Source organism: Choloepus didactylus, chromosome 25, assembly GCF_015220235.1.
Source record: "Choloepus didactylus isolate mChoDid1 chromosome 25, mChoDid1.pri, whole genome shotgun sequence".
In the NCBI taxonomy this organism is placed as follows: Eukaryota; Metazoa; Chordata; class Mammalia; order Pilosa; family Megalonychidae; genus Choloepus; species Choloepus didactylus.
Genome location: NC_051331.1, coordinates 7,390,425 through 7,634,217, shown reverse-complemented (window position 1 = coordinate 7,634,217; position 243,793 = coordinate 7,390,425). Strand labels below are relative to the sequence as shown.

At 58.4% G+C, this 243,793-nt stretch overlaps 17 protein-coding genes across 38 annotated transcripts in view; 9 read left to right on the top strand and 8 right to left on the bottom strand.

The window, feature by feature from the left end:
* Nucleotides 1-926: 926 nt before the first annotated feature.
* Nucleotides 927-2,583, bottom strand: IER2 (immediate early response 2). The gene has a single exon (XM_037818598.1). It carries the CDS (start codon nucleotides 2,445-2,447, stop codon nucleotides 1,788-1,790), a length of 660 nt encoding a protein of 219 aa, XP_037674526.1. The 5' UTR covers nucleotides 2,448-2,583; the 3' UTR covers nucleotides 927-1,787.
* Nucleotides 2,584-5,405: 2,822 nt separating this feature from the next.
* STX10 (syntaxin 10) lies at nucleotides 5,406-8,299 on the top strand. 2 transcript variants are annotated; one of them, XM_037818212.1, is made up of 8 exons: nucleotides 5,406-5,440; nucleotides 5,676-5,845; nucleotides 5,957-6,051; nucleotides 6,134-6,196; nucleotides 7,319-7,426; nucleotides 7,554-7,656; nucleotides 7,756-7,850; nucleotides 7,936-8,299. In XM_037818212.1, exons 1-7 carry the CDS (start codon nucleotides 5,406-5,408, stop codon nucleotides 7,842-7,844), a joined length of 663 nt encoding a protein of 220 aa, XP_037674140.1. In that variant the 3' UTR covers nucleotides 7,845-7,850; nucleotides 7,936-8,299. The 2 variants fall into 2 exon arrangements, with proteins under 2 accessions (XP_037674140.1, XP_037674139.1); XM_037818211.1 differs by having other exon boundaries at nucleotides 7,554-7,660.
* Nucleotides 8,300-9,763: 1,464 nt separating this feature from the next.
* On the bottom strand, nucleotides 9,764-24,392 carry NACC1 (nucleus accumbens associated 1). Of its 2 annotated transcripts, XM_037818517.1 has the most exons (6): nucleotides 24,299-24,392; nucleotides 14,077-15,021; nucleotides 13,708-13,881; nucleotides 12,786-12,891; nucleotides 12,587-12,684; nucleotides 9,764-12,126 (listed from the first exon to the last, which is right to left on the bottom strand). In XM_037818517.1, the coding sequence occupies exons 2-6, from the start codon at nucleotides 15,011-15,013 to the stop codon at nucleotides 11,867-11,869; spliced, it is 1,575 nt and encodes a 524-aa protein (XP_037674445.1). In that variant the 5' UTR covers nucleotides 15,014-15,021; nucleotides 24,299-24,392; the 3' UTR covers nucleotides 9,764-11,866. The 2 variants fall into 2 exon arrangements, with proteins under 2 accessions (XP_037674445.1, XP_037674444.1); XM_037818516.1 differs by lacking the exon at nucleotides 24,299-24,392 and having other exon boundaries at nucleotides 14,077-16,758.
* A 772-nt stretch (nucleotides 24,393-25,164) lies between these two features.
* On the top strand, nucleotides 25,165-32,127 carry TRMT1 (tRNA methyltransferase 1). 5 transcript variants are annotated; one of them, XM_037818426.1, is made up of 17 exons: nucleotides 25,165-25,263; nucleotides 25,554-25,757; nucleotides 25,852-25,907; nucleotides 26,155-26,297; nucleotides 26,448-26,635; nucleotides 27,974-28,089; nucleotides 28,171-28,283; nucleotides 29,145-29,293; nucleotides 29,521-29,607; nucleotides 29,688-29,757; nucleotides 29,846-29,980; nucleotides 30,067-30,152; nucleotides 30,304-30,412; nucleotides 30,495-30,571; nucleotides 31,401-31,520; nucleotides 31,596-31,725; nucleotides 31,935-32,127. In XM_037818426.1, the coding sequence occupies exons 2-17, from the start codon at nucleotides 25,573-25,575 to the stop codon at nucleotides 32,082-32,084; spliced, it is 1,914 nt and encodes a 637-aa protein (XP_037674354.1). In that variant the 5' UTR covers nucleotides 25,165-25,263; nucleotides 25,554-25,572; the 3' UTR covers nucleotides 32,085-32,127. The 5 variants fall into 5 exon arrangements, with proteins under 5 accessions (XP_037674354.1, XP_037674351.1, XP_037674353.1 ...); XM_037818423.1 differs by having other exon boundaries at nucleotides 25,177-25,263; nucleotides 25,475-25,757; XM_037818425.1 differs by lacking the exon at nucleotides 25,165-25,263 and having other exon boundaries at nucleotides 25,292-25,757.
* Nucleotides 32,128-32,239: 112 nt separating this feature from the next.
* Nucleotides 32,240-34,860, top strand: LOC119520355 (translation initiation factor IF-2-like). The gene is made up of 4 exons (XM_037818150.1): nucleotides 32,240-32,573; nucleotides 32,992-34,026; nucleotides 34,701-34,764; nucleotides 34,857-34,860. Exons 1-4 carry the CDS (start codon nucleotides 32,240-32,242, stop codon nucleotides 34,858-34,860), a joined length of 1,437 nt encoding a protein of 478 aa, XP_037674078.1.
* On the top strand, nucleotides 33,547-36,828 carry LYL1 (LYL1 basic helix-loop-helix family member). The gene is given in 5 exon segments (XM_037818429.1): nucleotides 33,547-34,026; nucleotides 34,857-35,212; nucleotides 35,303-35,394; nucleotides 36,163-36,350; nucleotides 36,352-36,828. Coding segments are annotated over 4 exon segments (855 nt in total). The 5' UTR covers nucleotides 33,547-34,026; nucleotides 34,857-34,880; the 3' UTR covers nucleotides 36,595-36,828.
* A 4,305-nt stretch (nucleotides 36,829-41,133) lies between these two features.
* Nucleotides 41,134-125,519, bottom strand: NFIX (nuclear factor I X). Of its 8 annotated transcripts, none has more exons than XM_037818246.1 (11): nucleotides 125,344-125,519; nucleotides 97,532-98,063; nucleotides 58,772-58,834; nucleotides 58,460-58,534; nucleotides 58,006-58,126; nucleotides 56,258-56,394; nucleotides 53,981-54,103; nucleotides 51,938-52,113; nucleotides 46,825-46,972; nucleotides 44,594-44,685; nucleotides 41,134-41,248 (listed from the first exon to the last, which is right to left on the bottom strand). In XM_037818246.1, the coding sequence occupies exons 1-11, from the start codon at nucleotides 125,368-125,370 to the stop codon at nucleotides 41,234-41,236; spliced, it is 1,509 nt and encodes a 502-aa protein (XP_037674174.1). In that variant the 5' UTR covers nucleotides 125,371-125,519; the 3' UTR covers nucleotides 41,134-41,233. The 8 variants fall into 8 exon arrangements, with proteins under 8 accessions (XP_037674174.1, XP_037674175.1, XP_037674173.1 ...); XM_037818247.1 differs by lacking the exon at nucleotides 125,344-125,519 and adding an exon at nucleotides 99,156-99,218; XM_037818245.1 differs by lacking the exon at nucleotides 125,344-125,519 and adding an exon at nucleotides 98,442-98,525.
* Nucleotides 125,520-137,906: 12,387 nt separating this feature from the next.
* On the bottom strand, nucleotides 137,907-140,845 carry DAND5 (DAN domain BMP antagonist family member 5). Its single transcript, XM_037818060.1, has 2 exons — nucleotides 140,525-140,845; nucleotides 137,907-138,225 (listed from the first exon to the last, which is right to left on the bottom strand). Exons 1-2 carry the CDS (start codon nucleotides 140,843-140,845, stop codon nucleotides 137,977-137,979), a joined length of 570 nt encoding a protein of 189 aa, XP_037673988.1. The 3' UTR covers nucleotides 137,907-137,976.
* Nucleotides 140,846-149,589: 8,744 nt separating this feature from the next.
* Nucleotides 149,590-151,586, top strand: GADD45GIP1 (GADD45G interacting protein 1). Its single transcript, XM_037818317.1, has 2 exons — nucleotides 149,590-149,970; nucleotides 151,236-151,586. The coding sequence occupies exons 1-2, from the start codon at nucleotides 149,621-149,623 to the stop codon at nucleotides 151,546-151,548; spliced, it is 663 nt and encodes a 220-aa protein (XP_037674245.1). The 5' UTR covers nucleotides 149,590-149,620; the 3' UTR covers nucleotides 151,549-151,586.
* A 449-nt stretch (nucleotides 151,587-152,035) lies between these two features.
* RAD23A (RAD23 homolog A, nucleotide excision repair protein) lies at nucleotides 152,036-157,505 on the bottom strand. Of its 3 annotated transcripts, none has more exons than XM_037818316.1 (9): nucleotides 157,337-157,505; nucleotides 155,802-155,963; nucleotides 155,452-155,633; nucleotides 155,274-155,329; nucleotides 155,013-155,140; nucleotides 154,673-154,751; nucleotides 154,425-154,558; nucleotides 152,944-153,043; nucleotides 152,036-152,794 (listed from the first exon to the last, which is right to left on the bottom strand). In XM_037818316.1, the coding sequence occupies exons 1-9, from the start codon at nucleotides 157,406-157,408 to the stop codon at nucleotides 152,739-152,741; spliced, it is 969 nt and encodes a 322-aa protein (XP_037674244.1). In that variant the 5' UTR covers nucleotides 157,409-157,505; the 3' UTR covers nucleotides 152,036-152,738. The 3 variants fall into 3 exon arrangements, with proteins under 3 accessions (XP_037674244.1, XP_037674242.1, XP_037674243.1); XM_037818314.1 differs by having other exon boundaries at nucleotides 152,879-153,043; nucleotides 157,337-157,503; XM_037818315.1 differs by having other exon boundaries at nucleotides 152,879-153,043; nucleotides 154,425-154,555; nucleotides 157,337-157,502.
* A 1,689-nt stretch (nucleotides 157,506-159,194) lies between these two features.
* Nucleotides 159,195-163,040, bottom strand: CALR (calreticulin). Its single transcript, XM_037818313.1, has 9 exons — nucleotides 162,866-163,040; nucleotides 162,396-162,497; nucleotides 162,005-162,208; nucleotides 161,526-161,620; nucleotides 161,234-161,443; nucleotides 161,034-161,147; nucleotides 160,803-160,946; nucleotides 160,081-160,173; nucleotides 159,195-159,977 (listed from the first exon to the last, which is right to left on the bottom strand). The coding sequence occupies exons 1-9, from the start codon at nucleotides 162,954-162,956 to the stop codon at nucleotides 159,771-159,773; spliced, it is 1,260 nt and encodes a 419-aa protein (XP_037674241.1). The 5' UTR covers nucleotides 162,957-163,040; the 3' UTR covers nucleotides 159,195-159,770.
* Nucleotides 163,041-166,468: 3,428 nt separating this feature from the next.
* Nucleotides 166,469-173,508, top strand: FARSA (phenylalanyl-tRNA synthetase subunit alpha). Of its 2 annotated transcripts, none has more exons than XR_005214198.1 (13): nucleotides 166,469-166,646; nucleotides 168,430-168,567; nucleotides 168,655-168,753; nucleotides 168,838-168,956; nucleotides 169,578-169,670; nucleotides 169,762-169,890; nucleotides 169,972-170,087; nucleotides 171,619-171,684; nucleotides 171,807-171,906; nucleotides 171,999-172,167; nucleotides 172,251-172,328; nucleotides 172,412-172,526; nucleotides 173,105-173,132. XR_005214198.1 is itself a non-coding variant. In XM_037818575.1 (13 exons), exons 1-13 carry the CDS (start codon nucleotides 166,500-166,502, stop codon nucleotides 173,247-173,249), a joined length of 1,533 nt encoding a protein of 510 aa, XP_037674503.1. In that variant the 5' UTR covers nucleotides 166,470-166,499; the 3' UTR covers nucleotides 173,250-173,508. The 2 variants fall into 2 exon arrangements, 1 of the variants encoding a protein (XP_037674503.1); XM_037818575.1 differs by having other exon boundaries at nucleotides 166,470-166,646; nucleotides 171,619-171,703; nucleotides 173,105-173,508.
* Nucleotides 173,509-177,222: 3,714 nt separating this feature from the next.
* SYCE2 (synaptonemal complex central element protein 2) lies at nucleotides 177,223-208,869 on the top strand. 3 transcript variants are annotated; one of them, XM_037818074.1, is made up of 5 exons: nucleotides 177,223-177,264; nucleotides 177,877-177,992; nucleotides 206,181-206,391; nucleotides 207,301-207,489; nucleotides 208,589-208,869. In XM_037818074.1, the coding sequence occupies exons 1-5, from the start codon at nucleotides 177,250-177,252 to the stop codon at nucleotides 208,634-208,636; spliced, it is 579 nt and encodes a 192-aa protein (XP_037674002.1). In that variant the 5' UTR covers nucleotides 177,223-177,249; the 3' UTR covers nucleotides 208,637-208,869. The 3 variants fall into 3 exon arrangements, with proteins under 3 accessions (XP_037674002.1, XP_037674003.1, XP_037674001.1); XM_037818075.1 differs by having other exon boundaries at nucleotides 206,283-206,391; nucleotides 207,301-208,869; XM_037818073.1 differs by having other exon boundaries at nucleotides 207,301-208,869.
* On the bottom strand, nucleotides 207,187-213,337 carry GCDH (glutaryl-CoA dehydrogenase). 2 transcript variants are annotated; one of them, XM_037818068.1, is made up of 10 exons: nucleotides 213,178-213,337; nucleotides 212,783-212,926; nucleotides 212,621-212,683; nucleotides 212,209-212,379; nucleotides 211,418-211,547; nucleotides 211,120-211,336; nucleotides 210,504-210,607; nucleotides 210,139-210,264; nucleotides 209,743-209,903; nucleotides 207,187-208,506 (listed from the first exon to the last, which is right to left on the bottom strand). In XM_037818068.1, the coding sequence occupies exons 1-10, from the start codon at nucleotides 213,257-213,259 to the stop codon at nucleotides 208,433-208,435; spliced, it is 1,272 nt and encodes a 423-aa protein (XP_037673996.1). In that variant the 5' UTR covers nucleotides 213,260-213,337; the 3' UTR covers nucleotides 207,187-208,432. The 2 variants fall into 2 exon arrangements, with proteins under 2 accessions (XP_037673996.1, XP_037673997.1); XM_037818069.1 differs by having other exon boundaries at nucleotides 212,783-212,962; nucleotides 213,172-213,318.
* A 2,544-nt stretch (nucleotides 213,338-215,881) lies between these two features.
* KLF1 (Kruppel like factor 1) lies at nucleotides 215,882-220,920 on the top strand. 2 transcript variants are annotated; one of them, XM_037818071.1, is made up of 4 exons: nucleotides 215,882-216,389; nucleotides 216,914-217,038; nucleotides 217,891-218,710; nucleotides 219,788-220,920. In XM_037818071.1, exons 2-4 carry the CDS (start codon nucleotides 216,997-216,999, stop codon nucleotides 219,961-219,963), a joined length of 1,038 nt encoding a protein of 345 aa, XP_037673999.1. In that variant the 5' UTR covers nucleotides 215,882-216,389; nucleotides 216,914-216,996; the 3' UTR covers nucleotides 219,964-220,920. The 2 variants fall into 2 exon arrangements, with proteins under 2 accessions (XP_037673999.1, XP_037673998.1); XM_037818070.1 differs by lacking the exons at nucleotides 215,882-216,389; nucleotides 216,914-217,038 and adding an exon at nucleotides 217,062-217,319.
* Nucleotides 220,921-221,137: 217 nt separating this feature from the next.
* Nucleotides 221,138-232,780, top strand: DNASE2 (deoxyribonuclease 2, lysosomal). 2 transcript variants are annotated; one of them, XR_005214159.1, is made up of 7 exons: nucleotides 221,138-221,386; nucleotides 221,508-221,688; nucleotides 221,781-221,859; nucleotides 222,120-222,284; nucleotides 222,382-222,579; nucleotides 222,877-223,594; nucleotides 232,762-232,780. XR_005214159.1 is itself a non-coding variant. In XM_037818072.1 (6 exons), the coding sequence occupies exons 1-6, from the start codon at nucleotides 221,292-221,294 to the stop codon at nucleotides 223,227-223,229; spliced, it is 1,071 nt and encodes a 356-aa protein (XP_037674000.1). In that variant the 5' UTR covers nucleotides 221,138-221,291; the 3' UTR covers nucleotides 223,230-223,633. The 2 variants fall into 2 exon arrangements, 1 of the variants encoding a protein (XP_037674000.1); XM_037818072.1 differs by lacking the exon at nucleotides 232,762-232,780 and having other exon boundaries at nucleotides 222,877-223,633.
* Nucleotides 223,617-243,793, bottom strand: part of MAST1 (microtubule associated serine/threonine kinase 1) — a 25,308-nt gene continuing 5,131 nt past the window's right edge. The window contains 26 exon segments of the mRNA XM_037818066.1: nucleotides 223,617-224,634; nucleotides 224,636-224,946; nucleotides 225,026-225,213; nucleotides 226,085-226,221; nucleotides 226,340-226,462; nucleotides 226,752-226,981; nucleotides 227,196-227,402; nucleotides 227,710-227,957; nucleotides 228,062-228,240; nucleotides 228,720-228,829; nucleotides 229,241-229,363; nucleotides 229,494-229,595; nucleotides 229,700-229,865; nucleotides 230,006-230,138; nucleotides 230,229-230,367; nucleotides 232,780-232,988; nucleotides 233,078-233,163; nucleotides 236,838-236,905; nucleotides 236,986-237,118; nucleotides 237,202-237,303; nucleotides 238,501-238,710; nucleotides 238,827-238,902; nucleotides 238,989-239,149; nucleotides 240,893-240,971; nucleotides 242,739-242,814; nucleotides 243,225-243,313. Coding sequence (XP_037673994.1) covers nucleotides 223,693-224,634; nucleotides 224,636-224,946; nucleotides 225,026-225,213; nucleotides 226,085-226,221; nucleotides 226,340-226,462; nucleotides 226,752-226,981; nucleotides 227,196-227,402; nucleotides 227,710-227,957; nucleotides 228,062-228,240; nucleotides 228,720-228,829; nucleotides 229,241-229,363; nucleotides 229,494-229,595; nucleotides 229,700-229,865; nucleotides 230,006-230,138; nucleotides 230,229-230,367; nucleotides 232,780-232,988; nucleotides 233,078-233,163; nucleotides 236,838-236,905; nucleotides 236,986-237,118; nucleotides 237,202-237,303; nucleotides 238,501-238,710; nucleotides 238,827-238,902; nucleotides 238,989-239,149; nucleotides 240,893-240,971; nucleotides 242,739-242,814; nucleotides 243,225-243,313 — 4,627 coding nt within the window. The 3' untranslated portion in view covers nucleotides 223,617-223,692.

Here is a 243,793-nt window from a genome sequence, read left to right as displayed (position 1 = left end):
GGTCAGGTCCCCCGGGGTCGCGGGAGGCCCGCGGCGGTGGAGCCAGACGCCAGGGGGCGGGGCGGGCACTGCCCCGGCGCCTCCCACAGTCCCCACTCCCAGCACCTGCGTCTCCTTTGTCCTTCCGACGGTCCCCTCGACCTGGGGCAACTCTTAGGATAGCCCCGCTCCAAAGTCAAAACCGGGGCAATTGGAGAGGGTTTTCTCCTACGGGGTGGCTAACCTGGGCCTGCCGCGGGGTGGAGAGGCGCTGTTTCACAGATGGGGAAACTGAGGCACGGGGCGTCACCTCCTGCCTAAGCCACCCAGCCTCACCGCCAGCAAAGATTCGAACTGGGAGATGGGGGGCCTGCTCCCAAGCTGACCGTCCACACCAGGCCGTGGGACCCCCGTAGTCAATGAGCGGGAAGGAGGAGAACTGCCATCTTTCAGAGGCACCCCACTTCCAGGGAGGTGTGGTCTCCCAATCCCGCTTGGGGGTCAGTACTCAGCAATATCCCCCCCAAAAAAGTCTGAACTCGGAAAACCCTTACCGCCACCCCACCTAGGTGTAGGGGAAGTTTGAGGGAACCCCCCAAATCTGGGGCACTAACGGGAAGGCGGAGTGGGGCTCCCAGCGCCCAGCCCGGAGATGCTAGGGCGAAGAAAAGGGGGCCCGGCTCTCTCCCCGCCCACCTCGGCCCACGCGGTAACCGGTCCGACCGGTTCTGGGGCCGCAGCGCGCCCGCCGCCAGCTCCTGTCCCCTTAACCCTTCCCCTCCCCCACCGGAGAAGAAAGCCAGACGGGAAGCAGACTTTTTACTCAAATGGTCTTTATTTTCCAATCGGACATTCCTAACAAAACGCCAGGCAGATGGAGTTTAACAGAATCCACCACAGGAAAGGAAAACAGACCCCCCCCCAAAAAAAAAACCCTGGCCAGAACCCCCCCCCCCGCGACCCCCAAAACTGGCCGCAGCTCAACCTCACAGCAGCTTCCAATCCCACCCGCCTTTAGTGACTCAGACCGAGAACGGTCCGGGTTTGAGGTGTCCGTGTTTCTGAAATAGGGGTAACACAGGAGACTGGGGGGACAGACAGATGCCCCACGTCCAAGACAATATGTCCATCGGAAACGAGATCGGCCCCCCGCCCCACCCAGAGGCGCAGGGGCCCGGGGCACCAACTCCCGGCGCTGGGCCGCGTGACTCAGGCGCCCTCCTCCCACCCACCCTGGGCGGGCCCACACCCCAGACCCTCCTCCCCGGCCCCACACCCACGCCAGGCAGCAGGAAACTCCCCACGTCTGCCCCATGACGCAACGGTGACCGCTTGCACAAGTATGTCGCTGGAGGGGGAAGGGGCTCGGGCGTCTGGGATGCTCTGACGTTGGAAACGCAAATACCAACTAGTGAAAAAAACCTTGAATGGGCAGCACAGACCCCTAAGTAAAAAATAAAGAGTCCGACCCTGAGGAGATGAAAGAACCAAGCCTCCCTGCGTCCCAGTCCCAGAGGGAGAGGGGGCGAAAAGGTCCGAGTCCCAGCCGGTTAAGACAGCACCTTGGGGCGCAGCAGGTCTCGGCGGAGGGCGCCCGCGGCTCCTCGGCGCCGCCGCTGCGCACAGATGGCGACGGCTCCCCGGGGGCAGAGTCCCTCTCCGGGCATCTCCGCAGCCCGGGCGGCGGTTTTCTCTCCGCGGCTTCCGCGGGCCCTCCCTCCGGGGTTAGGGGGAGAGTGTGCGTGCGCGCACTCGGGCCGACGGCTCGGCCCGCGCTCTGGGCTGGGCTCCCCGCGGCTCGGGGGCCCTCAGAAGGCCACCACGGCCCGCACGAGCACGTTCAGCATGCTGTCCGCCGGGCGACAGGCCGGCTTGGCCTCGCACGCCGCGGGCGCCGTCGGGGGCGCGGCGGGGCCGCAGTTCAGGAGGCCGGAAAAGCGCCTCTGTAGGACGCGCGCCAGGTTGGGAAAGGCGCCCTCGGCTTGCGCCGGAGGGGGTTGCAGGCGATCCGCGACCTCCGACGGCGCCGCTTCCTCCTCCTTCTCGTCTTCCAGACGGGCTTTCTTGCTCGGGACCAGCCCGTCGCTCAGGATGCTGCTCCGCCGCTTGCGGCTGGCTTTGGCGGAGAGCGGGTCGCAGCAGACGCGGGTCTGCTGGGCTCCGGGCGCCTCCTGAGTGTCCATGGGCTCCGGGGAGGGCAGCTCACCGACGGCGGGCTCTGCCTGGACCACGGCTTCCGGTTCCCGCGGCGGGTGCAGGCGAGGGTCAGGGGAGCGGGCGGGCGGCATGGGCACCTCGGGCTCGTGGGCCTCCACCTTGGCCGAGAGGTAGAGTTCCCTGGCGCTGCGCATGACCAGCGACAGCTGCAGGCTCCGGTGCAGCCGCAGGCCGCCGCGCTGCATGCGCGAGTGGTACATCTTCCACACCGACAGGGTCATGATACGTTGCGCCTCCTTTTGCACTTCCATGGCGGCTCGACGGCGGCGGGGACTCTCGGACTCCGGCAGGAACGACAGCAGGTGCAAGTTGGCCCCGGCGCTAGCTCACGCCTCTCTCAGCAAGGCGACCTGCACCGTGACACCGCCGGGACGCTCTGCCCCGGCGCCCGCCACCCGGGCTTTTTTATATGCCCAGTGACGTCACGGAGATGCCCCGCCCAACCAGAGGGCCGCATCCGGGCTTTCCACCGCTCTGCGGCCCGAGAGGTCCTTAAAGCGACAGGCCGGAATTTACCCAGCGGGGAAAAGGGACCGGGACCCAGGCGAGCAGAAGCGCGCCCCATTCCAAGCTGAGCTCTCGGGACGCCCTCCCGATGCAGCCGGACGCAGCCCAAGGGTGGGTGGGAGGGTGACAGCAGGTGGGGCCCAGGGCCCACCCACGTGCTCCACTCTGGAAGTCCCAACGGGTCACAGGCTGCAGTTTCCCTTCGCCCTGGGGAAGATCCGGGTTCAAGCCCGTACATCCCCCGTGGGCACAGTTCCCGGCATCCATTGCTGAATCAGTAATAATGATGCTAACGTTTATTAAACGCCTACTACGTCCCATGCTCTGTTAAGCGCTTTCCTTTCATAATTATCTCATTGATTTCTCACCTCCATTCAGAGCAGGTTACTGTTACACCCGCTTTCTTCAGGTGGGGAAACCGACGCAGAGTGGCGGGCCCAATATTTGCTAAACGAATGTATGGGCCTGCTGCGGTGAACGGGGGACACTGGGGCCTCCGGCTCTTCTTTCTCTCTAGCGTCCACCAGTCCTTCTCACGCCTCCCTTGTTTACAGGAAGAAAGGAGGCGGCGCTGGCTCGGCTGGGGCGGGCGGTGCGAATTTGCCCACCCCGCTGGCGACGGATGTCCGCAGACGGCCCACGCTGCCATTTCCGCGCTTCTCACCGGGCAACCCCCTAGTTTCCCGCGACACGAGTTCCACACGTGGGCTTAGCGCTCGCAAGGCGGCGAGCCCGGCTGCAGGACAGTCCCCAGAAACACGTGGCTGCCGCCCCCCGACGTCGCGACAGTGCCCCGCCTCCGCCCCCCCGGGAGGCGGGGTTCGGGGAGCTGAAAACTGAGCAACGCAGAGAAAGAGCGGATAGAAAACATCTCCTCCCTCGCTACGCGTCATCGCTTCAAGAAGACCTTATTCTGGTTCTTCAAGAAAAGAATGCAGAATTGTCCTAGTGCGTGCATTCACTCAAGGTGCTGGCCCTTTAAGGGGACGGCCCCTGCATCCCGTAGCCGGCGAGCCTTCCCGCCACTGGAACAGCCTGACTTCCACTACTATATTTGGAACTAGTGACGTCAGCGAGCGCTCGAGCCGCTTCCGGCTGCCCATATAAGGTCAGGGGCGGGAATCTGCGTACCCGGCGGTGGAGCGTTTCTTCCGTGCGAGAGCCCGCCCCCGGCCTCCGGCCACACCCACCTCCCCCTTTCTCCTGGGGAAGCCGGGGCTCGCCGGAGCCCGCGCCTTCCGGCCCGACGTCCAGCGGAGCCAGCGGGGAGGGAAAGGAAGGTTTCGCTTCCTGCCCTCGGGGGGCCAGGAAGGTGTGAAGCCCTCCCGGAAAGCCCCCTCCCCGTCTGCGGGGGACTTCAGGGTTCCCACTGACGCCATCTCCTAGAGACCCTGCCACTCGCGGGGCTACCCGCCGAGGACCCCTTCGTTCCTTGCCCCCCACAGGTCCCCCCCCAAATAAAAGCAATCCACATACTTTTAGGTACCCCCACACACACACACACACACGGAGACTCAACAAGCAGTCCCCTCCAAAACTGACCCCATTCAGCGGTTCCGCCACACAGGGCGGCGACCTGAGGACGGCCCCATACGCCCACCCCCACGGAGACCCCCACAGTGGCCTGCTCAGCCTAGACGCTATCTGCGACCCCACACATAGGTTCTAGCTCACCTGGGGGCGACCTTCCAGAACTGCAACAGACATCCTTCCCACCATCCAGAGGGCGACCCCACCACAAACTCTCCAGGCTCCCCACTCAGGCTCCAGCCCCCTCGCCCACCCCCCAGAAAAAAAAACAGTGCTTTCCCGGAGACCCCACACAGAGGCCGTCGACTCCCTCCCTAGACATTCTCGGCCCCTCCCCATTCAGAGACTCCCCAGGAGATCAGACTCAGAAACCACTTTCTCGCGACCCCCACACTCTCCCCTAAAGTCTCAGCGCACAAAGAAGAGGGGGCGCTACGAAACCCACCTCCACACATGCTCTCAAAGGTGAGCCCCGCCCAGGAGCATCTTCGGGGGCCCCTCACTCCCGGTCCCCCCTCCTCGGGCGACCTCGAGGCACCCCCTCCCCCGCAGCAGAAAGAGGAGGCGGGACGCCCCCTCGGGAGAATACCCGCGCCTCCCCCCACCCCTTCCCACCCCTGCCACTCCGGTCCCTGGGCTGGGACGGCCTCCGGGGACGGATCCGGGGTGCAGGCGCCCCTCGCGGGTGCGTTAAGGGGATCTACGAAGAATCGAATGAACCCCTTCTACAGACAGTACCCCATCGGGGTTCAGGGAGGCGATTAGGAGTTAGACTGCCCAGAAAGGAAACCGAGGTTGTGCAGTCTCAACCCGAGAGACCGGGTCTCGAACCGGGTTTCACTGCTGCCACTAAAGCCGGGAAGGCGAGAGGAGGAACTCGCCCCCCCGCGGTGGCGCAGGCTCAGGAGCGGGCGTAGGGGGCGGAGCACGTGGACAGGAAGTCGCTTCTGCCCACAACCAAGATGGCCAGTGACGCGGCCGCAGAAAGGGCGGAAGTCTTCGCGCTTTTCCCCTGCAAGGCCTCTCTTTCTCCCTTGGCGGCCCCGCTCTCGCTGGTGGCTCGGGTCACGTGACGGGGGCGGGGAAGGCGGAGCTTGCTCCTCCGCTGGGAGGGAGGGAGCGAGCAGCGCCGAGAGGGGAGGGGGCTCGGCCGAGGGGAGGGGGGAAGTGACATGTCTCTCGAAGACCCGTTTTTTGTCGTCCGAGGGTGAGTGCGGGCGACGGGAGAGGGCGGCGGGTGCGCAGTCCCCTTTCCCCTGCCCCGGGCGCCGGCCCGATCGTGCCATGAGGTCCGCGCGCCGCCGTCGGGTGCTGGGTCGGGGGCTCCCGGCGCCCGCGGAGGGGGGAATCTGAGGGTCCCCGCTCGCTTGGGGGCGCCGCCGGGGGCCGGGCTCCGGGAGGGCTGCCTGTCCCCAGCCGCGCGCGCTGCGCCCTGCCCGCAGCGAGGTGCAGAAGGCGGTGAACGCGGCCCGCGGGCTGTACCAGCGCTGGGGCGAGCTCCTGCAGGAGGGCGCGGCGGGGGGCCGCGAGGAGCTGGACTGGACCACCAATGAGCTGCGGAATGGCCTGCGCAGCATCGAGTGGGACCTGGAGGACCTGGAGGAGACCATTGATATCCTACGGGGGGGTGGGGGTGGGGAGGGGGAGAGAGCACTAGGGGAGGCTGTACCCCCCCATCCCGCCCCCGACCGGCCCTGGCCTTGACCCTTGGCTCCCTGCCCACGCATCGTGGAGGCCAACCCGGGCAAGTTCAAGCTCCCGGCCGGGGACCTGCAGGAGAGGAAGGTGTTCGTGGAGCGGATGCGGGAGGCCGTCCAGGTGAGCGCTGGTGGGGGTGGGGGGAGCGAGTGGGGGGGAGATTGGGGTGTCTTGACTCCCTAAGGCTGCCCTGCTCCCCCAGGAAATGAAGGACCATATGGTCAAGCCGACAGCCATGGCCTTCCTGGAGAGAAGTGACAGAGAGGTGAGGCCTCCTGACGCAGCGTCCCCGCCTGGGTCCCTCCTCGCCACCCTGCGCTGCTCTGAGTTCCAGTCTGTGCCCTGTGTGTGTTCGCGCCTCTCTCCTGGGTACGTGGGCTCCTGGTTTTTTAGGGCCAGCGTCCATCCTCTCCCTAGGTACCCACCTGCTCTTGCTGTTTGCATCCCCACCCCTAGTCCTTTCTGTGGGTTGATTTTTTTTCTTCCCCTGCGTATCCTCCAGCCCTATCCCTTTCTATTCGGGTGGGTACTGGTTTCTCACGCTATGGGTGGGAGTCATACCTTTCTCCTGTGCGTGTCTGTCCTTTCTGTTTACACATGCATTGGCTGTGTGCGTAACTGTTCTCTGAATATGGACCCACTCATCCTCTCTGGGCACGTGCCCGCCCCATCCCTGGCTCTGGGTGTGGGTTCCCTGCGTTTTCCCTCTGGGTCGTGTGACTCTTCTTTGCATGTTGTAAAACACCAGCCTCTAGGTGTCCCGTCATCAGTGTGAGTGGTGGGGTGGGAGCGTGGGGGGCTGAGGCCCGTACCAGGCTGACGTGCCATAGCAGTGTGCCCACATGGCTTCTACATGGGCCGCCTAGGGGATTACAACCCCGACTCGAAAGGCACATTCTTGTGCAATAACGGGGAGCGTTCCATTTACTGAATGCTCGGGCCTGGGCTGACTCCCATGCTAGGGGCTTTGCAGACCCCTGGCCTGCACCCAGCCCAGGGAGGCACAGCAAAAGTTCCCGGACCCTGGCCGTGCACCCATTTAGAAATAGGCAGTGGAAACTGGATTCAAACTCGGGCTGTCCTCTGGATCCATCTGCATCAAGCATTATGAAGTGATGATAATAAACAAAGTCAACAGGGATTATAGCAACAGGGGGGACAGAGGCAGAGAGGTTCAGGTGACAGGGCCCAGGTCGCCTGGCTAGGAAGGGGTGGGGCTGGGATTGGACCCCAGCGCCTACACACACACACACACACACACACACACACACACACACCAGGCCGCCACCCTCGGGACCAGCCTCCTGATTAACCTCTGGGTGGATTTCTCTCCAGCCCCCCTGAGCAGGGGCGGCCCTCCCTGAGCCATTGATCTCTGCTCCCACAGTTGCTGGCGGGCAACGGGGCTGCCCAGAAGCCCCCCAGTGACCTGCTGGATGCCAGCGTGGTCTCAGCCACTTCACGCTACATCGAGGAGCAGCAGGCCACACAGCAGGTCTGTGGGGGTGGCTGGGGGGCCCCTGCTACAGAGCGGAGCGGCAGGCAGTGGGGTGGGATGGGGGGGCCGGGGCTGCAGACAGCTCAGCACCTCCCACCCCTCAACCCCCCACTCCCCTCCGCAGCTGATCCTGGACCATCAGGACCAGCAGCTTGAGATGGTGTCCGGAAGCATCCGGATCCTGAAACACATGTCTGGCCGTGTCGGGGAGGAGCTGGACGAACAGGGCATGTGAGAGGCCAGGAGCCCGGGGGAGGGCGGGGAGCCCTCGGCTGCCCTGGGCCGTCCGGCCCTTTCCGCGGTGCTGACACTTGTGGTCTTGGCAGCGTGCTGGATGCTTTTGCTCAGGAGATGGATCACACCCAGTCCCGGATGGATGGGGTCCTCAGGAGGATGGCCAAAGCCTCCCACATGACGAGCGGTGAGTACCATGGTGGGGTGGGGGCGTTCTGGGGGCCGCCTTCCTCCGCTGTGACCTCTGACCCTTTCGCCCCCACCCCACCCAGACCGCCGGCAGTGGTGTGCCATCGTGGTTCTGCTGGCGGTTCTCCTCCTGGTTCTCATCCTGCTCTTTGTTCTCTGACCCTGGCCGTCCCATCTGCACCTTCGGGGAGCTGCTCAGCAATTTAATAACCGGGCGGGCCCTGACCCCTGGGTGGAGGGGGGCGCCCCTGGGGAGCCGCCCCGGAGCTCTCAGGGCCAGGGCGGGGGCTCCCCCCCGGCCATCCTGCCCCAAGTGCACTTAGGGGCGCTTGAATGACGGATTTACTCGCTCATCCCCGTCCCAGCTCTACTTCCTGTGTACCCCCCGTCATTCGCCCGGGTGCCTTCTACATGTGCCAAGCTGGAAATAAAATCCCAGCCTTTTTATACGCGTCTGAATTGTGTGGTGTTGCTTCTAGGCTCGTGGCTGATCCCGAGTGGGTTGTTGTTCTGGAGCCCCCCGACTGCACGGGGGCCCCCCCAGGTGCATGCACATGTGAGGGATTTCTGTGCTAGATATCTGGTGCAGAAAAGACTAATCCCGATTAGTTCTTGGATTTAATAACAGAGAATTTATTACCATGGAAAATTGCGATCCCTGATTCTCCCGTGAGCTTCCCAAGATCAGCCTACCCAGTCTCTGCTGATTATGTGCTTGAGTTTGGCAAAGCCTGTAGCTGCTGCCGAGGGGCCTTTGGGTGATGGTGGGTTCCACCGCCACGGCCCCTTCCCGGCACGTCACACTAATATGTGGTGTGAAGCGAGTGCTCTGTCTACACAGGAGCCTTCCTGATTCCTGTAAACTGAATCAGCGTGGAGGTGCTGTGAATTTGAAATTATTATCTTGTAGCATTATATTCCGTCCTGTGGCTTCCATAACAGAGCATCAAATCCACAAGTTTTGATTCCTCCTTTGCATGATGTCAAGTGCCCCGTGCATGTGACAAGGTTGTCATTCTATTAGGCTAACTCGTTGAATCTTAAAAAGTGCCGAATAGTGACGTGCATTACCGGGTTGTCAAATCTTGAAAAGGGCCAGATAGGAACAGATTTCCTTTTTTTGTACACAAAAACATTGCTACTGTTTCTTGGTTCCCTTAATCCTTCATATACTCAATTTTGAGTCTTCCTGGGGTTGAAAGGTGGCTTATTGGCTTCCGGGAGACGAGTGCCGTTTCCACTTACCTGAAGTTGCCTACCTGCTACGACAGACAGACAGAATTCATCTTGAGGTGACCAGTCACCCCTGGGAATTTTTGTTGGCGACACAGTTGTCACTTGCAAACCCTACTTTGTGGTGGGGGAGTCTGGGCTTCAGGACACCAAAGGGGGCTGATCTTTTTGAAATAAAACCTGTGAATCGAAACATCGCCTGATTATCTCTTCTCTGCGGATGCCCGCAACTCCTGCCCAGTCACCAAAAAAGGCCTTTGGCTTAGGCGCCTTTTCTATTTTACCACAAAGATCTTCTGACTTGATAGACCCCGGTGGTAGGTAAGTGCCATTTCCATCGTATTGGGAAGATCCTTGAGCGGAGAGGACACTCGGGGACGTTAATGTGTCTCTCCTCTCTCCATAGCCCGGTCCGTGTCCTCGGGACCTCTACGGGATGTTTTAAATGTTGCCCGTTCAGATTTGACTTGTGGCGTCTGTTTTTGCGTTTCTTCTTCCGACACCTGGGGACGTTGATCGGGCTGGGGGGCTGCCGGCCGGGAGCAGAGCACGGGAAGGGGGATGTGGTGCCGCTCTGCAGTCAAGGCAGCCTGGCTCTGCGGGCGAGCTGGGCCTCGGTTTCCCCCTCTCCCCCGCCCACCGCCCCGGTCGCCCAGTGAGCAGCAGCCAGCAGCGCGGTTACGAAGGCGTTTAGTTTATTCTCATCAGTGTCACCGATATCCTCGCGGTTCACATTTCCCAGCGTCCCTCCTGTCCTTACAGTAGTCAATGTGCAATCACTCGGGCCCGGGCGGGGAGAGGGGCGGCTGGCACGTCCCGCGGCCGGGGAAGGGGGACCCCGCGGGTGGTCGCCGGGCCAGCCGCTCCACTCGCTTTCCTCCGCGGCTGCCCGGGCTGGAGGCGGGCAAGGAAGAGCAGCAGGCCGCCCGGGCCGGGGGGCGGGAAACGGGGGCGCAGGGGTGGCTCCTGGGGTAAGGCACGACCCTGTCTTTGGCTCTCCTGGCGAGGAGTTTCCTCCCCTGCACCCCTGCCCGGCCCTGCCCCCCACCCCCCACCCCAGCCCTGGGAGCCAGGGGCACCCCCTGGGGTCCCTGAAACAAGTGGGCACCGCCACCCAGCCCAGCGCTGCAGGGGCTCAGGGAGGGTGTCCAGGGGCGGGGAAAAGCCCCCTGGGATCTGCCTTAGGGCCCCCCACGCCCCGGGGGGCTCCTCCCTACGCCCTCAGAGGCTGGGCGACCTGCCTGCTGCCTGGGGACCAGGATTTTGTGCTTTGGGGTCCACACCGGGGCGGGGGTGTCAGGGCCAGGGCCCAAGGGCAGGGGAGGTGCGACTAAGGTGCTTGTGCTTTAGCTGGGGGTGTCGGCGCCCCCTCCCACACACTCGGGGGCCCGAGCCCAAGCCCCACCGCTGCAGCAAGCAGATGTTAGACGTGACACCCCACGGGCTGGCAGGGGCTGCCAGGCAGGGGCTGCCTCCAGGTTGGATTCAAAGGGTCCCATCGGGGCTGCACCCCCACCCCCCATGTCCCCCTGGATCGGGGGGGGGAGAGCTGGGGAGGAAGGGGGAGGGAGGAGGTGAGCACAGGGGCTGGAGATAGAGCGAAGCTGTGACATGACGTCACCGGAGGTGGGGGGACGGGGGTGGGAAAAGAACCCTCCCCATTCACGGGGACAACTCAGAAACAACCAAAACCCCCCGCTCTGTGGGGGGAGAGAAAGGGATGGCGAGAGGCGTCTCTGCCCGCGGTGACAACGGGCCCAGCCGACTAGGCAAGGCCTGGAAATCTTAGGGGGCCAGGTGAGGCCCCCAGGAATGCGGGAACGGGGTCCCCTCCGCCACAGAACCAGGCACCCCCACTCCGCACATGCATGCACACACTCAGCCTGCTCCCCCAGGCCCCCCGCCCCGGCCCCGGCCCGCCTTCCGTGGCCCCCAGGGACCCGGGTGGGGACACCAGACACAGTCCCATTGGTTTGAAAAATAAAAGGAATCTTATACTTCAATATTTCATTAGCTAAAAAAATGTTTTAAAAATTATGTACAGGGGGGTAGGGGCCGGGCACCCTGCTGTGGGGCGGGGGGCGGGCGGGAGGCGAGGGCAGCTCCCTGCCTGTCCCCCCCACTCTGCTCCAACCCTGGTCCTGCCTCTTACATCTTCATCTGTCTGAGAAGCGAAACCTCTACACGCACTCACCCACACTCACACGCACCTCGAGTCCTCGCCTCCTCCAGCCCCCGAGAGACCCCCTCCCGCAGGGCCCCGGGGGCACCGCCGGCCACCACGAGGCCAGAGCGGGGCTGGAAGCTCTATTTCCTCAGCTGAAGGGGGGCCCGTCCCCAGGGTCTCGCCGACCCCAGCCCCTCGGCACCGGGGCGGACGAAGGGGACGGGAAGGCGCTTTTGGAGACGTGGAAGCACTGCGAGGTGGTGGCGGGGCCCTGAGGACCCCGGAAGGCCCCTGGGGGGGCTGGAAGGGCGAGCGAGGCTTCCATAGTGGGGCCCAGGGAGGGGGGACGCTTCCTAGCTGTGGGGAGGGGGTGGGGGGACCACAGGCCCCCCACCATGTGTGTTCAGAAGGCGAGGCAGTGCCCCCCACCCGCCAGCCTCTCCTGGTGGCCCCACGCGCCCACTCGGAGGGGAGACACTGGGTGGGGGGCGGGGGCGGGGCCGGGAGCATGCAGCACCCCCCGCGGGTCCTGGGGGGACAGACAGTAGCTCGTGACCGAGACGACGGGGCGGTGGGCAGGTGGGGGGCATGGTCGTGGGGGGCGGGCGGGCGCCTCAGGGCAGGGCCTCGGCCGGGGGGCCCGTGTCGCCGTCGTGGCCGGGCGCCTCGAAGCCGGCCTCCACGCCCATCATGTCGGGCTCCAGCTTGCCCGAGTCGCCGATGAAGGTCGCGTAGGCCTCGTCCTCGGCCCTCAGCAGCTTCACCTTGGGCATCCAGCTCTTGCGCACAACGCGGCGGGCGTTGGTGCACATGTCGGCCGCGATGGCGTTCATCTCGCTCTCCTTGAAGTTGGGGGCGAAGTTCTGGCAGTAGTCTGTGTGGGTGGGGTGAGGAGGCAGGTGGATCAGGGCAGGATCTTTGTGCCACACTCCCCTGGTCACTGGGACCCCTCGGAGGTGACGGACGGGAGGAGACGGCAGGACGGGGCCCCAGGGCCGACCCCCACCTGACACAGCCCGGCCCTTGGGGTTGGGGGGATGGCTCGGTGCTCTGTCAACATTTAGATCATTTGAAAGAATTAACAAATGGGGAGATCTCAGGTGAAAATCTAGACACCCCTTCTGACACCTGACTTGTGTGGAGAGGAGCTGGGAGGTGGGAGGGGCCTCCCCTTCATCTGCCAGGCCCCTAGGGGTGGCTTTGTCAACCCGAGTTGGAGGCCCTCATCCCGACAAGCCTAGTCAATTCACCCTCAGGATCCTTCTTAACACAAACTCCAGCACCCACTCAGCACCATCTGCCTGTCCCTCCCGCGGCCCCGGCCCCCGGCTCACACTTGACGGCGTGGAGGACGCGGCTGTCCAGTGGTTTGCGGCTGGGGTTGTTGCTGGAGGAGCGGATGCCGGTGCCGCAGCTGTTGGCCAGCGTGTTCCTGGGGGTGGGGACGTGGGGGGCGTCAGCGGTCCCCGGGGAAGGGGGTGTGGGGGTGCTGGGCCACCCCGCTCCCTCACCCGGCCTCTGGCGCGGCCTCACCGGTCAAAGAAGGAGGCCAGCAGCCGCCGTAGCAGGACCTTGTGCCGGGTGCCGGCGCTGACGTGGCAGTTCATGAGCTGCGCCCGCGTGATGTACACGTTGGTGCCTGGGGTGGGGGTGCACAGGAGGAGATGGCCCACAGCCCCCCGACCTCCCTGGCCCCAGGGGCCTGCCGCGTGCCCACCCTCCAGAACCCCGGGACCCTCGTGAGCTCTGGGGCCCGACGCTGGTCCCCAGGAGGGCAGATTCAAGGCAGAACCTACCCACGACCAGGCCCAGAGAGCCTCGGTGGGGAGCAGAGGCCCACACCCAGGCAGCCGGACTCCAGAGACGGAGCACGCCCGAGAGCACAGAATACTATTCAGCCATAGAAAGGAAGGCCACCCGTGGGTGACCCTGGAAAGTACAGTGGTGAGTGGAGGCAGACGGAGGACAGAGTGGGTGAGCCCCCGACACGAAATAGCCTCAGCGGGCAGATCTATCAAGACAGAGGTTATTGGGGGCCGGGGAGATGGGGGGTGAGTGCTTGACGGGTGCAGGGTTTCTGTTGGGGTGATGAGAAAGTTCTGATGATGCGTGGTGGCGAGGGTGGCACAACATTTTAACCAGAACTAATGCCCCTGAGGCGTATATGTAAAAATGGGACATTTTGTGATATAATAAGTCACCACAATGACAACGCAAATAACAGCAAAACAAAACAGGCCGCCCCTGGAATAATTAACCGCCGCATGGCCCGAGGCTCACACGGGCTCCCATGGGCCACAAATGCTCCCAGACTTTCGAGTGCATCCATCATCCACTCCCCTCAACACCCCCACGAGGGTGGGGGGCACCATCATCCACATAGGGAAACTGAGGCCCAGGGTTGGGGGGGTCAGCTGCCCCAGGACACAGCTGGGGCGCGGCACGCCCGGCCCACCTGTCACCAGCTCCAGCTTCTCGGAGGGGTCGCCCTCGTCGTAGAGCTTGGGGTGGCAGCAGTTGCCGATCTGGTTGATGAGCTCGGCGGGCAGAGACGCCAGGTCCTGCCGGACGCGGAGGCGACTGCGGGACTCGGGAGCCGCCTGTTCCGGAAGGGCCTCCACCTTCTCGGCTGGGGAGAGAGGACAGTGGCGTGGGTGACAGGGCCGGCGGGGGAGGCCCGGGCGGGGTTGTGTGTGTGGTGTGTGTGTGCACACACACGCACGTGCTAGGCCCTGGGGTGCTCGGGTGGGGCGTGCACGGGGCCGGGAGGATGGGGGCCCAGGGGGGGTGTGGGGCACGGGGCTGGGGGGCGCGGACGCCGCACCCGTGGGGCCGACGTTCATCATGCTGTACATGGTGTACATGTTGCAGATCTGCCGATACTGCTCGTCGGCGCCCTCCTCGCCCGCCTCCTCCTCCTCGTCCTCCTCGTTGTGGTAGGAGCCGGGGCTGTCGCTGGTGTAGGCGCTGGAGGTGCCCGGGCTGGTCCGCTCCGACGTGCTGGGCCCGCTCGCCGCGCCCCCTGCCACCGCCAGCCCCGGAGCCCCTCCGGCCGGCTGCCCGGGCCCCGCCGTCCCGGCCACGGCGGCCGCCACTGCCGGGGCCTGCTGGGGCGGCCGGCTGGCAGCCAGGTCCGGGGTGGAGAACTTGGCCATCTTGCGGCTGCCGTTGCTGCCGCCCCCCGCCTCCTTCTGCCCGCTGTCCCACAGGCGCTTGGCTACCGGCGTGCACTGCACCGAGTCCGACTCCTGCTGCTCCGTCTTGACCCGCGACACGAGGGGCAGCGGGGTGCCACAGGCCGGCCAGCTGGACGTCTGTGCCACGGGGCTCTGCGGTTCGGACGACGGGGCCTCCTCGGCGTGCAGGCCCTGCGAGTCGCAGCTGGGGGAGCTCACCTTGAGGAAGAACTCGGTGCCCTTCTCCATGATCTCCTGGATCTGCAGGAAGCCGGCCGTGTACATGAGCAGGAACTGGTCGCCCATGTTCATGCTGAGCCGGCCCGTGTAGCAGAAACTGAGAATCTGCTGGAAGGACTGGGGCTGCACGGCCGCCGGCAGCTCCACCACGGCGCTCCGGGTGCTGTTGAACAGGTCGCGGAAGTAGGAGCTGCTGGCGGCCAGCACGGCCCGGTGGGCCTTGAAGGCGTGGCCCTTGACCACCACGGACACGTCACAGTACAGGCCCTGCAGCCGCTGCTCGTTGAGGCACTCCAGGATGCTGTTGCCAAAGTTGGGGATCTCCATCTGCAGGGTCTGGGCCATGGCGACGGCTGCAGGGAGACGGGGAGACAGAGAGCGGGGTGGTGGGCAGGGGCCAGCTCTGCCGGGCCCCGGGGAGCAGCGGCACGGCCGTCTCAGGCCCGCACGGGGTCCACGTGGCAGAAACGGCCAGGGCCGGAACTGCCGCACAGAGCCGCCGCCGATGCCTGTTACGCGCTGGCCGTCGGGACACACCACAGAGCAAGCTGAACCCGTGACAGGACAAGGCGCCCACACGGTCCTTTGCGGACAGGAAGGCAAAGGAATACTTAGGTGCATCTGCCTGACTGTGAAATGAGCCAGCACCAAGTGCCCTGGAGGACACAGAGGGCAGAGCGGGCCCCACAGGACCAGCTCCCTGTGGGTCAAGGGTCTCTGCAGGGCGACAGGATGGAGAGCCCGGGAGCGCAGGCACATCTGATTCTGCAGGACGCTCGAGCGACCCTCGAGCCCCGTTGCTGAATGACTGGCTACTCGAGAAACAAATTACGGGAAAAGATGCTCAGCAATCGGGGAGATGCAAATCCAAAGCGCAGTCGGGTCCTGCTTCAGCCCGCTAGGACGGTGCCGAGGAAAAGGACGGACGAGGACCAGGGCTGGCGAGGACGTGGACAAAGAGGAGCGGGACCCCTCGGGCGCCGCTGGCGTGACTGGGCACGGGGCTGCCACCGTGGAAAACTGGAGGTTCCTCAGAAAGTTAAACATTGAATTACCACGCGACCCGGCAACTCCACTCCTGGGTGGAAGAGAAAACCCACGTCCACACAACACCTCGACTCCAATGTCCACAGCAGTACAAAGCGGAAACAACCCAAGTGTCTGTTCACAGATAAAAGGATCAACAAAATGTATACGGTGTATCCAAACCACGGAACATTATCCACCCACCAAAGGGGATGCAGTGACACGGGTGAAACGGGAACACACCCCGCCGCGTGAAAGAAGCCAGTCAAATAAGACCCCAGGAAGCTCTTCACAAGAAACGTCCCGAAGAGGAAAATTCACAGACAGAGAGTGGTTTTGTGGCTGCCCAGGGCTGGGGGCTTACGGAGTCAGGAGAGTTAAGGCTAAGGGGTGCAGGGTTCCTTTGGGGGGGCAGTGAACATGTTTTATAAATAATCAGACTGGTGACAGACGCCCGGCTCTGTGACACGCTAAGAGAACAGGACTGTCTGCTTGCAGCGGGTGAGCTGCGTGGCGCGGGAACGCTATCCTCGCCACTGAGGAAGGAAACAAACCCCTGTTCCCTCTGGGCTGAACTAGGCCGAGGCTGCCATGTCTGTCTACCACCTGGGCCTAGTGAACGTAACGCCGCTTCACAAAAATTTCTCCACTTGGGAACCAAAGCTGACCAGGCCGGTCTGCCAGTGCCAACTCGACCCGACCTGGCGGAGCTGCCACTAAGTGCCAGGCTGTGGGCGGTGATGGGGACGAGGGCACCACGGCAGACCCAGCCCCTGCCCCTCGCCACGCCAGAGCTCGCCGGCCCCCTCAGGAGCCCGGGGACTGTTTCCATCCCCCTCAACTCGGGGGGCTTCAGGAGGTCCCGAGGCCTGAGTAAGTGGCAGGGCCAAGGCTCAAAGCAGGGTCCACCTCGGCACTGGAGCCCGTGACATCCTTCGACTGCCACCTGCCATCGTCGTCGTCACTGCTGTCACCAACAGGAACGACAACTTAGGCCAGTCCAGGGGGCAACTGCAGCACCCTCCTCCCCCAAAGCCGAAGCTCGGTGCCTGGGCAGGCCGGGAGCTGGCTGGCTGTACAAGGCAGGGAAACTAAGGCCTCTCCGGGGTATGGGCCACCCCGACCCCCTGCCCCAGGTGGTCAAGCTGAAGCCGCTGCCCGTGCCCAGCCCGAGTGATCGGGGCCGGGGGAGGCCACAGCCCCCAGCTTCACCAGCGCACGCTCCAGGGGGAGAGGCCCCAAGGCAGGCCGGGCCAGGCCTGTCCCTCTGTGAGCGCACAGCCAGAAACGTGGGGGGAGACGGGCTCCGAACCCGCTTTGGGAAAATGGTGGCGGTGGCAGCAGGGGAAACCGAGCAGACCGGGGCAGGAGGGCAGCTGGGGGGCGGCTGGTGGGGGCAAGAGAGGCTGGGGCTGGGCCCAGGAAGGGCAGACACACACGTGAGGGACGCCCAGGGTGCCACGAGGGGCAGTGTCTCTGTGGGGCAGAGGGAGCCCGCTGGTTCCCCGCTGTGGTGGGCAGAGGCCGTGGACAGAGAGGTGCAGAAGGCAGCCCTCCGCACAGGTGGCCCGGGTCTGCTCCTGGGCGTGCACACACGTGTGCTCATGTGTACGTGTGTGTGTGTGTACAGTTACTTCTCCCTCGAGGTGATGGCAGGCATTGTGCCAGCTTGGTCATGACGAAGTTCTCCGGAACACGGGGAGAACAAATGTTTTTAAAGGTGTGAAATCGCAGAGGGGAGGAAAGGCCACCAAGAGAGGAGATGACAAGTGGGGAGCGGGGGGGCTGGGGGGTGGCGCTGTAGATGCTTTGGGGCTATGGGGGGCACCCGGAGGGCCCCCTACTCTGCTCGGTGTGTGGCGCTGCTCCAAGCACCCGAGTTAACTCGCTCGCTCTCACACAAACGCAGGGGTGCCCCGCTTTCCAGGTGGGGCCTGCACCCACCTGTGCCCAGCAGACGGGGTGCTGACGTTTCCAGGGAAACAGGAGGGAAGAGGGGTGCAAGGAGAGGAGGTAGGGGCCCCCTGTGCCTCATGAACCCCAGGAACTCTGAGCCTCAAAACCTAGCACCCCGGGGTTTGGAACTTTCCATTAGCAACCTGGGGGGGGGGGCATCAGTGCAAAAAGCTCAGCCCAAGTGGTCACTGGCTGTGGGGTGGGGGTGGGGAGTGGTGCCTGGTGAGAAAGGGGGGACACAGGGAGGTGAGGCTGCGGGGGGCCTGGGGCTGCAGCAAGGGGTCTCAGAGACCTACCCTGGGGGCTTCTCCAATCCCATGCACGGAACTCAGGAGGAACAACTGCCCCCCACACTTGGGCCTCCGTCAATCCCCAGGCCTGGCACACGGCCCCTCACCCACATTTCTCCTTTCTTAGGCCGGTGAGGGACAGGCAAGGACTGGAGGAGGGCTTGGATTCAGGGGTCAGGGCCCGGGCCGCCGAACAATTCCAAGCTCCGTACCCCCCGGGCCCAGCCCTCGGAGGAGCTGCTGGGAAAGGCCTGCCCTGCTCCCTACCTCGGCCCACAGGGGCACTGCGGGGTTCCCTGCCAGGCCTTCACCCCCCCGAGACCATGGCAGGCTGGCACCCCATCCCTGCCCTGCAGCGCCCCGGCACACCTCTGAGAATTCAGTACATCTAATTCGACTCGCACCTCAAGGGCAGAAAACCACAACTCGGTGATCTCTCGTCAAGACCTGGCAGAGCCACCTGCCCCCGTGCTGGGGTCCCCAGAGCCCCTGGTGGGGAGGGGTGGGAGGTCCCGGGGTGGCCCCAGCCCCACACAGGGCGGAGGGGCTCTAGCATCTCGAGCTCCCGGGCTGGTGAGAGATAAGGGCACAGCATGCCGTTTCCATGACCTCCCAACGGGCACTCCACAAATATTTGCCAAGCGCCTGCCTATGGCAGGAAGTGCCCCGGGAGCCGGGGGCAGGCCACGTCCGAGAAAGACCTCGTGTTGGGGACACGGCCATGCACCCAGGGTCCCACTGATGGAAGTGAGGCTGGTGTGCCAAGAGCTGACCTCATCTGGAGTCTGGGGAAGCTTCCGGGGGGGAATGGAGGTGTGGAGCCCCAAGCTGGGACGCACGCAGAGGCACGCGTGGCCCGTCCGACAGTGGGGGACGGCCAAGCTGGCATCAGGTTCCGTCCCTGGCCCATTTCTCCTCTCTGCCCAACGTCGCCCAGTGCCAGGGCTCCAAACACCTTCTGTTCACCAATTGCTCCACACTGGAGCCCCCCAAACACCAGCCTCACATGACCCCAAGATGTCATCGCGGGGAGTTCAGAGGCTCCAGCCCTCCTTGCTTGGGAATCACCCTCAAGTCCTTTCAATCTGCCCACTGCCACCGTGGTCCCCGTAACACCAGGGACCTGCATCAGGGGGACTTGTGCAGTCTGCCACCCCCCTCCAGACCTCCTCACAGGTCTCTGAGCCCACAACGTTCCCCCCGAAGCAGCCACAGCCCTGCGTGCCCGCCCTGTCCGCCTGTCTGAAACCCCACGGACAAAGCCCCTCCGCAGCCCGGCTGCAGGGCTCTCCCCGTGCTCCGTCTGTCCTCCCGGGCAACCACCACCTGCTGGCAAACACCCACCCCGCGAGGGCAGGGACTTCGCCTGCTCTGCTCGCTGCTGCATCCCTGGCACCTGGGACAGGGCCGGGTGGACAGTGGGCACCCAGTGACTGGGTGTGTGAGCTGTGAGGACAGGTTCGGGTGAGCGGGCTGTTGCACCCGATCCTGGCTCCCCTCTGCCCCCCACGGTGACTTGTCTAAAGCAGGGGTAGGGGGCAGCTGGAGCAGGTGCCCTCTCCTTCTGGCCGCCACGGGCAGTGGCCCGGTCAGGGTCCCGTGTGGCACAGGCTGGTGCTGCCCTTCAGATTCCCAGCAACTGCTCATGAGGCTGCCGGGAAGCTCCATGGGAGAACCTGCCAGCTCTGTGGGAAGAGACGTCAGGACTTCCAGCCGGCAGGGGCGGGGGGGGCTGATTTGTGCCTCGCCAGGGATGGCCAGACAGTTGCCACCCTGCAGGCCCTCCTGCCGCAGGCCCTGCTGGTGTGACATGCATGCCCAAGTTAAGGGACATTGTCCACTCCGAGCGTGGGGGAGGCCGGAGGACCCGGGAGACCCCACTGTTCTATGTCCAGCTCCCCACAAGGCAGCCCGACCCCGGCCAGGAGGGAGGACGGGGAGATGGTGGGGCCCCCGGCTGCTCGTGGCCCTCTGTCGAGGCCAAATGTGAATGCAACTTAGGCCCCAACTTTTTTCTCCCAAAGAACAAAGTGGCATCTTAAACGTGCACACCCTTCGCCGTGGCAGACGGGGTCTTTTTCAAACACGGGCATGTTTCATTCATTCCCCTTTCCCGCCAAGCTGTTACTAAACCCGCGGTGGGTGCCGGGACTATAAGAGCACCTAACCCTCACGGGGGAGGAGGGCGAGGCCAGGCGCCACCCCTGGGTCTCGGCAGCCCCCCAAGGGTCAGGCTGGGGGGCCGGCTCCTTCCTTCGCCAGCCCCCTCCCTCCAGCTCTGCTCCAGCTCTCTCTCCTCCCCTCAACTCTGGGAAGAGTCCTCCCTGCCTGCTGCCTCTCCCTCCTCCCTCCGCCCACCCGCTCCTGTCCGGCCCCAGCAGCTCAGCTTCTGTCCCTGTCCCTGCACAAAGCGCCAGCCCCCCGCGGCCCCCGCTCTGACCGCGAGCCCACCGTTCTGAGTCACACTCGATGGTCCCCACCCAGTTTCTGTTCAGTCCATGGGGACCCGGGAGTGGCATGGCGGGCGGCCTGGCCAGTGCAAAGGCCCTGGGGTGACGACCCCGCGGGTACCACAGGGGAGGCTGCCCGGGCTGGAGGAGAGCCGGGTACAGGGGATGGGGGGCCGCTGAGATGTGGGGGGCCAGGGGTCACGCAGGGTCTCGGCAGGTCATGAATCTGAATCTTATCATTTTCTGGGCGGAAATCTTTATGGAGTTTCCCGCTTCAAACTAAGTCCCCTTCTTCTAGACTCCCGGGTAGCAGTGGGCCTGGCCCCCCAGCGCCGTCTCCTCCTGGCTGAAAATGGGACTGGTAGCAGCAGCCACCCTGTGGCTGTTTCAGACTGAACGTGCCAAGGGACGTGGGCAGCTGGCACCAGGAGCGCCAGCGGCTGTGCGGGCACGGGGTTGATGGGCAGAATTGGTCGAGGGCTCCCTAGGCCTCTGCTGCCCCGTCCCGTCCCCCTCTGGCCACTGACCCCTCCCTCGGGCCTCCCGCTAACGGGACAGCAGGGTCCCCCGGCCCCAGATCATTCGCTGGGGTGGGGGCTGTCGAGCAGCACCCCCTAGCCCCCAACCCCACGGGATGCCAGCAGGACCCCCCCCAAGTCGTGACGTTGCCCCAGGCCGAGAACCACGGCAGCACAGGTATGCCAGTTCGTGCCCACTTATCAGACAAGGAAACCGAGGCTGGCAGAGGTCACGCCCCTTGCCCAGGGTCTGGCGGCGGAGCGGGGGGGCACTGAGTGTGGCCTCTGGCTCTCTCCACTCCCCAGTGTCTGTCTGCTCATCTCTGCCCACCCTCTGAGTAATCTAGAAACACGCCTGATGAGGCTGGGGTCCTCCGTGAGGTTCCTGGGCATGGGGGGCCTCTGAGACCTTCGTGGAGGAGGTCACAGGTTTAAACGGGTTAAAACATGCGAACAGGCTCAGAGCACCTGGGCCCCAGAAAGGGGGATGGGGAAGATGAGGGATGGGGGTACCCAAGAGGAGGGAGAGATACTGGCACGAACACCACCGTTTGTTTTCAAAACTCAGATCTCACAGCCCTGCTCAAGAACCTACTGGGGCTCCCTGCTGCCCGGACGGGGGTCAGGGGCCGACCCTCAAAGGCCGGGGAGTTTGAACTTGAGTCTGCAGGTGGTGGGGCATTCCAGGAGACCCCAAGACTGGGCGCTTCTTTTCGGGGAGTGGTACCGCCGGTTTCTCTGTCTCCCCATTAGTGAGTCCCTCACTCACGCCCACACACACACGAGATGCTGGGTGCACTTAGCCTGAGCCCGGCACATGCTCAATAACGTCTCTGAACTTGCTGCCCGTCCTGGCTAGAACCCTCTCCCCTCCCTGCCGCCACCCGTGCTTCAAGGTTGATTTCCTATCCAGACCTCAGCTCTCCGGAAAGCCTTCCAAGACCACGGATCTAAGGCTCGCCACCTCCCAGCCCACCCTAGTGCTCACTATTATCATTTCCCCTTGTTTCACTTTCCTCACACACGGAGGGACCTCGGAAACTGTCGCTTGTTGGTCTCTCTCCCGTCCTCTAGAATAGAGGTGGTGGGACAGCAGCACTTGGCTCTCTTTCTCTCGGCTGTTACCTCTGACCCGAGCATCCCTGGCCGCCAGATGGCTTTGGCCTCCCTGGAGGCAGGTGCCCAGCACGGGGCCTGTACATGCCGAGTTCTCCCTGAGCCGTGATTTACTACCAGCCCCTTCTCCTCTGGCTCCACAAACGCAGGCCTGGTCTCAGCTCCCTGTGTTGGCCTGGAACACCCTCTTCTCTGCCAACCACACGTCACGGTCAACTCCTACCAGTCTCGTGCCCCGTGGAGCCTCCGGAGGCTGTGTTTTAGCTGTGTTCCTAGCTGGCATCCAGCTGCTGTCACTCCCCAAAGCGGAGTCCGGTCGAGGCCCAAGAGGATCTAGTCTATGCCCCAGCAACGCCGGCAAGCAGGGAGAAGTGGAGGGCAGGACCCAGGTCGGGGACTAGAGGGAGACTGGGGGAAAGGGGGAAATTAGGGTGCCAAGGATCCCAAATCAACTTCCTGAGGAACCCAAGCAAATCAGCTCAGAGAAAGGAACCTGAGTGGGGCAGTGTGACAGAGGACGGACATGGGGAAAAGACAGCCTGGGCAAACAAGCAAAGCCCAGCTCCAGAGCCAGGCCCCACCCACAGGATGCCTCCGCTGCCCACCCCAGCTCCATCACCCCTGACCTTTCAACTCCTAGAAGGGAAACGGTGGGAAAGTGTGACGAGGCCACTAAGAAAGAAGCTTCCAGAGTTTCATCCTCCAGGACATTAGGAAAACTCAGTTTGTCCAATCAGCTCTGATCCATACCTCAGGGTGGGCAAGAGGAAAGATTCAGAAAAAGGGAGGCTTGGACCAAGGGGAATCCCACCAGGGAATCCAGAACAGTGGGGTGGTCCCAGAAGGCCAACTTGGGGGCACTATGGGTTCGGGTCGGTCAATCCCAGCTCCAATCCAGGGCAAGCCACGCCACCCTTGGGCTTCAGCTTCCTCGCCTGCGGCTTGGAGAAGGTGGTGAGTGACCAATGAGCTTATCCATCCAGCAAGGCCTGGCTGGGGTGTGGGTGCCCGATTTGTTCCCTCTGACCTGCCTTCGCCCCATCAGCAGTCTCCCAGACACAGTTCCTGGAGCTTTCTACACTTGCCTCCCAGCTTCTCCACCTCCAGGCAGAGAACACACAGAACTCAAGCTGGTGCCTGGGAGGTTTCGATATCAGATGGTGGCACTGGACAGAGTTCTAGGCCCCATCCCCTGGGCTTGAGCCTGAAGGCTCGGGGCACAAAAAGTGGGGCGAAAAGAGAAGACTTGGGGATACTTAGGTTACATCTGCTGGGCTGCCTCCCTGCAGATACATGAGGTGGGGGGTGGAGAGTGCCAACCCCCGGCCCCCCACCATGGTAAGCAAGATGCCTAAGCCAGGTGTTCCAGACTATTCCCTGAGGTGTTGGACGGGGACCCAGCTGCTTCACCTGCAGGGGGTGTGGACAGGAGTCCTCCCAGGTTTGGCCCGGAGCTCACACCTCTTCAAGGGGAGGTGGGGGGGGGGGCACAGACAGCACTGACCTCTCCTGCCCTGCACCCCCCCACCCCCATTAACCTAGCCCAAAGTCTCTCCCCCCTGGAAAACCTACCTGATCTACCCCGATCCAGCCGCCCCACCCCCCCAACTCTCGGCGCCCTGACCTCACGTGACCCCCGCAAACATCTCCGGGCTCTCCTAGCCGCCCCCACCCGCGCTAACTCCGCCCCTCCCCACCCTGCCCCACTTCCTGGGCTTCTCCCCAGCCGCCCCCAGGCCTGTAACTTGACCCACCCACCTCCTCCGGCGCCCAGACGGTACCTGCAAGCCCGGCCCCTCCCCAACCGCACCCCCGCCCCCGCGCCGCCCCCTCCGGCCACGCCGCCCCCGCCCCTCCCCCACCCGGCCGGCCCAGGGCCCGACTCCGCCCCCCCCCTCCCCCTCCCCCTCCGCCACCCCCCTCCCCCCGGCGCCTCCTCACTCGCCCTCCTCGGGCCCTCCAACTTTCCGGGCCCCCCGGCACCTGCCCCGGCCCGGCCTCGCGCCCCCACCCCGCGACCCCGCCAAAAGTGGGGGCTCGGCTCCGATCCCGCCGCCCCCCAGACCTCGCGGCCCAGCCTGGGGCTGGACGCTCCAGGCCGCGCGCGGTGGCCCGGCCGCCCAACCCTCGCCGGCCCGGCCGCGGGGCAGGCTGCGGCCCCGGCTCCTCCTCCGACGTCGGAGGCGGCCCCCCGGTCCTCCCTCAGCCCTCAACCCCCCGCCGGCCCGCCGCCGAGCCTCCGGCCGCCCCGGGGCCTGGGGCGGAACCTCTCACCTGCGCCGTGGCCGCGCTCCGGGGGCTCCCGGCGGGCTCCGCAGCGGCGGCTGGGGCCGGGCCTGGGCCCGGGGCGCGCCCCCCTGCGCCGGGGCCTCGGCCTCCGCCTCCGCGGCCTCCGCGGCCTCCGCCTCAGCAGCAGCGGCAGCCGCGGCGGCCATTCATTGTGGGCCAGGCCGCCCCAGCCGAGCGCCGAGCGAGCGCTAGCCGCGCCGCTCCTCAGGCACGGCCAGTCGAGCGCCGAGCGCGCCTCCCCCGCCCTGACGAGCGTTATAAAGTTCGGCCTACGTTGCAGTTGGGGAAACCGAGGCCCAGAGAGGGTTAAGAGCAAGCAGCCAGCGGAGCTGGGGCCCGCACCCGGGCAGCTGGACCACGACGCTCTCCTGCGTTCATTCATTCACCAGGCAGCGCCCACTGAGCATTTACACCGGGGGCTGTGCCCACTTTCCAGGAGTTTTGTCGTTAATCTTTGCTCGACTCTGGGAGCAGGGTTAGGAAAGTGAGGCCCAGGGAACCTCAATAACTTGTTCAATGCACCTGCTGGGACTGGGCTTCCAATGCAGTAAATCCGAGTCCAGGGCCTGGCTTATTCCTGACTACAGTGGAAAGTGCTTTGTAACAACGTGCATACAGCAGTCGACACATACACGACAATCAGTAGGGACTGGAGTTCTCCGTTTATTGCTCCTTTTCTGAGTCTCAACTTTCTCATCTGTGAAATGGAGCCGGTGGCGTGTTGCCCTCCCAGCGGAGCCGCTGTATTAAGGCTACCGGGAGCAGCAAGTTCAGCGCGCTCCCTTTCCGCGGTGTATTTTGATCCCAACCGCCCACTGTAGGAGACATCACTGATTGGCTGAATCTGGTCATATGACCCTCCCTCCCACTGGGCCACCATGGCGGCGCCCAGGTCCTAATCCAGGAAACGTGCACCTAGACTAATTCGGTTCTCGGTGCCGCATTTAAAGGTGAGGAGGGCCTGCACGGCGCGGGAAAGGATCCGAACCCGGGACGACCCCTCTCCGAGGGCTTCCGGCTCTGCAGGGGCCGGGTGTTAGCGTTCGGAGGCCGCAAGGTCTCCTTAGTCCCCACTTGACAGATATGTAGGCCACGCCCGGCCGCGGAACGCAGCGCTCTGATCCTCTGCCGTTGTCCTCCCTGCCCCATCTCTGGAACCAGGCTGGGGGCAGAGGCGTCTGCTGATGTCCCGTGCGAGCATCCTACTGCGGCTAAGCCCCACCCTCCGCTCCGCCCGCAGTCTCTGTACAGCCCGGCTTATGGAGGGGCAACCTAAAGGGCCGCGGAATCCGGCCCCGATGGAGAACGGCAGCGGGACCTGCGGAGAGGAGCGCCCACCTGAGGCCCAAGAGACGACAGTCACCGAAGGGGCCGCCAAGATCGCCTTTCCCAGCGCCAACGAGGTCTTCTACAATCCAGTGCAAGAGTTCAATCGAGACCTCACGTGAGCAGGGGTCAGGGATCAGCCTGGGAAGGGCATGGGGCAGTGGGTCAGTGAGGATGCAGGGCGTGTGAGCTGACCCTTTGTCTCTCGCCAGATGTGCAGTGATCACCGAGTTTGCTCGCATTCAGCTTGGGGCCAAAGGAATCCAAAGTGAGTGGTGGCCCAGGCTCCTTAACCCTGGGTGGGGGTCATGTAAAGCTTTCCCTGCCCCACTCCCATCCCTCAACTCCAGAAAGACTCCAGCTACATAGGAGGCCCTGGGCTCTGCTCCTTCAGCCTCTCCCCAGGGGCTTTGGGGAAGATTTTCGTCCATGATTCTTCTCTAATCTGAAGTATAAGGGAGGTTTTTCTGAGGGGGCTTTGATATCCCCCAACTCCTGCTTTTGGGTGGCTGCAGTCAAGGTCCCAGGCGAGAAAGACGTGCAAAAGGTGGTCGTGGACTTGTCAGAGCAAGAGGAGGACAAAGCAGAGCTGAAAGAGGGTGAAAACCTGGCCCCGGGAGACCAACCTCGAACAGCGGCTGTGGGGGAGATCTGTAAGGTGGGGTTTCAGCATAAGACATGGAAGCCCTGGAGCCCAGTGGGTGATAGAGGAAGGAGGGCATCTGGAGTGGGTGGTGGGAGCTCCTTGGGGCTCAGCAGAGGATGGAGGAGGTATCGATATAAGTGGGGCTCCTGCTTCCTCCAACAGGATGGCCTGCGGGTGCTGGAGGGCCTGGCAGCCTCGGGCCTACGTTCCATCCGCTTTGCCCGGGAGGTGCCGGGGCTCCGATCCGTGGTTGCCAACGACGCCTCCTCCCGGGCCGTGGATCTCATGCGCCGCAACGTGCAGCTCAACGATGTGGCACACCTGGTACAGCCCAGCCAGGCAGATGCCCGGTATGTCCAGGCCTCCTGGGGTCAAATCTTGCCTCTCTCACCTTCTTGCTGTGTGACCTTGAGCAAGTGACTTAACCTCTCTGAGCCTCAGTTTCTTGTCCGTGGAACAAGGCCAGTGGATTTACAAGGGTTTCCTGAGGGACAAGCACTATTGCCATCTCCACGGTAGACTAAATTTCTCCAACTTCTGACTCCCTGGAGTTTGCTTTCCAATGTAGAGGTCATTCTAACACCGGGGTCAGCAAAACACAGCCCGCGAGCCCACAGCTTGGTTTTATACAACCTGCGAGCTCAGAACTTTTATACTTTTAAAGGATTTTGGAAAAGAACAAGGATATGCAATTCGAGACCATATGTGGTCCATGATGCCTTCGGAAAGAGTTTCCTGATCCCATTAGAATCTAAAAGGAAACACAGATGATAAAAAATTAGTTAGTGAACCAGAGGCAAAAAGTGCTGTAGAAGGAAAGTGCTACGGTGAAAGGAGTGGGGAAGGTGGGGGTTGCAGTTTTAAATAGCATCATCTGGGTAGGCTTGAGTGGGTGGCATCTGCATTTCTTCACTTGCGAAGGGAATAGTGGTTCCCAGCCCGTGGAGTTATCCAGAAGGTTACCTCATGATCAAATGAGCTAACGTGCCTATGAACTTCTTAGAACAGTGCCAGGCATACACCTGGTGTCTCAATATTAGCTCTTATTATTGTCGTCGTTATGGATACATGCCTTAGTTTGCTAGGGCTGCTATGACAAGTAGCACATGAGGGGTGGGTTTAAACAATGGGGATTTATTGTCTCAGCGTTTTGGAGGGCAGAAGTCCCAAATCAAGGTCTCGTCCTGCCCCATGCTTTCTCCCAAAGTCTGAAACATTCGGGTGTGGGCTAGCCGTCATCCTTGGGGTTCCTTGGTTTGCCTCGCTGCCTGTGTCACGTGGCTTCTTCTCCTGCTCAGTTATCTGTGTCTCTGTCTGGATTCCTTCTCCTTGTGGGGACACCAGTCACATGGCAGAAGGACCACCCTGATTCAGTTTGGCCTCATCTAAATAGAATCTTCAAAGACCCTTGTCACAATTGAGTCCACATGTTAACACAATATCTTCCATAGTCCTGTTTACAAATGGCTTCCCATCCACAGGGAGGTGGATTAAGATTTGAACGTAGCATTTGTCGGGGGCAGGGGGTGATCCACTCCCAGATAGATGGGTAGACTGAGGCCCAAGGAGGAAGAGGCCCGTGATTAGTAAAATGGCCAAGGGAGGACTGCACTGTGTGTGCCAAGCCATCTGGGGCCCGGAGCGGGGCGAGGCTCCCCCGCCCTGATCGCCTGGCCTCTCCCCGCCAGCATGCTGATGCACCAGCACCAGAAGGTGTCAGAGCGCTTTGACGTCATCGACCTGGACCCCTACGGCAGCCCCGCTCCCTTCCTGGACGCCGCGGTGCAGGCGGTGAGCGAAGGAGGTGAGGCTGGGGCTGGCGCCAGGCTACCACGTGGGGCTGGGGGTACCTGGAGAGCCCCCACTGCCCACCCCCTCCCCACAGGGCTGCTGTGTGTGACCTGCACTGACATGGCGGTGCTGGCGGGGAACAGTGGGGAGACGTGCTACAGCAAGTACGGAGCTATGGCCCTCAAGAGCCGGGCCTGCCACGAGATGGTAAGGACTTCCCCCAGTCAGCCTGGGACGATGACAGGGGTCTTTTGAGCCGGCAGAGTTGCAGAGCACCCCCATCTGTCACTCCGGGGCAGTGGCTTCACCCAGGGTGGGCCTGGGCTGTTACCATTCCGTCGATGGTCTGTATCTGAGAAACTTGCACATGGTTTTTATTTTCTAAGACCATGTTTCCAGGTCTGGGTTCGAATCCCGGCTCTGGGCAAGTGACATTGTCTTTCTGGGCCTCAATTTTTGCATCTGCAAAATGGGAAGCAGTAAAAGTAGCCACCTTGCGGGGCAGTGCAAGGATTGGATGCCTCCTCTGGGAAGCAAAGCGTTCAGCCTGCTGTTAACTGTTTCCAGACCGCTGTGTCTACATCTGTAAAATGGGCGCCGACCCCGTGGGGTTGCTGGGGGGGTTCAAGGGGACAGGGGCTGGCACTCACTGTGGCACCCGTGTTAGTATACGGGAACAAGACAGAGAAGGTTGGCATCCTTCTGTGCAAGGATAACCTGCAAATCTGCGAAGAAGGAGGCTGGGGCTATGCAGACAGGTCCGGAAAGGAGGAACTTTTGTCTTTGAGTCTTCCGGTCCTGCCCCCAAGGCACCCTGGGAAACGCCTCCTCCCACCCACCCCGATTCTGTGGCTGAGGTCTCCAGAGGCCCCTGGCCAGGAGAAGGCCCTGCAGGGGACCCTCTGGCGGTAGTAATCAGGATCATTTCCGCAGCAGGGCTCAAAAGAGACACGGACCGCTGTGATTTAGCAAGAGGGGAAACTGAGGCACGGAGGGGCGGAGCTCACGCTGCTGGGATGGGGCAGGGGGTGGGTGGAGGGGGCCCTGACCCTGCGCCCCGGCCGCCAGGCGCTGAGGATCGTCCTGCACAGCCTGGATCACCGCGCCAACTGCTACCAGCGCTTCGTGGTGCCACTGCTCAGCGTCAGCGCCGACTTCTACGTGCGGGTGTTTGTCCGGGTGTTCACCGGCCAGGCCAAGGTCAAGGCCTCGGCCAGGTCAGAAGGGGGTGGGGGTGGGACGCATTGAGGGAAGAGGTGGGGCCTGGCCTTCGGGGGTCTGATGAGGGGGACATGGCCCTGCCCTGAGAGAATGGGGATGGGATGGGGGGACACAGCCCTGCCCTGGGGATCCATCTGCAGGCAACTGTGCCCCGCTGAGGGAGGATCGGGGGTGTGTGGGGCCCCCCAGGCCCGGCGCTCAGGGCCTCCCTCCCCGCCCGCAGCAAGCAGGCCCTGGTGTTCCAGTGCGTGGGCTGCGGAACCTTCCACCTGCAGCGCCTCGGCAAAATGTCAGAAGCCCCCGGGGGCCGGTGAGCCAGGGTGCAGCTGGGGAGGCAGCCAAAGGGGGCGCCCCGGGGTCCCCAGCCCCTGACATGATCTTCTCCTGCAGGGTCAAGTTCTCTGCGGCCTGCGGGCCCCCCGTGGCTCCCACGTGTGAGCACTGTGGCCAGCGGCACCAGGTGGGGCAGGTGGGGTGGGGGGATGGGGGGATGGGGGAGGCCCTGGGGGCCGCAGCCCCCACCCACCGGGCCCTGCGTGCACCCACAGCTCGGCGGCCCCATGTGGGCCGAGCCCCTCCACGATCTGGACTTTGTGGGCCACGTCCTGGAGGCCGTGAGCGCCAACCCCGGCCGCTTCCACACGTCCCAGCGGATCCGCGGGGTCCTGAGCGTCGTCACCGAGGTGGGGGCCGGGCCCTGCGGGGCAGGGGGCTTCAGCGGGGGCCTGTGCTCTGCGCTGCCCACCCCACCGCCACCCTATCCCTGCAGGAGCTCCCAGACGTGCCCCTGTACTACACGCTGGACCAGCTGAGTGCCACCATCCGCTGCAGCACACCCAGCCTCCTGCAGCTGCGGTGAGGGTCCAGGGGGGGCTGGAAGTTTCCAGAAGAGTCCGCACCTGGCCGCTCCGGACCCCTCTGCAGCCTGGGGAGAATCTCACCACTCGGGCCACCACGGGGCGCCCCAGGGTCTGGCCACCCACTCACGGCCCCTTCTGCTCCCCAGCTCGGCTCTCCTGCACGCCGGCTTCCGGGTCTCGCTGTCCCACGCCTGCAAGAACGCCATAAAGACGGACGCCCCCGCCTCGGTCCTCTGGGACATCATGCGCTGCTGGGTGAGGGTGGCCCGCTCCGGGTGGGTGACGTGGGGAACATTCCGGAGAGGCTCCCCCCTGACCTCTAACCTCCACCCCCCAGGAGAAGGAGTGTCCAGTGAAACGGGAGCGGCTGTCTGAGAGCAGCCCAGCGTTTCGCATCCTCAGTGTGGAGCCCAGGTGAGCATGCTTGGGCCCAGGTGCAAGAAGCACACACGTGGGGGCACCCACGCTCACTCCTCAAATGAGACAAGAACCCCCCACACACACCCTCACCCCTCCTGGCCCCCCACCTGGTGCAGCTCTATCACCTCCCACCTTGTCACTCAGCTCCCATCCTCTCCTCCCACAGCAGCCAGAGGGCGCCTGGGAGCACCTGAGTCAGGACAAGGGCCCTCCTCTCCCCAGAACCATCCATGGCTCCCATCTCACTTGGTGCCAAAAAGCCCAAGTCCTCCCCACAGCCGCCAGGCTCTGCTCTGTCTCCTTCCTGCCCTCCTTCCTCCCGCTCTCCTCCTCGCTCACTCCACGTTGGCCCCACGAGCCGCCTCGCTCACACTCACCCAGCCCCGTCCAGGCCCAGGGCCTTTGCACGGATCCTCAGCCCGGCAGCCCCATAAGCTCCTCCGTCACCTCCTTCACATGTCTGTACACATCACCTCCTCCCTCTCCCTGACATCCTGTCTGACATTGCACCCATCCCCGACCGCCCCGTGCCCTGCACCCTGCTGCTCCCCAAACGCTCATCTCCCTGCTACCACACAGCATCGTTTGCCTGTTTCCGATTTACCTTGCGGCTTGTCTGGCTGCCATGGTAGGATGTCGGAGGGGTGAGGGTTTTCATTCATCCCGTTCACTGTTTATTCCGGGCACCCAAGCAAAATAGGCACACAGTAGGTGGTCAGTAAGCGTTTATTAAATGAATGAAAGCATCCGGACAAGGCAGACGCCGTCTCCCCGAGGCACCCCCTTGCCCAGCTCACCTGCTCATTCCCCCGGCCCCCTCAAGGCTGCAAGCCAACTTCTCCATCCGGGAAGATGCCAACCCCGGCTCCCGCCAACGCGGACTCAAGCGCTTCCAGGCCAACCCCGAGGCCAACTGGGGCCCCCGGCCCCGCGCCCGGCCAGGGTGAGCGGCAGCGTTGGTGGGCGGGAGGGGAGGGGGAGGGCTAGAGGGGTCCCAGCCGCCCGTCTCCCCGCGCAGGGGCAAGGCGGTGGGCGAAGCTATGGAGGAGAGGCGCAGGCTGCCCCAGAATAAGAGGAAGGAGCCGGCCGAAGATCCCGCCCAGCGAGCTGCCCGGCTCAAGACGTTTCCCTGCAAGAGGTTCAAGGAGGTGAGGCAATCTCTCCCCCGACTCCCCACTGGAGGACGCCCAGTTCCCCCCACCTCCCGGCTGTCCCACAGGCAGCTGTGGGCTGTGGGCAACGGGGCACACGGGCTGGGAGAATTGGGGAAGGGTAATGAGCTTCCCGTCTGAGAAAGGAACCCAGTGGTGGCTGCCTAGCCCAGGGCAGGGCTTCACACTCTCCCTCCTCCCGCCAGGGCACCTGTCAACGGGGGGACCAGTGCTGCTACTCCCACGGCCCCCCAGCATCCGAGGCCACCACCGATGTCACCCCTGCTCAGTGCCCAGAGCCCCCCAACCAGAATCCCCCTGGGCCCGGGGCTGCTACAGGGCCAGGCATATCCTGAACCAATAAAGACGTCCCCTGCCGCTGTGTGTCCTTGTTCTGAGCGGGGAGGTTGCCTGCGGTCTGTTGGTCTGTCCCTCTGATTTGGCTCCTTGGGGGAGTTCTGTATATTTGCTGGTCTGGGCGGTTTGCTTGTCCGTCTGTCTGTCCAGGAGGATGTCTCTGCCTGACTGGGTGTTGTCTGTTTTTCTGTCTGGGGTGTTCTGTCTGTTTTGGGGGCTGACCAGCTGCCTCCAGCCAGGCACTCTGTCCGTCTGTCCATACATCCCGGAGCAGGCACCTGCAGTTCCCCAGGCGGCCAGGGGGCGGCAGCCGCGGACCCACCGGGCCTTAGTCTCCAGGCCGCGAGCGCTCTGGCCCGGGAGCCCCCACGTGGCTCGGCGCCGCCGCGGCCTCCTCGCCGCCTGGTTTCTTTGGCCTGGCTCCCCCGGGGCCGCGGCGGCGGAAGGCGGACCGGAACCAGGCGCTCCGTGCATCCGCTCCAGGCCAGGTGCTTCCTGCCCGGCGAGGCCCCCCGGGGAGGGGGCAGGGGGGCGCTGACGGAGAGCCCGGGCCGGATCCCCGCTCCCACGTGCTGGCTGTGGGCCCCTGCACCCCTGTGCTAGGCTGTGCCTCCCGGAGTCCCCATCTGGAAGATGAAGCTAACCCGAGAACCTACCTCGGAGGGTTGTCCGAGTTCAGTGTGTGCCTAGAACGCTAGTGTTCTAGTTCTAGCTCCCCTGGGGGGGATGGGGGGGTCCTGGGCACCCCTCTGTCCCTGGGAGGGTGGCGGCCTGGGGGCACCCTCAGACCCTCACTTTCACATGCAGAGCTCATCGTGGCCCCGGGGGTGGCAGCTGGGGGTAGAAGTCCTGTTCACTGCTACTTGGCTGTAACCAGGGACTCCCCCCACCCCACCCCGTTTGTAGGGTTCTTGAGCTCACCCCATTGCAGGAGACCTGTCCATCACCTCTCTATCAACTCCCCAAGAAGTGGCCAGGGACCACCTAGTTGGGGCCACGGGATTCTGGTGCATAATTGTGGGGGTGTCCACCGCAAGGGCCTTGCCAGCCCTGCCCCCCCTAGGAACCCCCACCCCAAGGTGTGTTGCTTCCTCTCACCCTCCCGGGCCAGGCAAGGCGGTGTGGCCCCAGGGGCCCAGGAAGCCTGCCTGGGCTGGACACCCAGACTGGCAGGGCTCCCAGGCTCTGGTGCCCACTCCCGGGTGGGGGTGGTGGAAAGGCCTGGGAGGGGCCCCGTAAAAAGAGGAACCAGCAGGGGAGAAGAGCAGAGGGGGAGGGGACCCGATCACGCGGCCCCAACGGGCCGGAAGGGGCCCTCCGCCGCCCCCATCCGCAGGGACACTCAGGCAGGGGGCCCTGGAAGCGCCACGCCTGACTCCAGAGGCCGCTGCGCCCCTGCCTCGGTTTCCCCTCTGGGCGCTGAGGTCGGGGATCCCCACCAGTGCCTGGGGGTAGGGGGTGCCGGGCCCAGGCCTGCCCCGCCGGCGGGGGCGGGGCCGGGAGGTCCCGGGCTCGGAGCTCCCCGCCCGCCGGTTTCCTCCGGGGTCAACCCGGCTCCTTATCAGGCGCGGCCAGGCGGCCCGGCCCTTATCTGCGCCGGCCCAGCATCCTCCGGCCGCGGCCGCGGGGCCGGGAGGGAGGAAGCGGGGCCGCCGGGGGCGGGGAGAGGGCGGGCCGGCCGGGCGCTGCTCACTTTCCCTCGGGGGGACCCACGCCGCCACCGCGGCCGCGCCGGGGCGGCCCTCGGCAGCCCGCGGAGGAGGCGCGGCCCGACGGCGCGGCCCGGACGGGGCGGCCGGCAGCCCGCGGCCCAGAGGCAGGGCCCCCCGAGCGGGGGCGGCGGGAGCCGGTGCCAAGGCGGAACCGCATACCGGGCCCAGGACGCCGCGTCCCCACGGGACGGAGCCCGGGCCCTCACCAGGCGGCGGGAGCAGCGCTGGGGTAAGGGGGGGAAATCTGGGCACTTCATTCCTTCATTCATTCGTGGGGGGGAGAGAGGGGACACAAAGTGCGGGGCCAGGCCAGCCTTCCTCCGGACCTAGTTTGGAAGAAGCAAGAGCAGGAGGCCCCAGACCTTGCTGGGTCCTCCTGGGCCACTCCCCACCCCCACCCCAGGTTGCGGGGCTAAGAGTGAACATGGGTATCAAAACAGGGTGCAAAAGTGGGTGCCAGTCTGGGGCTGCCTAGGGAGGCCAGTGTGTGGGGGTCCTGGGCTCGGCCGTGCAGTGCAGGGGGTGTCACCGAATCTACCAAGGAGGACTTTCAGGGTCAGACAAGGAGGCGGCTCAGGACGTAAGCTACGGGGGTGGGGGTGGGGGTGGGTGAAGGGTCCGAGGTCAATCTTGCAGGGGTTTTTCAAGATTACAGATCTGAAGGTGTCAATGAGGGGGTCCCAGAATCAGATCTGAAGTTTATGGGAGTCAGAGGGTCAATTTTGGGGGTTTGGGTCCCAGGCTGCAGGTGAGAGAGGCTTCTGGGAAGAAGGAAGTTTGCTTAGTGGCCTGGCAGTGGAGACCCTCTGGCATCTCAGAGATGGCACTGCCAGACCCAGCGCTGCCAGCACCTGTGTGGGGGTCTCTTGCCCTTGTACTGAACCCCTCCCGTGGCCCTGGAAGTTTCCAGACCCACCGACACCCGCTTGGCCTTTACCCACTGGCCCTCCCCACAGCTGTCACTCCGGTTAGAGTTCCCCTGTTGGGCCACCCAGGTGGGTGTATTGGGGTGGGGGGCAGCTGGGTGCCCCCTCGCCACCCGCTGCTTCCCCTCCCCAGGTGAGCGCCCCCCCCTCGGGGTCCATGTGCCCGCCCCAGGCCCAGGCAGAGGTGGGCCCCACCATGGCGGAGAAGGCAGAGATGGTGCGAGCCCCCAGCCCGGCGCCCGCCCCGCCCCCTGAGCCTGCCTCGCCCAGGGCCCCCCAGGTGGAGGAGGGGGGCCGCCACAGCTCCTCAGCGCCCAGGCTGCCCCCCGGCGTGCCCGTCATCAGCCTGGCCCACACCCGGCCCCCCGGGGCAGCTGTCCCCACCACGGAGCTGACGGCCCTGCGGCACCCCCTGCTGCAGCTCTCCACCCTGGGGGCTGCCCCAGCGCCCCTTTCCCTGCATTACCACCCTCACCCCTTCCTCAATAGGTGAGTGGGGGTAGTCAGGGGTCGGGGGGAGATCGGGGGGCCCAGGGGGGTGTCACCCACGAGGCATTAGTGACCCCTGACCCCTTACAGCCTCTACATTGGGCCAGCAGGACCCTTTGGCCTCTTCCCCAGCAGCCGGCTGAAGCGGAGGCCAAGCCACTGTGAGCTGGACCTGGCCGAGGGTGAGTGTGGGGTGTGTGTGTGTGCAGCCATCCAGCTCCACATGGGGCCCATGTCTGTTCCCCACACCCTTCCACAGGGAGAGGGGTTTCAGGCACACACACACACACGCACGCGCACGTGCACGTGCAACAGCCCTCAAATCCTCAGGCTCCATCCTCAAATTACACCCACGTGCACACCCAGACTCCCACCGCCAGCCCCATGCACCCACAGCCACCCCAGACTCTCACCACAGCCCCAGAGAAAACACACAGCCCCCACACTGCCCGGGGACCACAGAGTGACAGCCCCACTTGGAGGCACAGCCATATGGCAAATGGCACACACACAACCACAGCCATTCAGATACACTGCGGGTGACACAGCCCCGGGAGCCAGCCACCGAACCACGGCCACAGCGAGATGCCAGCTCTCGGACACAGGCAAACCCCCAGACACACGGGGGGCCATCAGAATGACAGCTCCCCCCACGGCAGCCAAGAGGAAACTTCCCTAGGGAATCCCAGCCACCGTGGGTCCCCGAGACCCCCGCAGTGGCTCTTGGACTCTTGGGGGGAACAGTGTGGGTCGGGATGGGGGGGTTGGGGGGCTAATTGGCAGAGGAGCTCCGCGTGGACCTCTAGGGTGGGGGGAGCCCCAGGGCAGCTGTCTGGGTCTAGGCACCCACGAGGGTGCTGGGTGCCCAAAGTGAGGGCGGGAGAGGTGCCCCCTGCCACCCTCACCCCCCACCCCGGCCCCAACGCCAACCCTGCCCCTCCCGCCCGCAGGACACCAGCCCCAGAAGGTGGCCCGTCGCGTGTTCACCAACAGCCGCGAGCGCTGGCGGCAGCAGAACGTGAACGGCGCCTTCGCCGAGCTCAGGAAGCTGCTGCCGACGCACCCGCCCGACCGGAAGCTGAGCAAGAACGAGGTGCTTCGCCTCGCCATGAAGTACATCGGCTTCCTGGTGCGGCTGCTTGCGCGACCAGGCGGCCGCGCTGGCCGCGGGCTCTGCCCCGCCCGGACCCCGCCGACGGCCGGCGCAGCGCGGCGCGGACGACAGCGCCCGCCGGGGACCCGGACGCAGGCCCGAGGCGGCGGCGCGCCCGCGGCCCGCGGCCCTCGACGGCCCTGCCGGTAGCCCGGGCGCGCCGGTCCGGCCCATCAAGATCGAGCGGGGGCTGCCGGAGCCGGCGGCCGTGAGCCCGGAGGTGCGGTGACCCTCACGGTGGCGCCTCTGAGCCGGGGTGGGTGGGTCCGGAGCCGTCGAAGAAGGGGCTGTGACGCGCTTGCGCCTGCCGGGGCGCAAACTCCTCGCAAGAGGGACCAGCGAAGACGTTCCGAACAGAGTCAGGAGCCCCAGGGTGCCCCGCGGACCCTTTTATCACCAACCGCCCGCGTCCCCTCCCCGGGGCGAGGTCCGGGAACCAACATGGCATAGAGCGGACATCGGACCCCAGTGGTGCCTCTTTATTCCGGGCTGGGGCCACCGCGAAAGGCGCGGGTGGGGCGGGGGGACCCCGAGCCCGTCTCACCCGCGCCCCCTGCCGGAGACCCGGGGATAGCGGCTCCCCGACGGTGCGCGGACGGCGCAGGCGAATCCGCACGCCCCCGCGCGCGGGGCCCGGACCCCAGCCACCCAGCCAGACCCGGTCCCGCACGATCGCGCGAAGCGAAGGCTCAGGTGCTCTTGCATTTGTTTTTCTTTATTTCTTTATTTCACATACACATTAGCCATTCAATGGAGAAGCCGGAGAGAATCAGGCAAAGATGGTATAACAGAAGCGCAGTGACGGGGGCGGGGCGGGGCGGAGAGGGGACAGACTGCCTACTTGCATTCCGCTAGGACACTGAAAACCCAGAAAACAAAACAGACAGTAAACTACCCTTGTTTCTTATGTATCTCAGTGCAGAGACGGGGGTAGAGGGCAGAGGTTGGGGGTGGGGGGTGGAGACCAGGCCGAAGGGGGAGGAGCGAAAGGGCGGGGGATGCTAAGGGGAAGCACACCACATCCATTAGTATTTATATAGAGATACTCGTATATGCTGCGTTTCTTAGCCTAAGAAGAAACTTGTTTGACGGGACGGGCGGCCTTTTTGCGGTCCGCGATGCTGGTGCTGGTCGGGCGCACGGGTCTCCCGGGAGGGGGCCGCCGCGGGGCTGGCCCTGGCTGGCTGGCTGGGGGTGGGTGGGTGGGTGGCGGGCGCCCCGAGGGTGGGTGGGTGGGGTGATGGGAGCAGAGGCGGGGCTGGGGTGCCCCTCGGGCTCTCGATTGGGGGACGAAAGTTCTCTCGTGACTTTATTGCTCCTTTGTTTTCTCTCGGGTGTGGGTGCCGGGGGTGGGGTGGGGAGGGGGGATCCGTTCAGCACGGTCAGGGTGGGGAGGGGGGTGGGTCGTCTGAGCCACCCGGCCCCTCTGGGACCCAGAGCGCGGCGTCCGCTCCGCCAGCACGGGGGTGAGAGAACAAGGCACTAGGTCTGCCGGCCAGCGCGGGGGCGGGTGTGTAAGGCAGTCGACGGGGCTGGTTGCGGGAGCGGGTGGGTGGGTGCTGTGCGGGGCCGCGTGCGTGCGTGCGCGCGCGGACCTGGGCGAATCGGTCTGTCAGCTCGGCTAGTCGTGTCCTGGAGCGTCAAGCCCTCCCCGCGCTCCCCCGGAGGGGCGCCGGGGGCTGGGAGGAGTGATGCCTGGTGGGGGGAAAAGGGGGCGCCGGGGAAGGGTGGAGGGAGGAAACTACCAACTTGCTGAGCGCGCTCCTGTTAAATGCTGGTGAGGTCAAGTTGGCGTCTGGCTCAAAGAAGGGCGCTCGGGGGCCGGGGAGGGAGGGCAGGAGGGGAGCGGGGACGTTTGTTCGTTGGCATTGACCTCTGCGGGGGAGGGGCGCTGGGCCCCGGGGAGGGGGCGCCCGGGGAGACCCGCGGCCGGAGCAGCGCAGCCGCCGGGCGCACGCCGCTGTCCCGTTCCGTTAAACTCAACAAAGAAGGGAGATGCGTGTTCCTAACAGGTGCTGGGTATTTAATTGATTCAGAAACGTAGGTATGTTTGTGGGTTTTTGAAAACGTACTTTATAATGTAAAAAGCACCAGGTTTGGTTGTGGTTTTTTTTTATTATTATTATTTTTCATGATTGTAAAAATAATTTTCTCTCGTCCTTTTCCTTTTTTGATCTCGTGTTGGTTGGATTTGTTTATATGTCGAGATGATGTTTTGCTGTTGTTGTTTGTTAACGAAAATGTGAGCCCTCCCACCGAAACCGAGAAGGAACGACGAAACAAATAAAAACCCCAGATCAGCCTCGTCGACGCAGGAAAAAACGACTTAAAAAAAAAAAAAAAAAGAACCAAAATAATAATAATAATAATAAGGAAAAACACTCAGCTTTCGTTATCCCCGCGCAGGGCGGGGCAGGCCCGGTTCTTTAGCGTCCCCAGAGCCGCGAGGACATTACAACAAAAATAGAAAAAAAATTTTTTTCTTAACAATCTCTTAACATACAAAGATAGGAAAACTCTCCGATGCATTGCACTTGGGTCAATGAAAAAAAAAAAAAAGTTCATTTCCCCCATATATATATTTTGTGTGGGTGTTTTTTTTTTTTTTTTTTTTTTTTAGTTTTTCCCTCTTCTAACACGTCCCCACATTTTCTGCCGCCCTCGTCGCCCCTCAACACGACCCCTGGGAAGGGGGCGAGCGCCCCCACCCCACCGCCCGCCCGGGGAAGCCCCTCGCCGGCGCCCCCCCGGCCCGGGCCCAGCTGACCTGCAGCTTCTGACCTCGCCTGGGCGCGGGACGCTCGACGCGGGACCCCCGGCTCCCGCAGGCCCCCGCGGCCCGATTGTCTTCGAGGGAAGGGGCGCACGCGGCCGTGCGGGGGGCGCCCCTCCCGCTCCCTTCTCAGCTCTGACCCTGTTTAGCCAACCGAACTGAAAAATCATTGCACTTCGACCGCGCGTCACGCCCGGCCCACCCCGGCCCCCACCCCCGGCCCCACTCCCCCACCCCACCCCACCCCCGGGGGCAGCTCCTGGAGGATCCCCTGCACCCCCCTTTCTCAGTCCCGGTCCTCCCCCAGGGCTGCACGCGGATAGGGGGGAGGGGGCTTCACTAAAATTCCAACAAAATCCGTCCCTGGGGGTGGGGGGCCAGCCAACTGATGGTCTCCAACTGGGGAGGAGGCCCCAGCGGCCCCTTCTTCTCCAGGTGACGGCCCACCTGCCCTCCTACTCACCCCCAAAGCGCCATGCGGCCCACAGCCTGACATCGCTCACAATAAATAAAGCCCATAACCCACCCCTGCGTGGTGCAATGTTGGATTGACTTCCAGAAGATTCTACCTGTGCTTTGTGTTTTCATACAGTTGAGAGAGAGAGAGAGAGAGAGACGGAGAGAGAGAGGCACAAAGACTCGGAGGAGAGAGGGATCAAGGAGGGAAGGACGCCGGGAGGAAGGAGTAAGGCACAGAAAGACAAGCCAGAGGGTCCAAGTGGCACCCTGTGCAGGGGGAGGGGCACGCTCATGCTCCCCTCCCTCCCAGGCCGGCTTCTGAAGACCCTCTGGACAGGCCCCCCCCAACCATCCCTTGGGGAAGGAGGGGGTTGCAGGGGGAGGGGGAGCCACTTCCTGTGGCGCATCACCAAATTGTTCCCAAGTTGCTCAAATGAAGGAATTCCCAAATTGCAACAGCAAAAGACCCAAATAATGCCCCACCCCTAAATAAAGAGTAAAAGACATCACAGCTAAGATCCAGAGAGAAGCGGCCAAGGGGGTGGGGACACAGAATGCTCCCGAACACTTTTGAAAATGTACGCCGCCCAGCAGACCTCCCACCGGCCCCAAGGCACCCCGGTCGACGAGCAGGACGCCTACCTAGTGCGGGGTGTTGGTGGGGGGGCTGAGCCTCGTCCTCCGAGCTGGGCTCCGGGTCCCCCTTCTTCTCCAGTCTCTGGCCCAGCCCCAGGCAGGGCTGTCTGCGGGAGGGGCCGCGGGCGGGATGGGGCGGAGTGAGGGCTCCTGCATGCGGGGCTGGGGGGGGGGGGGTGGAGACCCAGGGGCCACCCGCCCCCACTGTGGGGGAAGGGACGCGACAGCAGGACACCCTCCCGGCGGCAGAGGGAGCGAGGAGGGGGCCGGGGCCTGTGAGAGCACCCTGCCTTTCTCCTGTGGACTGTTCAGGGGGGTTGGGGTCCCGGGAACCCCCCTGCGGCTCAGGGCGTTCTGGGTGCGTGCACCCAGCTCCAGGGGGCGCCCTCTGCCCACGCTGGACCTACAGCCCCGGGCCAGAGCAGCGCGGAAGCAGCGGGAGCCAGGGCCGGAGGGAGGGCGGGCAGCGGGTGCTAAACCCCTCGACAAGCTGCTTTTTCAGAGCCCCTGGGGAGGCTCCAGGCCCAAGTCAAGGAATGGGGTTCCCCAGGAAGGGGTGGGGGGGAAGGCCCCCTCTGAACCGTGCTGGCTGCTTTTTTTTGGGGGGGGGGGTTGGTGTTCTTCCAAAAGGCCCGGGACGGGGTTGGGAGTGGGGGGGAGAGGAAGGCAATTCTGCTGCATCCTTTGCTGCCTTTTTGTCTTTCACGTCGGAGTCTGTTCTGCACGTTTCTTTCTGCTTGGCTGCTGGTGCACAGCTCCCACCGAGGGCTCTCCGGACACCGGGCTGCTTCGGGGCGGGGTGGGGGGCGGCCCTGCGGGGGTCCCCGGGCTGGAGAAGAGAAGGGCTGAGTGGCTGCCGACGTCTAATTTTTGCTTTTCGGTGGGGCTGGGCTGGAGGGATTTTTTTCCACGTCTCAAAATTTCTTCTCCCCCCTTTGGAGGAAACTCTTCTTTTTTATTTTGTCTTTTTTTTTTTTAATCTTTTTTTCCGTTGACCTTATCAGAGGAACCAGGACTGAAAAGGGACAAAAAAAAAAAAAAAAAGAGGAGACGTTCAGTATGTCCAAGGCAGGTCCCCTCACGCCCCCCATCTCAGCCCCGTGGCCTCGGAGCCAAGGCAGCCAAGCCTCCCCCCCACCCCGCTGGCGGGAAGCGCCCCCCCATCCTCTCCCGTCTTCCTCAGGGAATTCCGTGCCCCCCGGTGTTACGGAGTCCAGCTGGTCTGCCCACGGGCACCCGGCCCAGTGGGGGGACCCCGGGGCTGGTGCTGGCACAGACCTGGGATCTGATGCTTCCAATTGTGGAGGGATTGTACGGGCCCTGCGGGGTGGGGGGCATGCCGGCCTGGGGCTTTTGTCCCCAGAAGGGTTTGGGGCGTGGAGCAGGGGGGCGGCCCGGCTTTGGCTAAAGATTGCTTTCTGTCTCTTTGGATTCAAAGCAGAAATTCCCATCTGCACGCCCCAGCCGAGGTCCCACAGGCTGAAAGGCTGAAAGGCGGGGCGGGGCAGGGCGGGATGGGGTGGGGGCACCACCGGCTTGGGACCCTAGCGGTGCCAGGCCTGGGGGATGGGGCCGTGGAGCCCGCTGGGTACCGTTCTCCGCAGTGGGGGCACCAGCCGCCGGGAAGGGCCTGAGGCTCCCTGGGAGGCCAGCAGGGGGCGCCGCCTCCCCACGGACGGGGCCTTGTCGCCAGCTCGGGGCTGGGCACACCCCAGGGTGGACTCGGGGGGCTGGGGAGCTGGACGTGGCTGTCCCTTAAAGGCCCGGCTCCACCTCGCGGCCAAAGGGCAGGGCGGGGTGGGGGAAGGGGTCCCCAAAATGAATCTCTGGGCCTCTCTCAAGCTCTAGGTCACAGACTCGGGGAGCGCATTCCTGCAGACCATGCCCAGCAAGAAGCCAAAGCACAGAGAGGGCAAGCCACCTGCTCAGAGTCACACAGCTCTCAGGGGGCCAAACAGCTCCCCACCTCTCGGCCACAGCGTGTGCTGAGCGGAGGCCATCGATGGGGTGGCCAGGACACCAGGGGTAGCCAGACCCTCCAGCTGTTCAAAAGAAGCCAAGCACCTGGCCACAATTTTATGTGGAGTTCTCATTTTTCCAACACAGCCTCGGATTAAAATGAAAGTGCCTCCAGACCGATCCTGCCCCTGCGGGCTTGGGTTTGGGACCTTGGGGCGTCATTCTCTGTGAGGCAGCGACACTGAGTTTCAGAGCCACGGAGGGCCTCTGAGATGATCTAGAACTTTCTACAACACAACGGAAATGCCCCCTACCCTGCCCTGGGCTCCCTGATCACCTGCCCCAAAGTCCAGCCGCAGCGACAGACTTTGGCTCACGGGCCAGCCAAGCTCAGGTGTCTCGGCCCCAGCACATCCAGAGCGGGTGACAGAGAACTGGGGTGGGGGGTGGGCTGCTGCAGGGTGGGGGACGGGGGGAGCTGCTGAGTGGGACCCCCTTTCCCAAGTGGGGACAATGCTTGGACCCCTACGCCACTGCCCTGCTGGGACTCCCCCAGGCCGCCCCAGGCAGGGGAAAGAGGGAGCTGGGGACAAGGGGGATCCAGTGGAGCCAAACACGGGGTGGCTCCTTCTGCTTCTGGAGCCAGGTCCCAAACTGATTAAAACTAAGTAAAAAGCGCTGCCCAGGGAATGACAAAATTACTAAAATTCTCTTTTCTTCCCTCATTCTATTGTTCTGTCTCCATCTGGTGCCCTGGAGATCAGCTAAAGTCACCAGTTGCCGTGGGAACGCCCACCACCACCACCCGCCCCCACACGGTACCCCCTGTGCCCACCGAGCCGCCCGCCTGCCCCCAGGCCCGAGGGCTCCCGGCTTGGCTTGTCCCCCACTCCCCGACACACCTGCCGGTCCAGTGGCCCCGGACACAAGTCCCTTCCCCGCCGCCACCCCGGGCCCCAGTGGGGACAGGGGGAGAGAACAACAGTTTCCCAAACTTGCCTCCAACTTTGACTTGGCTCCAAAACCTCCGAGCGAAGTGAGCAAAGAGAAGTGGAAGGAGGGAAAGCGAAGGGACGGGCGGGGAGGGCCCGTGGCAGTGGTCCCCGGGGGGACGTAGCCTTGCCGTGGCCAGAGATCAGGGTGGGGAGGGGGGGCCCGCCTGGGGTCTCTTCCCCTGGCACCCCCTCCTGCCCTCCGCGGCCAGGGCTCCCTGGCACAGCGCGCAGGGAGCTGGCTCCAGCCCCTGCTCGGGGCCATTGTTTTTCTTCTCAACACCCCCAAGTTCAAGTTCATCTGGGTGTTACATCATGTCTGGTTGCCCCTGGAAACCAGACGGGTCAGACGTGACTTGGGGAAAGGGGGTGGGAAGCTGGAGGGGTTGGGATTCTTTTCCCCTCCCCTCCTGGCCACTAGGGAGCTCTGAAGTTTGAAGTTTGACAAAGTTTGGGGGCTTTTTTTTTTTTTTTTTTTTGAGGGAGGAAAAGGAAAAGGGAAAAAAGAATAAAAAAATTAAAACCACCTCCAACCACACACGCAAAAACTTCCATGCACCACCTTTCTCCGGACTCAGGCCTCACAGCGGGGCCAAGCAGGAGCCGAGAGGGGTGGCCCGGGGGTCCTAGCAGAGTCGAGGGCACTTTAACGCTTTGGGGGCCCCCTACCCAAGAGGTCGGGTGTTTTTGTAAAACATGCAAAAGAAAAATATTTGTATGTTCTTTTCCCAAACCAGAGGCCCCACGTTGGAAAAGCCGGGGGCCTCTAAAATTGCATCTGCCCTGCGATTTGCCTGGTCACGAACCCCCGAGCGGCCCAGCTTCTGTGGGGTACCCCTGGCCTCTTGGGGGGGGGGGTGTGCCCACAGGTGTGTGCAAAGCCCAGTCCCGGGGTCCCGGCAGGAGGGCTACCGAGACACTTGGGAGGACAGGGGTGGGGTTGCAGGGGAGGAGCGGGGAAGGGGGGCTCGGGGCGGGCCCCGCCCTGGGTGCCAGGGGCTCTGGGCACGCAGCCCACCAGGCCGGCTGGGTTCCTCCCCACCCGTCCCCCGTCCCCCCAGCCCACCCAAAGCCAGCCAAGAGGGGCAGGCGGGGGCCGGGGCTGGCGGCTGGAGGGGGAGGGAAGCAGAGAGGATGAGGCCAGGCTTCCATCTTTGCTTCCACCAGGCCTTGGCCTGGGGCGCCTGCAGGCCCCTGGGTCCTGGCGGCCTTCCCCGGGGCCCTGGGGCTGTCAGAGCTAATTATCCAATTAGCAGATGAGCAAGGGCGGGGAGGGGAGCGGGAGTTGGGGAGGGGGGTGGCCGGGCTCCACCAGCCCGTGGGAAAGCCTGCGCTCTCCCTGACTGGCTCTAGGGACCCCCCCTGCCATCCCCGCCTTCGGCCCCGACCCCGAGACAAGACGCCCCTACCTGAGACTGCTGTGGGATATTCAGAAAGTTGCCGTCCCGGGGTCCGATGCTGACAAACCGGTTGGCAGAGGAGGTGCCTGTCGCTGCGAATGCTGTGGGGGGATCGGGCAGGGGAGAGAGGGGAGACGGGGTCAGGCCCGGGGTGCCCAGGCCCGGCCCTTCGGGGCTGCTGGGGGAGGAGAGGCTGGGCTGGAGCGGCTGCCTGTCTCCAAGCTGGCGGTGGGCAGGATGGGGCCCGGGGGGGGGGGGCTGTGCTGCAGGGCAGGCTCCCGGCCAGCCCCTGCCCAGCCTGAGGGTGGGTCCAAGTCCTCCCCCCACCATGAGGGGACCCCTTATTCTTCACGTTGACCGGGAACACGCTCTGCCCCGCTCGCCCCGGGGCACCCCACTCACCGCCCCAGCCTTGCCTCCTCTCTGGTGACAGGGTGGGGGCGTGAGAGACGGCTGTGACCAAGAGACCCCTGGGGCCCACTTCCAAGGCTCTGGGCAGGGCTGGGGACAGCCCTGGTCTCCACGCAGGAGTGCCCTTGCTTCCTCTCTCACTCGGGTCTCGGGGAGAGGGGGTCAGGGAGGGCTCCGGTGACGGCCCCCCAGCCCCATCCTGGGTGGGGAAGGCCACCTGGGGCCACTCACCACTTCAGACTGGGCAGCCCATCCTGCACACCCAGCCGCGTGCTGCACGCTCACTGCTGAGGGCTCGGGGAGCCCGGGGGGTTCCAATGAGAGGCTGAGTGGGTGGGACAGGGCCGAGGGCAGGGGACTGGGCCACCAGGCTGGGGCCCTGGGCTGTGGCCAGGCTGCGACTCCACACCCTGCCCTCCCACGACAGGGGGCCGAGTCCCGTGGTTGCCTGGAGGATGGGGTTTGGGGGCCTGGAGGCCAGTCTTGGGGTCCTGGGAGGCAAAGGGATCAAAAATCCCTGGAGGTCTGCTCAGACTTTCCTGCTGGGTCCCTATGGGAGAGAACAGGCCCTGCCGTGCCCCCCGCCCCCCCCACCAAGGAGGGGGTACCCACAAAGGGAAACAGTGACAGTGTCTCCGGCTGCCTGGGGGGGCCCTACCCCCCACCCTCTGCCAGACACCCCACGTGCTCACCAGTTTCTGTCCAGCTACCTCCACGAACATCCCCCCAGCCTGCCTCCCCCAATAGCCGGCTCCCCGCCCCCAGCAGCCCCCGTCCCCTCACCCCCATCCTGCCCATTTCCAATGACCATGACCTCGCGTCTTATGGCGGATGCGGATGAGAAGATGGCGTGGAGGGGATGGCGAGGGAAAAAACTCAAACCATGGGAAAGGGGGACAGAGAGTGTGAGCCGGAGAGCTGCAGAGAGAGGCCCGAGCCCCTGCCCGCCCCCACCCACCCCCAGACGGCCCCCCCTTTCCTCCTCCTCCTCCTTCCCCAGCCTCCACGTCGGGTCTACCTCGGGCTGCTCAACTTAGACCTTCCTCTTCCCTGTGTCAGATTTTGTCATTGGTTGAAAGAGAGAGAGAGAGAGAGAGAGAGAGAGAGAGAGAGAGAGAGAGAGAGAGAGAGGTGAAATAAGTTGAGGCCCCAAGCCCGCTCTCATCCTGGGAACATCCAACCTGCGGGGAGATGGGGTTGCTGGAGAGCAGGAGGGGGCAATCAAAACAGAAGACGACAACGAGGAACCAAACGAGAGACTAACGGGGTGGGGGGTGCCCCTTGGCAGGCCCGAGGGGCCTGGGGGGTGAAGGAGGGGAGGGCAGGGCAGAAAAGGGGATGGAGGTGTGGCCTCGCCGTGCGGTCACATTTGATTTTCTCAGTGTGCATCTGTGTGTGTTGGGTGGGGGGGTAGGGGCACGATGAAACAATGACAAAAAATTAAAAATATAACAAAAAAAAAACCAGAACAAACAAAAAGACACAGCGATCACGCATGGAGATGGCACATGGCTTCGCCCCCCGCCCCCCCGCCCCTGGCCGCACCCCACTCTGCTCCCCCTTCCTGCCACCCACCCCCTCCCTGGAGGGGCCTGGGCCAGGGACCCCCCCTGGCTGGGAGCCACGGGGCAGGCGGGCGGTCGGGAGGGGGGATGTCTGGTGGGGTGCTGGCTGGCAGGGAAGCCGTGGGAGTTTGTGGGGTGCAGGGGGGGAGCTCAAGTCTGTGGTGGTCCGGGCGGGGGGGGGTTCCGTGGTGCTGGGGGCTGGGGGTGCGGGGGCTCTGGCCGCGGGGACGCCGGGCGTGGTGGTTCCGTTCAGCGTCCACTTACAAGGTGATGGAGGAGTCAAGGCGGCGCCGTCTGGGGCAGTGCTGGTGGATTTGGAATCTGGCATAGGAAGGGGTACAGGTCTGGCCACTGGAGGCGGCGGCGGTAGCAAAAAGGACCCCGGGACTTTGCCCTGGCCGCTACTGTTGGGCTGCGAACAACATAAATAGAGTGACGCGTGAAGGCACGACACACAGACCCACGCGCCGTCGCCACGCCGGACAGCAAGGGCGGACGGGGGTGGCCATTCTCTGGCCTCTTGGGTCTCTCTCTCTCTGTGTGTTTGTGTGTTTTTTTGGGGTCCTCTTTTGAAGCTGCGGGAGGGAGGAAGGGGGGCGTCTGACAGGTGGTTTATCGCGGCTCAGGGATGAGGTTTTAGGTACGAGATGCGCCGCCTCGCCGGACACGCCAGCCAGCGCCCGCCCCGCCCCGTGTCCTCCTGTGGCCCCTGCGCTTGAACCCGGGCCCGTGGCATCCACCCCACCCCGCTCCAGCAGCCGTGTCCTTGCTGGCCACCATCCGACGGGGACGTTCCGGCACGTTCTTTGAGGCTCGCCCCCGGAGACGGAAGTCCGTCGTGGCGGCTCCCATTTCCGCGACGTTCTCTGGTGGCCACTTGGCCACTGGGCCAGTCTCGGAAATGTCCCGCTTTACGCCTTGAACGTGAGTCTCTCTCCTCTGGGCCAGGTGGGTTTGCATGCATCGGGCCTTCGGGCTTTGGGGAGTCACCACCCCACGGGAGAGGCAGAGGCTTTCCCGGGCCTGGTGGGCAGCAGTTTCCTTGGGGAGGACTCCCTCCCTTAGGCTGTGATTCCCACTGGTCCAGCGAACACGCCATGGCCCCGAGTCTGGCTGGGTGCCTCGTCCTCAGCTCCCACCAGAGGAGCCTCACGCTCCCTGCCACCCGGGAGCGAATCCGGCATTTTCCTGGGCTCCTCCTGCTCGCCCCCGGCAGACCCCACTGCGTCCACCTCCTCTCCAGCCTCCATCCTGATTTCACCGTGACCATGATGCGGACACTCCCCAGGGGTTCTCCCCGCTGTGCACTCTTCAGCTTGGCACCGTCGACACCCGGCTTGCTACTGTTGTGTCTGGCCCTCCAACCACCCTAGAGGGCCGTGGCCTTCAACTGGGGGGCCATTCCGCCCCCCAGGGGATGCTGGGCAAGGTCTGGACACATCTGCATTTGGGCCCACTAGGGCTGCACCGGGGGAGGCTGCTCAGACGCCCTACGACACCCAGGGTGCTCTCCGCCCCCTATAATTGAGAACAATCTGGCCCAAGAGTTAAAACTTCCAAGGTAAGGGAACAAATGGGGAAACCGAGGCCTGAGCAGTTGAGTGGTTTATCTGAGGTCTCCCGGTTCCAGCTGGCGAGGCCTGCTTTCGAGTTCCATTTGCCTGGTGCCAGGGCTCCTCAGCTTCCTTCTGGTGGGCTCTCGACCCCCGTCCCCAAATCCAATCAGCTCAGGCCCCTCCCTCCCTCCCTCCAAACTCTCCCACAGCCCTGACAGAATCCGACATAAAATCCAATTCCCCGGTTGGGCATTCGAGGCCCCCAAGGTGGGGCCTGGATGGGGGTCTTCTGCCCCCTATACCCCTGACCCCCATCCCCCAATGACTTCCCATTCCGAAGTGATTGGAAGTTTCCGGAACACAGCTGGAATGTCAGAGCCGCACACTGCTGCCCATGCAGAATGCCCCCTTTGGAACACCATCCAGAGTGCACGACTCTCAACTCCTCTTTGCCCTGACTTTCCAGAACCTTCTGTCCCCCCATGGGGGCCTCTGAAGCAGGCTGCCCCATGGGCCCGGCCACCTGATTACCAGCCGCCCCAGCGGCACGTCCCCTCGGGGTGGCCCCTGCTTCCTCGGCTGCGGCCAGCAGTGGGTAACGGGATCACCGCCTGATGGACTTGAAGTCACTGGACGCTGCAGCTGACCCCTGTAGGCTGTGACCAGAGGATTCCGGCTGTTTGTGGGGGAGCTTCAGGCCCAGCAGGCTGCCCGTCCCCAACCCCCCCATCCTTCACCCCTAGCGGCCAGCACCGGGGGTCTTGTGCGTTGTCCCTTTCAATGGTTCCTGCAATTCGACCCGTCCCACCCACTCAGAGTGACAGCTCAAAAAGGTTGGTGACCGGGCTTGGGGGGTTCTCCGTCCGCGAGCAGTTGACCGCTGGCCCATGTCGGCATCCGAGTGTCGCTTCCAAAAATGGACGCTTTGGTTGGCTCGTGAGCTCCCAGGCCACAGGTTTCTAGCTCCAAGGGTGTGACACGGAGAAATGACCAGCAACCGCTGAGCCGTCTCACGGCCTGTCTCGTTCTATCTTGCTCGTCGGTTGGCGCAGGAAACGAACAGTTCATCAGACGATGTGCCCCTGCTGCCCAAGGGGCCGGAACGCGGAGTTTTCTGGGCTCCCACAGAAGGGTCTTTGCCTCCTTCTCGCCCTCCGTGTCCCCCTGGGAGTAGCTAAATCCCTAATCCCACCTGTCAGCGCTGATCCTGGCCCGAGACGGCCGGACATCGTAACCCTCTGGCTGACGAATGTGCTGCTTCGCGAGAGAGTTTCCAACCAGAGGCTGCACGTCTCGGCTCGGGCTGGGGACACTAGTTGAGGTTTTAAGAATCTCGAGGTCCCGTGACTCCGTGGTGCCCTACAGCCTTATGAGCTTCGGGCTGGAAGGAGCCTTGGCCCTGGTGTGGCTCCTGCTTCCGTTTGACAGATGGAGACATGGGCCTGGGCTCCACAGCTGTGGTGTCGGGGTGGGGCTCAAACCAGCGTCCCCCGGCCAGGGCCCTTCGTCTGTCTTCTCCATCTCTTCTCTGCTGGAAATTCAGCTCCACACACATCCTCCTCCTGCCCTTGGCGTCTCCTCCGAGTGGTGTCTCCCTTCAGCCTGGCCTTTATCGGTTTGCTTCTTCTAAACCAGGGGTCCCGGCCTGGGGTCCCGGACCTGCTGCAGGGGCTTCTGGGAACCCTCCAGCGGCTGGTCCCGGAGTTGCCAGATGAGTCTGTTTCATTTCGGCAGAGATGATCCATGACTTCTGATCCCCGAGGAGGTCAGAGCCTGTGCTTCCAGGCGCTAGACCAGTGGTTCCCAAAGTGGGGTTCCCTGGGCAGCATCAGCAGCACCCCCGGGGAGCTTGGCTGAGATACGGATTCTCCGCCCAGCGGCCTGTGCATGGGCTCGTCGGCCCTCCATGCGACGCTGGGGCCTGCGGTGCCCAAGAACCACTGCTCTAGGGGACTGGGGAGGAAGCCCGGCCCGACACGGCCCTGTCAGGCAGCCCAGCGGTGGAAAGTTCCAGGGCCTCGGACCCTCTCTGCAGCGCCACGTCTTTCACCACCGATCTCCCTCCTCCTCAAGGTGGAACGCAGAGGCTCACGGCGCTGGGCCACGCAGGCTGGGGGCACCCCCTGGAGGCTGCACATTTGTCCATGGTGCCCTGGAAGCCAGAGCTGCCTCCAGGGAAGAGACTTCCGGACTGAGCAGCCCAGGGAGGGGCTCGGGGCCCCACTGCCGGGGCGGCTGGGGGCCTGCCTGAGCCTCTGCCTCGAGGGTCCCGTGGGTTAGGTTTGGCTCCCAGTTGGTGGGCCTCATTTGGGTTCCCAGCCCCGGCCGTGCGTCTGGGAGCAGGCGGCTGTTCCCGGCCCCTCTCGTCTTGGGAAACCAAACCCCAGGCTCCAGGCCCCCTCTGAAGGAAGTGCAGCAGCTGTGGGGTCACGGCCAGCCTCCCCTCCATCCCCTAAAGGTGGACAGAGCTTGTCCAGAGAGGCAGGAAGGCCTGAGCGGGTGCCAGGGAGCTACGGGGTCGGCAAAGAGGGAAAGGAGACGAGGAGAGTGGAAGGAAGGAGGCGGAGGGAAGGCAGAACGCGGCTTCCGTTCTGGAAAGCCGGAGACGGAAGGGCAGGACGGACCTGGGAGTCATACCAGGAAGTTCTCCCTCCAGGACCCCCCACCCCTAATCGGCAAGTCGGCCCCCCACGAAGGCCCCCCGCTGTGTGCAGAGCACCCCCCAACACCCCGAGACAGCCCTGGGAGATGCCCCCTGCGGGCACCGCGGGGATGGAATGGCAGAGGGTGGCTCTGGCAGCGGAGCCCCCTGGGCTGGCTCCAACGTGGGCTTCGGGAACCCCCGTGTCTTCCCCAACCCCCACCTCCATCCCACCACCCTCAGCCTCTCTCAGAGGGCTTCCAGAACCTTCCCAGAGCCCACAGAGACCACTGTGTCCCAACCCTGGGTAGTCCCAAAAGGACTGAATGAGGAGCACTGTCCCACCGCAGTGTCCCCGCAAACCCCGTTACTTCTGGGATAATTTCTCTGATGGAGCCAGCCCTGAGTTTCTGAAATCAGTGAACACTAACGGGGTGTGTGTGTGTGTGTGTGTGTGTGTGTGCGCGCGTGCAGAAGGCCACTATGAAGCCACTATCAGGTGGCAGCTCTCGCTCAGGAGAGAAGGTTCCAGATCTCTGAACACCCTTAGAGGCCTGGAGCCCCTTGTGCAGGGTCTGGCCAGTTGAAATCTCTGTAATGGCCCCCGTGGAGTGGACTTGCCCTCTGGAAGGGGGCTGCACCCCCTGACCATCTGGCCCCCCAGGGGCCACCTGACAATGCCTGGAGACCCTTGTGGTTGTCCCACCTGGAAGGGGGTGGGAATATTTGCATCTGGTGCAGGGAGGCCAGGGGTGCTAACGTCCACCAACGCAGGGGGCAGCCCCCGTCCCAGAGAATGGTCTGGCCCTGGATGTCAAGAGTGCCAAGGTGAGGAAACCCTGATCTAGAAGCTACCAAGTCCTTGGGGCCTGAGGTTTAAGAGGGGAGTTCGGGGCCCAGCCACGGGCTGGACAGATTCTGGGGGCCCAAAGCCGGGTGGCCCAGCCGCTGCGACCCCCACCTCCCCGGACCGGCGGCGGCCAGGCCCTGGCCTGCTCCGTGGACCCCTTCCCCAGCCCCAGCGAATCGAGGCGTCTGGCCCCAGCCCCTGCTGCTGCAGCCCCATGTGGACTCCCAGTTTTCCGGGCCTCTCCCCAAGAGCGCCGAGACAGACAGACAGACGCGGAGATGAGACTGCAGTGGGGCTGGGAGGTGCAGGTGGGGGGCCCCCTGGACTCACCTGTCCGGCGGCCTGGCCCGAGCCGTCCGAGCACACGAACTGCACGAACTCCTTCAGCGAGTCCTGCCCGTGGTGGTGGTGGTAGCGGATGGTGGGGTGCGTGAAGTACGGGCTTGACTGCTGGATGATGGACGTGGAGGGGAAGTGCAGGGCGGAGGCCGTGGCCCGGGGGCTCCCTGCGGGCACGGGGGGAGGGGGAGAAGGACGTCAAGACCAAGAAGCAGCCACTGGCGGGGTGGGGTGGGGGTGACCGGAAGAGGAGGGCAACGAATGGCCGTCATCAGAGGACTGAGCATCCAGAGAAAAAGAGAGAGCCAGGAGGCGGCAGGGTGGGGCCCTTGCACAAATACAAGGGAGGCTGCAAAAAACTGAGCACTCAAGGTCATTAATGTTTCCAGGCAGTATTTGAAAGAAAAAAAAAAAAAAGGTCAAATTGGCAAAGTAGGGCCGCGAGCTGGTTACCTGTTTTGGTCAAGTTCAACTGGGATTAGGGTGAGGCAAGTGAGGCAGTTAGGCAAACGGACTGCAGGACTTGGGCGTTGTTTAAAGTGTTGGTATTTGCTGGTCCTATGTGCTTTGCATTCATTCTGTGTGTACGCTTTTTTTTTTTTTTAAAGTATTGCATTAAAATATTTATTTCAACAACTGAGGGGTTTTCTTGGCGGCCCCCTTGAATTTGCACCCGAGGCAAGCACCAGGCTGGCCTCACACCAGACCCAGGCACTGGGTAGGAGCTTAGGGGGCAGAGGGGGGTGCAGAGAAGAGGCAGATGGGTCTGTGGGGTTCTGGATATACAGAGAAACGCGAGCCCCCTGCCCTCCCACCCCAGCACGGGGCAGGAGTCTGCAGTCTGCAGTGCACGTAGCACCTCCAGCCGGCCCTTCTCCACACGAGTCGGGATGCACCCGACACCCGGCCTGTCGCCCTCGTGCATGCAATTCCCACCCCAGCACGGGCCCCAGCTCTTCCCAGCTCCCACCCCCCACCCCCCTTTCCCGTCTGTTTCCAATCAGCTCGCGCTGGCTCTCGGCTTCATTAGGGGCTGCGGAAACTTGGCTTCTCTCTGGAGCTGCTAAAGGCGGCGTGGAGCCGGCCCCGCCCTCGCTCGGCTGCCAGGGGTCCCCCCACCCCGCGGCCCCCATGCTCCCCCCCACCACGCACAGCCTCTGGGCTCCCGGCCAGGGGGCCCCAGGGGGAAGCGGGAAGGTAAAGCTCCTGCTCCCCGTGGCCCACACAGGGCTGGGTGGGGCCCCAGACAAAAGTTGAGGCCTCTTTCTGCCTGAGGGGTGTGGAGGTGGGGAAGAGGGGAAGGAGGGGAGAGGAAGCTGAGCACGGGGTCCCCCAACGTCCTGCCTGACCCATCCCTGTCCAGAAGGCTGAGGTGTCCCAAGAGATGTGCAAGGCCAGGGGGTGGGGCTCCTGCCCCCCTCTGCCAGCCCTAACCTGAAGTGCCCAGAAAGGAGCAGGAGGCCCAGAAGAGAGACCTGTCCCGGGCCCCCCACCCATGGGGTTGACATTGGGCAAAGCCCAGCACAGAGAGGGGAGCTGGAAGCAGGGAGAAGGCAGGCTGGGCAGGTGGGGGGGAAGCAGGCCTCTAGTTGGGACTGGGCCAAGATGGCACACCCATGTGCACTCACACATGCACGCCATTCATAGAAGTGTGCAAACACACGCAACCATGCACCCGCACGCTCTCGTGCACCCACCCCCGTGTACGTGCATGCACACAGGTACACATCACACACACACACTCGAGCACCCTTGCACACAGACGTGCACACCCAAGCACACCCCCACGCACATATGCAACTCATGCACTCGCACACACATGCAGCAGGGACTCACAGCCCCATCCGAGCACACAGGTACTCACACCAGCACACACACAGCCAGACACCCATGATGCACAAACCCATGCACACACATGCGCCTGCACAGAGGGAGCCAGGCGCCTGAGGGAGGGCCTGCGGCCGCTCGGGAAGCAGACGGCTGGGGTTGCCCCCCGGGGGCTCGGTGCCCGCCCCCCGCCCCCCCTGCTCTCACCTGGTCGGACTCCAGCGAGCACAGGCAGCGGGTGGTGGGTAAAAGCCATGCGCGGGGAGCTGCTCTGGGAGGAGAGGGCGCCGCAAAAGTCCAGCTTTCCTGACTTCTTTAGAGAAGCGGGGCCTGGGGGGAATCAGCAACACACGCGGCCTTAGCGGGCCGGGGCGTGGCGGGGGTGGGGGGAGCGGCAGCGCGTCCTTCTCTCCTCGCCCTTCCCTGGCCGCCACCTGGCCGAGGCCCGGGGTCAGGGGCGCTGCTCCTGCTGCGGGGCGGCGAGGCGCTGGGCACGGGCGGGCTGGGGGTCACCCGGCCCTTGGCAGGCAGATAGCAGCAAGGAGTGGGTCAGTGGCTGGTGTGTGAGGTCGGTGAGGCTGGGGGGTGGTGCAGGAGGGCCCTGGGCAGCCTGTGCCGGAGCTGGAGCCGGCAGTGGGTGCACGGCGAGGGAGGAGGGTGCAGGCTGGAGGGGACAGCCCAGGAAAGGGCAGGGACGGGGGCCGAGGTCCCCGAGAGCCTAGGGACCTGGAGGCTGGGCTGCCCTAGGGGCAGGTCATTTGGGGGCTTCGCTTGGCACCGGCAAGAAACAGCGTCATGGAGAACGCCCACTTGGGCTCTGCCTTTCTGAGCCAGGCGTCCCAAGCTGGTCGTCTCTGTGCCCGGCGGGCACAGCACCTGAGTGATGCCAGGACACCCTAGGGCCCCTGGTGCTGGGTTCTGGGGCCGTTGCGCCTGCCGCTTTCTTGGGGAGCTGGTGTACCATCCTGGGCTGAGCTTGGAGGGACCGAGGCTGGGGGACTGGTGGGGGGTGGGGGAGCGAGGTGGACTCGGGGTCAAATCTCTAGAGCTGCCAGCCTGGAGGAACAAACGAATCAGTTCTGGCCAGGGGTGGGGGGCTGCAGAAAGGCAAAATGAGAGCCCTCCCAGCCGCGGAGGGAAGAGGTGTGTGTGGGGGGGAGCGCTCCCCGCCGCCAGTGGAGGTGTTATCCGGCGGCAGCTGTGTGCCACCTGATCGCTGGCAGGGGGGAGGTGGGGGGGCTCCCACCAGCTGTGCACAGCTGTCCCCACGGCCGCACAGCGCCTCCCCAGCTGTTCCCGGTCCTGCAGCTGGGCTGCTGAATGGGCGATCTGTTGGCAGCGCGAGGAAACAACAGGGATGGGGGTTGGGGTGACAGAGGAAAAGAGGGGGAGAGCGAGGGGAGCTGGGGGTGGCTGCGTGGGGGCTGCTGGAGGAGTGGGGTGAGGGGCTGTGGCAGAAAGGGCAGGAATGAGAGCAGAGGGCCGAGAAAGGAGGAAGCAGAAGTGGGGAGAGGAGGGCACAAGGCCTGGGAACGGGGCTACCCTGCGGCGATGGCGACACGGCAGCCCTAGAGGAAGGAGTCACTTGGCGAGCCCTGGCTGGGAAGCACGCGAGCTACGGCTGGCCCAGGACCCCCAGCCAGGGCGAGCCCACCCCCCCCACCTCCTCCCACCCTGACACCTGCTTCCCAGCCTCTGCCCAGGAGGTGACACCCCCAGGCTAGACCCTCACCGGCCTGCCCAGGGAACGAAGATCCCTGTCCACTGGCCTGCCCACGGGGGTCTGCGTCGCACCGCCCCCCAGCCCCAGGACCCTCCGCCACACTACGAGGACAAACAAGCAACACGCATGCATGCACGCACACACACGTATGTAATGCACGCACGTGCACACTCCCCATCCCACCGAGGCCCTCCTGCTCTGCCCACCCCCTCGGCTGAAAACTGAAGGTGAAAGGGGGTCAAATTCAACAGGAGGGAGATGGAAGGACAGAACCGGCATCCCTCGGAACCTCTTTCCTTGCCCGGCCTCTCGGCCCCGGCACTGTCGGAAAATGATTCCGCTCGTTTTTTACGCGGCTGCGGGCTTTTCTGTAAAGCACGGGCCCTTGAGATCAGAGATTCTTAACTCAGGGTCCTTCTCCCCCTAGGGGACAGTGTCCTTACCCATGAGGACGGGGGTGCTCCGGGCATTTAGTGGCCGGAGAAGCTGCTCAGTGTCCCACCCAGAGTGGCCCCAATGTCAACAACGGCCAGTCGGAGAAGGCTGTGGCCACGGTGTCCGCAGGCCGGAGCAGCCTCTCTAGAACGGACTCCAGCTGGAGAGGGGATCGTGGCCCCTCGTTCCCCATGACGGGCGCCAGAGTCTGGGTCCACTGCTGCCCGGGGGGCTCTGCTGGGACACCCAGGCTCCCCGCCCCGGGAGGATGGTGGTGCCACCCGCCCGTGGGAGCCGTCGGGGGGCCTGCCGGGCAAGGTCCCCACCTGCATCCACGTCGTTGGGCCACCCGCTGGACTGGCTGCTGCCGGCCGCCGGGGAGCGGCCCGTCCCGGGGTAGAAGACGTCATCGACGGGGCTCTCCATCTCACTGTCGTCGATGGACTTGGGGCGCTTGGTGGTGCTGGGAAGGGAGTGGGGAGTGGAGAGGGGTCAGAAGGCCAGGCCAGGTGGAGACCAGCTCTGGGATCTCCCTTCCTGAGTCACCTGCTGCTCCTTCCCCAGCCCTGCTCAGCCCCCTCCCCTTATCAAAGCACTTGAGCCAGACCCCTGACCTCCCCTCTCCCCTGACTTGGCCCCAGCGGGCTCCGAGGCAAACCGCCAGGGGGTGGCACAAAATTCCACCATCAACAGTTTGATGTGCTGAGCGTCTATCACGGGACTTACCCTTACGAAGCTCATTACTGCAGAGGAGAAGCTAAACCTGCTTATAACTGTGCCTAAGAGTCTCCCCTGTTGCTCAGATGTGGCCTCTATCTCTAACTGAGCCACCTTGGCAGGTGATCTCACTGCCCTCCCCCCTACGTGGGACCTGACTCCCAGGGGTGTAAATCTCCCTGGTAACGCGGGATATGACTCCCGGGGATGAATCTGGACCCAGCATCGTGGGATTGAGAACATCTTCTGAACCAAAAGGGGGAAACGAAATGAAACGAAATAAAGTTTCACTGGCTGAGAGATTCCAAATGGAGTTGAGAGGTCCGTCTGGTAGATATTCTTACATACTATATAGATAACACTTTTTAGGTTTTAATATATTGGAATAGCTAGAAGTAAATACCTGAAACTACCAAACTGCAACCCAGTAGCCTTGACTCTTGAAGACGATTGTATAACAATGTAGCTTACAAGGGGTGACAGTGTGATTGTGAAAGTCTTGTGGATCGCACTCCCCTTATCCAATGTATGGATGGATGAGTAGAAAAATGGGGACAAAAACTAAATGAAAAATAGGGTGGGATGGGGGGGATGATTTGGATGTTCTTTTTTTACTTTTATTTCTTATTCTTATTCTGATTCTTTCTTGTATAATGTGAATGTTGAAAAATAGATTGGGGTGATGCATGCACAGCTCTATGATGGTGCTGTGAACAGGTGATTGTACACCATGGATGACTGCATGGTATGTGAATATATCTCAATAAGACTGAATTTAATTAAAAAAAAAACTAAATGAAAAATAGGGTGGGGGGGATGGTTTGGGTGTTCTTTTCTACTTTTATTTTTTTATTCTTATTTTCACTTTTCCTGTTCAAAAAATAGATCAGGGTGATGAATGCATAACTATATGACGGTGCTGTGAACAACTGATTATACACTTTGGATTATTGTATGGTATGTGAACATATCTCAATAAAATTGAATTAAAAAAAAATCCCACCAGCAAGCAAAGTGGCATTCTAACACGATACTTAAAAAAAGCCAAATGAACGCCAAATGCTTCACGATGAACCAAGTGTGGGAGTTGTAAATAAAGGCAGGGACCCCCGGTCTGCCCCCACCCCCGCCATGTCCTGCCCCGTCAGGTTCTCCTGGGCTCCAGCTGCTGGAGAGGGAACTTTCTGGAACGCACGCCTGCAGCGGTCCCCAGTCCCCACCGCCTTGGGAGGATGCCCGAATGCCACCCTCAGGCCTCCGGAGGCCTCTGTGGGGCAGCCCACCCCCTCGGCCCAAAGCTGCCTCCCCTCTCTGGGCCCCCCACCCCGCGGCCCTGGGATGCTGGGGCTGGGCTCACCTGGTGGAAGGTGGGGAGGTGAGCGACCTCCGCCCCAGGGTCACCTGGTTGATGTTGTAGTAGCTGGGGCTCTCCAGGTCCGCCAGCGAGAAGTTGGGCCCCGCTGCTGTGGCCACGGGTGCTGGGGGAGAAGCGAGAGGCTGGTGAGCTGGGACGGAGCGGGAGGGGGGTCCCGATGGGATCCCCGTTGCCCTGCCAGGACCCGAGGGGCTACTGGACAGGGAAAGGTGGGCTGCTGGGGGTTGTTGGGGAAAAGCTCCCAGGTAGTGCTTTTTTTTTCCTGCCAAGCAGTGGAGGCTGGAAACAGAGCCACCGGGGCAGGGACCCCCCATCTGCTCCCTGCCCTCCACCCCTGGAAGACCCCACTGGCTGGGGGCCATGAGGGGTTCAAGCCCCCCTTTCCCATCACCCCATCTCTGCTGGACCCAGGCCTGGCCCGGAAGGAAGGACTTACTCTGTGACACTCTCACCAGCTCTGTCACGTTCCAGACCCCGGAAGTTACAAAACAGTCCTGGAAACTTAAGTGCCCTGGAGAGAGAGAAGGGCAAGTGAGCGGACACAGGGCCAGAGGGGTGCCCCCCATTTCCCCACGAGTCTTCCTTCCCCTCCTTGAGCCCCTCGCCCAGCCCTCGGGCCCACCCAAGAGGGACGGCCGCCAGAGAGTCAGTCAAGGGACAGTGGGGTGAAGGGGGAGAAGGGAGGGCGGCCAGGCCAGCAGGGGTGGGAAGGGGGTGCGGTGGGGAGGCAGGGGGCAGAAGGACTGACCGTTGGGCAGTGGTTTGATGTCCGCATCGCCTTGCTGGTTTGAACTGTCTGATTGTCCAGATTCTGTAGGAGACACAAGACAGAGGGGGGATCAGGATGGAAGTTTCCCACGGAGAGCAGCCACATGGCAGCCCCTGGACAGCCAACACCTTCAGGCCACCCTGTCACCCTCGGGGGCCCACAGCCAAGCAGCAGAGGCCTACAGGGGCCGCCCTCCAGGGTCCCCCCCAACGTTCTGGCTCCCAGGGGAGCAGCCCCTCAGCTCACTTAATTAATTAAACGTGTCCCTGCCGCCCTGCTCCACCCCCATGTCTCCTTTATGCTTCCGGACACTGCCTGTCGGCCGTTCCACCACCCACTCTGCCAGCCTCCCTGGGCTGCCCCATGCCCGGTGCCACAGCCACTCAGAGGGGGGCCCCCGAGACAAGGGCCCTTTGTGCAAGCGGGAGCTTACAGGGCTGGGGGCAGGGTGCAGTGTGTGCGTGTGTGTGTGTGTGTGTGTGTGTGTGTGAGAATATTTTGCCCAGCTCGGGAAAGCACCCTCTGCCCCCAACCCCAGATCCTCAAGGCTTTGTGTGCCAGGGACACGACAGGGAGCCCCCCAGCGCGTCTGCCCGGGCACGACAGCTGGTGAGAGGCTGGAGAGGAGGGGGCCCGGGGCAGGCCGCGGGGTGGGAGGCAGGCGTGTGCTGGGGAGCCGACTGCCAGCAGGGGCTGGGGCTGGGGTGGCATGGGAACAGGGTGCCCTGTTACGGGGCTGGGGCTTCTGGGGGCCTCCTGGGCCCGTGTCCGCCTGCCTGTCTCACCCCGAAAGGACTGGGGTGGGGGTTCTGCTGTGCCTCTGGGAGAGAAAGGAGGGAGAGCTGGGTGCTGGGGCTGGTGGGCAGAGGGGTGGCGGTGCCCGGGATGGAGAGCATGGCGGGGAGCCGGCGGGGAGGCCGGGATGCCCCAGGAGGGTTTCAGGCCCCATTCTCGCCACGCTTTGGCGCATTTGATTTTTTTTATTTTTCATCCCAAAAGTAATAAATTTTGTAATGCATTAAAAAGCAGAGGTTTCTGAGGCACACATTGGCGAGGCCCCTCACTTCCTCCAGGGTGGGGTGCATCCCCCACCCCGTGTGCACACCCAGTGGTGCCACTGAGTGTCAGAGGGCACTGGGGCGGGGTGGGGACGGGCAAAAGGAGGGAGGTGGTCCTGGTGCCTGCCCCACGGGGTGGCCCAGCTCCCTGCAAATGGTCAGTGGTGACGGAGAGCCACCTGCCTGGGTGACAGGAGACGGCAATGGACACAGAGACACACGGGGGGTTCCGGGGCACTGGGACAGACAGGAAGCCACCCTACACCCAGAAACTGCCCCAAAGCGTTAATTCTGTTATTATTATTGGTTCCCCAGGCCCTGTGCCCTCCTGCCCCTGCAAAGCCACCCCTGCCAGCCCCTCGCAGGGCCCGGCCTGGGACAAAAGGCAGAGGCACCCAAGAGCGGGACCCAGGCTTGCAGGCAGAAGGGTGAGGCTGCCAACGGCCCCAGGACTGTCCCCAGGCCCCGGGGCTCAGACCCCTGCCCAGGAGGACAACAGGCAGAGGCCATCATCCCTCATCCGCCTTCTGGGCTCGGGGCGCCCCAGGCAGACAGACAGACAGCCGCTCGGCCGTGGTAGACGGCGTCGGGATCCCTGTCCCAAAGGGAGCCCCTGGGTGACAGCGCCCTGGGGCACCCCAGCTCCACAGGGGACAACGTCAGGACATCAGGCTTTGGCTGCCTTCCCCAGGGGGGGACGCCTGGAGAGGGGGTGCACCCCAGGATTCAGGGTGGTGGCAGTGTCAAGGAGTGGGGCTAACGGCTGCTTTCTCCCACCCCATGCCCAGGCCCCCCAGTGTGGCTGGCCACACAGCTTTTATCTGGCCCCCGGGCTTATCGGTGCCCCCAGCTGAACAAACACACAAATCCACGGTTAGAGAGAGAAAAAACCGTGCCTGGCTCTTTATCTCCTGCACGCAGCTCTGCTGCTGCCCACTGCCAACAGCTTTGGGGAGGGGGGTGCTGATGGCAAGCAGCTGGGGCGCTGTGCTTTGGAAGGTGGGGGGCGGGCCTGCCGGTCACCCCCCTTTCCCCTGCGGGGTGGGGCTGTGTGAGGGGTGATCCCGTGCCCAGCCGAGAAACCACCCCACACTCCCCCACCGGCTTTCTCCCGGGGACAATGGGCCAGCTGGTGGCCTGTGGCACGTGGAGAGACGGCCGGTGCCGGCTGGCAGCAGGTGGGCAGGTGCCCGGCCCGTGGAAACCAGGCCGCCCCCCAACCCCCAGCCCGTCTTCCAGCCTGGGCACCGGAATCGGGGGGGAAACGCCCTGACTGTGCACCTCTCTCCAAAGGCAGGTTCCTGTCACCTGCTGAGAGGGAAGGGCGGGTCGGAGGGCGCAGGGGGCACGGCCACCACCCCCCAAGACCCAGGACAATGCTAGTCTCCCCCTTCCTGGAGAGGGGCCCGGGGAGCAGACAGCCTCTCCCAGGCCCGAGGTGTTCCCGCTGCTGGACCCCATCAGACGCAGCCCCCGAAACCAAGGGTCCAGCCACAGTCTCCCTCGGATGCCCCAGATGGGCGGCCTCGGGGTCCCCGCTCCCCGGGCACAGGGGCCAGGCTTGGGGAGTGAGGTCTCGGGGTCCCTGGCTCAAGGCCGTCCGGTCTGTCTGCCTTTCCGCAGGGACCTGGTTTATTACATGAGCCACATGCCTCCTCTCCAGCCTCCTCGGACAGTGTGCTGCAGGGCTGTGGCCCCCGTGGAAGCTTCCGGAAGGAAGTCCAGGAAGACGCAGGCAGCACCTGTGGGCTCTGCCGGACAGGACCCTAGTGGGCTCTGCAGAGAGAGGCTCTGAAACGGGGTTTGGCTCCTGGTACGTGGAGGTTCCAGCTCACCCCAAGTTGCCGCCATCCCCAGGGTGCCACCAGTGGACGAGGCCTCGGGGAGCTCCCAGCCCTGCCTCGGTCTCTCCTTGACCCTGGGATGCTGCCCGTCCACCCCACCCCTGCTCTCCTTCTCAGCTCTGAAACCCCCTCTGCTTCTCCAGATCTTGATCCTGGGGCTCGTCTTGCACTCTCAGCTCTGCTGCCTCTCTGTCCTCCTTTGGACCCCTTTGCTCCCCTTCATTGCCTGACCAAAGCACTTGGGGGCCGAGGGGAGAACCCAGTGGTACCCAGGAGCCTGGTCCAGGGGGTGTTTCTAACACACGGACCTTCCAGCCCCAAAGGGGGAGACGTCTGTGGCCCCCCGGACATGGGCAGCAGGAAGTCGCTGTCTGGCTGTCCCCAGGGCGCAGCCAAGCAGGTTCTAGGCAGGACAAGAGGGGGCGCGGGGCCGGCCTCTACCACCTGCCCACGTGCCCAGATGCACACACACCTGGGAGGTGCCCCGGCCCCCGCCTGGTCCCCCAACAGGCCTTGGTTCCCCCGCACGCTGGGGGCTGGACCCTGACAAGGGGCAACCTCCCATCCCCGCCCAACCGTGGGCCTGAGGCTCAAGAAGCCGGTGGGGACGTCCTGGGGGTGCCTCCGGGCTCCCTGCAGCACCCCGGCCTCCCCAGCCCCCACCCCCCGCGATTCCGGAGTGTCCGGGGCACGGGAAACCCAATCTCCAGGGGAGCCAGGGGCCCGGCCGGCAGCAATCAGAGCTGGAGAATGTAACTATTGTGCCACCTGAAACCCAAGTCCGAGAATTTGAGACACCCCAAGGAGGGGAGAGGCAGCTGGGGAGACGGGCGGGGGGCCATGAGGACGGGTCACACAGGGGCTGTCCCATCTTGCCAACAGGAGACACGGTGGGGCCCAAGGAAGACCCTACAAGGTGCAGGGTGGCCAGGAGGCTAAGGAGGGCAGGCCCGGCCCACCCACCAGCACATGGGGCTTCCGGAACCTTCCTCACCTCTTCCCGCCATTCCCCACCCTGCCTCCCCCCAAAAGTGTGCATGTGCACACACGCGTACACAGGGTGCAAGGCACACACAAGCAAAGCCGTCCGCATGGGTCATGCATGGGTCTCTGACGTGTCACCTCCTCGGAGGGCGAGCGGAAAGAGGGGCGGCGAGGCGACAAGCGAACGGGGAGAGGGAGAGGCTGTGCCCAGCTGCCAGCTTGCCTCGTGCTGCCCCCCTGGGCTGCCCCTGCCCGGATCCCCAGTCCTGCAAGAACGGCTTCCCCAACTCTCCCCACAAGGGTGCTGCCTGGGGCCCGGGGTGGGCGGTGGGGGCTGCAGAGAAGGGGAGAGGGCTGGCCGGGGGCTTTGTCTGGAAGCGGGGGGAGCCCTGGATCTCGCCAAGGTGAGGAAGGCCCAGCTCTGCGGCCCTCGCAATGCAAAGGTGGTCCGGAAGTCAGGGGCTCCCGGAGGAATCAAGGGGCAGGCACCCTGCTCACCCCCCATCCCCGGTCCTTGGGGTGCTTTCCTGACCGGCATCGGCTAAGGGAACCCCTCTTAGCACCCTCCCAGGAGGAAGCTTCCCTCGGGACATGGGCCCAAGCACAGCCCATCCCAGGGACGGAGCTGGAGAAACTGGGCCACACTTCCCCAGGGGAGGACAGGCCAGCAAAGCAGCCAGACGGACAACGGGGTTCAGGGGAGGGAGGAGACGAGGGGGCCGGGCCTGGCTCCTCTTCCCTGATTCCACCCGGGTCTGCCCCTCACAGGCACCCAGCGCCAACCCCCCAGAGCCTCGGGCAGACATGCTCGGTGACCCGTGTGACAGCTCCTCGGCCAGCACCCACCGGCCCAGAGACCTCGGCTGGGTGAGGGATCAATGGGGAAAGCTGGAAAGAAGAACTGGGTGCCTGGTGGCGGCTCAAGTAAACGCCACCGGGATGGCCGGCACCTGCGGCCTTGTCCCCTCCGTGGGGGCCGCTGCTGCAGCCTGGGCTCCGCTCCCCCAGGGGCCAGGCTCCTTATTAGATCTTTATCTTACTACAGGGACGGCCTGGAGCGTCGTTTCAGGGGCTCCCCAGAGGCCTGGCCCATCACCCCCCGGCAGACAAGGGCACAGAAGCTTCTGCCCGTGGCCGTCCTCCCCGAGCTGGTGCCCAGCGGCCTCCAGAGACCGGTCCGGGATGGTCACCGCGCTGGACACAGGCTGGGGGGAGGCAGGGAAAAGGGAGGCCAGGGGACGGGCGAGGCCAGCGGGAAAGGGGAGGACGGGCTTTTCCCTCTCGGATTCTGGAGGGTGCGGCGAGCTGAGGACACTGGGCCTCTCTTGGCAGTGCCGGCCGTGCCACAACGTGGCCGACGGTGGGAGCCAGCATGTCGACGGGGGGCCCTGGGCCAGGAGTCATGGGGAGCAGGGGTGTCCAGGCAAGTAGCCCCCGGCCCCCGGCACTTCTGTCCCCTCCCCAATCTGACAGACACTGAAGGTGGAGGGGGCCCTGCCTCCCCAACTACCCACGGCTCATGCCAAGCCCAGGGGACACCCACATCCGGGGCTGCTCCCCGCCCCCGCCCAGCACACTCTATTTCCAGCGTTGCCCTTTTGGGGCCCTGCGAGCTGGCCAGGCCAGGCCCGGCCAGACAACTGCCCCCACCCCAGCTGCCCCCGGAACTATTAATAGTGTCCTCATCTCCCAGAGCTGGGTGCCACCCCTCCCACCTCCCCCAATGCACTTGTCCTTGGTCTACTTATTAGAGAAGGGACAGAGTCAAATGGGATGAGAAAGGATGGGGGGCACAGCTTGGGACAAGCAGGAGTTTGGGGGAAGGAAGCAGTAAAACCACAGAGCAAGAGACTGACAGAAAAAGAAAGCCCAGATTAAAAGAGGGAGGGGACCCCTGGGTGGGAGGCGAGTGTCAAAGCACAGCAGCTCCAAGAACGAAAACTGGCACAGAAAGAACCTGAGAAATGGAAGGTTCGAGAAGAGGCAGAGAGAGGGGCAGTGGGAAGAGGAGGAGGAAAAGGTTCCTTTAAAACCAGAAGGGAGGAAAACAAAATTTCCTAAAAGTGCTCAGGAGGCGCTTCTGGCCACAAAGCCTGGGCTGCGCCTGGCAGACCCCCCAGGACGAGGCGCCCCCACCCGCCTCTGCACCCCCACGTGCCTCTGGGTTGGAGAGGGAGAGAGCGGAGAAGGGACAACTGAAGGAGAAAAGGTGGTCCCCAGGCCCCACACCTCCTCACGTAAGGAAATGGGGCTGGCAGGGCACCCCACCCCTTGCCCGCCTCTGCCCCCCACTTCCATCTTCCCCCGTCCTCCTGCTGCCCCTTCCCCGGGAGGGTCTGTCCAGGAAACCTGGGGGCCTGGGGAGAGCAACTCAGGAAGCCCACTGACCCCTGCTCACTCTGCCGCCCAGCCTGGGGAGATCTGGCTGGAGAGCCCCCCACTAGACTGCGAGACCCTTGAGGGCCAGGCAAGGTGTGTCTGTCTGTCTGTCTGCCTCTACGTTTCGTTCGCTGCTGTATCCGCCGCACCTTGAACTGAGCTGGAGTGGATGACGAGACTCTGAAGGGACCCTTCTGGAACCTTCTCCGGACAGGGCTACCAACTAACAGAAGCAGAGGAAACCTTCCCTGCAGGCCCAGCTCAACGTTCCCACCCGAGGAACGGTCACCGACACAATGCGTCCACTCTGTCCGTCCACAGAGCCCAAGCAGGCCAGGGCCGTGAACACACCTGGCCTCCACCTCCGAGGGCTGGACGAGCGGAGCAAGGGAAGGACGGGGGACCTGAGGCCCTGAGGGAGACGCGGACTCGAGGAATCGGGCCTCTGACCCACATTTCCCACGCGGGAGCTCCAAGAGCCCGGGGCAGGGTGGGTACCGCCGCAGGATGGAGCCCCTGGGGCCTGGAGGCCAAAACCTGGGGGCCCCTCAGGCCGGCCCTCCCTTCCCAGGTGATGCAGCCAAGACCTGCCTTGGGCGCAGGTGGAGATCGAGATGGGACGCTTCTGCAAACTGTAAAGTGCCACGCGCATGGGGCGAAGGGGCCTTGTCTTTGGACGGGGACACTGAGCAGCTTCTCCCAGGAGTTGGCACCTGGTGGGGAGGACAGCTACCCAGAAGGAGCCTCGGGGCTGGGACAGTCCAGGGTGCCGAGGGGCAAAGCGGCCTCCCGTCCACGGGGCAGGTGCCAGGTTCGCACCTGGGCGCAGTGCCGCGCTGCAGTCCCGCGCGCCGCGGCTAGGTGGCGCAGCGGGTTAACCCTGGCCGCCCGCGCGCGCGGCGTCCCCTCGGCACCCCCAAGGGGCCGGGGCGGCAGCGATCAGGGCCACGGCCCGGCCCCCTCGGACCCGGGGTTGTGCAGCAGGCAAGAGGCTGCCCGAAGCAGCGGCTCGCGTCGCCACCGCCAAACCCGTCCCCGGACGCGGGTGAGCTTCCCGCTCTCAGCTCGGGGACAGCTGGCGGCGCGCGCACGCGGGAGCCTGGTGGCAGGGGGACCGGGAGAGAGCGGAAGGGGGGGTGGGGGGCTGTGATCCAGGGGCAAGCCGGGCCCGCCCCGCCGACCCCCAGAGCGCCCCACAACGCCCCGCTCACGACGCCCCCCTCCCCTCCTTTGGACGGCGCAAACCGGCCTCTGCAGTGCACGGAAAAGAAGAGTTCCTTTGCCATTGCTCTTGCAAAAAAGTGAAAATGGTGGGAGACTAAACGCTAGGGATCGGGAACCAGAGGCAGGGAGAGAAATGGAGAAAAGTCAGGGAGGGAAAAAGAAAAAAAATAAATAAAAAAACACCGAGCGCTGGGGGCGGCCGCGGAGGAGAAAGGCCCCTTTGTTCCCGGGAGGTTACCCGAGGTGAGGCCTGCCGCCCCCACCCCCGACCCTGGGTACTGCAGATGGTCTCGCACGGCTGCCTGGGCCTGGCGCGTCCCTACTCCCCACCCTTGCCCCGGATCTACGAGCTGCCTGGGCCCTCTGCCCCCCGGGGGGAAGGCTGCTCCCTGGCCTGACCACGGCTGCCCCCCCAAAACAGGTATGCAGGTGTGGGCGGCCTTGGCTCCTCCCACGGACCCCTGGATGTGCACGTGGCTAGCTGTTAGCAGGCTTGTCCAGGCTGCCCCTAAAACGGTGGGTTCTTTGGTGGGGGGGATCACTTATCTGGGGGGCTCTGTAAACAGTAGGCACTCCACAAGGCACGTGCGAGGACAGTGCCAGAGATGGCGGCTGGTGCCCCAGGCTGCTGACCAGGACTTCCTGTCCACTGCGGCTAACGGGCCCAGGGCCCCTGGGGCTCCGGTATAGTGGTGGCCCCCCAGGACTTACAGAAAGGGGCTGAGGTTGGGGCTCTCCCTAAGGTTGAGCAGGAGTGGGTTCGTCTGTCACCAGTAAATGGGGGCCGAGACCACCTCACCTGCACTCACCCACCCCAGCCCATCCCCGAGCCTGTCGAGGCTGAGGCTGCAGAGGGTGGGCAGGGGCTGGCAGGGGAGAAGTCTTTAAAAGCATCCCCTCTACCCTGCACTAGTTCAGCCCCCTGGAGAGCAGAGAGAAGCACCCTCTAAATCAGCAGACCACCCAACCCCTCAGCATGGGCTCGGGTTGGGGGAAGGGAGTGGGGTACAAAGGCCGTCTCCCCAAGGACGCCCTGCCCTCCACGGGCTCTCCTGGGCTGCTCCCACGGGGCCACCTTCCACCTTCCAGTCGGAACCTGGTGGCATTACCTCCAACCAGCGGCTCTCACGTCCCACCCCTTGTATCCACACTCCCCCTCCAGGCACGGGGGCAGCCTGCACTGCAGAAGAGCTGGAAAGAGGGGTTCACGTGGCTGCTCAGCTTTATGCTAGAGTGTGGGGGGTTCCTTTGACTCGGGAAGCCCCTGCTCCCCTGCCTCCCCCCACAGAAGCTGGACGCCCCAGCCAGAGAGAAGAGACAAGGAGCAGGGCTGTCCCCAGCCTGCACAGACCTTAGGCCTCGGGCCTGCAAAGTGGGGGGCGAGGAGGAAGAGGACGGGGCCAGGGGCTGGGGCGCCTGCCCCCAGGGAGCTGCAGCAGCTGGGACGGCAGCAGTGGAGCCTGAAGCTTCCCGCCCCGCCGAATGTCTGCAAGAAGCTGCAGTGCAAATACACGATGTCCTGCCAAGCCCCAGCCTTTTAATTCAATCAGGCGGGAGACGGGCTTCCCAGATTCCTCCGTGTGTGCATGTGTGCGAGCGCGTGTGAAAACCCTGACGTGCATGCGGGGCGGGGCGTGCATGGGGACATGTGAATCCTGGTGGCGGTGGAGGTGGGGGGGGGATGAGAGGCTGCAAGTGGTGGAGTGGGGGGAGAGGTGGGGTCAGGGTGCCTGGGGGAGGGGGAGTAGGTGCTGGGGAGACTGGGTGTAAGAGGGAGGCCCAGATCTGGGAGAGGGTGACTTTGGGAAGGGCCTCCTCTCCCCTCTGCTCTCGCCCTCGGGCCTCTCTTTTTTCCGGAAGCCCCCAGCCCGCCTGCCTGGCTACCCTAGAAGGCCGCGGTGCACGCCAGCTTGTCCAGCTTGGCACTAGATTTGTAAAGTGGGCTCTGGACTGGGGTGTCTCATGCTATTCTCCTGGCTCCCCTGGCAAGTGTCCCCCACCCAGAGAATTAAAAGTTGGGGGCCCTGAAGCCGCAGCCTGGTCCAGACAGAAGCCACTGCTTCTGCAGGGAGAACCCTCTTGACATCCCAGGGGACCCCCCCACAACACACACACACACACACACACACACACACACACACTTTAGGGCTAGAGTACCTCCTTCCAGAGAACAGGAGCCAAGCCCCCTGTCCGACCCCAGAGTCACCTGTAGCTGCCCTGGCCAACTCCCGCTGCCCCCCCCCCTTCATCCCAGCAAGCCCAGGGAGCTCATCTCCTTAAACGGCCCCCTTCTGGCAGCAGAGCCAAAAAGATGGGAGAAGAATGTTTAGAGGCTGCTAAGAGGAAAAAGGAAAAGCACAGAGGGGTGTGGCGGGGCCCAGCCTCCAGGTAGCGTGGGCTGGACCTTTCCCGGGGACCCAAGCTCCCCTGCCCCTGCTGGACCCCAAAGCTGGCCTAAGGATGGGGTGCACACATGGGGTCTCCTGTCTCCTGCAGTGACCAGTCAAATGACACCTCCTGACACCTCTCCTGACTTCACAGGACCCCGGGCCCCGTGGCGCTGTCGGCTTCTTGCCCCCACCAGCAGCCTGCAGCAGGGCGCGGGCCCCCCGGGGAGCCGAGGCTGGGGGTGTGGCGGCGGCGGGAGCGGAAAGCCGAGTCCCCAGCTCAGCTAATGGGAGGCTGGCAGCGGCAAATTGTTGTTTACTTTTAATTAAGTAAACAATGTCGGCTTTCTGCCTCCTCCCCTGCCATCCCAGCCAGTAATTTGGGGGATGACAATGGCGTTGTTTCCTTCCCCCTGCCTTCTCCTGCTCACTCCCTGCTCTGCGCAGCCGCTCTGGCTCCCCGGTGGCGGGCAAGACACCCCCACTCCATGTTGGGGGGCGGGAAGGTCCGTGATGGCCAGGCAGCAGGGCCCCCCTCCCATGCAGCGTGGTTCCCAGGCCTCGGCCAGGCTCGCCCCTGGGTGACACTAAGGAGCAGCTGAGCTCCGGCCTATTGCCTCTGACAGATGCAGCAGCCCTGACACCCCAGTTAGGAAGACATCTCCCCAGGAAATGGACAGGCCCCACGTGCAGGTAACGGGCAGGTAGAACATTCCAGGCGGGGAGGGCAGGGGCAGGCCTGGGGCCCACGGAGCCAGCTGGCTGCTGGACAGACCTCAGGAGCACAGGCTGCTGCCGTCCCCAAATCTCCTCGTTTTGGAAGCGGGATCCCCAGGTTTTCACTTGGTGCCGGGCCCTGCAGACTGGGGGCTGGTTCTCGCTTGGAGGCCCCCTGGCGAGGAAGCAGAGGACGGAAGGATTTGGCTCTAGATTTGTAACGTGGGCTCTGGACTGGGGTGTCTCATGCTATTCTCCTGACTCCCCTGGCAAGTGTCCCCCACCCAGAGAATTAAAAGTTGGGGGCCCTGAACCTGCACCCCGGTCCAGACAGAAGCCACTGCTTCTGCAGGGAGAACCCTCCTGACATCCCAGGGGACCCCAGGGTGCAGACACCGACCTTCCGAGTGCTGGGGCGGGCAAGGGTGGGGGAGCGTCCCCTGAGCTCCTGGGGAGCTGAACGTCCAAGGAAGCATCTGGAAGGCAGGAAGCCATGCAGACAGGTGGACATGCACAGGGGACCAAAACGTAAGCAAACTGCTCTTGGCCCCCCTTCTCAGTAAATGCCCCCCTTGGGGGAGTCCCCCCATCCACCCCTCCCCTGCCTCTCTGCCCTCCAGGAAACAGGCAGTCAGGCCCAGAGCTAAGCCCAGTTCTGGGCTCAGCAAGGTGGGAGACAGGTAGGTGGGGGCGTGGGGAGCAGGTCGTGTGCGAACCCCCCTCCCCCCCTGCCCTGAGCTGCTTCCCCCCCACCTCCTTCCTAAGGGCGGGGACTCCAGCGGAGAAGCTGGCAGGGGCCTGGTTGCAATTTCAGCCACAGGGCAGGGCTCCCTGGCTGGAAGCAATTTTCTCATTAGGGCCCCAGGCCTGCTGGTCGCTGGGTTCCGATGCCTCGCTCCTCCTGCCTGCAACCCCGAAACTGCACCCCCCCTCCCCACCCCGCCCGCGTCCCCACAACCGCTCACACGCACGGGGACCCCACGTGGGCCAGGGTCGAAAGGGGGTGATGGTGGGGCCAGCTCTGGGTGGAGCTGGGGGCAAGGAAGGAGATGCTGGCACAGAGCACACACAGTAGGCTCCCCCCACCCCCCCACAGAGCAAGATCGGGGTTCCCGGGACCCACAGGGAAAGAGGTTCCCAGACCCCAGACCCCAAACCCCCAGGGCCAAGAGGAGAGGTTTGGTGGGGGGGGCAGTCTGGAGACCCCCAGCCCATCCCCTCCCGGCTCAGCTGGGGCTGGGCAAGCAGATGGGCTTTGGGGAGCCGGCGTCCCTCCCCCAGGGCTGCGGCGGGCGGCTCCGAGTGGAGGGTGGTCTCGGCCGGCTGGGGGTGGGGGGCTGGGGCCCCCGCAAGGGGCGGCTCCGCTCTCCGCAGACACATGTGGTTGGACTTAAAAAGCTATTAGGGAGTGAGGCGGCTGGCGGGATGCGGCCTGGCCTCGCACCAGGGGGGGACATGCCGAGGGGGTGAGCTCAGCACCTCCCGCCCCCATCCCGGAGGGGCCCCCGGACGGACGCACGGAGGACGACTCGGGGGGACCCTCGTCTAGCAGGAGCGGGGAGCAAACAAGCCCGGGAGGGAGTGGGGGTGGGAGGGCAGGGCAGGCACAGGTTTTGGGGACAGCAGCCATGGAACACCCTGGGGGTGGGGGCGAGCGAGGGGAGGGGCTCGTGCCTGACGGGGGATGCTCTCCCCGCAGCCCCTGCTCCTTGGGGTGACCACCTGGCTGGCTAGAGGTCTCCTAAGGGTGTGTGTGTGTGTTCGGTGGGGGGGGAGTCTGGAGTGGGGGTACGATGAGGGGAGCGGGAGCGGAGGGAAAAGTGGGCCCCACCCATCACGAGGCCAGAACTGACGGAAAGTTCCCTAGAGCCGCCAGCTCGTAAAAAGCTCCTTTTCTTTCCAAATTATGAATATTTTTGAACGAGGAGGGGGGACTCCCCAACGTGGCCATCTAGGACTTCTTAGGACTGGATGTGACCCTGAAAAGCCCAGCTGCCCCTCCCTGGGCACCCCCCAGCCCCCTCCCTGGGTGCTGAGGCAACGAGGGCACCCAGTGCCGTCAAGGCTCAGCATCCCAGGAGTGGGGGCAAGGCTTTGGGCTCTGGGTCCCCCCCAGTGCTCTGAGAGGACCGGGGAAGTGGCCAGTTCAGGTTACAGGCAGGGAGCTGGGTGTTTGGGGGTCATTCAATCGGCCCAAGGACCCCATTTTACAAAGGTGAAGGGGATCCCCGTGGGTTCAAACCCAAGTCACCGGGCCTCCACTGGCCCAGCTCCGAGCTCCCCGGGGGGCTCCCTCCTCTGTAGGCCGGGTGCTGCAGGAGGGCCTGGGGGGGCAGCGGCTGGTGTCCCTGGTGCAGGGGACAGGCTGGGCGGGGAGGTGGGCGGGGCAGGAGCCGGACCCGCGCTCGGGAAACACGCAAAGAATGCAGCTGGCGGCTGGCCAGGGGCCAGGACCACAAAGAGGCCCTTTGTTTCAGGAGGTGTCCAGGCAGTGGGTGGACGGGACGTGGGGCTGTGGGCAGTGCCCCTGGAGGGGGCGGCCGTGCCCGCGCTGTCCCCCCACGCCGCCCCCTCCCGTCTGATCCCACTCCTCGGCGGTCCCAAAGCAGGGGAGGGGGTGGGGAGGAAGCCTGGTGGGGGGGATGCTTTCTCCACCCTGGGGGTGTCCCATCTCAAACCCACCCCAACAGTCACTTTCCTCCCCTCCCACTTCACCCTTTGGCTCCCCTGCCTCCTCTCACCGATTGGGGGCTTGGGGGGTGAGGATGGGGCGTGGGCAGCAGGTGGAGATGGTGAGGGGGCTCTGGGGACCTCCAGGACGGGCTGTGTACCCCTATTGGTGTAGCTGCTCCCTTCCCTCCCAGGGAAGGCCTTGGAACATTCTACCACCCCCCAGGCCCCCCACTGCAGAGTTGCAGGGTCTCTCCGGCCCCATCTTGGCATCTGGAAAAGTTTGGGAAATAAAAAAAAAAAAAAAAGAAAGAAAGAAAAAGTTTGGAGAGTTTGTCTGTTGCTCCCCAATCCTGCCAGGAGCTACAGCCAAGAGAAAAAAGGAGGGGAGGGGTCTGAGGGGGACGAGAGGGTGAGGTCAGGAGGCAGGCAGGGAAGTGGGGTGGGGGGACCTGGGGGGCCTAGCTTGCCAGCCTGACCCCCATCTGGGTGTCCTGGGCCTACCAGCGTCTCCAAGGAACACCCCACAAATGCTCTCAAGCTCCCTCCCTACAGGGGCCCCACCAGCCCTGTGCTCAGCGCCCTCCCCAGTCTCCCCTGGCCAGACACATGTGCACCCTCAGGAGGGGCCCCCCCAGGCCCCCAAGGTGGGCCAGGGTCCCCTGTGGCCCAGGCCCCAGGCCCCAGGGCTGGGTTGACACGGCCTGCAGCTTGCTCGGCGGATACGGTGAAGGGGGTGCTCCAAGAAAGGGGCAGATTGGAGGTGCAAGAGGATGTTACTGGGATGGTAAAAAAAAAAAAAAAAAAGTTGGAAAAATTGGAATAAAGACTGTAAGCTTTGCATCAATGTTGAAGTTCTTGAACTTGATAGCTGCCCTTAAGGCGGTTACACAAGGAAGCGTCCTCGTTCTTAGGAAGCGCGTATGGCAGTATTCAGCGTTCAAGCAGCGTGACATCTACAACCGACTCTCAACTCTCGAGGGTTTGGAAGATATTTAAATAGATGAATGGATGGACAGACAGACAGATGAAGAGATCGACAGAATGACAGGGCAAATGTGGCAAAACGTTAAGACTTGGTGGATCTGGGCATCTGGGAGAGAATACATTGGGATCTCTGGTTTCATATTATTTTTGTAACCTGTCCTGTAAGTTTAAAATTATGGCAAAATTAAGGGTTCAAAGGTAAAAAAAAAAAAGGGGAGCACATCAGACGCACGGCTGTCTTTCCCAGCCCAAGTTAGGAGGGGCCTGAGCTGACACGGTCTCAGAGGGCGGCTCTCTTGGGGGCCTCCCGTGAGACCTGGTGGCCCCACTTACACACACGTACACACACATACACACACGTACACACACTTACACACACGTACACACACACACGTGCTCTTGGGACACCGAGATGGCTCAGATGACTGTCCCCTCCTCCCATGGCCTTTCCTAAGGGTGTGCGTGTGGGGTGGCCCTGGGGGCCTCGGCCTCTCAAGCACGGGCCCCACCCTGGGGACACAGGCGTGGAGGGTGGAGGGGCGGCTGGCGATGGCTGGGTGGGCTCCCTGCCATCTCCAGGGACCGTGGGTGGGAGGACCCAGCCTGGAGCCGCAGATGGGAAGGAGGGGGAAAGAGGGATACCCCCCACCCCGACTCTGTTCCCTTCAGTGCTGCCATCAACCCAGGCACCCCTCGGATGCCAGGGACCCCCAGATCCCTCCAGGCAGAGTGGAGAGAGAAGGAAAGCCCGACAGAAAGGAAGTGGCGGCGGGAGGAGGGAAGCCCCCAGAGGAGTGGGGGGGCCGAGAGAGCAGGGAGGGGTGAGAGGGGAGGGGGGCGCGGAAGCCCCGCCCAGCCCGGGAGCCGGCGCCCCGCCCCCGCAGACACCTGCTCGCGGCCGCCCGGAGGGTTGTGTTTCTTTAACCCCCGGGGCCTGTTGACACAGATTAGTATCGCCGGTCAGGGGTCAACAGGGAAGGCTCTGGGGTCACGCCCGGAACAACTGCAGTTGTAATGAGCCACGTGGGGAGGAGGCCCCGGGAGGGGAGGAGGCGGGCGCCGGGCGAGGGGAGCCTCGGGCGGGCTGCGGGCCGCCGCCTCCCGGCCCTGCCTGCGCCTGGGGCCGCGCAAGGATGGGGCGCCGGGATGCGGGTCCCCGGCCGCCCCTCGCGGGCTGGGCTGGGGGCGGGGTTCAGGCTCCGGATGGGAAAGGGATGGGGGTGGGGGGAGAGCGGCCCGCAGCTGCCCCTTCCCCCTCCTCCACGCAGGTGCTCCCGGGGTGCGCCCGCCCCGCCCCCGCCCGCCCGGGGAGGTCCTGGAGGTGCAGCCCCCGCGGCCCTGCAGCCCGCAGGGAGCTCCCGTCCCGATGGCCGCAGAACCAGGCCCTTCCCATCCGTGCCTGGGGCTGGGGGTGGGGGTGCTCAGTGAGCTTTCCCTCCCCTCCCTGCTCGCCCACCCCCACGGATCTGGAGTGGCAGGTGGTCTATTTGGATCAGAAGGGGCACCCCAAGTCCTGTTCCATCTCCCCCATCAGAGAAGTGAAGAAGACCTCACTGCCCAGGCACCCAGGGGTGACAGGAGGCACACCGTGTAGGCTCATTTGCACACACATGCACAGGGCCTGCGTGCTAACTCGACGTGCACTAGTCTGTTAAGCATATATCTCGTGCTAGATGCCAGGAACGCAACGATACCCCCTTCAGGGGGAGCCAGATGAGTGATGGGCAAAAGGTGGGGGGCCCCTGGAGAAGGGGGCCTGGCTCAGGGATGAGGAGTCAGGTGGGGACAGGCTGCACCAAGGGCGTGACCTCTGGCTGGGGTAACAAGCAGGGAAAGAGAAATGCAGATGAGAGAACCATGAGCAGAGGCCTGGAACAGCCTGGAATCTTCTGGCACACTCGGAACCAGCAAGGAGCTCCATTTGCTGTTAGACAAAGTGCAAGGGTGTGACGGAGACGATGCTGGAGGTCAGCAGGAGCCCTGATGACTGCCTAAGATGGCCCGGAGAGCAGAGGGACAAAATTGCCAATTCGATGACTCCAGGGGAGGACACATCTGTCCCTAGGTGTCCAGCCGACACCCAAAAGCCTCGTACATCCACCCAAAATCCTGGGTGCACACAGAACAGCTTATTAACAATCACCAGAAAGTGGAAGCAGCCCAGGTGTCCACCAGCAAGTAACAGAGAAACAAAAAATCTAGTCTACCCATAAATGGAATATTACGCAGCCATAAAAAGGAATGAAATTCGTGCTACAACGTGGATGAGGCTTGAAAACAATTTATGTGAAAAAGGCCAGATGCAAAAGGCCGTGTCACATGTGCATCCATTTAGATGAAATGTCCAGAATCGGCAAATCTGGAGAGACTGGGAAGCAAACTGGTGGTTGCTGGGGGGCTGGAGGGAGGGGGTGGGGCAGGTCCGCTGACAGAATGGGGTTTTTGTTCGGGGTGATGGAAACGAGGTTCTGCAACTGGTGGTGGCTGTCCCAGTTGGCGGCTGTACCAAGTGCCCTGAAATGTTCACTCTAAAATGGTGAGCTTTATGGCGTGGGAATGACAGCTCAGAAAGAAACGAAGTCCCCGTGAGAGGGGACGCGACAGCGGTTAAAGAGGCTATGGAGGCTTTGGAGCCACTGGTGGGGCCCGTGAGGGGTCTGGGTGGTGCCACCAATTGCAACAAGACCCAGGGCAGAGAGAACAGGGGAGCTGGGAGGGTGGGGGGTGGGGGGGAGGGAGGAGGCCCCTTTGGGACACAGCAAGAGGGTAGCAACTGGACGTCGGAACAGAAAGAAGAGTCCAGAACTCACAAGGAGAAATTGGATGCTGAGGTCAGCTGGGGTCACGGCGGTCGGGGACGGACACCCACTGCAGGGACAGGCCCTGGGGCTGCCACTTGCTGGCAGGGCCATGAGCCAAGCAGTCCCACCTGCCAGGCTGCCCAGGCGTGACGGGGTGGCTGTCACGGCGCCTTGTCCGTTGGACCGCTGTGGGCTTAAATGAGAAGGGGGTGTTGGTCCCGTCAGCCCAGGAGCAGAGAAGTCGCATGGACAGGCCCCAGGGAAACCCATGCTTAGCAGGCACAGGCTGGGACGGCCCTGGGATCCACTGGGGATGCCACTGGGCCAGGAGAACAACCCGTCTTCGCAGGGTCCCCAGCCAGCAATGGGACAGGCGCGGGGCAGCAGGGGACACGGCGAGCTCTGGGGTCCCAGCACCACCGCATGCCATGCCTGCATTGTCTTCGCCCTCAGCGATGGCCCTGCCCGCCATCCTGGGCCCCGAGCCTCACACATGGCCTCACTCAACAGAGTTTCTGGCAATGGAGAGGAATTTATTTCCTGGACGAAGCAGCCAAAACCGTTCGGCACCTTTGTTTGCGAGCGTAGTGCAGCCGGAGCCGACATTTTCTGACGGGGCCAGGGAAAAGCAGCTCAAAATGGATTCAGGGAGGGTGTTGGCTGCGGAGCAGGGCTCTCTGCGGTCTGGCGAGGGGGTGGCACGGCGGGAAAATGGAAGTGGTGGGGTTGGCGAAGTCAAAGGGATGAGGGATTTTTAGGAAGGCGGCTCTGAATCAAATCCTGGGACAGGTAGGCTACCTGACATCCAAAAGGGAGCTGATCGGAGGCACCAAGAAGTCCTACTTCCAGAAGAAAGCAGAGAACGGCCGAAGAGGAAACTGGCTACCCTGAAAGTCAGGCTCCAATTCACGGGGGACAACAGCCAGAATCTGAGGCCCCGGCCCCTGTACGACCCACCTGTCAGGGCCTCGAGAGTCCCAGGTACCCAGACTTCAAGGTCAGGCTCCAGAGCTGTGGCCTCTGACCCATCCCAGCCACCCACAAGGAGGCAGCCAAAGCCGCCACAGCAGGCGGGGGCTTTGCCGATGTCGTGGCCGCCGCCTTCTTGGCCCCCAAGGAGTCTGGGCCTCGGGCCCTCCCCTATCAGGGTTTGTGACTTAGGCCACAGTGGTGTCCCCAAAGAAAGGAGCCACCCCTCTCCTCTCCTCTCCCCTCCCTTCTCCCGACATCCATGCACTCCACAAGGTTGCACGGACACACACACAAAAAAGTCGCTTGCATGCAGAGACCCATGGAGAACCACACGGCCTTGCAGCCTATTTACAGACATTTTACCAAACAAAAAAATCAACTCCCAATGTTTGACAGGAAGCCCCACCCCACTTGTCAGGCAGGATCCCTCCAAAAGGGGGTTCCCGGCAATGAGCTGCTAAAACCCCAGGGAGGGGAAAGGGAAGAAAAAGGAGCGTGTGTGCAAGGCGGGAGAAGGTAAAATTATAAGGTTGGAGCTGTCAAGGCAGGGAGGGGGAGAGAAGGCAAAGCAACTCCACTATTAGGGGGTCGGTGGGAAACGCAGAACTCACGACAGCCCAGCGGCTCAGCGCTTTGTCTGCGGAAAGCGCGAGCTGTGGTGGCCCGGGGGACCTTGGGGGGCCGTGTGCCCACCAGGCCCGCTCGCACCCGGCACACAGACCCTAAAACATACAGGCCGTGCCCCCAGCTGCCATCTGCCCACTCTCTCCCAAAGGCCCGTCCACGTTGGAAGCAAAAGCGAACGAGGCCGGGCTGTGGCTGCCAGTGGCAGTGCCTGTTTCTGCCAACAGGGATTAACGGTGAAGGATGCCCGATAAAGGAACGAGCGAGCTGTCCACCATGCTGGGCTCCTTCTCCCACATGGGCAGGTGTGTGTTTGGGGGCGCCAGGGAGTGGCCGGGGTCTGTGGGTGATGGGGGCAGGAGGTGCAGCCCCTCCCCAACCTGCATCTCCGGCTCCTCTCACCCAGGGGGGCCTGCCAGGTGCCAGATCAGGGAAGGGGCCCAAGCCCCTCACTCCAGGCACCTCGGTGGGCAATGAAGACAGGTTGGGGGGGTCCAAGGGGAAGTGCCCCAATCCTGTAAGTCCAGCTCACACCACCCGAGGAGAGCGAGGCCTGGCAGGAGAGAGGAGGGAGTGGACGGGGCGGCCACGGCCTGGGGTCCCCTGATGCCCACCCCGGATGGGGTCGTCACCCGGGGTCCCCAGAGCCCCTCTCCCCTGCTGTCCTGCCTCCTGCCCTGCCGAGCCCCCAGGCTGGGCTCTCCCGTCTCAGTGGGTCCTTTGGGGCTCCCTGGGGCCTTCCCCGCTCTGTCCTCCATCCCTTCCTGTCCGCAGCCAGCGCGGCACAGTGGCCTTTGTGCCGGATCGTTCCGGATGGCAGAGGCGTAGCAGCCTCCCCGGCTGGCACCCCCACTTCCACCTCAAGTGTGACAACTGACGATGTTTCCGGACATCATCTGATCACCCCTCCCGCCCACCCCCATTTCTTAAATGAGGCCCCTACTGACATCTGGGGTCGGGTCAGATTTGTTGTGGGGGCTGCTCTCCTGGCATGTAGGGTACGGAGTAGCACCCCCAGCCCTGGTCCACTGGGTGCCAGTAACACCCCCCCCCACCCAGCCGTGGTGCCCGAAACCATCTTCAGACACTGCCCATATTCAGGGGGACCTCCCAACCCCCCCGAACCCCTGTGCCAGTGGCACATCCTCCCCTCCTAAGGGGCTCGCAGGAGTGCAGCCCACACCGCCCTAGGACCCTGTGCTGGGGGGCAGCCACCGACCCCCCAGAAAACTCCCCCACACCCTCACCCAGCCTGCAGCAGGGGCCGGAAGTCAAGGTGCACAAGGTGCAGAGCCCAGAACCAACAAGTCCTGGGGCTCCGCGCCGCCCCCCCCCCCGCTCCATCGGGACCCCTGCACCCGTCGCCCATCGGCTCCCAGGGGCACCCTGGGGAAGGGCTGCTGTCCCCCGCACACATCCGAGCTTCGGGGCTTTTTATAGCAGCCTCCTGCAGGGCTGCCCCCGCCCCACGCCTGCCGGTGCCCTGTAATTACAGCAATTGTAATCTCTTTTACTAACAGGTAGATTAATAGCCAGGCAGGTTCACAAAAGGGCCCCAGAGCGGAGCTGCTCGGCTGCAGAGCGGGCGGGAAGACGCTGACAGATGGCGGCGAGGGTGCAGGAGCAGGGCCGGGGCCCGGGTGCCGGCTGGGATCCGGGCCCGCCCGTCGGGGTGCAGCGCCGGGCCCGCCCGCTCGTCAGGTGGCATCGGGCAGGTGGCTGCCGCCTCCATGTCGGAGCAACGAGCGTTAGAACCTCACCACCCGCCAAGTCTCCTTCTACGTCCTCAGGCTGACGGGCACGCCGACGTTTACACACACGCAGACACACACGCTCGTACACAGACACCCGCCTCCCGCTGCTCAGGTGCACCCAGAAACCCACAGGTCGACACACGCTCGACACCCTTGGGGGAAAGGAATGGGCAAGGAGACACAGATCACACGCCTTCCACCCGCTGTGGCCCGGTTGCCAGGGCAGAGGGGACCTTTGGTCTGTCCCTGTCATGCCTGAGGCCCCCGCTGCCTGCCCCCAACCATCACACATCCCCCCCAGGTGTCCTGTGCACCTCGGGACGGTTCGCAGCTCCCAGGGGCCTGAGGATGGGCAAGTTCTGGGCCAAAAGGGACACGGAACAGATGGGGGTGGGGATGTGCGGTGCCCGTGGCCTGTGACACGTCATTCTGGAAGGTCCAGACAGGATTTAGGTGAGGCCTGGGTCCAGGGCTCGTGGGCATGTGTGTGTGTGCACAGATGTGTGGGCCCGTAGCAGAGCCAGGGGATGTGGCCCTGGCCGCTGCCCACGAGGTCAGGGGTGGGGTGCAGTCGGGATGTGAGGGGGGTCAAAGCCCGCAGCCCTGGGTGAGGCGCAGGATCCTGGTGGCAGACGCAGACTGAGTGGCCTCGGGGTGGCAGTAGCCACTTCCTCAGGGCTGGTGTCCCCCTGGGGTTCAGACGCCACAGCTGCACCTGCCCTCTGCCAGGCAGAGTCAAGAGCTGCTTCTGCAGCCCTGAGGCTCCTCTGCAGGCTCCTTGCCCGGGACGGACACCTCCATGTCAGGGGGCCCTGATGCCACAGCCCCCTCTACCTAGCAGCCAACAGGGAGCCGATAGGGAGTGCCGAAAGAGGGGCCCCGGACGCACATAAAAACACAGGGTGGGGGGCGGCACCGACAACGGGCTCTGAGAGTGAACTTTGGGTGTGTGCATCAGCGATGTGTGAGCTGGCACGGAGCAAAGCTGCGAGCAACGACCCTCCAGGACGAGGATGGCACCCAGCTCCGAAAAACGGCACGGCCCTTCTCAAAAAGGACACCCCACCCATGATGCGGCCACAGCATGGATATGATCTGTGTGAGGTGTGACGTGTATGCGCCGTGTGTCTGTACGCGTCGGGCAATGTGTGGGTGGTAGGTACGTGCTATGTGTGATACGCGTGTGTGCATGATAGACGCACGATAAGTACACGAGGTTCACGGTGTGTGTGTGGTGGGCACGTGCTACATGAGATGCAGGTGCCGTGTGCTTAAGGTCTGTAACACGTACATGACACGAAACGGACGACAACATGGACGTGATGTACGTGGTGGATCTGGGGCACGCGTGTGCTATGTGTAGCATTACGTGATATGAACGTGGCGGCCTGCACACAGCATATACACAGCAGGTACACACAAGGCACGCAGCGTGCATGCTATCGTGTGCTGCACAAAGTGTGAGGTATATACAACACGCGTGCGAGGTGCAGGTGGAACGTGTGTCAGGCGTGGCGTGTGTGCCGCTGCGTGATGGGTGCGCGGCGTGTACGTGGCGTGCGTCACATGTGTGATATGCACATGGTATCACGGCTGGCTGCAGGGCTTTCCTGGGGCACTGCTGCACCACAGCCCCTGGCACCACACAACACCCTAGAAGAGAAGTCTTCCAAGGGGTGCCCTTTGATCAGTCATTCAACTGCTAGAAAGCCTTGGCCTCATTAATTAATAAACAGAGGCGCACAGCTCGCCACGCCGGGACATCCGTGTTCCCGAAGGACAGTCGCCGGCCACGGCTCCACAGGCGTTGACAGAGACGGGGTTAGACGAGTGGGGCCCAGAGGAAATCTCACACAGTGGTTTAAAAAGCACACGCTTATTTTTTTTTTAATAATAAGTACTTATGACATTTATAATCAAGTGGCAGTCTCTCCCATCCAAGAAGAAAAGGGGACAGAGGGCCTAAGAAACACTGGGAACGAAGGACAAAGCAGATAATGATGCAACGATTCAAAGCCTCTAAAAGTCAGTTTTTGAAAGTGAGTGACCTGGCGGAATACACACGGTGCTGAATTTTAGGTGCGGCACCCAAAGGGTGATCTCGAGTGCACAGAATGAAACCTGTCCACGTGGAGAGGTGACCACCAGTGGCCTGAGTGGGAGACTCTCGACGCGCCTTACAGTCTCCTCTCTACCTTATGCTTGCTGTGTATTTTTATGACGAATGTGCGCCCGCTTTGTCATCAGGAAAAGCTCTTTTTTAAACACGTGGGCGGGTGGGAGAAGCTGTACGTACGTGGCTCTCACCCCACATCGTGGAGTGACACGCTGCGGCGGGCGACGGCTCGCTTTCCAGAACGTGCGAGCTCAAGTAGGATCCAGCCCAAAAGACACGACTCGGGGAGGGAGAAGCAGGGGGCCCCAGGTCTCCGTCGGCTGCGGCGTGTGCTCCCCCAGGGCCTGTGGCCACCCCTCCACCCGACGAGGGGGAAAGTGGGTCCAGGAGGAAACGAATTCGAGGCCAGGCAAAAGGGGGAAGAAGAGGCTGGCTGGAAAGTCTTAAAGCCGGAGAGGAAAGGGCTGGGAATTTGCTGGAAAACGCCTGGAGATGACTCGGAGGTTTGAGCCAAGCAAACAAATGAACGGGCTGGGGGGCAGGTGGCAGGATCAACTCTGGGATCCGCGTGAGCATGTGTGGGTCTGTCTTTGTACCCCAAAAAACAAACCTTCCTCCCTGCTGACGATCCTGGAAGAATTCAGTGTCGATCCCAAATGCAGCTGCCAGAGCCGGGAGCAAAACGTCCAAGTGGGGGACAGGACAGCAGCAAGCTCTGACCCAAGAGGCCCGGGACAGAGGGGTCCCCAAAGGAGAGAGGGCAGAAGAGCTGGGCACACAGCCCGGCGAGGGTCCTGGAGGCTGGGGTTTTGGGGCTCAGGCCTCTGCTCCCACGGGGAACGAGGAAAGAGGCAGGGGTACAGCTCTCCAGCCGAGGAGACTGGGGAAGAGCTGGGTGAGGGTGGGGTCCCACCAAGCAGTGACCCTTCCGGAGCAAGGGCCAAAGGGTAGACGAGGGGGCGGCACAGAGAACGGCCTTTTCCCCATTTTCCTGACACCTCATTGTGTAAAGGGAAAAAATATATATATATTTTGAGAAACGACGTCCCCTTCGACCCTTACACCCACGGCTTCTTATTTGCCTGCCACCCTCCTCCCAGCTTCTCCGGCTTTCTCTCCTCAGCTGTCACAGGCGCCCCTCCCGGCGCCCACTAAAGGGCACCCCCAACACTCTCCCCTGCCTTTCCCTTCCTCAGCCCCGTTTCTGAGTTTCAAGGATGGGCCGTTGACACGGATTCACGGAGCCACTCAGAGCTACGTGCCAGGCGAGACACAGACACGCAGAGGAAGATGAACCACTGCTCTCATTCCAAGCTTCCAGCCTGGTGAAAGAAATCTGCAAAATGAGGTGCCAAACCAAACCAAACCATACCACACCAGCCCGTCCCCGGCGGGGGGGTCCAACTTCCGTAGAAACGGGGGCCTTACTTGGCAGACTGCTCGCTCCATGGCCACGGGGACGCCCGGGGAGGCGGGCACCTGCCTTCTGCCCACTGTCCACAAAGCGGGGCGGGCGGGCAGGCTCGCTGGTGGGGTGGGGGGTGCCCCCGCAGCCAGAGAGCTTTGTCAGAGAGGCGCACAGTCCACGCGGCCTTGCCAAGCCGGGCTGGCATCTGCGTAATTACATTCATGAATCTCGGAGTTACAAAATCTAATATTAGACAGTGGCTTCAGAACCATCATCCTCAGTTCTGGTCCCACATGGCCAGGAACACTCCTGGGCAGCAGAATCGCTCCAACAGACTGTGTGTGTGTGTGTGTGTGTGTGTGTGCATGCGTGTGTGCATGTGTTTAATTTAAAAGAAACGCATGTATTTGAAGCCATGCCCGAGATCTGTGTGCTGGGCCCGCTTTGTATACCGCCAGCCCATAAATAAAGCGAGAGAAATCTGGCCCTGCTCTCTGAGCCAGGGGCCTCTCCCGTTGGCCATATCCTGAGGACCACGACTCCTTGGACCGACGGCCTTTGTGCAAAACCCAGACTGCTCCAGGCAGCCGCCTTCCAGACGGGGCCTTACCCACAGCCCTTGGGGCCCTGTCTCCTCATTCATGCTCGTGAAGCTCCCTCTCAAACTCAAGTCCAAACTCAAAAGTTGGGCTTGACACACAAAATGCGGGGCAGGGTTAGATCCACTTGAGGCCTGGCGAATTTCTGCAGGTCCCAGGAGACCCAAAATTATGGCTCGCCCATGTATGGTTTGGGACGTGCTTTCGGTGTGTTTTTCTGGAGGCCCTGCGATTACCCCAAAAATGGAATGCATAATTGTAGGACAAACCTATGTGTTTGCAGGTCCTACAAAATTCAGATAGTGTCTTTGCAGAAAATCTTAGTGGACATTTTTATGGACTCCAAAGAGGTGACGATGTGATTGAAAAAAAGCCCGAGTGATCCGAAATCGAGTATTTGTAAAAGAGTAATCGGTTTGGAAGGGGACAAAATCCTCACCAAGAGGCCATCAGATTTGTTTTAAAGCCACAGTTATGGGCCAATGGCTCATGTTTGGTTAGAAGGTGATAATCTACAGAATTCTACAGATCCCAGATGCTATGGACCAGAACATTCTCTATGGATTCGTAAGAGGATGTTAGCTTCTTTCAGATTTGGCCTCCGAGCGCGCGTTTGGCTTTCTACGTGACAGCCCCAAATCGGCTGCAGATTTTCTGATGATTAGCAAGCGTTTATTCTTTTGGCTTGACAATTGTCTCCTGTTCAAGCGACTTTATTATTACTGTCACTGAAACCATGTATTTACCAATGAAGTATTTGCCATTCACATTTTAAAAAGGGGTGTTCAACTTTATGGACTTAAGACTGTAACTTTGTAACCAAATAAACCCCCTTTATAAAAACCAATCCGTTTCTGGAATTTTGCTTAATGGCAGCAATAGCAAACTGAACAGATGTCAAGCATTTTTTCATGTTTTCATTGGACATTTGCATATCTTCTTTGCAGAAGTGTGTACTAAAATCATTTGCTCATTTTGGAAAAAAATAAAAGAGGGGTGTCCAGCAGGTCCTCCTGCTCACCTGTCAGAAGAGACCACACTCCCCCCCATCTCGGCCATTGTCTGTGCCCCCACCCTGAGCTAGCACAGGTAGCCAGGTAGAAAACTAAGTGGGCTCTAAAAGCAGATAAAGGGAAATGTGTGCTATACCCACGGTGACAGCATTTCACGCTCGTGGATGCCATGTAAAGTGTCATCTTCCAGAAACGACACCCAGTAGTTCGGGACCTAGATTTCTGCAGACCCCACATGCCAGAAGAGGATTCAGCAGCCCCCAGATCCCTTCCCTGCCTCATCTGGCTCGTTTGTGGAGTCTCTTTGGGTGGCAGAGTCCAGCCCTGGCTGCTGGGTCTGGGAAACTGGTTTTAAAAAAAAAAACTTTTTAATTTGAAATATTTTCAAACTTACCGGAACGCTGCAAAAATTATGCAAAGCCCAGAAAGAGAACTCCAACAGATTCCCCCCACCTGGAAACCCAGATCCACCGACTTTTGAAATTTTGCCTCATTTGCCGTATCCTTCCGTCTATCCATCCATCCGTCTGTCCATACATCCATCTACCTACCCATCCAGCTACCTAGCCTTCCATCTATCTCTCCAGCCGTCCGTCCATCCATCCGGCATCTAGCCAACTATTTATCTGTTTTCCAAACATTTGAGAGCAGTAGTATCTATATCGTGCTCCTCAAACACGCAACGCTTCCCTGCATAGGAAACTGGCTCTGATGGGGACGTGTCCTCACCTGGGACTGGCACACTCAGGCTGTCCCCGTGGGCCCAGCAGCTGCCACGGCCTCTGCAGGTCCACCCGGGAGCAGCTGGCCGAAAAGGCAGAGAAGTGGGCAGGTTTTGCCTTTTGGAAACTCTTTTGTAAGCAATAAGGAATAGATTCTTTAATGATTTTTCCGTTGCTTTTTTTTTAAATAACAGGCAAAAAGGCCCCATACCAGGGCCTGCCGCCTGGAGGGGCTTCCTTTAGGCTCTGTCATCTTGCAAACGGCCCCTCAGCTTTGAAAAGGGGAAAGACCTTCTCGGAAGCCCCCCAATTCCCTAGAAAAGGCCTCACAGTCCCAGAACCCGACATGTAACATGTCAAAGCTTGGGGGGAATTCAGAAAGACGGCCGAGTGGCCCCGTCTATGACAGGGCAGAGGGAACAAAGCAGTGTCCCCGTGCCCCATTCTAGGACGGGGCTTCTCTACCGCAGCCTGGCCCGCGTTTGGGGCTGGTGGTTCTTTGTTAGGGGGGCATTCCGTGCACTGGAGCCCCCCCACTTCCCCATGTGACAGCCAAAACGTCTCCAGACATTGCCAAATGACCCCTGCGCTGCAAACCGCCCCCCCGGGTGAGAACCACGGCCCCAGGGTGACCACCCCCATTGGCCCAGGGCTGAGGGGATCCCCGAGATGCCAGGTTTTCAGTGCCGAAGCCGGAAAGTCCTGGACAAACGGGGACAACCCGATGGCCGGTTCTCCCCATCCGGGATATCAGGACCAGCTCTCCACGCCTGAAACATATGACATTCCCACAAGCTAGTTTCTTTCCGAGACCCAAACGTGAGCCTTGGCCCCCTGGCTCCCGGCGCCAACCCTTCCACGAGGCTCTTTGAGACTCGCCAAGTTGCTCACATATTTCTTCCATTACTGAGGCCGAATCTGGCCGAGGACTCGGGGAGCAGAGCCGGCCACACCCCGCCAAGGACGTGACTGGGTTGCAGAACTGGGTTTGGCCACCTTCACCCCCCAGCCGTGGAGAGGACGGGGGGCAGTTTAGCTCCGCTCTGCTCCCTGCTCCGTCCCCCCCATCCCAGTCTTCCACCCAAGGGACCCCCCCCCCAGTCGGCCTGGGCTCAGCACCCCCACCGCCCCCCCAGCTTTCTGTCCACCGGCCTCTTCTTTTTCAGGGCCCTTGGTCCCCCTGGGAGAGCACTGCTGTTACTATGGAAACGATGATGTCATGGGGCTGGGTGGGGCCACGGATGCCTCCTACCACCGATCCCCCCCCACCAAAAAAAAAAAAAAATGAGGCCCCAAAAGCTGCAGGGTGTCACTGCTCGGGGATTTATAGGGCAGCTCTGGTGTGGGCACATCTGAGTGGGGCTGGCGGCTATTTATAGCGGGGGCTCCACACCTATTACACCCTGTCTGTGTTCCTGGCTGCAGATTATATAATCCGCCATTATGCAATGACGCCCATTATATAATAATTATGCGCTAATGGGGATCCAATCTGCAGGCTTCACCAGGACACGCTCCCAAGGGTGGCCTAGGCCAGCCTCCTGCCCATGGCTGCTGCCGGGCATCCCCCCCAGGTTCCCCACACGCCTCTGCCCAGGCCGGGGGAGTCGCCAGGGGACCCCCTCCTCCTCCTCCCGGCTGTCTGTCCAGCAGCCCTGAACCCCATCCAGAACCCCCCTCTCTGTCTGCTGCCCCGTTTCCGAAGGCCCCAGCCGCACTACTGGCCTGGCCGCTGTGTGTCGTGAAGACCCAAAGAATTCCGTCATATGAGATAAAGCACTAGGTTGAGTGGCACCTCATCCCCCATTTTAAGAAAAGAAAGGAGCAAAAGAAGGAGGAGGAAGAGAAGGAGCAGAGGAAGGAGATGGAGAGCTGTAACGTCTAAAGAAGCCTCACAGGTGCCAGGCCAGTTGGCAGGGGGTCTCTCCCCTGCACCTTCCAGGAAAGATCTGGAAGGCCACCTGGGAGGGCTGGGGGCTGGGGCCCAGCGGGGGGACCCTCACTTTGGCCTTGCAAACTGTGGGGGCCTTTGGCACGGCCAGGACCGAGGCCTGGCCTGACGCGGCTGCCTGGGCAATGCCGCCAGCAGGAAGGCCCCAGAAAGGGGTCCCGGCTTCCTCAAAATCACACTGTGCCTTTCCCCCAGGAAGGGCATGTCGAGAAAAGAAGACGGGGACAAGGGGGTGACCAGGGCAGAGGGTAGGAAAAGTCAATACCCAGGTCCCTACCTGAGACTCTACCAAAGTTTCACTCACTAAGTTTATTCTGCAGAAACTTAAATCCTCCAGAATGTTCCTATGCCAGCTAAGTCCCCAAACCCAGAGGCAACCGCCTCTTTAAGAACAACTATCAGCTGCAGCCATACTGTCGACACACCGTCTTCAACATGAACGAGTTAGGGTGCTCACTGCACAGACACCCCTGAAGACCGGGCAAGTGATCAAACGAGAGGGAGGAGTAGCAACCGACAAGACAGGATATAACAAAGAATTACAAATACCGAATCGTTATATAAATACATATATTTTTTAGATGCTAGGGTATTAGAACAGCTAGAAGGAAAGAACTGAAATGGTGGAGCTGTAACCTATAGCATCCTTTGAAATGTGTTCTACAGCTACTTGTTAAATTGTAATTTGAAAGCTAGTCCCTTTTTTAGATATGTTATGTTTCACAATAAGGAAACAACTGAAACTACGGTACGGCAACTCAAAACATTTTTGGAAGTTTCCTATATAACTGCTTGCTAAATGATACTTTGAAAGTTATCACCTTTTGACATATATGTTAATTTCACTATAAGGAAATAACTGAGACTGTGAAACTGTAACCCATAACATTCTTTGAAATTTGCTAATTACCTCTTAAATTGTACTTTGAAAGTTATCACCGTTCTGGATATACGTCATATTTCACAATAAAAAATGTAAAAATAAATAAAGGGGAATAAATAAATTATATATAAAAAAAGATTCCAGTGGCAACTGGACAGAGTCCATTCAACTTGGCCCACGACAGGTATCCATGTCCATTTATCTGTGCATCTGTATGTCCATACCTCCATACCTGCATCTTTATCTACCTGTATCTACCTATATGTCTCTGCATCTACATCTGAAGTTACTGGGTATGTGACCTTAGGGAAACAACTAGAAGAACCTACCATTACCCGTCAAGAGAGCCCTCTCGGGTGCAGAGAGGAGCCTGCCTCTCACGTTTCTCTACCGTTTGAACTTTGTACAAAGCAGGAGCTTGATGACTGTCACATAAAAAAAAAAAATTAAGATACTTCATTTTCACCCAAGAGCCATGCTTGGGCCCAGGTGGCACCCGTGGCCTCGGTGCCCTCGCTGCAGGGAAGTAACCGAGCCTCATTCCCGCCTGGGCTGGGGCAGGGCAGGGTGGTCACCGCCCCAGCACCCGGGGGTGGGGACACCTGCAGGCAGGAAGCAAAGGAGAGGATCCGTGGTGCGGGCTCGGAGGTGGGCTTGGGTCCCCTGCAGGGGAGAGGGCTGAGCCTGCTTCGGGCCGGTGCCTGTGGTCGGCAATGGGGACAGGGTCCAGGACACCCAGGGGCCGAGGTGCCTGCTCAGAGCCCGAGGAAAGAAAAGACGAGGCCGGAGGTGAAGGGCAGCTCACTGCCCCGGCCAGGGGCTCTCACGCTCGGGGAGGTTTAGCAATATCTGTGGGACATTCTCGGCTGTCACACCTTGGGGGTCGGGGGTGCAGGTGTACCTGGGGCGGAGAGAGCAGGTCGAGGCCAGGGAAGCTGCTCAACAGCCTCCCATTCCCACGGCCAAGAATTTTCCCGGGCCCAGATGTCAGGAGTGCCACGCAGCTGGGAAATTCTACTCCTGGGGCGCTGATGCTCCCCAGGAAGAGAGAAACCCCAGAAGTGCAGCCCTGCTGTGCTAAGAGAAATTTTTACACACACAGCCCCGAAGTTTTCACACCTGAAGAGTGGGACCAAGGGCACGGGCCTTGGTGGAGGGATCAGAAAATGTGATGAGCAGATCACTGCAAGACTTCCAGCGACCATCTGATTAACTGGGATAAGTCCGTTCATTTTTTATTTTAAACTGCGACTCAGGGCCCGGTCCCCAGAGCGGGAGATCTGCGATCCCAAACCCGCCTGGCCCACACCTGCGCTTCTGGAAGCTTCTTTGTGCAGGTCAAGTGCGGCCCCCTCCCCGCGGCTCCAGGTGGCCAGTGGGGCGCTCGGCCAGTGTGGAGGACAGGGCCCGCTGCACACTGAGCCTCCACCAGGTGCCCAGCTGCTGGGGGAGCCCTTGAGCCAAGCTGAGAGCAGCCTGGAGGCCACGAGGAGGGTTCCCAAGGGGATCCGCCCGCTTGGTCACAGCCAGAGCCAGGGGTTCCAGGAGCGGCCAGGCCGGAGCACCCGACAGCCTGGGGACCGGGGCCCTTCGGCCGAAACTCATCTCCACATCTGTGCACGTCAGCTTCCTTCTCCAAACAGTGGGGACGGGAGGAGGTGCCGTGTCCCTTATCATTCGGCCACCACCGGGGGAAATCAGCTCAGGGCAGGCCGAGAAGGCTCCGGCAGCTGACACAACCCAGCTCATTCTGAACCGTCCTGCGAGATGCAATTCAGGCGTGACAGAGCCCAGGAAGCGCCCCCCGTCTGCCCCCCACAGATGGGTCTCTCCAGGTGTGTTGGCTGCACACACAGGCCCAGCCATGAGCAATGGCCCTAAAACTAGAACCACTGTTGGGAGAACTGGGGAGGTTTCCAGCACTGGGCATCGGCCAAACCGGGCCCTCAAAAGATGAGCTGAATTCGACCCTCTCGGTGTGCCCCCCACTTTCACCAAAGGGGGACAAGGCATGTGCCAGAGCCTGGGCAGCTGTGCCCAGGTGGGTGCCCTGGAACGCAGAGGGGTACGCCCCAAATGACAACGAGTAACAGCCCTGAGCCAGGGACGGTGGCAGTGGCCAGGCCTGATCATTTACCAAAGCATCGAGGACGGGGATGGGGGGCCCGGGCACCCCCACCAGTGAGCCCGGACGCTGTGTGGGAGCAGACGAGCCACTTGGGGTGCAACCCCTGAAGGGAGAGATGAAGACACGTCACTTACTTCCCTGCCCAAAGCAACAAAACCAAAAGAAAAAAATTTTTTTAATCCCCAGCAGGCCAGAAAATCAGATTTGAGGCACCCACACAGACAAAATCACCCCCAAAGGGGGAGGCCTGGCCCACAGTCCCTCTGCCCCTGGGACCCTCTTCGGAGAAACGCCACCAACCCTCCGCTCGAATGCGCTTAAGATGGCGACGGCGGCCGGCGGGCCCGGGTGTTTGTCGGGCTGTTTTCCACGGTGCCCTCGGTGCCAAGAAAAACCTATCATCAAAAATGCCATCGGCTATATTTATCTATCTCCCAGCCCCCCCCCCCAGCCTCCTCCTCCCGTCTGCCAGGCAGGCCCTGCGGAGCCCCCCCTCACCCAGTGGGCACGGTTCCCTGGTGCCCAGAGCCTCGGGCTCCGGCACCCTCTTTCCGAGCCCCAAGGTGGGAGCCAAAAGGACGAGAGCTGGAAGTCTGCCCCCCACGAGCGTTTCCCTGGGGGTGTCTGGACCTCGGTGTGGTCCCAGAGGCAGGCAAGGGTGGCACGGCCCTGCCCTCAAAGTCCTGCAGCAGTGGGGGTTCCCGGATCCTTGGGGGTGGGGGTCGGAGCTGCAAGTTCTCACCATCCAGAGAGACTTGAGGTGCAGGGAGAGAGGGGGGCCCCGGAGGACGGGGTCTGGTTCTAGGCCTGCAGGTAGTATTTCCGGCAAAATGCCGCCTTGACCCTCCAGGAGGGTACTGGAAGGACCCACACCCACCCCACCTCACACACGCACACACACACACACCCCTCTGCCCTGGTTAACCAGGGGGGGAACAAACAGTGGAAGCTGGGCCAGAAAAAAAAAAAAGGGAAAACAGCAGTGCCCAGGTTGAGGAGAGCTCCGATCCACGGCTGCCAGCACGTCCTCTGCAGGGGCCGGAGATCCTCCCCACACTGAGCCACCCCCCAGCACCAAAGGGTGCACATTGCGAACCGACAGTTAGGCCCTGGCTGCACCCCCCCATCTCCTGGGAGCACTTGGGGGGCACCCTGCCGCCTCCCCCCGGCTCCCCAGTGAGCCCCCGACCGAGAAGAGTTCCAGGGAGCCGGCTCCCCTGCAAATGAAGCAACCCAAATAAAAAATTTTTCAACCCAGAAGCTCTTTCTCTCCTGCCCCCTCCCCCTCCGCTGGCAAATGAAAACAAACAAGAAATCAAAGGGGCCTTTTGTGCGAGCCCCGCGCTGACACGGCCCGGGCCTTTGAAAGGGCCCTGCATCGGCCGCGAAGGACAAAATAAGTGAAGCGTGGCAGGTTCTGAGACGGAGCGGGCAGGAGGGGGCTGACGAGAGGAAAGGGAGAGCAGGCTGGGGGGGCAGCCGCCTCTGTCCCGGGCAGGGGGTGGCGCTCAGAGGTCCCCTCCGCTCGGCCCGGCTGCCACCGGGCACCAGAAGGGGACGGCGAGCAGGACGCCATCCTCGTTGCCCCTTTGGACCCCGTCCTTCCTCGGGGCTCTGCCATGCCAGCGGACGGCTGGGGCAAGCCTGCCTCCCACCCCCACCGCGTCACGACCCCCCCACGTGTCCAGGCCGGGTCTCCCCGCAGGTCACCGCAGGCTCACGCCTGGGCGCTGGAACCCTCCGGAAGTTATCCCAAGGCCTTCGCCTGAACCCTGTTGGGCACGTGTGCGCAGGGCCTGCCTTGCTCCCTGGGGGCTCCCCAAGTGGGGATTTCATGAATGAAGGAAATGCTGGCATCCTTTGGCAGTGCCGGAAAAGTCAACTGAAGCCTCGGGAAGTCCTTCTGCGCATCTGTCCAGCAGCACTTCCTGCTGCAGAATGAATGGCCCTGTCTCCTCAGGGCCGGCAACGGAGCACAGCTGGTCACAGTCAGGTGACGGCCGGTGTGTCACCGGCTCAAGGGCAGATGAGGGTGATTCTCTCTCTGGCTTGGGCTACAGCTTCCCCCTGACCCCATGGAGTGAGCACTTCACCGAGGAGTAACAGGTAGCAGGGGCAGACAGCGCTCAGGACAGAGGGGGCAGGGGCAGGGGGCAAGGGCCTGGGAGAAGGGACCACAGCGGGGGAAGGGTCTGAGTAAGAGATCAAGGGGAGCAATCGGGCCTGGGCACTTCTGAGCACCCCTTTGGGGTCACCCGTCCCCACCACGAAGATACCTGTGGACACCAGTCATCCCCGCACAGCTCTCAGAGGCGGACACCTCGTGTGACACTAACACACCTGGAGGGGCCACAGCGATGGCAGCCTGGGCAGACCACGACTGCACGACCCGGACTCTGCTATCGCCAGGCAACGATTCCTAATAACTCGTGAACAAGGGGCCCTGCATTTTCGTTCTGTACTGCACCCCCAAATTATTCAGCCCTCCTGCAAATTATGCAGCTACCAACGTTGGCTGAGATCCGGCGGCGTTTGGAGTTTCAGCCTCCGACCCCAAACGCTCCGGTCTAAGAGGGACCAGGACCCAGCAGGGGTGACCAACCTGGCGAGGGCTCCGGGGACTGGGTTCGAGGAGGGAGGGGACGGGCGATGTTTGGCCTGCAGAAGTGGCAGCTTCTGGAGTGGACAGGCGCCATGCAAGCCGCCTCCGACACCCGATATCCGAAAGGCTGCCGTGTCCCAGAGAAACCAGCTCAAACCCGGGCAGTTCCTTGAGTCAGAAACAAGACCAATGGGTGAAGGTTCTCGAGGGACAGACGGACGCGGGCTCACCCAACTGCAAGAATAACAGAAGTCGCGGCGGTGGCCTGGTACAAACACACCATCTTTACGTGTTAGTCTCACACCATCCTTTCGGTCAGACATATGGAAGAAATTTGCCACAACCAAAGCCGACCTCTGAGGGACGGTGACATCTCTTCTGGAATGTTCTAAAGGAGACCCTACACAGGGTGGCAAGGCCAATCCAGAGATCTCTCTAATTTTACCAACGGGTTCCCAGGCCCTGCAGCCTTTGCCAGCCCTGGCACCAGGTGGCGCTGCCACATCACAGGGGCAGGATGGGAGCAGCCCTGGGCCTCGAGAAAGCACCCTTAGAGGACCCCCCCACACTGCTCATGTTCAGAACTCAAGCAAAGGACTGCGGGGGACATCGGCAGGGACCGGCCGTGCCTGGGCAGGGCTGGCATGGGGCATACACTGCCTGTCAGCCCGAGGAAGGACAGAGACGGGGAGCCCACCCTCATGCCCGAAAGCTACCGCCCTCTGCGAAGTACCGTGTCCTGAGGCTTTGGAGCCCTCAGACCCAACGGAGGGCCACCGGGCACTTGCAAAAGTTCACACAGCCACATCCTCAGGTGCCAAATCAATCTCTTGCGACAGGTAAGGCCAAGGCTGACCGCCCCTGACCTGGACAGACTGACGGACCCAGGAGGGTGCCGTCTGCAGAGTGCAAACCAGAGGGAAACCCACAGGGCTGAGGACCCAGTGTCCTCAACAACAACAAAAAACTGCCGGAAAAGGAGAAAAGGAGGAGGACGAGAACCAAACGTTATGAGATTTGAGAGACTTATCAGCCCGTTGCAATGCCTGGAGCTTATTTGGATCCCGACTCAGGCAGATTATAAAATAAAAATCAGGCAGTAATTAGCGTTCCAGCATTCTGAGGTTACTAAGGAAAATACTGATGTTGGCTTTTTTTATTATTATTTTTTAGGCTGAGATAATGGTACTGTAGCTACATTTTGCCAGAATCCCAAACTTCAGAAATGTGCACAGAAATATTTACAGATGAAAAGTCACAAGAATGGTGTGGGCAGGGACAGGATGGGATGGATGGATGGATGGATGGATGGATGGATGACAGAGAAAGATAAACAGATAAGTAGATAGGTAGATAGACAGATGAGAGATATGGATGGATGGATGGATGGATGGATGGATGAAGGAATGAAGGAATGAAGGAATGAAGGAAGGGAGGGAGGGAGGGAGGGAGGGATGGAGGAAGGTTGGCCGTACATCGGAAACTGCAGACACTGGCAGTGGGTACATGGGAGTTTATTGTACAGAAGCACAGAGAAGAGGGTGTGGGAAATTGCCTAACGAAACAGTAGACCAGCCGGAGAGATCTGACCCTGAGAAACTTTCAGTCCATTCAATAAGATCTGCTTCTGCTCTGGAATTTCTTCCTTCCCTGGCATCAAAGCTTAGGTCTCTGGGAAGGTCAAAAGGTGTGAGCTCACCTCCGGGCACCTGGGTACCACTTCTAGAGGCTCAGCCACCCTTCCTCGCACAGGCCCGACTTCCGGTCCCGGCCCAGCGTGTCCCCATGCCCGCCTCCTCTGGGACACACTGTCTCATGGAAGGACACCCCCAGAAGATGTATGCGCCCCTCCCCGCCCCAGGGTTCCTTGACTGTACCCGGCCTCTGCCATGCCTCCCAGGAGTGGATGGACACACATCATGCGACATCTTTCCAGCCAGAGTCCACACGCATCCCAGCCGCCACATGGAACCAGGGGTGGCCGTCTGAGCCCATGTTTGGGAAATGCAGCTCCTGGTGGCAGACCCACACCCCTCATGCCCTCTTGACCTCACCCATGTCTTGCAGCCTCACCTGGGGCTCCGCGAGGCTACCTGGAGGTGAGGCCGCACCCCCCACCCCCCCAACCCACCACGGCAGGTTCACCCGATTCACTGCGGCAGTCCAGATTGAAAAGACGCAAAGGCCTTTCTTCCCAGAGTCTGGAACAACTCTTCTCGGGGCCCTCCCCACCCCAGCCCCTGACCCCCAGTGCACACTGGGACAACTGGCTGGCCTGCCGAGAGGACCCAGAGAAGAGGGCACCCTTGACCGACACTGGGTTTGGCGGCCGAGCAAGTGGAGAAGACCTTCTACAGCAGGCTGGGCCAGCTGAGCTGGGTCTCGAGACCACCCACCTACCCTCCTTCACGGAAGAGAGACCAAAGGAGGCCCCACTTGCCGTCTAGGGTACCCCAACTTGCCCCAGTCCTCTTCAACCAGGCCAGCACAAATTCCAGCAAGTCCAGCCGGGAAAATCCTACTTGCACCCAAACTCTCTGGAGTCTGGAGATATGAATTCTAGGAAAAGACACCCTCGGGTCTCGACTCGGCTTTTGCCCCGACGGAGGGGCCCTGGCCACGCAAGCTGGGTGGGGGTGGGAGGCTGTGCTCCCCTCCCGTCACCTGCCCAGTCAGCCCAGCAGCCAGAGAGCGTGGCTGGAAGACTTCTTCTCGGGATGACCCCACACTGGAGCTGGCCAGAGTCTGTCCTAAAATAAACGAGACCAGGGAAATACAAACTCAACTACAAGGACCCATCCAGCTAGGAGGCAGGGTAAGAGGAAACCAGCTTAGGGAGGACAGGAGAGGTTCCCATGGCGGAGGGGCTTGGGCCCCTCACTCTGAAGCCAGTAGGGTCCCCTTTTGGAGGAACTACCCGTGGGAGCCACTGGCAAAGTCCCTGTGGTGGCTTGCGGCTTTCCCCAGTCCACCTCCAACACACCCTCCTAGCTCCGACTTGGACAGAAAACCCGGGGATGCCTTTTTTTCTGGTGGCTTAAGTCTCTTTTCCAGAAAGAAAAAGAATGACACAAAAAAAAACCCCTTCAAGCTCAAGTGGGTGAGCGGTACTGGCAGGTGGCTTGTCTGTGTGAAGGCTCGTGAAGTTCACAGAGAATCCGCTACAGGCCTAGAAAGAACCACGGAGGCGGGGTCTGGGGGACAGGGGGTGTCCACTGCCTCTAGGCGGCTACGAAATTCAGAGAGAAGGCACAAGAAGACAGACCACAGTGTGGCCTTGACCCTTGACCCTTCCCCCCCAGAGCTCCCGAGCACAGCAAGTATACCCACTAATCCCCCCACCATGACCAATGACCGATGCGCGGCTGAAAGCCCCCTTCACCCCAAGTTTTATTTCTGGATTCAGCCGAACCATGCCCACTCCTCTCAGCTTCCCCAAGCAGGCCAGGGGAGATCACAGCGGTTCTGAATCTCTTTTCCTTTTTTTTTGTGAATGAACAGGAAGGAAAACACACACGCACACACACCCGCACTTGCAGGAAAGAACATTTGCAAGAGTTGAAATTAAGCCACGTTCTCTCACCTTCGGATAAAGAGAGAAAGAAGGGAGATGAGAGGGAAGAAGAAAAGAAAACTGGAAAGGAAAGGAAAACACGTGCGCGCACACACACACACACACACACACACACACACACACACACACGAAAGGCTCGGTAGCCCTCTCATTACAACTTGGTTAGGCATAATGTAAACACATTTCTGTCTTCCTTAATCATAGAGTGCGCCCGTTTAGGTTTCAAAGGCGGCAGTAAATTGGGCGTAGCTGAGTGGAGGCTAAAAATTAACCAGCCATCTCTGTTTCAATTTGTAAGAAAACAAAAGCAGAAAGAAATTATAGAAAGGGAAAGGGCGAAGAAAGAAGCAGCAGCAAAAAAAAACAAAACAACACAGGAAAAAGGAACAGAAGGGAGGAAGAGAACTGAGGGGTCCCAACCCAAAAGGTGGGGCGACAGTAGAAGAGCAAAGAGGAAAACTGGGGGAAGAAATTACTTGCGGCATAAAAGAACTAGGGACTCTTGCAAAATTGCATGTGTGTGTGTGTGTTTCTTGCACCGGAAGGCCGCTCTCTGCACTGACTGGGCCGCGAGCCGCGTCCCTGCCACCCGTCTTGCCCTGGGGTCTCCCCACTTGGAGCTACCACAAGTCAAAGGAAGAGTTCAAGAAACCCCTTGCTTTTTGTCACTCTCTCTGTCTCTGAAAGCAAATTACCTTCGGGCTCTCTGACAGCCAAATCCCGGCCAAATTGCATCGCTTCCTTGTCGTCTCAGGGCTGGGAGGGGGACCCCAAACTGCCCATCCGCTTTCTCTCCCCTCTTCTATTCACTCACTCTCAGCTCCATGGCTTTTTCGCACCCCTTTTCTGCCGAACTGCCACCTACCCCATTCGCACCAAAACAGCTTCACACCGGGAGCAGGAGGCAAAACTGAAGGAGAGCCGGCACCTGCTCCCCCCACCCCGATATTTCTCCAGATTCATTTGAACCAACAGCAATGACTGCTTTTTTTCTCTTTTTGTGCACCTCAACTGATTCTGGGGCACCCTGGTTCCATCCCAAGAACCCCCTGGCATCTTTCGGGTCGGAGGAGCTCTCCAAAGATGGAGGTGCACCAAACCCGTAAGCTGGCCAAGGCAGAGGAAGAAACCAGGGGGTGCAGGACAAGAGAAGGAGGGGAAAAAGAGGGGGGGAGCGTCGCACATCAAGCAGCCTTCCCCCTCCCCGCAGAAGCCCGACCGCACCCTCTGCTAGGCCCGAAATCAGGGACTCTGACACCCAGAAGGAACTGCCCGGCCGCTGGAAGCAAACCGGGAGGGGAGGCGCAAACCACAAACCGCCACCGCGCGGAGAGGAACCTACCGGGCGTGTGTACAAAGTAAGCCAGATAAAGGTCCAGTTCTTTGATCGTGACGCCAATGTGATGCGGCTGGACGCACAGGCCGGGGTTCGAGCACTGGGGCGACTTGTAGAGCCTCTCCCCGTCAGTACTTTCCAATGGGATGCCTTTGAACAGGATGACCATCACCAGGTCCAGGCGCCACACCTTGTCGGCCTGGCGCAGGCAGTCGATGCGCCGGATCTTGCCCTTCTGGTCGGGGTTGGAGAGCACGCAGCAGGGCGGCTTCTTGCCCGTGATGGTCAGCACGAAGTCCTCGCGGAACTCGGGCCGGATGTCCTTGCGCAGCTTGGCCAGCAGCCGCGACGCCCACTTCTGCTTGATCTCGGCCTTCTCGCCCAGCAGCTCGTCCTTCACCGCGCGCTCTTCGTCCTTGGACATCCGCTTCTCGTGCTTCTTGAAGTACTTGCGCTTCCGCGCCTGCAGGTTGAACCAGGTGTAGGAGAAGGCGCGGACGTGAGGCAGCAGCGCCTCGATGAACGGGTGGAACTCATCCTGCAGGCGACAAGCCGGGAGCATGCGGGGCGAGGGAGGCGGGGAGGCGGGGAGCGCGGGGCGAGGGGGGAAAGAGAGAAGGAGAGGAGACGCGTTAACGGGGGGGCGCGCAAGGAAAGATCGCCGTCTCTTCCTCCTCCCCCCCCAACCCCACCCCGCCAAAAAAAAAATTAAATAAATGAAATTATCTCCCCTTCCGATTGTTCTACAAAAGTGTGGTCACCGCCAGCTCGGCCCGGCCACTTGCTCCCATCGCAGCCACCGCAGCCAGACAGAGGGACCCAGAGCTGTGCACACACCTCTTCCCTCCCTCCCTCTTGCACACACACACAGCCACGCACGCACGCGCGCGCACAGAGAACACTGCTGTCCACACACACACGCTGCCGGTAACCCCGCCACGCTCTGTCGGGCCCATGACAGCTCCATGCTCGCGCCGCAGCCTGGGACGCGGGTCCGCCGGCCCCGGCCCCTGTCGCCGTCGCGCGGCCGGCCCCGCACGAACCCGCAGGCTCCGCGCGCCCTCCCCGGTCCGGGACAGCGGGCGGGCTGGGCCGCCACCCCTCCCCACCTCCCGACCATCCCCACCCGCCCCCCACCCCCCGAAAGCGAGGAGATGACATCCGCGAGAGGAGCCGGATTTGGCTCCCCCCCCAACACCCCCTGCCCCAGGCGGTTTTCATTTTCTTTCCTCCTCCGCCTCCTGATCCAATTGGAACATCCACCCCAGAATTTTTCCATCCGATCTAAAGCCTCAATATGTGATTTTCGGCATTGTTGTCGACAGGGATAACGGATGTTAGTCGCAGTCAAAGAAACAAAACGCTTCTTGTTAGTTCAAATAATAAGGAGGGGGGGTTGTCTTGGCCACGTGAGGGTTAAAAGCTCCGAGGGTCCACTCGCGGGCCCCTTCCCCAGCTTCCCACGGACCCCTTCACCCTCTCTCCAGGCAGGTGACAGAGGGCTGGGCTGGGGGCTGATTCTTTTTTTTCTCTTTTTTTTTTCCTTTTTGGCTTGTTGGCTTGTTTGAAGTTTAAATAAGAATGGATTTCTGTTTACCAAAATAAAACTGGAAAAAGATTAAATAATTACCATTGATCTGAAGCACCCGGCAAAGCCCAACGCCCGATTCTGAGATTCTGGACTCAACAGAGTTGAGAGTTGGGGGCGGGTGGGGGGAGGGGGAGGAGGAGGAGCAGGAGAGGAAGGTAAATGTTTTAAAGGGGGTTATTGGTGGTCTGGGGAAGAAGGGCTGGGCTTGGGTGGATTCACAAACCCTTCCCCTTCCTCTCCCCCCCACGCTCCATTACACAGAAGGGGGAAATTAATATATCCATCCATCTATTTATCTATATATATATATCTTTTTTTTTTTTTGGGAAAAAACAGAGAGCAAACAGAGAGAGGAGTGAACCAATTGCCACCACACACGCCAGGTAAACAAAAGCCAGCAAAAAAAAAAAAAAAAAAACATTTTTTTCAATTTCTCCCCCTGTGCATCCTCTTGCAGTTAAAAAAAAAAATGTAAAATTAAAAAATCAAAACCAACCTCCCACGATCCCTCCCCACACACACACCCTATGCCCCCTCCCCGTGCAAAAACAAAAACAAAAACCAGGAGGGGAAAAAGCAGCAGCTGAAGGAAAAGGCTTTCGGCTTTGGCAGCGGCACAGGGGTGTAAACTTCTCGCTGCCTCCCTCTGCCTGTTTGGAGGAAAAGGGGGAGCTTGCTTGCTCGCAGATTCCCGGGGAAGAGGGCGAGTTCTGACCGGCTGCAGACCGTCGCTGGCAGAGGCGTGCAAGAGAGAGAGTGTGAGAGAGAGGGAGAGAGAGACAGAGAGAGAGAGAGGGGAAGCAAGGGAGGGAGGGAGAGGAAGAGAGAGAGAGGAAGGACGTGGTGTGTGCATGTGTGTCCATGTGTGTGCACGCGTGTGTGTGCATTTGCGTGTGTGTGTGTGCTGGTTGGGTTTTCTTTTTTTTTTTTTGCTTCTTTTCTCTCTCTCAAACTCCCTCTCTCTCCCCTTTCATGCTCAATCCCCATCCAATTGCTTGTGCCAAAGCCAGTAAAAAAAAGGGGGGAGGAAGAGAGAGAGGAAGGGAGAGGGAGAGAGAGAGGGAGGGGGAGAAGGATCCACCTATTTGGCAAAGAGACATCCATGGGCAGCCAATGGCTGCATCCAAGGGGAGGAGGGAGCAGGCGAGCCGGGAGGGTGGGGAGAGCCCCCGGCGGTTGGAGACCAAAAACAATTTGCCCAATCGACAAGTTCACGTCTAATGAACAAGCAAAGTCCAGCAGTTATGAATTTTTCATTCCAGGCTCCCACTCTGGTCCATTTGGCAGCGGCCACCCTGCAAATTTGGTGGGGGGAGGGGGGAGGGGTAAATGAAGGAAAACGTGAATTTTTTTTTTTTTTTTTTGCCCGAAAGATAAATAAATAAAAGAGCGACTCGGGGCGGGCGGGCTTGCGCGCCCCAGAAGGCCTTGGAGAAAGCAGCTGCGCCTTCTCTCCGTGTTTTGGTTTCGGTCTTTCTCCCAGGCCCCCGCACGCTCCCTTTTTCTGGTTCTATTTTTCTCTCTCTATTTTTTATAGAGCCCACAGGGGCGAATGGAAGTTTTCCTGGCGGTCCGCGCACGCGAGCCTGCGGTGCTATGAATAGAAAGCCGGGAGAAGAAAGAGCGGGCGCAAAAGTGTCCATGCAAGCGGCACTTCCAGGGCAGGGGACACCTCGCGCGCCCGGAGGCGGCCGGCCCCTTCGAGTCCCTCCCCAACGCCCCCCCACACACACACACCCAATCAGGCGAGCTCCCCCCACCAGCTCTCCCCCCCCAACCCACCCCCGGGCCCACACCCAGCCACGCACGCTCCATCAGCGGTGATGCCAACGCGAGGCGGCTCGCTCGCGGAACTGCGACAGTTGTATTAAAATAGCCGCCTGTCACAGCGCGCCCTGCGCCGCCGAGCGCTCCACGCAGCCCCGGACGCGGCCGCCGGCCCCGGGGGTGGGGGTAGGGGGCACGAGGCGGCCGCAAAACTGGACACTCCTTACCCCCCACCCCGGTAGGCTGACTCCACGTGACCCCTGGCTAGTCCCCCCCCCCCAAAAAAAAAATCAATTCAGAGGAAGAACCCCAACCGTCTTCCAACTGCACCGTGCAAGGTGGCTGGGAAGGCATAATAAGCCAGCCAGCTAACCACGCAGGAAGGAAAGGGCTCTGGCAGGGAAAGGGGATGGAGCTTGGGGAAACTGAGTCACGGGAAGCCCCCATCCACCCCACCCAGTATAGGGGCCCCCTATACTCCCGTCAACCTGGACAGCCAAGTGGACCCTGAAAATGGGAAAAGGTGCTACCCCCCACCTGGACCCCAAGCCCACGTCCCCTAAATGGCAGGTCTGAGGCTGGCTGGAAGCTGACCCAGAGGGGTCTTGTCGGAGGGGACAGGCAGGGCTCTCCGGGCTCAATAAATGATGTCACGATAATAACCAGCCTCGGTCCAAGGAGCCTAAGATGTTGGCTTCGCCACCCGAGATCCCCAGTCCTGCCTCTCCAGCCAAGGCAGCTATCTTACCTTCCAGTCAAGATAAGCCCATAAATGCATAAGGGGTATGGGTTGTTGGTTTTGGGGGGCTTTTTTTTTGTTTGTTTTTTGGAGTAATGAAAATGTTCCAAAACTGACTGTGGTGAAGAATGCACAACTACGTGATGATACCGTGAACCATTTGCTGTACACTTTGGATGGATTGTATGGTATGTGAATATATCTCCATAAAGCGGCCCAAAAATTAAAAAAAAAAAAAAAAGACAAACCCCCAAAAATCTACAGGTGAGTTTATATTTGGCCTTTGGGTATTTTTCTAGAATCTCGATTTATATTAAATATTAGACGCTGAGTGGAAAATGGCACACTGGCCTCCTGGAAAATTCTGGCGTGTCTCCCATCTCTTAAACATTAGACCAGGAGCAGGGTGACTCTGAATAATCCGGCCGTCCACCTGGGTGCGGGGAGTGGGGAGGGACGACAGCCCCGCAGATGGGATGGAGGGGGACGAGTGGATGTCAGGGAAGCAGGAGAAGGCCCGGATTGACTTCTGGAGGGAGAGGTCAAAAGGTCGAGCAGAGTGGGCCAAGGGATCGGGGGTCAGGAGCAAGCAGGTGGCAAGGAAGGGGGCTCCCTGGAGCTTTGGGGACCCCCCAGAGCACCCCACGTGACCCCTTCCCACATACTGGACAGGGGGAGCCACAGGCCCTTTCCATGGGGAGAACGGGAAGGGCGAACAATTGCCCATTGTCCTCCAGCAGCTGCCATAACCTGGAAGGTGAGCAGGCGACTCCCAGGTACCAGGCAGCCAGGTAGCACTCTCCCTTCTCCCTGTCCCCGCAGAGGGGCCGGCTGGGGGTGAGGGCGGGGAGGTGTGTCTCTCTCCCTCTCTCTGTCTCGGTGTCTCTGACACTCTCCCTCCTGTGAGCACACACCTTGGAGAGCTGCTCAGTTTCCATCAGAGACGCTTCCGGCTCCCTCTGCCCCCGTGGCCCCCTCCACCTGCATTCCACTGGTGGCGGCCTGGACACGCCCTCGGGAGCCCCAGACAAAAGGGGACTGTCCCCCTTTTGTTAAGACGGGAGTCGAGGCCGCCCCAGCCTCCTACCCTGCTCCCTTCCCTCCCTGCACCGAAGGACCAGAGCCAAGGTGCAGGGAAAAAAAACAAAAAACAAAAAACCCTCAGCCGTTCCGGGCTCCCCAGCTCCAACACATCAGCAAGTGCTAGGATTCGGGGGGCTGGAGCGAGCCAGGCCACGGAAGAGGCGGAAAATGGGGAGTGAGAGAAAAAAGCAGCCGAGGGGAAAGAACGCCAGGGATGCTGAAAAGAGTGAGCAAAAAAAAAAAAAAAGAAAATTTAAGTAAGATGAGAGGGAGCAAAAAAAAAAGGGTGGGGGGGATAGGGAAAAAGATAGTTCCCACCATTTCAAAGAAAATTCTAGAAGCCAGAAAATCCGCAAGGGCGTTTGGTTTGTGGAAAGGAATTTGTGTGTCTTTGTAAGAGCAAGGCCTTTCTCTTTTATTGTCGAGTATGGAGAATTTTTTTTCATAAAAACAGCAACAGTTTTCACTGGATTATTTTTAAAATACTCAGGCTGGTTTCGGCCATTGGTGAGAGAAATGTGCCCCTAAAGAAAAAGAGGGAGCAGGAAAGAGGGAGAGAAAGGGGGAGAAAAAAAGGCAGACAGGAGTAAGACAAACTCTGGAGTGAGAGCAGGGCTGGGCCCAAAAATGAAGAGAGAGAGAGAAGGACAAGATGCCTTTCCCTCAAAGGGAACACAGAGCAGAGAGGAAAAAAGAAGCAAATATAAAAGACAAAAAAGGGCTCAAGGGCAAGGGCCAAAAAAAAAAAAAAATTCTTAAACCTAGCTAAGAAAACCAACTGCTTCTGCTCAGAGAAACTAAAATACCTTCATTTCCCAAACTCCATAAAGTGGTCTTTTTATTTAACAAAGGCCTTATGGGTTATTTGGAGCCAAATAAGAAAATACATAAGCACCTCAGTCACCTACATAATATTAAAAATTCTTCAAGAAAACAAAATTCATCTCCCAGCTTGAGACAGGTTTCCTGACTCTCTCGTATCTCCATAAATGCCCATAAAGAAACACCTAGAAATACGAGAAACTTGCAAGCTGGGGCCTCTGTTAGGAAGTCTCTTTAGGTTTAAAAAAAAAAAAAAAATTCCCATTTTCCCAGCTCCTGCTCTTCTGGCAAGCCTGGATTTATCCATCCAAATCCCGGCCACGTAGCTCCGTGTCACTGATGAGAGTAACTAGACACGGTCAGTGCAAATAAGTGACAAAACTTATACCGAAATCATCAGGTATTTCCGTGTCCATTTGATCCACTTTGCTCTGGTGTCTCTGCAGACTGGATGGATGGAAAGAGGAGACAAGAGATTTCAAAGGCCCCAACAAATGAGAATCCCGGTTCCTGTCCCGATTCCTGGGATTTGCATGATTCAGCGCGGCCTCTGCAGCAGCGGAGGGGGGCCGAGATGGCTTCGTGCAAGGCCGCGGAGAGCGAGAGCCTGCGGTTGGGGACCCGCGGCCCACCGGCAACGGGGTGGCTGGCTGGGGCCTTCCCTCTCCGGGGGCGCGCAGGGGCTCGGCTGCCCGGGAGGCAGGGCAGGGCCGCGGGGAAGGCGTCCTCGGCGCCGAAGCACCGGCGGATTTGGACAAAGCGGGTTCGGGGCTGGCGCTCGGGCCTCGGGGAAGGCCGGCGCCGCGCGCTCCCTGCCGGCGGCCCCGGGCGCGGGTGGCATGGGTTCGCCCTGCAGCCCCTGGGGGCCGGGGCTCTGCCGCTCTCCGGGAAGGTGCACCCCCCTTTCTGCCGTCCCTTTCTCCTGCTGCCTGCAGAGCAGGAGCGGGAGTGCTGGCCTGGGACCCGGCCAAGCAGGCGGCCTCGTTCTGGCTCCAAACGCCACCAGGCGCGTTGCCCCTCACCCTCCTGGCACGCAGCAGAGCAGGGGAAGAAATCGGGGTATATTTGGAGAGGCGACCCTGTCTGTTCTCTCCAGTGCTGCCAGAGAGTGTTCACTTTTGCCTCATTCTCTAGAGGAAACAGGACACAAAAACCCTACTCTTGGGTTTCGGGTTGAGCTCGAAACTTCCTCGTGTCTCCAAATGCAAGTAGGAGCTGGGAAGGCCGGAGCCCTCTCCTCTGGCTGGTGGGCGGAACGGCAGGGCAGGGGCAGTGTGGGGAGCCTGGAAAGCATCAGTCCACGGTGGCCAAGGCCCAGGAGGAGGCAAAAACAAAACAAAACAAAACCCTGCAGGCCAGCTACACAACTTTCTCTAGGGAAGAACCGAAAATATGGCGAAAAAGGGAGGCCCGGAGAGAGCCCCACGTTTGGCTGAAGGCTGCACCCAGCTGCCCAGCTCCCCAGGGCAATGTCTGAAGGGCAAGAGCAGCCCAGAGCAAACAGCAAAATGGTTAAAAATCGCTGCAGGCATCACCGGGAGCAAGGCCCAGGCCCCACAGAAAGCTCGGGCGTCCTCAGGGAGAAGGGCACCCCCCTTCCCTCCACCGCAGCTCCCAGCAAACAGCCGGGCCTCCTGCGCGTGGTGGCACATCCCAAGGGAGGCTGCCCGCCCGGCCCCTCTGGGGGAGCCCCACGAGGCTTGGTGGCCACATCGCCTGCTTTGGCAGCTCAGGGAGGGAAGTGGGGGGACAGTGGAGGGGGGTGCTTCTCCGAGCCAGGGTGCCCACCCAACCCAGCCCGCGCTCCCAGGCACCCTCGGCCTGGAGGGAGCCGCTTCCCTGCAGGACAACAAGCTCTGGGAATTTTCACCACTCCAGGGATGGGGAGGTGGGGGAGCTAGGCAGACCCTGCCCAGGCAGGCAGCCTCCCCCGAAATGCACAATTTGGGGAGTCATTGTTTTTTGATTATATTTATTGTTGGGATCCCTGCCAAAGAAACCCGAGAATGCCCAGTGCCCGGGGAGCCCCCGCGGAGGCTGGCATGGGGGCGCATGAGCCTGGGCCCGGGCCCCCTCCTCGGCCGGCCCGCGCGGCTCCGCTCCTCCCCGGCTGCCTTCCTTTCTCGCCCTCTCTCCCCCTCTGCGTCCTCCATCTCCAACACACAAACTGTTTGCCCGGGAAGTCCCCCTCCATGACCCGATTCAACGCACACAAGAGAAAACTGTGGGCGACAGACCCAACGTCCTAACGAACTTGAGTTAATTAATGCTAAGGAAGAAAAGAGGCGCCCTCACGCTGTTGAATCACGGTTCACTAGCCCTTTCAGTTCGCTGTGGGTGGAGGAAAAAAAGGAGAGGCTTTTTGGTTCAAATATTTTTGGGGGGCGAACCGAAAACAAAAACACACCGCAGAAGGGCCCTGGAGGGAGAAGCAGCGGGGTACCTGCCTGGAAGGGGCAGCGGCGGAAGGAGGGAGCTGGGCGAGGGTGGCCGGGGCAAGACGGAGAGGAAAAGAGCGGCTCCTCCATCGAGCCGACTGCGGGCCTGTTCAAATATAAATCACTCCGAAGACTATACTGTCAAACTGCAAGATATATATATATACATACACACACACACACACACACATATACATCTCTCCAAAAAGCCCCAAGCCGACAACCTGATTTAAGCAGAGTCGGGGAAATGTTTGAAGGGTGCAGAAAACCAAAGTCTGGATGGGAAGCATACAGAAAATTTAAGAATGCAGGAAAAAAGAAGAAGTGGTAAATGGGGGTGGGAGGCGGGCAAACAGCTGCACTTTTGCTTTCCAGATGTTGACAGCAAAATGCAACTTGGCAAGTCACCTCCTCTACCACTTCTTTGCCTTTGGTCCTGAGATGTTCCAGTGGTTCATGTAGAACCTCGTCTGCTGGGGTCTCCAAACCTCTGCACACGTGGACAGGCCTGAAAGACTCGGTGACCCCCGGGCCTGAAAGCTTTTTGGTGGGCCCACTAATTTTCCGAGCCTTCCCTCCACTGCTGGGGGCAGAGGAGTGGAGAGACCTGAGAGAGGGCCAGAGCACCTTTTAATTTAAATTAGTATTATTGTTTTGTAATGCGGCCTTTTCTTTACCTCTGAGGCTGGGCTACAGGGAGTGTCACTTGATTTTGGTTTGGTTGGGGGCTTTTTTTAAAATAAACTCTTTAACTGCAGTATGGCGGGGATAAAGAGAGCCTCTTGACACGTTTTCACCCAGTGAGCATGCCCACGTGACCCCGTCCGGGATCAGAAACCGAGCGTTTCCAGCCCCGCGGCACAGGCCCGGGGTTTTGCAGCTCTGGGGTGCGCGTGGTTGCTGTGCCTTTTAAATAGCTGCTGCCCACACCGGCGGCATCCAGCACGAACCCCTAGGCTTGGACATGTGTTACCAGAGAGAGCATGCCGTTCCTGCATCCGTGTGACTGCAAAGCACGGGGTGGCAAGTTGTCCCCCCTGGAACTGGGCAGTGGGCTCAGCAGCCTGGCGAACCCAGAGCAGAAAGCCAAACAGAGGGAATCAAGGAGGCTCCCCGAGGGCCTGCATGGTGGGCAAGCCAAGGGAACCCCCTAAAGGCAGAATCAGCACCCGTTCCCGCCCAGAGGAGTCCTGCAGGGAGGTGAACGGAAGGCGGCAGAGATGGCCCTGGGGGTGGTGGCCTGGGGTCCCCGGGGTGGGGCCGCCACGGGAAGGGAAGGCCGGGCCCTGCCTCCCCCTTGCCTGGCTCCCGCCCCGGCTGGCTCCCCCCCTCACTTTCACTCGCACTAAATTTACTTTATAATTTTAAAATTAAATTTAAAAAAAAAAGCAGGAAAGAGAAAAACACTGAAGGCAAAATACCTCCCACAGTATCTCTCCAAAGGGAGGGGTGGAAGGAAAAAAAAAAAAAAGTTTCTGCTTATGTAAAAAGACCGAGGCGAGGGCTCGCCCCAAAAAGTCTGAAGCACCGAATAACGAGGAAAATAAGAGGAACGCGTTTAATGAAAAACACCTGAAGCAAATAAAGGACTCGCTCCCTTTGCAAAGCCGCTGGCGTCCGTGGGCTCGAGCCCCTACCCCCTTTTCTCCTCCCGCCCCGATTTTTCCTTTCCTTTCTTACAGGGAACTGAATCTTCCCCAAGCCTCGGGGAAGCCAAGCTCCTTTTCCCTCCAAGCACCCCACCTGGGGGAAGCCGCCCCAGAGCCCGGACCCAAGGAAGGGCCCCTTCCCCAATTCCGACATCTCCTGCTTTCCCTCCCCAAATCTGGACTTCGGGCCCGTCCCCAGGCTCAGCCCCGACGGGCAGCTCTCTCCCCTCCCAAAGGGCAGGGGGCTGCCAGAAACGGGTGTCTTTCCATGGTGCACGTGAGGCTGGGGAGAAAACCGTTCAGTTTCATTTAAAATATGACAAGGGATCTGAGCCCTCTGAGCAGACTATCTGCAGAAATGCTAGCTTACTTGATTCTTGCTGTTTTTTAAGGGGCGGAGGTGCAGCCTGGACAGAGAGGCTTTGCTTCCCCCACGCTCCACATCCCGGCTCTCCCTCCTCGCCCACCGCCTGGGAAACGCCGCCCGGCTGGCACGGGGTTACCCAGTGCCCGGCTGCTTTCTTCCTTTCTTTTCTGTTTTTAAATCGCTGAGGTGCAAACCAGGGTGGGTCACGGCCCAGGAGAGGGGTGGGAGGAAGAGGCAAGGGGAAAAAAGGAGAGCGAGGCTCAGACTCGGGGAGCAGAGCGCCGGCCGCAAGTGGCCCGGCTGGTGCCAGTTTGGGGATTTGTGGATCAGACCGCAGCGGAGGGAAAGACGGGTGAGAAGAGAAAAAAAAAAAAAGCCCGCATCCAAAAACCAACCCGCCCTGCCGAAAAAGAAGCCTGTTTTCCCCCTGAAAAAAGACAACGCGGAGTGGTGAGAAGAGGGAAGAGGAGTTATTTCTCACTCTTTAATTATTCCGATGGTTAGCATTATTTAAAAAGAGAAAGGAAAAAAAAAAAACCCACACACATTAGCCAATGATATATTCTAGAATACCCTCAACAAAGCTGGTATTTTTCTCTGATTACAGACTTCGCCGTGGCAGACCCGGGCTCCGACGATAGAGGCAGCGCGCAAAAATCGCGCTCCTAAATGAGACGCTATTTTATTAAAACCCCCCTAATTCCTGGCATTTCTAAAACGCCTTTTTCAGCACCGGGGATCCCAGATGCCCCGGGCCCGGTTCTGCCAGGGAACCCGCAAGCGCCAGCTCGGTTCGGGGCAGGGAAGGCTTGCCAACTCTGCGGAGCTTTCACGGGCTGGATGTTTCTCTCTCCTTTTAAAAAAAAAAAAAAAAAAAAAAAAACAGCCTGATTCCACCATGTAGCCTTGGTCTCACGCATTTAAAAAAATTTTAAAGGAAAAAAAAAAAAGTAAAACTCCTTTAAATAAAAAAAAAAAATTTAAGAGGGAGAATAGATCACCCAAACAATCAGCAAAAAGGAGAAAAGGAGATATCAATATGGCTGGGTGGGGGCTGGGGGGTTGCTGCTGGGTTCAGGGTGCAACGCCTCGGGGTCACCTCGCCCGGAACAGCCGGAGCCGCTGAGTCATCTGCACGTGGAAAAGGGAAAGGACTTCACACCATGAAAGCTCATTCAAGTAACATGGATGATGAGAAGTCGGGTTTATGACCTGCTTTAGAGGGATCCAATGCGCCTGGGCGCTTTCTCTGAACGCCTGGGGAGGGAGGGGGGTTTCAGCTGCACCCCAACTTCCTCCCCCGACAGGTTAGCTCGGGCTAGCTCGGGCGCACACCTTTTTTCCCCCACTTTTCCATCCTTGCCCCCCCTGGCCTGCCCGGGAGGTGCTGCAAGGCTGCCGGTAGCAATGGGTGGGGAGGTCTCAGCGCCCCAAATTCAGTACCTCTGGCCCAGGGAGGAAAGGTGTTGATGAGAAGGGATGGAGAGATGGGGGCGTGGGGGTGGTTTTAGAAGTTTCTTAGAGGCTTCGCAACTCCCCGGCCTGAAGGCAGGGGAGAGGAAAAGGGAAAGCGCATTCTCTGCCACTTAGTCACATTTCTTCCCCGTGCTCGGGGGACGCCAAACACCCCCGACGCCAGCCAACCCTCGAAACAAACAAAATTTCCCCTGGTACGTTTCCCAGCCCCCACCCTAAAAGAAGAGGCGGCCAGGGAGTAGATAAGGGAGGCTCCGGGGCCTCGGGGTCCCGGAGGCGACGACGCGCCCGATGCGGCGGGGCAAAGGGGCCCTCTCCGGACTGACGCCCCAAAGTCGCCCTTGGATTCTCGGGCAGTTACACCCCAAAGAACCCCCCGCAGTCAAATAATAACAGGAACCACCGACGTCGGCGCCGTTTCCCAAGCCCTCGCGCGCGCATCATCCTCCCTGGATCGGTGTCAGGACGCGCGGGCGCGGAGGGGGGTAAACTGAGGCACGGGCGGCCCCGACCCCACCCCGTGCGCCCGGGCACCGAACCACACTCGAGGTGAAAACGCCGTTATCTGAGTCCCTTCTGGCGGCAGCCTTGGATCCCGCAAACAGAAAACGAACCAGGCCGACCCTCGACGCCAGCACCGGGTGACTTTTTTTTTTTGGGGAGGGGGTGTCCCTGGAAGGGGTAAGGCTGCGCCTGCGCAGTCCGGGGCCCGCCGGACGCCAACAGGACGCCCCCTGTTATGGCCAGAGGGCCTACGGCAGCCGGGAGGGATCATTCTCGGGCCTCCCACGGCGCTAACGGTCGAAGGCCTCGCCCATCGCCGCCGCCCCTTCATACACCCGCTACGGGTTTCCCCTCACCTGCCCGCGGGGGCGGCGGCCGGCTCTCCCGGCTTAACGCCCAAGAGGTTCCTTCCCGGCGACCCGGCCGCGCGCGTCGGGCCCTTCCGACATCCGGGACCTCGACGCACGTCTTCCCGCCTTTCCGCCGCCGCGCACGCGCACGCCGGGCTCTACACTCGGCCCGCTCGTGACCCGCGCCCCCCACCCAGCGCCCCCGGGCCGGAAGTGTCCGCGCCGTCGAGGGCTGTGCTGTCTCTTCCAACCCCGCGGTGCACGTGACGGCGACTGTCGGACCCGCAGGCTCTGCGGCACAGAAACACGCGATCTCCCCTGCCTGGACCATGGGAGGCCCCCAGACGACCCCACACTCACCCGCGTCTCTCCCAGACGTGAACCGGTGAGCGCAGATGCGGGAAAATGCCACGCGCGCCGAGGAAACCCGACGGCCCGCCGCGCTGAGAGCCCGTGGACGGCGAGGGGCACACCCTGAGGCTAGCACAAGGGCATGGGCGTCCTGCAACGTGGGAGCACGAGCGGACTGGGGGGCGACCCGGATACTCCCCACCGGGAACCCAGAGAAGGCTCGGAGGACCGTCTAACTTTCTTCATCCGGGTGGGGCTTCGAAGCACAAATGTTGGGGAACAGTGGCGCCGTCGGGGGGAAGTGGTTCATCCTCTCCCGCCCACTCTCCCTCCTCGATGCTCCTCTGGGATTTTAAGAAATCTCCCACCCGTCCAAAAAAACCAGCCGCGCGCACTCGCTCCCGAGGTGTCCCCGATGAGCGCAGGGGAGCGCTCCTGGGCGTACCTGGGGGTAAGCCCCGGAAGGTCGGGGCCGCAGCCAGAGCGGCCCAGCAGGACTCAGGGGCAAGTGGAAGTTTCGCCCGAGGAGATGGGGAGGGGGGCATTAAATGGCCTCTTTGTGAAGAGGCATTGCGGGCCGTCACTCAGGATTAATTTAAGCAGCAACAGCAAACACGCACCAAAAAGCAGCGTCTCTCCGCCAACACCCACCCCCGCGATTGTGTTTCGGGGAGCGCAGCGCGATTTGTCGGCGCGGCCAGGCCCTTCGGCTGAAGGAGGGGGTCCCCGGCCTTTGAGAACGTGGGGCGTCCGCGGCGGGAAGGGGGAGGGTTGCACCCGCCTCGCCCCACGTCCCTGCCTGGCGCAATGGGTTTTGCAGATTTGGGATCGAGCCGAGTGGGGGTGGTAAAATCCAAGTCCAAGTGGGGAAGGGGGGCGGTTCTTACGTATAAAATATGTATATATAAAGGTACAGATTTCAAACATAAATATAGCACATGCAGGGGCGCTACTGGGCAGCAGTTTTGGGGCACCTCACCTGCGCCCCCAAGCACATTTGGGGAGGCGGGCGTTCTCAGAGAAATGGGAAAGGGCGGGAATTAGGCCTCCGCTTCCGAGCCCCCTCCCCCAACAGCCCGAAAGCAGCAATGGAACCAGCTGCCCCGGGTGCCCTGGCAGGTGTGCGGCTCACGTGAAGCGCACGCGTGTGCAGGCTCGGGATGTGCGGCTACGCGTGGGCCCGGAGCCACGTGCGTGGGCATCAGCGGCTCCCTCAGGCTCACCAGCCGCCTCGGGCGCTGGAGGCCGGGAGCGGGCACGAACCTACCTGAGCTAGCTGCAGCCGAGCAGTACGTGTGCTCGGGCCCCCGCCCGTGTGCGAGCAGGGGAGTGCCTGCGTGTGCCCGGGACCCCCATCTGGCGCCGGGCAGGGGCGTGTGTATGCGCGTGCGTGCGGCCAGCAGTCCTGTTGGAGTGTTAGGCCCGCCGGCCGCTTCTGGGTGTGTGTTGCCCGGGATCCCAGTTACGGAAGGCGCATGCTTAGCGTACGGAGACCCTGTCGGGGTGCCACAACGGAGCGTTCTTCTGACCGTGCGCGCGCCCTGCTGAGCTGTCAGACCTGGACGCCCTCGCGCCGGGGTCCCCCGTCGGGTCCCCGACGCAGGAGCGTGCGCACGGACATGCGCGCGCCCTAGGGGTGGCCACGTGCGCCCTGGCCGCCGTCGGGGCCCCGCAGAGCCCGGATCTGGCCGCGAGCGGCCAGGGGGCAGGGCCGGCCGCCCGGCGGGGCTTCGGCGGGATGTCGTTGGAGCCTTGTTGGTTTTGGCCAAGGCAGCTCCAATGGGGGAAGCCCCGGGGAGCGGGCGGGGGTGGAACAAAGAAGGGGAAAGCAGGGGAAGGCAAGCGAGAAGCAGAGGAGGCGGAGGAGGAAGCACCCTGGAACGCCGAGGGCCTCGGGGAAGTGGGGGTGCGGGCCGCCCTGAGGCGCAGGGGCCTGGCCTGGGCCCAGAGGTTCCTGGAGGCCCAGGAGCCCACGGCGGCCACTCTGCCCGTATGGGTGGGAGAGCAGGAGATCTGAAGCCCAAGTACTTCCCTTCTCTGCCTTCTGGGACCCCGACCCCAGGCGAGTGCTGCTACCCATGAAATCCCACGGGAACGCAGCTGTCCACCTGGGGCTACATGGAAACCCCCATCACGCATCAGTGTATGGCCACGGGGCTGTGACGCGTGCCACAGAAGGCCCAAGACCTTCAAACGTTGTACCGCCACCCAGAGTTGCCCCTATGAATAGCCCTGACTGTACCCTGGGTTTTAAGTGTCAGCCTGCACCCCACTTGGAGCCAGGTAGCATTTGGGGTACAGAAAGCCTGGAGACTCAAGTTTCCCTGGCAGAGCAGACAGAAGCCAGCGGGCTCCTCCGCCTCTTTCTTTGCTTTGGAACCTCAGTTTTGCCCACCTGGGGAATGGGGAGGGAAATCCCAACGAGAGGGAGAGGTGGCGGAGTGGGGCACCGCCGGGACGGGTTGCCAAAGCAGGAAACCTGCTTCCATCTTGCCTGCCCCTGTGGGCCTGGCAGATAAACCCTGCTGCCCCACTTCTGGCCCCGTGACCTTGGACACAGCAGTTAACCTTGTGGCCTTCCTCTCCTGGTCTGTAAAACAGGTTACTCACACCTGCCCCGGGTGGGGAGGGTTACAGGAGGTCACGTTCGCCGCCCGCCCACCACCCGGCGTAATTGCTGGGGAGCTGGGAGCTGTTATTTTTATTGTGAGGAGTCAACGGCTGTGACAAGCTGTGACGCTCGGTGTGATCGCGTGAGGCTGGCTGTGTGTGCGACTGTGCCGCTGTGTGTGTGTGTGTGTGTGTGTGTGTGTGTGAGTGTACGCGTGTGACAGGTTGTGTGTGAGACTGTGCGTGGACGACAGATTGTGCCGGTGTGCGGCTGTGCCTGTGACAGGCTGTCACCGTGGCAGACTGCGGGTGGCGGGGTGTTGCGGGCAACGACTGTGAGAAGAGATGGGGCGGTGAGTGGGGCTGTGTCCCCAGGGACCTTCCGATGAGGTCAGGCTGATGCTGAGATGGTGGGGACTGGGGGTGGGGAGGTCAATCCCGTGTCCCCTTGGGCCTTCGATTTTTCAACGGATTCAGGTCTGGCCCGAATGACTTGCAAACCTCCAGGTCACGGTTCCTGGGCCCCTACAATGGGGACGCCCCTTTGCTCGCTATGTCAGCTCAAGTGTCACCCCCAAGCTTCTTGCCCGGGCTTGGGGGACCCCAGGGCAAGTAGGAGTCCAGGCCTGGCCGGCTTTCGGTAAGGGCCGCACACCCCGAGCCTGTTCCCCACACTCTCCCTGAGCGCCAAGCCTAGACGGGGCTTGATGGAGACATGGAAAAAGAGAAAAGGGGGTTTGGAGAAAGATGGAGGGGGGCAGCCAGAGAGAAATGGAAGGAAAATGAAGAAGAGAGGCCAGCACGAGCTGCTTGGGGCTGAGCATTGCGGTTGGGGTGGACACAGGCTTACGGGGTCAGAACTGCAGAAATCCCAGCCAGCCGACACCTCCTGGGTACCGCTTGGAAGGCAGGCCCCGAGCCCCGGCGCCACTTGGGGACATACTCCCCTCGTCAACCCCAAAAGAGGGATAAGAAAATCAAGCCTCAGATGCAAGGCAGCCAGGCCACGACTCCAACCCAGACACTTAACAGCACGAGATTCCACTTTTTACACCACTCGGGCCCGCAGCGTCCCTCCATGTTTGGGGAAACTGAGGCTAAGAGAAGGGACAACCCTGCCCAAGCCACCCCTCGGCCCCGGGGACAGCTGGGTTATCCAGGATGTCGAAGCACCTGGTCCCACGCCTTGCCCGGCACGGTGACACCTCACCAGCCGGAAAACTCCCGAGAGAACCCCGTGGACCTCAGCGTGCGTGCACCCCATCACCAGTTGGGGTCCCCTGCTGTTGTGTGGATGGCTCTGGCATACAGGCCCCAGCCTGATGTGTGTGTCCATCCCTCTGTCGGAGTGGATCCGTCTGCCTGCTCTGTATGTCTGTTTGGGGGCAGCCCCTGCACGGGGCTGGGGGGTGGTTGGGAATGGGGGAGCATCGTCGCCGCACCCCGCCACCCCCACCCCCGAAAGTGTGTCTTTGATACTTGCAGCTCGGCAGCGAAAAACAAGTTTCCACAGGGCCGCCTTGGGCTGCGGCCAGGCCGTCCTCAAATAACATTTGAAGTTACTTAGCAAACTTTGTTTAGCGCCGAGAGAGAAGCGCGGGCAGGCAGGTTGGGGGGGGTGGGCAGTAAACCGGTTCCTCCGAAGTCCCTCGCCCTCTAGGGGCACAAGTGCCCAGTGTGAGGCCCAGTTCCCCACCCCAGCTGCGCCCCCCCAGCAACGGGGAGCAGGAATCTTGGGGTGCTGGGGGGTGGGGAGAGGGGCTTGGGGGAGAAGGGGGCATGGCACCCCATGGAGGAAAGCTTGCTTCCTTCCACTACGGGCCCTGGGCTTGGCCAGAGATGTCCACCCTGAGCTCCTGGTGGCCAGAGGCCAACACTGGGCCCGGAGAAAGGAGGTGGGGTGTCAGAAACGGGGGGACCCTGCTTTCGCTGCAGCCCGGCTCTGCCAACCTTGAGGTTAAACAAAGACAGGATGCACGATCTGGCTGTTGAGCGCTGCACCCGCCCCTCCCGCCCACCCCCCACATATACACGGGTCTCCTAGTGAACACTTTGGTGCCCACATGCCCAGCCCCCCCAAACCCTCTCATCTGCAGGGTCCGATCTCCAGCCCCGCAAACCCCCACCTCCAGACACCAGAGAAGGCCGGAGAGCCCAGGATGGTGGTTTGGGAAGCGAGGCTGGCACTTAGGGGAGGGGATGAAGAAGAAGCCAAAAATGGTGAGCCATTACAGGCGAGCGGGCGGGAAGATGGGAGCCAGGAGGGCATCCTCGCCCAGTTCCAGGCTGCAGAGGGGCAGCCCGAGATGGGGGAACGAGGTCCCGGGGTGGCATGAGGCAGGCTGGGGGGCAGGGAGGTGCCCGGCGCTCCCCCCACCCCCCAACCCCACCCCCCTTCTTCAAAATGGAGACTGGCAGCAACAGCCGCTCGGCTCTGCCCGGGCACGGGGTGGGGGTGGCGGGCCGGCAGGGCGCCAAACCAAATGCCACCAGGCCGGGCACGGTGGCTGCCAGCCTCTGCAGCCAAGCCCCCCGGCCCAAAACCCTCACGCCCGGAGAGCTTTGGAGGAGGTGGGCAGGGGGATTCAGGGGTAGAGAAAGAGTCGGGGGCCCAGTGGGTCAACACCATCAGGGGATGCCAGGTTCCCCCCAAGCCACGGGCAGGTCCCCAAAAGCCGCCAAGATGGCGCGGCCTGGCACTGCCAGGGTGACGGTCTCGGGTAAAAATAAACGGGACCCGCCCCGGAGAAGCTAAATCGAGGGCCCCAGGTGGAAGTGCCACTCTGGGCCACCAGCTGCCCCCTGCCCCACCCCACCCCTGGCCGGGGTGCCCCCACTGAGGCCTGGATGCTACCCAGGATAAGGCCCCCCAGAACCAACTTGTGCCTGGCCTTGGACGGGCATTCTTGTGGTGGCTCTGCGTGACAGATAATGGGGTCCCCCCTCTGGCTGCAGAGGCCACGGGTCATCATGCATTCAGGACATGCTAAGTTGCCTTGGTTTGCCACTCCAGCCCCACTGCAAGGCTGGCACCTGTGGGGTCTCCTCGACCACCTCTGTGAAAGCCGCAGCCCTCCCGCAGACCCACCTGCCCTTTTCCCCCCTTCCCCCACAGCACCCACTGCCACCTCAAGTATTGGATACTCCCCTGTTTATCAGATTTCGCTGTCTGCCCTCTCACCGGGGCTGGCATCTCTGCCAGTTCTGCTCCCTGCCGAGCCCCCAGGGTCTAGAACAGGGCCTGGCACTCAGGAGGTGCTTGGTAAATATTTGTCAAAGGAACGCAGGTTGCTCCCCCACCCCCACACCCCACCCCCAGCTGCAGCCCCAGCATGTGGCATCAGAAGGGTGTCCAGCCCTGCCAGGGTGGGAGAGCCTGGCAAGTGGGGGTGTGGAGGGCAGAAAGAGGGGAAGGCAGGGAAAGATATAACCATCCATCCTCCTCAGCCCTGGATAGAAGATGATCTGCAGGTCACAGTGGTAATGGAGGGCTCAAGGGCCACACTCCTCAAATGGGGTGTGGAGGTCCTCTCTGAAATTTGGTAAAGGCCAGAGATGCTGTCCCCCTAGCCCTGGATGCCCCCCCTTCTCTGAGCCTCAATTTTTGTCAGTAAAAATCGAGCACTTAGTGTAGAGCCCCATTTTGAAGCCTGTTACATGGGCCAACTCCCCAATCTTTACCACAACCCCATGAGAGGGGGGACTATTACTTCATTGATGAGGAAACGGAGGCCCAGAGAGGTTCAGCAATTTGCCCGCGGCGCCGCAGCGAGCAAGTGGCAGAGCTGGGATGTGCGCCTCTGCGCTCTCTTTCTCTAAAGAGGAAGGAGTGAGGAGCCAGAAGCCAAAGATGAGCGTGATGGCCAGCAGGGGACCCGAAGCGTCTCAGAGCTCAGCCTCGCCCTCTTCCCCTGTCACCTCTTTCCCATCTTGCGCAGGCTGCCAGGAAGCAGGGCAGGGATGGGGGGTTGGGGACCCTCGGCCTCGGGAGCCGGAATGCCAGGGTGGCCCTGGGCAGGGGTGGACGTGTGACCTCCTGGGCTGGCCACACCCGTGCATCTGCAAACCCGAGGCTGGATTTGGGGACCCAACTTCTGTTGGGAGAGGACAGGGTGGTGGCAGTCAGTGCTCCACGACAGCCACTGGGGCTGGGGGGCAGAGGGGCCGTGTCGGGGGGGGCAGGGCTCACCCCCAGACCCGCCGTTTCCAGCCAGGCCAGGTGAGGGTCCCACGGGCAAATGCACGAGTGCAAATGATCCTCACCTCCATGTGCTGGATGACGGGACTGTGCACTTGCCACGCTGTTTGTGGCTGGGTGTGTTTGTGTGTCAGTAGGCTGAATAAAGCCTGGGCAGGCATGGGGGTGTATCTGTTTGTGTATCCATCCGTGTATCTGTGTGTATCTTTGTGTGTCTCCATGTGTGTATCTGTGTCTCCATGTATGTCTGTCTCTGCGTATGTCTGTCTGTCTGTGTTTGTGGGTGGCCGTGTGTATCTGTGTACTTGTGTGTCTGTGTGTCCATGTGTATGTTTTTGTGTTTCCATGTGTCTGTGTATCTGCGTCTGTGTTTCTGCGTGTGTGTCTCCATTTGTATCTCCGTGTGTGTCTGTGTGTATCCACGTGTGTCCGTTTGTCTTTGTGTCTCCGTGTGTGCATCTGTGTGTATCTGTGTGTCTGTGTCTCTGTGTGTGTCTGTGTCTCCATTTGCATCTCCACATATGCCTCCATGTGTGTCTGTGTATCCATTTGTGTGTCTGTGTGTGTGCTTTTGTGTGTCCGTGTCTCTGTGTCTCCGTTTGAATCTCCACGTCTGCCTCCATGTGTCTGTGTGTCTGTGTATCGTGTGTGTCCATGTCTCTGTGTGTTTCTGTGTCTCTGTATCTCCACGTATGCCTCCATGTGTGTCTGTGTATCCATTTGTGTGTCTGTGTGTGTGCTTTTGTGTCTCCGTGTCTGTGTCTCCGTTTGAATCTCCACGTCTGCCTCCATGTGTCTGTGTGTCTGTGTATTGTGTGTGTCCATGTCTCTGTGTGTTTCTGTGTCTCTGTATCTCCATGTATGCCTCCATGTGTGTCTGTGTATCCATTTGTGTGTCTGTGTGTGTGCTTTTGTGTCTCCGTGTCTCTGTGTCTCCGTTTGAATCTCCACGTCTGCCTCCATGTGTCTGTGTGTCTGTGTATCGTGTGTGTCCATGTCTCTGTGTGTTTCTGTGTCTCTGTATCTCCACGTATGCCTCCATGTGTGTCTGTGTATCCATTTGTGTGTCCGCGCGCTCCCGCCTGTGTCTGACAGTGTGGGGTGCAGCTGCGCGGGCTGTGCGTCCGCGGGCTCCGAGCATTCCCGCCTGTCCCGTGGCGGCCGGCTTGGGTCTGTGGCGCGCACCTGACAGCGTGCAACCGGGTGGCTGTGCGTCCGTTCCCGTGCGCGTCCTTCTGCAGGTCTGCATGGGCAACGCCCTCCCGGAATCCGTGCGCGTGTGTGCGCGCGGGGGCGAGCCTCTTTGTATGGGGGGCGCCTGCGTGTGCCCGATTTCGGGAGGTGTGCGCGCCGGGCTGTACCGCGCTTGTGTGCCCGTGTCCTTTGTGTGTTTGTGTGCACGGGAGGTGTGTGCTCACGGTCCTTTGTGCCCACCTGTGTGACTTTTGTGTATGATGGACCCGAAATCAACCCCCAACACACGATGTGACCGAAGCCAATATTTGGACGGAACCACCTGGAAAACCTACTCTCACCCCCTGGGCTGGAAGCCGCCTCCTGAGGCTGGGGGTGGGATGGCTGGGGGGATATGCGCCCCAGAGCTGCCCCTTCCTCCTCCAGCTTGGCTCACCCAGCTTCAGGTGCGGACACACTCCCACCTTTGCCCGATCAGTGCCAGGGAAGCTGGCACCGAGATTCAGCCGAGGGGGTCCGGGTCCTCGGCGGTGGGAGTAGGCGCTGCCCCCTGCCCAGGGCTGGCCACCACCCCCGGCTCCCCTCGGGGTGGGGCCCGGTGGGGGGAGAGCTCCCCAGTGCGAGCCCGGCTTCCGATTGGCTCCCGAGCGCCGCAGTGCCCGCCACTGCCTCCCCTTCCCCCGCTGGCGCAGCCGCGACGGCGGTAGCGGTGGCAAGCGCAGCGCCAGGTTCTGGACACAGCTGCGCCTCGCAGAACCCTGCCAGCCCCACCAGAAGCCAGACACCCCAGCTCCTGTGCCCCTGAGCCCTCCCCCAGCCGAGCCTCCCCATCACCCAGCACACACCCCCCCCACAACCGTGCCCCTCGGGCTGCCAGGCCCTGTACACCCGGCCCCCTGTGCCCGCCGGGGCCTGTGCCCCCTTGGTCAGGCCCACTTGGGGTGCCCGGGACCCCCCCACACCCACATGGCCACTCCCACCCTGCGAGGGGCTCCTCGGGGAGGGGGCAGGCGGCGAGGAAGGGGGGCGGTGGGGGGAGCTCTAGCCCTTCTTTTAGTGAACGCGCCCAGAGCTGGAGCCAAAAATCGAGGAGAAGAGATATTCAGACGGAGCCAAGACGCGTTTGGCAGGAGGAGAGAGAGAGGGAGAGAGGGAGCGGGAGGAGGGGAGGAGAGAGGGAGGAAAGAGAGAGAAAGAGAAAGGGGGAAAGAAAGGGGGGGTCTCAGTTTCCAAATTCAGGCCCTTGGAGCCTTGGAGGCACGGGGAGGCCTGGGCAGTGGGTGCCGGGGTGGGCCCGGCTGGGGGTGCCAGGGGTTTAGGCCCCCCAGCAGCAGCCGGACACCCCAGCTGGCCAGGCCGGGACGGACACAGGCAGAAGCCAAGATCAATGTGCAGTGGGCAGACAGGGAGGCCCCTGCACACACCCACACCCACCGCACAACGGGCCCCTGTCCACGCCGGGCCGGAGGACCTCCAGGCCAGGGGACCCGGCCACCAGGGCCGCCCGACCTGGGGGGAGGGACGGGGAGGCTGCCCGCCACGGTGGGCATCGTGACGGTGCCAAGAGGCCGGGGGATGCCGAGGCGGGGGTGCAGGACGCTGAAGCGGCCAGGCTGGCCATCGCAGCCACAGGGACAGCCAGCGATTTGGGGGTGACACCCAGGGGCTCGTGGGGTTGACACATCTGTTGATACGGATGGATGTGGGCAATCCGACGTGTGTGGTGATGGGTGACACGCTTTTACACACCTCGCGGAGACGGTCTGACCCCCAGAGGAACACACGCAGGTAACAGCGGCTCTAGGGGGTGACGGCCGTCGCCATGACACTGTCCCCTCCCCGGTGACACAGGCATACAAAGATGGTGTCAGGTACACCAACCACCGTTACCGTGCTGGAGACAAAGCACGATGGCCCCGTGATACAAAGAGGGTATCGAGCACGCCAACACACGGACGACGGCACACGCCTCTGACGCCACTGTCACCCAGCCACACAAAGGATGGGGCGAGAGGTGAAAACCACAGAGTCCCAGCTCACGCAGACACGCAGAAGCCACACGGACAATGCGGGGAAGTGACAGCCCCAAGAGACGCAGGTGAGGCCGATAAACACACACGTGGGTCCGGAAGGCCCCAGGTGGCCACTCATGGCTGTCCCCTCACTCCCACATCCAGGGCTTTGCGGAAAGGAAGTGATGCCTCTCGCCTATTTGGCGGGGACAGGAGCCACATCCGAGACCCTGTGCTGGAGGAAAGCACCATTGCCCGATATCCCTGCCCCTCTGTGTCCAGCCGGAGGAGAGAGTGAGACCCCAGATTCGAGCTTCAAGAAGCGGGGGCCAAAGTCAGGGCAGGCTCTCGGCAGGTCAAACACAGACCACACGGGGACCCTGCTGGTGGCCCGAGTGCCGCAGCTGCACCCCCTGTGCCCGCCAGCAATCACCCGCCCCATCCTGCCAAAGTACCCACAGGCCTTGGTCTTGCACACACTTTGTGTCCCCGCGGTGGGTTCAGCTGACAATGCCTGTGTGCAAATGTAGAAACGGCAGCTCGGGGGGCTGCCTAGACATCCCCAAAGTCCCCATCCGGACCCACCACGGCCTCCAGGATCTTTGTCCCTCTCCCATTTGGACACACACATGTGTGGTCACACTCATGCCCACTCCTACCCCAGGCCTCAGTGCCCTACCCCAAGGGGAGGCCTAGTTGCCATCAGGATTCAAGATTAGGGACAGGGCAGTGTGGGCTTTGCCTCTCCCCTCCTGCCCCCCTACCACAACCCATCAGCTCTGCCTAGAGCCCCCAGACACCCTCTGCTTGGCCTACGGAGTCCCACCCAAAGGAGAAGCACGGGGCCACGAGCCGGCCTACATCCTTCCAGACACTTCCCTTGCCTCCTCCTCCAGGCAGTCCACCTGGATTTCTATGGCCAGGCGGCGTTCAACCCTGTCTTCCACCCCTCCGAGGCCTCTTTCCCTTGGCCCGGGAGGGCCTGGCTGTCGCCTAAAGATGACGAGCCAAATGACAAGGACCATTCATGGAGCACTTGCTACGAGCCAGACTGCTCAACCGAATCACAGCCCCAAAGGTAGGTGCTTTTCTTGCCCCATTTTTACAGGCCGGGAAAAATACCATGTTCAAGTCCCAGGATTCGAAGATGTGGGGAGCCCTGGCTCCATCCTCCAGGGAGAAGGAGGCACCCTGTCCCCCTCCAAGCTTGGCCAGGCCCAGCCTAAAAGCCCCTTGTCTCACCCCATCCCAGCCCCAACCGTGGCTACCCTCCGAGCACACGGCTGCACACACTTCCTGCTCCACAGCTGGCACGAGGCAGGCCGGGCAGGGCCAGGGCAAAAGATTGCCATACAAACAGGGCTGTGCGGGGTGAGGAGGGGAGGCAACAGCTTCTCGGGGACAGAGGGCTGACCACCATGACCAGGGAGAAAGCTGTGGGCAGGCAGGGGGAGCCTGCAAGAACACGGGACCTCGTGAACACTCGGCTGCTCATGTGCTGGGGCGATCAGTGTACGTGCATGTCGAGGGTGAGCGGGTGCATCCCATGCACGTGTGTGTGTGTTAGCAAACGTGTGCGTGTCTGCATGTGCATCCCCAAGAACAGGGAGCAGGCATCAGTGCATACTTGTGTGTATGTGTGTGTGTGTGCACACGCATTTGGGGAAAGTATCCGTGTACACACCTGGGTGAGCCAACAGCATTGCGTCTCTGTGTAAAGATGCACCGGGCACATCCGTTGATCCGTCTGCCCTTGGGTCTGTGTGGGCAAGTGTGGGGGGTGAACACACACTTGCGTCCTCCTGCGTCCGAGTGTGGGCCGAGGGCTCTGTGCGTCACTTGTGTCTCTGTGAAGCCATATCACTTGGCATGTCCCATCTCAAGGGCTGTGTGTGTGTTTATGTGGGGGGGTGTGGGTGTGAGTGTGCGTCCGTCTGTGTGTCGACGGCCAGGTCTCTGGACATTCGGTGTGAGCGGCTGTCTGTGACTCCATCTTGGCGGTGGAGGCAGGGCCGTGTGTGTGTGTGTGTGTGTGTGTGTGTGTGTGTGTGTGTGTCCGTCCGTCCGTCCGTCCGTCCGTCCGTCCACATCCCGGAGTGCATCCGTTTATTGGGGTGGGGGTCGTCCGTCTGTCCTCTCCCCTCCCTCCCCGCCTGGGACCCCGGCCTGTGGCTGCAATGGGCTCCAGCAGCTCCAGCAGCCGCCCCGCCTGGCCGCCCTGGATTTCGATGCTTTTTCCAGAAGGAGATTTTCCCCCCCGCCCTTCCCCCTCGCCCACAGTGCCTTTTTCCCCGCCAGGGCCCCGCTGCTCCAAGCTCGTTCCTGCTCAATCATTTATTGACTTTAAAATCGAAGCCAATTCTGGTTTGAAAAAAGAAAAGGGAGAGAGACAGACAGAGAGAGAGAGAGAGAGAGAGAGAGAGAGAGAGATGGAGGCCAGAGAGACCCAGAGAGTAGAGAGATTGGGGGAAGGGGAGGGCAGAGACAGAGAGACACAAGGATGGTCAGAGATACAGAAGGACAGACACCTCGGAAGGACAGAAAGGGGACAGGGAAAGCCAGAGAGAGAGGGAAAGAAACAAAGATGGCGAGAGCGGATGTCAGATAGACAGAGAGATGAGCAGGGAGAACTGTGGTGGCAGAAAGATTGGGGAAAACAGAGTCGCTGCATCGGAGAGATGTGGCTGTCGGGGGGTGGGGTGGGGGGCAGGCGGGACCCTGCTGGCCGCTACCCAGGCTGCCTAAGAGACAGCCATCACCCGCTTGAGCCAGCAGAGACCGTGCCCGTAGCCATGCCACTACCCCCAGCACACTCGGGCTGCCGTAGCCCGGGCCTAAGGCTCCCACAGAATGGAGCCCTTGCTCCTTTCTGGGGTGCCCCAAAGTCCAGATCAATCCAGCCATGGCCTTAGGGCCTGGGGACCACTCCAGCGCTCCTGGCCTTTTGCCGCCAGTGGCTCAGCTGGCATTTTCTGTCCCAGGGGCTGTGGGAGCTGAGGGGCCGGAGTCGTGCCCAGGCCTCGGAGGGCAGGGCTGGAGGCCTGGTGGGCCAGGGGCTGCTCGAGAATGGGGTGGGCTTTTGGCCCCACCAGGCCCCCAAACACTGGCCATGCTAGCCAGTGGCCACGACTCGGACCTGGCTTGGGGGACAGGGCTGTCACACAGGGGCCCGAGGGGGAGCCGGGTCGGCGGGTCACAGGTGCAGAGTTGGGGTCCCCCCCCACCGCCACGGGGGCCGGCTCACACCTGCGTGCACATCACAACACACACACAAGCATGTCGCCCTGGCCAGTGCACACTCGGGCTGGATCTCGCGCTTGAAAACCCGCTTCCTGGGCCACACGCGTTCTGTGCCACGCAGGCCTGCCCACGGCTGACCCACAGGAGCCACACGCAGAGCCCCAAAACTCACTCACATGCACACACACACACTTGTCGATACAAGAGGGTGGTGTGTGGCCGCGGCTGACACACACCCCTGCACGACTGCCCTCTCCTCTCCCGCCACGCATGCATGCTCCTGGCACACACCACACCCGTGTAGCGGCCATACCCCGTGGACTCCCAGTCCCAGCTGTGGACACCCTTGGGCACGTGGCTGGAAAGGCTTGGGCTGGGCAGAGGGGCCAATTAGGGCCCCGGGCCAGGCCTGGAGACCCCTTACAACCCCAGGCCTGGCTGGCAGGCAAGGCTAGGCTGTCCCCCAAACCCCCCGGCCAGAGTTAGTGCCACCAGCCGTGGCCTGGCCCTCCTGCAAGCAGTGCCGCCAGGGCCGCTGTGGGGCTCTGGGCAGCTCCGGTGCCCTCTCTGGGCCTGGGGCCACCTCCAGGAAGGAGACGGTGACAAGGCAGGCAGACTGCATGCCCCTGTCCCCGGTGGAGCGCGGCGCAGGCAACTTCGCAGGAGGCGGGATGCTGCTCTCCCAGCGCGGGCCGGCGCTATGGTGCCGGCCACTGACCCGACGGCGTGGCGGCAACACTGTCCGCGGCCTCTGCGGCTGCCTCCCGCCCCTCCCGCCTCCGGGCGGGATTCCCCGGGCCCGCCGGGTCCCCGCCGCAGCACCCCGGGTCGCCGGGGCCGCCAAGTTTGAGCGGAGGAAAGTTTGGGGAGGTGGAGAGGGGGAGGCCCGCGACGGCAGCGTCCAGGGTCGGCCCAGAGGCGCGGCCCGGGCTGGCAGCGCGCCCGCCCCTCCCTCCCCTCCCCTGCCCCTCCGAAATTTGGGAGCCCCGCCATTTTCTCAGCCCCGCTCCCATGTGAGGCCTGAACAAAGACTTTGGGGAGACGCCCGGGCCCGCTCGGCCCGCCCCGGGCACCCCGGGCCGCACGCAGCGGCCGCCGCCACGCACGCCGGCCGCGGCTGCCACCCTCGGGGACCGCTGCGCCCGCCCCAGGGGAGCGCCGCCGGCCGCAGCGCCTGCTCGGCGCCCTCGGGACAGCCGCCTGCCACTGTGTCACCCCCCGCGCCAACACCGCCCGGTGGTGCTGCGCTCGATCGCCGCCAGCTCGGCCCACGCGCGCCCCACTCGAGCCGGCACCCGCACCGACGCGCTCCGGCTTGGCCCTCGCGGACCACCGCGCTACCCCCACAGCCCACCCCACCGCCCCGGGTGCCCTCCCCACTCCACTCCCCCTCCACCCCCACCCCCGGCGGGGACGGCGGCCGGTACCTGGGTCAGGCAGTACGGGGAGTACATAGCTGGGCGCCCGGGCGGGAGCGCGGCGGCCGGCCCGCGGCGAGGGGACAGGCCCGGCCCGCGGCGGCCGCGCTCGGGCTCGGGCTCGGGCTGGGCTCCGGCTCCGCTCGCCTGGCTCCGGCCTCGGCCGCGCCGCGCCCGCCCGGCCCCGCCGCGGCCCCGGCCGCTCGGCGCCCGCCTCCGCGCTCGGCCGCTCGCCGCTGCCTCGGCCCTCGCCGCCGGCTCCGGGGCCGCCGGCCGCCGCCGCGCTCGCCGCTGCCGCTCGCGTCCCGCCGCCGCGCGTCTACTCCATGCCGCCGCCGCTCGGCCGGTCCCCCGCGCCCGCCGCCGCCGCCGCCGCGCTGCGAAAGTGAAAGTTTAGACAAAGTTTGGAAGCGGCGCACTGGCTCCGGGGAGAGGGAGCGGGCGGCGCGCGGGCGGGAGGAGGGGCGCGGGGAGGGGCGGGCCGGGGCGGGAGCGGCCGCCGGGACACACACACGCACGCACACACACACACACACACACACACAGAGACACACGCGCGCGCGCGCGCACACACACACAGACACGCGCGCGCCGCCACGCGCGGGGACGCACACCGGCGCGGCCACCCTGACACGTGCTGGCCCGCGCTCCGGCACGCACACGCGCGCACACACTCCACACAGGCGGGCGGGCTCGGACAGCCACGATCACGATCGTCACCTGCGTGGAGACAACAAAGCGCGCGCGCACACACACACACACACACACACACACACACCATGGCTCACCCAGCACGGGCACACGCCAACACGCACGGAGAGCCTGGGAACCCCACACCCACCCGCGCTGTCGCCTAAGGACACCAGTGCAGGGCATGGTGACCCTCCACCCCCACCGCGGGTGTGGACTGACCCCGCAGGCCAGTACAAGCCTCACACGGATACACATTGATACAGACACACCATTGCACACTGATACCTACAGACCCACACTGGCACATGGGATCACAGAACCACACCCTGACATGCTCCAGGCACGCAACCCCTACACAGAAAGACCAAGACGCAGACATAGGCACACAAGGACGTGTTGTCTGAAGCTCTCCCCAATGCACAGGCTGACAGGTAAAAGGGAGATGGACTAACACACTGCCACACAAACACACACCATCGGACAGGGGGATGTGTGAACTGACAGCACACTGGGAAGTGACCCTGATACAAAGAGATACAAAGTGTTACTGGCAGTCCCAGCCACACACAAGCACACAGTCTGTGAAATCTAGATACACCAAGGGACAGTTCCGGTACCCCGTTGACTGACAGCCACCCTGGAGAATCACCCAGCCACACACACACTGACACCCAGGCCCCATCTGCATCTCCCACACACACCTGGCAGACACACACACACACTTGCAGATGGCCCTGACAATGGACACACAAGTCTCAAGAATAGAAGTGGACACACAACTCCCAGGGATAGAAATGGGCAGCAAGGCCCTGGGTACACACACACACACACACACACACACACAAACACACACATACATTCCTTGGTGAGGTTTCAGCACACACACCCCCCTTACAGACCCCTGATTCTCCATTTCCAGAGCTCAAAGGAATTGGAGTGGGGAGAGGTTGGTGCTGGGGATCCTGGCACAGGTGACCCCCAGGGTGGGTGGAGAGGCGGTGCCTGGTGCCCACAGCCCCCAGGCAGCTCCTGCTGAGACAAAACTCCCTCCCGCTTCCAGGAGCAACCGGCAGCTTCTCACCCTCCCAGGCCAAGAAGTTGTGGCAATTCTCAGCTATGCATTGTCTGTGTGTGGGGGGGGGGTTGTCAGCTTTGCAGGGGTGCCCGTCAGGTCTCTGCAAGCAGGCGCTGGGGCCTGTGTGTATGTATGTACATGTGTGTGTGTCAGATGCCCCTGGTCATGTTGTGTCCGGGAGGCAGGGTGGCAGAGGTTGTGTCGCAGGTGTGTGTGTGGGGTGAGGAGGCTCAGGTCAGTAGAGATCCAGCAGGATTTTTGTGTGGCCCAATGTGCTTTGTCGTGGCGATGTGGATTTGGCCTTGTCATCTGGGGTGGGGTGTGTGTGTGTGTGTGTGTGTGTGTGTGTCTGTGAGTCAAAAAGGGTGAGAGTGTGCCAGGCCCTGTGTCAGGCACAGGGGGGCCTAGCCAGGACAAAGACGAACAAAAGACCCTATCCTCGGGGGGGCTGACATTCTAGGGGGGGTCAATGACAGTGGTCGGGGCTCTGGGCTTGCCAGAAAGCTCCAGAGATCTGTGTGACCCAGTGACCACTCTGAAGGCCTTCGGGTCAGAAAGTGTCACTGTGTGTGACGAGCTCGTGGATCCATGGCTGAGTGTGTGTGACCAGGCGGGGAAGTGGGGGAGGGTCCCCAGGGGGTCTGTCTGAAGTCAGGGTCTGTGTGGCAGCAAAAGTGTCAAAGGGGGGCCCTGAGAGGGGGGGTTAGTTTATCTGTAGAGTCGTCTCTGTGGACCAGGGCGGGGACGAGGGTCTGTGCATGTCAGGCTGTGTCAGCGTGCAGGGTGGGGGTGTCTCTGTGTGCCAGGACGGGGTATGTGTGTCTGGCACTCCGGGTTTGGGGGTCTCTTTCCCGGGATCCCACGAGTCGAGGCCTCCCCCCAGCGCCTGCAGCCACCACCACCAGGCTGTGGCGGAGGAATCGATACGTCCTTAAAAATTCAAGGGCTTCTCGTAAACAGAAACTTTTAACACCGTTTAAAGTTTCAGGGCCGCCGCTGTGGCCGCCGCTGCAGGAGGGGGAGGGGGAGGCGGCGGGGGGCTTGCGGGGCCACAGGAGTTTGGGGAGATGGGGAGAGACTGGGGGCCGATGGGGGCTGGGGAAGAGGGTGCAGGGGGGGCTTGGGGACTGTGAGGGGCTGAGAGGAAGGGCAGGGAAGGGGTTGGGGGATCAAGAGGGGCTGGGGACCTGCATTGCTAGAAAAAGGGGTGGGAGGTAGTTTTGGGGGTCCATGGGGGAAGGGGACACTGGAGGGGAGGGGTTTGAATCTGTGGGGGACTTAAGAACTTAAGAGGGGATTCAGAGGGATAAGCCTGGAGAGGGGGAAGAAATGGGGGTGGGCTTTGGGGGTATCTGGGACCCTCAATGGAGCTGGGGTTTTAGCGGGGGTGGGGTGGGGTTTGAGAGCCACGTGACACTTAGTGCCTCTTTGCAAATGGCTGGGAGGGTCACAACCCTCAGAAGCCCCCCACCAACTCCAGCCGGGTCCCCCATGCCCCCAGCCTGCCCCCCAGCTTCAAAACTCACACCTCAGTGCTCTGCCCCCACCCCCATCACCCTCCTGGCCTGGCTGGGCTCTGCTCGAACCGTCACCCCGTACCCCCCTTGCACACCACTCACGCCCACCCTTCCATTTATGCACACACACACACCGTAGCACCCTCCCCATGCACACACACACATGCACACCCACAACCCGTCCCCCATCACCAACACCACACACACTCACTCTGCTCCCCACTCCCTAGCTGCCAGCCGGGAGGAGTTTTATGGAGAAGCGGAGGGGGTGTTCCAGAAGACGCCCCTGCTCCTCCCTCCCCCACTTCCGCCACCCGGCCCCCCCAGGTCTGAGGGCACACATGAGCTTTGAGAAATCACGGGGGAGGAGGGCACTGCCAGGGGGCTGGGCACAGCTGGGGCCCACAGCTGGAATCCCCCACATTCCTCCCTGCCGGGGCTGCCCACCTGGCTGCGGCTGGCAGCAGGTGTGCTCTTACCATGCAGGTGTGTGGGGGGAGGCAAGGGGGGGAGTGGGACACAGGCCCACAGCGGTACCCAGCCAGGATGTGGCAAGCGGGCGGCACGGAAACATCTGGGCCCCGGAAGGCAGGCCCGGCTCCTTCGGGCTCTCGGGGAGGTAGCCAAGCACCTGGCACCCAGGAGATGCGGGGAGCTGGGTGGTGGGTGCCGCCAGGGGAGGAGAGAGGGGTGCTGTGGGCCCCCCTGGCAGGACCGGGGATCCCCAGCTGCCCAGCCGAGCCAGGTGGGCCTGGTTTGGGCCCAAAGTCTCCCCTCCACGGGCCCCAGGGAGGTACAGCCCCCCCCTGACTCCGGGGGACTACTTGGCTGAGCACCCCACAATCCACATCACATGTGGACTCAGGTTCGGGGCTCCCAAGGCCACACACACACAGATCCACAAAGGCACACACAGATACTGGAACTCACACACACACACACACATACAGGGTCACCCCGAGAGGCTGCCACACAGCCTTCCAGAACAGCACACGGACACACAGACTCACACAGAGTCACACCCTCCTGGAGCCACTACTCTGGGTGAAACCCACACACGCAGGGCGGCACACGGAGACCCACTTACATAGAACCACATAGAGACTCCGACAAAACCAGAGTCTCACACACACACACACACACACACACACACACACAGTTACAGGACGCCCAGAATCCCATGTGGACACTCACATACACTGATGCACACAAGGTCCCACGTTCAGAATCACAGACGGGGTCATATGAAAACACACACAGACGCAGCACCTCCTGCCCAGATACATGGCATGACACAAAGGGGCACACAGGCACACCAGGTCACGCAGTCACAGACCCCCTGGGTCACACACGCCACTCCCAGAATCATCCAGAGACACGCCACATACAAAGCCACACAGAGCTCTCCAGTTCACACACACGCACAAAGACACACAATGATATGCAGATCACACACATGGACAGAGTCACAAAGATACCCAGATATCACACACACAAGGCCACACAAAGATATATAGATTACACAGACACACAAAGCAATGCAGATATGTAGATCACACACATGCACAAAGTCACACAAAGATATACAGATCATACACACACAGTGACATACAGATCACACACAAAGCCACAAAGATATACAGATTACATATACACAAAGCCACACAAAGATATACAGATTACATATACACAAAGTCACACAAAGATATAAAGATCACACACACACACAAAGCAATGCAAAGATATGTAGATCACAAATATGCACAAAGACACACAATGATATACAAATCACACACACAGACAAAGCCACAAATATCCAGATATCACACACACAAGTCCACACAAAGATACACAGATCACAGACACACACACAAAGCTACAAAGATATACAGATCACAACACACAAAGCCACACAATGATATACAGATCACACACAGACAAAGCCACAAAGATATACAGATTACATATACACAAAGCCACACAAAGACATACAGATTACATATACACAAAGCCACACAAAGATATGTAGATTACATATACACAGTCACACAAAGATATACAGATCATACACACACAGTGATATACAGATCACACACAGACAAAGCCACAAAGATATACAGATTACATATACACAAAGCCACACAAAGATATAAAGATCACACACACACACAAAGCAATGCAAAGATACATAGATCACAAATATGCACAAAGACACACAATGATATACAAATCACACACACAGACAAAGCCACAAATATCCAGATATCACACACACAAGGCCATACAAAGATACACAGATCACACACACACACAAAGCTACAAAGATATACAGATCACAACACACAAAGCCACACGATATACAGATCACACACACAGACAAAGCCACAAATATCCAGATATCACACACACAAGGCCATACAAAGATACACAGATCACACACACACACAAAGCTACAAAGATATACAGATCACAACACACAAAGCCACACGATATACAGATCACACACACAAAGCTGCACAAAGATATACAGATCACATGCACACACACAAAGATGTACAGATTACACACATGGACAAAGCCACACAAAGATACACAGATCACACACACACACACACATGAAGCCACACGATATACAGATCACACGTACACATGAAGCCACAAAGATATACAGATCGCATACACACAAAGCCACACAAAGATGTATAGATCACACACATGCACAAAGCCACACAACGATATACAGATCACACACACACACACAAAGCCACAAAGATACACAGATTACATACACACAAAGCCATGCAAAGACATACAGATCACAGACACACAGAAAGACATGGATCACACACGTGCACAAAGCCACACAAAGGTATACGGATCCTACACACAAAAAAAGACACACAAAGATATACAGATCACAAACAAAAAAAACACACAAAGGTATACAGATCATACACACACATAAGGGCACACAAAGATATGCAGATCACACACACACACAAAGCCACACAAAGATATACAGATCTCACACAAAGACACACAGGATTTACAGATCACACACACACAAAATCACACCAAGATATTCAGGTCACCCATATACAGCGTCACAGTCATGCACATAGATGTTTGTCACACCAACACCCACAGTCACCCCCAAACATCCCCAAATCATCAATGGGGCACACAGACGCAGCCACACACACACACACACACACACACACACAGTGACACTTTCCCAGGCGGCACAGCCTGGCTAGGGCTGAGGACAGGCCGGTGCAGGGCCCCCTGGCCGGTGCCCATCTGGAGGCGACGGGAAGGAGTTGGGGAAACGTCTCATTTGCAGCGGGTGGGGGACCCGCCCGCCCTGGAAACCCAGCCCTTTCTCTGAATGCAGCCTCTGTCCGCGGCCACCAGCAGCCGGGACCCAGGGTGTGGGTGCCAGAGAACGGAGCCGCCACGCGGAGCCCCTGGCAGAGCCGGGCACACGGGGTCCCGGGGTCTCAGGGGTCCCGGGGACCACTCGGCACACACAGAACCCAGCCGGGGTCCCCAGGCCCACCCCACCTGCTGGTTCCCGCCGCATCTGCAGGCCACCCCTCCTCCCCCAGACCCAGCCCACGGAGGGGGGCCCGAGGGGGAGGCAGGGGGCCTGAGCCCAGCTGGCAGGGACCGCCACGGTCTCCAGGGCCGGCCTCACGTGTGCCCCCCCACACAGGGTGACAGCCAGTCTCGGGGCGGGGGTCCCTCCTTCCGCACCCCAGCTCCCTGTGCGGCCCTGGGGTGGGAGAGAGGAAGCTGTCGCCCCCCATTCACGCATATCACACACTCACAGCCACATGGTCACACATGGACACAGTCACACACAGACATGCTGTCACACAGAGATGTTACATGGATCTGTTTTCACACACAGACACATTGTCACACGTGGACATGCTGTCACACACGGACACACAGTCACACATGGCCATGCTGTCACACACAGATGTTGTCATATAGACCTGTTTTCACACATGGACATGCTGTCACACACGGACACACAGAACATATAGCCATGCTGTCACACACAGATGTTGTCACATAGACATGTTTTCACACATGCACACATTGTCACATGGGAACACGCTGTCTCACACACTGACAGGCTGTCACACACAGAGACCTGCTGTCACACACGGAATACTGTCGCGCACAAACATGCTGTCACACAGCCATGTTGTCACACACACTGTCACACAGATCACTGTCACACTCAGCCTTGCTGCCACACATAGCCAGGCTGTCAGATCTTTTGCCACACTGTCACACACTGTCACACATTCACACTCTCAGTCACGCTGTCACAGCCGTGCAGTCACACCCCCAGCCAAGCTGTCTCATGGTCACACCCTCACACTCAGCAGCCATGCTGTCATACCCTCAGTCACACTGCCATACACACACACTGTACACCCTCAGCCATGCCATCCCACAGAGCCACACTGTCACACAAACACACTTGTCACACACAGCCATGCTGTCACACAGACGTGTTGTCATACACAGCCACACAGTTACACACAGCCACACTGTCACACAAAAACATGCTGTGACACATGGACACATGGTCACTCACACACTGTCACACAGTCATGCTATCACACACAGCCATACTCTCATATCCTTTGCCGTGCCGTCACACCACACAACCACGCTGTCACATACAGTCATGCTGTCATCCCCTTTGCCAAACTGTCACACACTGTCACACATTCACACCCCCAGTGACACTGTCACACAACCATGCTGTCATGCAGTCACACTGCCCCACACAGCCATGCTGTTACATCCTGTCATGTTGTCACACACTCTGTCACACCTACAGCCATACTGTCACACATAGTAATGCTGTCGTATCCTTTGCCACGCTGCCACACCCTGTCACACACATTGTCACACAGTCACACCCTCACTCTCAGCCATGCTGTCATAACCTCAGTCACACTGCCACACACACACTCTGTCACATACACAACCATGCTGTCACACAGCTCCACTGTCACATGCTGTCACACATTCACACCCTCAGCCATGCTGTCACTGTCACAGTCATCCCAGCCATGCTCTCATGCAGTCACACACAGCCACACTGTCACACATGGACATGCTGTCACACACACACTGTCACACCCTGCTACAGTGTCCCCCACATGGACATACTGTCACACACACAGCAATACGGTCACACCCTCAATTACTCTGGCCACACAGGCCTTCTGCCCCCAGGCTGCACACATCTGCACGGTCCCCTGACCCTCCAGCCCTCAGGCTGCATCCACGCCACCCCAACCAGCGGGGGCATACGGTCACACACAGCACAGGGGCCCCGTGGCAACACAGAGCCCTGATCCCCTTCTCCCAAGCCCGTCGCTCCAACAACACGGCACCACCCCATCGTCACAGTGTCATGGAGCAGGAGGCCAGCAGGCACATGGCCACGGGGGGCTTCCCAAAGTCACCCGGATACTGCACGCTCACTGTGTTGCTGTGTGGACACCCCTCACACTGCCACACACCACCATGTCCCCAGACACAGCTACAAAGGAACAGTCAGCAGCGGCCGCACCGATGGTGACAAGGACAGCCTGTCACACAACACTCAGTCCCCTGGTCTCTGTCATAACATTGAGACAGCAGCCAGGCGTGCTGACACGGCCCCCACGACAGTCACTAGGCCTCCCCCCCAGTCCCCCAAGCCATGGAAACGGTGACAAGCCCCCCTGACAGCCCCCCTCTCCCCTCCACAGTCAGTGCAAGCCGAGCGGGGGTGGGGGGGAGCTAATGGTCGCACAGCTGTTGGCAGTGGGTGCCAGCCCCCCCGCCTCATGAATATTCATCAGCTGGGGCTCTCCTGAACCTGTGAGGAGTTGGAGGTCCCCGGCAGCTGGGTGCCCCCTTCTGTGCCAGGAGGCGCTCAGGTGAGGGGAGGGGGTCCCAGCCAGGCCCCTGCAGCCCTCTGCCCTCGGAACCCACACCCAGTTGCACACATCAGTGCACCCTGGCTTGCGAACACAGATTCACAAACATCAGCCCCCAAAACTCACAACCACACACACACGACGACACCCAACGACATGCCCGCTCACCATCACAGACGCACACCCCAGGCGTGCAAACACAGGCACACACAACACAGTCCCATGAACTCACAATCACAAGCATAAACACACAATCACACCCAACCGGATGCCCGCCGTGACACACACACACACACACACACACAGCAGACGACACGAGCTGTCGGAGCCGCGGGGCCCTGCCAGCTCCCTCTGCCCACCCCGATGGTTGACAGGTGGGGAAACCGAGGCACTGAGCTGCTGAAGGCCCCTGGGTGGGGTGGGGGGTCCCGGCCCCTCCTGGCTCCCGGCAGAGGCTCGGGCCGGGCGCCCCCTGCTGGCCGGCCCCTGAAAGAGCGCGCGGGGCGGTGGCGCGCGCGGGGCGGGCACGCGCCTGACGTAACCATGGCACCCTCTTGGCGCGCGCGCGGAGAGGGCGGGGCGGGCGCGTTGCCATGGCGCCGGCGGGCCGCGTGAATGGGGCATTGTTCGCCGCGGCGCCCGGGCCGGGCTGTCCCGGACCCACCCGGACCCGCCCGGGGAGACGGGGAGACGGCGGCGTGGGGCGCGACGGAGGCATGAAGGGAGAGGAGCTGGGGACGGAAGCCCAATGCCCCGCTCCCGGGGTCCCTGGTTCCACCCCCGCCCACCCCCAGACACACCCTTTTGCGGTGTGACCCCAGAGCAGAGGGGGGGACCCCTCAGTGCTGTGGACACACCGACGCCCCGGACTCCACTGGGCACGGGGCACCGCCAGACACACGGACGCCCTGCACGCGGGGACGTGTCTCCCTGGACCCGCTGACCCCATCACGGTGCACACGCGCCTTCCGTCCCGCGTAGGTCCCACCCGCCCGAGCCTTCTGCCATGGTCCGGGGACCTGCGGGGACATCTGAGTCGGGCCGAGGGGCGGCTGATGTCATCCACCGGCGGAGGAGGTCTCGCCCCCAGGCCCCTCCCCAAAAGGCAGGGTCAGCTCAGGGCAGAGTGCTCCCCGAACTCCTCCCTGCTGCGGGCAGCCGGGCCCAAACCTGGACCAAGGGTGGCCCCTGGTGGCCATGTGTCGTCTCTGCACCCATCAGGTGGGCGGGCGCGGGAGGGGGTGGGGAAGAAGCCAGAGCCCCAAGTCCAAAGTCCCCTCAGGGCACAGCCCACCTGCCTCCCGGGACCCCTGCAGGCTTTGGGGGGAGAGCAAGAAAGAACCCACAGCGAGCCCTCGGCCCTCTGCCGGCTGCGTTTGCACACACACGCGCACACACAGTCGCTCCAACAGCATCCTACACACAGACCTACCCCCCCAGACTCATCCACGGCTGCACACATACCCACACAACCATGCACACGGGGTCTGGCGCACACACATCATCACCCAAAGATGCGCCCCTCCCCCCCACGCCGCTCACCCAGACACCCCCCCACCCAAGCGCTGAGGCACGCGGGGACCCACAAAACCCCACACCTCCCAGCCCCGCGCACGGAATTGCAGAGTGCCCGGCCAGACGTGCACTCACGCGTGCACACACATGCACGCACGCATGCACGCGCACTCCCTGAAGCCCCCCAAGCAGCCCTGGGACTTGGCAGCCACTGCAGCCCCTGGGAACGGGACCCCCGGGACCGAGCTCGCCGTGCCGCCCGCCCCCTCCCCCCACGCCCGGCTGGCTGGCGGGCTTTAATACAGATGCCAAGCTCATAATTGTAACTGAGGGTGACAGGGTCACCTTGAGCCCCAGATGCTCGCGCGGTGACAGATGGCGCTGGCAGACCTGATTAAGGGGCCCCCGTGCCAGCGCTCGTGGCACCTGCATCCCCCGCCCCTCCCCCCTCCACCAGCTCTCATTACTGGGCCTGGGGGGGTGAGGGGGGGGCCCGGGCTGGCAGTGCCCGGGAGGGGGCAAGGAGGACCCCAGGGGCCCCCCTGGCACTGAAGCTCCCAGCTGGCTCCCCCGGCTGGCAGGAGGTGGGCACAGCTGAGGTGAGCAGTGGCAGTGATGGGGAGAGCTGGCGCCTCCAGCCCGCCGGTGAGGGGTGCCCGCGGTGCCAGGGCGGAGCTGCCCACCCGGACGCTGCCTGGGGTTTGGCGCGGGAGCCTGCAGTGTGGGGGAAGGCAGGGGGCTCCCCGTTTCCTGTCCCTCACTGCGGGCACCTCAGGACACCCCGTCTCCCCCACACCTGAGCCCTTCCAGCGGTGGGGGGGGGGTCTTGGGATCTGCCTGCCCAACCCATTCCCACCATCCAGGCGGCCTGCGGGGTCAGAGGTTGCAGGCTCCCACGCCCTGCTGGCCCATCTGTTTCCTCCGGGGGTCCCCTTACCTGCGGCCTTCCTTCCTGAGATAGGAAGAGGCGTGGGGGGGGTGGGGGGGACCCGGGCCGCCCCCGCCCCACGCTCTGGGGGCGTTTGGAGGCAGCCCCGACAGCGCCACATGTCCACAGGCCTGTGCCAGCTGGGGCCATCTGCTCGGGCTCTGGTTCCAGCCGCCCCAAGCCAGGCCGCCCTCGCCCAGCTGGGCAGGCGAGCCCCCTCGATGCCCCCCACGGGCCCCTCCTCCCCCCCATCCCTCCCAGGCTGGGAGGGACACACACACACACACACACACACACACACACACACCACAGCTGGGCTTGGCCAAGCTTTATGATTCCTGGAGAATTCCATAGTGGGGGTGGGGCTGTGTGGGAAACCCGGGCGAGGGTGTGAGAAAAAGAGAAAAGGGGGGGACAGTCACTGTGAAGGGCAGGGGCAGCAGAGAGCACATGGGCCCCACTTCTGTGTCCGAGGACCCCGGGTTCTACCCCAGGAGCTGCGTCTGCCTGTCTGTCTGCCTACCTTCATTTCCTGGCCTCTAAGGATGGGGGCAGATCTGGGGGGCGGGGTTCTCTCTGTCCTCCCTGGGACCGGAAGTGTGTCTTTGGCTCATTTGGGGGAGAGCCAGGCCGCCTGGATTTGAAGCGCCGCCCTGCCGCTGACTGCTGGGGGGTCCTGTGCAAGGGGCTTCGGCTCTCGGGGCCTCAGTTTCCTCATCTGTAAAATGGGGCGATATCAACCCCCATCTCCTGGGGCTGGGGTGAGTCATACCCGTGAAATGCTTAGGGTGTGTGCTACATCTGCCCATGCTCCACCCCCATAGCCAGAAAGTGGGGAGGACTCCGGGCCCTGTCCGTCTGTCCCTGTGTGTTCCCAGTCTCCTGGGGACACCCAGGTCATGTCCGTCTCTGCCTGTCTCCTTTTCTGTGTCTGTTTGTCCATCCACGGGGCTCGGCTCACGGCTTCGGGCCACACTGGCACCCCTCCACCACCACGGCGGACGTCTTCACCCTCCGCCAACGGGAGGACGGGGTGCCCGTGTGACACCATAGGACCACGGGGGCCTGTCGCCGGCGAGCGGGCACACAGCTGTTGCAGAGGGCAAGCGGGGCAGGGTCCGAGCCGGGCACGTAGAAGGAAGAGCAGTGGCCGAAGCACAGGTGATTGCGGACCCGGGTGGTTGTGCAGCCAGGGCGGGAGATGACCTAAAAGTCGAGGCAGGGGAGACGGGGTCAGGGCCACGGCATCTGCTCACACCCCACCCTGCGAGCCGGGGATGTCCAAGCCAGGCTGCCCGGATGCAAATTCTGACTCTGCCCCCTCCTGGCTGTGTGACCTGGGCTGAGTGCTTGACCTCTCTGGGCCAACCTGTTTCCTCGCCAAGCCTTTCAACAGAGAAAATTTAACACAGGGAGTTGGTAACTCGGGAATAAGGGAGAAGGTGGGCCCAGGGCTTTCTGCCAACCCCAGGGCGGGCATACAGTTGGTGATCAATAAATGCGAGTATTTTCTGTGAGCCCTCTCCATCGAAGCAGGTCTGTCAGCTCACACCAGATCGAGGCCCTTCTCTGCTTAAACCCTGCACGCCGCCCCCTGCTGCAGGGTCTTTGCATCCTCCTTAGGGGAAATCCAAAGTCCTTCCCTGCTTCCTGGGGATCCCGCACTCTGTCCCCCGTCCCCTCCCTGCCCCTCACTCACTCTAAGACACCCTGAGTTTCTCGATGTCTTTCCCATACACCAAACGCCTTCCTGCTTCCAGTCCCTTGCCCTCCAAGGGCCACCCTCCCCAGAGCTCAGAGGCATCCCCAAGGGGAATCACACCCACCCCCCCCACCCCCACCCCCCCCACACACACGCACACACACACACACACGCACACGCGCACACAATGGTCTCTCTGTATATACCTGAGTCTCCTCCTTCTCAGCACTCTTGCAATCAATTGATAGGTATGTGTCATTTTCTCGTTTTATGGGTTTTCTGTAAAAAGAGCTGACACTGTCCAAAACCCTCCTGCCACGCTGGGCTCTGCACTGAGCCCTGGGTCAGATCAGCTCAGTCCTCCCAGTGACGTTGTAAGGCTGCTACCATTACATGCCCCATTTACAGATGAGGAAACTGAGGCACGGAGAAGTCCCTTGCCCAAGGCCACACAGCTGCTGGGGCTGCTGCTGGATCTGAGAGCGTTCTTTGCACCCCTTAGAAAAAGACACCCCTCAGGGGTCCTTGCAGCTTCTGGGTGAAGGCATGTGGCTGGATCCCGGGCCCAGGGTGGGGGTGGAGGGTCCCTTCATGGTTGTAAGGGTGGCAGGTGGACAAGTCAGGACTTAGGCCAAGGCGGGTGGGCTCCAGGGCTGTGCAATCACCACTGTGCTGCCCGGCCTCTCGGCAAAGGTTTGTTGAATGAATAACAGATCGACGGACATGGTCCCTCGTGATCCTCGATGAGCTGTTTTCAAGAGGTGTCAAATGAGGCACAGAGAAACCAAGCCATGTCTCCCTGGGTCATCCAGAAATCAGCAGTGAAGGCAGGATTTGAACCCTTAACCGGCACACTGTGTAAACTCCTAAACCTCCACCCTGATGGAGCAATGAGTGTAGGCAGCCATGGGGGTGTTCCCACACTCATTGCATTCAGACTCGGACTGCCTAAAGCTCTTAAGAGGCAGGTGCTACAGTTTCTCATTTATTCATTCAACAAACACTTACTAGACTTCTGCTATGTGCCACATTCTGCTCTAGGGTCTGGGAATGGGGACTCAGAAGTGAACAAAACAGATAAAAACCCATGCCCTGGTGCAGTGGCCCATTTAGTGAGGGAATCAGACAAGAATGGCAATTGTAAAATAACTGCTGTGCTATATTAGGTGATGATGACGTGTGCTGTGGAGAAAAATAAAGCAGGAAGAGGGGAATGAGGTGGGAGGTGCTGAGATTTTAAACAAATAATGTTTGAGGAGAAATATGAAGGTGAGAGAAGGAGCCACGAGGATGTCTGGGGGAAGAGGGCGCGGGGCAAAAAAAACAGGCTGTGCAAAGGCCCTGGGGTAGAAACAATGTTGATGTGTCAAAGGAAAAGCAAGTGCAGGCCCTTGTGGCAGGAAGAGAATGGGCAAGAGGGAGAGCAGGAGGTGAAGAGGGCACGGAGGTGACAGGGCAGATTGTGCAGGGCCCATGGGGAGCACTTTTGGTTTTTGCTCCGAGTGAGGCGGGAGCCATGGAGGGTTCTGGGGAGAGGATGGATGTGGCCTGACTCGGGTGCTCACAGGCGCCCTCTGGCGGCTGAATGGAAAATCAAGACTTGGATGTGGGGGGTGGAGGCCGTGGCAATAAAAGAAGGGGGAGACTGGGTGGACATCAGGAGGGAGAAGATGATGCCCCATTTGACAAAGGAGACAACTGAGGCTTGAGTCATTTAGGCAGACAAGGAAAGACTTGACCCCCGGTCTGTCCGAGACCAGAGCCTTCTTTGCCACCCTCTTCCTCCCACCCCCACCCGCTCACCTGAGTAAAGGGCGCGGCTTTGCACGTCTCCTGGGCCACTTCCTGTGGGTCCAGTGGCAGAGACACGGTGGCAGCCACCTCCTGCCCCCCTGGCAGCCCATCTGTCCCCAGCCACTGGGTTTTCTGCCGGCCCAGGAAGGCTTTCCAGCTGCGAAGGGCAGAGGCTGGTACTGGGGCCACCGGGGCCCTGAGGCCCAGAGTCCCGGTCTGGTTGGCAGTGGCCCAGGGCCGAGGTGGGGGACCCTGGGGTCTCCCCCAGCCTGCCAGCAGCTGGGCCCCGCTGAGCAGGGTCAGGAGAGTGGCCAGCTGGCTAAGGAGCATCTGCCTCTCTGTCCGTCTGTCCGTTTGAGACTGGGCTCAGGGTCCTGGGCAGTGGACCCTGCTGTCTGAGGAGTGGAGTCTGGGACCTCCAGATCTTCTTTAAATCGCTCGCCCCCTGCTTGGGCGGCCTGGGAGGCACCTGTGGGAACCCGCAAGGAGACAGGAGAGTAAACCAGGCCCTGCTGGGTTCCCGCCCCTCCTCCCAGCCGGGCAGGGGGCGCAGGGGGCTGGGTCCGCAGCTGGGTGGGAAAGGCAAAGTCTCAGGACAGGGGCTGCTTTCCCCATCCAGGGCACCACCCCCTTTCATTCATTCATTTAGCAAAATTAGCCTTCGAAGCCAGGCTTCTTGGGTTGGAATCCCAGCATTGCGACTTCCTGGCTGTGCAACCTCGGGCTGGCTGCTTAACCTCTCTGGGCCTCTGCTTCCTCTTCTGTAATACGGGGATGATAGAGCTAACAGTTTTGCCAAAGAGAATTTATGAAGGGGCTTAAAACACAATCAAATACCCAGTAAACACCGTGAGCCAGCGACAATTCACATTATTGCAATTGTTCTTTTCTCTTTGCTTCTTTATTTTTCCTTTAGAATCTATTATAGGCCAGGCATAATTATGAGCCCTGGGGCTGCAGGGTGGCCAAGACAAAAAAAAAAAGATTCTTGCTGCTACAGAAAGCTGTGAAACAAGTGGGGAAAACAGACAACAAAAAAATAAATCAGATTTGAGAGACTTAAGTGTTAAGAAATTATCAAAACGGGGTGTGCCTTAGAGGGCTGGGGGCTGAGGGCTCCCACCCGGACAGGAAAAGCCCTCCAAGGAGGTGACGTTTTTTGCAGAGACCTGAGACGGTGTTGGAGGCCGTGGGAACTGCAAAGGCACAGGCAGGGGGTTGGGGGTTGGGGTGGAGGGAGGGAGGGAGCGCGTCCCGGGCTTTGGGGGCCTGGAGGCGCCTGGACGGGGGGGGGTCCGGGCCGGGACCTGGCACCTGCGCCGCCCCCATCTCGCACCCAGGTGTGCGGCCGTGAGAAGCAGCCGGGGGCCCCCTTCCCGCGCCCTCCGGGAGCTGCGGCGGGGCGCGCTCGCCCCCTGGCGGCGGCTCTCGGGACTGCGCGGCGGCCCCGCCGGGGACACGGGGACCCCTGCCTCCCGGGCGCCCCATCGGGGGGTGCGTGGGCGCCTCCCACTCATTACGTCCGCCCCCCTGCCGGCTCACGGTCCTCCCCAGCGCAGCCAGCCGCACCTCCGCCCTGCCGGGACCTTGAAGCGTCCTTGACCCCTCTCTTTCTCTGACCCCTCCCCACCCCACATCTGCTAGTTCAGCAAGTCCGCGCGCTGCAGAATCTACAAAGAATGGAATGTTCTTTTTTATTCTAATTTTTATTTTATTCTTGGGAGTAATGAAAATGTTCAAAGATTGTGGTGATCAATGCACAACTATGAACAAATGATTGCACACTCTGAAGGACTGATTGTATATTATGTGAATATATCTCAATAAAATTGCAAAAAAAAAAAAAAAAAACTAGGAAGAGTCCCCTCACTTCTCACCCAGTATGCGATTCCCTCTCCCCCATCTGGTCACAACCCCCATCCTACACCCTGAACGGGCTCCTGCTCTCACGCCCACAGTCTGTTCTCCCTGCAGCAGCCAGAGGGCGCCTGCGAGCACCCGAGTCAGGCCACATCTCTCCTCTCCCCAGAACCCTCCATGGCTCCCACTTCTCTTGGAGCAAAAGCCAAAGTCCTCCAGACGCGGCCCACGATCTGCCCCATCACCTCCCTGCCCTCTTCTCCTCCCCTCTCCGGTCCTTCCCTCCCTCCAGCTCCCCCAGCCTCCTCCTCCTCCCTGTTCTCCAAACTCATCAGGTATAACATAACCCCCAAATGTTTCCAATCTGTTCAAAAGACTGTGGAACCTCTTTAAGCTCCAATGTGAAAAGATACCAAGAAAAAAAATTAAGTCTAGAACAGGTGTCTATTACTTTGGCCCTTTGGGGGACTGGGCGGGGGTGGGGGTTGATAAGATATAAATATAAAGCTACATTTACTTGTGTTTGCGTATTGAAAAGAGCAGAAGGGTTTTCTGTTGGGGACCAGCAAGCAAATGGATAGAGGGGAATGGAGATGAGGACTTTGTAATTTAAAAATTGTTTTGACCCATAGACACGTGTTGTCTATTCAAAAAGAAATTTAAGTGGGTTGCAGTGGCCTGGAGTCAACTCACAAAAAAAGAAAAGAAAAGAAATTTAAGAAAAGGGAAAAAGTTTTTCTCCCCACCCCTAAGGCAGAAGCCCACACTTTCTTGTAAATAGTTGTATATTTATATCCTTCCCTCTCTTGTTTTTAAATACAAATGAAAGCCATCTGTACCCTTGCCCTGCCCCCTTGCTTTACTTTTTAACATTTTATATTAGAACAATTTCAAACCCTCAGGACAGTTGCACAAATAATGTAAATCCCGTACAGAGAACTCCAACATATCCTTACACACACCCCATACCCAGATTCACCAATTTTTGTTTTGCAGCATTTGCCAGATCATTCTATCTATCTATCTATCTATCTATCTATCTATTTTCTCAACCTTTGAGAGTAGGTTGTATATATCATGCTCCTTGACCCTTAATATGTCCATGACATTTCCTAAGAACAAGGAGATTGACTTATGTCACCTTAAGTGCAGTTATCCAGTTCAAACAATCTAACACTGATATAAAGCTGACAGTCTATACTCCATGTCCCTTGCTTTTTAAATGAACTGTTTCAGGCATTCAAGTAAGTATAGATAAAAATAGAACCAAAACCCCTATACAGTGATCCAGGAGGTCTGGAGTGGAGCTCAAGAATCTGCATTTCTAACACACTCTGAGAACAATGATACAGAGAGTGGCCTCATTCTTTTTTAATGGCTGCATAGTATTCCATCCAGTGGGTATTCAGTCACTTCTTTAATAAGCCCTCTATGGTAGGGCATTTGGGTTATTTCCAATTTTTTTTTATGAATGCCACATAAAAAGAGTTCTGTACAGTGGATTATTATTCAGCCATGAAAAAGGAATGAAGTTCTGATCCATGCTACAATGTGGATGAAACTTGAAGTCATTATGCCGTTCTACAGATACAGAAAAAAGATTAAATGCCAGAGCTTGGGACAGGGGACAATGGGCAGTGACTACAAATGGATACAGATTTCCTTGGGGGTAATGGAGATATTTTGGAACTACATAGAGGTGATGGTTGCCCAACATTGTGTACTAAATGCCACTGAATTATTCAATATGTCAGCCAACACTTAATAATGCTAAACATATGTTCCTATTGAGTAAGCTCAATAAACAGTACCAAAATTAAAAAAAAAAAAAAATCAGTAAAAGTACTGGAGTTTCCAACCAGGTATTATCTATTGATTTTCTGACATTAATTCTATGTTATATGAATTGTACCTTAGTGTGGTTGTTGTTTTAATGCTGCCACGAATAATCCTGAGTTTCTTTGGGCACATGTCCAACAAAAACTCGAATTCATCTCTGGTCTTGCCTCAGCCGGTGCAACTTGATGTCATTGATTTCTGCAACAAATATTTATTTTCCCAAACACCTACCGAACACGGGGCCTTGGGGTATGACTGTGAACGAGAGAGACCAAGTTCTTGGAGTCCAGAGAGCTTGGTCTGGTGCCGGAGAGTTTTGAATGATTCCACCCATTTCACAGAGGAGCATGTAAAGGCTTTCAGAGGTGACATCCCCTGGCTACGAGTGTGTCCGTCACCTCTCTAGCCTTTCTCAGTGTGGGAGAGCCTGTTGGATATCTGCCTCCCCTTACATCACAACCTTCGCAGGCACTGCCCTATCCCATGCTTTTCATATAGCAGGTGCACATTCCATACCTATTGAATGAATGAATGTGTAAATGAATTCTAGGGCACCCCCAGCGCTAACTCCAAAGCCTGTCTCCACTGCCTTCTTGCTGATCATCACGATCCGTCCAACAACCCCCGAAGGGGGCTCCTGCAGTTACATCCCATGCAGACTTGCGATTAGCCCTTGCCCGGCTTAATGTCTCTGACCTTTGGCCCAGGAGCGGGGTGATAGCTGCCGTTCTCACCATTGGCGGCCCACACTTGACTGACCACCGAAGCCAACCAATCAGAGAGGGGCTCTAACTCTGACCCCTCCTACAACGACAGTTAACTGTTGGAACCGCCTCCCCGCTGGCGCCCCCTGGCGGCCCTCAGGAGAGAGGCCGGGCCTTTCGGAAGCCCCGCCCCCTCAGAAGCTCCGCCCCTCCAGAAGTACCTCTGCTGCAACAAATAGACGCCTGCTGTATGCAGAGCCCTAAACCTCAACCCAGGCTGCTTTGACACCAAATCTATAGGAGAGGTCTCAAATATCCTGGACTGGTAGGGAACTGCAGCCCAAATTCCCACAGCCCCATTCTGGGAACTTTCTTTTACCTTCACCTCTGTCACCTGTGTGTCTCCTCAGGAGACTGAGCGGGTCAAGGCTAGGGACCAACTCTGTTTTGTTACCTGTTTCTTCAAAGGTCCAAGGAGCAGAGAAGGTGTCCGCTGAGTTAAACCTGAATGACAAGGAAGAGCCAGCCATGTAAAGACCTGGGGGCAGGTCAGGGGCATGGCCCTTCCATCAGCAAGTAGTGGTGACATCACGCCCAAATATGTCCTGGATGGCCATGGCCACCATCATCTCACCTCTGGATACACATAACAGCCTCCTAACGGGTCTTCCTGCTTCGATGAGTTGATCCACTCAGTGTCTTTTCCACTCAACAGCCAGGAGGGAATCATAAATCATATGCATCACTCCTCTGCTCAAAGGCCTCCCATAGCTCCCCATTGCCCTTGGAATGAAATCCAAGCCCGTCATCACAGCCGACAGGGCCCTTCACAGCTGGCCTCTGCCTAAAGCTCTCCTCTCGCGATCCCCTCCGTTCACTGGTGAATGTGGACCTCCTCCACACAGGCTGGCTGTCCCTCAGCAAACCCTGGAGCAAAGGCTTGGATTTTTTGAGCCTGTATCCCCTGGGAAACTCCCCCATGTACACACCAGGACACAGGCAGGGAAGCTAGCAGGGGCATCGTTTGCAATCAAGAAAAATCGAAAATGATCACAATGTCCATCGCGACAGCCTGATCGGAATAACTGTAGTTTATTCACACCAAGAACAATATTGAGTAGAGAGTTTTCTTAGTTTTTTTGAGCACTAAGCATGATTAGAAATACCTTTTATAAGATGAACCACCTGGGGCAGATGGTATTTTCCAAGGGGGCCTCAACAATATGTCCCACCTTACTTGCCTTCCATCAAATGATGGGGGTCTCTGTGCTCTCCCCTTAAACCTGGACAACCTTAGTGTCTGCCTCAGGCAATGGCAACGAGCAGAAGTGACACCATGTGACTTCCACAGCCTGATCACAACATCGCCGTGCACTCGAGCCTTGCTCACTTGGAACCCAGCCTCCATGACGTGAGAAAACCCAAACCAGCCCACGCAGAGTCAGGGAACAGTGCAGCCAAGGCCCCAGCCAGCAGCCAGCCCCAGACCTGGAAAATCCCTCCTGATGTGTGTCCAGCCTCCCAGCTTCCAGCCACCCCAACTTTCATTTCTTCCCAGCCAGGGCCACAGACATCATGGATCACAAACCCGCCTTCCTGCCATGCCCCGTTCAAATTCCCGATCTACAGAACCCATGAGTGTAATCAAATGCTTCTTTGGGGCAGGGTTCTTAGCTACACTTGGAACTCACACACTTGGATGTGTGACAGAATGTGATGGAAATAAGTTTACAAAACAATACTTACTCTTGCTACGTGGTTTACAATCTGCCATCTTTATTCCATTCTATTTTTATTTTATTAAAAATCACTGCTGAGGAATGCTAGATGATGAAACATGGGACTGTGTAGCACAGTGAACCCCGTTGTGGACGACGGAGGTGGTTAATAGCACAAATATAAGAATGTTTGAACTAGAACAAATGAGCGTCACTATGACAAGTTGTTAACAATAGGGTGGCATAATGCAAACTATGGTCTATAGACAACAGTAATATTTTAGTATTCCTCCATCAGTTGTAACAAAGATACCAAACCAATGCTAAATATCAATAATAGAGGGGTATAAGGGGTATGGGGTTTTCCTTTCTGGAGCAATGAAAGTGTTCTCAAATTAATTGTAAGGGTGAAAGCGCAACTTTGTGATTATACTGAGAGCTGCTGATTGGATTATATGGTGTGTGAATAAAACTGCTTAAATAAATATGCTGGTTGTAACCCACTTCATTTATTTTCTGAACGAGTAATGGGCCACAATGTGAAAAACTCAGGCACAACGTGGGTATCTACAGGGATCCATGTGGAAACATCTAGAAAGCATGGCATTGGGAGAGAAGAGCAAGTTACGAACTAGTATAGGCAAGCCACCATTTATGTAAACCTTTAAAAACATATATTGCATATCGTTTCCACAGATTCTGGATAAGTAGTGAAGGCACGAAGGCTGGTCCTTCCAGAACCAGCTAATTTCTAAATTAGAGTTACTCTTGAAAAGGGCAGAGGGGGAAAGGGCTGGTACGGGAGAGCGGGAACTCTAATAGCATTGGTCAGTTTTTATTATAAGGAAGACAAAATGAAAAAAGATCTGAAGGAAATGAGACATCATGTTAATAGCTGCTGAATCTGAGTTGTGATATAAAAGCCTGTATTCACAAACATTGTAAATAAACATGTACACATCAACTCTCCAGGACACAAAAGAAACATGATTGGGGAGATGGGAGTAATAATCCTTTTTCATTTGATTTTTGTCTTTAAAATCATGAAATACACTAAATCCCAAAAAACTGTGTGACAGTTAAAGACAACTTGGAGAATGACTGCAGTTCAGGCATCCGTGGACCACTCGCCTAGGGCAAGAAACCGCACCCAGTACAGAAAAGTGACCTGTTAGAACCGCCCCCCCCCCACGTGATCAGCACCCCTAGGCCCCCTCCTATCCCCTTGTCCCCACCAGAGGGGTCCCCATGCTTATTTCTGGAATTATCCCTACCTGGCTTTGGTTATCATTTACCGTTTCAGTTGCACAGAGATAAGCACTGGACTTTTAAACTTCATATAAAAGGGATCCTTTGTGTCAACTTTGCTAGTGAAATAATTGGCGTGAACCTTTACAGAAAGGAATCATCTGAGTCCTGCTTACCTTTGCTTCACATGAAATCTGGGAGAAGCCCCCAAGGTGCGACATACAGCTGTCATTTCTTCTCTTTCATTCCCGGGCGCATTGGGTGAAACATCCCAACTTAGGTATCCTTTCCACTGAGGATCCCAGGAGGTGGTTAATATTACAAATATAAGAATGTTCTTCCATGAACTAGAACAAATGAGTGTCACTATGACAAGGTATTAACAATAGGGTGGAATGGAGGCACCTGGTGCTGCTAGCAACGTTCTCCTCCAGGCTTTCCGACTCACCTGTGCAGGTAAATGGCAATCCCCCCCCTTTTTTTTAATTAAAATTTTTAATTTTGAAATAATTTCAAACTTACAGGACAGTTGCAAAAATAATACAAAATTCCTACAGAGAACTCCAATATACCACCTCTCAAGATACATGGATCCACCAATTTTAACATTTTGCCACATTTACTATCATCTATCTATCCATCTGCGTGTCTATCAACCTTCTAAACATTTGAGAGTAGATTATATACATCATGCTCCTTGAACATGTAATACTTCCATGTTCATTTCCTAAGAACAAAGAGATTCACTTATGCAACCACCTTAAATATAATTATCAAGTTCAAGAACCTTAGCACTGATACAAAGCTTTCAGTCTATGTTCCAATATTCTCCAGGCAAGTTCTTTTTTGATAGTTTGGTTCCTATGTCACCATCAAACATTGTAAATATTTAAAATAATTTAACATTTCTAATTATTGTAGACATTTAAATATATATTAAGATTTTCATTAAAAGGCATAAATATTTACAATAAAATATTTACAATAAAATTTGAAATAAATATCCTAAATAATATTTACAAACAATTTAAAATAAATACTTTAAATAGGAATTTAAGTAAATATTTAGGTGAGGTGGTAAATAGATAATTTTTGAAATAAAATTTTAATTAAAAAGTAAAATGACGTGTATAATAAATATTTAAATTATTACTGTGTATTTAAAGGAAATCTAAATATTTAGTCAATATTTAAAATTGGTTAGCATTTAAATTAAACCATAAATATGTAACTATACTGAAGATCGAAATAATATTTAAATTTTAAATAGTCAAATGATTGTCCACAATAAAATTTAAAACATTTAAATTAAAAAAAAATAAATGCTATTTTAAGTCAGTAGATGATTAAATTTAAACACGATTTATTACATTATATAGATTTTTTGTTAGTCTCTAGAGTATTAGAACAGGTAGAAGGAAATAACTGAAATTATGGAACTGTAACCCACACTATACTTTGAAATTTGCTCTATAATCACTTGTTAAACCATACTTTGAAAGTTATCCCTTTTCTGCTTATATATTTCACAATAAAAAAAGTTTTTAAAAATAAGATTTTTAATATACAACGACTTAAAGTTATATTTGAAAACACATAAAATAGAAATCACCCTCTTTCCTGATCGCCCTCAGGCAGCAGCGCCGCCCCTGTCCCCGCCCACCACCCAGCGGGCCTTGCGCGCAGGCAGCGCCGTGGCCAGCCCGGTCGGCCCGCGAGGACCCCGCACGGCCAAGATGGCGGCGCCCGTGAGACGGGCCCACGGCCTGCTCGGCTTAGCTGCGGCACTGAGCCCCGCCTGCCGCGGCTACCGGGCGCCGCCGCCCCCGCGCCGCTCGCCGGGGCCCTGGTGGCCGGACCCGAAGGACCCGCTGACCCCGCGCTGGCAGCTGGGGCCGCGTCACGCGGCCAAGCAGTTCGGGCGGCACGGCGCTGCCTCCGGGGTGGCCGCCGGGTCGCTGTGGCCGTCGCGGGAGCAGCTGCGCGAGCTGGAAGCCGACGAGCGCGAGTGGCACCCGAGTCTGGCGGCCATGCAGGAGTCGCTGCGGGTGCAGCGGCTGGCCGAGGAGCAGGAGCGCCGGGCCAGGTGCGGGGGCGGCGTTGTCCGTCCGCGTCGCCCTTCCCGCCGCGCGGCTCCGTCGGGGAACTGGGTGCCTGCTCTCTCGAGCGCCTGTCGCGGGCTCTGCGTGCTGTAGACGTCCCTGCATGCTTTCGCCTAGCCGCAGGACAGACCTCCCGTTATTCACCTTTACTGATGGCCTACTGTGTGCCAGGAGGCTCTGCCCCGGGCGCTGAGGACACAGCAGGGAACAAAACAGACCAGCTCATCTCAGATGGCGACAGAGGGCCGTCAGGAGGATAGAACAGGGTGAAAGAGTGCAGAGGGGAGGGGGGACGACTTCGGTTTGGGTGGCTTCAAGCCTCTCTGAGGTGGTATTTAAGCAGAGACGTGGATGACCAGAGACAGTCATGAGGAAGTCTCTTCTTGGTAAAGAGAACAGCTGGTGCAAAGGCCCTGAGGTAGGGACTGGCTTTAAGAAACAGCCAGGAGGCCAGTGTGGCTGGAGCAAAGGAAAGTGAGTGGGAGGAGATGCAGACATGGAGGCGAAGGGGGCAAATCATGCAGGGCCACGGGACTTGGGCTGTTACTCCTAGCGGAGGCAGTAACTACCTTGGCTCAGGTATTCAGGGTCACCTGGTGGTAGGGGGATCATAAGGGGCCTAGAATGGCAGCAGGAAGCTGGGAGGAGGCTGTTGAGGTCCTTGCTGCTGGCCTGGAATCAATTTGGATTTGGGGACAGAATGTGGGGGAGAGTGGAAAAGGGGCATCTGGGTGGTTTTCTGATGTTTTAACGTTGTTTTCCCACCACCCCTAAGAGGAAGGAGGCTCACCCTCATTGTGGAGATGAAGACACCGAGGCCTGGGGAGGGGGCTCCTCAGCGGAGCTTGGCTTCTGACCCCAGAGGCTCCTGTCTGCCCCTCCCCAGCTGGATGACCCAGCACGGGGCTTTGATGCTTCCAGTCTCACTTTCCTCATCTTTAAAGTGGGGCTGCCAGTGGCAGCCCCGAACTCAAAGGGTTGGAGGCAAATACTCGATCTTTTCACCTAGGACAGAAGCTGGCATATGACTGGCACTTACTGATGCTTGTCCAGTGAATGGGGTGAGCTTATCTGGGACAGGTGGGAGTGACTGGGGCTTGGCCCGCCAGCGTGCTCAAGGTTGCACAGCAAATAGGTTCATCTCTCCTGCTTGTTTCTTCACTTAGCAAAGACTTTTCCTGATGACTAACAGTAGCAGTTATGGGATGTGGGTGGCACTGCCCTCACTGTCCCCCCTCGTTCCCCACAGAGAGCAGCACATTGCGGAGTGCATGGCCCGGATGCCCCAGATGATCGAGGACTGGCGGCGGCAGCAGCGGGAGCGCTGGGAGAAGGCCCAGGCGGATAAGGAGCGGCGGGCACGGCTGCAGGCCGAGGCCCAGGAGCGCCTGGGCTACCAGGTGGACCCACGGAGCAAGCGCTTCCAGGAGCTGCTGCAGGACATGGAGAAGCAGCAGCGCAGGCGCCTCAAGGAGGAGAGAAAGAGGCAGAAGAAGGAGGCACAGGCCGCGGCAATGGCTGCTGCCCAGGACCCAGCAGCCTCTGGGGCACCCAGCTCCTGAAGCTGTCCTTTCCCAATAAAGCTTGCTGTCTGAACGGCCCCGGGAGAGCTCTGTGCTTTCGACACACTCAGGGTGCCCGCCCGGGGCTCCTTCCCCAAAACCTGTGGCCAGAGACTCCCTCACAGGCTCTGTTCACAGAGGCCTGGGCCATGCTGCCTAACTGGTGCTTCAGGGGGATGAGAGAGGGAGAGAAGGGGGTGTGATGGGGAAATAATGCAGGAGCAGATGGCAGAGAAGGCAGCTTCTGTTTACCAACATTAATCTCCAGTAATTAGCCAATTACCAGGGGGGCAAGTGGAGCCAAAACAGACTGTGGCGACAATGGTGGGGATGTGGGGAGCCCTTCCGAGGCTGGGCTGGGGCCTGCTGCCTGGGAGCCCTGATCTGAGCATTCCCTCTTGCTGTCCCCACAAATGCCTGTGCCCAAATAGCCCCCAGACCCAGACAGGCTACAGTGGGGAGCCCCAGCAGGCACAAACCACAGGGCTAGTTTTTAAAACTTTATTCACTTCAAAACCTTTATCATAGAGACAGTCTCATTCTGGGGGGAAAAGGTGGGCTCAGCCTCCAGAGGGCCCCGGTGTTAACCCTTCCCCAGGCAGAACAATCTGGACCTCCCTGTTCCAGCAAATGCGAGCTGAAGGCAGGCAGAGGCCAGCGTGGGGACCCCAAGCACCCGCCCCAGGTAGACTAATCTGGGCCAGTTCAATGGAGGATCAAAGTTTTGGGGGTTCCAGCTTCCCACTCAGCCTGGAGGAGGCCAGGGGGAGGTCTCAGGGGCTCTTCGGGGAGCTGAGGCGGCACGCAGCTGCCTCTCCATCTGGCTGCGGGGAGCTGGGACGGAGGCCAAGAGGGGCCCATCTGTCACCTCCCGGTCCTGCCAGCTCCTTCATGCGGGGAGTAGGGGACAGCTGTCGGGCCCAGGTCTTCTTAGGCTGTGAGAGGAGTGGGGGCCGCTTTAGGAGGGCAGAAAGTTGGGGTATGTGTGTGTTTTATTATTTTTTTAAAATGGTTTTTGATTTTTTTTTCCATTTCTTAAATAAACATGAATATATATATATACTTTTTTCTTTTATAAAACTTTTGTGGAGCGGGGGTGGGACGGGGCGGTGGGTGGCCTGGCCTCCCCGCGTCACTCGTCGTCAAAGTTCTGACTCAGGAGGAAGTTGGCAGCCAAGTTCTCATTTTTCTCACAGGCGAAGTAGGCCTGGATCACCAGGCTCTCTGGGAAGCCCAGGGCCTTCAACTGCGGGAAGACGGGCAGGTGTGAGCGGCCGGGACGGGGCAGGGTGGGCCCAGCCACGGCCCTCCCCCCAGCCAGGCCTCCTACCCGCTCTATGGCCTCCTTCTCCTGCGGCGTGACCTGGATGTAGTTCATCTGCGGGGCATCCTCGCCTATGGCGCCCGCCTCGCCCTCCACATCTGAGATGTCAGCCAGCTCCCCGGGGGGCTCATTCAGCATCTGGATGAACTGCTCCTGGTGCCGGCTAATTTGCTGGGAGAAAGGGAGAGGAGGGCACAGTGACTCATAGCTGTGGCCTTTTCACTCACTCCGTAGGTATTTCAGACAGTGCCTGTTTGGGCCAAACACTAGCCACGGAGCAGTGAAGAAATGGGCACAGGCCCCGTCCGGGTGGAGCTAACGGTCCAGGGAGGGGAGAAACCAGAAGTAAAGTGGAGCAGACTGTTGCAGGGGCACACCGGGAGAGGGGCTGAGACCACAGGGGTGGGGAGAGAAGCATCTCCACGTAAAAGCAACACCAAGCGCAAAAGCCCGGACGGGAGAATGCACCCGGCAAATCCCAGAACAGAAAACCCCTATGAGGCGGGGAAAGGGGAGGCCGTACGAGGCGAGAGAGGAGAGGGAGGCAGGAGGCAGCCCCAGGTTATTCTTGTACAGTGGAAGCCACATTTGTGACGGCCAATCGGAGAAAACATGATTCGAGTGACCTTGAGCAAGATTCACTCATCTGACTGTTGGGACCTGGGGGTTCTGAGAAAATTTTTGCTACTTGTGTGTGCACTCAACAACTTCCACATTAAGGACAAGAATGTTTTTTGATAACGTGGCTCTTGAGCAGAGACTAGATGGGTGTGTGTGTGGAGAAGCAGAGGTCTGGGAGAGGCTGCTGGGGTCCAGGTGAGAGGACGTGGCAGCCGAGAGGACAGGTGACGGACGCCTCGCGTCTGAGCAACCACTGGCTGGTCCTGGCTGAGAGGGAAGAGAAAGACTCCGGGAAACGGAGTGGGAAGGCATCTGCTTTGGTTCTGATGAAGACTTAGTTGCCTGAAAAGCACGCTGGTGGGGACTCAAGTCAGCCATGGAGGAGTGTGACATTTCAGAAAAGCCTGGATCTGAGTGGATGACAGCAGGCAGAGCCAGCCCGAGACAGAAATGGAGAAGCTGAGTGCGGAGGGCCCTGGAGAACACTGCCACACTCCTCCTGGCTTCCTCAGGACCTGCTCAGGGCCACCGCCCCTTCGCCTGTGAGCCTTCCAGGGCAGCCGGGCCCAGAGCCAACTGGGGCACAGCTGTCCCGGGCACCGTTCTGCCAGCCTATAAACATTTATAAAGAACGAGCTGAATGTGGAGCCGAGCCCGAGTCACAAGATTCAGAAGGCAGAATGCAGGCCACAGAGACTGGAGACAGGCACACCACACTAACTGTGTGGCTCAGGGGGACCCACAGGCTGCTCTCAGCCTCAGGCACCTTCCTTAGTAAGGCGCAACGATGACAGCATCGATGTGGACAGTCACAGGTTGCAGCCGGGGCCTGGCAGACCTACAGACCACGCTAGGCCGGGCTCGCTCCTCTCCCCCACAGAAGGAGAGATGGGGCCTGCCCTGGCTCCCCACCCCGTCCCCAGAACTGTACCTGCAAGAGCTGAGGGTTCTCCTGGCCTAGCTGCTGGAGCAGGGCGGGCAGCAGTGCCGGGTTCTGCTGAATCACCTGCCGCATGTTCTGGAACTGGGGCTGGTCCCGCAGGAACTCCAGGGGGTTCTCTCCTGCTGGCAGTGGAAGGGGATGCACTCAGAGACCAGGTGGGACCCCCAGGATCGGGGGCCCTGAGAGACAAAACCCCCCCCCACTACACACACACACACACCTCCCCGCCCCCTCACCTGCTTCTGTGGCCGGCTGCTCCGACACCTGGCTCTCCTGGACGGAGCCGTGCTCTGGTTCAGGGCTCCCAGGAATTCCCTGAGAGAGGTCTCGTTGAGTCCTAACAGAGAGACCTCCCGCCACCCCCCTGCTGCCTGTCCTGCCCTGGTGGGAAATGACGGAGCCCTTGGCCCTGCCCTCCTTGGGCCCACCCCACTGCTCACGTTGGCCTCCTGCAAGAAGTCTCTCCCGGCAGGAAATGCTACCCAGTCTTTGGGGGCAGGTTTGCCTCTCCAATGGCCTGTCGGGGCTATGTCCTCCCTCCAAGGCCTCCCTGAGGAGGCAGCAGCCCAGCCTCACCGTGAGCAGATACTCCACAGCTCGGTGGGGGTTGTTGTAGCTGGCTCTGAGGGCAGCCACGACCCGCTCCCGCTCGTAACCCATGGACATGATCTCTGTCAGCATCGTTTCATACTCAGAGCCAGTCACTGTGGAGGAAGCAGGAAGGCCTAGGTCACCAGGCGGAAGGAAGGGCAGCACCCAGGCCCTCCCACACTCAGATGAGGCCCAGCGGGTGGCTGGGGCGCCCAGAGGCCTCCACCCTAGGGACTACCCACCCACCTAGTGTGGAGGCCGCATCTTCCTCTCGCCCGCTGCTACCTGAAGAGGGAACAGAGCTGCAAATTCAAGAGAGAGAAATCGGACCCTGGCTTCTGGTGGCCTGCCCTCCCCCACCCAGGTGCATGGGGCCACGGGTGTAGGTGCTGGAATGTGCCGGCACAGCCGCCCCCTACCTTACCCTGAAACAGACTCCGGGGATGTGGTGAGGACTGATTCCTCCGAAGGGCTCTTGTCCTCTCTGGTAGTCGGTGGAGGGTGGGACATGCCGGAGGCAGGGGCTGGTGGAAAACTTGTGGAGGACTCCGGAGCAGCAGTGGGTGAGGCCTCTGGGGGTGCTGAGGTGCCTGAGCCAGCTTTGGCCTGAAACAGCCAGGAAAAGGGAGCGGGTGTCAGCACGCCTATCGAGCCCCAACATCCCGCCCCGTCGTGGCCCCACCCTGCTCATGACTAATCTGTCCTGGGCACATGGCCCCTTAGCCAGTTCTGCAGCTAAGCCACCTGCCCTCCCAGCCAACATGTCTTACCCACCTTGGTCACCATGACGACCACAAAGTTCTTCTCGTCGATGCGATAGTCCCTGATGGGGACATCATCACTCAGGATTTTGCCGGCATAGATGAGCTTCTGTCCAGCCACCGGGAAGGCATCACGACCCTTCTCGGCTTCTATCTTCTCCTTTAGTACCTTCACCTGGAGGGACGGGTACAGGCAGTCATTGCCAACCCCAAGATTCCCTCTTCTCTTCTGGTTTGGGAAAGGAGAGGCTGCAAGCCCTGATGACGGAGAAGCTGGGCCTCATAGCCAAAGGAGCTGGAGTTGAATTCCTTCAATCGTCCCGCCACTCCATGGTGCGTTTACTAAATGTCTGCACATCGCAAACACTGAAGTCACAGCAGGGAACAAAACCCAACACAAGTCCCTGCTTTCATGAAGATAATGCTAATGCAGAGAAAAGAAAAAAACAATTATATTTCAGATGGTATAAACTACAATGAGAAAAACAGAATAAAGAGGAGGACGGTCCCCCATTCTCTGCTGCTGATTTTGGACAGTAACACAAGCCAATATTTACTGAGAGCCTCCAGAGTTGCCAATGCTACTCTAAATATATCATATTTTCTGAACCTCATGATAACTGTATGAAATGGATAATATTATTCTCATTTTCTATTTGAAAGAACAAATAAAGTTATTTGCCCAAAATCCAACTGTTGGATTGCTCAAAAAATCTGTTTCCTTTCCTATGAAAAGCGGACTTGGTCTCCCCCACGGAGTGGTTGTGCAAAAAGTGCCAAGTGTGTAATTAGACATTCAACATGTTTGACCTTCCAAAATCGTCTTTCAGCTAAAAAGGCAGCATCGTGTTTAGACCGTGTACTCTGAGATGAGGCAGAACGAAAGGCGAATCCCGGATTTACCCTTTACTTGGTATATGCATCTATAGCAAAATTCTTTTAACTCCTGGTTTTCCACATCTGTAAAATGGGGAAAGTCAGAGTCCGCAAACGACAGGCCTGTTTTGCAGATTTAGTAAGACAAGGTCTCCAAAACGCTCAACGACTGGTATTGAATAAACGGCCAACAAATACTGACCACCGAAACTATTACGATTGCGACCGTTTGTTAATCACTTTCAGCGTCGCCGCCGTCACCAGTCGGCATCTCCCGGTCACCCCTCCCAGATTCGGTCACCAACGTCCGAGACGCCGCCCGCAGAGCTGGGGAAGCGGAGCCCCCGTCTCGGACAGCGTGATCTGGCCAGGAATCCGAGCCTGCGGCTCCCGCGCCCCGCGAGAGCGCTGACATCGGAGCCGGAGACGGGGCTTGGCGGGCGCCCCGGGGGTGGGGCCTCGCCCGGAGACCGACCCGAGAAGCCGGGGGCTGAATTCGGGTCTGTGGGGGCTCGGCGGGGGATGTCCGGCAAGTGAGCCCAAAGGGCAGGACCCAGCCCGCGCTGTCCTTCCCCGCCCCTCCCGCCGCCCCGCCGGGATCCCGGTCTCCCCGCCCCCACCCCAGCCCCGGCACCCGTCGCTCCCGCCCCCGCGCCCCGACTCGGCCCGCACCGTCTCGTCAGGCTCCATGCGGATCTTGAAGGTCTGCTGCTGCAGCGTTTTGAGCGTGATGGTGACGGCCATGGCGAGGCCCGAGCGACGCGGCGGCCCCGGGAACCTCACACAACATGCAACTCACGCCGCCGCCATCTTAGCGCCCAGCCGCGCCGCGCGCCGACCGCTTCCGGGGCAGACGGGGCACGCGCCCGCCCTTGGCCCTCGTGGACATGCGCACCAGCGCGCCCTCGGCCCAGGCATGCGCAAACTACACATTGCTTCCGCGGAAAGCGGGAGCGCTCCTGGGTGAGCGCGCGCTCGGGTCACGCGGCTTCCTGCGAGTGACGCCATGGCCGCTGGCGGTGACGTCATGCTACCACAAAATGGCCTCGGAGTCCCCGCTTTCACGCCCAAATGAGTTTTTTCATTTTTGTTGGTGAAGAAGAACAAATTCCTCACGAATTTATTAGACATTAGTATTTCTTCTGTGAAGTCTCTAGGGTTTTTGCCGTTTCATATTATTCTGGTCTGGCCATCTGGCGGGCGCGCTGCGGGGCCGGGAATGTGCAAGTTACTCAGGATTGGAAAGGAGCCCTGGAAGATCACCAAGAAATGAAAAAAAAATTTCATCTAGGCGTGGAAGCGAGACGCCGGGTCCTTTTCGTGGCCTCATTCATTCATTCATTCATTCATTGCTGTGGGAGATGTGGCTAAAATTTTGGGGGTCTCCCCCTCTCTGCTGCTACGTTCTCGAGTTTTGTTCACCTGCACACTTTCTCCAGTCGAACCCAAAATATATTTAAGACTTCAATTTTCAAGTCCTCCTTCCACTAAATACAGAATTTTCCACTCCATAAACTCTCCTTTAAGTGCCCCAATCCTGGAGGCACCTGGAGAACCAGACAAGCTTGCAGAATGGAGGGACTGAGCTAAGCCTCAAGCTATTAGAAGGGATAAAGAGAGGGAACAAGGGCAGCCGGTTTGCCTTAGCTGGAGACTGCTTTGGGGGCCGAATGCCTGGTTGGTGGGCAAAAGGCAGAGGTGGAGATCAAGAGGCCACAGAGGCAGTTACATCCCCCCTAGAGGCCTCCAAACCTGACACTTCATTGCCAGTGCCCATCTGTAACCTGGATCTGCTGCGTCTGCCTCCACCACAGTGTAGAAGCTTCTACCAGCATTGGCTGGGATAGGATCAGGCCAGGGCCAGTTGACATCTTTTCTCTCCCCCGCAGCACGGAACACAGCCTCCCTTCTGTCCTCCAGCCCTCTCAATGGCCCTTCCTTGCCAGTGCAGAGGACCAAGAGGGGGGTCGTAGGTCAGTGCCAGAGGCCCAGCGCCACTACTTCTGCACAAACTCAGCCTCTCCCTTAGGTCCACCTCTTTCAAGGGGCTCAAACCCCACCATGACCACTGAAGATCATAGGAAGGAGCTTTGTCAAGTCCCATCTCTGAACCTATTTACTCAATTATAAAAAGTAATAGCTTTTAGCCACACTGGATACCACTAAAGATGCTGAAACACCCTAAAGCCACCATGTTCTCTTCCTTCTTACCAATTAATAGGTCATGTACCTCAGACTATGATGGTGGTTATGGTGTAGGTTCAAATCCCTGCCATCACTTACAAAATTCTGTGCCTCAGTCTCCTCACCAATCAAAGCAAATTGGTACAAGAACCAAAACTCAGTTTTAGTGCAAGGAGTCAAGTTATTAATTTGTGGAATACCTTTTAACATTTTTAAGGGACCCTGCAACCTTAGCTTAAAAATGAAGTTCAGAAAACCCCTTACTCAAGAGCCACTCCCCGCCCCCAAAAAAGGGCCATCTTTGGTTCCCTGATGTCTGCTCTCCCCCCAGAAGGAGACACAGGAGGGAGACACAAAACTTAATTTAATAGAAATTTTGTCTGTAGTTTACATTCTGTGAGAGCCAAGCTGGAACCCACTGCCCCGCCCAGAAGTGGCCCAGTGCTAGGGGCAGAGGAAAAAGGGAAAAGGGTTGGAGGGGTCGGAGCTTAAGTCCTAGGAGCCCCAGACTTCCTCAGTGCTGGAGGGCTGGGGCTGTCACCCTCTTTTTCTTGCCCCCCCCCCCCCCCGCCCCGGACTACAGGAAGGAGGACAGATGGAATCTTGGGCCTGGGGCTTCTCCACACGCCCCCACCGCCCCCCCAGGCTGGAGGGTAAACTGAGGGACAGAGAAAGGAAAAGATGTCAAGAAAGATGAAGGCTGGTGGAGAGGACAAGACATGGTTAAAAAAAAGGGGGGGGGCAGGGAGAGAACTAAACCAAAAAAAAAAAAAAGCAAAAAAAAAAACCACCCCAAATCCAAACCTGCCTGGAAAAAAAATGAAAAGTTCTCCAGTCTCATAGAGACATTATTTGGAGTGGCCAGCCCTGTGGCGGGCACACTCAGGCCTCAGTCCAGCCCTGGAGGCGGGTGGCATGGCCTCTACAGCTCGTCCTTGGTCTGGCCAGCGGTGGCGTCTTCCTCCTCCTCCTCCTCCTTGTCCTCTTCTTCCTCCTCTTCCTCCTCCTCCTTGTCCTCCTCTTCATCCTTGTCCTCCGCCTCCTCCTCCTCTTTGTGTTTCTTGTCCTCTTCCTCCTCCTTTAGCCTCTGCTCCTCATCCTGCTTGTCCTTCATCAGCTTCTCGGCGGCCTGCGGGGGGACAGAGCCTTTGCCTCAGAGCCCGGCCCCCCGCTCGCCAGCCCTCCGTCTGCTCCCCCAAACCCAACGGGTGCGGGGTGGGGCATGACCCTACCTTTGTGACACCCCACGTCTCATTGCCGAACTCTTCGGCATATTTCTCATCGTTGGTGATGAGAAAGTTGTCGAAGATGGTGCCGGACTTGACCTGGGGGTGAACGGAAGGAGGAGGGGGTCAGAGGTGACTATCGCGGCCCTGGCCAGGGACACACTCATACCCGTGGTGTTCCTGTAACCACTAGACACCGCCCCGGTTTCCACATTGGTCAAGAGGTGCCTTATGTACTGATCAGCACAGCTAGAGTTGCGGTTAATAATGGGGACCGTGTGGCCTGGGTTCAAATCCCAGCTGTCACTTCCTGCCTGTTTGGCCTTGGGCTGGTGACTCTGCTTCTCTGTGCCTCAGTTTTCCCATGTGTAAAATGTGGGTTCTTGCTAGCTTGTTCAAATATTTGCCGGGTGTCTACTATACGTGGCAAGCACCGCTTAAAGTCCTAGTAAAGTCAGATTTTCTACCAGGGTTCCTTGACCACCTTTGAGGATTTTTTTGGAGGAAATGACAGGTACTTGAGAAAATCCCTGGCTCTTGAGCAATGCCTTTCGGACGGCAAAGGGGGTGCTGCAAGGACCTCACAGAAACAAGTCAGGAAATAGTTCCAGAGCAGAAAAAGCATTATTCTTCAGTCGGGCCTGCCTGGGTTTGGATCCTACCCGTTTCCCTTCCCTCCAGGGTGACCTGAGACCCCCCTGGGATCCTCCTCCCGCTTGAAGTCGCACCTGCCAGAGATCCAGGCCCAGCACCCCGAAGCTGTCGTAGGAGTAGATGTTGGCATCGGGGGAGTGCTCAGGGTTGTCGATCTCCGGGTGGATCCACTTGCCTTTGTAATCTGGGTTGTCGATCTGCCGGGGCTTCCACTCACCCTGGGGAATAAGGGAACAACAAGGTGAGCAGAAGCTGGTGCTCTCCTCGCTGTGCACCGCAGCCCCATGCTAGGAGCACAAGCCCACCTTGTACTCGGGGTTCTGAATCACTGGCGGTTCCCACTCTCCGTCCATCTCTTCGTCCCAGTCTTCAGGCTTCTTAGCATCGGGGTCGGGGATGTGCTCGGGTTTGTCCCAGTCCTGAGGGGAGTACGCGAGAACATCAGAGTCGGCCCAGGTGTCCACCAACCCCCCTGCGGTGGGAGGGGCCCCGTCCAGGCACCAACCTCAGGCTTGGAGTCTGTAGGGTCATCAATCTTGGCTCGCTCATCCCAGTCTTCAGGCTTGGCCGCGTCGGGATCCTTTATCTTCTTGGGTGGCAGGAAGTCCCAGTCATCCTCCAGGGAACCCGACTCCACCTGGCTGTTGTCGATCTTCACCTCGTACGTGTTGTCTGGCCGCACGATCAGCGTGTACAGGTGTGTGAACTCATCATCCTGGCGAGGGCGGGAGATGAGCGGCCCCACCCTCCCCAATTCCCGGCCTCCCCGGCAACCCCACCACCACCCCCAGGCACACCTTGCAACGGATGTCCTTGTTGATCAGCACATTCTTGCCCTTATAGTTGAAGATGACATGAACCTTCTTGGTGCCTGGGCCACAGATGTCAGGCCCTAGGTGGGAAACAGGTGCAGTTAGAGGAGTCAGAAGTTGCCCACTGCCTCAAACCCCCTACTCCTATTTATGAAAAGAAAACTTGGTTCTTAAACACACGTCTGTTGAGGTTCATCGGTTTAAAACAACCTGTAGTCAAATACCTGCCCTTACAAAAACGGGAAATAACCACACAGAATCACACCAGCTTCCAGACCAAAAACGAAAACCTAAAAAGTCGCTGCCAGCCGTGACTTCCCCCTTAGCAACCCTTCGAAAAGTCTGACTTCTTAAACGCACTCTGTGCAATCAGAACCACCTTTCACTAGCCAATGAACCTGTGGGGTCTCAGGCTCCCTCCGACAAAGGGGGCAGAGATCCAGTTGCCAGGGACAGCCCCTCACCAAACATGATGTTGTACTCCGAGTCGCCATGCATGTCCGTCTGGTCCAAGCCATCAGGAAAGAGCTTTACGTAGCCGCCCCCACAGTCGATGTTCTGCTCGTGCTTCACTGTGAACTGCACCACCAGCGTCTGACCCTTGTTGCTGAAGGGCTCGAATCGTGCCGACAGGGCGTAAAAGCGGGCATCCTGGCTGGTCTGCAGCCCTGGCACAGAACAGTGACAAGGCCATACCTCAGCCCCTACCCCCGGGGACCCTAGAACTTGGCGATACAGACCAAGCCCCCTCCCTTCCTCTGCCCCTGTTCCTGGGGATGCCCTGGCTCTGTGGGGCGACTAGAGCTTCTGCTAGGAATTCCCCCTCGAGTCAGGGAACCGCCCCCAAAGTCTTACCTTTATCTTTCTCCAGATCGCCATAGAACTTGCCGGAACTGAGGACGAATTTGCCAAAATCCGACTTGTGTTTGGATTCGATCCAGCGGTCAGTCCACCCATCTACGGGGGACAGAGGAGAAGATCTGGGGGACCGTGCTGAGCCTCCGCTCCCCCCAGTATCTGAGCACGACCACGAGCTGCCGGGGGCAGGGGAAGCCATCGCCCTCCGACCCCACCCCCCACCCCACCCTCTAGGTTTGACACATCGGGTGACTTAACGCGATCCTCGGGAGAACCCCCCGCCGGGGAAGGCCGCTGCGCCCTCCACGCTCCCCAGGGAGGCAGGAGGAGGGACCGCCCGCGGCTCCGGTCCCCGGGGACCCCCGTGTTGGCCCTCGGGGCGGTAATTACAGGCGACAACGCAGATCAGGGGGATGGGGGGGCCCACCGCGTCGTCCGGGCGGCCTCGGGGCGGCACCCGGCGTTACCTGCGTCCAGAAACTGCTCCTTGAAGTAGACGGTGGGCTCGGCGACGGCCAGGCCGAGAAGGCCGAGCAACAGTGGTACGGACAGCAGCATAGCGAGCCGAGTGGGCGGCGGCGGCGGCGCGCGGGCCCTTTAAGCCGGCCGTCCGGCAGCGGTTCTGCAGCAGGGACGGACGCCGCCGCCGGCCGCTAGCTTTTATACCCGCCCGCCCCTCAAGCCAACCTGGCCTGGCCTTTGGGCCCGCCTCCCGCGCCTTTTCATTGGTCCTTGCCCACAGACGCCTCTTTCCATTGGACTTCTTTCGGCCCAGCAGGTTAGGTTGTGCCTCGGAACGCTGGGTTCCCAGATGGCCGATTTCTATTGGCCGCACCGCTGGCCAATGAGGGTCCACCACGCGTTGCGGGGGTCGCCCACCGGCTGGGAGGGGCCGCGAGCCGACGGGGTCGGGTCACGTGACCAGCCCTCCGCCGGGCGCCGCCGTAGCTCGCGCGCCTTCCTCGCGCTCTGGGCGTTTAAAGAGCCCGCGCGCATGCAGGTGGCGCCGTCTCGCCCCCTCCCAACCCCTGCCTGGAGGGGTGGACACGGCTTCCTAGCCGCTTTCTACCGTGCATGTGGGGAAGCCCACCCCGAAGCTTTCCCCAGCCCCACCGCAGCCCCCCAAGATGGTGCTGTGGCCTTGGGGCTCCCCTGCGCCCCAAGTGCCAGGGAGACGGCCAGGCAGGCCAGCGGGGACGGTGCGCGGGCGCCCTGGCAGCCTGCTGCTGCGTGACCTGGGGCATGTCGCCTGGCCCCTCTGAAGTCACAGGAACGCCCCAGAGGGCAGGAGGGGCGCCCCTGGCCGGCTGCTGCCCGGCAGAAGTGCTTGAAAAGCTCTTAGGGGTGTCTTGGAAGCTGGAAGATGCCGCTTGTGGGGTGGGAGTAGGGGTTCCCTTTACTCCCCCCTCAACTTGTCACTGAAAGGGGTCGCCGTCTTGCGGTCTTCCCACAAACGGCCTGGCTTTTGCAATTAAACGGCTAAGAGCAGGAGGGCAGTGGGGTCGGTTGGGGAGGAAAAAAAAAGAGACAGATGGTAGGGAAGATAAGATCCGAGGGAGGTGGGCAGGCCCCCTGGGTCTAGAGTCTTCCTCGGAAGCCGGGGACAATAACTGACACCGAGTCCCTGCCCCTGGGCTGCACGGAGGAGGAAGGAAGGCGGGCTAGGGGTTTTCCAAGCTCTGAAGCAAACTGGCTCTGGACTTGGGAAGGTGGGAGTGGATTGTGGAAGGGGGAGGGGAGCGGGGAATGCTGGGAAAAGGGAAGGGAGAGGGTGCTTCCCCACTAGTGGTGGGGACTCTGGAAGGGGAGGAATGAGGAGTTGGGGTTCTGCTGTTCCCCCAGGCAGTACCGACTATTGCCCAGCCTGAACCCACCCTACCAGGCCTGCCATTGTTTTCAGAGTCATGGACAGAGAATGGGTTGCCATTTGCCTCACTGTCCCTTGTCTACTGCAGCACCTGATGCAGAACAGGCTTTCAAAATACTTCCTGCGTGAAGGAAGAAGGGGGAGCTGCACAGAAGAAACACTGGCAGAACTTCTGTGGGAATTAAGTGAACCCAAACCGGGAAGGTGCTTCAAAGCTGAAGTGAAAAGGACATCCTGGATTTTTATCAGGACCTCGCCACAGCCTCCCGAGGCAGGTAGAGCCGGGATGGAGGGATACTCATAACCCTGTTTTACAGACTCAAGTAATAATTGCGATGGTTAAATAAATCAATGTGTTCTGTAAACACAACATTTAGATGAGTGCCTGACGCGCTGTCTGCAGTCAACTGGGATCACCAATTACTGCAAGCGTGTGCGAGTACTAGTTCATGTAACTCTGATAATCTAGGCTCTTATCTCCATCCTCGAAAGGAAATTAAGGCACAGAAAGAGTAAGCGATTTGGCTGAGTGACATAAATAGCAGATCTGGGATTAGAGATTACACGCACTACTTAATACAGTCGCCACCAAACCACCTGTGACTACTGGTTATTTCAAATGTGGCCGGTCTGAACTGAGATGTGCCATCAGTGTAAAATAATTTCAGATTTCAAAGCCTTACTATGGAAAATGAGAACGTGAAAGATGTTTCCAGTAGGTAAACTTTACTTATTGTTCTATTTTGAAAGAATTTCAAATTTACAGGACAATCACGAAAATTAATACAAACCCATACTTACCACCAACATGCCACCCCTTAACCAAATACCCAGATCCACCAATTATTAACATTCTGCCATATTTACCACATCATTCTGTCATCTATCTAACCATCACTTCTTATTCTATTTATCTATTTTCTAATCATTTGAGTGTAGGTTGTATATGTCATGTTCCTTGAATACTTACTATTTTCACATACATTTCCTTAGAACGTGGATATTCACTTATGTGAATATTCACCTTAAGTACAGCTATCAAGTTCAAGAAATTTAATATTGCTATAAATCTTCCCATCTACCAATTTTTTCATATGTCCCAATAATGTCCTTTTGGGCCTTTTCTCCTCCATTATTAGATCCAGTCCAGAATCACATATTGCATTTAATTATCACGGTCTCTTTAGTCTCTTTTTTAAACTGTGGAAACACATACAACATGAATTTTCCCATTGCAACCACTCCCACACATATAATTCAGTGGGATTAATCATATTCCCGATGTTGTGTGAAAGATAGTCTTAATAATTTGTATATTGAGTAAGTGTTGAAATGATAATCTGAACATACTAGGTCACATAAGATGTTAAAATTAATTTCACCAGTTTCTTTTTCAAAACTTCTCTTTTAAAACCAAAAAACTTGAAATTGCATTAGTGTCTTGCTTTGTATTTCCATAGGACAGCACTGATCTGGACTATGCATTACTGATCTGAGATTAATCTTTTGGAGCAGGGCAATAGAGGGAATCTGGAGTGTTTAATAATTTCTGTCCCCCATCTCCACCAACTCACTGTAGAACCTTGGGCCAGTCGTAGTGAGTTTTCTCTTCTGTGAAATGGGGATTGTGTCACTGTCTACACCCTAGGGATCTGGGGGGAGTGAAATAATAAACTTGAAGCATTTAACACTGGACTGGGCACCCAGGAGGTGGTTCATAGAAGTGAGCTGCTACTAACTTGATATTCCATCTGTCCCCTCCGCCCTCTATAAATGGTGATAGTCCCTGCCCAGCCTGCCCTTGAAAGTTTTAAAGAAATCGACACGAGCAGCGTGATCATCTCCCCAGCCCACCTCCCACCGCCCTGCCCTGTGCACGGGATAGTCCCAGAAGGGCAGAGGGCACGAGGCCCCCGAGAGGGTGAAGCCCAAGGTCACACAGCCAGTTGCAGGCGCGGCTGGATGAAATCTCAAACCAACGCTGTGCTTCTGACCTTGAGGGCTATCTGTTTGACCTATCTGTTCACCCAGACGCCACCAGCCGAGCCAGGGCGGAGGTGGAGACAGAGTCCAGCCCGCCTTTTGAGAGCAGGTGCCACATTCAAGATGGCGGCTCCCTGGGGCCCGCTCTACGATTCCGCCACACTCAAGATGGCGGCGCACGCTCCGCGCGCCGATTCCGGTTCCGGCGGCTCCGGCGCGGGCACGCCACGCCGCGCGCGCTGGGGGCAGCCATGGCGGACGGGCCGGTGGCCGAGCTGCTGCTGCGGCGGCTGGAGAGCGCGGACGGCGGCGTGGACAGCGCGGAGCTGGCGCGGGAGCTCGGCGCGGAGCACCAGGCCGTGGTGGGCGCCGTGAAGAGCTTGCAGGCGCTGGGCGAGGTGAGCGGGGCCCGTGATGCCGGGCCTCAGCCTTGCCGGGAGGGCTCAGCCTTCAGGCCGCCTCCCTGTCGGAGCTGGTTAGGGCCATCTGCGTCTGTGTGCACCCTGGGTGCCGTAGCGGGAGTCGAGTGAATGGGGACCCGGGTGCACGGACACGCACTCATGCCGCAAGTGTCCACTGAGGCCATGGTCGGCCCGGGGCTGGGGGGAGGAAGTCGCGGTCGCCGCCCTCAGGAGGTTACCCTCTAATCGGGAAATGCCCACGTGACCAGAGTGATGGGGAAAGCACGGGGAACCCAGTGATGACAACTTGACCCAACCTTGAGGGTCGGAGAAGACTTCCTGGAGGAGGTGGCAGCTGCTGAGTCGGGTCTCTGCACTGAGGAGAAAAAACATGGCACTTTAGGGGTCAGTGAGCGGGAGAGAGCTTAGACAGGTGGCTGGAAAGACCTGCCAAGCCAGAATTTGCAAGGCCTCTCCGGCCTTTATCTTATAGGGGAACTGGGGAGTCACAGCCCAAGCTGGGAAGGCACGTGGTTAGATGCATGTGTGGTCAACATCACCTTTGGGAAGGATTGGCAGGGTCTGGACTGGAAGCAAGAGAAGGGATGCAGGGCTGGCACATCCCTAAGCTAGAGCGGAGACAGCTGGGATGGCAGGGAAGGCAAGGCAAAGAACGCACGGGTGAAGCTCAGCTTTCCGACTTGGCCAAGTGGGGGGTGGTGGAGGATGTTGAGGGGCCAGTGGGCCATCCTGGATGCTGGACCCATGCTCCCATGACTCAGGAGATATGTCTGGGCTGTGTGTTTTTTGTGCTGGCATTCCTTATCCGGCTCTGGCCTCAGCTTTACTTTTCATCCAGCCCTTGCTGTAACTCTAGGACGATGATCTTGTTGCTATCCTCATTTTGAGGATGCGGCAACAGCCCAGTCTTGTTCAATAACTTGATCAACATCACAAGAAGGAGCCAGCAAAACCAGATTTAAAGTTAGGCACTCTGGCTGCAGAGCCTCATCAGTGTAGAGGGGTGACAGAACCTTGAGCCAAGTAAACTTGTCATTTGTGCAGGTCACAGGGGTTGAAATAGAGGTAATTTAATGTGGTACCATCTAATGATGATAGTGATAATAATGACAACCGTGGCAATAATTAACATAATAACTTAATAACAACCAATTTAGCTTTACCATGTGCTAAGCACTCTACATCATTTCTCTGCACTAATTTGTTTATTCCTTGCAAAAACCCTGAGGCAGAGTTTCTTGTTAGTCATTTATGAATGAGGGAACTCCCTCAGGTAGGTTAGGCAACTTTCCCAAGGTCACACAGCAAGTGAGGCAATGGAGCTGGGATTGGAACCCAGTGGGAACTAGGGCCCCACCCAGCCCTGCACTTTTCTACATGACCCTGGACTCATCTATTCTGGAGCCTAATGTTCCTGGTTTGTCATTTGTACCTCAGAGGACCATCCCTGAAACCTTGAAACACTGAGACACAAACATATAAATATGGAGACAAGTCAGTTCACCTGAGACCTTAAAATCTGTTATAGGCCCTGATGTGGTAATAAAAACTTGTCTTCTACCAGGCAACATCCTTAGCCTGTTGCCTCATCCCAAGAAGGTGTAAGTTGTCATTACATCACCTTACAGAAGAGGAACTGGGCTTAGCAAGGGGAAGTCCTTCCCTGAGATTTGGCTGGAAAGTGGTACATACTTGGAACCTGGTCCCAGCGCTATAGTGAGGGGATGCCAGGCACTGAACTCCGTACCCTTCCTTGCAGGTCATCGAGGCTGAGCTGCGCTCCTCCAAGCACTGGGAGCTCACCACCGAAGGTGAAGAGATCGCCCGGGAGGGCAGTCACGAGGCCCGGGTGTTTCACAGCGTCCCCCCAGAGGGCCTGGCCCAAAGCGAGCTCATGGTAGGGGCATGGCCTGCGGAGGTGAAGGGATGAGGGCAGGCAGCCCTTTGTAGCCCCCTCACTGCAGCTTCTCCCCGCCCCCCCCAGAGACTGCCCAGTGGCAAAGTGGGTTTCAGCAAGGCAATGTCCAACAAGTGGATCCGCGTGGACAAGAGTGTGGCCGACGGGCCCCGGGTGTTCCGAGTGGTGAGTCCCATGGGTGGGTGGGCAGTGGCAGCAGGTGGGCGGGCCCCAGCCTCACCGGCCCTGGCGGCTCCCTCGTTGCTGCAGGTGGACACCGTGGAGGATGAGGTACAGCAGCGGCTCCTGCTGGTCCGAGGCGGGGAGGCCGAGAAGTTGGGCGAGAAGGAAAGGAGCGAGCTCAAGAAGAGGAAGCTGCTGACTGAAGTGTGAGCAGGCACAGCCCTGGGGCTCTGGCGTGTCCCTGTCGCAGGGCAGTGGGGGCTCTCGGTGACTTCCCAGTGCCCTGGACGCCGTGGTCAGGCCCCGTGGCTGTGCATGACCAGGCTGGCCTCCATCCTCCTGGAGCTGCCATCCCTTTCAAGCAGATACGGCATGGTCTTAAAAACAGACCTGAGCCAGACGCCCGGGTCCAATCCCAGCTCTCTGACTTCCTGGCTGTGTGATCTTGGCCAAGTCACCAGCTGTCTCTGGGCCTTGGCTTCCTCATCTCAGAAACAGCTCCCTCTCCTCGGGTTGTGGGGTGACGTTAGCAGAGCAGAGCCCAGCACAGAAGAGAGCCTGGAAACACTGCCAGTTGTTATCCTTCCCAGCTGTGTTCTTGGTGCCTTGAACGGCCCGGCACACAGTGGGATCTCAGTTCACGCTTGTTGAGTGAATAAGCAATCACACACAGGGAGATGGCTGGTGGCCAAAGAAGAGGATCTCGGGTGGTGACAGGTGTCAGGGAGAAAATCAAGCAGAGGGTGTTGGGGTCAGCCTCAGGTGGGAGACGGAGGGTGGCCTCTTAGAGCGTGACGGTGGCGTCCCCTCCCCACCTTGGGCCACAGGACCCTGAAGACTTACTGGGTGAGCAAAGGCAGCGCCTTCAGCACCAGGGTCTCCAAGCAGGAGGCAGAGCTGAGCCCTGAGATGATCTCCAGGTAGGGACACCCCCAGGCCGGGAGGGGACTGGGAGCAAGAGGGTTCTTGAGCAGCCCTCACCACATCCGGGCACCCCATGTCCCCCTGCAGCGGCTCCTGGCGGGACCGGCCCTTCAAGCCCTACAACTTCTCGGCCCGTGGCGTCCTCCCTGACAGTGGCCACCTGCACCCCCTGCTCAAGGTCCGCACCCAGTTCCGGCAGATCTTCCTGGAGATGGGGTGAGCGCGGGGGGACCAGGGGTGGGACCTGCTCTGGCCGCTGGGCCACGGACAGGGCCAGCAGGCCGCGTCTCCCACCAGGTTCACCGAGATGCCGACCGACAACTACATCGAGAGCTCCTTCTGGAACTTTGATGCACTCTTCCAGCCCCAGCAGCACCCGGCACGTGACCAGCACGACACCTTCTTCCTACGAGGTGGGTCAGAGAGGCCATGCCTATGTGGAGCCTGCTAGTGACGGCAGAGCTTGGGCTGAGGCCCCCGGAGCCTGCCCTGTGTTTAGGTCCCAAGAGCCAGTCCCGCCAACTTCTGATCTCCTTCCATGCCCCTCATGCCCACTCGGTGGCTTCCTGAGCATGCCAGGCCTCTGCCTGTGTTGTCACAAATCGCCACACACCGGGCAACTTCAAATGACAGAAGTTTATCATCTCATGTTTCCAGAGGCCAGACGTTCAAAATCAGAGGCCAGACGTTTGGCCTCCTGCCAAAGCTCTAGGGGAGGTTCCTTACGTGTGTCTTCTTGGAAATCTTTGGTGTTCCTTAGCTTGTAGACACATCACCCCAATCTCGGCCTCCAGCTTCACGTGGCGTCTGTGTCCTGTTTTCTTATAAGAGTACCAGTCACTGGATCCCGAGGCCACCTTGTCCCAAGATGACTTCTTCACAATCCTTACCTTAATAGCATCTGCAAAGATCCTATTTGCAAACATCGGTTTCGGGGGGGTGGGGGGTGGGGTGCTGCTCAATCCACCACACAAGCCTTCTGCAAAAACTGTCCCCCCAAGTCTTCAAGGCAGCCTCTGGCATCAGCCTCTCCTCACGCAGCCCCTCAGGGAGGCACCCTGAGATCTCCCTCTGCCCCCGAGTCCTACAGAAGCCACTCACCCCCAGTCTGTGTCCGTTTATTTTTTAAAGCCACAGTCCTTAACACTGACTGAAATGAAATGAATTCCTGTGCTGGAAATTCACTGAGGAGGCACTGGGCAGGCAGGGTCGGGGGATGCCCATTGCCTGGCCGGAAGGGACAAAGTCACTGTCATTGTCGCAGCAGCCAAACTCACTAACCGCTTACCCTGTGCCTTGCACTGTTCTCCTCGTTCCCATTTCACAAAGGAAACTGAGGCACGGAGAGGGAATATAATTTGTCCAGCCTGCAAGTGGTGGAGCCAGGATTTGACCCTGGGCTTTTGAGATTTGTCAATATCGGGTTCCTAAAGGGGCATCTCAAGAAACTTGTACATTCGTGTAATGGAGGGTCACTGTGCCCTGAGGTCTCTCTTAAGCCACAAATGAGACAGAAGTCCCTGTCCCAGTGAGGCCCATATCCCACAGAGCAGCCTGTGTTAAACCTCACAAGCTGCCGAGAGGGCAGGTGGCACTAAAAAGCAGCGGGGAAAATGGCATGGGGGTTGGCACAGCTAAGGTAAAATGGTCAGGGAAGGCTCATCAAGACACCGATGTCTAAGCAAAGACCAAAGGAGGGGAGGGAGGGAGGGAACAGCACGTGCAAAGGCCCTGAAGCAGATCATGCCTGGTGTGCTCGTGGGGCTAGAGGGAGAGTAGGAGGAGATGAGGGCACTTCGGCTTTTGCTCCGAGTGAGGTGGGAGCCATGGAGGGTTCTGGGGAGAGGAGAGATGTGCCTTGACTCATGTTCGCAGGTGCCCCCTGGCTCTGCTCTCCATGCAGCACCTGTTTGCTAACCTCTCCTTGTTGCTCTCCCTGCACAGACCCGGCCGAGGCCCTCCAGCTCCCCATGGACTACGTGCAGCGGGTCAAGCGGATCCACTCTCAAGGTGGCTACGGCTCGCAGGGGTGAGGCAGGCCCAGGACCTCCAGGGGCGGGGGTGTGCATGGGCAGGAGGTTGGGTGGGGGCCCAGCGGCCACAGCATGGACTCCCCGTGTTTCCCCCGGAAGGTACAAGTACGCCTGGCAGCTGGACGAGGCCCGCAAAAACCTGCTGCGCACACACACCACATCAGCCAGCGCCCGCGCTCTCTACCGCCTGGCCCAGAAGGTGCGGCTCGGCCTGGGCAGCGGTCAGGGGCAGGGACCACCGTCATGGACCCCTTCTGACCCGGGCCTGGCCTGCCTGTCTGTCACCCCCAGAAGCCCTTCACACCAGCCAAGTACTTCTCCATCGACCGCGTGTTCCGGAACGAGACCCTGGACGCCACACACCTGGCTGAGTTCCACCAGATTGAGGGCGTGGTGGCAGACCACGGCCTCACCCTGGGCCACCTCATGGGCGTCCTGCGGGAGTTCTTCTCCAAGCTGGGTGAGTGAGTGGTGAGCGGGGCTGCGGACGGGGCCAGGGGGCACCCCCGTCTTCACCCCCTGCCTCCCCTCTCCCCCCACCAGGCATCACCCAGCTGCGCTTCAAGCCAGCCTACAACCCCTACACAGAGCCCAGCATGGAGGTGTTCAGCTACCACCAAGGTCAGGCGGCTCCCGGGCCTGGGTGGAGGCCCCCGGCTGCCCCCGGCTCGCCACCCACACGTGCACCCTCCCCCTCCCCGCAGGCCTGAAGAAGTGGGTGGAGGTCGGGAACTCCGGGATCTTCCGCCCCGAGATGCTGCTACCCATGGGGCTCCCCGAGAACGTCTCAGTCATTGCCTGGGGTCTGTCTCTGGAGCGGTGAGTACCCTGTGCAGGAACGCGGGGGCGCCTGGCGGCCTCGTCCCCAGCGTTGTCTATTCATTCATTTGTTCACGAGCTTTCCATGGGCGCCTCATGGGATCTGGGCAGTGAACAAGACAGCGGCAGGCTCCAGCTCCATGTAACTGGTTTTAGTGGGGTGAGAAGGACAGTAAATGGCAAAATAAATAATTAAATGTAACAAATGAAATCTGGAAGGTGTCCAAGGGCAATAAGGGATGTGAGGGAAATGAAGCAGAAAGAGGTCGGGAGATGAGGTGATCATGGAAGGCTTCACGGAGGAGGTGGCATCTGAGCAGACTCAAGGGAGATGAAGGAGTGAGACGTGTGGGGAAGGGTGTTCCAGGCAGAGGGAACCGCCTGTGCAGAAGCCCTGAGGCTGGACCACGCGTGAAGAACAGCAAGGAGGCCTGGGCGGCTGGAGCGGAAGGGGATGGGGCAGAGGGTGCCGGGCCTCCTGGGCTGTGGGGAGGAAGGCGGGAGCCTGAGGGGGCCACGAGCAGAGGAGGGGAGAGGTCCTGACCTCGCGTTAAACCATCCTCCTCTCGCCCCCCAAGCCCGACAATGATCAAATACGGCATTAACAACATCCGGGAGCTGGTGGGCCACAAGGTGAACCTGCAGATGGTGTACGACAGCCCCATGTGCCGCCTGGACCAGGACGCCGAGCCGCGACCCCCTCGGCTGCAGGAGGCGGCTTGATGGGGCTTCCCTGGGTCGCCTGCCCACCCCTGAACCCCCCACTGCCCTGCCCCCGCCTCCCTCCGCAGTGCCCCCCACCCCGTATTTATGAGGCCTCTGTGAGGCCAGCCTCCTCCCCGCCTTTAGCATCTTGTCTTCCCCTCCTGCCCCAGGGTCCCAGGCACAGGTCCGTCATTGTCCTGTGTCTGTCCACCTGTGAGAGGGCCCATGCAGAGCCCACGGGCTGGCTACTAGCTAATAAAGTGGGCAGTTGTCTTCACCTGGTGCCTTTCCTTAGGGGTGGAGGGGTCCTGACAGGTACCCCCAGCCCAAATCCACTGTGTGGTGGGAGCACACCTGGGTGCTGGAGCCCTGGGGGTGGGGATCTTGGATACTTGGGGTGTCACTGAAGGTCTCGGGTGCTAAGGTCTGGTGAGCATTACCAATTACCTGCTGGGTGCCAGGCCCTCTGCTCTTACGGGGGGGACATTCAGGGTGAGGGGGGCAAGGTGGTTGTCGGCATCGGGAGCTGGGACTCCCCTGGGCTCAGGGTGCTCTTAAAAAACAAATCGCAAGGATTTCAAACAAGCAGAATAATAGAGAAACGAGTAAAATAAAGTGCCACCAACCTGTCATCCATACTGAACAGCGAGTGAGACTTCAAACCCCAGCTTCACATCTTGTGTACTTTTTAATGTTAGTATTTCAAAGGAAATCCCAGCCGTCGCGTCACTCGGGGCAGTGCACTTTCAGAAACATGGACAGTTTCTTATGGACTCAGAGGCCACTGTCACACCCAGTGAAGCTGTAGGCTGCAGGCAATAGGGGCCCTGCGCTCCCAAGATCCCTTAGTCAGATCTTTTTTCCTTTATTTAAGTTGAATGATTTGATCATACAGAAAAAATACTCAGGCAATCGGTGCACTCCTGAGTGCCTACACTTGTAGGAGCTTAAGACCCAGCCGTGGAGAGAACACGTCTAGACCCCTGCCCTCAGGGGGCTGAGCTGGGGGGTCGGGGAGGGAGACAGAAAACAGAAATCCATAGATGTGGGGGAGGGATAAAGGCCTCCTAGAATAAAAGCAGGCAAAGGTGGAGATTGTCCCCCTGGTTTATTGGATCTGAGTTTTTGGCCGTATTTGCGTTTGCATCTTCTACTGTTTAGATGGATTGGGTTTGTCGGCTCTGTGTGTCTGTCCTATTCCCTTTTGCCTCTACCCTGCTGAAGTTACCCCTCTCCAAAAATTCAAATGCTGTTTTTTGTTTTTTTTTTTTAATTCGCTGCTTGTATAGACTATATTAACAAGACCTGGTTTCATTTTGCATATTTTCAAAAGCTATGCGAATGGTACAACATAAAAATCATCCTGCCGCTTGGATGTTGCTTTTCGTTTTGGTTCAGGGTGTGTGTGTGCACGCGTGTGTGTGCATGTCCATGCTTGATGGTAAGTCTTTCGAGATTCTTCTAGGTAGAAAATCCTCAGAGCATTAACCGATGCTGTGGAAAGATGCACCTTTTTATTATTACTTTGAAGTCAGACTATTCTGTATCTTCAGAGACTATATGTTTAGTCCACGTTTGCATTAATTTTTGCCATGTACATTAATACATAATAGCCTAGACACAATATTGTGTATCTATTTTTTAAGAGCAGTTGTAGGTTTACAGAAACACCATGCAGAAAGTACAGCGTTCCCATATTCCCCCCTCTCACACACCCGTTTTCTTATTAACATTTTGGGAAGATGCACTGTATCTGGTAGCTTTGCCACAAAATGCTAAAAATAGCCATTGTTTATCGGACACTGAGTATATGCCAGGTGTTTTATCCCTGAAACCCACCAAGAGCCCATTGTGTTAGTTTTTTTAATGCAGTTTTATTGAGATGAATTCACACAGCATAGAAACCATCTGCAGTAAACAATCACTGGTTCACAGTATCATCACTGTATTAGGTTTTATCAGCCCCACTTACACATGCTCTAATTACAATTCTGACTCTTTACCTGAAGTTTGATCAGATTCCACTGGTTAAGGGCACAGCCCCCGGCAGACTACCCTCATTTCTGACACCAGCCATAAGTACAGGGTTCCCACCCTCAGTTCTTACCAACTGGCTACAGATTCAGGGGTTCATATCACCCACCCCCTCAGTTTCAATAATGTGCTAGAACAACTCAGAACTCAGGAAAATGCCATAATTATGATTAGTTCTATTACAGTAAAAAGGATACAAATAAGAGATGCAGAAGGCAAAGTCTGGGAGGGTCTCCTAAACAAGTTTCTGTTCCAACCCAGCTCTTGAAGGGTTTATTGGTGAGACAGAAGGAGATTCTTCTCAGGGGCGGCAGGACAAGGAAAATGGAATTAGCACTCAAAAGGTGGGGAGTCCAAAGGGCAGCTTATAAGAGTTTAGGACAAGATACTCCATAGGGTATGGGAACAGAGTTTCAGCAGAGTCATGACACGGGTCTGTAGGTTTGTTATCAATTGATCAGGAGAGGGGAGTTTCAGTGCTCTGTTGACGATACTATCTGTACATTCTTTTTTCCTTGAGGAGGTCTAATGACCTTCAACTTCTGTCCCAGACAAGCAGGCTACTATGTGTCATGGGGCCTTATTCCCCATTAGGGAGGGGGAGCCCGGGCCCTGGGTCCTCACAGCTGCCATGTCCTCTCCTGGAAGGGAAAGGATGTGTTCCCTTCCCAACACTTGGATGTGGATTATCAAGCAGGGAAGCTCACCTGTGCTTCCATGTCCAGCATTTGTTTTGTTTTGTTTTGTTTTTGTTTTGAATTCAGTCATCTCTTAGTATAAGATACTATACCTCCAACCCAGGCAGGGTTGGAAGGCCCACCGTGAGTCAAAAGACACTTCTGATCATGGGAAATTCCAAAGATTCAGGGAGTATCCTGGCCAACTTTATACCACAAATGACAAAATGAGTTTTGAGAGGGTGTAGCAGTTTCATGATCACCCCGTGGGTAAAAGGCAGAGTTCAGATTCAAACCCAAGTTCTCCAGAATGGGGGTGTAAAGATGCATGTCCCCATCAGTGTGCAGCCAGGGACACAGCCTGGCACTGGAGAATCTGACATTGGGAGTGGATTCCTGCTGCCTTCTGCACATGGACACCATGATGGGGGCTCAAGCCCAGTCAGTATCCAGTGACTTCCCAATCAACTGGAACAAAATCCCAATGCCTGGCTTTGTCTCCCAACCCAGCCCCTTCCAGACTCTCCATCCCATTCTCACCGCCTTCCCCAGGTTCCTCCTTGTTCCCCAAACATAGCTTGCTCCTGCCTCAGGGCCTCTGCCCATACACAACCCTATTCAAATCTTTTGCCCCCCCCCCCTTTAATCGGATCTTATTGAGTTGCAAGGGTTCTTTGTAAATTCCAGATACAAGTTCCTTATTAGATGTATATTTTGCAAGTATTTCCTCCCAGTCTGTAGCTCTTCCTATGCTAAACACAGTCATTATTGTTGTTGATACTATTTTTATTAAGGGATTGGTATCACTACTATATCATTATAGGATAAGGGCCCGACCCTATACCGGCCAGACCCGCCACGGTTTCAAAGAGCTTCTATTTTGAAGTGCACAGATAATTTCTTACGGTAACGCATAAACTTTCATACTTAGGGCAACAGGGAGCCACGGTGGTAATGAGGAGGCTGCAAGGGCCAGAAGTTTTTATGGGGAAGAGGCCCTGAGGAAAAGCAGATAAACTGAGAAGTAAAGAATCAATTAAACCCCGCTACGCAGGAGCCAACTTACGTCCTGTAGCGCTCGCACATGCGCACACGGGCACTTAGAAACTTCCGCATCCCCCGCGCGGCGCTGGCTGCGCGCGCAGCCCAGGGAGCGCCCAACCATCGCTTAACGGCCTGCCCAGTCCCGCTGCGCGCGCAGGTTCAAGCCGAGGGAGGGCGGGGCCGTGCACGCCGCAGCACGTGCGCGGGGAGGCGGGGCCAGCGCGTGCGCAGAGGGCGCGAGCGTGGAGGCGGGAAAAGACGGGATGGAGAGACAGGGAGTACGAGGCGCTTGTTTTCTTCGCGCGGGCGGCGGGCGGCGGGCGGCGGGCGGAGGGGCGGGTGATGGCCGCCACCCCGGGCTTCCCCCGGCGGGAAGCCGAGCCCGGCCGCTTGTCTCCCTCCGGCGGGGCCGCCTCCGGCCCTGCTCGGATCTCCTGACTGACCGACCTGGCGGCCTTGACTGACGGACGGACTGTGTGACTGGCGCGCTGACGGCATCGGTCAGACGGACAGACTTCCACGCATGGCTCGTGGCCGCGGCAGGGTAGAGAGAGGCTCAGACAACCCTGCGTCTCACCCGTGCCTTTCATTTTTTTCCTTATACCTCGTCTCCTTCCCAGAAGGACTTGAGACGCCACAAACACCAGTTAGGAGCCCAAGGCCCCCGGCGTCCCCTTCCAAAGCCTCCCCGTCTCCCCGGGCCCCCCGAGTCCCCTCTCCCCCGGCGCTGGCTCTGGGTGCAGCCCCCCCCCCCCCACAGCCCTCTTCTGAGGGTCCCCCTCATGCTGAGGAGCAGCAGGTGGAGGTGGCAGGGCCTGAGGGGTGGGGAGGAGGCCGGCCCCTCGCCCGCCCTCCCTGGGCTGGCTCTCAAGTGCTTCCTGTGTTGACAGGTGGACATGTCCCACGCCGAGTCCAAGGACCACGAGCTGCAGCCCTTGGGTGACGGCAAGGATCATCTGCAGGGTGAGGACAACCGCGAGGACGAGGCTGGCCGAGGGCCGGTGAGGTGAGGAAGACCTGGCCCAGCGGGTTCACACGGGCCCCTGGGGCCTTCTCCGACACCGTTTCTTCCGCTAGCCTCTCTCCCCCCGCTGTCTGCCCCACCACATGTTCATTCACACATTCTGGCGGAACATCTCCCGTGTGCCAGGCAGGGTTCTGGGTGCTGGGGACACAGCAGGGAGCTGGCACTCGAGAGGAGGAGACAGACAGACAGTAAACTCATGAATATGTGGTAGTGTATGTAATAGGTAAGAGGGTGCTACGTGCTCTTGGGTAGAAATGGAGAGTGACGGGGTGGCCGGTTTAGATCGGAGGGTCAGGGAGGGCTTCACTGAGGTGGTGATGAGCAAACCGTGTGAGTTTGAGGGGGAACAGTGTTCCGGGCAGAGGGAACAGCAGCTGCAAAGGCTTGGAGAGAGGAGTGTGCCAGAGCCGCGGGAGTAAGAGGGGGAAAGGAAGAGATGCGATCAGACAGGTAATGGGATTTTGGATATTAATTATCCTGAGTGTGATGGGAGCCACGAAAGGATTTGGAATCAAGGAGTGATGTAATATAGGCTGCTATAGCAGTGTGTACCAGTTTGTGTATATTATGTTCCCCAGAAAAAGCCATGTTCTTTGATGCAATCTTGTGGGGGCAGACGTATTAGTGGGGATTAAGTTGGAAGGTTTGGTTTAGGTTGTTTCCATGTAAATACACCCCACCCAACTGTAGGTGATAACTCTGATTGGATAGTTTCCATGGGGGTGTGGCCCCTTCCATTCAACATGGGCACTGATTAGTTTACTGGAGCACTATATAAGCTTAGACAGAAGAAGTGAGCTTGCTACGGCCAAGAGGGACACTTTGAAGAATGCACAGAAGCTGAGAGAGTAGCTGCAGATGAGAGACAGTTTGAAGTCAGCCGTTGAAAGCAGACTTTTGCTCTGGAGAAGCTAAGAAAGGACAAACGCCCCAAGAGCAACCGAGGGTGACATTTTAAAGAGGATCTGCGGCCTAGAGAGAAACGTCCTGGGAGGAAGCCATTTTGAATGTGGAGCAGACGCCAGCCACGTGCCTTCCCAGCTAACAGAGGTTTTCCAGACACCATTGGCCATCCTCCAGTGAAGGGGCCCTATTTTTGATGCCTTATGTTGGACACTTTATGGCCTTACTACTGTAACTTTGTAACCAAATAAATCACCTTTATAAAAGTTGACCCATTTCTGGTGTTTTGTGAAAAGGCAGCATTAGCAAACTAGAACACGGGGGCGGCGGGCTATGGCCAATGGGCTGTGTGTGGCCCACCATTTGTTTTTGTCAATAAAGTTTTATTGGAACACAGCCACACTTGTTCCTTTACATGTTATCTTTGGCTGCTTTTGCAAAGTTAAGTAGTTGCATCCAAGAGCATATGGCATGCAAAGCCCAAAGCTAAAAATATGTATAATTTCGCTCTTTACAAAATAAGTTTGCCAACCCTTGGACTAAAGTATCTGGCCATTGTGTAGAGAATAGATTATGGAAGGCAAGAGTGAAGACAGGGAGATCAGAGAGGAAGCAGTTGGAATTATCCACGTGCAAGACGTCTGTGGCTTGGCCCCTGGTGGATCTGTGGAGGTGGTTAGTGGTCAGATTCTGGATGTACTTTAAGAAGGTAGAACTGAAAGAAATTGCTAACAGATTAAACGTGGGTGACAGAAAGGGAGGCATCAGGAATGACTCAAAGGTTAGTCTTGTGCGGTCGCAGTTGATTCGTCTGGGGGAGGGTGGCGGCCGGTTGCTAAATCCTAGGCTCCCAGGATTGCTCCGAGGGTACCGGCGGCGGGGGCTCTTTCCCGGAGGCGAGGGCGAGGCGGGGGACTTGGCCAGGTCCCCGGCGGGAGGCGTGCAAGTATGGAGGGCGGCGAGAAAGGAACAGGCGGGACACGGTTCTTTTAGGGTGATGAAACCAAGAGAGTTTATTAGGGGAGAGTACAAGCTTATATCGGGCATTTAGAGGGCGGGGTAGCTGTAAGGGTTAAAGGCTTGGATTGGTTCTGAGAGGGCGCGGAGGTTGATTGAAAAGGGGCGGGAGTTGCTCCGGTAACGGGGAGTGGGTGGGCAAGGTAAAGGGGGCGGTTTTCTCCGGCAAGCCCTCCCCAATGGTTTTTACTTTGGGGTGAGGAAATGGGGCCTGCATTCGGCTCCACTTTCTCAGGCCCGGGGGGCCGTGGAGGGCGCAACCACCCGTGCCCCACTACCTTTCCTAGGGGCTGATCAGTTCCCCTGGCCCAGGCCCGCCAAGTCAGAACTCGATAACAGTGTCCCGCATTTCCCCCTTCTTTTCTAATTAGAGGAAGAAGCTTACCGGAGAGATCCGCCAAGGGATGAGGGAAAGGGGAGGTGGGGGAAGGGATAGGGGTAGATGGTAGTTAGAGAGGCTGGAGCTCGAGGTTGGTGCGATGTTCAGGCGATCGAGAAGGGCCTCGCGGTCGGCGGGTTGACCGGTGGCGGTGAGGTCGCGGAGGGTTGGTTGTCATCTCGGAGTAGGGAGCGTCAGAGGTGGCGAGTCGCTGGTACTGGACTTGCACAAACGAGGAAAAAATAGCATCCGTTTGTTTCCTTACAAGCTGGACAATTCTGCGGATAATGTAGGGTCCTAAGGTGAGAGCTAGAATAATCATTAGTAGGGGGCCGAGGAGAGGGAGGAGGTATGGGAGGAGGGGGGTAAAGATGTGGGACCAATAGCTGGTGGCTTCACGGTCTTTTTTGCGTTGTTCTAGTCCCTCTCGGACCTTTTTTAGGCTGTCCTCGGCGAGCCCTGTGGAATTGGCATATACACAGCACTCTTCTCCTAGGGCGGCGCAGAGGCCTCCTTCTTTGAGGAGGAGAAGGTCGAGACCTCGGCGGTTTTGGAGCACGACTTCAGAGAGGGAATTGACAGAATTTTTAAGATGGGAAATAGCGTTTTGTAGGTGACGAATGTCCTCGTCAACAGCCGCCCGGAGGTGAGTTAGGGCGGAGCCTTGACTGGCTAATGCAGCGATTCCGGTGCCAGCGCCTGCAAGACCTAGGAGGGAGGCAATCGTGAGGACGGTGATGGGCTCTCGCTTTTGCAGTGGGGCAGAAGCTGCAGTTGTTTCCAGGCTGAGGAAGAAGTCTTCCTCGCTGTGGTATAGGACCCTAGGGATGAGGACAATTAGGAGGCAAGTTTCATTAGTTGTATTGAGGGTTTGCACGTTAAGGCAGGGGGTAAGCCCTGTAGAGGAGCAGAGCCATTGGGAGGAGTTAAGAGGAATGAGAAATTTTGCAGAGCTGCTGGGAGATGAGTAGTCGGCACAAGCTGTGAGGTTGGGAGAGTTACTTGAGCGAGGGCGGATGCACTTTCCTGTAAAGGAGACTGAATGAAAGGTTAGGGGGACGGCAGAGGTATTCCAATTGCATTCCGAGGGGCTGTCCTCTGTGTTTTCTGAAAAGGAGAGGTTGGAGGCAACTGGCTCATACAGGGGGGAGGAAGTGGAGAGGCAAAGCCAACAAGAGGAGGTAAGATTGGGGTTGGAGGAATTCACTGAGGTGAAGGCCGCTTGGATAAGGCCGAGGAGGGGAGAAGAGTAGCGAGAGGAGTAGCGAGAGGGGGGTAGAAGAGGTCGGGGTGGTGGGGTTGGCGATGCGTTGTTTGCAGCTGAGGTGCGGCTGGTTGAAGCTAAGGTGCGGCTGGAGGGCTGTGGAAAAAGGGGGTTAATGACTTTATTGGGGCCAATGCCCGAAGATGAATGTTGAGCTGCTTCCTTTTTTATGAGAATGAGGGATCCCGGATTGGACCCCGCTAGATAAATTCGGAAGCCCCAGGTTCGACCCATGAGCCAAGACGTGTCGGTAGGGTTTTGTACGGTGAGCATTAGCCTATTAGGACAAAGGTACCTGTCGAAATAGCGATTGCCTGAGTTTAGGCAAGTATAAGGGATTACTGTAAGATTTAGAAATTTGTCAGGGACAGAAGGTTTCCAGCCTGTGGCTAATGTTTCACACCCCCAGTATGCACAGTAGTACTCATAGGGGGAATTGCAGTATGATTTTCCAGGATTTGAAGATGGACACATATAATAATTTTGTGTATTTAGGCTGCCTGGATAACCAATAGGTTTTGGATTAGGAGGGGGGAACAGATCAGTGGCATTAAAAACAAAGGAGGGGGATCCTGCTGTGGTAATGCAAAGAATTATTTTGGAGTCTTCCCAACGCGCAAGGGTCCACTTCCAAGGCTGGTGGGGGTTGGCCTGGGTAGAAGAGGCGAGGGTAAGCATGACCATTAGAAGGGAAGCAATGCTTGGGTGGGGGTTATGGAGGTGTAGGGGGCTGGCTTTTGCCTGTCTGTATAGGCGCATGATTTGGACGATTTCTTGTCTTTCCTCTTGCGAGTTTTCAGGCCTCTCCGGGGGTGCTCTCGGACGGCCTTCCTGGTCCAGTTGTAAGGTTGTCATCTGGTATGTTAGGCTGCGGAGACGGCGGCGTTCTCGTCTTGTTAGCCGTTTGGCTGCTGGTGGCGGGTCGGATTGCTTTTCCCGGGATCCAGATTGGTTGTGCTGCATTATCTGGGAAAACACAAGCAAACCCGCGCCCCTGGGCGAGGAGTGGGGAGGGACCCTTCCAGACATTATTTTCTGGGTCCTTCCAGTAGACCATCGGGGCCTGGGTGGGCCTATACGAGGGCCCCCAATGTTTATGTAGGGGCGAAAGCCCTTCCTTATTGAATGTGAGTAGATTAAGGTGAATAAGGGCTGCTATGATAAGGTCCCCTGGAGTTGCCTGGGGGAGCATTGCCCTCTCTTTTTCAACTTGTGTTTTTAAGCGGCGATGGACTGCTTCCACAATGGCTTGTCCGTGAGGATTATAGGGGATGCCGAAATGATGGGTGATGTTATATAACTGAAGAAAGGCCGCAAAGGAGGCACTGCGATAGGCAGGGCCATTGTCCATTTTTAGGTCCCAGGGAATTCCCATGAAGAGAATTCCTTGTCTCAGGGCCTTGATACAGTATTTGGCCGTTTCCCCGGCGAGGGGGACTGCATAACACATGGCTGAGAAGGTGTCAATCATTACATGTACATACTTGAGGCGCCCAAAGGACGGAACATGAGTTACATCCATTTGCCATCTAGAATTGGGTTTTAGGCCTCGTGGGTTGACTCCCTGAGGTTGCAGGGGGCCAAGCGGCGCAAAGGGCGCACAAGTTGCACAATTGCGGACAAGATGTTTACAGGTATCTAGGGGGAGGCCACATAAATGATGCAATGACGTAGCCGAAAAGTGAAACCTGGAATGCAATAACTTGGCCTGGTTAACAGCGTCCCCCAGAGGGGCCGCTGTGTGAGTTAGCATAGCTTGGGTAGTCTGAGCTGAGACCGCTTGGTCTACTATACTATTGCCATTAGCCAAGGGCCCCGGAAGGCCTGAGTGACTACGAATGTGGCTAACGAACCAAGGATCCTGTCTATGCTCTAAGATGCTTCTGAGGTCAGAAAGTGCTTTATCGATGGCCGAGTTCCCGGGGAAAAAGGTGGAAAATGCGAGGACTCGGCAGACCTGATACGTGTAGAGGCTGTCAGTGAAAATGTTTACTGGGTGGTTGCAGTGGGCGTTTAGCGTGTATGACACTGCCAGAATTTCCCCCACTTGGACTGAATGAAGGTTGACATAACTGAATAGGCGGGGTTCCGGATGGTCCTGCGAATAAGAGAGGAAGGCGAAACGGGTTTTGGAGGCGTCAGTAAAGACGGTAGTGGCACCCGGGATGGGTGCAGAGGAGGGGAAAGGATGGAAGGGGCTGCGGAAGGGAAGCTTGGCGAGTTCCTGTAACAGCCGATGGCTAGGATAGTGGCAGCTGAATTCCCCATGAAATCCTTCTAAAAGGATTTGCATGTCCGGGTTGTCACGTATAAGCAGGCGGGTTTGGCCTGCGTCTAGGGGCCAAACAATTTTTTTCTGGCGGCTCTCCGAATACATGAACAGCCAGGGTGACTAGATCTGAAGCTAGGCTGATCCAGAGCCGTACTGCGGGGCAAATTTTTCTAAGCCGGCTTTTAGCAGGGTGCACCCAAAGTAGAGGGCCTTCCTGCCACAAGCAGCCCATGGGTGTGCCGGGCGTAGGAAGGATGAGTGCTATAAGATTGCCCTCTTTAGTGCTGAACCTGTTGAGACAGCAGGCGGCGAGTGCCTTGTTAATTGCGGCAATGGCTTCCTTTGCCTCCTGGGTGAGCTTAATGCGCCGGGAGATTGCTAGCGGCGGGGCTTCAGGGACACTCAGCAGCATAAAGAGTGGTTGGAGCTGCGCGGTGGTGATCGGCAACGCAGAGCGGAGCCAATTGATCTGACCGCAGAGCTGTTGAAGCTCAGTGATAGTGACCCGATCCGGTATGTCCAGCTGGGGAGCGGACGGGGCAATGGTTTTATCAATACTAAACCCTAAGAAGGCTAATGGTGGCACAATTTGAACTTTATTGGGCTGAACCGTAAGGCCGAGGTCAGCTAAATTAGTGGTGAGGTCTTTGAGGATTAGAGGAAGCGCCTCGGCGTCCTCAGAGGCCACCAAGATGTCATCCATGTAATGGATGAGCATGGCCCGCTTTCGCAGGGGGGCCACTGCATGATTAACATACATTTGGCAGATGGCTGGACTGTTACGCATCCCTTGAGGGAGGACTTTCCATTGGTACCTGCTAGCCGCGCCCGCGTGATTGGGGACGGGAACTGTAAAGGCAAAGCGCGGGCGGTCTCGCTCATGTAGCGGGATGGAAAAGAAACAGTCTTTGATGTCAATGGTGGCTACATGATAGTGGGCCGGGATGGCTACCGGATGGGGGAGGCCAGGCTGCGGGGAACCCATGGGAAGAATATGCTTATTGATTTCCCGCAGATCATTGAGGAGCCTAAATTTCCCTGTGGCTTTTTTATGAATAACAAACACTGGCGAATTATAGGGACTAGTAGAAGGCTCTATGTGGCCAGCGTCCAATTGTTCTTGGACAAGGGCTTGGAGTGTTACTAATTTATGCGTGGGAAGGGGCCACTGCTCCACCCATATAGGTTCCTCAGTATCCCACTGCAGAGGAACGGGCGCTGGAGGTGTTAAACGAGCAGTGGCGCACATTATTGGGGGGGCTGCGTGGTAAGCACTGCCCCAGAGGTGGCGAGGATGTCACGGCCCCATAAAATTTGGTCTATGGTGTGTAGAAATAACGGGCGGAAGGTGCCTGAGTGGCCCTCTTCATCCTCCCACTTAATGGGCCCTATGGCCTGAAGAGAGGTGGAGGTACCAGTGGCTCCCACTACTGAGGGACCATCGAGAACCATGCACATGGTGGCATACTGAGCGGGCATGCAAGAGACCTCTGCCCCTGAATCGAGCGTGCCCGTGTATCATTGCCCCTCTATTCTTAACTTACGAGTAGGCTTTTCTGGGGTGATAGGGACTGTCCAGAGAAGCGTTTTACTGCCGGTGAAGTGATTAGCTTTATTAGAACCGGCCGGCACGCTGCCTCTTAGGGGCGGGGCTGAGGCTTGCCCCGCTTGGAGTTTAAAGCTTGCTCAGTGCCTTGGCGCTGACTGCCGTCAGGGCACCATGGATAGCAGAGGTTTTTTAAGCTATTCTTGCTAAGATCTCTGGGGCTGCTCTTGCAATCGCGCGCCCAGTGATAGCCACGCTGGCAGCGTGGGCAGGGAGTGGGAGGGGGGCGCCCATTGCGCTGCATGAAAGGCGGGCGGCTGATTTCTGCATTGGGGCACTCCCGTGCAAAATGACCGCTCTGCCCGCACTTAAAACAACCGGTGGTGGCGGCTAAGGCGGCAGTGACAGCGCTAGAGACAGCCTGGGCTAGGGACGCGGCAGCTGGGTCAAAGGCGCTGCAGGCGAGAACCCAGTCATCTAGTCTTTTTTCCCTCAAGGGGAGAATGGCTTGCTTACAGGGGGGGTTAGCCCCTTCTAGAATGAGTTCTCGGGTGAGAGCTAGCTGGGCTTGGGGGTTGCTAACTTTTCTAGCGCAGGTTTCTTCGACTCTGGATACGAAGGTGGCGAAAGGTTCGTTTGGCTCCTGGAGGAGCTTGGTAAAGCTGTCAGGTCGACGGGCAGATCAGTTGGCAAACGCGCGTAAGGCGATGCCTCTGAGGATAGTCCAGAAGGTGGCAGGGACATTAATATAAGCAGACGCATTTAGAAATGCTCCCGTGCCTAAATAGGCTTCGGGGGGATGATAGACTCCAGTGGCTGCGTCTTGCTCACTTTGCTTAGCTGCTTCCGCCTGGAAGTGAGCACGCCAATCAATAAACTGGCCGGGGTTAAGAATGGAACGGGCAAGCGAGGCCCAGTCTTGGGGGATGCAAAAGTCCATGCCGAGATCCTGCAGTATTTGGGAAGCGTATGGGCTACCCAACCCGTCCTCCTTGACGGCCCTGCGAAGCTGCTTAATAGTATTAGAGTCAATGGGATACCAGTCATACGGTTTCTGTGGTGTGGGGGTAAGGTTAAGAGGAAAGCAGTGAAAGGCACGAGAGAAAGGAGGACGCGCTTGCAGAGGGCTTGGCGCGGGAGTGGGGGTAGGGGGAGCGTTGCCCCAAGGGTTGCCTTGAGGTGTAGAAGGCAGCCAGGGGTTGTTAGTCGGCAGGGTGGGAGGAGCGGCGGCAGCTGCCGGTAGCGGCTCCGAGGGGGAGCTCGCCGGAGGGGGAGGCGGAAGTGGGAGGCCCCAAGTGTCGCAAGACGGCGGCGCGGTGGGAGTGGCTAAGGCATAAGATGGTGGACTAGCTCCGCCCTGTGAAAGGGCGGGGTAAAGCGCATGCGGTTTCCGGCCCAGCTTAGGGCTGACGTCATCGCCGGAGCACTTCCTCCCCTCGATGGAAGAAGAAGGAGGAAGTTCGCCATCTTGGCGAGGCTTAGTATTGCTTTGTTTTTGGGGGGCGATTTCGAGCGCGTTGTTAATTTGCTCGACTAAGGATTCTGTGTCTGAATCGTGGTCTACATTAGTATCGCTGTCTGAATCTGTTGGCTGGGTTGATAGGGCCTCCTTGGATTTAATGGGGCCTCGATCAGGGGGGAGGGAGCCTTGAAGGCAGGAGCGGACGGTTATTAAGGTGGGGAGCAAGCCGGGAGGGAAGCGCTTGCTCTCATGTTCCATGGCGTTGGTGACCCGATCAATAAGGCGATCATAAGTAACAGGGTCCCAAAGATGGCAAGTGGTGAGCCATGGGTTAAAGGGCAGCAGGAGGTCCCAGTATACCTGCAGCTGCCGGACAGACACTTTACAGCGATGTGTGTCTAGGAGACCCGCCAGAGCGCGAACTTGGGGTGCTTGGCGTGCAGATAGACGATTACCCATAGCGGAGTGAGAAAAGAGAAAAAAGGGGGGTTGATTATTGAGTAAAGAAAATGAGGTAAATCGTGGCCGCGAGGCTGAAAGAGACGGTGAGAATAGAAGGCAGGACCCTCTAGTAGCGAGAGCAGTTTGGGGGGGCAGTTGCAAAGAGGCACACCGCGCTAAACAACGAAACAAAGACACAGAGGACCACAGCAAAGTAATGGAGGGGAAGAGGGAAAGCTACTGGAAGAAGAGTGTTAGGAGGAATGGGGGGGATATAGGAAGAACAGGAAAGGAAGAGCGGCCTGGGCGCGGAGCGGCGAGGGAGAGGCGGCTCCGCGGGGCGGCGAGGGAGAGGCGGCCCTTACTTTGCAGGCGAGGAGAAGGGAAGCTGGAGAGGCGTCCGGGCGAGCGGGCGGTTCCACTGGACCGCTGCGTGGAGAGGACCTTTAATTCCAGGTGCCCCACGTTGGGCGCCAGTTGCGGTCGCAGTTGATTCGTCTGGGGGAGGGTGGCGGCCGGTTGCTAAATCCTAGGCTCCCAGGATTGCTCCGAGGGTACCGGCGGCGGGGGCTCTTTCCCGGAGGCGAGGGCGAGGCGGGGGACTTGGCCAGGTCCCCGGCGGGAGGCGTGCAAGTATGGAGGGCGGCGAGAAAGGAACAGGCGGGACACGGTTCTTTTAGGGTGATGAAACCAAGAGAGTTTATTAGGGGAGAGTACAAGCTTATATCGGGCATTTAGAGGGCGGGGTAGCTGTAAGGGTTAAAGGCTTGGATTGGTTCTGAGAGGGCGCGGAGGTTGATTGAAAAGGGGCGGGAGTTGCTCCGGTAACGGGGAGTGGGTGGGCAAGGTAAAGGGGGCGGTTTTCTCCGGCAAGCCCTCCCCAATGGTTTTTACTTTGGGGTGAGGAAATGGGGCCTGCATTCGGCTCCACTTTCTCAGGCCCGGGGGGCCGTGGAGGGCGCAACCACCCGTGCCCCACTACCTTTCCTAGGGGCTGATCAGTTCCCCTGGCCCAGGCCCGCCAAGTCAGAACTCGATAACAGTGTCCCGCAGTCTTGCGCATTTGTTTATTCACCATATATTTATTGGGGGCTGCTGCTTTGGCCAGACACTGTTTTAGGTTCTGAGAATATAGCAGTGGACAAATCAGAATTCCTGCCCCCTTGGAGCTGATTCTCTAAAAGAGAGACAGACAATGAAAAAAGAAAATGTGGTTTCAATGGTGGCAAGTGCTGTAAAGAAACAAAGTAGAGTGAGGAGCTACCAGAGTGGCAGGAAGCCTGGACTATCGCCTGTTGAAGGAGCCAGACGGGGCATCGTGGGAGCTCAAGCATGCCAGGCAGAGGGAGCCACAAGTACACAATCCCCGAGGTAGGAATAAGCTTGGTGTGTTCACCAAACAGCAAGAAGGCGTCATGCCAGGTGGTGTTAATGGCACCAGGAATGCACTGTCTACCAAGAGACCCTCATACTCTCCTGATGTGTTCACCTAATGGGGATGGGGTGGGTTTGGGGGTGCAGATATTGAACAGGTACTTGCAAGGAAGAGATCACGGTGCCAGGAAAGCATTTTCCCCAAAAGAAGTCCAGCTTTGAGTAGGGAGTCAGGGAGGGCGTCTCTAAAGAAGTGATGCTCATAAAGAGGAGGGCAAGTTGGTACGGAGTGGGCAAAGGGTGGGAGGATGAGCTGAGAGAAGCTTACGCAAACCCGCTCTGCACAGCTGTCAGGAAACTGAAAGAAAGCACATGTGGCTTGGGGTGGGTGCCGGAGGGTTGGAGAGCCCTGCAGACGCCAGGTTACGGGTGTGTCATAGCCTGTGGACTTTATCCTAAGGATTTTTTTTTTTTTGGTAACAGCTTTATTGAAATATAATTCACATATACAATTCACCCATTGAACGTGTATAATTCAACGGGTTTTAGAATATTCACAGAGTTGTGCAGCCATCACTAGAGTCAATTTTCGAGCATTTTCATCACCCCCAAAAGAAACCAGATCCCTTAGCTGTTACCCCCAAATGCCATCTCCCAGCCCCTGGCAACCACGAATCTGCTTTCTGTCTCCATAGAGTTCCCTATTCTGGACATTTCGTATGAACAGAATCATACAATATGTGGTCAGGTTTCATCCGTGTTGCAGCATGTGTGAGAACTCGTTTCTTTTTATTGCTGAATAATATCCAGTTGTGGTGATGGACCACAGTTTTGCTTATCCATTCATCTGTCGACACCTGGGTTGTTTCCGTTTTTTGACTAGTATGAATAGTGCTGCTGTGCACGTTTGTGTACAAGTTTTTCTGTGGACATGTGTTTTTATTTCTCTTGTTATAAACCTGGGAAAGGACTTGCTGGGTCTGAGAAGTGATGTGCGCAAGTTTGGGTAACAAAAAGATATTGGCTGTGGAGAAATTGGAACTCTCATCCATTTTTGGTGGGACTGTTTAATGGTGCAGCCACTCTGGAAGACAGTCTGGTGGTTCCTTAGAAAACTAGATATAGATTTACTCTTCAATCCAGCAATTGCACTTCTTGGGATATACCTGGAAGATCTGAAAGCAGTGACATGAACAGATATCTGCGTGCCAATGTTCATAGCAGCAATATTCACAATTGCCAAGAGATGGAAACAACCCAGATGTTCTCCAACAGATGAGTGGATAAACAAAATGTGGTATATACACACGATGGAATACTACATGGCAGTGAGAAGGAACAAGGTCATGAAACATATAACAACGTGGATGCACCTTGAATATATAATGCTGAGTGAAATAAGCCAGGCACAAAAAAGAGAAATAGTGTATGTTACCACTAATGTGAACACTGAAAAATGTAAAATAAATGGTTTATAATGTAGAATGTAGAGGATCTAGCAATAGACAGCAACTAGTGAAGGGGGAACGATAATCTAATAAGAACAGATAAGTTATTGTGGGTAAACTTAATGGTCTGGGGATACTCAGGAATGACTATGGTTCGTTAATTTCTGGGGGGAATGGTAGGAACAAGTTCACAGAAATGGAGTTATTTTAGGTCACTTGTTTTTCTTATTCCTTTGCTGGGTTCTAGTCTAAATATTCTCTTGAGGTAGAGTAGGAACATGTTGGAAGTAATGTAGTTATTATAGGTTATTAGTTTTTTCTTATTTCTTTATTTTGCTTTTATTTGAAAATTTTTTTTATTGTCTTTTTTTTTTTTTTAATTTTCTGATAAAAAAAAAGATATTGGCTGCTTTGTGGACCGTGCGGGGGGGCTTGCAAGTGGACGTGGGGAGATGAATTGGGAGGCTCCTGCTGGGGTGGCCTCTAGCGAGGGAGGTAGAGCAGTGGGGATGGCTCTGCGGGATCATTTAGTGAGGCCTGAGGGAGGAAATAAGCTGGAGTGTCTCCCAGCGATGGTGCGAGGCGGCTGGCTCCTGTAGCTCGCCCAGAGCCGAGACTGTGCGTTTCTTCCTACCTCTTCCCAATTCGGCGTTTAGTGACTTCACATTGGTAGCTTGGAATTGGCTATGGTAGGAGCATTGGCACCATAGAAATTGGCCACTACCGCACATCGGGGCTTTGTCCCGCCAGAGACAAGTGGTCAGCACTTAGCAACCAGCTCATCACTCCTCCCCGCTCTCTAGCCTGTGGTCGCCGGCAGCCAGTGGGTTCTCTGCATGAGTTCCGTTTTACCCTTGTTGACTTTGAGATGGCTGAAGACATCCACTTTGAACACGTCCATCAGATGCCAAACGTTCTGACCTGGGACTCAGGGCAGGTCAAGGGCTGGAGATGGGGCCATGGAAGTCACCACTTCAGATGGCTGTGGTGCCGAGGGGAGAATGGGCTCCCCTTGGGAGAGAGTGAGATGAGGCCAGGCTCAGGCCAGGGGCCCTGAGGACCCCACCCATAAAGCCGGCTTCCCCTTGCCTCCCCAAATCCTCTGCTCTAAAGTGGGCCACAGGGTGGAGCAGGTTTCTGGATGTATGCTGTCAATTGGAGACCAGCAAAAAAGTAGAGGATGGCTCAGGTAGTTTATTTGGTAACATCTTATTGCATGGAGCATGTTTATACCAGGATCTAGCCGGTGAAGAAATATAGACAATTGCAAATAATTTAAAGACTCCAAGGAGTCCCACTTTGCTTTGGTAGATTAGAACCAGTGCAAGGGCCAGCTAATAGACCCAGCTTCAAATACAATTAAAATGTTAACGCAGTTCTGCAGAGAAGAGTAGAGAGTGAAGACAGGACTCCTCAGCCTCCATGCAAACCCTCCCACTCCCTCGCTTTGCTTCGGCAACACATCATTTTTGCCCAAAAGCCAGAGATTCTGTTGTATTCCTCCTTGAATGTCTGATTAGCTCACCGGCCCTCCTGGGACTGCCGCCTGCATGGTCATAAGTGGCTGGCGGATTATTTACTTGTATGTCTGTTAGCGGCCATGGATGGAGGGCCTCAGCAGCGGGCGGTTTTGGCTCCCACGCCTGCCAATCATGGCTTTACCTGGAGCAAACAGATGGTCTCTGCGTTTAGACCCATTTCTTCCACCGTTCCTGGGCCCCTTGCCAGCCTGGACCCTGCTCGGAAACCTTGTCCTAATCCTTGCAGTGGAATTGGAATCCTTACAAGGACAGACCGTAACAGATGAGCGTGGCGATGTGTTCACAGCCCCTGCCCCCACTTCCTGACCCACACACAGGCCGCGCACACTCGGCCCGCTGTGTCGGGCTGACTTCCCTTCCCTGGCCTGGGTCCAGAAGCAGGCCCAAGACCGGGGGAGCCAGTGGAGAGGACACTGTGCATTTTGTTATTAAAGTTAATTGGAGAATGCAGGCCCAGGGAAGCCTGTGATTCATTAGTGTCCTGATAAATATGCAGCTGCTGAATATTAAGAAAAATGAAATAGAGAGGAATAAATCCCCAAAGGAGGGGTCGGGAAAATAAGGAAGCTCTCTGCAGACATCTGATGCAAGCCTTTGTCCCATGAAGAATTTGAATTAGCTGAATCCAAGTGATTTTTCACCATTTGCCCAGCTGCCATGAAAGCCCATTCTAAACTCATCCCCCAAGCATTAGAAAAGCGCAACTGTCAGCTGTCAGCAGCCAAAGCAGGTCATGAACAATTCCGTACGAAGAAACGTCTGGTATACCATTGATTTTAATTTGGGGATCCTTAAACCGTTCAGATTGTCCAGGAAAGCTCGAGAACACAAAGGCTTTACTGGAGCAATGTCACAACCAGCTCCATCGGTAGTTCATTCCTTTAGGTATTCAGTGACCATTTATGAAACTTCGGGGATACTGAAAACGAAAGATGAGCAGGATGCAGTCCCCACCCTCCTGGCTTGCACACCCGCTGGAGGATGCCAATCGTGTAAAATATCGCAGTATTGTGATTAGTGCTAAAATAAAGTCCAGGAAACGCACAGCGCATACAGGACTAGAAGCTCTGTTTGTTGCATCATGAAGGAGGCAGAAAGGGAAGGTTGTTCCAGGGAAAGACTGACAGGTTTGGTGAAGCTGTTGAACGTTGCAAATTGCTTGAGTTGGAGGGTGAAGGGGGCAGTAGAAGGAAGTAAGGCTGGAAAGGGGTGTGTGTGTGTGTGTTTGTGTGTGTGTGTGAGAGACAGGGCCCTGGAAGGCCTCGTGTGCTGTGCTGATGAGTTTAGACTTGATTCTGTGGCTGGCGGGGAGCGTCTTAGGCTGCCAAGCAGGAGTGGGAAGTCAGACTGCCCCTCAGAAGCGCTCTAGGGCCCAGGCAGGAGATAACATGAGCAGTTTTGCAAACGATCAGGTGGAGAAGAGCCACTGGATGTGAGAGCGATTAAAGAGGTAGAAAAGAGAGGATGCAGTGACCGGATGGGAGGGACAGAGAGGAGCCAGACTTCCAGGCCGACTGCTGGGTTTCTGGCCTGGGAACCAGGTGGCTTTGGGTGTCATTCCCTAAGAGGAGGGAGGATGAAATCGGCTGGGGGGAAAGGATGACTTTGGTGTGCAGGTGTGGAGTTTGAGATGCCTTTCGGACGTTGAGTGGAGATGGCCTGGAGAGAGTTGGGAGCTCAGGTGAGAGGCCTGGGCTGGAGAGGATGGGAATGAAAGGCCTCGCTAGCCATTTAAGGCAAATTCGTTACCTGCATTATGAGGGGTAGACAAAAAGGTGAATGAGACAAGGCCCCCGCCCTCCAGGGCGTCTGTAGGGCGCCATGCACACCTCAGCCCACTAGGGGGTGCCAGGGGAGACTTTGCAGAGGAGGCTGGACTTGGGTAGGGAAAGGGATGGGGAGGCTTTCCAGGGGCAGCAGGTAGGCGCCTTTGGAAGACCTTGGGGAGTAGGATGTGGAGTGGTGAGCAGAGGATCAGATGGAGAGGGCCACAGAGGGGAGGCGTGGGGGGCCTCGCCACAGAGCCCGGGCGTGGGTGAGGGCGTCCCGGACGAAAGCGCACGGGGAACGGAGGAGAGGCCCAGGAGAACGCCGGTGTGTCCGGGCGGTTAGGGGACGGCGAGCCAGGTGGCCAGGAAGGACTGGCAGGGAAGCAGCGTCAGCAGCACTAGCTGTCGCCATGAGGTCAAGGGCGTTACAGGCTGTGGGGCCCAGCGGTTTGACTGCAAGGTCGCCGGGACCTTGGCAGGAGCTGTTTCGTGTGAGAACCAGGGCAGGAACCTCTGATTACGCTGGATTGAGAAGTGAGTGGGAGGTGAGAAAGCGTAGGCAGCTCTTTCCAGAACCTCGGCCATCAAGGGAAGGAAAAGGAGGTGGCTGGATGGAGGGAGGCCCTCCAGGCCTCCTCTCTGTGGCCCTCTCCATCTCATCTCTGCCCGCCGCGCCACAACCCGCTGTCCATTCCCAGCCTTCCCAATTCTCCTGTCCCTGACCCCACCCTTGCCTCCCCTTAACCGGGCACGTACAGACATGGTGCAGGCCAATAACTCCCTCTGCTCCCTCCTTCCTCAGGGAAAGGAAGCCAGAGGGTCCCGGGACCCTCCCGAGGCTCCGGCCGCACACAGGCTCCTGAGGGGACAAGAGAAGGCACTTGGCTGTGGTGTGCCAGGGTGGGGTTTGGTGGGTGAGTGGCTATGGCACAAAAATTGAAGGGAAGAGGGGCCTTGAAGCCACCAGCAAGATATAAAGGGACCTGGGGATTTAGGCTGAACAGTTGTGAAGTTAGGACTTGAGATCTCAGGGAAGTCAAATGCCAGGTTTTCTGGAGCCTGTCCTCACACCTCCATTATAATCGCGGGCTGTTCTTGTACAAAAAAAAAAAACAAAAACAAAACAAAAAGCCACCTATTCTATATTATCCACATGTATCCAGATGTGAATGTTAAAATGTCGACGCGTCCCATGTGTGAAGTAGTTTCCTTGTCTTATCGACCCCAAAAAGAAAAGCAGTTGCAAACTGGGTGGTCATGAACTCCTGAGGGAGTAAGGAAAGCTTTTTGTTCCGTAGTAGAATGTCTTTTCCCACGACTGTTCTGGAAATGGTGCTCTCTAGTCGGTTTGCATTTTCTAGCTAACTGATACAAATCATTAGTACAGAATATCGGCCTAAACTGGAAGCAGACTTTCCGGTCTCCGTCAGTGCATCAGACCCACCTGTCTGGCTTTGGAGGCTGGTGAACTTGCCTTCTTTGTGTGACGCTAGAGAAGGGAGGAAAAGATGGGAGGGAAGGCCTCCTTCATTCATTCAACAAACAGTGGAGGATGTATGAAGTGCTGGATGCTGGGAAGGTAGAGAGACCCGTGTCAGTCCCCCGGGGAGGCAGGGACTGAGTGGTGGCCTCTAAACCTCCGAGTGATGCCCACAGCAGGGAGACCACGTGGGGCTCACATCCTTGCCTGCCTCTGTTCCCACCAGGTGAGGTAAATGCTTCCCACGCTGCTTGCTGGCTGTACCTGAGACTCTGATTATGTAATTTAATTAGATATTGTGTTAACCAATGAAATAGGGGTGAAAAAGAGACAGCTGTCTAAAAGGCTAAATTGAATGACTAAAGGAGAATCTAAAAAACCTAACAAGGCAGGTATAGGTGACAATTATAGATTGGGGCAAAGATCATAAAAATCTAGAAGGATTCTGTATTCAGATTGCTTTGTCAGGGCCTGCAGGTTTTTTTTTTTTTAATTAAGTTTTATTGAGATATATTCATATACTATACAGTCATCTATGGTGTACAATCAGCTGTTCACAGTGCCATCATATAATTATTTTTGAACATTTTTGAACATTTTCCTTAGAAAGAATCAGAATAAGAAATAAAAATAAAAAGGAACACCCAAGTAATCCCCATCCCACCCTATTTTTCATTTAGTTTTGTCCCCATTTTTCTACTCATCCATCATACACTGGATAAAGGGAGTGCTAGCCGCAAGGTTTTCACAATCACACAGTCACCCCTTGTAAGCTACATTGCTATACACAATCATCTTCACAAGTCAGGGCTATTGGGTTGCAGTTGGATAGTTTCAGGTATTTACTTCTAGCTATTTCAATACATAAACACCTAAAAAGTGTTATCTATATAGTGCGTAAGAATGTCCACCAGAGTGACCTCTCAACTCCATTTGGAATCTCTCAGCCACTGAAACTTTATTTTGTTTCATTTCACATCCCCCTTTTGGTCAAGAAGATGTTCTCAATCCCCTGATGCTGGGTCCAGATTCATCCCCGAGAGTCATATCCCGCATTGTCAGGAAGATTTACACCCCCAGGAGTCAGGTCCCACGTAGGGGGCAGGGTAGTGAGATTACCTGCCAAGTTGGCTTAGCTGGAGAGAGAGGCCACATCTGAGCAACAGAGAGGCACTCAGGGGAAGACTCTTAGGCACAGTTATAAGCAGGTTTAGTCTCTCCTTTGCAGTGACGAGCTTCATAAGGGCAAGTCCCATGATAGAGGGCTTGGGATACTAAACCACCAGTCCTCCGTGTTTGTGACAACATCAGCAACAATCCAGGTGAGGAAGCTCAACATTTCTGCATTTTTCCCCAGCTCCTCGGGGGGCCCTGCATATATATTTTTATTCTCTGCCCAAATTACTTTGGGATGTGACTGACCGCTGCTTTTGAGCCGCTACTTCAGAGCACTGGGGGGTCAGCTCTGAGGACAGCCATTATTCCAACCCACCTCAGAGAGAAGCAGCAGAGGATTCTTTAAGGGGCAGTACCTGTGGTTTTTTCTTCTCCTCTTGACACTTTCCCCATATGGGAGCAAAAATAGTTTGGAAAAGTCACAGATTGACAGCTCCATCCCTCAACAGAAACAAAAAACCCTTGCAATTCCAGAGGAATGCAAGATTTAGATTTCCACGGTTATAATAATATAGTACTGAGACTATCCAGTTCTCAACAGAAGATTACAAAACACAAACAAACAGGAGAGTATGGCCCATTGTGCCAGTTTGAAACTGTTTTGTACCACAGGAGAGGCCATGTTCTTTTAATCCAATCTTGTGGGGGCAGACCTATTGTGGGTCGGACCTTTAATTAGATTCTTTCCATGGAGATATGGCCTTGCCTATTTAGGGGGATCTCAATTAGATCACTGGAGTCCTTAAGAGAGCTGAGAGCACACACAGACCCAGATCCTTGGAGATGCTTGGGGATGCAGAGAGAAAGACATTTGGAGATGCTAAGCTAAGAGATGAAGCCCAGAGTTTGCCCTGGAGAAGCTAAGAGAGGACCCCCAGATTCTTAGAGAGAAACGCCCTGGGAGAACAAGCAAGGATGCACAGGAGCTGAGAGAGAGAAGCTAAAAGAGACAGAAGCCCAGAGACATTTTGGAGAAAGCCATTTTGAAACCAGAACCCAGGAGCAAAGGACCAGCAGACACCAGCCACGTGCCTTCCCAGCTGACGGAGGTGTTTTGGATGCCGTTGGCCTTTCTTCAGTGAAGGTATCCTCTTGTTGATGCCTTAGTTTGGACACTTTTATGGTTTTAGAGCTATAGACTTGTAACATAATAAATCCCCTTTAGAAAAGCCAGTCCATTGCTGATAGTTTGCATAATGGCAGCTTTAGCAAACTGGAACACCCATTGACAGGAAAAAAATAATTTACCTGAAACCATCCCTTAGGAAGCTCTTACATTGAAACTAATTAGTCAAAGAATTTATATCAACCATCTTCAACATAGTCATTGAACTAAAGGAATTCAGTATACAAAGAACTAAAGGAAATAAGGAAAATGTTATCTGAATAGAGATGGAAACTAGAAAAAGGAAACAAACAAACTTTGGAGTTGCAAAGTACAGTAGTTGAAATGAAAAATTCATTAGATGGATTCAACAGCAGATTTGAACAGGCAGAAGAAAGGATCAGTGAACTTGAAGATAAGACAATAGAATTATCCAGTGTAAGGAACAGAAAGAAAAAATAATCTAAAAAATGAACAGAGCCTGAGGGACCTGTGGGACACCATCAAATGAATGAACGTATACTCATCATTGGAATCCCAGAAGGACGAGAGAGAAAGAGAGGGGCAAAAAAGTATTAGAAGAAATAATGACCAAAAACTTCCTCAAACTGATGAAAGACATGAAAATACGCATGCAGGAAGCCCAGTGAACTCTAAGCAGGATAGACTCCAAGAGATCTACACCACAACACATTATAGTAAAGTTGTCAAAATTCAAAGATAGAGGATTTTGAAAGCATCCCACAAACAAGGGATCCCCAATAAGATTAACAGCGCTTTTCTCATCAGAAACCACAGAGGCCAGAAGACAGTGGGCTGGCATATTTAAAGTCCTCAGAGGAAAAACAACAACAACAAAAAACTGTCAACCAAGAATCCTATATCTGGGAAAATTATCTTTCAAAAATTAAGGAGAAATGAAGACATTCACAGATAAACAAAAGCTGAAAGAATTTATCACCAGACATGCCCTATAAGAAATGCTACAGGGAGTCCTTCAGGCTGAAATAAAAGGACATTAGACAGTAACTCGAAGTCATGAGAAGAAATAAAGAATATTGGTAAAGATAACTACATAGGTAAATATGAAATCCTGTATTATTGTCCTTTTGGTTTGTAACTGCTTTTGCCCTCTATATGACTTAACAGACAGATGTGTAAAATAACATTATAAAACTATCTTAATGGAAAGACAGTGTATAAATATGCTATCTAACAATATAATGGGGGAGGGGTAGAGATATATAGGATTAGAGAGTTTGTACACGACTGAAAATAGGTTAATACTGGTCAAACTAGGTATTATTAGTTTAAGGTGTTCATTGTATTTACCAAGGTAGCCAGTAAGAAGATAACTAAATATATAGAGAAAAGGAAGAAGGGAATAAAAATTATACATTACGTAAAAGCAACTGAATACCAAAAAAGGCAGTAATAGAGTAACTGAGGAAGAAAAAACATACAATACATTCAGAAAACAAACTATATATTTGGAGATAGATTGGATACTTCAATACACCACTTTCAATAATTGATAGAACACGTAAGCAGAAGATTAGTAAGGAAATAGAGGACTTGAATAACACTGTTAACCAATTAAACCCAACGAACATATAGATTATATATGTTGTTCTACCTAATAACAGCAGAACATACATTCTTCTCAAGTGCACAGGGAACATTTCCCAGGATAGGCCATATGTTAGGCAACAAATAAAATTTTAATGCACTTTAAAATACTGAAATCGTACAAAGTATCTTCTTGGACCACAATGGAATAAAGCTAGAAATCAATTACTGGAAAGAAAAACTGGAAAATTTACAAATATGTGGAAATTAAACAACACACTATTAAACAATGAACAATGGGTCAAAGAAAAAAGTCACAATAAAAATTAGGAAGTATCTCAAGATGAACAAAAATGAAAACATAACCTACCAAAACTTACAGGATGTGAAGTGAAGGCAGCGCTCAGAGGGAAATTTATAGCTCTAAATGCATACACTAAAAAAGAAGAAAGATCACAAATCAATAACCTAACTTCACACCTAAAGAAACTAGAACAAGAAGAGCAAACTAAACCCAAAGTTAGTAGAAGGAAGGAAATAGTAGAAATTAGAGCAGAGATAAATGAAATAGAGAACAGAAAAACAATAAAATCACCTGTACTGGTTTGGATCAGTTATGTACCCCATAAAAGGCCATGTTCTTTTAATCCAATCTTGTGCGGGCACACTTATTTTGGGTGGGAGCTTTTGATTAGATTATTTTCATGGAGATGTGACCCCACCAATTTAAGGTGGGCCTTAATTAATTTACTGGAGTCCTTAAGAGAGCTCAGGTTGAGAGGAGAGTTCAGAGCTGACACAGATCCAGATGCTTAGAGATGCTAAGCTAACAGATGAAGCCCAGAGTTTGCCCCAGAGAAGCTAAGTGAGAACCCCCAGATGCTTAAAGAGAAAGCCACTGAGGTCAGAAGCTGAAAGCAATGCAACCTGGCAGCAAAGGACCAGCAGACGCCAGCCACGTGCCTTCCCAGCTGACAGAAGTGTTCCGGACGCCATTGATCTTTCTTCAGCGAGGGTATCCTCTTTTTTTTTTTCCCTATTTTTTATTATGAAATATAACATATATATAGAAAAGTGATAACTTTATAAGTACCATTTAACAAATATTTAGAGAACAACTTTCGAAGAATGAAGGTATCCTCTTTTGATGCCTTAGTTTGGACATTTTTATGGCCTTAGAACTATAGATTTGTAACCTAATAAATCGCATTCATAAAAGGAAGGCCATTTCTGTTATGTTGCATTCCGGCAGCTTTAGAAACTGAAACATCAACAAAGCCAAAAGTTAGTTTTTTGTAAAGACCAAAGAAACCAACAAGCCTTTAGCCAGACTGACAAAGAAAAAGAGAGGACACAAATAATTAAAATCAGGAATGAAAGTGGGGACAACTTTCAGAAATAAAAAGGATTATAAGAGGATACAATGAACAATTATACATCGACAAATTAGAAAAACCAGACAAAGTAGACAAATTCTTAGAAACATACAGATTACCTAATCTGACACAAGAAGAAATAGAAAATCTCAACAAATAACAAGAGATTGAATCAGTAATCAAAAACCTCCCAACAAAGGAAAGTCCAGGATCAGATAGTTTTACTGCTGAATTCTGCTAAACATTTAAAGGAGATTGAACACCAATCCAAGAAAACAGAACAGAAAAGATTAATTCCTTTCCTTTCTCACTCTATGAGGCCACCATGACCCTGATACTAGAGCTGGATAAAGACAGCACAAGAAAAGAAAGTTTCAGACCAATATTCCTTATGAATGTAAATACAAAAAATGTCAACAAAATAATGGCAAGCCAAATCCAACAGTAAATTAAATGGATTATACACCATGACCAAGTGGGGTTTATTCCAGGAATGCAAGGGTGGTTCAACATAAGAAAATCAATCAATGTAATATACCATTTTAATAGCATGAAGGGAAAAAGCCACATGATCAGCTCGATTGATGCAGAAAAGGAATCTGACAAAATCCAACATCCTTTTATGATAAAACACTCAGAAAACTAAGAATAGAAGGAAACTTTCTCAACATGATAAAGGGCATTTGTGAAAACTCCACAGCAGGTATTATAATCAATGGAGAAAGACAGAAACAAATCCTTCCCCCTAAGATCAAGAACATAACAAGGATGCCCACTTTCACCACTGTTATTCAACATTGTACTGCAAATTCTAGCCAGAGCAGTCAGGCAAGAGAAAGAAATAAAAGGCACCCAGATTGGAAACGAAGAAGTCAAATTATCCCTAGTCTCAGATGACATGATCCTATATATAGAAAATCCAGAAAAGTCCACGACATAGCTACTAGGCCAAATAAAAGAAATCAGCAAAGTTGCAGGAGACAAAACAAACACGCAGAAGTCAGTTAGGTTCCCATATACCAGTAATGAACAGTCTGAAAAGGAAGTTGTGCCAGTTTGAATGTATTATGTCCCACAGAAAAAGCCATATTCTTTGATACAATCTTGTGGGGCAGACATTAGTGGGGGTTAAATTGGAACTTTGGATTAGGTTGTTTGCGTGGAAATGTGTCCCACCCAACTGTAGGTGATAACTCTGATGAGATATTTCCATGGAGGCGTGGCCCCACCCATTCACGGTAGGCCTTGATCAGTGGAGCCATATACATGAGCTGACAAACAGAAGGAACTCAGTGCAACTCCAGCTGAGTGACATTTTGAAGAGGAGCTACAGCCAAGAGGGACACTTTGAAGAATGCACTGGAACTGAGAGAGGAGCTTCAGCTTACAGAGACATTTTGGAGACAGCCTTTGAAAGCCGACTTGTGCTCCGGAGAAACTAAGAGAGGACAAATGCCCCAAGAGCAACTGAGATGAACATTTTGGAGAGAAGCTGAAGCCTAGAGAGAAATGTCCTGGGAGAAAGCCATTTTGAAACCAGAACTCTGGAGCAGACGCCAGCCACGTGCCTTCCCAGCTAACAGAGGTTTTCGAAACGCCATTGGCCATCCTCCAGTGAAGATACCCGATTGTTGATGCCTTACCTTGGACAGTTTATGGCCTTAGGACTGTAACTGTGTAACCAAATAAACCCTCTTTCATAAAAGCCAATCCATCTCTGGTGTTTTGCATTCCAGCAGCATTAGCAAACTAGAACAGATTTTGGTACCAGAGAAGTGGGGTGCTGGTGCTGCTGAGTTTGCAAATACCAAACATGTTGGAACGGCTTTTTAAATGGATAAGGGGGAGATTCTGGAAGAATTGTGAGGAGCATGATAGAAAAGGCCTAACTGCTTTGAAGAGACTGTTTGTGGAAATATGGACTCTAAAGATACTTCCAACGAGGCCTTGAACAGAAATGATCCATGTGTTGTTGCAAACTGGAAGAAAGGCAATCCTTGTTTTAAAGTGGCAGAGAATCTGGCAAAATTGAGTCTTGGTGTCAGATGGAAGGAAGAATTTGAAAGCGACAACCTGGAATACTTAGCTGAGATCTCCAGACTACATGTGGAGGAGGTACCCTGGCTTCTCCTCGCAGCTTATAGTAAAATGTGAGCAGAGAGAGAGAAACTTAGAACTGAACTCTTGGGTTCAAAGAAACGAGAAGCTGATGGCTTGGAAAATTATAGGCTTCCAAGGGGTGGAATCCCAGAAGCTACAGCCCAACGTGAGGATGTAACCAAACATGGAACCCAGCCACCATTTCAGTACAAGCCATGATTGGAGATGGAGTTATCCAGAAAGGATTTGTGGAAAGTCCTATTGTCTGATGGCTTTGATCCCTGTGTGCTTCATGGGAAGCCAACAGAATTTTTGCAAGATCTTTATAGACAGAGCTGCTGCCGGTCGGGACTGGAGGAGAAAGACAAGGAACAAATTGAAGAAAAAATTTCTTCAAAGACAGAGCCATGGAGGTTGAGGTCTGGAGTCAAGAGGCCTTGGGAGGGAGAGCGGAGTGGCCCACAGGCATGGAAAGGGTGAGTTTGCCCTGGAGGTCAAGGGTGGGCCTTCCGCCTCCATGCTCTGGAAGAGTTTTGCCACCCCAGGTCCCAAAGAGGGTGGAGCACATTCCCAGGGAATTGGGGAGAGCCTGGCTGCCACACCACTGTTCTGAAGGGGTTGAGCGTGTTCCCCAGAGATGGAAGGGAATCTGGGTGCTGCCCTGATATTTGAGGAGGGTGGAGCCAAGAAGGTGGTCTCCCTAATTTGTGGATATGTTGGAGAACTCACCCCAGCGTTTGGAGAGGAAAAGGCTGCCGAAAAGGCCCTTAGGAAAGGTTAGACTCCCACTCTCTCAAGCCCCAAGGATGCAATGTTGTTCTGTAAATGACTCTCAGGCTTTGAAATTTAATAGAGTTTGTCCTGCAGGTTTTAGGAACTGTTTCGGTCCTGTGAACCCTGTTTTCCTTTCAGTTTCTCCTTATGGCAATGCGAATGTTTATCCTATGGAAGTCCCTCCTTTGTATATTGGAAGCACATAAGTTGTTCTAAATTCACAGATCCATAGCTAAAGTAAAAGTATGCCTTAGGACTGACCATACCTATAATTGATTTTGATGGGATCTTGTACTCTCTTGTTGTTACCAAAATGAGAAAAAGTTTTTGTGATATTGTGATGTGATAAATGTATTTTGTATTTGGAAAGAATATGTTTTTCTGGGGTCCAGGGGGTGGAATGTGCCGGTTTGAATGTATTATGTCCTCCAGAAAAAGCCATATTCTTTGATGCAATCTTGTGGGGCAGACATATTAGTGGGGATTAAGTTGTAATGTTTGGATTAGGTTGTTTCCATGGAAATGTGCCCCACCCAACTGTAGGTGATAACACTGATGAGATATTTCCATGGACACATGGTCCCACCCATTCAGGATGGGCTTTGATCAGTGGAGCCATATAAATGGGCTGACAAACAGAAGGAACTCAGTGCAGCTCCAGCTGTGGGTGACGTTTTGAAGAGGAGCTACAGCCAAGAGGGACACTTTGAAATGCACTGGAACTGAGAGAGGAGCTTCAGCTTACAGAGACATTTTGGAGACAGCCTTGGAAAGCCGACTTTTGTTCTGGAGAAGCTAAGAGAGGACAAATGCCCCAAGAGTAACTGAGATTGACATTTGGGAGAGAAACTGAAGCCTAGAGAGGAATGTCCTGGGAGAAAGCCATTTTGAAACCAGAACTCCAGAGCAGACACCAGCCACGTGCCTTCCCAGCTAACAGAGGTTTTCCGGACACCATTGGCCATCCTCCAGTGAAGGTACCCGACTGCTGATGTGTTACTTTGGACACTTTATGGCCTTAAGACTGTAACTGTGTAACCAAATAAACCTCCTTTTATAAAAGCCAATCCATCTCTGGTGTTTTTCATTCCAGCAGCATTAGCAAACTAGAACAGAAGCCATTTACAATAGCATCTAAAAGAATAAAATACCCAGGGATAGATCTAACAAAGGCGGTGAAAGACTTGTACACTGAAAACTACAAAACTTTTTTGAAAGAAATTATGGAAGACGTAAATAAGTAGAAGGACATCCATGTTCCTGGTTTGGAATACTTAATATTGTTAAGATGTCAATACTGCATACAAATTCATTGCAATCCCTTTCAAAATTCCAACTACCTTTTTTACAGAAATAGAAAAGTTGATTATGAAATTTATATGGGATAGCAAGGGGCAATAGCCAAAATGGTCTTGAAAAAGAACAAAACTAGAGGACTCACACTTCCTGATTCAAAACACTACAAAGCTACATTAATTTAAACAAGGTGGTACTAGCATGAGGATAGACATACAGACCAATGGAATAGAATTGAGAGTTCAGAATTAAATCTACATGTCTATGGCCAGTTGATTTTTGACAAGGGTGTCAAGTCCACTCAGTGGGGACAACAAATGGTGCTGGGACAAATGGAAATTCACATGCAAAAGAATAAATGTGGACCCCTACCTCACACCATATAGAAAAATTCAGAATCAACCAAGGACCTACATATAAGAACTAATACCACAAAACTCTTAGAAGAAAACATTGGGAAATATCTTTAGGAGCTTGTAGTAGGCAATGGGTTTTTAGATTTTATACCAAAAGCATGAGCAACAAAAGAAAAAACAAAGGAACGTAATCAAAATTAAAGACTTTAGTGCATCAAAGGACATTAGCAAGAAAGTGAAAAGAACCTACAGAATAGGAGAAAATATATGGAAACCATGTATCTGATAAGGGTTTAATATCCAGAATATATAAAGAACTACTATTCAACAACAACAACAAAAACAAAAACAAATTTAAAAATAGGTCAAGGATTTGCACAGACATTTCTCCAAAGGTGATATTCACATGGCCAAGAAGTATATGAAAAGATGCTCAACATCATTAGCCATTAAAAAATGCAAATTTAAAACTACAAGATACCATTTCACACCCACTAGGATGGCTATTGTTAAAGAAACTGAAAACATACGTGTTGGCTAGGATGCAGAGAAATAGAAACCCTCTTACGTTGTTGGTGGGAATATAAAATGGTACAGCCACTAAGGAAAATTTGGCAGTTCCTTTGACAACTAAATGTAGAATTACCATATGGCCTGGTAATTCCACTCCTAGGAATATACCCAGAAGAATTGAAAGCAGGGACTCAGATGTTTGTACCCCAATGTTTATCCCAGCATTATTCACAAGAGCCAAAAGGGAGAAGCAACTCAAGTGTCCATCAGTAGATAAAAGGATAAACAAAATGTTGTGTGTCCACACAACGGAATATTATTCAGCTGTAGAAAGAAGTGCTGGCACATGCTACAACGTGAATGAACCTTGGTGACATCGTGTCAAGTGAAATAAGCCAGACACAAAAGGACAAACATTGTATGATCTCTCGTATGTGAAATACTTAGAATAAGCAAATTCACAGAGGCAGCAAGCAGAATAGTGGTTACAAAGGGTGGCAGGAGGGGAGGATGGGGGGTTATTGCTAAGTGAGTAGGAGTTTTGGTTTAGGATGATGAAAATCATCTGGAAATGGTCAGTGGTAAAAGTCACATTCTTGTCAGTGTGCTTATGTCAAATAATCGTCCACTTAAAACTGGTGAAAATGATTTTTGTGTTCTGTGTATTTTCCACAGTTAAAAATTAAAGTATCTATGCTATTTGTAATATTCTTGATGCTCAATTCGAAGAAGTAACTTGATGTAATAAAACAACAGTGGGATCTGGAGTCAGATTTCCTTGTTCTGGGACGTTGGGCGTATTTAATCTGGGCCTTTGGTGGTGTTTTCTGTTATAACATGGGGATCCCATCCCTTTCCCTCAGGGTGGTTGCATGAATGAAGTAACCTAGGAAACTGAGTGTCACCCCAAGAGTTGAACGACAGTGTCCTCCTCCCACCACGTGGCCAAGTCAGGTCAGCCACCTTTGGGAGAACTTGGCATGACCTCATTTTTCTCTCATTTCAGAAGTCAAGTTTCCAGCCCTTCCATCGCGATCTCCAGTGCCAACCGCCAGCTGGTGACGCTGGAAGGGAAGCCAGGGCCTTACTTTTCCTCTCTGGACTCTAGCATCGACATCTTGAAGAAGAGAGCCCAGGAGCTGATTGAGAACATCAATGAAAGCCGGCAGAAGGACCACGCACTCATGACCAACTTCAGGGACAGCCTCAAGATCAAGGTAACGGAACCCCCAGCCCCACTGCCCCAGTCGGGGGCAGGGGGCCATTCCTTGTTTAGAAGGGGAGGGAATGAACCCCGACTGAGACTGTCAGGTTCCGGGCAGGGTGCTGGGTGGTGAAGGGTGGCTCGTTTCACCCTCACAGCAATCCTGCCAAGAGATTGCACCCATTTCAGTTGAGAAAGCCAAGGTTTGGAAATAATTTGCCCGAGTGAGAGAGCCAGGATGTGGAACCACGGCCCCTTGATGGTTATGGGATGGGGGGCGGTGGGGAGGCATCTTATCACACCCACGCATGCACTGAAGTCGGCCGGGCCAGGACAGAGTCGGGGGTCCCTCGACACGTGCCTGGGGCTCCTGTAAAGAAGTCTGGCTTTTACTCAGAGCTCTAATGCTTGTTTTTGTGCCTGATGCAACTTCAAAATGTATAATGAATCCTAGGAGTGGAATAGCTTGTTTATTCCACATGCATCTCCTGATGACAGATTGCCTTTTCCTTTTTTTTTTTTCCCTTTGCCCCCCTCCCATCCCTACCAGTACCACCCTGGTACATCATAGAAAATGTAGAGTATAGAAAAGTATAATGTATTAGACAAAATATAGAAACGTCACTAATGCTACCACCTACCATAGGCTACCCAGTTACATATTTTCTAGGCTCTGTCCTGTGTGCTTTTGTCTGGACACGGGGGAGCTTATACTATATACAGAATTTTTTTTTCATCTTGCTTTAAAGAAAAAAATTAACACTTAAAAAAAAATTAACACATAAGCATGTATCCCCAGTCACTGGAGTTGTTTTACCATCTTTATAAGACAAATGGCAGAAATCAAAGAGAGCAACTTAGAACGCACGTCTCCTGACACCTCCTGCTTCAATTTTCAAGAACGCGTCTTATTCTTGAAAAGGTTTCAGATCTGGCAGAGAAGTTAGAGGAGAGGATGTACCAGCTTTACAATCACCACAACCAGATCATTCAGGAGAAGCTCCAAGAGTTCACCCAGAAAATGGGCAAGATCACCCATCTGGAAACAGAGCTCAAGCAGGTCTGCCACAGCGTGGAGACGGTGTACAAAGACCTGTGTGTCCAGCATGAGGTGCGGGAGTGGGGGCCTTGGGGAAGGGGCGCTGGGGCGGTGAAGCTGAGGGTTGGCTGTGGGCAGAAACCAAACCCCACAGGGGTGGCAGTCAACGAAAGCCCCCGAGTCTCATTCGGGCTCCCCTGTCATGTGGTGTGTCTGCACTGAGGCCACCGGTCAGCCGTTACTGCTCACCAAGCATGTGGTCAGCTCTGCTGATGGAAAGCACCAAGTCCCTTGCACGCCTCCAGTCAGAGAGTGTCCCATCGGCCCCATGGCCCTAAGCCCCAAGCCCAATTCAACCCCTGGGGCCTGGCACTGCCTGGCCTGGGCTTCCTTATCACGGAGGAGCCCAAGGCTCGGAGGGACACAGGCCAGACCTCTCCAGGGGCAGAGATGGGCGCTCATCCCACACAGCCCCATGACTCACGGCCCCCAGACATGCTCGGTTCTTGGGCGGTTACAGCTAAATGTGGCCAACACTGTGGGCCCAGACTCCCAGACTCGCTTATCCTCACCCTCACTGTGCTCCAAAGGCCAGCACAAAGCGACATCCTCACAGGCTGGGGTCAGAGGGCACAGAGTGAGCTTCTGGTGTGAGGGGCTCTACACCCCGTCACTGTCATACAAGTTGCTTCAAATGTCACGCCCTTCCCTCTCCCTTCTCCAAGGCAGATGGAGTCCATTATCATCCTCGGTTGAAAACGGATTGTGGAACTCTGTAGAAGATTCAATCTTCTCTTAAGGAGAAGTAAATCTGAGTGACTTAAAAAGGGAAATTTTAATGTTTAATATTTAAAAGTCAGGGTCCCTCACTCCCCATCATATAAATTGCCTCCTCTTGAGAGTTCCGGGCCCTCCCCCACCTCCCTGACTGTGGTCACAGAACGTTCTGGAAGTCCGTCCCGGCGTCCCTCTGGGAAGGGGCTTCGGAGGCGCGCAGGCCCCCGGTGCAGTGTGTTCACTTGGCGGCTGTGAACGCCTGAATTCCCGTGATCGCTCTCCCCAGGATCAAAGCGTGAATGTCATGGGTCCCTGAGCAAGATAAATATTGAGTCAGCTTGGAGTCTCCACAGCTCACAGCTTCCTTTTACAGTCAGTCTCCCTGTGCCCCCAGGCTGCACCTTTGGAAGGAGAACAGACACACAACGACAGCGAGTGCTGACAGCCCGGCAGCCGCGGGCGAGCCACACGCAGGCTCAGAGGCCATGTTCACGCAAGAAGTTTGCTTTCCCATAGTTCTGTAACATGTCTGGGCTAAACCCAAAGCTCCTTCTGTTAGACCCCGAAATGCAGTAAGTCTAAGCCCTGCCTAGGGCCCTGCCTCGGTTCAACCCATGCCTGGCAGATTCACCACCCCCCAAAAAAACCAAGAGTTGATTAAATGTTCAATTTTCACCCGAGCTGTGCTTCCTTCCCAGAGGCCGGGATATAGGTCGGGCCCTTTCTTGGCCAAGGAGGGATCGCAAGGCAAACACCTCAGAAAAACAATCACTGTCTTGGCCCCTCTGCCCCAGAGCCTCCTGGGAGAGGGGCCCCCGTCATGCTCTCCCGTGTCCTACAGCCTCTGAGGCCCTTCTGTCTCAGTGCTCGGCTGCTCCTCATTCTCAGGGGCGGAAGGAGGGATGCTCACCTCCCTCCCACAGAGTAAAATAATTCAAAGCAGGGATCTGACCCCATCCCTCTCCAACGTGACCCACCTGAAGGCCCCCCGTTTCTGTAGCCCTCAGAGCCCTTCCCACCCCTTCTACCCCTTTTCTCCCTCTGGCTGTTTCTGGAATGTCCAACCCAGCTCCACCGCTTGGCTCAGCTCCATAGACCGCAGGGTGGGGCGGGGAAGCCGCCCTCCCGTGCCTGCTGGCCTCCGGAAGCCGCACCAGCTCCTCCGCTCAGGGCAGCCCCCTGCTCCCCAGGCCTCCTCTGCTACCTTAGTTTCTCCTATCCTAAGACGGTGCTGCAGTCCCCACGTCCGGCCCCCTCCTGCTGCCTGGCCCTTGCCGACGGGCAGGCGGGGGACCCTGCCTCGCTCAGGGGTGCTTGCAGAGGATGTCAGTCTCAGGGACGCCCCTCCTCAGCCAGCACATGGAGGACTGTGAACCCCTCGCTCCCACCATCCCAAAGGGAGCCCCCCGGGTGGACTGCCCGCGTCCCACTGCCCGCCAGCTGGTGGGGGCTGGGAGTAGGACTCAGGCCCATTCCCTGCCCCTCCTCACCCAGTGTCCCCCAGCTGGTAAGGCCGCTGCACCCCACCCCCGGGGCCCCCGCTCCTACCTTCATAGGTGTTGACGGCCTCCAGGTTCAGCATGTGCCGGATCACATGGTACTCATCAGAGACCCCGTTCCCCCCCAGCATGTCACGGGCCTGGCGGGCGATGTCCAGGGCCTTCCCACAGTTGTTTCTCTTCAGCAGGGAGACCATTTCCGGGGTGGCCCTGGTGGGGGCGCAGGCACTGGGTTACGAGGATCGACCCGGCCGGGGAGGCCCCACACTGCAGTCCCCAGCTGAGTGACACAAGGCTCCTCAAAGCCAAGAGGGGGGAAGAAGGGACACATCCCCAGAGATGTGCCGTTCTCCCCAGGGCTAGCCACCACATGCCACCCCAGGAGGGGCACGGGGCCCCCCGCCACAGCTGTCTCCCCTGCGTGCCCCCTGTATCCAGCCCCTACTTGTCCTGATCCTTCAAGCGGCCGAGCTGCAGGCAGGCATGAAGGCCCAGGGTGATCTCGGTGAGCATGTCCGCCAGCTTCTTCTGGATCAGTTGGTTCCTGGCCAGGGGGGCGCCAAACTGGATCCTGCATAGGCAAGGCCGGGGTAAGGGCAAGATGGAGGCCCGCTCTCCCTCCCCTCCCAGGGCCCCCCTCCTCCAGGAAGCCTTCCTGGGCTGCCTTGGCCCCCACTGGCCTCGCCTCAGCAGCTCTTGGCCGCTTGGAAGGACTATATTGGGTATTTCACAGATAGAGTATGTCAAGGTCGGTGAATCACGGGTGGTGTAAGGAATGGAAACCAAGCTCCCACAGCATCCCCCCAATACCTGTCCAGGGTGTACTGCCGGGCCGTGTGCAAGCAGAACTCGGCAGCTCCAAGCACACCCCACGTGATGCCGTACCGGGCGTTGTTTAGGCAGCCAAAGGGGCCCTGTGGTTGTTGAGAAGGGGGGCTCAGAACCCCTGCTGAAGGACAGGGAAGCCCCCTCCCCAAACTGCCCTCAGTGTAAGCAGAGGGGACTCAGGACGGCCATCAAAAGTCACACATGGCTCTGGCCCCAGAGCTCGTGCCCTTCAGGCCTTGCTCGTGCCAGCTCACTCTTGGTTGGCACCCAGTTCTAGCCAGCTCAGGATCTGGCTTTGATGCTCAGACCCAGAAAGCTGATGTGCAGAGACAGAAGAATGCCCCAAATCAAAGGCTTATGCTGCTTCAGGCCCCTCCGTCCTGGGCAGAGAGCCAGCTTGAGTGCAAAGTGTCCGCCCGAAAGGCAGTGGTCAGCACATCGGTGAAGAGGGTGAGCCGCTCAGGGTCATGGGCGTGGGCTGCACGAGGACAGGTCTCAGTCCGCCTGTCCCCCAGCTGGGTCCCCAGGGCAGGGACCACCCGAGAAGGCAGGGCCAGCAGGCGGCCCAGCCCCAGTCCCCAAGGTGGCCACTGCTCACCACCAGGCCGGAGACCTCGGGCAGCATGTTCTCCTCCGGCACCTCCACACCGTCCATGACGATCAAACCAGTGGCTGAGGCCCGCAGGGAGAACTTGCCCTCGATCTTGGGGGCTGAGAGGCCCCGCATCCCCTTCTCCAGCAGGAAGCCCCGGACACGGCCGTCTTCACAACGGGCCCACACGACAAACAGGTCGGCCACAGGCGAGTTGGTGATCCTGGGGTGGGATAGGGCAGTAAGAGGCCTGGCCACCACCCCAGGCCCTGCCTGCCTGCCTGCCCAGCCTCTGGCTGCTCACCAGGTCTTGGTCCCATCGAGGGTGTAGCTCTTGCTGGACGGATTGTAGCGAGCTCTGGTCTCCATGCCGCCAGGGTCACTCCCGTGATTAGGTTCTGTGAGCCCGAAGCAGCCCAGGAGCTCCCCCTTGGCTGCAGGGACCAGGCGGGGTCACCAGGGCTGCCTGGCCCCCACTCATCCCCTCAACTGAAAACGGCCTTGTGGGCAAGGCAGGCCCAGGCCCTGCCCTCCTGGCACCACTAGACAACGCTGTAGATCGGGAGAGGGCCCCAGGGGAGGCAGGAAGCAGTCGGCTAAAGCATGTCTCAAAGGACAGTTTTAAGTAGTGGGAGGGTGTGGGGAACAGTGTTCCCGGCAGCAGGAACAGGATGTGCAAAGCCACAGCACAGCAGCACATTTGGAGAACTCCAAGGAACTGAGTCTGGCTGGGGAGGAGCAGTCAGGAGAGAGGCCAGAGATGAGGTGAAAGGGTCAGCTGAGGCCAAGTCACGTGGGGGGCCTCTCGGACCCCCGAGGAAGTTAGGACTTTAAACTTCAGACTTGGATGGGAGACTCATAGAAAGGTTATAAGCCTGGAGGCAAATCAGGAGGGAGATGCTGGTGGCAAGAAGGGGGCAGATCCGAACGAGAGCTGGGAAGCGCCGGTCAGGGCTCAGGGCTAGCGAGGGTTTGGGTGTGGGGGTGAGGCAGGGGCCTGGGTGGACTTTGGTGTGATCCTTGAGAGGGGGTCACCTGTGCTGCAGACCCCGGGGACCATCCGCTCCCCACCAGGCCCCAGGGGCTGCTGCTCACCCAGGCGGGGCAGATACTTCTGCCGCTGCTCCTCGCTGCCGTAGGCATAGATGGGGTGCATGACCAGTGAGGACTGGACGCTCATTGCCGACCTGTAGCCGCTGTCCACCCGCTCCAGCTCTCGGGCCAGGAGCCCATAGGCCACAGATGAGACCCCAGCACAGCCATACCCTGGGGGTTGGGAGGAGGGCAGGGCAACGGGGTCAAAGTCCTGCCTGGCTGGGAGCTGGAGGCGGAGCAAGACCAGGCACCCAAGGAGGGGGCCCCAGCTGGCCCCGGCTTGAGGGTTTACTCATTTTATCCCCACAGCTGCTTCCTGAGGGTGGGCGCCCTTTCCAGCCGGGAAACAGTGCTCAGGGAAAAGGAGGGATTTTCCAGGACACAGAGGGGGCCGAGAGAAGCTTGTCCCTACCTTTGATGGTGGGGCCCAGCACGCCCAGCTCCCCCATCTCCGAGATGATCTCCCGCTGAAAAACTGCCAAGGGACAGACGCCCGAGCTCAGACCCGGGCCCAGCCCGGAGGAGCCCGGGGTCCCAGGGGTGCGTGGCCCCGGCGGGAGGGGAAGCCCCGCACCTTCGTTGCGATTGGCCAGCAGGATGCGGGGCATGAGGCGCCCCTGGCAGTACTCGCGGAAGGTGTCCCTGATGAGGATCTCGTCCGAGCTCAGCTGCTCCTCCAGCACCAGCGGGTCCCGCCAGTCAAACTCGGGGCGCGAGGCTGCGGCGGGGAGCGGCGGCTGAGCCCACCCGGGCCCTCAGCCCCAGCCCTCCGGCCGATGCATGGCCCCGGCCCCCGAGGGACGGGGGCGACAGAGCCCACCCGGGGCGCACGGCGGGAGGAGGGCGCCTTCCCCGCGGCTGGCCGGCCCTGCGTCCTCGCGCCCTTCCCTGCAAGCCCCGGGCGGGAGAGTCAGGCGGGGCCGCCCCGAGCCCCCCACACCCCGCCGCCCCCCCCGGGCCCGCGCTGACCGCTGCGCGCCGCCGCCGCTCCCCACGTGCGCAGGCCGCGCAGGCCCGGGCGCAGCCGCGCGGAGACGCCTCTCAGGGCCATGCGGGCGCCGGGCGGGGCGGCAGGGCCTGGATGCGGGGGCCGCGCTGTGCCTCCCGCCGCGCGGCCGACTCGGGCCTTTGACCTAGGCCGCGGTGGGCGGGGCGGGGCCCTGGAGGCCTCCCTTAGACTCCGCCCACCAACCGCCGCGGCTCGGCCTTTTAAAAGGGCTATGCCAGCCCCGCCGCTGGAGGCGGACGAGCCAAGGCCCACGCGGGTGAGCCCCTTTAAGGAACAGAACAGGGAAGGGGCGGAATGTGAGGGCGCCGACCCAATTGGTCATCGGGATCCCTGCTTTGATTGGCCGTGGGAGGGGGCACGGCTCACTTCTGATTGGTCAGCTGCAGGAGGCGTGTGCGGAGGGCTCCGGAGTTAAAAGAGGGATCTGAAGCACCACCGGAAATGAGTTGTGCAGTCCCGGGGACGGACCTCGGGGCCTCCTCTGTGGGGTGCTGTCCGCCAGCCCGGCCCAGGCAGCACGTGTAGCCGCGCGTGACTGTGTGTGTGACTGATGTGGGTGGGAACTGCCTGTGTGCCTGTGACTTTGCATCTGTGTGACTGTGTTGGTTGCACTTGGCGCGAGTGTGGTGTTTCTCTGCAATGTTGCATGATTCTGTGACTCTATGTCTGCATGTGTGTGATTATGCCTTCGTGGTCATAGGTCCTGTTTTATGGGGTTGATTTGTGTTTCTGTCATGTTCTGTGATTCTGTGTGTGGTTGAGTGTGTGACTGCATGTCTGTAACTGTGATTGTAATTGTGTGCTTGTGCAGTGCTGTCAACAGTTCTGAGTCTTTATGGGTGTGTCTGTGTGGTTATGTTTTGTATTACTGTATGATCCTGTGAACATGTGTTCCTCTGTGATTGTATCTGGTGTGATTGTGTATGATTGTGTCCGAGTGGTTGCAAGAATGCTTGTGTTGTGACTGTGTGTTTCTATGTCTCTGTTAACCATGCGTGTTTGTGTGCCTGTGTAATTGTTTGTGACTGTAAGTGTGGCTGTATGTCTTTGTGGTTTCTTGTCTGTGTAATTGTAAGCTTGGTGGTAGTATTCTGTGTGATTGTGTATCTGTGTGGGACGGTGTATATGACTCTGTGTTTCTGTGGCTTTGTGTCTAAGTGTGGCTGTTATCTTTGTGATGGCATGCCTGCATATGTACATACATCTGTGTGTGCCTGGCATGATTGTGTGTCTTTGTGTCAGTGTGATTCGGTCTATGTGCAGTATTGTGTAATTATGTGTCTGGGCGTAACATGGCACTGTGTGTTGTTTTGTTCACCTAGGTGACTCTTTAGGAGCATTTGTGTGGTATATATACTTGCTTGACCAGCTCTATATCCAAGATCTAAAAAATCACATGACCCACCCATTTCCCAGTTGGGGAAACTAAGACCCAGAAAGCAGAAGGGTCTTGCTCAAGGTCACGGAGGCCCAGGGGGCAGAGGAGGGACTAAGACTAGAGTTCCAGTCTCTTGACACCCAGGCCAGGCTCTGCTCGACTAGCAACACCCCTTTTTGCATTGACACTCTGTGTCCTTGTGTGTGCAGTGTGCTGCACCCCGGACATCATATCTGAGTGTGATGGGAGTAATTGTGGGATTGTGTCTAAGTGTGATCACCAACCTGAGCGTCACAAGTACCTGGGGCCTGGGTGTCCGGGAATCCTCCCACCTTTACGGCCCTTCTCATCCTTAATATCCAAATAAAATTGTTCGAACACCACCATGATTCCCAACACACACACACACACACACACACACACACACACACACAGAAGTTCATCCATCACCACCCAGAAATGTTGGATTCTGTGTAGCTCTGGGTCTTCTGGCCTCTCTCCTTCCAACCCTGTTTCTCCAAATTCCCCCACTTGGAGCCAGTGTGGGTGGTGGATTTCCTGTGCTCAGCAGGTGCCAGAAGATGATGACAGCACACACACACACTGGGAAACACAAATCGGACCTTGCCATCCTTGGAAACCCATTCTGCCTCCTGGCCATATGCTCCCAGGAGTTTTGTCTCCCAGCCAAAGGCCTGTCTCTAGGACCCTTGTCCTCTTGTCTCACCTTTCAGAGCCAAACCTTGAGTGCCTTGTCCTAAACCAGGGAGATCTTGCCCCAAGAAATAGTCTGCTTCTCTTTTCAGAAAACCACTCAAACTCCAGCTATTTTTTTAATTAAGGAAAAATTCGCTTATCATCAAACTAACCATTTTAAAGTCTACAATTCCCACCCAAGGGTTCTGATTCCTCTGCATCCTCACGAATGCTTGTTATTTTAGCTCTTTTTTTTTTTTAATTATAGACCTCCTAGTGGGTGAGCCAGCCTTTACATTGTCTTTTTCCCCTTCCTTGTAGCACTAGAATTTTTTTTTTTTTTTGTCTTTATGAGTGACGTGTTTGTGGCCCACTAACTGGGTATGACTGTGTGTGTGAGGTTCTGTGCTTTTAGCTGTGGGAGTATTTGAGCGTTTGGCTGGGGCGCCCCCTGTGTTTGGACATCGGTAACTGCAATGGTGCAATTAAATAATCACAAGTGATAGCAACAAGCGGTTTAACTACGCAAGGTTGCAGGTTTTGCATGGTCCTGTGTATGATTGCATCTCTGCCTGATTTTAGGATGTGTAGCTGTGTGTGTGTAACTATGCCGTTGTGTGTTTATGAATGTTTGTGTGCGACTGTTTCAAGCGTGAGCTGTCTGAGGCCACATCTATGTTTGACGGAGTGGTGGATCTGCATTTTCTATAGTTCTGCTACAATCTATCCAGGTCCCTTGTGTGTATGTGCTCAATTGTACCTGTGGGATTGCATAACAGTGTGTGGTTGTGTCAGCATCTGTATGTGTGGTATGGATTCTATGCCAAGGGAACGGTGTGGCTATAGCATCGTGGAATCAAAGTGGTTCCCGGTTGTGTTTTCGTGCCTGGGAATTGTGTGTCTGTGCATGGTTAAGCCAGGGACGGTGTGGTCTGTGTGAATGACCCACCAGGAACTCGTGTCATGATTTCATGAGCCTGAAACATGTGTCTGTGTGACTGTGTCCATGTCCCCACCCAGGGTCCCTGGGCACCACGGTGGAGGTCGTGGTGCAGCGCCTCTGATCTCTCTACCATGGGGACAGGAAATCAAACAGCCGTGAGTCGAGGGCAGGGGTGGGCAGGGGTCTCCCGCAGATCAGGCACTTCCAGCGGCCCGATCCGACCATCCCATCCCACCCGGGAGAAGGGCCAGCTTTCCCTGTCCAGTCCCCAGTGCCTGGGAGCAGGTGAAGTCACACAGTCTCAGCCGATTCCTGGCAGTGCCAACCGTGGGGTCCACAGTAGATAATGGGGTGGGGGTGGGGCTGATTGGCAGGGACTCCGCCACCCCCAGGGCTCGAACCCCAGGCGCTTTAAAGCCAGGAGAACGGGAAGCCCCAACCCCCCGTCTCCCGCTCACCGGGGCCAGAACCTTGGGCTGCTCGGGGCCCCCACCTGATAGCAGTCTCCAACGTCTGGGGTGCCTGATAATGCTTGGCAGGGAGCTGGTGCCAAGTCCCGCCATCCCACGGTTGCTACTGTTTATCGGGGAGGAGGAGGGCTGCCAGGTCCCGCTTGGGGGGAGAGGGGGTCCTGCAGCCCTTCCCAGACTACCCATTCCACCTGTCATCCCTTCTCCAGGAAGGTAAACTGAGAGCAGGCATGATGTCTCTCATCTTGGAGGTACCTGAACCCCCAGCCCCCAACATCTGACCCGGCTTCGGATGTGGGGGCGGGCTCTAAGGCCCAGCCCCAAACAGGCCGAGGTGAGAGGTCTGTTCCCCAGAAACGGTGACCCCCCGCCTCGCCTGCCCTTATCAGGGGCTGCAGCCAATCAGATGAGAGCAGAGGGGAGGTCTCCCCAGGGCCACGGCAGCCTCAGAGCCCAGGAGGCCCCTGAGGGAGAGGACGTCTGAGGCCCGGGGTGGGGGTGGGGGGGTACCCAGACCCAGAGTCAGCCATGGCCGCAGCCGAGACCGCCTTGCCCTCCATCAGCACGCTCACCGCCCTGGGCCCCTTCCCGGACACCCCGGAGGACTTCCTCAAGGTGGGGCAGGTGGGGTCCAGGTGGCTGGCTTGGGGTCTGGGGCGGTGGCCACAGGGCTTAGGGGTCAGATCCTGAGCCTTGTCATGGAATCAAGAGACGCTGCCAGGACTGGGCATCCTCACAGCTCAGGGATCTGAGCTTGGTCTGGGGGTGGCGGTTTGGGGGCCTGGGGGTCTGACACACTTGTGTGATGGAAAACCGAGGCCTTGAGCCAAACCCTGTTTGAGTCTGGGGCTCAGAGTGACAATAGATATGGGGAGGGGGGCAATGTGTCTGGGGGATGGGGAAGGAGAGGAAGGTTTTGGGGGGAAACTGAGGCCCCAGCCTTCCATCCCTGGCCCTGTCGCCCCTTCCCCCATCCCCAAGTGTGGCTCCAGATAATGGAGGTCTTATCTCCTGTCTCCAGCCAGACCAGCGCGACCTCTGTCCCTGGAGGGGGGGGGTGAGGGGAGTTAGATTGGGGGGTTGGAGGGGCCAGACTGGCAGGCCAACAGACCCCTTTCCGGCCCTCATCAGAGGCAGGGTGCCCCGGCGCCCGCCGAGCCTCACTCTGCCGGCTCCCTCCCCGCAGTGGTGGCGCTCCGACGACGCGCAGGACCTGGGCCCGGGTCCCCCCGGACCCTCAGGGCCACCCTTCCACCTGCAGCCAGAATCAGAGAACGCGCCCGGGGAGGACGAGGACGACGAGAGGGACGCCGCCGCCTGGGACCTGGATCTCTTCCTCACCAGCTTCTCGGAGCCGGAGGGCGCGGCCCGGACCTGCCCTCTGGCGCCGGGCGAGGGTCCGGTCGGGCAGTACCCGCCGCCGCCCGAGACTCTGGGCGCGTACGCGGGCGGCCCGGGGCTGCTGCCTGGGATCCCGGGTCCCGAGGAGCACCAGGGCTGGGCGCGCCCGGTCCCCCCCAGAGTCCCGGCCCCCGACGCCTTCGGGGGCGCATCCCTGGCCCCGGTACCCGAGCCCAAGGCGCTGCCGCTGCAGCCGGTGTACCCCGGGTCCGGGCCGGTCTCCTCCGGCAGCTACTTCCAGCGGACGGGTTTGTCAGTGCCCGCGGCGCCGGGAGCCCCCTACGGGCTGCTGTCGGGGTACCCCGCGCTGTACCCGGCGCCGCAGTACCAAGGGCACTTCCAGCTCTTCCGCGGGCTCCCGGCGCCCACGCCCGGCCCGTCCGCGCCCTCCTCCTTCCTGAATTGTCTGGGTCCCGGGACGACGGGCGCGGGGATCGGGGGGCCCGCAGGCGACCCAGGAGGGACCGTCGAGCACGCGTCTTCCAAGCGCTGCCGGCGCTCGTGGGCGCGCAAGAGGCAGGCGGCGCACACGTGCGCGCACCCGGGCTGCGGCAAGAGCTACACCAAGAGCTCCCACCTGAAGGCGCACCTGCGCACGCACACGGGTGAGGGGGCGGGGCCGGGCGCAGGGGGCGGGGCGGAGGTGGAGTCCCGCTCGGGGGCGGGGCCGGGCCTGGACACTGCGGGGCGGAGCCAGAGACCAGGGACAGACGGGTGGGGGGCAGCCAGAGGGCGAGGAAAATCTGCGGCGCGCTTCAGGGCTGGAGACTGAGGGGTAAGACCTCGGCGCAAGGGGTGGGCCGAGAGCACCAAGCGGGGCCCGTGGGCAAGGGCCGGGGCTAGAGGAGGGACTCCGGGAGGGGACAATCCTGGAAAGCCGGGGGCGGTGCCAAAGCCGGGGGCGGTGCAAAGAGTTCTGCATTGGGGCAAAGGGAAGCGGAGATACAGGCCCAGGGGTCTGGCCCGGATTATAAAGCGCGGGTGGCACGGCACGGCATGGAGGCGGAGCCAGATGAGTAGGGGGCGGAGCTGGGGCTCACGGGGGTACGCACAGGGGAGGGACCAGGTGCAGGTGTCAGGGGACATGGGCAGGTCCCAGATGCACAGGTAGGTTTTGGAGGGATAGGAGGAAACGCTGGGAAGTAGAGGAGGCGACTGTGCAAGGAAGGAGAAGCCGGGTCCAGGGAACGGAGACAGGGGTGGGGCCATGGGGAAGGGGCGGGGTCTTGCACAGAGGGAGAGGCTGAGGAGGCACGAGGGGTTCAGGCGTTGCAAGGGCGAGCTAGGTCACCAGGAACAGGGCCTGGAACAACAGAGTGGATTTCGGGGCTCAGAGGTCAAGGCCAGGGAGCCGCTGGAGGGGCCCCTTGGATCAAGGGCGGGCTGGAACGCAGGGGGCAGCGCCGAAGTCCGGGGTGGGTGGGTGTGAGGACGCAGAGGCACCGAAACAGGAAATGAGAGCGGGGTGGCGCCAGGTGCAGGGAGAGAGGAAAAAGAATCGGGGTCACGAAGGGCTGGGCCTGGCTGCAGATGCAACGAGGTCCTCAAAGTTTGCGCCCTAGGAGCGTCACTTAGCCTCACTCTGCAGTCCCGGTCAGGGAGGGGCAAAGGGGGTGTGGCCAGGGGCGGGGGCGGAGCCGGGGCGGGGCGGACAGTGGCGCTCACGCCTCCCTCATTCCCAGGGGAGAAGCCGTACGCCTGCTCGTGGGAAGGCTGCGGCTGGAGGTTCGCGCGCTCGGATGAGCTGACCCGCCACTACCGGAAGCACACGGGCCAGCGCCCCTTCCGCTGCCAGCTCTGCCCGCGCGCCTTTTCGCGCTCCGACCACCTGGCCCTGCACATGAAGCGCCACCTCTGAGCCCCGCCCTGGCACCTGCAGCCGCCCGAGGCCTGGGGGTGGAGCGACAGCGCATCCACGCGGGGCGGCTTTCACACGGATGGACCCTCGCCCGGGCTCGCGGCCTCCCAGATCCGCCGACAGATCCAGGAGTGACCCCTAGATAGCTCTGGGGGGGGGGGCGCCTCAAACAGTCCCCACTTGTCCTCAGTCACGCGGAGCCTCATAGGGACGCCCAGCGGTCATGCAAACCCAGCGCGACGGTCCCCCAGATAAATGGACTCAGATGGACATTCAGACACCTCGGACAGACAGCCGGACTTTCAGGGAGCTGGATCTACAGTCTAGCTCACAAGCGGGCCTGGGCGGAGGGAGGGGGTGGCCCAGGGCTCCCCTGCATCTGCGTGTGGCGGCGGTGACCTCAGGCCACAGCCCCCCACCCGGGGCCTGGTGGCAGCTGGGAATGGTTACGGCTCCTGTGCAAATGCCCCTCCCGATAAAGCTTCAACGATGGCCTGACTCCTTGGGTTTTGGGGGCCGGAAGTTGGGAGGAGGCTGTACCTCCACATTGGGGGGCTCCTACACATCTTTCTCTCCTAAACTCCAGCAATAACTCTTCACGTCTTATGACCCCCCCTCCTCGGGTACTACAGGCCTTGCGACACCCCCATTGGGCTACACCATCCCCATTCCCTGCCTTGAACCCCGGGAACATTCACCGTCTCCCTCCTTTTAAGAGCGTCTCAGCCTTAAAACCTAGGAAACCGCTGTCCCACTGGCTCTTTGGCCCTCACCCTAGAGTGATCCCTTGGCTAGCTCCGGGGATCCGGCAGAGAAAAAGTACCGAATAAAAAGGGAGAGGATCGGGAACCCAAGGGTCCCTTAAAAGTGCACAAAGCACCAGGGTGGGGTCCAGGCTACACGACAGGAAAGGAAAAAAAAAAATCCAAATTTGCGCGGGACCCTGAAGCAGGGGCAGGAGGAGGGGCGTAGCGGGAGAGCCGGGTCTGAGACGAGCCGGAAACAGAAAGTGCGCGGGGCCGGGCTCCGGGAGGCGGGGTCTGGAGGCGGGGCCGAGCGGGGAGACGGAGGCCGGTGACTGGCCGGGAGCGGAGTTGGGGGCCGGACCCCGGACAGCCGGGGCTCGAAGCCGCGTGACCCGAGGAGGGCCGGGGGCGGCGCGCGCGGGGCCCCGGTTCCAAATCACGGCGTCTGCACTCCGGGGTGGAGTTTCCGCCCTCGCGAGGCCCGGGCCCGGTTTCCGAGGCGGGTTTGGGGAAGTGAGAGGCGACCCAGCTCGTGACCCGGGACCCCGCGGTCCCCAGGCAGATCCCTGCGGCCTCAGCCCCATGGCCGCGCTGCTCTCGCTGCTCCTGGCCGCGCTCTCGGGGGGCCCTGCCGGGGCCCTGACCTGCTACGGGGACGCGGGGCAGCCGGTGGACTGGTGAGTGCGCGGGCGCAGACCCTCCCCTCGGGGCGCGCGCGCCAGGGGTGCCACCCCCGGATTGCTGCGCCCCACTCTGAGGCCCGGGGTTCCCCGCTTCTGTCTGCTCCCCACCCTGCAGGTTCGTGGTCTACAAGCTGCCGGCCAACAGCGGGGCCGGGGAGGAGGCGCAGAGCGGGCTGCTGTACAAGTACCTGGACGCGGATTCGGGGGGCTGGCGCGACGGCGTGGGGCCCATCGACAGCTCGGCGGGGGCCGTCGGCCGCAGCCTGTGGCCTTTGTACCGGAGCAACGCCAGCCAGGTGAAGGGGCGCCGGGCCCAATCTGGGGTGGGACCCGCGGCTGAGCCCCGCCTGGGGAGAAACTTCACGTGGTCCCCGGGCGTCCCCTCCAGCTCGCCTTCGTGCTCTACAATGACCAGCCGCCCAAGCCCAGCGGAGCTCGGGACACTTCCAGCCGTGGACACACGAAAGGTGAGCTCTGCTTTCCCTGTGCATTTGCCCCAGATGATCCCTGACCTGGGTCGGGGCCCTGTCGTCCTCATCTTACATTTAGAGTTGTCATTCCCCCAAACCCTGAGAATTGACTGCTGGGGAAACCCATCTCCATTGTAGTGATCACTGCTCTGCCCCCTCCAAGCCCAACTGCAAACTGCGGGCGATCAGGGTGGCAGGTGTGCTTGCCACGATGCCTGGAGACCACCCCCCTCCATTTCTCCCCTCTTCTGGCTCAGGGGTGCTGCTCCTGGACCAAGATGGGGGGTTCTGGCTGATTCACAGCGTCCCCCGCTTCCCTCCACCTGCCTCCTCGGCCGCCTACAGCTGGCCTCAGACCGCCAGAAGGTATGGCCAGACCCTGCTCTGCGTCTCTTTTCCCTCTGCTGAGTTCACCAAGATTGGTGAGTGGGGACAGTGGGGCAGGGCAAGCTTCTGGTCCCTGGGGCAGAAGGCAAACAGCCCCTAAAACTTCTTCCTCCTCCTCCTCCCATTCTCCAGGCCAGCAGCTGACTTACACCTACCCCCTGGTGTATGACCACAAGCTGGACGGGGACTTCGCCCAGAAATTCCCCATCCTGGAAGCGGTGATCGAGGGCCACCCTGTTCACAATGGATCCTGTAAAAGCCACGTGACACTCGTATCACAGGGCAAGACCGCCTTTCAGAGCTTTGCCAAGTCCAGAAAATTTGGAGATGGTGAGGTCTGAGGTTGGGGATCAGATAACTCTTTCTCTGCAGGGAAGGTGTCTGGCTGTGCGATGAGTGATTTAACCTAAGGCTCAGTTTATTCATCTGATAAATGGGCATACTGATCCTTACCTTAAAAGATTGTGGTGCTATTTCAACGAAGTGATTCATAGAAAGGGCTGTTGATGTGGATGTTGTCATTTCTGGAATGGCTGGGAATTGACGAGTGAGGAAACTGAGCTCAGAGAGGGAAGTGGCCAGCCCCCATCCCTGACCCTGCCCACGCTTTCTTTCCATCCTCTGCAGACCTGTACTCCGGCTGGCTGGCGCCTGCCCTGGCCAGCTCCCTGCAGGTCCAGTTCTGGCCTAACACGCCCGGCCTCCTACACTCCAACTGCTCTGGTGCCCAGCAGGTGCTGGACGTGACCCAGACGGCCTTCCCTGGGCCCACGGGGCCAACCTTCAACTCCACAGAAGACCACTCCAAATGGTGCGTGGCTGTGAATGGGCCCTGGGCTTGCGTGGGTGACATGAATCGGAACGTCGGAGAGCAGCACCGCGGTGGGGGCACCCTGTGTGCCCAGTTCCCCACCCTCTGGAAGGCCTTCAAGCCACTGGTGAAGACCTGTGAGCCCTGTGGGAAACCCCACAGAACGTAGAAAGGTCAAGGCTCCGCAACCAGTTTGGACTTGACTTTGAATCCCAGGGCTGTGGCCTCAGTCTCCTCATCTTCAAGATGGGAATCCAGGTTGTGGAGGATTAAAAGAAAATAGGTGATGGGGGCTCTTAGCCCTTTCTTCGGGTGGGGACTGGGAATCGGATCAGAGTCACCATCTTCTCTGCTCCTGAAGGACTGGGGTCAGCTGTTGTGCAGGCAAGACTGGAAGTGTTACCAGGCGGAAAGGCCCAGATTCCACCCAAGGTTTGCCTCCCCTCTCCAAGGAAATAAGACTCGAGTTCTGCCCCCAACAAACGCACGTGGGTGGACATATGCTGTCCTTCTGGGGAAGGGAGAGAGAGAGGGGTGAGCCCCAAGAAGTTCCTGCATCACTGTGGCACTTTATTTATATGTGTACATATGTATAGAGGCAGCTGTACAGCACAAGGCCAGTGGCCTTCTGGCTACGGGCCTGGGGGTGCGGGGCAGGGTGCCCCTTTTTTGGTCAAGCCCGGTGGGGGCACAGCTTCAGCAGGGCACCGGGAGGACAGCCCCACCTCAGGCTTAGTGCCTGGGGCAGGGAGAGCAGCGGGTGGGGCTGGGGGCGCCGGGCTTCTGGGTGCGTGCTTGGCCGGGGCTAGGGCAGGAGTCTGGGGGTCCGGGGAGAGCTTGGGGGAGACGGGCTTGGAACGAGGGGTGCTAAGCGTGGTCCGCTCCTCCACCACCTCCAGCACCCAGCGCTCCCGACCCCGGGGGACCTCGGGCGCCGGTGGGACCCAGGGCGTAGGTTCCGGCAGCCCCTTGAAGTCCGAGCCCGGAGGCTGCGGAGCCTCGGTCTTGGCCCCGGGCCGCGCGGGTTCCACGACGATGGGCACGGAGGGCGTTGCCGCCTCCCCGGAGCTGCTGCGCCGGCCGGTCTCGTGCTCCTGCACCGGGCTCAGCGCGGCCTTGGCCACGGCCCTGGCCGCCCCGCCCGCGCCGTCCTCAGTCTGCACGCTCTGATGCCGCGTGCCACTGGCGTCCCGCTCCAGGGTGCGGCCCCCGGGGGTCGTCACGCGAGTTGGGGTGCAGGCCTCGCCGCCGCCCTGGGCCTCCTTCTCCTTGCTCGACGGCCTGGGGGCGCCTTCGGGCTGCAGCGGGTCCGCGCCCAGGCTCAGCGGCGACTCCTGGCGGCCCAGGCGGCGCAAGGCGACCTGCCGGGGCGCGCCGGGCCCTTCGACGGGGGGCGTCTCGCCGTCGGACTCGGCGAGGCTGTGCAGCGCCAGCTCGCCGTGGAAGTCCTTGCGGAAATCCGGGTGGCCCACCTCGAGGCTGTGTTTGCGCAGCGCGCCCTTCTTGTCGGCGCCCAGCGAGGCGCCCAGCTTCTCCGCCGACTGCACGCGCTTGAGGAGCGGCGAGCGCGGGGGGCTCGGCGCTTTTGGGGCGAGGGCGCACGACGGGCGGCGACGAGTGCAGCTTGGCCGGGAAGCTCTGCGTCGTGTGCGAGCTGCCCACCGTGTGGCCCGGCAGCGGCGGCGGCGACGCCTGCGTGGGGGACGGCGTGTGCGCCAGCGGCGACAGCGGGATGTTGCCGGCCGACTTGCAGCGCGCCGAGCGGTACTGGCGGTGCAGCTTCGGCGACAGGCCGTGCAGGGTGCTGGGCCGGATGTGATGCGACGCGGACGACGCGGGCGAGTTGGGCGTGCTGGAGGCCGGCGAGCTGCTCTGCGACGAGGCGCCTGCGGGGCGAGGGAGACGGTGGAGCGGGGCGGTGGGCAGGGCCGGGGGCCCCCCGCGCACCGGGTGCGCGGCGCGTACCTAGGTAGGCCGAGTCCGGCGTGGAGCGGTAGCTGTGCGTGGGCGAGCGCGCGGGCAGCCCGTGCGTGGGCGAGCCCGGGAGGCTGTCGCTGGACGACAGCGAGCGGTTCAGCGACGACAGCGAGCGGCTGGTGTGCAGCAGGTTCGACTGCTTGGTGATCTTCCGGAACAGGGAGCTGCGCTTCTTGCTGTAGGGGTGCGGACAGGGAGCCGACTCCCGCACTCCGCGCCTCTTGGCGCTCCGCCCACCCTGCCTAAGCCCCTCCCCTTAGGGGGTGCGTGCAACCCACCCGACAGGACTGGAAGAACGTGCTGACCTCAGCCCTGCGCGGCTCCTCCCACCTGCCCGTTTCTGGCCACACCCAGTCCAAGCTAGAACCGCCCATCAGAAAAGACCCACCCCCTTCTGGCCCCGCCCACAGCTCCTAGCCCCTCCCTCAGCACCTGCAACCTGTCAGGGCGCCAAGAAACTAACTTGGCTGAGCCCTGTCCGGCTCTTTTCACACCAATCCCCACCCCGCTCACTGGCCTATCAAAATAGGATGCTCTTCTGGCCCCACCCACCTCTTTTAGCTCCTCCCACCTAGAATGCCGAAAGCCATTTCAATTGGCCCGGGTCTTGCCTGGCATTCTCATTCCAGGGAGGAATCCCTTCTAGACCCTCCCCAGTTCACTCTAAACTCGTCTACCAGCATCTCCCCCAGCAGGACCATCTCCTGACACCTCCCACCCCCATTTGCCATGGCCCCTTCCCCTCCAGGATGGAGTCAGCCATCAGGGCAAGCCCAATTTCTGCGCGAGCCTACCTCTCTGAGCGGCGGGCTTTTTCTGATCCCTCCGGCCCTGCGCACCTGCCCCGAGACGCTGCCAGAGTCCTTTCCTCCCAGCCTTGGAACCCTGCTCACCTTTCTTTCCTGGCTCCTCCCACTTGCCCGGGCCCGCCCGCCCCGTCACTAGTTGGCCCCGCCCACCTCCCCGGGGCACCTCCCTCCTCGGCCCCGCGCACGGCGCAAAGACTGGGCGGTTCCCGCGGGAGGCTCCGGCGCCGGCCCCGCCCACCTCTCCTGGCCCTCCTTGGCCGAGGGCCGCCTGTTCCTCCGAGCCATCTTGGCCTTGTAGCTGGTGCGCCGCGCGGGGCCGATGCGGATGGAGGTATTCTCGAAGGGCGTGGTGGTCACCGCCACCTTGTTGCCGCTCTGGGGGCGGGAAGGGGGTGCGGATGAGCGGTTGGAGGCTGCGCAGACGCCCGCAGCTTCCCACGGTCTTTCCCCGCCCCACTCCCACCCGGCACCCACCCCCCAACCCCGCCCTCACCTTCAGTATGAGCTCCACCACCTCGGGATGCACCATGCCGTGCACCGGCTCCCCGTTCACGTGGGTGATGAGGTCCCCGGCACAGAGCCCCGCCTCCTGGGCTGGGCCCCCCTCTTCCACGTGCTGGGGTGCGGGGCGCCCCCAAACAGTGGTTAACAGGAGTGGTCACAGGGAAAGATCCCTAAACTTATGAACCCTGCAAGCCTCACAACTCCCTATGAAGTTGCGAGTATCATCCCCATTTTACAGATGAATAAACTGAGGCTCAGAGAAGGAAATGGTAGAGGGAGGGTCCCAGAGGAGCCCCATCCAGGCCGCGGCTGCCGGACTCCAAAGTTGGGGCGAGAGGTGGGGCTCCTCCCACCTACATACACACACCCCGGGGACACAGCTCCACCCATCGAGCACTCACCCAGACGATATGATGCACGCTGTATACATCCGAGTCTCCCATGTAGACGCGGATGGCGCGCAGTGTGAAGCCGTATTTCTTGCCGGAACGTTGGATGGTGATGGGGGAGCGGAGCCCGCTGACAGCCGGCGAGTAGTCCCGGCTGGGGGAGGAGTCCCGGGAGGACGGGTTGGAGGAGAGAGACCGTGGGGACATGGGGCTGGCCAGGGGAGAGCTGCTGTGGGGGTCCACTGCAGATGCAAAATTATGGGCAGGGGTCAGGGCCAAGGAGACGCATCTGGGTATTTGCTCCTCCCTCCCCCCAAATCATAGAGTCCTAGGGCAGCCTCTCATTGGCCCATCCCTAAGGCAATCATCGTAGACAGGGGAAGGCCATATTCTCATTGGCCAGGCCTGGCCCAAGTGGGGCCCACCCCTCCTTTGCCAGCCAGGGCCCAGGGTCACCTGCAGGGATCATGACCGACAAGGCAGTGGCCGAGGCCGACTTGATGACTTTGCCCCCCGTTCGAGAAGGACGCTTCTCTGCCACAGGGTCCCCAGACAGCTGCTGGTGCCGCGCCCGACGCAGGACCAGGTCGTTGGTGGCTCTAGGGGCTGATGGGTCCCCCTCCTTCGAGGGTGGGCAGAGGTCGCCGGGGTGTTGGCGGTCACCTGCAACCCAGACAGGGGCTAAGGGTCAGCCCAAGAGCAGGCACTTCTCGCATAGGCTGTTCCCTCTCCCTGCTGAACTGTGAGTTTCATGAGAGCAGGTAGCAGACGCATCCAGCCCAGTTCCGGATAAGGAGAAATGCTCAAATACATTTGTTGACTGACTGTCTGACCCCAGATCCAGGGTGACCCTCACGCTGGTGAAAGTCTCTTGTTTCCATGTGACTATTAGATGGGATTTCAGATCTACTGTACCAGGCTCGTCGAATGCTGGGTCTGTGGCCACTGGGGAATCGGAGGGGGCACTCACCGGCATCCAGGTCCCCGGCGCCAGGGGTGCCATCCCCTGCAGCCGCCTCCTTGCTCGCCCGCGCCTCCAGAGAGCCTGGGGGGTCGGAGCTGGGCCGGGGAGGCCTGCGCAGCCGGGCCTCGTCCTCGTCCTCCTGGGGGGCGCTGAAGCGGCTGGGTTCCAGCAGCGCCGAGAAGCGGCGGCGCGCCCCCAGCGGGGGGCTGGCCTCCCCTTCCAGGAAGCTGGCCTCGGAGGCCGAGAAGCGCTTGCTGCGGGCAGGGGGCGTGGTCAGCGGAGGCCCGCCCCTCCAGGCTCCGCCCCCAGCCCCAGCGACAACGTCCCCCCACCCCCCACCCTGCTGGCCCCTGCTCACATCTCCGGGGAGCCCCCTCTCCACGTCTTCTCCCGCAGGGTCAGGCCGCCCAGCCCCTCTCGCTTGCCCGCCACCTTCTCCTCGGGGCCCTTGGCGCCCGGCTCCCGTTTGCTGGTCCCCGCCGCCGCCACCGGGGTCTTGGGCTCGTGCTGCGACAGCTGCTCCATGCTGCTGTACACCTGTAAGGAGGGGAGGTGGTGGTGGGAGGTAAGTACGCGCCCCCCCCCAGCTCCGCCCCCACCGCAGCCTGTACGTCTCCATCTCAGGCTCCACCCAGGTTAGACCACGCCCCCTCCCGGGCCCCGCCCCGCCCTGCTCCCACCAATCAGCTCTCTAACCGGCCAGCCCCGCGTCCAGGCCCCTCTCAGTTTGCGTCTGCGCTCCCCCAGGCCAGGCCCCGTCCCCACTCCAGCGTGCTCCCCATGCAACACCTTTCCACCCCTCGCGCAGGCCACGACCAACTCCCCATCCCGGGATCTGCCCCTGCCCCCTCCCCAAGACCCAGCTCCGCCCCACCGCGGGCCTCACCTCCACGGTGCCCAAGGCCCCCACCCCCAGGCCTCACCCCTCCCAGACACCTCAGGAACCTCCCCGGCTCCAGACCCGCCTCCACCGGCCGAAGGCCCCGCCCCCCGCCCCAAGCCCCGCCTTGGCCCACCTTGCTGAAGCGCGGGGAGCAGGAGGAGAACTGGCGGATCTCCACGGGCTCCTCCTCCGTCGTGTCGTCCTCATCGTAGGAGTTCACGTGGTGATACCTGTCCGAGCGGGCTGGGGAGGGGTGTGGGCCGTGACCGCAGGCCTGGGACGCCCCCTCGAGTCACATCCCTGCTGGAGCCACCTCCTGAGTTCTGCGCCGCCCCGCCCCGTAGGTCAGGCCACGCCCCTGCCTCCTCCTGGACTTGTTCCAGGCCCCGCCCCCAGGCAGGTCAGGCCACGCCCCCGTCGCGCCCCAGGCTTGCTCGGGCCCCGCCCCCAGGCAGGTCAGGCCACGCCCCCGTCGCATTACGGACTTGCTCCAGGCCCCGCCCCCAGGTAGATCAGGCCCCGCCCCTCCAACCCTCTTCCGTCTCCCCCAGGAAGACTGGTACCTGAGCCACAGCCCAGCCCAGGCCCCACGAGGCCCCCTCTCACCAGCTCCCACCGTCCACCCAGGCCCCCCCATGCCTTGTCCCCACTCACTGTCGAAGTAGCTGGTGTCGTCTTCCGACTCCAGGTGGGGGATGAACTCGGCCTTCTGTCTCAGCAGCCCGGTCCAGTCCAGGTCTCGGAAGAAACTGTGCTGCTTGACCTCAAAGGCGCCGCCTGGGCAGGGAGCAGGGGGTGAGGGTGGGGGGCGAGTTCCGGCCCTGTCCAGCACCCCGTCTTCCTCCCCTGGACACCCCGAATCCCCAGCCCTCCGCTTCTCAGCCTCTCTGCAGAGGAGCCCCCTTACCTGCCCCGAGCCGGACCAGGGGGTTGGTCTGTAGGAGGCTGGAAATCAGGAGCTGGGCATCCGCGGGCAGGGCCTCGTCCCCTTCGGGCCACAGGATGTCGTCTGCAGAGCAAGGACGCGGCGGGGGGCCGTCTTTGGAGCCCTCGGGGTCCCGGGCCGGCCCATCTCCCCCACATGCCCTGCCAGCCCGCCGTCGAGGCACGCACCGGAGATGACTTGTCCAAAGAGCTCTTCGGGGGTGTCTCCAAAGAAGGGCACGCAGCCCACCAGGAACTCGTAGAGAATGATCCCCATGGCCCACCAGTCCACCGGCTTGCCGTAGCCCTGGCGGAGGATCACCTCGGGCGCGATGTACTCCGGGGTCCCACACACCTGGGGGCAGGCCGTCAGCCCGCGCCCTGGCCGCAGGAGGGGCCCCAAGGGGGAGCCACGCGCCCCCCACACCAGGCCCGGGGCCCCCGCGCTCCTGCCGGTCACTGCACCTGCGGCGACCCCCGCGCCCGCGCTCACACCTGTTTGTCCAGGAACTCCCGGGCGTCCTTCTCGATGTGGCCTTCGTACAGGTTGGTGGTGAGGCTCATGAGCCCCATCTTGGAAAGGCCGAAATCCGTGAGCTTGATGTGGCCCATGGACGTGATGAGGAGGCTGCAGACGCGGGGTGGGGGTTGGGGATTCTCAGAAGGGAGTCCCAGGTCTCCCCAGGGATAGGGGGACGTGCAAGAAGTCAAGGCTCACTTGTCTGGCTTGAGGTCGCGGTGTACGATGCCATAATTGTGCAGATACTCCAGCGCCAGCACGGTCTCGGCAAAATACAGCCGTGCCATCTCCACCGGCAGCGCCCCGATGTTTTTCAGCAGAGTGGCACAGTCCCCGCCTGTGGGAGAGGGAGCAGGCCCGAGGGGCGACCCCCAGGCCAGGAGCTAAGCCCTCGGCATGCACTTCAGCACCACGTTGCTCCCATTTTGCAGGAAAGGAAAACTGAGGCAGGAGAGGTCACCCTGGGAGTTGCCCTGGACCAAGACTCTCTTGTCTTCTTAGCAGGCACATCCCAAGTCCCTGCTGCTGAGCCCATTTTAAGCCTAAAAAGATTGAGGCTCAGACAGAGGTCAGGTCACACAGGGAGCTGATGGTGGAGGTGGGATTTGAGGGCAAGCCGGGTTGGGAACAAATCCTGCCTGCTTTTGGACTTCATCTGGGAGCGCAGCCCTCCATCTACTAATGTTTCAACCCTGAAGGTTGGAAGGCCTTAAAATGCAGATTCCTGGCCCCCACCAGATTTATTGTGGGATTTGTTGTGTTTTCAGGCCCCTCAACCTCCATTTCCCCTTCTTACAAGGGCCAGATTTCCTTCCAACTTGATTCAGTGTGTCAGCCCTGGGACTTTGGGAAGAGAAAGGCTCTTTTTTTCACAAAGGACTGCTGAATGGTAGCATGTAAGCTGGGAGCTGCTGGGTAGCAGCCTCACTACATCAGGGATGGTCCAGATGGAAGCCCACACATGGGAGAGCAGAGCCAAGAGATGGGGACAGAGTCCTGGTGACATGCACCTAGATACAGCCATTCCTGAAGATGACTAGATTTTTCTATCACAAGTGAATATATTTCCCTCCTTCTCCTTCTTCTTCTTGCTTGAGGCAGCTCTAACTGGGTTTCAGAAATTCACCAGTCAGTGTCTCTGAGGGATGGGGGTGGTGTTTGCAGGAATCTGTATTTGGCCACAATTCCAGGTAATTCAAACACACTTATTCTGAGAACCAAGCTGGGCTGTCTTCCAAGTGATCCTTTGGGGCCAAGCCTCTCTGATTGATGTGCCAAACCCACCAAATAGATCCCAATGGGCCCACTTCCCCGCCCCTCCTCTGCCACCACCCTGTCATCCCTGGTGTGGTCTCCCAGCTTTTGCCCTGCTGAAAGCAGCCAAATGGAGGTTTGTAAAACATAAGTCAGAGCACATCAGCTCTGCTTAATGCCTTCTGCTGGCTTCTTGTGCACTCAGCATGGAATCCCAGTGCCATTCTGTGCTCTTTAAGACCCTGCACACTCAGCCCCCATCACCTCTCCACCTTCATCTCCCCCCACCCCACCCCTCTCCTACTTGCTCACTTGGCTACAGCTCCACAGGTCTCCTGTTGCTCCTCCAAATGCAGACACATCTTCACCTAAGAGATTTTGCACTTGGGGTTCCCCCTTCCCCAAAGAGCCCAGTCATAAAGGAGGACTTCCTGTCCACCCATTCACCATTGCCTCCCCAGGTATTATAATCCTCTTTGTTGCTCTCACTAGATGAAATGACCTTGTCTCTTTTTGCTCGCTCACCGTCTGTCTACCCAGACCAGAATGGAACCTCCATGAGGGAGAGGTGTGTCTGGCTGGATCCCCCACTGTGCCACCAGCCCCTAGTTCGCCATGTAGCATCTCAAAGAGGAGACAATTAGGAGACCTTTTTTTTTTTTTTGAGTGACCAGATGGTTGACAAAGGCTTTGGGGCAACAGAGCTGTAGCCCCAAGGAGATCACTTGTATTTCCTGCTAATCAACAACTCATGTAGGTTTGGGTGATGGATGGATTCATGTTGGGATGAATGGATGGATGGATAAATGGATAAACCTGTGCAAAATAGGTAGATTGATGGTTGGATGGATAAATATATAGATGATGGATAAACTGATGGACAGATTGTGGATGCATGAATTGGTAATACAGGGATGAGATGGATCCTAGAATGGAGGTTTGTATGAATGGATAAAAATATGGACAGTAAATGGGTGAAAGGATAATGGATAAATAAATAGATAAATAGGTACTGGATGGGTTGATGGGTGGTGAGTGGGTGAATAAATAGATAGGTGAATGAATGGAAGATACATAAAAGATGGACGGGAGTCTGCATGAACAAATGGATGAAGGGATGGAATGAAAAGCAGATGTATGGATGGACAAATGGATGGAGAATTAAAAGAATGGATAGATGGATTGATAAACAAGTGGACAGATGGATGGATGGAAAAAGAGATGGATAAGTGAATAAATGGAAGGATGGATGGATGGATAATGGATGTTGAAATAATGTATCTATATTGAATGAAGGGGAAAACATATAGATAAACAAAAGACGTCTAGGTAAATAAACAGGTGGAATGGATGGATGGACCAATAGGTGAATAAACGTATGGGTTGATAGTCACTAAGGATATATGGGGGTGACTGGGGCTCAGGCGGATGGCCCAACAGCCATGGTCAGCTTTGCATCCCCCCATCTTCCCTACAGCCTGGTGGGCAGCCACACCTTCTACATATTCCATGACCATGCAGAGGTGGCGCCGGGTCTCAAAGGAGCAGAACATGCCGACGACAAAGGGGTTCTCGGCGAAGGTGAGGATGTCGCGCTCCACGAAAGCCTGCTGGATCTGGTTGCGCAGGATCAGATTCTGTTTGTTGATCTTCTTCATCGCGAAGCGCTGCCGCGTCTCCCGGTGCCGCACCAGGTAGACCGCGCTGCAGGGGGAGAGAGCGGGGACTGGCCGTCACCTCCGAGACACCCGGCCTCCGCCACCCACCCCCTGCCAGAGCCCCGGGTGGCTCACCCGTAGGCGCCATTGCTTATGAGCTTGATGGTTTCAAAGTCGTTCTCCCCAGGTGGTTTCTTGGCCTTGGTGGTAGAGCTACGGCCCTGTAGGGAAAACGTGGAGGTCATCACAGTTATCATCGTCATCGTGAGTTTGTGACTCTCTTTAGTCCACTTTACACACGGGGAAACTGAGGCACAGAGAGGGTGGGTTCCATTGTCCAAGTGCCGCAGCAAGGGAGCAACAAAGCGAGGAATTGATCCCAAGGATGTCTGACTCTGAAGCCATATTCTTAATTTCTTTCCATTAGGAAAGAAGGCAGGAAGTCTACAAACTGGATAATCTCCTTAATATATAAAGATCTCCCAGAAATCAATAACAAAAAGCCTAACAATTAGAGAGAAAAACATGGGCAAAATATGTGAACTTAGAGTTCATAAAGCTCTTAAACATATGAAGAGATGCTCAACCTCACATGTGATGACAAAAAGACAAATTAAAACTACCCTCAGATGCCATTTTTCACCTAGCATATAGGCAATAAAAAAATTTCAAAAAGTTGACACATTCTGTGAGCAAAGTCACATGGAAACTGGCACCTTTACACCCTGATGTTGGGAGTGTAAATTGGTACAACCCCTGTGGAAGGTGCTTTGGCAATATATATCAGAACTGCAAATGCATGCAGTCTTTGACCCAGCAATTTCACTTTTGCATTCAGGCTACAGATAAATTTGCACATGTGAAAAATGATATATGTACAATTTTCCTCATTTCAAGATTGGAATCAACCCATATCTCCATCTACAGGAAATGGGTTAAATAAATACATGATGGGGCATCCGTATTAAGAAATGCTGTGCCACTATTAAAAAGAACACAGCATCTCTCATTCTCCAAAGTATTTTATTAAGTGGGGAAAAAAAGGCAAGAAATAGTATGAATAGTGTGCTCTCTTTTTTATAAAACAAGTGGCAAAAATGGATATATCTACTCATGCTTGGGGATATAAGGCAGTGGGGGACAAGGATGGAGTTAGATTTTTCACTCTATATCATTTTTTTGTGAATTATTTTAATTTTTATCAGGGAAAAAGATTTATTACATAAAGATTGCAGAAAGAAACTACCTATGATATAAAAATATTGAACTTATATGCTTCTAAGGATGTGGCCAAAATATCTGACCCAAAAAACTGACATAATTACAAGGAGAAATTGTTCAACACAAGGATTTAATACATCTTTCAGAAACTATTAGATCAATCATGCAAAAAAAAGTACAAGCATCTGGAAGATTTGAATCACTCAATTCATAAGCTTGATTGAATGGAATTACATAGAATCCTGCAATCAACAATTAGAGATAAATACCTTTTTAGTGCTTAAGACTTTTGAGTCATATCATTCCATTACCTATTCAAAAAATTAAACAAATGGCATGTACAGGGAATTATTTTTAAATAGATAGATTAAGAAAAGACATGTGTATACATAGATACAATTTAACGAAAGGGTCACAAACCCAAGTACATTCAGGAGCCATGTACACCTGCTGGGCGCCATGGGGGATAGTGGGGGGGAGTACACCCCACTCAGTGCCAGCCAGACCTTCAGATTTTTACTCCTTAAACTTTTCATTTTTAAATAATTTCAAACTTACAGGACAGTTGCAAACATAATACCAAAAACTCCACAACTCCATTACCTCCCTCAAATACACAGATCTGCCACTTTTAACATTTGCCACACTTCTCATTTTCCCTTTCTTTCTTTCTTTCTTTCTTTCTTTCTTTCTTTCTTTCTTCTTTTCTTTCTTTCTTTCCCTTCTGATTTTTCAGGAGAAGATTAAAACCCAGAATTAAAAGCAAAATCTTCTGGTTTTTATACTTTGCTTCAAATTTTTGAAAATCACTGGGTTAAATAAATATGTGATGGGGCATCTGTATAAAGAAATACTGTGCCACTATTAAAAACATGTGTAACCATTATGGAAGGCAGTCTCTACTAGATATCTGAAATATCTGCTATGCCAGTTTGGATGTATTATGTCCCCCAAAACACAATGTTCTTTGATGCAACCTTGTGGGGGAGACATATAGTGTTGATTAGGTTGGGATCTTTGTATTGGGTTGTTTCCATGGAGATGTGACCCACTCAATGGTAGGTGATAACTCTGATTGGATTATTTCCATGGAGGTGTGGCCCTGCCCATTCAGTGTGGGCCTTGATTAGTTTACTGGAGCACTATAAGTGCTCAGACAGAAGGATCTCAGTGCTGCAGCCAAAAGAGACATTTTGAAGATGGCCATTGAAAATAGACTTTGGCTACTCCAGAGTTTGCCTGGGAGAAATTGAGCTACACCCAGATGCCTTGAGAGAAATGTCCTGGAAGAAAGCCAGTTTGAAATGCAACCTGGAAGCAAAGGTAGAAGATGCCAGCCACATGCCTTCTCAGACAATAGAGGTGTTCCAGAGGCCATTGGCCATTCTTCTGTGAAGTACCCTATTGTTGATGCCTTAGTTTGGACACTTTTCATGGCCTTCAGACTGTAACTGTGTAACCAAATAAACCCCCTTTACAAAAGCCAATTTCTGATATTTTGCACAACGGCAGCATTAGCAAACCAGAACATCCACCAAAGTGTGAATGGCCTCAGGGTTATAGTCATTTGCACCATGCTAAGCCAGTAACATGCAATGGCAGTAACTCCACCAAAAGCTTATGCAATGTTCCTTGAGAAGTTAAACACAGAATTACCATATGACCGAATAATTCCACTCCTAGGTATGTAAACCAAATAGTAGAAAACAAGTGTTCAAACAAAAATTTATACACCAATGTTCTTAGCAGAACTAGTTGTAAAAGCCAAACAACCCAAGTGTCTACCAATATATAAATGGATAACCAAAGTGTGGTCTGTCCACAAGGTGGTATATTATTCAACCATGAAAAGGAATGAAGCTCTGATACATGCGACAATGTGGCTGAACCTTGAAAACATTGTGTCGAGTGAAAGAAGCTAGACACAAAAGGACAAATATTGTCTGAATTCTCTTACATGAAATACTTAGAAATACTTAGAAAAAGCAAATTCAAAGGGTAAGCAGGTGAGCGGTTGTCAGGGGCTGGGGGTGGGGGAGGAGGGAATGGGGTGTTATTAGTTATTGCTAAGTGAGTATGAGTTTTGGTTTAGGGTGATTAAAATAGTCTAGAAATGGATTTTGGTGGAAGTTACAAAGTATTGTCAAAGTAGTTAACGTCAAAGAATTGTCCACTCAGATGGTTAAAATGATGTTTATGTTATGCGTATTTTCCCATAATTAAAAATATGTTTATTTTTTAAAAAAAGAATGTTCTGATACACCCTACAATGTGGATGAACCTGAAAAACATGCTAAGTGAAGGAAACCAGTCACAAACAATCATGTGTGATTCCATTTATATGAAATGTTTGGAATAGCTAAAAAGAGGCAAATTGATGGTTGCCAGGGGCTGAGAGGAGGGGGATGGAAAATAACCGCTTAATGTGCTGGGAGTTTCCTTTAGAAGTGTTGAAAAGGTTCTAGAACTGGTTGGTGGCGTTTGGGTCCACAATTTCATGAGTGTACTAAATGCCACTCAAGTGTACACGTTAAAGTGGTAAAGTTTCTAAGACATGCATCTCACCACCACGCAGGAGGAGCCATTATTAACTCCCATTTACAGATGGGGAAACTGAGGCTCAGAGTGGAGGGCTGAGAACCAAGTACCCCACCAGGACCCAAGCCGGCCTTACCTCCGAGAGATCCTCCTGCTCGGGCGTGTTGGAGCCCTCACTGTCCTGCTCCTCCCGGTGCACCACGTCTAAGAAGCGACCGAGAGTGAGCCCGGGGCTGGGGTCGCGGCCTGCGCACCCCCAGTCCCCCGCAACTGCCAACCGGCACCTGGGAAGGGGTCGCGGGCGAGGCCGAGCTGGCGAATGATGTAGCGCGGGATGTCGGTCTTGACCAGGAGACCCTCCTTGGCGTGGCCCTCGGCCGCCTCCAGCAGATGGTAGAACTCCTCGGGGTTGAACTCCTGAAGCAGGGCAGCAGCGGGCTCACGGCGGGCTCCGACGGGGCGTCCCCGCCAGCCCCCCAACCCACACCCGGCCCCCTCACCAGGCACTCGAGCAGCCGCGCGGGGCGGGAGATGATGATCAGCAGTTTCTTCACCAGCTGGGTGACGAAGGCCACCTCCAGACTCTCCGAGCGCTCGTAGGCCTGGAGCAGGCAGGAGGGTGTGGGGCCGGAGAGATGGGGTTCACAGGTGCCCCTCGGCCCGGCCTCCCTCCCATTCCCGCAGGGTGCACACTGCTGCTGTTGCCTCGTTCTTTTTTAAAATTGCTTTATGGTTGTCCCATTGTGCAGGTGAGAAAACAGGTCTGAGCCACGCAGCAAACTAAGGGTGATGATGAGAGCAAACACTGATCACAGCCCTTCACATTCAGTGTTCATTCATCCACTCAATCAAGATTTACTGAGCACCTACTGTGTGCTGGGCACTGACATTTATTGAGCACCTACTGTGTGCTTGGCACTGTGACAGGTGATATTTACTGAGCACTACTGTGTGCTGGGCACTGACAGCATTTATTGAGCACATACTGTGTGCTGGGCACTGTGACAGGCAGTGTTTATTGAGCACCTACTGTGTGCTGGGCACTGGGACAGGTAGTATTTATTGAGCACCTATTGTGTGCTGGGCACTGGGACAGGTAGTATTTATTGAGCACTTATTGTGTGCTGGGCACTGGGACAGGTAGTATTTATTGAGCACCTATTGTGTGCGGGCACTGGGACAGGTAGTATTTATTGAGTACCTACTGTGTGCTTGGCACTGACAGCATTTATTGAACACCTACTGTGTGCTGGGCACTGTGGCAGTAGCATTTATTGAGCACCTACTGTGTGCTGCGCACTGTGGCACGTAGTATTTGTTGAGCACCTACTGTGTGCTGGGCACTGACAGCATTTATTGAACACCTAGTGTATACTATACAGGGCACTGGGGGTGCAGCAGTGTAAAAAACAAACCAGCCCCCTGCACAAGGGCTGACACTGAATGCAGGGGGTGCAAAAGAAGATAAGCAAAAATATACACTATGACTGTTGATGTTACTTGCTAAGGGGAAAGATAAGGAACACGTGGGTGGCGAGTGTGAGCAGAACTTGAAAGTTTAAAGAGGGGTGTCTAGGGGGCCACACTGAAGGCTGGCCTTTGAGTACAGCCCTGAGGGAGGGGCGGGAGGTTAAATCCCTGCCTCCCCCAGCAGATCGGAACCCTGTTCCCAGACCAGTGCCTGGCAAGGCTGGAAGTGAATGTATGTGGCGTGCAAAGGAGGGGTGTGTGTGTGAGGGGGGATCGGACCTGACTTGGAGGGTGGGGGTGCAGAGCCCGAGCCCCGCCCCCGCACTCACGTCCTGCAGCAGCTTCTCCAGGTTCTCCTGCAGTTCGTAGAAGTAGACGGTGGTGATGAGCCCGTCGCGGGACTTGGTCAGGCAGTCCCGGGCCAGCTCGATGATCTGGTGGTGGATGAAGCTGAGCACGCCGTCGGCCAGCGGCAGCACGCTGTCGGGCTCGTAGGCGCGGGCGAAGTCGCGCAGCTTCTCCTCCATCTGCGCCGTGGCCTGCGGGAGGGACCCGGGCAGGGAGGCGGGAGCCGGCGCGGGGCTGCGGCCGCCGGGAGCCTGCACTGCGCGCTCCGGCCGCCAGGGGGTGCGCGGCGCCGGGGTTCCCGCCTCACCTTGGGGAACCGCTCCTTGTAGACGTGGTTCATCATCACGATCTCGTTGTCGTAGGACGAGGGGGAGCGCCCGGGGCTGCGGGGAGAGACGGCCACCCTGTCTCGTTCCCCCCGGCCACCCTCTCACCCGTCAAGTCCTGGAAGCCCCCAGACCCCACCCACCTGAGGCTCCGGGACCGGGGCCGCACGGCAGGGGAGCGGCGGCCGCCATCCTCGTCCGTGATGCTCTCGGTGCTGCCGAAGTGCTTGGAGAGGAAGTGCAGCTCGTCCACCGTGGGCTGGTAGGGCAGCTGGTGCAGGCGCTCCTGGGAGGAGCAGGAGGACTGGGGCGGGGGGCGGGCCGCGGTCAGAGCCACCGCGCTGCGCCCACAGCTCGGGCCCCTGGGCTGGCACTCCCGGGGACCGGGCAAGGCCGGGCTCGGGAGCTGATGCAGGCTGTCTTGCATCCCGGGCCCGCGATGGGGAAGGACAGGGATGGGCACAGATGGAAACAGGGACCCAGACCCAGACGTGGCTGTGGCCAGAGGGAGCCTGTTAAAAAACCTGAGCCTTGGCCAGTCCCTCCTCTGCTCAGAACCCCCTATGGTTCCCCCCTCACTTAGGATGAGCCCCCAAGTCCTCCCTGCTCTGCCCTGGCACCTCTGCACCATCCCCTCCTCCCACTCTCTCTTTCACTTGCTCTGCACCAGCTGCTCTGGCCTCCTCACTACCTCTGGGCCTTTGCACTGGCTGTTCCATCTGCCTGGAACCCACTCATCCCTGCATCTGCTCCTTCCAGTCATTGCCAAAATGTCACCTTCTCCCGGAGGCCCCATCCCTGAACACAAACCCTTTGTTCCCTTCCCCTTGCCCTGTCTTGTTCTTTCCGGTTTCATTTCTCTCCTGATATACTACACCTTTATTATTTATTTGTTCTTGCTATCTGCTCCCGGAGGACAGGGATTTGCCTCTGTTTCGTCGGCAGCCATAGTCCCAGGTCTCTGGTCAGGGGTAAGCCCAGACACACAGACATCGGTGGACAGACCAGCAGACACCACACGATTCTGCCTGCATCGTATCACTCTCTCCCCTGCTTGCAACTCACCATCCCAGCTGTAGCTATTAAAGTAATTTTTAAAATGCACATACCTATGAACTCCAGAACCAGGATTTCAAATTGCTTCAACTAAAACTTTAATACAATTTAACATCAAGCCAAAATGCCTTTCTATGGCTCCTCCCTACATTTAGAACAAAATCCACCTCCCCAGCCTGGCCGTGAAGCCCCAGCACAATGAGGGCTTGCACGGCCTCTTTTCCCCCACCTCCCACCCAAAACTCCAGCCATACAAAGCCACTTGTGACTTTCCAAATGCATCAAGGTCTCTGTACCCTCCATGAGTTTGCATGTGCCTTTTCACCCTTTTTGGAACACCCTCTTCTTTTTCTTCCATCTGCCAAACTCCTGCATAGATCATTTCAGCCTCGGCTGCATCAATGCCACCACCTCCGGGAAGCCTTCTTTGATTGCCTCCCCTCTGTTCTCACCTTGCCTCGTGCTACCCCATCACAGCTCCGACCACCTGGGGCAGTAAATGCCTCCTTACTGGTCTACCTCCCTCCACGAGGGCTGCGTGAATCCTTTGACCCAGACCCAGCTCAGAGAGCCTGCCCACCCCGTGACAGTTGGGGGACAAATGTCCACTGATGGATGTACCGGAGTCAAAGGGGTGGATGGAGAGACAGGCCTTGGCCATCGCAGTGTGTAAGCAAACGGGCTCTGGGCCAGGTCACCTGGAAGAAACGTGGGGCCCAGCCCTGGCCAGTGTCAGACCTCTTGGGCCAGTGGTTTCCCTCACTGAGCCTTAATGTCATCATTTATAAAATGAGTGAGTTGGAGATGAGTGGGAATCCCGAGAAGAAGTGTCAAGAATCGGGCTTTGGGAAGGACCCTGTTGCTATTAGATAGACAGGTGGACATCCTTGCAGGAAGGAGGCTCTCAGGCTGTGGCCTGAGGTGGGTCCCCAAGCTAAAGCCCCCCACCCTGCACCCCCAGCAGCTCCCACTGCCCTCTGGCTACACTCACCGAGACCGTGGAGCTGGGTGTGTTGGTGCCATAGCCAGATGAAGGCAGGGAGGCCAGAGACCACCGGCGTCCATCAGCCCTGCAACCCAGCCGAGGTGTTCAGAACCTGTCCAGTCCCACTGATTATCCCCCCTCCTTCTCAGGAGGGAAGAGAATCCACTGGCCACAGCCAGGGCAGGGATGGGGGAATTTATCTGCATTCTGAGATTCCGGATCACCCTCAAAATCGATGAGGTAAAGTGGCAGTTTTCCAGCCAGATGTTCTGGACCCAGGCAGGGGAGGGTGGGGGGCTTCCCATGATCCTCCTCTCCTGTCAGCCCTTCATCCTCCAAGCACCCAGTGTGGATTCGGAGAAGGACCAGGAAAGCCCACCCAAGGAAGTCTCCCCAGAGAGACCCCAAAAGTGTACCCCTAGAGAACCCCCCCCCAAGAGAAACTCTCAGTGGGAGACTTTTGGGTCTTCTCAAAGAAAGGCTCCTCCCCTGAACACACACCCACCAACACACACTCACACTTCCATACACTCCCATCCACACAGACACAAGCCCTCTCACACTACACCCACTAGAATTTGTGTGATAGCGCAATCAAGTTCGCACTTGACAGTCACACACAGACGCACAGCCCCCACACACAATCACACACCCACATCACTTCTTGATGCCTGGCCACACACAGAACACACAACACACACATACACACACACTACACACAATCATACAGGCACAAAGAGGGCTCACATATGGACATATACACCTACTCACACCGACACACACTGGCATAGACACATACACACTTTCACGTTTACACACGACACATGCAAAACACCCTCACTCAGTTACACACCTGCACGTTCACGCTCCCACACACAGATGCACATTCCCGTGGACACACCGTCACACACCCCTCCCTCATCCCTCCCTCCGTGAGCACCTCCGCCTTGCTCCCCCCCCGGCCCACACCCCCCCCAGAAAACCCACCAGGGTCCTCCTTCTGCAACACAGATCTGCCCATCGGAGGCCCAATCCTCCACAAAGCCCTCTCCTGGCTCCCTACTGCCTTCAGCTGAATTCCAGGGCCCAGGGGAGCCGCCCCCTGAGACTCCCACCCGCAGGCTTCTCCCCTCTTTGCAGGGATCCCAGTTCCCCGACCCGGCTCCCCACTTGCTGAGGGTCACCCCGGCTGCCCAGTTCCAGCACGTGGCAGACGCTGAGGCAGCATTCTGAGAATGGACTTCACAGAGCCCTGCCCAGAACCCCTGGGGCCTCCAGAAACTTTCTCCCAAAACATCAGAGGAAACTCTCGGACCTCCACCACCGCTCATTCCACAAAAGGCCCCCAAATAATTCTTCCGGGGACCCTCCAGAAACGCTCAGAGACCCCTGAAGGGAAACCTGGGATCCATCCTCCTGGGCCCTGGGGAGGGGGCCACAGTCGCCCTCCCCCACCCGGGAGACCCGGAGTTCCTCGCTGGGCGCCGCGCGGTCTGCGCTTGCGCACCGCATCGCGGCTCATTTGCCCTGTTGCCATGGAAACGGCCAGCCCGGCGGCGCTCGGGGCTGCGGCTACTGAGACCCTGGGTCCAGCGCGCACGCGCCTCAGCGTCGCCGCAAAGGAAGCCCCGCCCCCTCCGGATTCCCGCTCGGTGATTGGCCCTGCCTTCTGGTTGGCCCCGCCCCTGCTGCGGGGCGCCCCGCCCCTCTGAGACCTCGGACCACTCTGGGGGTCCCCTGAGGCCCCGACAAGGGTGTAATTAGGAGGGGAACAGATGGCGGCCCAGACGGTGGGTGGGGAGGGTCCGGGCCAGGGTTCTGAGGCTGCCGGCGGGGGCTGGGGGGGACTCACCTTCGGGAGGAGGCAAAGGAGAAGTGGGCGGGGGTGTTGGGGGAGAAGTTGCGGGGGCTGTCCAGGGGACTGCTACCTGTGGCGGAAGGAGGGGGCGCTTAGGCCTGGGGTGGCGGCAGTTGGGATTTGCAAGCAGCAGCTCTTCCCTTTTTAAACTGGCCCCGCCCCCAGGAGTAGTTGGCCACGCCCCCTGCACGGTAGCCCCGCCTCCCTACATGCTTTTGGTTCTCGCCCAACCCCCTCCAGGCCCTTCTGCCTCCATCTGGCCCCGCCCCTCCAGTCAGCCCCACCCCTTTACTATCTAGAGTTCTCACCCCGCCCCCGCCACGCCCATCCCACCCGAGGATAACCCCGCCCCTTATCCAATCCGGGCCCACTCTGTCCAGAATAGCCCCGCCTCTGGCGCAATGACCCCGCCCCTCGCCTGTGGCCCCGCCTCCTCCAGTCTGGTTCACACCCACCAAAGCCGCAGGCCCCCAGGCTCACCCAGGTGGCCGGGCAGGGGGGAGTGAGGCCGAGGCAGCGTGGGCGAGGTGCTGGTCAGGATGAGGCTCTTCCGGTTGCTGGTGCGGCAGCTGCGGGGAAGGCAAGGCCGGGGCCGGGCCGGGCCGCAGCCGGATGAGCTCCGGGAGCCCAGCCCGCCGCTCTCCCCCAGCCCGCTTGGAGGAGCCCCCGGAGGGCTGCACGGAGGAGGCGACCAAGGAGGCCTCGGTAGGACTGGGGTGCGGGGAGGGAATGCTGTGTGATGAGCGCGTGCTGGACTGGCACTTTATGAGCACGGTATGTCTGCATGTCCTTGGGACTCTGTGTGACATTCACTCTGGGAGTTATACACAGTGTGACACCGGGAGTGTGCAAGTTTGACATCCATGTGTGATACTCCCTGGGTCTATCTTGTGTGACACCATCTGTGCCTCTGTGTGTCCACGTGACACTAAGTGACACCACTTGTCCATGTCTAGGTGATGCCACCATGTGCTGTGATGTGGGCGTGATGCATGATTTCTGCCACATATGTGGCAACATTCTGAGTCTGTGGAAGACACTGTCCTAGC

Coding starts and splice junctions, on each gene's coding strand:
- IER2 (XM_037818598.1), bottom strand. CDS start 2,447: ATGGAAGTGCAAAAGGAGGCGCAACGTATCATGACCCTGTCGGTGTGG.
- STX10 (XM_037818211.1), top strand. CDS start 5,406: ATGTCTCTCGAAGACCCGTTTTTTGTCGTCCGAGG. Junction 6,197..7,318: donor TGGAGAGAAGTGACAGAGAG/GTGAGGCCTCCT, acceptor CTGCTCCCACAG/TTGCTGGCGGGCAACGGGGC. Junction 7,661..7,755: donor GAGCTGGACGAACAGGGCAT/GTGAGAGGCCAG, acceptor TGGTCTTGGCAG/CGTGCTGGATGCTTTTGCTC.
- NACC1 (XM_037818516.1), bottom strand. CDS start 15,427: ATGTGCCTGCGCTCCCGGGCTCTCCATCCTGTCGCCCTGCAGAGACCC. Junction 13,882..14,076: donor GATGAACGTCGGCCCCACGG/GTGCGGCGTCCG, acceptor CTCTCTCCCCAG/CCGAGAAGGTGGAGGCCCTT. Junction 12,685..12,785: donor CTGGCCTCCTTCTTTGACCG/GTGAGGCCGCGC, acceptor CCCCACCCCCAG/GAACACGCTGGCCAACAGCT.
- TRMT1 (XM_037818423.1), top strand. CDS start 25,498: ATGTCCCGTGCGAGCATCCTACTGCGGCTAAGCCCCACCCTCCGCTCC. Junction 29,608..29,687: donor TCAGAAGCCCCCGGGGGCCG/GTGAGCCAGGGT, acceptor CTTCTCCTGCAG/GGTCAAGTTCTCTGCGGCCT. Junction 31,521..31,595: donor CGGCCCCGCGCCCGGCCAGG/GTGAGCGGCAGC, acceptor CTCCCCGCGCAG/GGGCAAGGCGGTGGGCGAAG.
- LOC119520355 (XM_037818150.1), top strand. CDS start 32,240: ATGTCTCTGCCTGACTGGGTGTTGTCTGTTTTTCTGTCTGGGGTGTTC. Junction 32,574..32,991: donor GTGCATCCGCTCCAGGCCAG/GTGCTTCCTGCC, acceptor CCCCGTTTGTAG/GGTTCTTGAGCTCACCCCAT. Junction 34,027..34,700: donor GCGGCGGGAGCAGCGCTGGG/GTAAGGGGGGGA, acceptor TGGCCCTGGAAG/TTTCCAGACCCACCGACACC.
- NFIX (XM_037818244.1), bottom strand. CDS start 98,481: ATGGGCCCGACAGAGCGTGGCGGGGTTACCGGCAGCGTGTGTGTGTGG. Junction 52,114..53,980: donor GCTCGCTGGAGTCCGACCAG/GTGAGAGCAGGG, acceptor CCGTGCCCGCAG/GGAGCCCCCGGGCCACGGCC. Junction 46,973..51,937: donor CGGGCCAGGCCGCCGGACAG/GTGAGTCCAGGG, acceptor TGTTGTTCGCAG/CCCAACAGTAGCGGCCAGGG.
- DAND5 (XM_037818060.1), bottom strand. CDS start 140,845: ATGCTCCTTAGCCAGCTGGCCACTCTCCTGACCCTGCTCAGCGGGGCC. Junction 138,226..140,524: donor AAGCCGCGCCCTTTACTCAG/GTGAGCGGGTGG, acceptor CTCGACTTTTAG/GTCATCTCCCGCCCTGGCTG.
- GADD45GIP1 (XM_037818317.1), top strand. CDS start 149,621: ATGGCGGCGCCCGTGAGACGGGCCCACGGCCTGCTCGGCTTAGCTGCG. Junction 149,971..151,235: donor GAGCAGGAGCGCCGGGCCAG/GTGCGGGGGCGG, acceptor CGTTCCCCACAG/AGAGCAGCACATTGCGGAGT.
- RAD23A (XM_037818314.1), bottom strand. CDS start 157,408: ATGGCCGTCACCATCACGCTCAAAACGCTGCAGCAGCAGACCTTCAAG. Junction 155,141..155,273: donor AGATGCGGCCTCCACACTAG/GTGGGTGGGTAG, acceptor CTTCCTCCACAG/TGACTGGCTCTGAGTATGAA. Junction 153,044..154,424: donor AGAACCCTCAGCTCTTGCAG/GTACAGTTCTGG, acceptor CCTTTCTCCCAG/CAAATTAGCCGGCACCAGGA.
- CALR (XM_037818313.1), bottom strand. CDS start 162,956: ATGCTGCTGTCCGTACCACTGTTGCTCGGCCTTCTCGGCCTGGCCGTC. Junction 162,209..162,395: donor CGATCTGGAGAAAGATAAAG/GTAAGACTTTGG, acceptor GTTCTGTGCCAG/GGCTGCAGACCAGCCAGGAT. Junction 161,621..162,004: donor GGAGTACAACATCATGTTTG/GTGAGGGGCTGT, acceptor TTTCCCACCTAG/GGCCTGACATCTGTGGCCCA.
- FARSA (XM_037818575.1), top strand. CDS start 166,500: ATGGCGGACGGGCCGGTGGCCGAGCTGCTGCTGCGGCGGCTGGAGAGC. Junction 168,568..168,654: donor TGGCCCAAAGCGAGCTCATG/GTAGGGGCATGG, acceptor CGCCCCCCCCAG/AGACTGCCCAGTGGCAAAGT. Junction 172,168..172,250: donor GGAGTTCTTCTCCAAGCTGG/GTGAGTGAGTGG, acceptor TCCCCCCACCAG/GCATCACCCAGCTGCGCTTC.
- SYCE2 (XM_037818073.1), top strand. Junction 177,993..206,180: donor GCTGGCCGAGGGCCGGTGAG/GTGAGGAAGACC, acceptor CTCTCATTTCAG/AAGTCAAGTTTCCAGCCCTT. Junction 206,392..207,300: donor GGGACAGCCTCAAGATCAAG/GTAACGGAACCC, acceptor ATTCTTGAAAAG/GTTTCAGATCTGGCAGAGAA.
- GCDH (XM_037818069.1), bottom strand. CDS start 213,259: ATGGCCCTGAGAGGCGTCTCCGCGCGGCTGCGCCCGGGCCTGCGCGGC. Junction 211,548..212,208: donor GAAGTATCTGCCCCGCCTGG/GTGAGCAGCAGC, acceptor TGGTCCCTGCAG/CCAAGGGGGAGCTCCTGGGC. Junction 211,337..211,417: donor CTCGATGGGACCAAGACCTG/GTGAGCAGCCAG, acceptor ATCCCACCCCAG/GATCACCAACTCGCCTGTGG.
- KLF1 (XM_037818070.1), top strand. CDS start 217,233: ATGGCCGCAGCCGAGACCGCCTTGCCCTCCATCAGCACGCTCACCGCC. Junction 217,320..217,890: donor CCCCGGAGGACTTCCTCAAG/GTGGGGCAGGTG, acceptor CCCTCCCCGCAG/TGGTGGCGCTCCGACGACGC. Junction 218,711..219,787: donor GCACCTGCGCACGCACACGG/GTGAGGGGGCGG, acceptor CCTCATTCCCAG/GGGAGAAGCCGTACGCCTGC.
- DNASE2 (XM_037818072.1), top strand. CDS start 221,292: ATGGCCGCGCTGCTCTCGCTGCTCCTGGCCGCGCTCTCGGGGGGCCCT. Junction 221,689..221,780: donor ACCGGAGCAACGCCAGCCAG/GTGAAGGGGCGC, acceptor CGTCCCCTCCAG/CTCGCCTTCGTGCTCTACAA. Junction 222,580..222,876: donor GTCCAGAAAATTTGGAGATG/GTGAGGTCTGAG, acceptor CATCCTCTGCAG/ACCTGTACTCCGGCTGGCTG.